The sequence below is a fragment of the Salvelinus alpinus genome, chromosome 9 (genome assembly GCF_045679555.1).
Source record: "Salvelinus alpinus chromosome 9, SLU_Salpinus.1, whole genome shotgun sequence".
NCBI lineage: Eukaryota > Metazoa > Chordata > Actinopteri > Salmoniformes > Salmonidae > Salvelinus > Salvelinus alpinus.
In genome coordinates this window covers 40,961,154-41,242,805 of record NC_092094.1, presented here as the reverse complement: position 1 = coordinate 41,242,805, position 281,652 = coordinate 40,961,154, and the positions used below count along the sequence as shown (strand labels likewise).

General features: G+C 43.3%; 14 protein-coding genes across 44 annotated transcripts; 11 read left to right on the top strand and 3 right to left on the bottom strand.

Moving 5' to 3' along the window:
• The first annotated feature begins 16,736 nt into the window (after positions 1-16,736).
• On the top strand, positions 16,737-50,235 carry ndrg4 (NDRG family member 4). 11 transcript variants are annotated; one of them, XM_071326166.1, is made up of 20 exons: positions 16,795-16,934; positions 20,115-20,188; positions 27,637-27,727; positions 28,555-28,611; positions 28,712-28,864; positions 29,896-29,934; positions 37,355-37,460; positions 39,864-39,984; positions 40,163-40,225; positions 40,344-40,404; positions 40,698-40,784; positions 40,951-41,007; positions 41,753-41,856; positions 42,902-42,958; positions 43,719-43,770; positions 45,850-45,897; positions 46,073-46,108; positions 46,486-46,537; positions 46,873-46,911; positions 49,863-50,153. In XM_071326166.1, exons 2-20 carry the CDS (start codon positions 20,115-20,117, stop codon positions 50,009-50,011), a joined length of 1,446 nt encoding a protein of 481 aa, XP_071182267.1. In that variant the 5' UTR covers positions 16,795-16,934; the 3' UTR covers positions 50,012-50,153. The 11 variants fall into 11 exon arrangements, with proteins under 11 accessions (XP_071182272.1, XP_071182274.1, XP_071182275.1 ...); XM_071326168.1 differs by lacking the exon at positions 28,555-28,611; XM_071326167.1 differs by lacking the exon at positions 46,873-46,911.
• Positions 50,236-67,470: 17,235 nt separating this feature from the next.
• Positions 67,471-70,129, top strand: LOC139530084 (olfactomedin-4-like). The gene is made up of 5 exons (XM_071326162.1): positions 67,471-67,627; positions 67,863-68,021; positions 68,169-68,381; positions 68,617-68,749; positions 68,911-70,129. Exons 1-5 carry the CDS (start codon positions 67,574-67,576, stop codon positions 69,747-69,749), a joined length of 1,398 nt encoding a protein of 465 aa, XP_071182263.1. The 5' UTR covers positions 67,471-67,573; the 3' UTR covers positions 69,750-70,129.
• Positions 69,948-80,953, bottom strand: LOC139530085 (uncharacterized). 2 transcript variants are annotated; one of them, XM_071326164.1, is made up of 13 exons: positions 80,683-80,953; positions 79,336-79,471; positions 77,220-77,412; positions 73,797-73,961; positions 72,354-72,441; positions 71,641-71,765; positions 71,498-71,559; positions 71,346-71,412; positions 71,038-71,122; positions 70,713-70,788; positions 70,509-70,580; positions 70,199-70,330; positions 69,948-70,104 (listed from the first exon to the last, which is right to left on the bottom strand). In XM_071326164.1, the coding sequence occupies exons 1-12, from the start codon at positions 80,824-80,826 to the stop codon at positions 70,239-70,241; spliced, it is 1,305 nt and encodes a 434-aa protein (XP_071182265.1). In that variant the 5' UTR covers positions 80,827-80,953; the 3' UTR covers positions 69,948-70,104; positions 70,199-70,238. The 2 variants fall into 2 exon arrangements, with proteins under 2 accessions (XP_071182265.1, XP_071182264.1); XM_071326163.1 differs by having other exon boundaries at positions 69,948-70,330.
• Positions 80,954-81,238: 285 nt separating this feature from the next.
• LOC139530083 (sphingomyelin phosphodiesterase 3-like) lies at positions 81,239-125,965 on the top strand. 2 transcript variants are annotated; one of them, XM_071326160.1, is made up of 8 exons: positions 81,239-81,506; positions 104,671-106,382; positions 114,803-114,878; positions 119,296-119,454; positions 119,617-119,706; positions 120,677-120,740; positions 123,205-123,364; positions 123,879-125,965. In XM_071326160.1, exons 2-8 carry the CDS (start codon positions 105,012-105,014, stop codon positions 123,978-123,980), a joined length of 2,022 nt encoding a protein of 673 aa, XP_071182261.1. In that variant the 5' UTR covers positions 81,239-81,506; positions 104,671-105,011; the 3' UTR covers positions 123,981-125,965. The 2 variants fall into 2 exon arrangements, with proteins under 2 accessions (XP_071182261.1, XP_071182262.1); XM_071326161.1 differs by lacking the exon at positions 81,239-81,506 and adding an exon at positions 99,435-99,674.
• A 3,358-nt stretch (positions 125,966-129,323) lies between these two features.
• LOC139530082 (C-C motif chemokine 4-like) lies at positions 129,324-131,087 on the top strand. Its single transcript, XM_071326159.1, has 3 exons — positions 129,324-129,496; positions 129,732-129,852; positions 130,560-131,087. The coding sequence occupies exons 1-3, from the start codon at positions 129,427-129,429 to the stop codon at positions 130,672-130,674; spliced, it is 306 nt and encodes a 101-aa protein (XP_071182260.1). The 5' UTR covers positions 129,324-129,426; the 3' UTR covers positions 130,675-131,087.
• Positions 131,088-132,705: 1,618 nt separating this feature from the next.
• On the top strand, positions 132,706-159,224 carry LOC139530080 (septin-7-like). 4 transcript variants are annotated; one of them, XM_071326155.1, is made up of 13 exons: positions 132,706-133,030; positions 141,407-141,506; positions 148,104-148,210; positions 150,086-150,186; positions 150,367-150,501; positions 153,088-153,205; positions 153,289-153,381; positions 153,554-153,650; positions 156,240-156,291; positions 156,411-156,539; positions 156,786-156,921; positions 157,046-157,191; positions 157,322-159,224. In XM_071326155.1, the coding sequence occupies exons 1-13, from the start codon at positions 132,992-132,994 to the stop codon at positions 157,359-157,361; spliced, it is 1,293 nt and encodes a 430-aa protein (XP_071182256.1). In that variant the 5' UTR covers positions 132,706-132,991; the 3' UTR covers positions 157,362-159,224. The 4 variants fall into 4 exon arrangements, with proteins under 4 accessions (XP_071182256.1, XP_071182257.1, XP_071182255.1 ...); XM_071326156.1 differs by having other exon boundaries at positions 132,723-133,030; positions 141,410-141,506; XM_071326154.1 differs by lacking the exon at positions 132,706-133,030 and adding an exon at positions 140,959-141,137 and having other exon boundaries at positions 141,410-141,506.
• A 1-nt stretch (position 159,225) lies between these two features.
• Positions 159,226-160,522, bottom strand: LOC139530081 (C-C motif chemokine 4-like). Its single transcript, XM_071326158.1, has 3 exons — positions 160,246-160,522; positions 159,901-160,021; positions 159,226-159,711 (listed from the first exon to the last, which is right to left on the bottom strand). The coding sequence occupies exons 1-3, from the start codon at positions 160,415-160,417 to the stop codon at positions 159,579-159,581; spliced, it is 426 nt and encodes a 141-aa protein (XP_071182259.1). The 5' UTR covers positions 160,418-160,522; the 3' UTR covers positions 159,226-159,578.
• An 8,927-nt stretch (positions 160,523-169,449) lies between these two features.
• On the top strand, positions 169,450-188,226 carry anln2 (anillin, actin binding protein 2). Of its 9 annotated transcripts, none has more exons than XM_071326179.1 (25): positions 169,450-169,581; positions 169,806-169,903; positions 170,224-170,394; positions 170,548-170,643; positions 170,756-170,931; positions 171,162-171,254; positions 172,259-172,348; positions 173,995-174,109; positions 174,263-175,120; positions 176,698-177,020; positions 180,303-180,397; positions 180,547-180,676; positions 183,121-183,256; positions 183,488-183,685; positions 183,925-184,051; positions 184,368-184,416; positions 184,547-184,603; positions 184,709-184,741; positions 184,860-184,881; positions 184,973-185,082; positions 185,854-185,907; positions 186,196-186,282; positions 186,399-186,506; positions 186,801-186,946; positions 187,144-188,226. In XM_071326179.1, the coding sequence occupies exons 2-25, from the start codon at positions 169,813-169,815 to the stop codon at positions 187,253-187,255; spliced, it is 3,477 nt and encodes a 1,158-aa protein (XP_071182280.1). In that variant the 5' UTR covers positions 169,450-169,581; positions 169,806-169,812; the 3' UTR covers positions 187,256-188,226. The 9 variants fall into 9 exon arrangements, with proteins under 9 accessions (XP_071182280.1, XP_071182279.1, XP_071182278.1 ...); XM_071326178.1 differs by having other exon boundaries at positions 170,224-170,400; positions 173,998-174,109; XM_071326177.1 differs by having other exon boundaries at positions 170,224-170,400.
• A 151-nt stretch (positions 188,227-188,377) lies between these two features.
• On the top strand, positions 188,378-197,931 carry LOC139530092 (protein arginine N-methyltransferase 7-like). Of its 3 annotated transcripts, XR_011665949.1 has the most exons (9): positions 188,378-189,896; positions 190,587-190,749; positions 191,380-191,505; positions 191,664-191,759; positions 191,955-192,279; positions 196,039-196,075; positions 196,208-196,357; positions 196,495-196,594; positions 196,848-197,931. XR_011665949.1 is itself a non-coding variant. In XM_071326192.1 (8 exons), the coding sequence occupies exons 6-8, from the start codon at positions 196,313-196,315 to the stop codon at positions 196,931-196,933; spliced, it is 231 nt and encodes a 76-aa protein (XP_071182293.1). In that variant the 5' UTR covers positions 188,378-189,896; positions 190,587-190,749; positions 191,380-191,759; positions 191,955-192,279; positions 196,039-196,075; positions 196,208-196,312; the 3' UTR covers positions 196,934-197,931. The 3 variants fall into 2 exon arrangements, 1 of the variants encoding a protein (XP_071182293.1); XR_011665948.1 differs by having other exon boundaries at positions 191,380-191,759.
• Positions 197,932-198,771: 840 nt separating this feature from the next.
• On the bottom strand, positions 198,772-209,242 carry LOC139530090 (anamorsin-B). 2 transcript variants are annotated; one of them, XM_071326188.1, is made up of 9 exons: positions 209,105-209,242; positions 201,494-201,656; positions 201,165-201,308; positions 200,993-201,072; positions 200,737-200,905; positions 200,571-200,647; positions 200,361-200,482; positions 200,072-200,153; positions 198,772-199,946 (listed from the first exon to the last, which is right to left on the bottom strand). In XM_071326188.1, exons 2-9 carry the CDS (start codon positions 201,648-201,650, stop codon positions 199,836-199,838), a joined length of 942 nt encoding a protein of 313 aa, XP_071182289.1. In that variant the 5' UTR covers positions 201,651-201,656; positions 209,105-209,242; the 3' UTR covers positions 198,772-199,835. The 2 variants fall into 2 exon arrangements, with proteins under 2 accessions (XP_071182289.1, XP_071182290.1); XM_071326189.1 differs by having other exon boundaries at positions 209,093-209,122.
• LOC139530089 (ubiquinone biosynthesis protein COQ9-B, mitochondrial-like) lies at positions 209,119-212,641 on the top strand. Its single transcript, XM_071326187.1, has 9 exons — positions 209,119-209,258; positions 209,774-210,035; positions 210,208-210,343; positions 210,453-210,595; positions 210,725-210,809; positions 211,120-211,224; positions 211,589-211,744; positions 211,902-211,955; positions 212,232-212,641. The coding sequence occupies exons 1-9, from the start codon at positions 209,201-209,203 to the stop codon at positions 212,265-212,267; spliced, it is 1,035 nt and encodes a 344-aa protein (XP_071182288.1). The 5' UTR covers positions 209,119-209,200; the 3' UTR covers positions 212,268-212,641.
• A 397-nt stretch (positions 212,642-213,038) lies between these two features.
• LOC139530091 (DNA-directed RNA polymerase II subunit RPB3-like) lies at positions 213,039-219,148 on the top strand. The gene is made up of 9 exons (XM_071326191.1): positions 213,039-213,268; positions 214,964-215,013; positions 215,136-215,204; positions 215,296-215,348; positions 215,457-215,585; positions 215,684-215,735; positions 215,850-216,018; positions 216,129-216,203; positions 218,715-219,148. Exons 1-9 carry the CDS (start codon positions 213,183-213,185, stop codon positions 218,857-218,859), a joined length of 828 nt encoding a protein of 275 aa, XP_071182292.1. The 5' UTR covers positions 213,039-213,182; the 3' UTR covers positions 218,860-219,148.
• A 4,934-nt stretch (positions 219,149-224,082) lies between these two features.
• LOC139530079 (diacylglycerol O-acyltransferase 1-like) lies at positions 224,083-228,312 on the top strand. Of its 2 annotated transcripts, none has more exons than XM_071326152.1 (18): positions 224,083-224,368; positions 224,555-224,756; positions 224,861-224,948; positions 225,063-225,103; positions 225,179-225,264; positions 225,381-225,433; positions 225,525-225,630; positions 225,799-225,903; positions 226,057-226,116; positions 226,225-226,328; positions 226,423-226,461; positions 226,599-226,640; positions 226,728-226,772; positions 226,873-226,985; positions 227,070-227,135; positions 227,265-227,352; positions 227,537-227,599; positions 227,698-228,312. In XM_071326152.1, the coding sequence occupies exons 2-18, from the start codon at positions 224,626-224,628 to the stop codon at positions 227,872-227,874; spliced, it is 1,407 nt and encodes a 468-aa protein (XP_071182253.1). In that variant the 5' UTR covers positions 224,083-224,368; positions 224,555-224,625; the 3' UTR covers positions 227,875-228,312. The 2 variants fall into 2 exon arrangements, with proteins under 2 accessions (XP_071182253.1, XP_071182252.1); XM_071326151.1 differs by having other exon boundaries at positions 224,551-224,756.
• A 415-nt stretch (positions 228,313-228,727) lies between these two features.
• On the top strand, positions 228,728-272,124 carry LOC139530078 (NEDD4-like E3 ubiquitin-protein ligase WWP2). 4 transcript variants are annotated; one of them, XM_071326148.1, is made up of 24 exons: positions 228,728-228,835; positions 229,872-229,953; positions 230,702-230,855; positions 230,994-231,115; positions 231,487-231,624; positions 240,572-240,653; positions 241,861-242,006; positions 242,196-242,415; positions 242,530-242,619; positions 244,198-244,372; positions 259,841-259,898; positions 262,510-262,591; positions 263,405-263,533; positions 264,618-264,696; positions 264,845-264,916; positions 265,122-265,210; positions 266,459-266,618; positions 268,972-269,105; positions 269,265-269,405; positions 269,585-269,705; positions 269,865-269,969; positions 270,065-270,161; positions 271,193-271,265; positions 271,418-272,124. In XM_071326148.1, exons 2-24 carry the CDS (start codon positions 229,884-229,886, stop codon positions 271,515-271,517), a joined length of 2,637 nt encoding a protein of 878 aa, XP_071182249.1. In that variant the 5' UTR covers positions 228,728-228,835; positions 229,872-229,883; the 3' UTR covers positions 271,518-272,124. The 4 variants fall into 4 exon arrangements, with proteins under 4 accessions (XP_071182249.1, XP_071182247.1, XP_071182251.1 ...); XM_071326146.1 differs by having other exon boundaries at positions 240,563-240,653; XM_071326150.1 differs by lacking the exon at positions 263,405-263,533.
• The last annotated feature ends 9,528 nt before the right edge of the window (positions 272,125-281,652 follow it).

Sequence of the window (281,652 nt, the reverse complement as noted above, 5' to 3'; positions counted from 1 at the left end):
GTCATTACTACAACAACACCAACTTAATGAATATATGGCAGAACTGATTTACAGCACATCTATTTAGTCTGTTTGAAAACCATCTACAGTACATCATCATATGCTGTGTTCATAACCAAGTGGGAAGGTGGTATTTATCACACGACTGGGAAAAATCCACTGGAACGCTCCTCCAACGGGTAATTATTTAACTAGGCAAGTCTGTTAAGAACAAATACTTATTTACAATGACGGCCTACCAAAAGGCCTCCTATGCGGGCTGGGTTTAAAAATATAGGACAAGACACCCATCACGACAGGAAAATAATTACTAGTGGGAAACTATCATCCCTGAGCTCAGGCTTCTTCCACACGCCAACCTCTGTCACCTAAGTAAATTACCTCTAACAGCATTTTTGGTAGTTAAATGCAAAAGCATTTTTTAATAAAAAGCAAACTATTAATTTGGTTTTTGAACACTTGAATTTGTTTCCAAGCATGATGGCTGTACTTTTAATTTATGGTTAACGCAGCTTGTTGGCCAGTAGCTAATCAGCGTTTCTCAACGAGTTCAAATCACATGAATGCATCCAATTGGTATTTACGATTTCACAACTAGTAACAACGTTAGTCTACAGAGGAGCAGCTTGGATCTCTGCCCATAGAGAATGATAAAGGATTCTTATCTGTCCCATTGTCATCAGCACACGGGCAGCGCCATTGAGGCCATCTCCATTTTGAAGTAGTCCATTTTCCTCTACTACTTCTATGAGTTGGTAAACAGGCTGAAAAGGCGCATACTTCCATCTGGAGTGTGTTCATTGGCTGATCCCTCTTGACCTGGATGGAATTATGTGATCATGCTAAAACAGACTTTTGGTCACTAGACTCTATCGATCTACCATAGAGCCCGTAGTCATAACAGCACAGAGAGTTGTTGATGCTGCTGCATTAGCTACGCATTGGTTGTTAGGGGACTTCATCTTTACAATGAAACTGCCTTAAGGCATTACCCAATTAAAAGTACATCTAATTTGTACTCTGTCAGCATCAAAGTTTCAGCCTGTGAACATTTTAATCACAGGGAATGATTCTTGACTCAAATGTGAATTGGCTAAAAAATGTCATCTCAATTTGTTTAACCTGAAATGTGGTTTGCATAATGGCCCTTGTAATGTAATCCTCTGTTTACAGTACATATTCATGTGGTGCAGTGTCTGCATAATAATGACTGAAGTGACAGGGAGCTATCAGGAGATGTGTTATGGGCAGCTGAACGTCAAACAACGTCAAGTTTTGAATGGTTTATTTTTGCAAAAGTGTTTGTGTTAATGTGTGATACATAAATGTGAGTGTGTTGACCTTGTGCTGCTGCTGTCACTCATTAGACTTGTCTTTGTCGCAGCACTGCCTGTTCCCCAGAGGTGACATTCACACATCACATTCATTTATTGTGTGTGAGAGATGATCAAAAGCTCTATCTGCGTCATAATGCACAAGGGCAAGTCTCGGTGTGCAAACCTCCGCACTTCACACACAAATGAAAGACCTGTAGGAAGCTTTCTAAAGAGAACAAGTACTGTTTACAAACGATTAAACTGTCTATCCCTGTTGAGAGGAAATGTACATACATTATGTATGGTAGTAAATCAGTATGTTTCTACAGTACAGTGGCAGTCCTATATGTTCTCTCGTGTGTTAAATGCGGGTCAGCTGATGCCTGTCCTGTTAGGGAGTTGGTGATGCGATAGAAGCTATTGACGTTCCCCTCTGGGGTGTAGCTATTGATCCTGGACTGACCTCTGTGGGGAGGGTTTGAAGAATATTATCAACTTTTCCCTCGTCATAGGCCTACGTCACAGTGTACTGTAACTTTTTATGCTGGACCATCAGGAATCTTACCAGTCCAGACCATTTGGAGGGACTCTGCAGTTCTGGTAATAGTAGAAGTCTGTTGTCAGTGTTTCCTGACCACATGACCTGACCAGGGAAACTCCTGGCTCTAGTCATTTGTACTGCAGAACTGAGGTAATGTTCTTAGCTCTTTAGCACAGGGCCCATTTCTCCATGGTCTTGAGGCGAGAGAGAGAATATGGCTTGGCTAGAGTAGCTTCCAATCAATGCCTCAGCGGAATAAGCCAGGGTTGTCTAGATATCTGAAGATTGTGACGCAATGCCTGAGCACCACGTGATTCTAGTGTGTGTGCTATGTAGTATGGCTGATTTGCAGGCTTCTAGAATGTTCTGGTCTGATCTTGTCTGGTGCTGTGACAACTGTCGGAGCTCTCCCTGGAGCCAACTAGAGAGACTATGCTCAGCCAAAAGATTATCAACATCAAAGGGTAGAGTTAGGGACAGAGTCCAGGAACTGACACACACAGCAGCCTCTGCTTTCTGTTTAGTTTAAGGGTCTCTGACAGATTTAAAACGAACATATTTGTGTACGCTTGCGCCTCATTTTCTGGGTATTATGCAGGCAGATTTGGGCTTTTATTATGAATGTGGCTGCCAATATACTGTTTCCATGCAATTAACTATTTAATTATCTTTTCTTTGAAGTGTACTACTGCACAGTTCCATAATAGGGCTTGTGTTTTGGGTAATTCCAGCCCACATTATTTAGACTACTTTGATCTACTACAGCACTTCTCTTTAAAGTCCTTGTTCTTATTTGAATAATGGTGGTGGGATGCTGCTGGCTTTTTGTTCTGTAACACTACATCTCATTGAAAGTTGCTTCTTCTCACCTTTCTATTTTCTGATTGTCTTCTGTAGGGTGTCTGCCCTTTTTACCCGCATGGCTTCACAGATCAAAGAACAAAACTGAATATCAGAGGAGGCTGGTGGGAGGACCTATAGGAGGACGGGCTCATTGTAATATCTGGAATGGAATAAATGGAACGATATCGAACACATCAAACATGTGCAAACCACATGTTTGACTCTGTTCTATTTAATCCATTCCACACGTTACAATGAGCTCATCCTCCTATAGCTCCTCCCACCAGCCTCCACTGCTGAATATGTGCTAATATATGGAAGCTGTTTCATTGCAAAGATAGTTGAAAAGGTACTGGAAAAGAAGGTATTATAAGGAGGTGTATATGTTTTGTGTCAAATTGCACTAATGTACAGTATGTGTTTGTGCTGCTAACTTATTTATTAGGCTGCGTTCTTGGCCAAGGCGCATTTGTAAAATAGATGCTCACCACAAAGTGACCTTCCTGCTTAAATTCATTATAAATGAAATAATAAGATGTCCAACATCTGACATATTTCTTTATTTATGTTTTGAACTACACCACCCAGCGACATAAAGCGTCTTGACTAATCAGGACCTCGACCTCAGTGAGGTGAAACTTTAACACGAGCGACTAAAAGTAAACTTTTGACGAGCTTTACTTTTCTGAGAGATGACGACGCCTTCCTCTCATCCTCACTACAGGGAGCATGTAGCCTAGCTACATCAATAAAACTCCCTGCATCTGTCTGCTTTCTCCTCTCTGTCTGCGTGAGAGCTGTGCACTTTCCAGGGGTTTCTGTAAGAGAACAGAGGTGCTGAGGCGCACATTGCATCCACATCGTAGTGATGAGGTGTGTCAGGATTAGCCGTATCTGAGTGAACGCCCCCACACCACTCTTCAAATGGGTATAATCTCCCCCCACTGCGCACTCTGGCACAGACACAACAGCCCAACAATGCCATGGGCTGGGGGTGGGAGGATAGAGAGAGAGGAATATATTCTTCCCAATATTATCTAATGCGGCAAACATTGGTTTTGTATAGGCTGAGTGTAGACTGATAAGTAGTGATAATGGAAAAACTGCGACACAGAACCATTGGTTACCCATGTGATGACGCACAGCATGGCTAAACTACCTATGAACGCTCTATAAAGTATACCATAATGTACATGTAAAGTGTTACCACTCATCCATCTCTCTTTCAGTCTTGATTGATTCTCTGCATTCTCCCTGGTTCCCTCCGTCTTCTCTACCTCTCTGTCGGTGGATTGTATTTAGCGCTGGGTGTTCTGTCGATGGACAAGGGAGCTTTTCAAGAGAAGTGGTCTCCATAAATACATCAGAGCAGAGCCACTCTCGCTGCCTGAGAGCTGCCCATTCTCAGCATAACACACAGATGAGTCAGAGTTGTACTGCAGGAGGAATACTGTACTCCAGGGTTCCCCAACTGGAGGTCCAATGGACAAATTTGACCCGTGGTTGATTTTATTTGGCCCCCCAAGTATTCTGAGAAAAAAATATGATATTATTATTATTTATTATTATTGTTGGACATAAGACTAAAAACGCCAGTAAATCAGCTCCAAGTTATTTTAATTTAGGAAATTAATTGAAGTATTCCCACGCATAATAGAGATATACAATCACCAGCCAGTTTTTTAAGTACACACATCTAGTACTGTATCGTACCCCCCTTTGCCTCCAAAACCGTCTGAATTATTTGGGGTAATCTACAAAGTGTCAGAAACGTTCCACATGGATGTTGGTTCATGCTGACTCGATGGCATCATGCTGCAGATTTGACGGTGGTACGTTCATGATGCGAACAACCTGTTCCATCTCATCCCAAAGATGCTCTAATGTAGTGGTCACCAACCTTTTCTGAGTCAAGATCACTTTTTGAGTCAAAATGCAAGTTACATTGTGTTGTTTAAGTGTTCCCTTTATTTTTTTGAGCAGTGTATATATATGTATATATGTATATACACACACACAGGTGAAGTCAGAAGTTTACATACACCTTAGCCAAATACATTTAAACTAAGTTTTTCACAATTACTGACATTTAATTCTAGTAAAAATTCCCTGTCTTAGGTCAGTTAGGATCACCACTTTATTTTAAGAATGTGAAATGTCAGAATAACAGTAGAGAGAATTATTTATTTCAGCTTTTATTTCTTTCATCGCATTCCCAGTGGGTCAGAAGTTTACATACACTCAATTAGTATTTGGTAGCATTGCCTTTAAATTGTTTAACTTGGGTCAAACATTTCGGGTATCCTTCCACAAGCTTCCCACAATAAGTTGGGTGAATTTTGGCCCATTCCTCCTGACAGAGATGGTGTAACTGAGTCAGGTTTGTAGGCCTCCTTGCTCGCACAGGCTTTTTCAGTTCTGCCCACAAATTTTCTATAGGATTGAGGTCAGGGCTTTGTGATGGCCACTCCAGTACCTTAGTTGTCCTTAAGCCATTTTGCCACAACTTTGGAAGTATGCTTGGGGTCATTGTCCATTTGGAAGACCCATTTGCGATCAAGCTTTAACTTCCTGACTGATGTCTTGAGATGTTGCTTCAATATATCCACATTATTTTCCTGCCTCATGATGCCATCTATTTTGTGAAGTGCACCATTCCCTCTTGCAGCAAAGCACCGACACAACATGATGCTTTTGATTTTCCCATGATGTCAAGCAAAGAGGCACTGAGTTTGAAGGTAGGCCTTGAAATACATCCACAGGTACACCCCTAATTGACTCAAATGATGTCAATTAGCCTATCAGAAGCTTCTAAAGCCATGGCATAATTTTCGGGAATTTTCCAAGCTGTTTAAAGGCACAGTCAACTTAGTGTATGTAAACTTCTGACCCTCTGGAATTGTGATACAGTGAATTATAAGTGAATTCATCTGTCTGTAAACAATTGTTGGAAAAATTACTTGTGTCATGCACAAAGTAGATGTCCTAACCGACTTACCAAAACTATAGTTTGTTGACAACAAATTTGTGAAGTGTATGAAAAACGAGTTTTAATGGCTCCAACCTAAGTGTATGTAAACTTCTGACTTCAACTGTATGTATATTACTTAAAAAACGTAAACCTTTGAAACATTAACCTACACTATATGACCAAAAGTATGTGGACACCTGCTCGTCGAACATCTCATTCCAAAATCATTAATATGATGGGACGGCTTTCCACTAGATGTTGGAACATTGTTGAGAGGACGTGCTTCCACTCAGCCACGAGCATTAGTGAGGTTGGGTACTGATGTTGGGCAATTAGGCCTGGCTCCCAGTCGGCGTTCCAATTCATTCCAAAGGTGTTCAATGGGGTTGAGGTCAGGGCTCTGTTCTTCCAGTCAAGTTCTTCCACACGAATCTCGATAAACCATTTCTGTATGGGCCTTGCTTTGTGCACGGGGGCATTGCCATGCTGAAACAGGAAAGGACCTTCCTCAAACTGTTGCCACAAAGTTGGAAGAACAGATTCACCTAGAATGTCATTGTACGCTGTAGCTTTAAGATTTCCCTTCGCTGGAACTAAGGGGCCTAGCCCGAACCATAGAAAAACAGCTCCAGGCCATAATTCCTACTCCACCAAACTTTACAGTTAGCACTATGCATTGGGTCAGGTAGCGCTCTACTGGCATCCACCAAACCCATATTCGTCCGTCGGACTGCCAGATGATGAAGCGTGATTCATAACTCCAGAGAACGTGTTTCTACTGCTCCAATGGCGGCGAGCTTTACACCACTTCAGCTGACGCTTGGCATTGCGCATGGTGATCTTAGGCTTGTGTGCGGCTGCTCGGCCATGGATACCCATTTCATGAAGCTCCCGGCAAACAGTTATTGTGCTGACGTTGCTTCTAAAGGCAGTTTGGAACTTGTTAGTGAGTGTTGCAACAGACGATTTTACGCCCTACAGCACTTGGCAGTAGCTTGAGCTTGTGTGGCCTACCACTTTGGCTGAGCCGTAGTTGCTCCAAGACGTTTCCACTTCACAATAACATTTAAGTCATTTAGCAGACGCTCTTATCCAGAGCGACTTACAAATTGGAAAGTTCATACATATTCATCCTGGTCCCCCCGTGGGGAATGAACCCACAACCCTGGCGTTGCAAGCGCCATGCTCTACCAACTGAGCCACACGGGACCACAATAACAGCACTTACAGTTGACCGGGGCAGCTGTAGCAGGGCAGAAATTTGATGAACCCGACTTGTTGGAAAGGTATCCTATGACGGTTCCACGTTGAAAGTCACTGAGCTCTTCAGTAAGGCCATTCTACTAATAATTTTTGTCTATGGAGATTGCATGGCTGGGTGCTCGATTTTATACACCTTTCAGCAACGGATGTGACTGAAATTTGACCACAAATTTTGAAGGGGTGTCCACATACATTTGTATACAGTGCATTCGGAAAGTATTCAGACCCCTTTTTCCACATTTTGTTACGTTACAGCCTTATTCTAAAATTGATTAAATTATTTTTCAATCATCAATCTACACACTATACCCCATACTGACAAAGTGAAAACAGGTTTTCCAATTTTTTTGCAAATTAATACAAAATAAAAAGAAATAGAAACAGAAATACCTATTTACATAAGTATTCAGACCATTTGGTCAAGGAGGGGCGGCAGGTAGCCTAGTGGTTAGAGTGTTGGGCAGGTTGCTAGATCGAAAGGTTGCTAGATCGAATCCCCGAGCTGACAAGGTAAAAATCTGTCATTCTGCCCCTGAACAAGGCAGTTAACTCTCTGTTCCTAGGCCGTCATTGTAAATAAGAATTTGTTCTTAACTGACTTGCCTAGTTAAATAGTGTAACTCACGTGTAAGTATGTGCTGTTGTTTTTTTGTCGCACTGCTTTGCTTTATCTTGGCCATGTCGCAGTTGTAAATGAGAACTTGTTCTCAACTGGCCTACCTGGTTAAATAAAGGTTAATTTTTAAATAATAATAAAGGTTAAATTTGCTAAGAGAATCGAAACTGAGCTCAGGTGCATCCTGTTTCCATTAATCATCCTTTTAAGATGTTTCTACAACTTGATTGGAGTTCACCTGTGGTGAATTCAATTGATTGGACATGATTTGGAAAGGCAAGCACCTGTCTATATAAGGACCCACAGTTGACAGTGCATGTCAGAGCAAAAACCAAGCTATGAGGTCGAAGGAATTGTACGTAGAGCTCCGAGACAGGATTGTGTCAAGGCACAGATCTGGGGACACATTGAAGGTCCCCAAGAACACAGTGGCCTCCATCATTCTTAAATGTAAGAAGTTTTGAACCACCAAGACTCATCCTAGGGCTGGCCGCCCGGCCAAACTGAGCAATTGAGGGAGAAGAGTCTTGGTCAGGGAGGTGACCAAGAACCTGATGGTCACTCTGACAGAGCTCCAGAGTTCCTCTGTGAAGATGGGAGAACATTCCAGAAGGACAACCATCTCTGCAGCACTCCAGACGGAAGCCACTCTTCAGTAAAAGTCACCTGACACCCCACTTGGAGTTTGTCAAAAGTTACCTAAAGGACTCTGACCATGAGAAACAATATTCTCTGGTCTGATGAAACCAAGATTGAATTCTTTGGCCTGAATGCCAAGCGGCACGTCTGGAGGTAACCTGGCACCACCCCTATGTTGAAGCATTGTGGTGGAAGTATTATGCTGTGGGCATGTTTCTCAGCGGCAAGGATTGGAAGACTAGTCAGGATCGAGGGAAAGATTAATGGAGCAAAGTACAAAGAGATCATTAATGAAAACCTGCTCCAGAACGATTGTTCTGATTGTCCTTGATTGGCCCGGCCAGAGCCCGCACTTGAACCCGATCTTACATCTCTGGAGAGACCTGAAAATAGCTTTGCAGCGATGCTCCCCATCCAACCTGACAGAGCTAGAGAGGATCTCCAGAGAAGAATGGGAGAACCTCCCCAAATACAGGTGTGCCAAGCTTGTAGCATCATACCAAAGAAGACTCGAGGCTGTAATCGCTGCCAAAGGTTCTTCAACAAAGTACTGAGTAAAGGGTCTGAATACTTATGTAAATAAATAAAAAATGTATACATTTGCAAACATTTCTAAAAACCTGTTTTTGCATTGTCATTATGGGGTATTGTGTGTAGATTGATGAGGGAAAAAACTATTTAATCCATTTTAGAATTAGGCTTTAACAATGTGGAAAAAGTCCAGGGGTCTGAATACTTTCCAAGTGCACTGTGTATATCTTATTTATAAAAGTTCTGTAGCAATGTGGTTTGTGGTAAACTATATGTCCAATACATTATCATTGCATATTTGCTATGCTTGAATTGCCCTGCCATTGTTCTTTTCAGACCATTTTGAAATGATATGATCACACTGGTAATATATCATTTGTTGTACAGCTGAATGAGCTGAATGAGCAGAATCCTGATGGTCTGTCTGAGGAGAGAGAGCAGCGGTAAGGATGCCTCTCACCCAAGTCACCAACCATCTGCTGAGAAAAGGGCACGCAGTCTTCCAGCTGATGGCGAACTCAAGTCGCACTGCATTATTTCTGCCTCATACGCCAATTCGTGTATTTAATCCGATGTCCAGATGAAGTGAAATATCAATATAAAAAAATGGACAAGCTGCTAGTACTAACAATGCAAGCTTATCGAAACACTTTGCTATGAAATACTAATTCGTTGCAGCTGCGGTGCTGGTTGTAGCGTGAGTGGAAGTAGGGAGAATGCACATTTTATTGGTTATAAAAGTTTTGAACAAAGTGTTGACAGTGCTGAATAACAAAAAATATGAACTTACTCCTAAAAACAGCAGCTCTTTGCTCTATTCGTTGAGTCTCTCTCTAGTCATGGTTTCAAATGTTTTGTGCTCGGGGCTTCACTGTGCAGACACGGTGATCCAAACTATCTGATTGGCCAGCGGTAAGCCTATAGGTGCACTTGATATACACTGGGACTCCTGGGTTAGGTGGAGTTCTACCTTCAGACACATGAAATGGTTCAAAATGGGAACACTTGCCTTTCAGGGGCTAGGGCTGCTGAATCAAGTGCCCCTACCGTCAAGAGCACAAAACATTTATTTTTTAAATTACATTTATTGTTGTGTTTTTTACAAAAATGTTTGATCAACTAGGAATGCCTTGGAGATCGACTGTTTGGTGACCACTACTCTATTGGGTTGAGGTCTGTGGACTGTGCAGGCCACTGAAGTAAATTTAACTTGCTGTCATGTTCCAGGCTATGTTTTTCAAACTCTTCAATTGTCCAGTGTCGGTGATCACATGCCCACTGGAGCAGCAGCTTCTTGTTTTTAGCTGATAGGAGTGGAACTCTGTGTGGTTGTCTGCTGCAATAGCCTATCCGTGACAAGGATCAACGAGTTCTGAGATGCTGTTCTGCTTTAACACTGTTGTACTGCTCCGTTATTTGTGTCTGTTGCCCACCTGTTAGCTTGCACGATTCTTGCCATAGATGACCCTGCTGGTCAGTTGGAGATTTGCTGGTTCATAGATGACCCTGCTGGTCATCTATGAACGTTTGAACATCTTGGCCATGTTCTGTTATAAATCTCCAACTGGCACAGCCAGAAGAGGACTGGCCACCCCTCAGAGCCTGGTTCCTCTCTAGGTTTCTTCCTAGGTTCCAGCCTTTCTAGGGAGTTTTTCCTAGCCACCATTCTTCTACATCTGCATTGCTTGCTGTTTGGGCTTTTAGGATAGGTTTCTGTACAGCACTTTGTGACATCGGCTGATGTAAAAAGGACTTTATAAATACATCTGATTGATTGGTTGATCTTCCTTCAACCTCTCTCATCAACGAGCTATTTTTGACCACAGGACTGCCGCTGACTGGAGTTTTTTTTTTTGTCGCACCATTCTTGGTAAACCCTAGACACTGACGTGCGTGAGAAGCCCAGGAGGGCAGCCGTTTCGGAGATACTGGATCCGGCACACCTGACACTGAAGATCATACCACGCTCCAAGTCGCTTAGGTCACTCGTTTTGCCCATCCTAACGTTCAATCGAACAGTAACTGAATGACCTCATACCTGTCAGCCTGCTTTATATAGCTAGCCAACGCCACGTGACTCACTGTCTGTAGGAGCGATCAATTTTCGTGAACGGGTGGTGTACATAATAAACTGTCCGGTTATAAAAAAATATATATGTTTTTAACCTTAACTAGACAAGTCAATTAAGAACAAATTCTTATTTACAATGACGGCCTACCAAAATGCCTCCTGCGAGAACAGGGGCTGGGATTAAAAATAAAATAACACACACACATCACGACAAGAGAGACACCACAACACTACAGTCGTGGCCAAACGTTTTGAGAATGACACAAATATTAATTTCCACAAAGTTTGCTGCTTCAGTGTCTTTTTTGTCAGATGTTACTATGGAATACGGAAGTATAATTACAAGCATTTCATAAGTGTCAAAGGCTTTTATTGACAATTACATGAAGTTGATGCAAAGAGTCAATATTTGCAGTGTTGACCCTTCTTTTTCAAGACCTTTGCAATCCGCCCTGGCATGCTGTCAATTAACTTCTGGGCCACATCCTGACTGATGGCAGCCCATTCTTGCATAATCAATGCTTGGAGTTAGTCAGAATTTGTGGGGTTTTGTTTGTCCACATGCCTCTTGAGGATTGACCACAAGTTCTCAATGGGATTAAGGTCTGGGGATTTTCCTGGCCATGGACCCAAAATATAGATGTTTTGTTCCTCGAGCCACTTAGTTATCACTTTTGCCTTATGGCAAGGTGCTCCATCATGCTGGAAAAGTTATTGTTCGTCACCAAACTGTTCCTGGATGGTTGGGAGAAGTTGCTCTCGGAGGATGTGTTGGTACCATTCTTTATTCATGGCTGTTCTTAGGCAAAATTGTGAGTGAGCCCACTCCCTTGGCTGAGAAGCAACCCCACACATGAATGGTCTCAATATGCTTTACTGTTGGCATGACACAGGACTGATGGTAGCGCTCACCTTGTCTTCTCCGGACAAGCTTTTTTCAGGATGCCCCAAACAATCGGAAAGGGGATTCACCAGAGAAAATGACTTTATCCCAGTCCTCAGCAGTCCAATCCTGTACCTTTTGCAGAATATCAGTCTGTCCCTGATGTTTTTCCTGGAGAGAAGTGGCTTCTTTGCTGCCATTCTTGACACCAGGCCATCCTCCAAAAGTCTTTGCCCCACACCTGCCTGCTGCCATTCCTGAGCAAGCTCTGTACTGGTGGTGCCCCGATCCCGCAGCTGAATCAAATTTAGGAGACGCTCCTGGCGCCTGCTGGACTTTCTTGGGCGCCCTGAAGCCTTCTTCACAACAATTGAACCGTTCACCTTGAAGTTCTTGATGATCCGATAAATGGTTGATTTAGGTGCAATCTTACTGCCAGCAATATCCTTGCCTGTGAAGCCCTTTTTGTGCAAAGCAATGATGACGGCACGTGTTTCCTTGCAGGTAACCATGGTTGACAGAGGAAGAACAATGATTCCAAGCATCAACCTCCTTTTGAAGATTCCAGTCTGTTATTTGAACTCAATCAGCATGACAGAGTGATCTCCAGCCTTGTCCTCATCAACACTCACACCTGTGTTAACGAGAGAATCACTGACATGATGTCAGCTGGTCCTTTTGTGGCAGGACTGAAATGCAGTGGATATGTTTTTTGGGGATTCAGTTCATTTGCATGGCAAAGAGTGACTTTGCAATGAATTGCAATTCATCTGATCACTCTTCATAACATTCTGGAGTATATGCAAACTGAGGCAGCAGACTTTGTGAAAATTAATATTTGTGTCATTCTCAAAAATGTTGCCCACAACTGTACATAAAGAGAGACCTAAGACAACAACATAGCATGGTAGCAACACAACATGGCAGCAGCATAACATGGTAGCAGCACAAAACATGGTACAAACATTATTGGGCACAGACAACTGCACAAAGGCAAAAAGGTAGAGACAACAATACATCACGCGAAGCAGCCACAACTGTCAGTAAGTGTGTCCATGATTGAGTCTTTGAATGAAGAGATAAAACTGTCCAGTTTGAGTGTTTTTTGCAGCTCATTCCAGTCTCTAGCTGCAGCGAACTGAAAAGAGGAGCAACCCAGGGATGTGTGTGCTTTGGGGACCTTTAACAGAATATGACTGGCAGAACGGGTGTTGTATGTGGAGGATGAAGTGCTGCAGTAGATATCTTAGATAGGGGGGAGTGAGGCCTAAGAGGGTTTTAGAAATAAGCATCAACCAGTACGACGTGTATACAGAGATGACCAGTTTACAGAGTTGTATAGAGTGCAGTGATGTGTCCTATAAGGAGGTTGGTGGCAAATCTGATGGCCGAATGGTAGAGAACATCTAGCCGCTCGAGAGAAACCTTACCTGCCGATCTATAATGGGTAGGATGGTCATCTGAATCAGGGTTAGTTTGGCATCTGGGGTGAAAGAGGAGCGATTACGATAAAGGAAGCCAAATCTAGATTTAACCTCAGCCTGCAGCTTTGATATGTGCTGAGAGAAGGACAGTGTGTACCATCTAGCCATACTCCAAAGTACTTGTATGAGGTGACTAACTCAAGCTCTAAACCCTCAGAGGTAGTAATCACACCAGTGGGGAGAGGAGCATTCTTCATACCAAACCACATGACCTTTGTTTTGGAGGTGTTCAGAACAAGGTTAAGGGCAGAGAAAGCTTGTTGGACACAAAGAAAGCTTTGTTGTAGAGCGTTTAACACAAAATTCCAGGAGGGGCCAGCTGAGTATAAGACTGTATCTGCATATAAATTGATGAGAGAACTTCCTACTGCTTGAGCTATGTTGTTGATGTAAATTGAGAAGAGCGTGGGACCTAGGATCGAGCCTTGGGGTACTCCCTTGGTCACAGGCAGTGGCTGAGACACATCATCAACATTAAGGGACATGGGCAGCTGTGAGGAGGAGGGTTTATCCTTCAGGTCTTTAACTGTTTTTCAGAACTTCTTGGGGTTAGACCCAAAGAGAGAGAACTGCTCCTTAAAGTAACTAGCTTTGGCCTTCCGGATAACCTGAGTGCACTTATTTCTCATTTGCCTGAATGAGAGCCAGTCAGCCTGAGTATGCGTGTGCCAAGCGATTTGACAAATGGAATTCTTGAGGTGGAGTAACTCTGCCAAATCACAGTCGAACCAGGGGCTGAACCTGTTTTTCATTTTCTTTATGGGCACGTGTTAACAATACCACTGAAAATATAAAAAAGAAGGTCCAAGCGTCTTCCACCAAGGGGATCAAGCTGATTCAATATCCATTTAAAGAGGCCAGGTCATGAAGGAAGGCTTGCTCATTAAAGGTTTTTAGCAAGCGTCTATGACAAATCAGGACAGGTAATTTCACTGAGCAGCCATTACGAACTCAGGCTGTAAAACAGTGATCACTAAGGTCATTACAGAAAACACCAGACTGATACCTATCAGGATTATTTGTGAGGATAACATCACGGAGAGTAGCCTTTTCTGGGTGTTTGGAGTCATACCTTGTGGGATTGTTAATAATCTGAGAAAGATTTAGGGAGTCCCATTACTTTAGGACTTGGTCAGGTGGTTTAAGCATGTCCCAGTTTAGATCACCTATCAGGACAAATTCAGACTTAGTGTAAGGGGCCAGGATAAAGCTTATGGCATTTAGGGTACAGGCCGGTGCTCGTGTACAAATGTGATCATGTAGAAATGTAAGCAAGGTTTGAAATGATTGTTTAAGTCAAATATTATACCTGTTTGGGCTTCTTGCTGTCAATTTGCAGTCTACAAACTAGATGTAATTATGTTCCGGCCCCCTGACCATCTGCTCAAGAAAAGATCGGCCCGCGGCTGAATCTAGTTGATGATCCCTGCTGTACAGTATGTGGGTTGAGTAGTTAAGCAAGCTGGCGCAAACACCATCCCACATACTGGACCAAGTGCTCTTTAACATTTCTCCTCTGAGGGTAGAGTCCCACACTGTGCCAGGTCTCTGGTGTCCCTTCAGCCTCTCGGCCTGGCCATGCCCTGTTGGTCAACGGCTATTCTCCACTCCAAGATGCTTCTCAAATGGCACCCCTGATCCTATTCCCTATGTAGTGCACTTATTTTGACCAGAGCACTGAGCACTACATAGGGGATAGGGTGCCATTTCAGACACAGTCCCTCTGTGTGCCAGGTTTCCCTTCAGTCTCTCTGCTGGCCACGCCCTATTGGCTAACGGCTGTTCTGTTCTGTTCTCCACTCCAGCATACTATCCTATCTACATCCTAATAAGGTCTCTGACCTGCTTACTGTGCTGGACCATCAGCAGTATCACTGCACAGACAAATTAGGGCCAATAGCTCCCTGTTTGTGAACACTGCGTACACTAATCTGTGTCTGATGAACACTGAGCATTTTGTCCAGACCAAACATGACAGCGTTTAGAACTGTGACTCACCCTGCCTCACTGAACAAAAATATAAATGCAACAAGTAACTATTTGAGTTACAGATCATGTAAGAAAATCAGTCAATTGAAATAAATTAATCAGGCCCTAATCTATAGAGTTCACATGACTGGGAATACAGATATGAATCTGTTGGTCACAGATACCTGAAAAAAAGGTAGGGTGTTGATCAGAAAACCAGTCAGTATCTTGTGTGACCACCATTTGCCTCATGCAGTGCGACACATCTCCGCATAGAGTTGATCAGGTTGTTTATTGTGGCCTGTGGAATGTTGTCCCACTCCTCTTCAATGGCTGTGCGAAGTTGCTGGATATTGGCGGGAACTGGAAGAGGCTGTCGTACGCGTCGATCCAGAGCATCCCAAACGTGCTCAATGGGTGACATGTCTGGTGAGTATGCAGGCCATGGAAGAACTAGGACATTTTCAGCTTCCAGAAATACACATGGTCTGTGGTTATGAGGCCATTTTGACTTACTGACAAATTCTCTAAAATTACATTGGAGGGGGCTTATTGTAGAGACATGAGCATTCAATTATCTGGCAACAGCTCAGGTGGACATTTTTGCAGTCAGCATGCCAATTGCACGCTTGATACATGTGTGGCATTGTGTTTAGAGTGGCCTTTTATTGTCTCCAGCACAAGGTGCACCTGTGTAATGATCATGCTGTTTAATCAGCTTCTTGATATGCCACACCAGTCAGGTGGATGGATTATCTTGGCAAAGGAGACAGGGATATATAAAAAAAAAAATAGCACAAAATGTGAGAAAAATAAGCTTTTTGTTCATATGGAACATTTCTGGGTCTTTTATTTCAGCTCATGAAACATGGGACCAACACTTTACATGTAGCGTTTTTATTTTTGTTCAGCGTAGAAGAGGCTCTCCATTTTGGCAATCGGTCCATCTGGTCTGATATTACTGTGTCTCGTCAGTGAATCAGTGTTGTTCTAAAGTAGGTCACTTGTTGCGGATCCAGCAAACAAACACAGATCCATTATTGCCTGCATGATGAAAAAAAGATGTTCAAAATAAAAGTAAACCAGCAGATCCCTTTAACAAACCCATTGTATTGGTTTATTCCTGTGTGTGTGTGAGGGGGGGGGGCTGAGAGAGGCTGTCTACAGTTAAAATGTGCTAAATTAAATAATAAATCCATAAGTACTGTTTTTTGTGTTTTGGTGGAATGTGCCATTGTGTGGGTGTTGCAGAAAATAGACTTCTGAAGCTCATGATTGTGAACTCATTGGTGCAGTGGAACCTTCACTCTTCTCTTTTCAACAGCAATAGTTATTACCCCAAAACAATCAGTTTCTCTCCTTTACCAAACTCTAAATCTCACTTTTATGACCATATCATAATATCCATACCCTCCGTTTAATTTACCTCCCATCACATTCTGTCTTCCCTCTTTCATTTCATCCCCTCTCCCCTTCTCTCTCCTCCCTCGCCTCTGATCTTCTAGTGTGGCGGCGCTCTCATGCTGCATCATTGGGGATGACACGTGCTCTCTGTTTATTGCCAAGGCGAGAAGGAAGGGAGAAGGGAGCGCGAGATGGAGAGGGAGGGAGGGAGCGGGAGAGAAAGAGGGAGGGAGGATGAGAGGGAGAGAGATCTGGAGAGCAGAGACCCCATAGAATACACTGCCTCTTTCTGTAGCACGCTCATACACACAGACTGGAACAGACTAAGGGAAAGCGAGAGAAAAACAGACGCACTATAAAATACGCAACAATAGCAGCTGTTGAAGCTCAAACCACCACAAGAGGTAAGTCCTTATGTGTCTGTATGTTCAGTTTGGATCTGATGATGATACCTACATGAGATAGAATGACAGAACTCATTTTTGCAAAGCTTGACTTAACCTTCTTATGCACTATCAAAGAGTTAAGGTACATCGATCATGATAGCACATACTGTATAGGGACATTAGCTCCCCCAGATCATCTACTGTCTCCTAGCTGTATAAGTGAGGCTCTGACTGTGCCCCAGTACCAGCCTCTGCATTGGCGTGAGTACGAGGTCGTCAGGTTGAATTTATTAACCCTAGAAACAGGAGTGCGTCATACAGATCAGTACTGCCTTGGGCAACCTGCGTATTAATAAGTAATATAGAGAATATACAGTCTAACTTCCTTACCAGGAGCAGGCCTTCTGCTTTCCAGTTAAAGAGAATAGCGAACTGCTTTGCATTGTTGTGTTTAGTTGTGTATCAGCTGTAGAAAAAGGTTTGCGTACCCTCCCCTCCAACCAGCAGCCACACTAATCACTAACACGCTGCACTTCGTATCTGAGGCCATTGCATGTGTAAGGGGTAGAGTTAGAGATGGATAGAGACAGGAAAGCTTCTATTCTGGTCAAAATAGACTCTGTGTTCCAAGTTTTACAGTCTCAATGAAGAGTTCATCAGTGGACATTTCCAGAGCGTTCAGAAAGTGTCCACACGCCCCTTGACTTTTCCCACATTTTGTTCTGTTACAATCTGAAATTAAAATGGATTACATTTAGATGTTTTTGTCACCGGCCTACATACAATACCTCATAATGTCAAAATGGAATTATGTTAGAAGATTTTTTTACGAATTAAAAATGAATTGCTGAAATGTCTTGAGCCAATAAGTATTTAACCCCTTAGTCATGGCAAACCTAAATAAGTTCAGGAGTAAAAATGTGCTTAACAAGTCACATAAGAAGTTGTATGGACTAAGTCCTATGCTATAACAGTATTTAACATGAATTTGGAATGACTGCCTCATCTCTGTACTCCACACATAAAATTATCTGTAAGGTCCCTCAGTCGAGCAGAGATTGAATATCCCTTTGAGCATGGTGAAGTTATTAATTACACTTTGGATGGTGTATCAATACACCCAGTCCCTACAAAGATACAGGCGTCCTTCCTAACTCAGTTGCTGGAGAGGAAGGAAACCACTTATGGATTTCACCATGAGGCCAATGGTGACTTTAAAACAGTTAGAGTTTAATGGCTGTGACAGGAGAAAACTGAGGATGGATCCACAGTTACTCCACAATAATAGCCTAATTGACAGAGTGATAAGAAGGAAGCCTGTACAGAATAAAAATATTCCAAGACATGCATCATGTTTGCAACAAGTAATACTGCAGAAAATGTGGCAAAGCAATTAACTTTTTTTCTTGAATACAAAGTGTTATGTTTGGGGCAAATCCAATACAACACATTTACTGAGTCCCACTTCATATTGTCAAGCATAGTGGTGGCTGCATCATGTTATGGGTATGCTTGTAATCATTAAGGACTGGTTAGTTTTTCAGGATAAAAAATAAACGGAATGGAGCACAGCCAAAAGCCTAGAGGAAAACCTGGTTCAATCTGCTTTCCAGCATACACTGGGCGATAAATCCACCTTTCAGCCGGACAATAACCTAAAACACAAGGCCAAATCTACACTGGAGTTGCTTACCAAGAAGACAGTGAATGTCTTACAGTTGTTCCAAGTTACAGTTTGGACTTAAATCTATGGAAAGATCTAAAATGGTTGTCTAGCATTGATTAACAACCAATTTGACAGAGCTTGAAGAATAAAAACAATTATAATAGGCAAATGTTGCACAATCCAGATGTGGAAAGTTCTTAGAGACTTACCCAGAAAGACTCACAGCTGTAATCACTGCCAAATGTGCTTCTACAAAATATTGACTCGGGTGTGAATAAATTTGTTATTTCTGTACTAATTTTCAATAAATTTGAAAACATGTCTAAACATGTTTTCACCTTGTCATTATTGGGTATTGTGTGTAGATGGGTGAGAGAAAAAAACTATTTAATCAATTTTGAATTCAGGCTGTAACAACTAAATGTGGAATAAGTCAAGGGGTATGAATACTTTCTGAAGGAACTTTAATTGGATATCTGTTAGGCCTCCATTTCTTTTGAGCTCTTTGTGTATGTGTATGTTCGTTTACATGCTGTGTGCACAGCCTCCTGCCTCATTGAATAGTGGTTGCACACTGAGACCTGTAGGCAAACCCTTTGAGATCTGAGGCTGAATGTCAGGCCTGACATGGTGTGAGTGATCTTCACCACCTGTTAGCAAAATGATGACGCTCCTGGGCTCTGGTGGAAGTAAATGCTGATATGTATCATTTTCACCTTGTGAGAAATATGTCCTGTTCATTTCTACAGTTTCTGTCGACAAGATAATATGAAATAATATGGGTGCAACCCCAATTCATTGTCTTATATAAGCCTGGTGCAGAATTCTAATACATACATTTGTTCTAGGATCAAAAGCTTTGACAAATGAACAGTAGACACAATGTCCCTGTTTTTTAATCCACACTGTCTATTATGATTTATTATCACCTTATACAGTGTAAAAAGGACGTTATCAGGTTAGCTTTTTCTCCTTCGGCATATGCAAGCTCAACAAAGCCCACTGTATCCTATGGGACCAGGTCTGTTTCTCTGCTGCTCTTGGATATTAATAGAACTACAAAGAGCATTATAAACTGGGTGGTTCGAGCGGTGAATGCTGATTGACTGAAAGCCGTGGTATATCAGACCCTATACCATGGGTATGACAAAACATTTATTTTTACTGCTCTAATTATGTTGGTAACCAGTTTATAATGGCAATAAGGCACCTCGGGGGTTTGTGGTATATGACCAATATAATACGGCTAAGGGCTGTAACCAGGCACTCCACTTTGCGTCGTGCCTAAGAACATTCCTTAGCCGTGTTATATTGGTTATATACCCCCCCCCCCCCCCCCCGGGCCTTATTGCTTAAAAATACCCTGTGGATTTGTTCCTCTATCAGCTAGGTTGAGGCAGATAAAATTGCTTTGTTCCTACCACTGTAAAAAATCGACCTATGAGTCATGACGATATGGCTTGAACTTTGCTGTTCACTTTTTTCCCTCACTCTTTCAATCTCCAACGGATGATTTTATTTTGTACTAATAGATGGGGCCCGGATTGTTTTGGAACTTCCCTCCAAAGGCTAACTGCACGGTGCCGCAGAGCCTGCTGCAGACCATGTACGTAGTGCCTTCTGGAATGGACTTCATATACTGTATATAGCTTCCATAACTTATGTTTTGGGCATCTCATTCATATACTGTATATAGCTTCCTTAACTTATGTTTTGGGCATCTCATTCATCGCTCTTTCCATTCACACTGTCCGTCCTTCCTAAAGTCCTGAGCTGATGACTGCAGTGTTTCACACCGAGGCCTAGCTTGTGGACCAGTGGAATGTAACTTAGTGTCCTGGACTAACAAGCTAATGGCCAATCCCTGCAGAGCATTGAACGGCAACTCATGACTCTGTGGCCAATCGTGGCTCAGTATTGGACTATTACTTGTGAGTCATCAAGCACTTTTTTGGCAAAGTTAAAAGAGACTCATGAGCCATGGACCAATTGCAGCAGAGCACTGGACCAGGACTGATGCAATTTGGGTGATCAAATGATGACTCGTATCTCACCTTCACCCCATTAAGGCCTTGGTAATGATGCTCAGAACGAGCTTTAGCCAAGCATCACAGCACACATTCTCTATGTGTGTGTTATATTACCATCCATCAGCTTTGAACCCCAGCCATAGCTGTTGTTGTGTTCAGTCTGGACAGAACTGCATGTTCCACACATATTGCATGCTAATCATGTCCTTGCTTTGGGGTGTGTAGGTATAGTCTCAAACTCAGTATTAGCATACGCTTGACAGTCTTTTGAAGTAAGGTATAGCTAGTTTTCAAGTGTTTGAAACCTGTTGCATATTTTTTTGGTTTAGACTTTTGGGTTTGTTTCCTGACTACCCACTGGGCACAGACGTCATTTCAACGTCTAGTTTTGATTTACATTTGGTTGAGTTGTCAACTAACGTGAAATCAACCAAACATGTAAGAAATAAGAAATGGCCATACGTTGATGACTTTGATGACCAATCAGTTTTCCACATTGATTCAAAGTTGTTGTTTTTTATGACAAACAACATTAATTCAACCAGTTTTTGCCCAGTGAGTAACCAGCATACAGTACTTACTTCTTTTAGTTTTCAGTATCTCAAGTACACATTTCCAGCCCAATCAAACAAGCTGTTTTTTTGGGGGGGGGGCAATAAAGAGACTGGATGCTATAGGCCTAGATGTTGTGGATGTTTGGGTTAGAGTAGATAGACAGTGGGGGATTCAGTGAAGCGGATCATGTAGCCCGTTGACATATTGGATATTGAGTGTGGCTTCACTGAACAAGGATGTTGGCTGACGTCAGAAATGGCCGATGAGGGTCATGTCAGGCAGCATATCATGTCAAAGACTCCAGCCACCCTAGTCATAGACTGTTCTCTGCTATCGCACGGAAAGCGGTACCGGAGTGCCAAGTCTAGGTCCAAAATGCTCCTAAACAGCTTCTACCCCCAAGCCATAAGACTGCTGAACAGCTAATCAAATGGCTATGCAGACTATTTGCATTGCCCCCCCCCCCCCTTTACGCTGCTGCTACTCTCTGTTATTATCTATGCATAGTCACTTTAATAACTCTACCTACATGTACATATTACCTCGACACCTGTGCCCCCGCACATTGACTCTGTACCGGTACACCCTGTAAATAGCCCCGCTATTGTTATTTTACTGCTTCTCTTAATTATTTGTTATTCTTATCTCTTACTTTTTTTAGGGGTATTTTCTTAAAACTGCATTGTTGGTTAAGGGCTTGTAAGTAAGCATTTCACTGTAATGTCTACACTTGTTGTATTCGGCGCATGTGACAAATAACATTTGATTTGATTTGAAGACAGCATTTTCTGACCAGCTTAAGTACCCACCAATCTGTAAGCTTTAACAAAACTGAGTCAGGTGGAAGGAGAGGGTTTGGATGTCTAAGAAAAGGGCTTCCAACTCCCTGTTGGGCAGATCCTTTACAGTGTTACATTTCATAATAAAATAATTAAGAGATCCATCTTTTGATCTTCAAGAATGAACGCTGCAATCGAAAATGTAGTCTTATGAGACAGTGGTGTTTGTTCAGGAAGGTTTTAAGACCCCCCCCCCCCTCCCCTGCCTCTCCCTTCTCTGTTGTGTACAGGTCCCATTGAGAGCCACATGCCATGTCCTTCTGGCCGACTGGCTCTGTCCCAAAGCCCTGGGTACCTATAGTGACAGGAGGCAGGGTTAGGCAGGCTGGAAACACAGCCCTGTGGATTCCTCAGGGGACACGGCCCTATCAGGCCATCTCTGACGCCAGAGCTGAGAGGAGCATAGACACAAAGATAGGGATAGTCTGCGTCCCAAATGGCACCCTGTTCCCTATGAAGTGCACTACATAGGGAATAGTGCACTACATAGGGAACAGTGCACTACATGGCTGGCCTGCAAGGCCGTTCTGTAAATACAGGTATACAAGGCTAAATGCCAGGGGCACCAGCCATAGCAGCCGCAAGTTGATATCTGGCTATCAATTTTTAATCCATGTTTGATATCTTGCTCCCCCCAGCGCATGTTCATCTAAGGCCTTCAGACATACACCACTATATTAAAAATGGAATGTGTCACTTCAAATAGTGGAAAAAAAGCTGAATCTCTAACATTGTTTTGATTGCTGTGTGTGTGTGTGTGTGTGTGTGTGTGTGTGTGTGTGTGTGTGTGTGTGTGTGTGTGTGTGTGTGTGTGTGTGTGTGTGTGTGTGTGTGTGTGTGTGTGTGTGTGTGTGTGTGTGTGTGTGCGTGTGTGTCTCTCTCGTTCTCTCTGTCTCTCTCTATGCGTCTATGTGCCAGTGAGATGATGCCACTTCAAGATTGACCTGTTGAAGTGAATCTCTGGTCACGTTGTCAGTCTCTGTTAGCATCATTCTCTGGGCTTGTGTGGGAGGCGAGTCCTGTAGGGATATGTCCACTTAGCTCATAAACAACACTTGGAGTAGCACAGAGAAACCAAGCAGGAGCAGAGAGAATGACGGATACAGAGGATGGATTGGTAGTAACAGATGCGGGTTTGGTCTGAGTAGACTAGAAGATCCCCAAGAAGGGTTTTGAGTTGTTTTGTTTGAAAGCAGATCATTGAGAGAAGAGAGATGAAGTCTGTGACGACAGCAGGATTACTGTGAGAGAGGTGACACTGGTTGCATCTAAAATGGTACCCTGTTTTCTATATAGTACGTTACTTTTGACCAGTGTTCTTGTTTGCACTTAATCATCGTTAGTGTGTATAATATATTTCATTTCTTGAGTTGTTAGTTTCCAGTCTGCTGAGGAGAGCAAAAGGCCATATTCTGTTTTGGAAGAGTTGGCCTTTAATCCTCTCTAATGTTATCGTCCATATGGCTAATTAATATGCCGTACTGGAGTTAATTATGTTACTGACAGAGAGGAGGCTTAAAAAACCATGAATCAAGTAACAGTGTCTTTCTGGATGTTGTTTTTCCAGGGGTCACTGGTGGGTCAGCTTTATTGAATTTATGGGTCAAACAAACTGTTCAAAAACTCGTCAGTAAGAGTTAAAATCCTGACACTACCCAAACACATACATTACACAACGAAACGCACACACACTGTGCACACACATGACAGAGAGCTGAACCTGGCCCAGTTTCCGGGAATTGATTCTGAATCGTGCATCTGGTCAGATGCTTCCCCCTACATGCACATCCCATCGATTTCTTGTCCAGCAGAATGCTTTTCCTCAGGCCCACTCTCTATCACCGATATGAGTCACACATAAGGCCCCTGCAACTGTAATTGGGGACTGTGAGAGAGAACTAGTCTCTCCACAGTACAAAGTCAACCCTTCCAGCTCACAACCCTATGAGCTACATGAGAGGAAAGGAGAGTGATATGTTGGATATGGAGGATGGAGGACGGCCAGCCAGACAGAGGTAGTTAGTGTGGGTAAAGAGATGTGAGTGGGGAGCAGCTGGTGGTAATGAGAAGATGTTAAAAGGAACAGAGAAGGTAAGCCAGATCCTGTTAGAACCCAGGCGAGTCGACAGCACTGCTGGAGGTTGTCATGGCTACAAAATCTGTGTAGAACTGTAAAAGAACAGAACAGAGGAGAGGGAGAGAGAGATGAAAAGGAGGAACGATTTATTTGACCATCCTTGACCAAATAAAATTACGGTCTTCTCTTGACTCTCACGGAGAAAAACAAACCTGAACTTGGTAAGAGAAACCTCACATCTTCTTTTCACTAACAGAGAGCAGATGATGAAAAGACACTGGATGAAAGGAGACTTTGAAGTAGCACTTGACTACTTGACTCCATTGACCATGGATGCACAATGGGCACACATAAAAACACACACACACCACCAGCACCACCCAAAAGTGAAGTTGATGTTCCCGATCAGTCTCATTTTAGGGTAAATGATCAAGTCCCCCTCATTTCATTTAATTAGTATGAGGAATAATTCCTCAGAGAAAATATAAAACCGTATTTGTGGATTTAGGGAATATTGAATAAAGCAGCTAGCAAACAAAAGTATTGAGTCATTTAAACCTGAATCAGTGGGTTTGAAACGGCTTCAACAGGGACGAGTATAGACTGTAATGGTAATTGATTTCACAGCAAGCCATTTTATATAAGGAGAGAGAGAGATTAAGCAGGCAGAGTAATGAGGCTGGTTGTCCTGGTTAGTTCCTAATTAAAGTTGGTCATGGGCCCATTATAATGTCATGCAAAGGTCACTTTCAGACAGAACAACAACAGTGTTGTCGCAAATAGGAGGAGAGGGTTTTGTTATCCAGTGTCGCAAATTACTTAGAGGGACTTTTGTTTTGGAGTGTCTGCATCTGGGTTTTGTCTAAGGGTCTGGAAACTTCCCGCTGACAAGAGAGAGAGCGTGTGTTGACTAGCTGTTGCTGTTACTGCATCCCAGCCATTAAACAACCTGTCACTGTGTGAAGTTGGGGTTTCTAAATCATTATGAGGCCACTTTATCACCGTGCATGACTCAATTTGGTAGGAAGGCTCAAACAGCAAACAATGTTTTGATGCTAACTAAGTCTGTCAGTAAAGTACTTGATCCAGCAGGGAATAGTTGTAAATCTCATAGGATTCCATATTTCACCATACATGCTTGTTGGGCTGACAGCCTCCCATTGCAGCTTCTTTACCATTACGTTTTGATCATTTTAAAGTTTTTTTATTCAATAGGCCTTCTTTTATTTTGTTGCATTTGTTTTTCTTGACAATGAGTGAGTTAATGTGCCTGTGTGTGCATGCCTATCGAACGTCTACACCACCTTGAACTTTTGTCACATTATTATTGCTTTACAAAGTGGGATTGAAATATATTTAACACAAAATACTCCATAATGTCAAAGTAAAAAATATTGTTCTTTGTTTTCTTCTTTTTACAAATGAATACAAATGAAATAACTAAAATATAGTCTCTGCATAAGTATTCATCCCCTTTGTTAAGGCAAGCCAAACTTAGTTCAGAAGTAAAATGTGGCTTAACAAATCACATAAGAAGTTACATGGACTCACTCTGTGTGAAATAATAAGGGTTGACATGATTTGTTTATGACTATCCCTCAGTCAAGCATCGACTTTCAAGCACACAGGCATGGTGGTGGCTGAATCATGGTATGGGTATGCTGGACATCAGTAAAGATGGGAGGTTTTAGTATGAAAAGAAACGGGATGGAGCCAATCACAGGCAAAATACTAGAGGAAAATCTGCTTCAGTCTGCTGTACACCAGACACTGGGAGAGGAATTCACCTTTCAGTAGAACAATAACCTAAAACACAAGGCCAATACTACACTGGAGTTGCTTACCAAGAAGACAGTGAATGTTCCCGTGTGGCCTAGTTACAATTTTGACTTAAATCTGCTTGAAAATCTATGACAAGACTTGAAAATGGCTGTCTAGCCATGATCCCCAACACCTTGACAGAGTTTGGAGAATTTTGAAGAGAATAATGGTCAAATATTGCACAATGCAGGTGTGCAAAGATATTATGAGACTTAACCAAGAAGACTCACAGCTGTGATTTCTGCCTAAGGTGTTTCTAACATGTATTAACTAAGGGGGGTGAATAGGGAAAACCTAGTCAGTTGCACAACTGAATGCATTCAATGTATCTTCTGCATTAAAGAGGTGAGGGGGGCTGCCTTATTCGACGTCATTGGCACCAGGGGAACAGTTGTTGGGGATTTAACTGCCTTGCTCAAGGGCAGAACGGCAGATTTTTCCAACTTGGCGGCTTGTGGAGTCAAACCAGCGACCAACGCTCCCAACCACTAGGCTACCTGCCGCACAAAACTTATCTAATACTTATACTTGTAAGACTTATCTAATCATGGTATATTAGTGTTTTGTTTTTCATTAATCTTCCTGTTGACCAAAAAATGACAATGAAATCTATTTTAATCCCACTTTGTGATAATATAATGTGATGAAATCCAAGGGGGGTGTAGACATTCTATAGGCACTGTAAATAGGCTGTGTGTGTGTGTGTGTGTGTGTGTGTGTGTGTGTGTGTGTGTGTGTGTGTGTGTGTGTGTGTGTGTGTGTGTGTGTGTGTGTGTGTGTGTGTGTGTGTGTGTGTGTGTGCGCACGTACGTGTGAGCGTTTGATATCCTCAGTGATCCAATGTGTTAGTCGAGTGGCGCCAGCCTGGCTCTGCTCTGTGGGCTTAGCAGTGCCCTTGTATAGACATATCAATCTAAATTTATAGAGCCCCTCTGTGTCCACTGATCTGGCTACACTGCAGGAGTTTCATTATATCCTAACGGGGAAGCTCTCTGTCTGTCTGTCCGTCCGTCCGTCCTCAGACCTTCTTTATTCAGTCTGTGACCCAATTCATGAGCTGGAGACCCAAAGAGAACAGGCTACTACTGTTTAATATGTTTTCCAATAGGCCAATACCACAACTTTCCACAAACTTTCCACGACCATTGAAATCTTTGGGCGTCTGCCTTAGCATTTTTTCTGGTCTCCTAAGTCCAAGCAATGTATAAATCAGTACACATTATATTATCACGTTTGAGCAAAATAACACAGCATTAGCCATGGCAAAATGCATAGAATCGCAGGAAATTTGCTTTAAAACGGCATCAATGTATCTCAGCTCCATGGACAAATTTGTAGAATTGCAGGAAAATGTCTCTATAGCGCCAAGATTGGGGCCTCTAAAATTCAGACACGCCGACAGTGCCCCCTTTTTGCCCCTTTTTGATCCAGAAAAAACTCTGGACATGTATTCTCTATTCAGATACTGTGCATCCCTGGACTTCTTTACATGCCGAACAAAAAGGGACTATGGGGGTTGGTGTAGCAATTATATAGGGAAGATGGACTTGCCCAGCCACAGCAACCAAACCTCCTGAAGACCTTGCCACCCAGCCAAAAGCTTGATATACTGTAGAGATTTACTGGGGGGTGAAAAACATGATAATGCGGTTTTGCTACTGCAGTGGTTTGAATTGGTGGATGAATTTCAGATTTTAAAGTAACAAAGTGTGCGTTGCTATGGTGATTGCAGGTTGCTCTCCAGGATGGCTGGCATGAAGGAGCAGCAATTTACTGAGGAGAAACCCCTACTACCGGAGCAGAGAGGACAAGATACTGAGATGGTGAGCATTTACTTTATATATCTGTGTGTGTGTGTATTCAAATATGTATTTGTTTTTGTGCAGAGTGTGTGATATAATAGTGTATTTTTGTGTGTCTTTCTTTGGAAACAGAATGTGTTTACATGTGTAGGAGGGATGAATCATACACTGCATTTCAATTTAGGAGTGTGAAAGAAGGGGTGGGGGGGACAAGACTTTATAATTGAGAGGCTGCAAGGTCTAACCAAATCCAATGATTGCAGCAGTATGCTTGTCTTAGCAGAAGCTGTAAGTAACTCTTGATTGCTGGGACTGTGTGTGAGGAGGACAAGAGAGGTGGCATCGGTAGAGGAAAGAAAATGCCATTGATTGAAATGCCAAATGTCTAAGAGAATATGTCACTGTAATTTATACACTTCCCTGACTCTCTTGACAATGATTGATAGAGTGGAGAAACTGATTACTAAGACGATGCCAAGGCATTGGCGGATAAAACTTGGAGGCCAAATAATAAATTCAAAGTTATTGATGATTATTACCTGCTAGCTAGTAATTAGTCCCAAGGGAAATACATAATAAAGTAAAACGTTATCGGGAGTGGATGTGTGACCCAGATTACATTGTATCCTTTAGAAGTCTATGTTGTTGAGGATTTAACAGGAGGACATCATTACAGCAGCTTATCCAGACAGCTGTTACCTTAGCCTATCCTCTGTTGTCCTCCTCTACGTGGGTCATGTCCTCCCAGGTCTGTTAGTCTTCCTCCCCTCCATGCCTCTCCCTGCCTGGACTCCTGAGGTGGACTGACCAGCCACTGTAACACACCTGTGTTTGTGTTTATGATGCAGAGAGACCAAGGGCGGTGTGTGAACGCACTCCCCTGCGCAAGGGTCATGTCCTCCCAGGTCTGTTAGTCTTCCTCCCCTCCATGCCTCTCCCTGCCTGGACTCCTGAGGTGGACTGACCAGCCACTGTAACACACCTGTGTTTGTGTTTATGATGCAGAGAGACCAAGGGCGGTGTGTGAACGCACTCCCCTGCGCAAGCCCTGCGCCACTCACCGCCCCCTCTTCCTCAAGCCGCCCCCCACAACGGTGGCATGTGATCGCGCGGCACTGGCTCCACCAGACCCGCAATCGGACCAGTGGGTGCATCCCGGTAATTACAGACCCAGAACTCACCTGCAGGGGGACTATTCCCCATGCCCTGCAGGGGTACCAAATCTCCATTACCTTTGACTGTGTTATCGGATGCACCTTTAAATCCTCACCTGCAACACATCCTGAGTGAGAGAAATATGGAGGGCCACAAACAACAGAGAATATCTATATTTTTTAAAGTTCCTTTACACACAGGCTGTAGTAGTAGCACTAGCAGTGTTTCATACTGACAGAAATTCACAGACAGGCTAAGGATAATTGGATAGTAGAGAGGTTTTGAACATTCCTGGAGACCAACATGCAGCCAGCCAACACCTCCAGCACAATGTCGCAGCTCTCCCCCCCCCCACCATGCTGTGCTACTGCAGTCACACGTGGGCTCCAAAGGACAAGAGTGACACCTGCTGGTCCGACCGCACCACTGAAACCACTAACCTACTATGTCTCTCCACTAAAAACAACTGCATGAAATAACCATTCTCTCTAGGTGTGTCTGATCACTGTAACACTGTCTTGAATGGCATCACCCTCTATCAATGGACTGCTGATGACGATGCAACCATTTGTTATCTTTCCTCTTTCACCTCGTCCATGTGTTTATCTATAATCCTTTTGTCTTTCCTGAAACCACTGTATATGAATACACTATCCAGGATTGCACCTTTAGCATCACAAGGAGTTTGGGGACAATTTTTCTTAACCCACTAATAATGCTTGGTCTGATTCAACTTTAACCTCTATAGAGCATGTCCTTCATGTTGCACTGAAGTTTAGGGGAATGCTTGGGTTCTGGTTTGGCTCTTTTAGGGCAGGGAAAACGTATTCTGTCTCTCCTGAGCCTTCTCTTCCCTGTCCACTAACTGCTGTCTGTCTGTTTGGACCCACACAGCCTCTATCTCTGTTGCTCTCTGTGGATCCATCCCCTCAGCTTTAACGGCCTGCTCAGCCCTGTGGCATCTCAGAAGTGGAAGCAAAGGGACTATCATAATGGGTGTCAGTTGACATTGTGTTTTTGTTATCTGTCTGCAGGAGAACTGTGAGACCCTGATGCCAATTGGAGACTGGAAGGTACTTAAAGTCTATTCTCTACTATTCTCAATATACTGTATCCCCGATAATCGTTATGACTGTCCACTCACCCAAGTAACCATGGTCTCGCACTGGGAGGAGAAGGAGGAGGGATTGTTTGGCCAAATGGTTGATGGAATCATTCACTATCACACAGCATCCCTCACACAGTGTGGTACAGATTTGTGTCTGAATGATAAAGTGTAAAGGACGTATGTGTTTGTGTGTGAGAGACACTGGAACACTCTTGTTCAATGATTATCACTCACATAATAGGGCATCAATCTCAATACTACAACTATCACTATAACCATAGTAACCTACTATCCGTTATGGATTAGTAATACCACAGTTGTTTTAAAGTCCTCAGAAGTTGATTTCTGTACCCGTGATGTTGTCAGTTTGAACATGAATCCACGTGATGATGAGATCAGAATAATCCAGACACCGTGTTTCTCACCTCTGTCTGACGCCTCCAGTGTCACCCCCCTCTTCTCTCACCCTCTCCAGTCTCACCTCCTCTCTCTCTCTCACTCCCCTCTCCCACCACCTCCTGACAGTCCTTTATAATGGAAAGGCTAACAAACACAGGTGCTGATTAAGTTGAGTTAAACGGGAGAGGACTGTCTACCCTTACGATTGGTGCTATGAAAATAACAACTGTGATTTGCTTTGCACAAATCAAATGAACGGGCCTCTTGAAGTTTGAGTGTTGAGAGCGTGTATGTGTGCGCCTGTATGCGTGTCCATGCATGTGTGTGTGTTGAATTTTAATTAGCAAAAGCAATCTCACTGCATACTAAGCATTTGTTTATGCATCACCTTCCATGACTTTTGAGGAGCGATAAGAACGGTGGGAGAGGAAAGGGGACAGGTAGGACAGGGACAATAGGAGGAAGGGAGGGAATTGTTTTGCTATATTCTCAATGACTGAATACAGACCTTCCTCAGACAACATAATGCTCTCAGCAAAAAACGCATTGTCTTTCTACCCAAACACAGAACAGACCATATACACACATTACACACACTAATAAACCAGCATGTTCATTAGAACAGACCATATACTCACATTACACACACTAATTAACCAGCATGTTCATCAGAACAGACCATATACACACATTACACACACTAATAAACCAGCATGTTCATCAGAACAGACCATATACACACATTACACACACTAATAAACCAGCATGTTCATCACAACAGACCATATACACACATTACACACACTAATAAACCAGCATGTTCATCACAACAGACCATATACACACATTACACACACTAATAAACCAGCATGTTCATCCGAACAGACCATATACACACATTACACACACTAATAAACCAGCATGTTCATCACAACAGCAGAGTAAAAGTATGTCTATGTTTTGTTGATTTTTATAATGCTTTTGATTCCATATGGCATGATGGACTATATAACAAAATGTATGTATTTTTACTTAAGTACTTTACACCACTGACTGTAATAGTGAAGGTGTAACCCTGGCAGTAGAAAACCTAAACAGTATATTTGACCTCTCAGCTTCTCTATCAAGTATTTGTTTTCAAGCAGACAACCTAAGAAAATTAACAACAATGACAAATGGTTTGATGACGAATGCAAAAACCTAAGAAAGAAATTGAGAAACGTATTCAACCAAAAACATAGAGACCCAGAAAACCTGAGCCTACGCCTTCACTATGGTGAATCACTAAAACAATACAGAAATACACTCCGGGAAAAGAAGGAACAGCAGATCAGAAATCAGCTCAATGTGTCATGTTCACTTGTTCCTGTGATTGTCTCCACCCCCTCCAGGTGTTGCTTATTTTCCACAGTGTATTTATCCCTGTGTTTCCTGTCTCTGTGCCAGTTCGTCTTGATGTTTAGTAAAGTCAACCAGCGTGTTTTTCCTGTACTCCTTTTGCTATTCTCCTTTTTCTAGTCCTCCTGGTTTAGACCCTTGCCTGTTTCTGGACTTTGTACCCGCCTGCCTGACAGTTCTGCCTGCCTTGACCACGAGCCTGTCTGCCACTCTGTACCTTCTGAACTCTGATCTGGTTTTGACCTTTTGCCTGTCCACGACCATTCTCTTGCCTACCCCTTTGGATTATTAAACATTGCAAGACTCCAACCATCTGCCTCCTGTGTCTGCATCTGGGGCTCGCCTTGTGCCTTGATACAATGTAATTGAAGAATCAAATTTTCCCGTTTCTGCGAAAATTTTGAAACACTAAACAAACAGCAACACGAAGAGTTATCTATCCAAAACTGAGATGTATGGATAAACCACTTCTCCAATCTTGTTTGCTCTATAACAAAGAACAGCAAAAACACATACAGTACCAGTCAATTGTTTGGATACACTTACTCATTCAAGGGTTTTTCTTTACTTTTACTATTTACTACATTGTAACTCTGGGTCTTCCTTTCCTGTGGCGGTCCTCATGAGAGCCAGTTTCATAATAGCGCTTGGTTGGTTTTTGCGACTGCACTTGAAGAATCTTTCAAAGTTCTTGACATTTTCCAGATTGACTGACCTTCATGTCTTAAAGTAATGATGGACTGTTGTTTCTCTTTGCTTATTTGAGCTGTTCTTGCCATAATATGGACTTGGTCTTTTACCAAATAGGGCTATCTTCTGTATACCAACCCTACCTTGTGACAACACAACTGATTGGCTCAAACTTTTAACAAGGCACACCTGTTAATTGAAATGCATTCCAGGTGACTACCTCATGAAGCTGGTTGAGAGAATGCCAAGAGTGTGCAAACCTGTCATCAAGGCAAAGGGTGACTATTTGAAGAATCTCAAATATAAAATATATTTTGATTTGTTTAATGCTTTTTGGGTTACTACATGATTCCATATGTGTTATTTCATAGTTTTGATGTCTTCACTATTATTCTACAATGTAGAAAATAGTAAAAATAAAGAATAACCCTTGAATGAGTAGGTGTGTCCAAACCTTTGACTGGTACTGTAAGTATTCAGACCCTATGCTATGAGACTTGAGCTCAGAATTGAGCTCAGATGCATCCTGTTTCCATTGATCATCCTTGAGATGTTTCTACAGCTTGATTGGAGTCCACCTGTGATCATTTCAATTGATTGGACATGATTTGGAAAGGCACACACCTGTCTATATAAGGTCCCACAGTTGACAGTGCATGTCAGAGCAAAAACCAAGCTATGAAGTCGAAGGAATTGTCCGTAGAGCTCTGAGACACGATTGTGTCAAGGTCTGGGGAAGGGTACCAAAAAATGTCTGCAGCATTGAAGGTCCCCAAGAACACAGTGGGCTCCATCATTCTTAAATAGAAGAAGTTTGTAACCACCAATACTCTTCTTAGCGCTGGCCGCCCGGCCAAACTGGGCAAGCGGGGGAGAAGGGCCTTGGTCAGGGAGGTGACCAAGAGCCCGATGGTCACTCTGACAGAGCTCCAGAGTTCCTCTGTGGAGATGGGAGAACCTTCCAGAAACACAACCATCTCTGCAGCACTTCACCAATCAGGCCTCTATGGTAGATTGGCTAGACAGAAGCCACTTCTCAGTAAAAGGCACATGATAGCCCTCTTGGAGTTTGCCAAAAGGCACCTAAACGATTCTCAGACGATGAGAAACAAGATTCTCTGGTCTGATGAAACCAAGATTTTGGCCAGGCACTGCTTATCACCTGGCCAATACCATCCCTACGGTGAAGCATGGTGGTGGCAGCATCATGCTGTGGGGATGTTTTTCAGCGGCACGGACTGGGAGTTTAGTCAGGATCGAGGGAAAATCCTTGATGAAAATCTGCTCCAGAGTGCTCAGGACCTCAGACTGGGGCGAAGGTTCACCTTCCAACAGGACAACGACCCTAAGCACACAGCCAAGACAACGCAGCAGTGGCTTCGGGACAAGTTTCTGAATGTCTTTGAGTGGCCCAGCCAGAGCCCGGACTTGAACCCGATCGAACATTTCTGGAGAGACCTGAAAATAGCGGTGCAGCGACGATCCCCATCCAACATGACAGAGCTTGAGAGGATCTGCAGAGAAGAATGGGAGAAACTCCCCAAATACAGGGGTGCCAAGCTTGTAGGGTTATACCCAAGAAGACTCCATGCTGTAATTTCTGCCAAAGGTGCTTCAACAAAGTACTGAGTAAAGGGTCTGAATACTTATGTAAATGTGATATTTGATTTATTTATACATTTTCCCAAAAAATCTAAACCTGTTTTTGCTTTGTCATTATGAGGTATTGTGTGTAGATTGATGAGGGGAAAAAACTATTTAATCCATTCTTGGATAAGGCTGTAACGTAACAACATTTGTAAAAAGTGAAGGTGTGAATTTTTTCCAAATGCACTATATATATCAACAAATTGGCGAGGGCACTAGAACAGTCTGCACCACCTGGTCTCACCCTACTGGAATCTGAAGTCAAATGTCTACTGTTTGCTGATGATCTGGTGCTTCTGTCACCAACCAAGGAGGGCCTACAGCAGCACCTAGATCTTCTGCACAGATTCTGTTAGACCTGAGCCCTGACAGTAAATCTCAGTAAGACAAAAATAATGGTGTTCCAAAAAAGGTCCAGTTACCAGGACCACAAATACAAATTCCACCTAGCCACCGTTGCCCTAGAGCACACAAAAAGTATACATACCTCGGCCTAAACATCAGCACCACAGATAACTTCCACAAAGCTGTGAACGATCTGAGAAACAAGGCAAGAAGGGCCTTCTACGCCATCAAAAGGAACATAAAATTCAACATACCAATTAGGATCTGGATAAAGATACTTGAATCAGTTATAGAACCCATTGCTCTTTATGGTTGTGAGGTTTGGGGTCCGCTCACCAACCAAGAATTCACAAAATGGGACAAACACCCAATTGAGACTCTGCATGCAGAATTCTGCAAAACTATTCTCTGTGTACAACGTAAAACACCAAATAATGCATGCAGAGCAGAATTAGCTCGATACCTGCTAATTATCAAAATCCAGAAAATAGCGATTAATAATAATAGTAATAGTAATGGCAATTGGTGTAATACCACAGTGTGACATCAGAGCAGCAAGATTTGTGACCTGTTGCCACAAGAAAAGAGAAACCAGTGAAGAACAAATACCACTGTAAATACAACCCATAATTATTTATTTTCTCTTTTGTGCTTTAACTATTTGCACATCGTTACAACACTGTATATTTACATAATATGGCATGGCTTTTGTGAGTGTAATGTTTACTGTACATTTTATATTGTTTATTCCACTTGTATCTATTTCACTTGCTTTGGCAATGTAAAAATATGTTTCCCATGCCAATAGAGCCCTTTGAATTGAAGGGAGAGAGGGAGAGAGAATCACCCCTGATATAGAGCAGTGGTGGTGATGATGAGAGAGCAAAACAAGAGCACAGCAGAGAAGATGCTGTGACTGATTGGGCAGCCAACCAATCAGATGCAGAGAGCCAGCCAAAGGGCTTGAGCTCAGCCCGCCCTCGCGGTGGGTTTATAAGGTGTCTGGGGAAGAGAGAGGGCAGCAGCACTGCAGAGCTCAGCCCTAGAACAGGACGAGGCTAGACGAGACAGAGACCACCAGCAGCAGCAGTCCCACTACCAGAGAGGACGGGCTCTGAATGTCTCGTCTCCCCTCGCAGCTCCTACTCCTCCTGCCGCTCTTCCTCCTCTTCCTCTTCCTCCACCGAGCACGCTTACTCAGGCACCATGCCTGAATGCTGGGATGGGGTGAGTGGCAGTGTAAAGTGTGTCTGCAGGTGACTGAGTGACTGATAGCGTGAGGATATTTTGATAAAGTAAATTCACTACTGTGTCTTAATAAACTTCTTTGTTCATGGATGTGCATGACGAGCACATTGTGCACACGTTTATTTCTCGTGCACATACACAACCATGTCTTACCTTCTGCGTGCATGTTCTTATACCATGTTTATATCTTAGCAAAACGACTAGCTGTCTATCATGTACCCATCTGTTTTAATGCTCTGAGATCATGAGTGAAATCTGCATGTTGAAATATTAGTAGTCTAGATTTGGTTTTATTATATAACTGAACATATGAGTTAATGTTGCATAGTGGCATGGTTGTTGTACTGTTGTTGTGTTGCTCTAATGATCAGTCGTGTAATGTCTGAGACACACTGACACACTAATGCTGTGACACACTAATGCTGTGACACACTAATGCTGTGACACACTAATGCATTCTGCAACACATGCAAGCCTACACAGAGATGTCCGTAAGTCTGGGGGAGATGCAAATTATTCCGCACTTGGATGTCTGTGTGACCTTGGGAGTTAGGGAGGAAGTGAATTAGAGAGGAAGATGAGTGAGAGACAAAGAAATCACAGAAGAGACTAAGAGAGGGAGGGAGTATTTGCAGTGATACAGGTGCTGTTTTTACCTGCAGTATATTGTTCTGCCATCCAGAAAATACCAAAATAGTTTTACCCATTCCATCAACCCCTATCATACTACACGTTTAGACAACCCAAATTACCTTTACCTTTACATTGTATCTGTCAATCGTTCACACAAGCATTTCATGTCACACAAAGACAAAAAAGACAACAGATTTTACAGGTGAGTGTACTGCAGTAGCTGCCAATGTATTGCTTCACAGAGGACATGCAGCATACTGTCAAACATACATGTATTGGGTGCCAGACCGATGCGTCGTTAGGGAGCACTTAGCGTCACAGACTATGGCTACAGTACATCCTCAATGGCATCCTATTCCCTAGTTAGTGCACTACTTCTGACCAGGGCTCATACGGTGCCATTTGGGATGCAGCCTATCAGTGGCATTTCTCTGTCTGGCTGTGATAGGACAAAATCCTGGAGCCCTGAACCAACGTTTATGGGAATAATATCTGCTGCATCCATTTTGAGTGTGTCTACCTGTCTGGCTGTGTTGATGAGGATGTGGGTCATGTGAGATTGAAATACAAATGAGACCCTGTAACTATGTCAACACCACACAATAACATTTTGTAATTAATATGCTATTGCATAGAATGTTTGCAGGTTTTTGTTTTTTCCTTTCATTTAAGACCTAGAAAACCAGATGTGGGGGTGAGGTTACTTACTAATTAGTGACCTTAATTAATCAAGTACAAGGGAGGAGGGAAAACCCGCAGCCACTCGGTCCTCCGTGGAATGAGTTTGATACCTGTGCCTCTCAGAATTCTCCTTTGAATCAATAAAGCTTTTATGTTGATCAGAGGTGGAAGGTTGCGGTTGGTGTCTATTACATCTCAGTGATAGTGGGTCAACTGTTTGTGCTCATCAGTGAACTCCATTGAACCCCACCAAGATGGCATTGACTGTATGTGCAGAGGTACAGAATGCGTCCCTGTGGAAGTATATGTATATGCATTTAAATATGTGTATTTGTCTGTTTCAGGAACATGACATTGAGACTCCGTATGGGATGCTTCATGTGGTTATTCGTGGGGCCCCCAAAGGAAACAAGCCTGCCATCCTCACCTACCATGATGTGGGGCTTAACCGTGAGTACAAGCACTGTCCTTCTATGCTTGTGTGTGTGTTGTGTGTGTGTGTGTGTGTGTGTGTGTGTGTGTGTGTGTGTGTGTGTGTGTGTGTGTGTGTGTGTGTGTGTGTGTGTGTGTGTGTGTGTGTGTGTGCGTGTGTGTGTGTGTGCGTGCGTGCGTGCGTGCGTGCACACGTGTTTTCTGTGTGTGCTCCATGTGTGAGTTCATGTCTTTGTTGCACCACCATCTGTCATGTAACAATGACCTGCAGCTGGTTCCAGGGTTCATCTTGCCACACTTCCTTAGGGTGTTGTTCATGGTGGGATCTGGCAGCTGTATCCGTCGAGCTGTCAGCCCCGGGAGGTGTTGTGCCTATCTGAGGTGATAACTGGGAGCCAAATCAGAGTACCAGTAGCATTCCCTGACAGCCGTCCAGCCAGCCCACTGCAGAGCGCAGACAGACAGTGTGACTCTCTCACCTTTACCCAGCATGTCCGTTACTACCTCCCCACTGAGCCTGCTCGTTAGCTCCTCTAATTGGTGGACGGGGACTGCTTTTCAATGTTGCTGCAGTTTGCAGGGAGTATTGTTACACTTGTAGCAGGAAATGACTCCAGGATACAAAACACAATATTTAATCATCTACATTACAACTACATTGCCAGTAGCTGTCTGAAATAGGATCCAGCCCATTGAAGTTCCAGATACAAGCTGCATTCCACGAGATAGCACTGTCTGTCAGTGCTCAGTCAATAAAGGACTGGGTAATGAAAGAATGATGGCTGGAGAGAGAAAAAGAGGGAGAGGGAGAAATGTAGGTCAGAAAAACATCCCTATCATACAAGCGGGGTGGTGTTGGGGGAAGGGTCAGCACTTCTGCGCTGTAGATCAGCTGCTCCTCTGCATGCCTGCCTCCCTCTGCATGCCTGCCTCCCTCTGCATGCCTGCCTCCCTCTGCGCGCCTGCCTCCCTCTGCGCGCCTGCCTCCCTCTGCGCGCCTGCCTCCCTCTGCATGCCTGCCTCCCACTGCATGTCTGCCTCCCACTGCATGCCTGCCTCCCTGCCTCCCTCTGCATGCCTGCCTCCCACTGCATGCCTGCCTCCCTCTGCATGCCTGTCTCCCTCTGCGCGCCTGCCTCCCTCTGCATGCCTGCCTCCCACTGCATGTCTGCCTCCCACTGCATGTCTGCCTCCTTCTGCATGTCTGCCTGCCACTGCATGTCTGCCTCCCACTGCATGTCTGCCTCCCTCTGCGCGCCTGCCTCCCACTGCATGACTGCCTCCCTCTGCATGACTGCCTCCCTCTGCATGCCTGCCTCACACTGCATGTCTGCCTCCCTCTGCATGCCTGCCTCCCACTGCATGCCTGCCTCCCACTGCATGCCTGCCTCCCACTGCATGCCTGCCTCCCACTGCATGCCTGCCTCCCACTGCATGCCTGCCTCCCACTGCATGTCTGCCTCCCACTGCATGTCTGCCTCCCACTGCATGCCTGCCTCCCACTGCATGTCTGCCTCCCTCTGCAGCCACAGCTGGGGGTATTAGTATGCACTGCCAGTAACCACAGCCTGACTCAGTCAACACAGATACAGGATGGAGAGAGAAAGCGAGCGAGAGATGGAGGGAGAGGAATGAGACTAAATAGAGGAGACACTGGCCTATATGTGGTTGTGCTGCTCCTGTGTTGTGACCTTGTGCTGGGCAGGAGATGTGAGGCGAAGGAAGGGTCACGTTGCCACAGGGAGACAATGAATAATAATGGTCTTCTGTTGCTCTATGGCTGACTGATGTGGGCGAATCAGAATCACCTCTCTGCCCCTGTGTGATGCCAGGTACTGTAAATCACAGCGCAGAACACATCAGTTTCATTGTTGTTTAAAAGGACACCTGTAGCATTTCAGCTTTTTCATTCCCGTCCGGTTCTAGGTTAATTAACCTGGTTAATGATGTTTGTGGGTGTTTGATGAGATGGAACAAACACCTCAGTGTTTTCTATCACCTTATCAACTCCATGTTGTTGTCTGAGTCACCACAAACTGAAGAGAAGTATGACAACAGCGGCGGTAGGAGGGGGGAAACAGAGTTGTTTATCAGAGTTGTTGATATTGTTGTAGGTTTTAAGAGGTGAGGTATATAGGGTGTCATTGCTGGTCTGTAAAACAGAGAGAGGTGGCACTTCAGTTAACCTATAACCTCAGTTAAAATGCAGTATATCAAACTAGATTGTTTTTTCTTTACTCTGACTTAATGTTTAATGTACGATCACTCAAGCACCCAGATGATAATGGAATGACTCCCAGTAAAACCTCAGGTCATTTCCCATTCTCATTTCCCCTGCTGACAAGGTGCTCTCTGCTTAATGCATGTTTAACGTTTTCTTCTCTCTGTCTCTCTCTGTCTCTCTCTGTCTGCCCTGCACAGACAAGTTGTGCTTCAACAGCTTCTTCCACAACGAGGACATGCAGGAGATCACCAAGCACTTTGTGGTGTGTCATGTGGATGCTCCTGGACAGCAGATCGGAGCCTCTCAGATGCCACAGGGGTATATAATACCTAAACACACGTACATGTCTATACACACTTATACCTATCCATGCACCTCTGGTGTTGTCTTGTATGGACTGGAGTGTGCAGACAGACAGATAGACAGGGATTCCTACAGTGCCGTCTCTTTGCCACGTGACTGTTTAACTAAAGATCTCCACCTCACCTCTCAACAGGTACCAGTACCCCACCATGGACCAGCTGGCAGGCATGCTGCCCAGTGTAGTGCAGCACTTTGGGTGAGTGGGCCCCCCCCTCCTCTCTCTCCTAGTAAACAGTACATATATTATCCATATTGTTCAACTTTGAATGCATTAATGAACCTGTAAAATAATTCAAACCATTCTCATTTGACAGATTCAAGAGCATTGTGGGCATTGGAGTTGGGGCTGGCGCCTACATCCTGGCCAAATTTGCTGTAAGTTATACCCGATTATTGTTCTTTTTCACATATTTCTTATTTTGGGGCCTAATAATGATCCCAGGTATATCTACCACAGGAGGCTGGTGGCACCTTAATTGGGGAGGACGAGCTCATGGTAATGGCTCAAGTGGAATTAATGGAATGGTATCAAGACATGGTTTCTATGTGTTTGATGCCATTCCATTCGCTCCGTTCCGGACATTATTATGATCCATCCTTCTCTCAGCAGCCTCCTGTGGTATCTATCTAACATAAGACAGCCTTGCTCTGCTCTGCTCTGTCCTCAGCTGATCTTCCCTGATCTGGTGGAGGGCCTGGTGCTGCTCAACATCGACCCCAACGGGAAGGGCTGGATCGACTGGGCCACCGGCAAGGTAGCAGACACTGCACCTCTGTGGCAAACACATAAACAGAGTTACCTTTTAAAGCATATTCCAACTATCAAAATGGCTGCTGTACTTGCAATTGGTGCAAGGTAATAATATCTATCTCTCTTTCCTCATCTCTCTCTTTCTCTCTCTCCTCCCCCTTCCTCTCCAGCTCTCTGGGCTCACCAGTGCTCTTCCAGACACAGTCCTGCCCCACCTCTTTAGCCAGGTGAGTTCTCACTCCAGATATGTGTGGTAATCAAACCATTATCCACATACCTACAATAGTTTGTGGCAATACATAGGACTACACACCAAAATAACAACAACACTAGATTGGAGGCTTTGGACTACACACCATAATAACAACAACACTAGACTGGAGGTGTTGGACTACACACCATAATAACAACAACACTAGACTGGAGGCTTTGGACTACACACCATAATAACAACAACACTAGACTGGAGGCTTTGGACTACACACCATAATAATAACAACACTAGACTGGCGGCTTTGGACTACACACCATAATAACAACAACACTAGACTGGAGGCTTCGGACTACACACCATAATAACAACAACACTAGACTGGAGGTGTTGGACTACACACCATAATAACAACAACACTAGACTGGAGGCTTTGGACTAGACACCATAATAATAACAACAGTAGACTGGCGGCTTTGGACTACACACCATAATAACAACAACACTAGACTGGAGGCTTTGGACTACACACCATAATAACAACAAACCTAGACTGGAGGCGTTGGACTACACACCATAATAACAACAACACTAGACTGGAGGCTTTGTACTACACACCATAATAACAACAACACTAGACTGGAGGCTTTGTACTACACACCATAATAACAACAACACTAGACTGCAAGCTGTGTTATGTTAATAACCTTCAGAGACACCAGTCTCTCAGTCTACCTGTGTTATTGTGGATGGTTGTACAGGAGGAGCTGATGAACAACACAGAGCTGGTCCAGAGTTACCGTCAACAGATCAACAACACCATCAACCAGGTCAACCTGCAGCTCTTCTGGAACATGTACAACAGGTAACACACACACCTAGTGTGTACAGACACACACACACACCTAGTGTGTACAGACACACACACACACCTAGTGTGTACAGACACACACACACACCTAGTGTGTACAGACACACACACACACCTAGTGTGTACAGACACACACACACACCTAGTGTGTACAGACACACACACACACCTAGTGTGTACAGACACACACACACACACCTAGTGTGTACAGACACACACACACACCTAGTGTGTACAGAACACACACACACACCTAGTGTGTACAGACACACACACACACACCTAGTGTGTACAGACACACACACACACCTAGTGTGTACAGACACACACACACACACCTAGTGTGTACAGACACACACACACACCTAGTGTGTACAGACACACACACACACACCTAGTGTGTACAGACACACACACACACCTAGTGTGTACAGACACACACACACACCTAGTGTGTACAGACACACACACACACACCTAGTGTGTACAGACACACACACACACCTATCAATCAATCAATCAAATATATTTATAAAGCCCTTCTTACATCAGCTGATGTCACAAAGTGCTGTACAGAAACCCAGCCTAAAACCCCAAACAGCAAGCAATGCAGGTGTAGAAGCATGGTGGCTAGGAAAAACTCCCTAGAAAGGCCATGAGGCTATAAGGCTATGAGGGGTGGCCAGTCTTCTTCTGGCTGTGCCGGGTGTGTAGTGTAGTGTGTACAGACACACACACACACACCTAGTGTGTACACACACACACACACACCTAGTGTGTACACACAAACTGCAAACTGTGTGTGTGTGTGTGTGTGTGTGTGTGTGTGTGTGTGTGTGTGTGTGTGTGTGTGTGTGTGTGTGTGTGTGTGTGTGTGTGTGTGTGTGTGTGTGTGTGTGTGTGTGTGTGAGTGAGTGAGACTGCGCACGCACGCGGTCTGTCTCTCTGTCTCTGTCTCTGTGTGGGGCAGATGGTGAGAGCACTATATTATTTGAGAGAATGTAAGCAGTGTGTCTCACAGTTCTCCTCTCCCTCTCAGCCGTAGGGATCTGGAGATGAACCGCTCTGGGACCATCATCAATGCCAAGACCCTGAAGTGAGTCTCTCTCTACACTACTAGACTATTTTCTTTTGGTCCTTCATGGCATTGTCTAATTAAGCAATAAGGCATGAGGGGGTTTGGTATATGGCCAATATACCATGGCTCAGGGCTGTTCTTAGGCACAACGCAAGACGGAGTGCCTGGATACAGCCCTTAACCATGCTATATCAAATATTAGGACGAGCAATGTCGGAGTGGCATTGACTAAAATACAGTACAATAGAATACAGTGTATACATATGAGATGAGTAAAGCAGTATGTAAAAATGTTTAAAGTGACGAGTGTTCCATTATTAAAGTGGCCAGTGATTCCATGTCTATGTATATAGGGCAGCAGCCTCTAAGGTGCAGGGTTGAGTAACTGGGTGGAAGCTGGCTAGGGATGGCTATTTAACAGTCTGATGGCCTTGAGAGAGCAGCTGTTTTTCAGTCTCTCGGTCCTAGCCAGGCCGTGGCTCGGGTGGTTGATGTCCTTGATGATATTTTGGCCTTCCTGTGACATCGGGTGGAGTAGGTGTCCTGCCCATATACCACAAACCCCCGAGGTGCCTTATTGCTATTATAAACTGGTTACCAACATAATTAGAAGGAAAGAATTTTGTGTCATACCCGTAATATATCAGCATTCAGGGCTCGGTCCACCTGGTTTATAGTAGTGTTTAGGCACCTTTAACATTCATAACAGGTTACTGAAATTAGCCATATTTGTCTATGTGTGTTTGTGTTGTTGCTGATCTGTGCTCTGTGTTTCTAGGTGCCCTGTCATGCTTGTTGTTGGTGACAACGCTCCAGCTGAGGAGGGAGTGGTGAGTCCTTTTCCTTCTGTTATTCCACTCCTTTTCTCTCATCTACACCCTCTCTCCAATTTCAATCTCTTCCTCCTCTTCCTCTCTCCCTGCCTCACCTCCCTGCCTCACCTCCCCTCCTCCCTGCCTCAACTCCCTACTTCCCTGCCTCACCTTCGTTCCTCCCTGCCTCACCTCCCCTCCTCCCTGCTTCACCTCCCCTCCTCCCTGCTTCACCTCCCTTCCTCCCTGCCTCACCTCTCTTCCCCCCTGCCTCACCTCCCTGCCTCACCTCCCTTCCTCCTTGCCTCACCTCCCTTCCTCCCTTCCTCACTCCCTTCCTCCCTGCCTCACCTCCCTACTTCCCTGCCTCACCTCCCTTCCTCCATGCCTCATCTCCATTCCTCCCTGCCTCATCTCCGTTCCTCCCTGCCTCACTCCCTTCCTTCCTCCCTGCCTCACCTCCATTCCTCCCGGCCTCACTCCCTTCCTCCCTGCCTTACCTCCCTTCCTCCCTGCCTCACCTCCCTACTTCCCTCCATCCTTCTGTTGTGACTCTGTACAGTACTTGGCATGCTGAAAGGTATGTTTGCCCTCATTGAGAGAAACAGAACAGGTTAGTCAGCAGAAGCTCAGTTCTCTGTCTCTCTCTAGGCACCCCTTTCCGGGGACGGCTGAGTCAACTGTGTGTGTCTCACTGCCTCTCCAAGGCCCATATGTATCTCTCTCTCTCTCTTTCTGCTCCAGTCTCTGGGTTTCCACATGCTCTTATGGGACAGATTTTTCTATCTGTGTCTTTCTGTACTGTTAATCTGCTAGACTTTCAGGAGGTCAAGGCTTAATCACATCCTCTGTAAATGTAGGGATGATAGGAGGAGGGGATGGACAGGGGAGGGGCTAAAATGTTATAAAAAGGTTATACAACCTTTTTAGAGCGAGAGAGAGATGAAAACATAGATGAAAAATAGAGATATGACAGATGGAGGTCACTTTAATATTTATTGCTATGTAATGTCTGCCAGCACACATCTGTACACACCCCGTGTGCTGGAATGACTCATCACTGCAGCAGACTTCAGTAGCTGAGTCCACCCTCTCCCCCACCTCCCTCCAAGCCTATCTTCTGTCTTTCAATCACAACATCTATGGCTCTATAATGCTATTGATTTAAAAAATGTATATGTATATATAAAGAGACGACTCCGGGATGCTGGCCTTCTAGGCAGAGTTGCAAAGAAAAAGCCATATCTCAGACTGGCCAATAAAAAGAAAATATTAAGATGGACAAAAGAACACAGACACTGGACAGAGGAACTCTGCCTAGAAGGCCAGTATCCCGGAGTCGCCTCTCCACTGTTGACGTTGAGACTGGTGTTTTGCGGGTACTATTTAATGAAGCTGCCAGTTGAGGATTTGTGAGGCGTCTGTTTCTCAAACTAGACACTCTAATGTACTTGTCCTCTTGCTCAGTTGTGCACCGGGGCCTCCCATTCCTTGGTCTGTTCTGTGAAGGGAGTAGCACACAGCGTTGTACGAGATCTTCAGTTTCTTGGCAATTGCTCGCATGGAATAGCCTTCATTTCTCAGAACAAGAATAGACTGACGAGTTTCAGAAGAAAGTTCTTTGTTTCTGGCCATTTTTGAGCCTGTAATTGAACCCACAAATGCTGATGCTCCAGATACTCAATTAGTCTAAAGGCCAGATCTATTGCTTCTTTAACCAGAACAACAGTTTTCAGCTGTGCTAAGGTTTTCTAATGATCAATTAGCCTTTTAAAATTAGAAACTTGGATTAGCTAACACAACGTGCCATTGGAACACAGGAGTGATGGTTGCTGATAATGGGCCTCTGTACGCCTATGTAGATATTCCATAAAAAATCTGCCGTTTCCTGCTACAATAGTCATTTACAACATTAACAATGTCTACGCTGTATTTCTGATCAATTTTGATCATACATTTTAATGGACAAAAAAATAGCTTTTCTTTCAAAAACAAGGACATTTTTAAGGGACCCCAAACTTTTGAACGGTAGTGTACATCTGAGAATGAAATATCCAGCACCTTGGTCCTCTATGTAATATTTTGTTGTTCCTCAAGGTTGAATGTAATTCCAAACTTGACCCGACCAACACCACCTTCTTAAAGGTATGAATGCAAAGTATTAGTTGTGGAATGTTGGCCTTTATTCGATTTTTCATCTAATTAATTAACCAAATGGAAAATAATTGTACCTTACATGTTGTACTTGTTGAAACATTTGATGTAAAAATAGAGTATTCTGTAATGACTAATGTCCCTGTTCTCCCCTGTTGTGCTTCAGATGGCTGACTCTGGTGGACTTCCTCAGCTCACACAGGTCAGAACACTGCCTTCAGATGGCCCTCTGCATCCTCTCATTCCATATTCAAATACTCCTACTATTATTTAGCCTTCCTCTGCACCACCTCCATATCCCCCTTACTTCCTCCAGTTTCTCTTCTGACGCAACTCTCAGTTGACCCCTAACTTCCTCTTTAAAATACTTCTCTAACCTCTCTATATAATGCCTCCATACAACCCTCTTCTGAATCTCCACTTCCTCTTTTTATAAGCCATTCTGCCACCATGAGAGGGTTGGCTCTATAGCACTCTCCACAGAACTCCACAGAGGTCATTGACATCATCTGGGGTCAGAGTTACACAGGAGTCTCAGGAGGTCAAGTGTCTAACCGTACTCTTCTTGTTGTTTTATAGCCTGGAAAACTGTCCGAAGCATTCAAGTACTTCCTTCAGGGGATGGGCTACAGTAAGTATCTAGAACCCGATTACAGTAATTTGTCATATGTGAGTGAGTGTGTGAGACTGTGCATGTGTTTGCGGTCTCTCAGAAACTAGGCATCACTACCTTGACTGAGTTTATCTCTCCATACCTTAGAAATACAATGTTGTACAGTCTTCTCCCTTGTTTGTCTTAATCCTCTGCTTAAACACTGTCTGTACGTTGGGTTGTTCTGAATGTGTGATGGAGTCCAGTTCGGACTGTGTTGTGAAAATGTTGTTTGGTATGGTGCGATGTGATGTCTATTGCAGGGACCTGTGTTGTGTTAATCTTGCCCTCTATGTTTTCCTGCCTTCGCTCAGTTGCGTATGTGAAGGATCGGAGGTTGAGTGGAGGGCCAGGTACTTCCTGTTTGCTGTTCACCTCTGACCTCCTCCTCTCTTCTTCCCCTACATGAGATGTGGAGTGATAATACTCTGATCATATATCTGCCTTGTGACTTATTATTGCATTTTATTTGTTTTGGCGCTTGATTCCTGGTCATTTGCAATCTTGACGATTTTATTCAAAATGTTTTTTTTTATGCATTTTTCCTCAGCCTAAGGGAAAATATGCCATTGTTACTTTTTTCCCCATCCCTGCCATTGCATTTTCTATCTTGCTCTTTGCATGGGATACAGTTAATTATGATCCAGAATTGAACTCTCATTGGCACATTGGAGTGTCCAAGTGAAGCAACTTTTTGAGGAATGTTTGCATGAAAACAAATAGGAATAGGTCTTGCCAGATTGTAAATTGAATATTATAGCTAATAGGCCTGTTATGCAAATACAGTGCCCAGAATAATGATTGGGACAGTGAAGCATTTTTTATTATTTTGGCTCTTTACTCTAAAAGTTTGCATTTGAAAACAAACAATGAGGTTAAAGTGCAGCTTTGATTTGAAGGTATTTTCATCCATATTGGGTGAACCGTTTAGAAATTACAGCACTTTCTGTACATAGTCCCCCCGTTTGATATTTGTGCATCTGTAACTTTCTCACTCGTCATTATTTACAATTCATTCAGGATTTTCCGTAATCCTGGTAGGATCCACATTCATGTAGAAGTGTTTAGAAACATATTCTATTCAAATTTACAATAAAAGTGACTCCAAAATGACACAATACATTATTTACCATTCATTTCTATTGGGAACAAAAATCTGAAACACAACCAAAACAAACAGCAAATTCATCCAACAAATTTGTAGAGTCACAAACTAGTAGTAATTGCGTGCTATACAGTGCCTTCGGGAAGTATTCAGACCCCTTGACTTGTTCCACATTTTGTTACAGCCTTATTCTAAAATTGATTACATTGTTTTTTCCCTCATCAATCTACACACATTACCACATAATGACAGAGCAAAAACAGGTTTTTAGAAATGTTTGCTAATTCATGAAAAATAAAAAATTTATCACATATACTTATATAAGCATCTTTGGCAGCGATTACAGCATGGAGTCTTCTTTGGTATGACGCTACAAGCTTGGCACACCTGTATTTGGGGAGATTCTCCCATTCTTCTCTGCAGATCCTCTCAAGCTCTGTCATGTTGGATGGGGAGCATTGCTGCACAGCTATTTTCAGGTCTCTCCAGAGATGTTAGATCGGGTTCATGTCCGGGCTCTGGCTGGGCCACTTAGGGACTTTCAGAGACTTGTCCCGTGCCACTCCTGTGTTGTCTTGGCTGTGTGCTTAGGGTCGTTGTCCTGTTGGAAGGTGAACCTTTACCCCAGTCTGAGGTCCTGAGTGGTCTGGAGCAGGTGTTCATCAAGGATCTCTCTGTACTTTGCTCCGTTCATCTTTGCCTCAATCCTGACAAGTCTCCCAGTCCGTGCCGCTGAAAAACATCCCTACAGCATGATGCTGCCACAACCATGATTCACCTTAGGGATGGTGTCTGGTTTCCTCCAGACGTGATGCTTGTCATTCAGGCCAAAGAGTTCAATCTTGGTTTCATCAGACCAGAGAATCTTGTTTCTCATGGTCTGAGAGTCCTTTAGGTGCCTTTTGGCAAACTCCAAGTGGGCTGTCATGTGCCTTTTACTGAGGAGTGGCTTCCGTCTGGCCACTCTGCCATAAAGGCTTGATTGGTGGAGTGCTACAGAGAGTTGTCCTTCTGGAAGGTTCTTCCATCTCTACAGAGGAACTCTGGTGACCAAGAACCATCGGGTTCTTGGTCACCTCCCTGACCAAGGCCCTTCCCCCCGATTGCTCAGTTTGGCCAGGCGGCCAGCTCTAGGAAGAATTTTGCTGGTTCCAAACTTCTTCAATTTAAGAATGATGGAGGCCACTGTGTTCTTGGGGACCTTCAATGCTGCAGAAATGTTTTGGTACCTTCCCCAGATCTGTGCCTCGACACAATCCTGTCTCTGAGCTATAAGGACAATTCCTTCGACCTCACGGCTTGGTTTTTGCTCTTACATGCACTGTCAACTGTGGGAAAGGGGGATACCTAGTCAGTTGTCCAACTGAATGTATTCAACTGAAATGTGTCTTCTGCATTTAACCCAACCCCTCTGAATCAGAGAGGTACGGGGTGCTGCCTTAATCAACATCCACATCTTCGGGGCCCGGGATACAGTGGGTTAACTGCCTTGCTCAGGGGCAGCTCAGGGGCAGAACAACAGATTTTTACCTTGTCAGCTCGGGGATTCAATCCAGAAACCTTCTGGTTACTGGCCCAACGCTCTAACCACTAGGCTAGCTGCTGCCCCTGGACATGCACTGTCAACTGTGGGACCTTATATAGACAGGTGTTTGCCTTTCCAAATCATGTCCAATCATTTGAATTTACCACAGGTGGACAATCAAGTTGTAGAAACAGCTCAAGGATGATCAATGGAAACAGGATGCACCCAAGCTCAATTTTGAGTCTTATAGCAAAGGGTCTGAATACTTATGTAAATAAGGTATTTCTCCATTTTATTTGTAATAAATTTGCAAACATTTCTAAAACTTGTTTTCACTCTGTCATTATGGGGTGTTGTGTGTAGATTGCTGAGGATGTTTTTATTTAGAATAAGGCTATAATGTAACAAAATGTGGAAAAAGTCACACTTTCCAAAGGCCCTGTATATATGGGACCAAATACTTAACTTTTTGCTACATTCATACACATGTAAGTGAATTGGTCCCAATACATTTGCTCCTCTAAAATGGGGGGAGGGGACTGTCTGCCTTTACCTTTACCTTCAGACTGACCTCCCAAAATTGTACCTTCCACTATTTCATTCTGTCTTATTTATTTCGCTCTCTTTCTCTCTCTGTCTCCCTCTCTCTTTTTATCTGTCTGTCTCTCTCTTAGTGCCCTCTGCCAGTATGACCCGTCTGGCACGCTCCCGGACGGCCTCGCTGACCAGTGGCAGCTCCATTGAGAGCTCTCGTATCCGGGGTTTTACACACACTGACAGCAACGAGGGCCAGGTCAGCCATACCATGGAGGTGTCCTGCTGAACCCTCAAACACACATACACGTAGATAAACAGACAGACAGAATGATGTTGGTTGAAGAGAGATGAGTTTCTACTTTGAAATTGTTAGTGCAGGATGTTATCTCTATTTGTCTTTGTATTATCTTTCCCAAAGTCCCTCAGTATTTGACATATTTTGCCACCCCCTCCCCTCACTGTAAAATGACACCAATTTATTACTCTCCCCCCTTAAACTTAAGAAACAGTTTTGGTTTTCTTGAATTGTCGTTTGTTTTGCTCAGTGTCTCATCCCCCTTCATTTTCCCTGCTCCCCCAGCCCCCCACCTGCGCCCGCCCTCCTACACTCAGACACATAGCCTCATCTGCCCCCTCCCACACTCATCCGCTTGCCTGCCGACAGTTTCTGTGAGGTGGTCAATGATGGTAGTTAAGTGGGTTGTGGTCAGTGAGGATGGTTGGTCACTGGGGAAAAGACATACAGGACATTATGTATTAGGTTGCTCTATTCTTGCTCTTTGTCTGGGAAGTTCAAGATTTGACAGAAAGCAGCACACAGCCTTATATTTCAGAGGGGTTTTATATCACACTGTGGAGGATGTATCTGTGTGACAGCTACTAGATCAGTATTCCCACTCCACATCCCACGCATGGCGTTTTCCCATTGATTGTCATAAAGAAGCATAAATACATGTAGTGTGATTCTATACCCATGTAGCCCACGTGATTCCACTCACCTGCATTGGTAGGAGCATCCACCCTATAGGCAGTGTGACCACGGTCATTTCCAGCTCCCTAAAATGGAAGTAGTTCTGCCGAGGATCGGTTCTTAGTGGTCTCCCAAATGACAATCACACGTTGACCCAAACCAAACCAAACCAGACCTAGGAGCCGAGGAAGAACCTGTTAGATCTGAGATGTTCTTCTCTCAGGTCAGATATACCAAATCTACACACACACACTAACCTACGACGGCTGGGCTCTGTAAGGGGACCGATTGAAATGACATCGGCACAGAAGCACAAAACGTACACAAACGCATGCGTGCACAAACCTACGCACACACGCAAACACTGTCAATGTGTCACAGTAAATGTGTTTTCACAAAACAAAAGTTAATGTGTTTACATACCCATACCCATATGCATAGCTCACATAGAGAACCAACATCCTAACATCCCACAGACCTCTTTTTCCCCCCATGATGTTGAGCTGAAATACTGGTCGTTGTTAATGGAGAGGAGTGTGCTGCTAGCTGCTGTGATGGACTACCCATCGAGTTAAGCTAGTCCTATGAGGAGGAACTGTTGTCCCTGACAATTTGCACAGTAATGTCTTTCTACATTCTATTTGCATTCCTTATTCTCAGTAAAAACATCTCCCTATTCTCTATTTGAATGTCAATCTCTGCATCCCCGACAAGGGTGAGGTAGGATAACTACTACTGCAGGGTGCTTCCTGGGACCGTCTGTAAGGGACGGGACTTTTTTGGAGCCCATTGCTCAAAGCTAGGAATGTAGGGAAATCCCACCCCCAACCACAAGATACCCTGCCCTTTACAGATACGTCCAGTCGCCCCAAAAGGGCTATCAGCTGAGGTCACTTTTCAGTTCATAGTGTTGCCTAGCAACAGTGCACCAACGTGCAACGGTCCCCAAGGGGTACACAGCAACGATTTTAGAACAGAGAGATTAATTCATAAATGACTTCTGACAAAGAGCGAGGGAAAGGGAGAGATTATGTCTGGATGAATAAAACACATTTTCATTTGTAAAGATGGAAAGAGTGTGAGAGAGCTGGATCTACAAAATGTCTTGATAGGGGACAATAAGGGGGGATAATATGGGGGAATAATACATGTTAAGAGGGTATGAGTGGGGCTTCTGGGAGAGGATATTGGGTCAGGTCAACAAACACTCCCTTATACTCCTCCAATCTGTTTGCATGCACCTTAATGTGTGATATTCAAGGCTGTGGTCATGCATTTTCTCTCCGTAAGACTACTGTTGCTGTCAACTCTGAGCAGGCCTGATTTTGACCCCTCCCTCAGTCTCATGCATACTGCCTGGTGGCCCCTGAATGTAATTGGTCATATTGAAGTGCTGTACAGTATTGTCCAAGTGCCCCCTTCCACCCACCCACCACCATTACCCACTAGTGCTTGTAGCTGCTTTCCCCCCTACCCTAACTCCTACCCTACATTGTACCCTAACTCCTACCCTACCTCCTACCCTACATTGTACCCTAACTCCTACCCTAACAACTACCCTCCATTGTACCCTAACTCCTACCCTACAGTGTACCCTAACTCCTACCCTACCTCCTACCCTACATTGTACCCTAACTCCTACCCTAACTCCTACCCTAACTCCTACCCTACATTGTACCCTAACTCCTACCCTACCTCCTACCCTACATTGTACCCTAACTCCTACCCTAACAACTACCCTCCATTGTACCCTAACTCCTACCCTACAGTGTACCCTAACTCCTACCCTACATTGTACCCTAACTCCTACCCTACCTTAACTCCTACCCTAACTCCTACCCTACATTGTACCCTAACTCCTACCCTACATTGTACCCTAACTCCTACCCTACCCTAACTCCTACCCTACCCTAACTCCTACCCTACCCTCTACCCTACATTGTACCCTAACTCCTACCCTAACTTCTACCCTCCCCTCTACCCTACATTGTACCCTTACTCCTACCCTACCCTAACTCATCCAAGAGAACCCAAGTCCTTCCGGGTCCTCCTAGCTCTGTAGATAGAGCAGGTTAACTGAAAGAGCACTCCAACACTATTGTATTGTGACAAACAGCATTAGGTTCCTCTTTCCTAGAGTTCCTCTTTTTACATAACAATAGAATGAAGTTTTCAGTGGTATATTGGTTCTCGTGTATTATTATTATTATTATCATTATTACAGTATTATTGATTGATTTATATTGAGCAATAAGTTGTTTTTTGACTGTATGGTTTCATGGGAGTCTCCCCAACATTGTTTCTGTTCACAGAGATAGTAGGATTGACTCTTACCTGCTTAGTCATAAAATGTGTAATGTAAAGTTTAAATATATATACAGTATATATAGTGTAATCTGTCTCTGTCCATGCATTGAACATGTAAAGACAAAGAAATAAAGACTTTATGTCATCATGGAGTCATATGTTTAATAAGTGCATTTCTTTGCAACACTGGTTTTATTGAAAAAGTCATGATTCACACATTTTTTCACTTGCTTCCACCGATGCTGGATATGTACACAACAAAATACACTCTGTCAAGTGAGCAATAAACACTTATTTAGATGCAACTCAAACATTATTGTTGTATATATACAGTAGTTCACCCAAAATTAACCTTGCTCTTGGGGTGACCATTTTGGCGGTGATGTTGAAGTGGCAGACAGCGTCTTTGTTGTAGCAGTTATAGTAAAGGGTGACCCCGTATGTGACGACGTTCGGCCCCTGGATGGTGTTGGAGATGTGAATCACCACACTGCCTGGAATACTGACCCCCACAACTAGAGAGCTCAGGCTGCTATACAGTCGCACAAAGTTGAGCAGGTTTGGGGTCATGACCCCAAGAGCAATAGCTGAATATACAGTTGAAGTCAGAAGTTTACATACACCTTAGCCAAATACATTTAAACTCAGTTTTTCACAATTCCTGACATTTATTCCTAGTAAAAATTCCCTGTCTTAGGTCAGTTAGGATCACCACTTTATTTTAAGAATGTGAAATGTCAGAATATTAGTAGAGAGAATTATTTATTTTAGCTTTTATTTCTTTCATCACATTCCCAGTGGGTCAGAAGTTTACATACACTCAATTAGTATTTGGTAGCATTGCCTTTAAATTGTTGAACTTGGGTCAACAGTTTCGGGTAGCCTACCACAAGCTTCCCACAATAAGTTGGGTGAGTTTTGGCCCATTCCTCCTGACATAGCTGGTGTAACAGTCAGGTTTGTAGGCCTCCTTGCTTGCACAGGCTTTTTTAGTTCTGCCCACAAATTTTCTATAGGACTGAGGTCAGGGCTTTGTGATGGCCACTCCAATACCTTGACTTTTTCCTTAAGCCATTTTGCCACAACTTTGGAAGTATGCTTGGGGTCATTGTCTTGGGGTCAAGCTTTAACTTCCTGACTGATGTCTTGAGATGTTGCTTCAATATATCCACATAATTTCCCCCCCTCATGATGCCATCTATTTTGTGAAGTGCACCAATCCCTCCTGCAGCAAAGCACCCCCACAACATGATGCTGCCACCCCCGTGCTTCACGGTTGGGATGGTGTTCTTCGGCTTGCAAGCCTCCCCCTTTTTCCTCCAAACATAACGATGGTAAGTTCTATTTTTGTTTCATCAGACCAGAGGACATTTCTCCAAAAAGTACGATCTTTGTCCTCATGTGCAGTTGCAAACCGTAGTCTGGCTTTTTTATGGTGGTTTTGGAGCAGTGGCTTCTTCCTTGCTGAACAGCCTTTCAGGTTATGTCGATATAGGACTCGTTTTACTGTGGATGTAGATACTTTTGTACCCGTTTCCTCCAGCCTCTTCACAAGGTCTTTTGCTGTTGTTCTGGGATTGATTTGCACTTTTCGCACCAAAGTACATTCATCTCTAGGAGACAGAACGCGTCTCCTTCCTGAGCGGTATGACAGCTGCGTGGTCCCATGGTGTTTATACTTGGGTACTATTGTTTGTACAGATGAACGTGGTACATTCAGGCGTTTGGAAATTGCTCCCAAGGATGAACCAGACTTGTGGTCTACAGTTTGTTTTCTGAGGTCTTGGCTGATTTCTTTTGATTTTCCCATGATGTCAAGCAAAGAGGCACTGAATTTAAAGGTAGGCCTTGAAATACATCCACAGGTACACCTCCAATTGACTCAAATTATGTCAATTAGCCTATCAGAAGCTTCTAAAGCCATGACAATTTTCTGGAATTTTCCAAGCTGTTTAAAGGCACAGTCAACTTAGTGTATGTAAACTTCTGACTCACTGGAATTGTGATACATTGAATTATAAGTGAAATAATCTGTCTGTAAACAATTGTTGGAAAAATGACTTGTGTCATGCACAAAGTAGATGTTCTAACCGACTTTCCAAAACTATAGTTTGTTAACAATAAATTTGTTGAGTGGTTGAAAAACTAGTTTTAATGACTCCAACCTAAGTGTATGTAAACGTCCAACTTCAACTGTAGTATATAGTAGCTGAATATGTGTCGGGACCAGTCACGCTCTGAAGGCGGCCTACAGGATCGTTTCCTACATGAGACACAGAATGAACAAGAGGACAGTGACACCACAGCAGCAATCAACTCTTTAAATGCTGATGAGAAGGTTATAGATGTCAATACAGGTGCTGTGGAATAAACGCATGGGGAGATGTACAAGGTTCAAGGGGCGGGGCAGTAAGATGGTGGCCATTCTAGCACTGGTCCAGGTCCCTCAGACATTTGTTGGCATCCTGTCCACCTGACCACCTGCATGTTGGCAAACTTCTCCAGGTCCCCCATCTCCGCTATGAGCTCCTGCAGCTGGTGAGAGTGCCTAATCATTCCTCAATACACATAGTAAAACTGAGGATCCACATGCTTCTCTACAACACCTTTAAAACATATATATGGTAGTCATACATGTTCATATTTAATGTACTGTGGCTGCTCGTTGTTAGGGTTAGTATGTTTTACTATAGTTTGTGACCCAGCATGCAGAAATACGTTTTTTTTTTTTTTACATGTTTGACAACATCCATTCAATTTTTATTGCCAGTAGTCAACCCTTTGATCTTCAGTGGGGTTCCTTACCTGTTTAGCAGGATATGTGTTGAGACATCGGTAGCTGTGAGTGGTATTGTTAAGTTTGGCCCCAATTTTTTTGAACCTTTATTTATGGTTTACAGGTAAACAGTAGACAGGTAACAGGCTACAGGTAAACAGTAGACAGGTAACAGGCTACAGGTGAACAGTAGACAGGTAACAGGCTACAGGTAAACAGTAGACAGGTTACAGGTAAACAGTAGACAGGTAACAGGCCTCAGGTGAACAGTAGACAGGTGAACAGTAGACAGGTAACAGGTGAACAGTAGACAGGTAACAGGCCTCAGGTGAACAGTAGACAGGTAACAGGCTACAGGTAAACAGTAGACAGGTAACAGGCTACAGGTAAACAGTAGACAGGTAACAGGTTACAGGTGAACAGTAGACAGGTAACAGGTGAACAGTAGACAGGTTACAGGTGAACAGTAGACGCACATGAGGCTTGGTGCGTGGTGCCGGAACTGGTTGTACCGGACTGGAGACACGCACCTCAAAGCTAGTGCGGGGAGCGGGAACAGGACACACTGAGTTCTCAAAGCGCACTATAGGACTGGTGCGTGGTACCGGGACTGGTGGTACCGGGCTGAGGGCACGCACCTCAGAACGAGTGCGGGGAGAAAGATCAGTGCGTACAGGGCTCTGGATACGCACATGAGGCTTGGTGCGTGGTGCCGGAACTGGAGGCACTGGGCTGGATACACACACCACAGGGAGAGTGCGTGGAGGAGGAACAGGGCTCTGGAAACGCACTGGAAGCCTGGTGCGTGGTGTAGGCACTGGTGGTACTGGCCTGGAGCGGGGAGGTGGCGCCGGAAATACCGGACCGTGCAGGCGTACTGGCTCCCTTGAGCACTGAGCCTGCCCAACCTTACCTGGTTGTATGCTCCCCGTCGCCCGACCAGTGCGAGGAGGTGGAATAACCCGCACCGGGCTATGTAGGCGAACCGGGGACACCATGCGTAAGGCTGGTGCCATGTAAGCCGGCCCGAGGAGACACACTGGTGACCAGATGTGTAGAGCCGGCTTCATGGCACTTGGCTCAATGCTCAATCTGGCCCGGCCGATACGAGGAGCTGGTATGTACCGCACCGGGCTGTGCACGCACACGTACAGGAGACACCATGCGCTCTACTGCGTAACACGGTGTCTGCCCGTACTCTCGCTCTCCACGGTAAGTACAAGGAGTGGGCGCAGGTCTCCTACCTGACTTCGCCACTCTCCCTTTAAGCCCCCCCCCAAGACATTTTTGGGGTTTACTCACAGGCTTTTCGGGTTTCCAGCCACGTCTCCTTGCTGCCTCCTCATACCACCGCTCCTGGGCTTTAGCTGCCTCCCTCTCTTCCCGAGAGCGGCGATTCTCTCCTGTCTGAGCCCAGGGTCCTTTTCCAGCCAATATTTCCTCCCATGTCCATGAGTCCTGGTTTCGCTGTTGCGCTCTCCCCCGCCGCTTGGTCCATGGTTGGTGGGTGATTCTGTAACGGGTGTCTAGATCTTCCTCCTCCTCGGACGAGGAGAGGAGAGAAGGATCGGAGGACCAAAATGCAGCGGGTTGTGAATACATAATTAAGTTTATTAAAGTACAGACGAAAACCGAAAACACTTCAACGGAGGACCAAAATGCAGCGGGTTGTGAATACATAATTAAGTTTATTAAAGTACAGACGAAAACCGAAAACACTTCAACAAACTACAAAATAAGAAAACGACGTAGACGAAACCTGAACATGGAACTTACATAAAGACACGAAGAACTCACGAACAGGAACAGACTACATCAAACGAACGAACAAAACCGAAACAGTCCCGTGTGGTGCAACATACACAGACACGGAAGACAATCACCCACAAACAAACATTGTGAACAGCCAACCTTTATATGGTTCTCAATCAGAGGAAATGTCAAACACCTGTCCCTGATTGAGAACCATATAAGGCTAATTACAAGTGACCTAAACATAGAAACACAAAACATAGAATGCCCACCCCAACTCACGCCCTGACCAACTAAACACATATAAAAATAACAGAAAACAGGTCAGGAACGTGACAACAGGTTACAGGTGAACAGTAGACAGGTAACTGGTACTGGTGAACAGTAGACAAGTAACTTCCGTTAATACTGTATTACACAATGAAATTATGTAAAATATCAGAGATCTGTTTCTCACTATAGGTAATTGCTTTAGAGAGTGGATATTTAGAAATAGAATTTCAGAAGCCTGTCTCTTACCTGCTGTGGAGTGATGTTTTTAGTGCACTTTGAGGCACTGTTCTCTACAGTCTCAAATCAAATTCGAATTGTGTTCGCACATGCTTTGTAAACAACAGGTCTAAACTAACAGTGAAATGCTTACTTAGGGGCCCTTCCCAACAATGCAGACAGAAAGAAAATACAGAAAAAATAGAATAATAAAAGTATTAATAAATACATAATGAGTAACGATAATGAGTAACAATAACTTGGCTATATACACTACATGACAAAAGTATGTGGACATCTGCTCATCGAACATCTCATTCCAAAATCATGGGCATCCCCCCTTTGCTGCAATAACAGCCTCCACTCTTCTGGAAAGGCTTTCCCCTAGATGTTGGAACATTGCTGTGGGGATTTGCTTCCATTCAGCCACAAGAGCATTAGTGAGGTCGGGAACTGATGTTGGGCGATTAGGCCTGGCTCGCAGTTGGCGTTCCAATTCATCCCAACGGTGTTCGATGGGGCTGAGGTCAGGGCTTTGTGCAGGCAAGTTAAGTTCTTCCACACCGATCTATTTAACTAACTATATGGCTTGGTGTATCAGTACCGCTTGCCGTACGGTAGCAGAGAGAACAGTCTATGACTTGGGTGGCTGAAATCTTCCTCTGACACCGCCTGGCATAGAGTTCCTGGATGGCAGGGAGCTCGGCCCCAGTGATGTACTGGGCTGTACGGACTACCCTTTGTAATGCCTTGCGGTGAGATGCCAAGCAGTTGCCATACCAAGCAGTGATGCAACCAGTCAAGATGTGCTCAATGGGGAAGCTGTCAAACCTTTTGAGGATCTGAGGGCCCAGGCCAAATCTTTTCAATCTTTTCAGGGAGTACAGGACTAAGCACACACTACACAGGGACTACGGTGGTCTGCTTGTAACGTGTAGGTATTACAGATTGGGTCAGGGAGAGGTTGAAAATGTCAGTGAAGACACTTGCCATCTGGTCAGCGCATGCTCTGAGTACGCGTCCTGGTAATCCATCTGGCCCTGCGTTCTTGTGAATGTTAACCTGCTTAAAGGTCTTACTCACATCGGCTACAGAGAACTTGATCACACAGTCGTCCGGAACATGCTCTCATTAGGGAAGGGGCGCTCAGGTCACACACACAATCATTCAGTGACGACCAGGCCTGCGAAGAACAGTGGGAGAAATGTGCAGAGAAAACATACACTATTATAATACACACCTGCAGGACATTTTTAACATTGAATTGTCAAAGATTCACATAGACAAAATGTGTTATCGGCTGAGCAGGACAGTGGTGATGATTGAGACCTGCCCAGTGATCATCAATGTAAACATCAGATAGGACTTCATGTTTGGCCAGAGTACAGAATGGATGTTAGACCAGTTGCTCTAAGACCCGTGTAAGTATGAGAGGGATATGTGACTCCCTTTTGTGAAAAAAGACATAAGGCATTAATGCTGATAAGATTAACGGTAAGAGAAGAAAAATGGGAAGTTCATTTTTATAGTTTGTGGGTTTGCAAATGAAATATGACCAAATATGTGCTGTAGGGAAAAATATTAGGAACAGAAACGAAAACATGTTCTACTTCTGTTCACAAGGCAACACGATAGATGAGAAAAGATAGCGGATTGTGCAAGAGCTTATTCTAACTCACTTTCAGTTCCATTCACGCTTGGTTTGTGCAATTAAATTATATTGAAAAGTTTACCCCATAAAAGAAAGAATGCCTGTTCTTCATCAAGCCTGTCTGATCTATGGCAATGCCATACTTTAGCTATACACTTTAATGAGCAGCTTCAAGTCTACTGTACGTTCAGTAGAGATGTAGGGCCATACAAGCCACACCGAGAAGGATCTTCATTTTCTAACATTTTAGAGCTAGTGTGGTGTTTAAAGGAGTTCAAATTTAAAAATATCAAGTAGTAGTGGGGTTAGCTTATCTTTGAACTTTTTAAAGAGGTCCTCTAGAAACCCATCTGGGCTATAGGCATTTCACATGGCAATGCTTGGGTGATTGCCTTACTTAAGAATGGTGACTCAAACTATACCTCCAGCTCAGAATGATTGTACAAAACATTAAGAACACCTGCTCTTTCCATGACACAGACTGATCAGGTGAATCGAGGTGAAGGCTATGATCCTCTATTGATGTCACTTATTAAATCCACATCAATCAGTGTAGCTGAAGGGGAGGAGACGGGTTAAAGAAGGATTTTGAAGCAACAAAAAATGTTAGTGCCTTTGAACGGGGTACAGTAGTAGGTGGCAGGGGCACCTGTGTCAAGAATTGCAACGCTGCTGGGGTTTTCACGCCGAACACCTCGTCCAATTCTCCCTTGTGCCCATATGGTGAACTGGTGATTAGCTGCCAGCCTGTATGCTCTTCAAATAAAATAATAATAAAAGTTAGTCTGATACCAAAACTAAATCACAATGTATTTATTATGAGCACTCCCCACTATTGGTTAGAATGAGATTTCATAAATCACGATGCTGTCTGCGATTCGACAGACGGTGAATGCGTTACCATCGCGCCAAACAGCGCTTGGGATAAACAGCGTTACAGGTTACTTATTATATACACTGCTCAAAAAAATAAAGGGAACACTTAAACAACACAATGTAACTCCAAGTCAATCACACTTCTGTGAAATCAAACTGTCCACTTAAGAAGCAACACTGATTGACAATAAATTTCACATGCTGTTGTGCAAATGGAATAGACAACAGGTGGAAATTATAGGCAATTAGCAAGACACCCCCAATAAAGGAGTGGTTCTGCAGGTGGTGACCACAGACCACTTCTCAGTTCCTATGCTTCCTGGCTGATGTTTTGGTCACTTTTGAATGCTGGCAGTGCTTTCACTCTAGTGGTAGCATGAGACGGAGTCTACAACCCACACAAGTGGCTCAGGTAGTGCAGCTCATCCAGGATGGCACATCAATGCGAGCTGTGGCAAGAAGGTTTGCTGTGTCTGTCAGCGTAGTGTCCAGAGCATGGAGGCGCTACCAGGAGACAGGCCAGTACATCAGGAGACGTGGAGGAGGCCGTAGGAGGGCAACAACCCAGCAGCAGGACCGCTACCTCCGCCTTTGTGCAAGAAGGAGCAGGAGGAGCACTGCCAGAGCCCTGCAAAATGACCTCCAGCAGGCCACAAATGTGCATGTGTCTGCTCAAACGGTCAGAAACAGACTCCATGAGGGTGGTATGAGGGCCCGACTTCCACAGGTGGGGGTTGTGCTTACAGCCCAACACCGTGCAGGACGTTTGGCATTTGCCAGAGAACACCGAGATTGGCAAATTCGCCACTGGCGCCCTGTGCTCTTCACAGATGAAAGCAGGTTCACACTGAGCACATGTGACAGACGTGACAGTCTGGAGACGCCGTGGAGAACGTTCTGCTGCCTGCAACATCCTCCAGCATGACCGGTTTGGCGGTGGGTCAGTCATGGTGTGGGGTGGCATTTCTTTTTTGGGGCCGCACAGCCCTCCATGGGCTCGCCAGAGGTAGCCTGACTGCCATTAGGTACCGAGATGAGATCCTCAGACCCCTTGTGAGACCATATGCTGGTGCGGTTGGCCCTGGGTTCCTCCTAATGCAAGACAATGCTAGACCTCATGTGGCTGGAGTGTGTCAGCAGTTCCTGCAAGAGGAAGGCATTGATGCTATGGACTGGCCCGCCCGTTCCCCAGACCTGAATCCAATTGAGCACATCTGGGACATCATGTCTCGCTCCATCCACCAACGCCACGTTGCACCACAGACTGTCCAGGAGTTGGCGGGTGCTTTAGTCCAGGTCTGGGAGGAGATCCCTCAGGAGACCATCCGCCACCTCATCAGGAGCATGCCCAGGCGTTGTACAGGCACGTGGAGGCCACACACACTACTGAGCCTAATTTTGACTTGTTTTAAGGACATTACATCAAAGTTGGATCAGCCTGTAGTGTGGTTTTCCACTTTAATTTTGAGTGTGACTCCAAATCCAGACCTCCATGGGTTGATAAATTTGATTTCCATTGATAATTTTTGTGTGATTTTGTTGTCAGCACATTCAACTATGTAGAGAAAAAAGTATTTAATAAGAATAGTTCATTCATTCAGATCTAGGATGTGTTATTTTAGTGTTCCCTTTATTTTTTTGAGCAGTGTATATATTGAGCACCTACCCACTACTGGTGTTAGCTTTAAACAATTTATAATAAAGCAAAATTTAAGCAATTATTTAATTGGCTGCTGACTGGTTGAGTATCTCTTCTGCCCGGAAGTCCTTCATAAGGTTTAGTGACATGTCCAAAACATCGCCATCCAGACAGACTGAGAGGAACCTCTGACTGGATGTAATATAGTCACCATCCGCTGGGATTTTGTGCTGTATTGCCACCATCTCGCTACAACACACACACACACTCGTACTCTCTAGCCATTATCTGGCAGCATCCGCACTCACACCCGATTGTGACACAGCTACACCGACACTCTAGCTGAGGTGTTTCCGGCTGCGTATCTGTGTCACTGCTACGAGAACAAACTCTTTGATCTGGGGCATCGATCCGCTCAAACATGAACGGCTTCAATAGGTTTATTAGCTCCCCAACTGACGTTATTTCATCCTCTGTTATAAACTCATTCTCATACTCGGAGCTACTTTTGGTAAATTCAGACATTTTGGGGATTTTTTTTAAATATATTTTTTTATTTTATTTATTAACAACAAAACAATACAGAAAGTACATAAGGGAACACAAGTATATATAGATTATATATAATGGACAATCGAGCTAGGGGGTACAATATCACATTACAATTACACAAGGACCTTAAGGGACATACATACACTTACAATTCTAACAGCTTTTTTGTTAGTAGAGTATTTAACTGTCTTAAAATACAGTTCAATTTCTTTTTGTAGGGTAAGAAAATGTGTTTTTTTGTTTGTAAATGTACATTTGTGTATATGAAATTTGGCCAAAAGAATAATGAAATTAATTACATAAAAATGTTTCAGCTTATTTCTATCGTATGTAAAGAATCCAAGCAGTACATCTCTCCACAATAGTGTAAAATCTTCATAAATGTGTTCAATTATAAATCTACTGATGTCTTGCCACAGTTTTCTTACATGAATACAATGCCAAAAAATATGCAATACTGAGTTGATGTTTTCCTTAAACTTCTTCATATAGTGGTTGGCAGGATAGTATTTATGAATAATTTTAAAGGAAACTTCCTTAATTTTGTTCCAACAGATATTATCAATAAATCCATTCCAATAAGGCATAACATAAGGTATAGATACAACATCCTGCTGAAACAAGGTTCGTATCGCTCTGTTGTTGAATGGACCAAAAGAGAAACAAATCTTTCCTACTGATGAGTCAACAGGGTCAATAGAAGGTAGGCTCTGAGGGTCAGGTCTTGACACGTTCCTGAATAACAGAGCAACACCTGAGGGAATGGCACCTAAAACAATTGCAAAATCTTTAGGTGTTACAGGGACCTTGTAAAGTGATAAGAATTCCTTATAACTGAGTAAAAGACCCTCTGCATTTACCAGTTGGCTCACCAATAGGATATTATTTCGGAACCAATATTCTAAAAACAAAGAAGTATTTTTATACAATATATCCTGATTATTCCATATATAATATCTGTGTGGAGAAAAATAGTGTTTATAAATTAAGGACCATGACAAGAAAACCTGCCGATGAAAAGCAGAAAGTTTCACTGGAATTTTGTCAATATTATAATTGCAAAACAACATGACGTTAAGGCCACCAAAAGTAGAGAAGACATGCCTTGGAGCAACGAAACGCCCTTGCTGTCTCTGCCTGGCCGGTTCCCCTCTCTCCACTGGGATTCTCTGCCTCTAACCCTATTACAGGGGCTGAGTCACTGGCTTACTGGTGCTCTTTCATGCCGTCCCTGGGAGGGGTGCGTCACTTGAGTGGGTTGAGTTACTGACGTGATCTTCCTGTCTGGGTTGGCGCCCCCCCTTGGTTTGTGCTGTGGTGGAGATCTTTGTGGGCTATACTCGGCCTTGTCTCAGGATTGTAAGTTGGTGGTTGAAGATATCCCTCTAGTGGTGTGGGGGCTGTGCTTTGGCAAAGTGGGTGGGGTTATATCCTTCCTGTTTGGCCCTGTCCGGGGGTTTCTTCTGATGGGGCCACAGTGTCTCCTGACCCCTCCTGTCTCAGCCTCCAGTATTTATGCTGCAGTAGTTTATGTGTCGGGGGGCTAGGGTCAGTTGGTTATACCTGGAGTACTTCTCCTATCTTATCCAGTGTCCTGTGTGAATTTAAGTATGCTCTCTCTAATTCTCTCGTTCTCTCTTTCTTTCTCTCTCTCGGAGAACCTGAGCCCTAGGACCATACGTCACGGCAAACCGGGCATGATGACTCCTTGCTGTCCCCAGTCCGCCTGGCCTTGCTGCTATTCCAGTTTCAGCTGTTCTGCCTGCGGTTATGGAACCCCTACCTGTCCCAGACCTGCTGTTTTCAACTCTTAATGATCGGCTATGAAAAGCCAACTGATATTTATTCCTGATTATTATTTGACCATGCTTGTCATTTATGAACATTTTGAAAATCTTGGCTCTCTCTAATTCTCTCCTTCTCTCTTTCTTTCTCTCTCTCGGAGGACCTGAGCCCTAGGACCATACGTCACGGCAAACCGGGCATGATGACTCCTTGCTGTCCCCAGTCCGCCTGGCCTTGCTGCTATTCCAGTTTCAGCTGTTCTGCCTGCGGTTATGGAACCCCTACCTGTCCCAGACCTGCTATTTTCAACTCTTAATGATCGGCTATGAAAAGCCAACTGAAAATTATTCATGATTATTATTTGACCATGCTTGTCACTTATGAATATTTTGAACATCTTGGTATAGTTCTGTTATAATCTCCACCCGGCACAGCCAGAAGAGGACTGGCCACCCCTCATAGCCTGGTTCCTCTCTAGGTTTCTTCCTAGGTTTTGGCCTTTCTAGGGAGTTTTTCCTAGCCACCGTGCTTCTACACCTGCATTGCTTGCTGTTCGGGGTTTTAGGCTGGGTTTCTGTACAGCACTTCGAGATATTAGCTGATGTACGAAGGGCTATATAAAATAAACTTGATTTGATTTGATTTGAATAAAATTCCAGATAGAAGTGTGTCTTCTTAGGAATTGTTTTATCCAATTGATCTTAAAAGTATTATTTAAAGTAGTAAAGTCCAGAAAATTCAGTCCACCATTCTCATAAGTGTTCATTACAACAGTTTTCCTAATGTAATGGGTACGGTTTCTCCACAGGAAGTTGAAAAGCATCTGGTCTATCTCCTTGCTTATTTTACTGTCAAGATATAAAGATAGAGCGCCATGTGTTAGTCTAGAGATACCTTCAGCCTTGGTTATTAGGACTCTATCTTTTAAAGATAAGTCCCTCTGTAGCCATTGATTTAGCTTCTTCTGGGTATTTTTAATAAGAGGGTTAAAATTTAGTAAGCCTCTAGACTTCTGATCCTTTGTAATGGTTATGCCTAAATATGTAAGTTCTTCTTTTACTGGAATACCATAATATGAAGGTGTCACACAATCTTTGACAGCTATGAGTTCACATTTATCAATGTTAAGGTATAGACCAGACGCTTTTGAAAAGGATTGTATCACATTGATCGATATGGGAATTTGGTTAGCGTCTTTCAGAAAAAGTGTAGTATCATCAGCGAGCTGGCTTATAATAATTTCTTTACCAGCTATGGAAATACCTTGTACAGGACAATTATTTGAAGAATTTGCAAGAAGTTGGGTGATGAATAAAAACAGGTACGGGGAGATAGGACAACCTTGCCTAATTCCTCTCTTTAACTCAAACCTCGGTGAGGTGCCATATTTCAATTAGATAGAGCTGTTACCATTTGCATAGAGAGTCCTAACGTTGGCTACTGTACCTTGCTAGCTACTTCCAGACACAAATGAGAGAACAGCTCACTGACCATTTAACTCGCCCTAACAGAGCTGGTTAGGCTGTTATGTTATCCAGTGCGTTGGTGACTGCAACTGTGCTGCAGGCAACAATTGACGCTTTTTGCCAATGTTTACTGACACCGGCCAAAATCAACAGGTGTTGAACGTTCATAAATTCGTTAGTTATTCTGCGTTCTGGCACTCAGACGAGAGTGCTCTGATATCGGAGTAGATAGCCAGAGCGAATTTACCAGCTACGTCTATCAACAGTTGTCGCAGTGACATTCTATTGAAATGGTTACTTGCATAGTGGAGTCTTTTCTTAAGACATGTAGCTAGCTAGGTAAACAATGAACCATAATCCCAACTCACGACATCACTACCCTGCATGAATATGCAGGTAGCTAACCAACCAGGTTAAATGTTAGCAAGCTAACATTAGACCAACTAGCAAAGCAAATGGCTCTGAGATAGGAATAATAAGATCATACACGTATCGTTAGCTAGCGAGCCAGCCAGTTAGTTAGCTAGCTAACAGTACACTTTCATTTGAAATGAAAATGACTTTGTCAAAATTAGAAATGTGTAATATCTGAAAATGTAGCTAGCTAGACTATCTTATCCGTATACATCATGGATGGACGCTTCTCCTTGTCACGGATGCCATGGTTGCCCTTAGTTTGAAGATGTAATCCGGAGACAGGTGTTTTCTCCATCTCCTTAGCTATCATACTCTAATTCAATTCCACTGATTTCAAAACTTGGTCCTCCAGAAAGTGGAGAGCAACACGTATGCAGTTCTACTACACAATGCATTTAAAAAAAAGCCACGATAGTCAGGGTCACCTACACATTCTGACCAGCTCAAATTGACAGAAGCGTGCTATATGGCAGACCAATCCGAACTCATCTCTCGGTGTGTCCAGCCCACTCATTATCTCAGCCAATTATGCCTTAATGGAAGGTTGCTTTCTTTTTATGTGGCTAAACCAGCTAGACTTGTAATTTAACAAATGTATTTGTATTTACAGATTACATATCTGTTAATAACAAATCTGTTATTAAGGCACATGAAAGTTCAAATGTTCCAGAAGGCATTTCTCCCCAAAAATGCATTTTGATTTAAAAAAGTTTACGTTCAAATGGCTCTTCTGTGAAGTAGTGACCCGCGACATATGCCTAGTTTCCTGAAACAAGTCACTATTAGGAAGGTGTTCTTATTGTTTTGTACACTCAGCGCAGATATGCAGGTATGTAAATGTGTCCACAGTGCACACATGTTTCATAACATATTTTTTGTGAAATGTGAAGACCTCAGCAAAGTGGGTTGCGCTGTAAGGGAATCATTGCACAAAGAGGTAGGAATATGGAACACACTTCCTGTCACTGATTCCGCCACAACCCCAGTACATGTCCATATTTTGGTTTAATGGTTTCACATCCTCGTGATGAGCTAGATCTTTGTCAACCTCTGCATTTACATAGAAAAAACTGCCTTCTACAGCAAAAGTAGTAACATCCGTGGCTGTGTACATCTGTGTGTCTGTGTGCTTAAAAGCCAAAGTTGTTCCTTTTAGTTTCAGTGTGCCATGGGTACTCTAACACTGACTATGCTGTTGCTCCTGTTGCTCCTGACATCCACTGTGAGTTCTACTCTTTGTCCACACTGCCTGTGTACTATTTTACATTACCTATCTCATACACCTAATATCTTTTTTAAACCTCCACAGGTTTATGTTCATTGTAATTACAGCACACCTGAATTGTTCATATCTTTTTTTTAAGGATTGATAGTATATTTTTGTTCAAGTAGATGTTTTTATTTTGGTGTATGTGAACAGTTTAACATGCTTTTCTCTGCGTACTGTGTATACACAGAGTAATGGTGATGCCCAGCGTATTCCTGGCTTGAAGAAGGATGACTCATGTTCATGTCAGGTCAACAGTAGTGTCTGGGTGTTCCCTGCCATGAAGTTTGAGGGGGTGCTGCAGCTGGTGCAAGACTGTGGCGACTCCCTGCAAAACCTCCAGGCACAGGTAAGCCGTGTTACAGTGGGCTATGATTAGGTTCTGAAATGTTACACAAACAATATGACCATGGATATGGGATAAAAATGATCTCTTAGGGTAATAAGAGTGCATTTTAAGTTGATTGATAGCTGAAATTCTCAACTGATTGTTTAGGTGAAGCTGTCCAACGAGAGGCTTCCTGAGATCCAGGCCACCATTGAGAACGTGACAGCTCGCCTGGAGCCGTACCAGTACCTGAACGACCAGGGTCTGTACACCGCCCTGCACCTGCGTCAGCTAGTTAAGGGACTGAGGGAGCTGGAGGAAGACATCAGCTCCATACACCAAGACAAGCCAAGTGATCAGACTCAGAAACTGACCCAAGAGGTACATACAGTGTAGCTCGCTTTAGTACATGTCATTTTGGACAATCTTACATGCTATCACAACAACAATCCTCTCAACACACAGATATATAGATGAATTACAACATGTTATACAATCTGGCCACGGTGGTTATACATGCATCTCAAATGGGGAAGAAATGAAAGCTTGCCAAGGTCTTTCTCTGGGTAGTATAATGTGTAATATGCTAATTTTGTCACTTCACTGTGTCTCCCAGATAGGTAAGGTACGTAAGGAGGTAGATAAGATGCATTTGTCAAACACCTTTAACATGAAGACGGTGAAGGAAAAACTTCGCTCGCTGAAGAATGGCGTGGAGTCCTGTAGGACAATCCCAGAGGAGTTCATAAGTGAGTGTTGTGTTTATGTATGTTTCTGTGAGATAGCTAAAATATGTTATGGATTTTTTGTTGTTGATTAATTGCCATCATTTGGACTTTTATTGATGTAGAAAATCAATCCTGCCCTGACTGTATGACCATCTGATTGACTCCATTGTCTCTTATCCCAGGCAAGCAAGGTGTTTGCTCTCAACGCATCATGTCCAACATCAGCACCCCTGTGATCACAAAGATCAGCCCGTATGGCAAAAGCTATACGTCTGGTTCCTGGGGTCGCCAGGCCAAGCAGGTCATGGAAGACCAGGAGGGCAGTGGGGTGTTCTACTGGGTTCAGCCCCTCGTGAGCAGCCACAGACTGGGGAACATCGTTCGACGCTACCGCTCCTACGACGACTTCATGGCCTCCAAGAACCACGAGGATGTGTCCGTGGCACCGTCCTACAGCCATGCTAATGCCATCCAGGGCTCCGGCACGGTGGTGTATGGTGAGGCAGTGTTTTATAACTGCTACTTCTCCCCTGAGCTGTGCCGCTATGACCTACAAACCAAGGTCACAACTCGTCTGAATATCCCAGACATCGGTACCAACAACAAGTTTCCCTACTGCTACTACAACTGTAAAGACTGGACGGACACCGACTTTGCTGCTGATGAGACTGGCCTGTGGGTGATCTACAGCACACTGGGTAACCATGGGAACCTGGTGCTGAGCCGGCTAGACAGCGAGGCGTTCAACGTGACACACACTTGGACCACGCGCCTCTTCAAGAAGTCAGTGACTAATGCCTTCATGGTGTGCGGAATACTGTATGCCACCCGTTACATTGACCAGTTCCATGAGGAGGTGTTCTATGCGTTTGACACAGCAACAGGTAAGGACGACAACACCCTGGCTCTTCCCCTGGAGAAGATTGAGAACGGTGTGGCCAGTCTGAGCTACAACCCCATCGACAGGCAGCTCTACATGTACAACGATGGTTACCTTCTGTCTTACCAAGCTATCTTTTAAAGTAAACCTTGTACATGATGTAGAAACAGTGTATAATGTGAGACAAATCCCACATTTTGCTGTTTTCCTGCTTATCTTTATAAACTTGACTTCTTCCTAAAAATAAAACCACAGCAATGAACCTCAATTATTTTGATGTTAATAAGAGTGGGTTTTAATTGTGTTGAGGTGCTATAAAACACAATTAACAGACTGAACTGAGCTCTAAATTACTTTATTCAGTCAATCTTTTTTCTCAATGGGGGCATTCACTTTCCTTTCCCCAAAGCTACTAAGGTAGACATGTAACACACACACACAGATGATATGTTCTCTCAGTGTAGTCTTGTTGTATCCATAATAGTGCTCTTGTTCCCTGAAAATAAATACATAGAAAATTCCACTAGTTATGAGCCCTTTTTTTCCAAAATAGAAAGTATTGTTTCAATAACTTGTTCTGCAAATTGTACCGGAATCTTTTTCAGCTTGATTTCATTTTCAGCCTCTCTCCTACATCTCTGCATCTAGCGACAGGTCCAAAGGACTGGCAGGGGAGATGATGGGTTCACTGGGAGATTCCGGGTCATTCTGGTTGGGATCATCTAAAAAACAGAACATCCTTAAAGCAAATTAATACTGTTTAATGTTCACATTCAAACATAGATATAAATATAAAAACAAAGCTTCATGGAGATATCAGTAACTTGGTATGGCCAGTGCAGGGTGCTAGAAGGACTAGCAATGCGATCAGAACATGTTGGCAAAGCTAGCCACACTGACCTGAGTCGTAAATCACCTGCCTCTCTAGGAGCTGTCGTGTCTTCCTTAGTTTGTACTCCAAGAACTGCTGCTCTGTGCACACAAACGCACAACAATGCTTCAAAATCTAAATTCTGTACAGCATTGTGGATATGTCTGATCAAAACGGAGTAGGGCCTATGTCTGAGTATATTATATGAGTATATAAGCCCATGTGAAACGGACCTACTCTGTGCCGTCGCTCTCTCTCCTTGTCCAGTTCATTGTTCAGGTTGTCCACATCTCTCCTCTGTAACTCCAGCTGAATGTGTTAACACAAATACACATGATGTATATTTTATTGTGTACCTATTTTTATTTTGTTAATTTTCTGACTTTTTAACTCTGGCTTGTTGGGAAAGGACCCGTAAGAAAATATTTCACAGTAAAGTCTACACCTGTTGTATTCGGGCGCATGTGACAAATACAATTTGATTTGATGTACAGTTATCTATCCAGGTTATATATTCCATAGGATATCCTCAAAGGAGGAGTGGTTGGTTAGTCTCACCTGTTCTCTGAGTGTCTTGACCTCTCTGACTAGCCTTGTCACACACACGGCCTGCTGCTGATAGGCTGCCAGGGCCTTTGTCCTCCTGACAGAGATAGAGGAGACAACAATTACCTTCTAACAGGGCACAACAATCATAGTGTGTGATCTCACTTTCTATGTATTATGTTACACCATGTAATAACACTGAGACATTGCTGTGTGACCTATGTGCTACTTTATATAGTCTCTGCTCTAATAAACAATGTTAGGGGTGGTCTCTATGGACACAGTTGGGGAGTGTCATGTTGTGTGCTTAATTAACTCACGCCATCTCCACCTCCAGCTTGAGCTCCGGCAGCATCAAGGAAAACCCAGGGTTACGGCTCTCTGACTCTAGAGGAAGAGAGGATGGTAAAGGCTGGATTTATTGATATGACCAGCATTGAGCTCCCTGTGTGGTAAATGTCAGGGGGCTCACCTGTGGTGAAGGGAGGTAGATAACTCATTAGGGTGGTGTTGGTCCACTCATCCCTCACTTCTCTGATGAAAGATAGACAGAGGTAAGATGTAAACAACATGTTGAACATGCAGACTGCTGCTGGTGAGGATGTGTTTTAGTACCTGAACTTGTCGTTGAGCAGGGCGTCATCAGTGAGGCCACAGCGTGAGAAGAAGTTCACCGCGTCTGTGTCAGCGTGAGCGAGGAATGCATCATAGGCCCCACACACTGATTGGGTCTTCAGCAGCTGACCACCACAGAGGAATAATGAAAACAATGGTAAGCTTTTATAATACTATATCATCATCAAAAACAGATGCTGGTAGATTTGGAACTGACAGGTACTGTAGAACCATACAGTAGTAGTTCACTGTAAAGATCTGCAAATCCTCTCATGGCCAGCAGGGGGACCTCTAACCACACAGAGACAGAGAGAGGATCAGAGATGCTGTATGACTGTGGCAGTGGCAGCAGACAGAGAAGGGCGCTGCCTTGATTTGACTGACACACCCAAACTCCTGACATAATAACAGACTGCTGGTTCATAGTTAAAGAAAATGTACACTCTGTATAGTTCACGCTCTGTGGTTACAGTATTTTGACCTTTCATCATGTACAACTTTTAGTTAGTAATATTATTTTTAACTGGATTTGCCTGGCAGTTATTTTTCATCTAGTTACTCCTTACTATTTTTCAAACCAGTATAGTCCAACATTACAGAGCGAATTTCTTCTGATTTCAGGTTCTCACTAAAGCACGGTTCACACAGCTACTGGGAACCTCTACTGTATATTCCCACTGAGCTGACAAACACATGCCCCAGCCCCACCCTACCTCTATGATGTAGCGACCCACTCCACAGTTCCGATAGCGCTTCCTGGTAGCCATCAGAGATAACTGTAGCACCTTCTCTCCTGTTGACCTGGTAAGGTGAAAGAGAGGTCAGACCTTCGCGTTTCCCAGTAGTGTTGTTGTTTGCTTTCGCTCAATGTCATGTCCATATTTCCGCCAATAGCCATTACTATAGCGGTAATGCACATGATGGCCACACTACTATCATCCCCATTACCAGTGATGCTCTTATACTCCTGCATTGTATGCATTAGTGATGATCCCACCAGTTATGGCGATTAGCTAGCAAGCATCTATGCCTGAGTTGATCCCTCTCCTTATGGCCATTACCATCTCTGTTAATACTGCTTGTTATGTCCATAAGTAACCACTAGGGGTAATACTTCCAAATGTGATTAATATTACAGTTCCTATTTTAAGGACCAGGTTCAATGGACTGTTGTGCTGCTAAAGCAGAAGATCTGAAACACTGTTGAGCTGCAGAAGCTAAGCACTGTTTCTCACTCTGCCACCACCATTCACTTCACTGGACAAACTGTGAAAGTGTGGAGGCTCGGGTTGGCAGACGGGAGAGGTGGAAGCCATTGGCAGGGAGAGGAGAGGGGAGGGTGGGGGCAGCAGTGGGAAGGGAAGCAGTACGCTGCTGCTGCTCTCTCATTGGGAGATAATTACACACTACCTCCCTCACAGCTCAGCGCAGTGTTCAGTTCAGCCATCCTCTGGAAATAGACGCAGGCAAGCCGAGAGGGTGTGGGAGGGATGCAGGCCACAAAGGGTGGGACCCAGACCTGACTTCCAGAAGGGGACTTATAATGACAAGGCCTCTTTCAGTTTGAAGATATACATTTTTTAAAAACTCTTTAAAAAACCTGGAAGGAATCCACCCAGTCCAAGAGGAGAGGATGGATGGAAATGGTAATGCTTGCTAGACACTGTACCCAGTCTGTTCCCTATACTGACTGAGTCATTGTGTTTAAGGGCATTTCCCGGACGGCCTTGGGGCTAAAACATTCCATTTTAATATGTCCTACCTGATACATAAAAATGTGGGTTCAAATAGAATGTTGAAAACATGGTTCACACCCTGATGTAAATGCATTTTCTTCTGTGCAAAAACAGAGACAGGTGCTCAGGAATTCCTATGCTGTTGACAGAGGACTGAAAAAGGATAAATAACAGGAAACAGATTTTGGGAGAGAAATGTAGACGAAGACAGACAAGGAAATGATGTTCCTGTGGTAAAACCTGGGCTAGATCTCAGCAAAGGGGTGTAACCTGTCCCAAATTTTCACCGAATGCCCCATCACCTCACCTAGGATCATTTTCCTGTGTTACATTTTGACTGTAATCTTTGTTCATTTTACCACAGTACCGCATATCCCTGTGTACCTGATGTCTTACGCCTGCCCTCATACTGCTACTCACAATGTCTTTAACTCGTACGCTGCAGCCCCTACGATGAGTGACTCCGCTCCCACAGCTGTGGGCAGGAGTGGCTGGTCTTCTACTAGAGTCTCTCTCTGTGCCCTCCGCTCCCGTGCCCTGGCCAGGAACTCCTCCAGCCCCATACAGAAGGTCTCCCACGCAGACCTGCAGGGATGGAACACTGCACAGTTAGACACACATAGATGACTGACTATTTGACTGGGCCAAATAGTCCTCCTACTATAAGACGACTAGAGGTATGGCTACGTAATAAGACGCTCTTAGAAGCCAGGCCTAAAGAACGGACACAATGAAGACAACTGTCACTATGAATTACAGACTGTTACACAAGCTAATGAGGCACACTGAGGCACACAAGCTAGTAAACAAACACTACAAGGTTTTTCACTACAAAACACAAGAAGATATTTAGCCATGTCTCCGCTGTCTGATAATCAATCTGCGCCTCCCGGGTGGCGCAGTGGTCTAGGGCACTGCAGCGCTAGCTGCGCCACCAGAGACTCTGGGTTCGCGCCCAGGCTCTGTCGCGACCGGCGACTCCTGTGGTGGGCCGGGCGCAGTGCGCGCTAACCAAGGGGGCCAGGTGCACGGTGTTTCCTCCGACACATTGGTGCGGCTGGCTTCCGGGTTGGAGGCGCGCTGTGTTAAGAAGCAGTGCGGCTTGGTTGGGTTGTGTTTTGGAGGACGCATGGCTTTCGACCTTCGTCTCTCCCGAGCCCGTACGGGAGTTGTAGCGATGAGACAAGATAGTAATTACTAGCAATTGGATACCACGAAAATTGGGGAGAAAAGGGGGTAAAAAAAATTAAAAATTAAAAAAGATAATCAATCTGCAAAACGGTGTCGACACACAGTTATATATCATAATGTTTCCATGCTCTGAGCGGTAGTGTTTCAGCTCTCTACCACATCACCTTGTGCTTCAGTGCTCTGAGCGGTAGTGTTTCAGCTCTCTACCACATCACCTTGTGCTTCAGTGCTCTAAGCGGTAGTGTTTCAGCTCTCTACCACGTCACTTTGTGCTTCAGTGCTCTGAGCGGTAGTGTTTCAGCTCTCTACCACGTCACCTTGTGCTTCAGTGCTCTGAGCGGTAGTGTTTCAGCTCTCTACCACCTCACCTTGTGCTTCAGTGCTCTGAGCGGTAGTGTTTCAGCTCTCTACCACGTCACCTTGTGCTTCAGTGCTCTGAGCGGTAGTGTTTCAGCTCTCTACCACGTCACCTTGTACTTTGGGGTGCTTCAGTGCTCTGTAATAGAGTAACTTCATACTGTTCGGTATAGGTTTGTTTCTTCCCCTGTGATAAAGCTGTACTGCAGGCAGGAACTGAGTAGTGGGTGTTTTTATATGGACTCTCCCTTCCAGGAAATGTAATCTCCAGAGCATCAGTGCTAATGTTAGTTGGGCCTGCTCTGCTCTGCTGCAGGGAAGCTCTAGCTGGACAAGTGAGAGCACTTGGCTGACAGCAGTGTCAGCCTTGGGAGTGGATATCCTCATAGTCCCTTAATCTCATTATCTTTAATAGAGTCGCTCTTGTTAGCCGGGTCTCGCCTTGGGTTTACTTTGCCCTCATTTGTCATTCATGTCCATTAGCATCACATCAAAATGCAGAGACACAACCTTAAAGCTATCAACACACTTACACTCACACATGCACTCTCACACGCACGCACATGAACACACACACTGGAGGATATTGACACAACAAGCTGACAACTCACAGTCCTGAGACCACGCCACAACGTATGTAATACACTCAAACACAGTCAGATACTACTCACTGGGCACAGAAGTCAGTCCAACGTTTAGTTTTGATTTACATTGGATTGATTTCAAATCAAATCAAACTTTTTTTGCGCCGAGTGTAGACTGCCGTGAAATGCTGACTTACAAGCCCTTAACCAACAGTGCCGTTCAAGAAGAAGAAAATGTTTACCAAGTAGGCTAAAATAAAAATAAATAGTAAAAAGTAACACAATAAGAATAACAATAATGAGGTTATATACAGGGGGCACCGGTACCGAGTCAGTGTGCAGGGGTACAGGCTAGTTGAGGCAATCTGTACATGCAGGTGGGGGCGAAGTGACTATGCATAGGTAACAAACAAACAGCAAGTAGCAGTAGTGTACAAAAGGGAAGGGGAGGGGGGGTCACTGTAAATTGTCCGGTGGCGATTTTTATGAATTGTTCAGCAGTTTCATGGCTTGGGGGTAGAAGCTGTTGAGGAGCCTTTTGGACCTAGACTTGGCACTCCGGTACCGCTTGCCGTGCGTAGCAGAGAAAACAGTCTATGACTTGGGTGACTGGAGTCTCTGACAATTTTCTGGGCTTTCCTCAGACACCGCCTATTATATAGGTCTTAGATGGCAGGATGCTTGTCAACTAACGTGAATTCAAAGTAAAATCAACAACAACAAAAATACAATCTAATTGGATTTAGGGTCAAAGTTGGATCTGCCATGTCCTGTTATTCCAGAGCAGGGATTCTGGTAGCCTCTTCTGTTTGTAAGTGTCTTTCAGCCCATCCTATTTAGGAACCAAACAATCCTATCAGCTTTATGGTTCCCCTGAGGATCCACCTTTATATTCATCTTTCTGTTGGACTGATGAACTAATAGAGTTGTTTGGAAATGGCCTGCCACAGATAATTATTTATTCATAGGCTTGGCGGTCAATTCAACCCAGTATTCAGACCAATAAATATAATTTCCATGGCACTCACTACAGCAATGCATTTGGAAATGACTTCAATGTGCGTAAATCCCTTATTTCATTCATTCATTCGTTTGTCTTAAATGCTTGAATTGTTTAGGGATTAGTGAGACTGATGTTGGCATTCTAAGTCAGTGCTATATAGATCCATCATGTATTAGCGTGAGCTTATGGATCAACACACCTGCCAATACTAAGAAGAGCTTTTTGAAATCAGGAGTGTTACAGTTGTCACGTTCCTGACCTGTTTTCCCTTGTTTTGTATTTATTTAGTATGGTCAGGGCGTGAGTTGGGTGGGTTGTCTATGTGTTGTTTTCTATGTTGGGGTTTTGTGTGTTCGGCCTGGTATGATTCTCAATCAGAGGCAGCTGTCAATCGTTGTCCCTGATTGAGAATCATACTTAGGCAGCCGGGGTTTCACGTGTGTTTTGTGGGTGTTTGTTCCTTGTTAGTGTTTCGCCACACGGGACTGTCACGGTAGTTTCATTTTGTTATTTTGTATCGCATATTTGTTTTCGTGTTATTAAATTACCATGGAAACCAACCACTCTGCATATTGGTCCGATCCTTCTCGCCTCTCCTCGTCCGATGAGGAGGACGATATAGACTATCGTTACAACAGTACTATGAGCTAATGTAACAGTGGGTCAGAGGCAGTGCAATGTGATGCATGAGTTACTGTAGCACTGTACCTGGGCTCTGTGCCCTCCTCGCCATCTTCATGCTCATCAGAGCTGTCATCTGAACTGTCTTCTGATTCGCTGAACACTTGGAGGTATCGTCCCTCTGATTCTCTATCCCCATTTACCACTGCAGGGACAGGGGACCTCACCGGTTCCCGTCGAGGACTGGGCAGTGGTCTGCTACTGTACTCTTCTAAAACATCTGGAGAGAGAGAGGAGCAGAGGAGCAGGGAGTAGATAGAAAGGAGCAGGGGGAGAAAGAGAGAGAAGAGCAGGGGGGAAGAGAGCGAGGAGCAGGGGGGAGAGAGGAGTAGGGGGAAGAGAGAGGAGCAGGGGGAAAGAGAGAGAGGAGTAGGGGGAAAGAGAGAGAGGAGTAGGGGGAAAGAGAGAGAGGAGCAGGGGTGAGAGTGAGAGGAGCAGGGAGGAGAGAGAGAGGAGTAGGGAGAAAGAGAGAGAAGAGCAGGGTGAAAGAGAGCGAGGAGCAGGGGGCGAGAGAGGAGTAGGGGGAAGAGAGAGGAGCAGGGGGAAGAGAGAGAGGAGCAGTGGGGAGAGAGAGAGGAGCAGGGGGAAAGAGAGAGAGGTGTGGGGGTGAGAGAAGGGCAGGGAGAAAGAAAGAGAGAGGGGGGAAAGAGAGAGAGGAGGGGGAAGGTGAGAGAGGAGCAGGGGGAAAGAGAGAGGAGCAGGGGGAAAGAGAGAGAGGAGCAGGGAGGATAGAGTAGCAGGGAGAAAGAGAGAGAGGAGCAGGGGGAGAGAAAGAGAGAGAGAGAGGAGCAGGGGTAAAGAGAGAGGAGCAGGGGTAAAGAGAGAGGAGCAGGGGTAAAGAGAGAGAGGAGCAGGGGGAGAGAGAGGAGTAGTGGGAAAAGAGAGGAGCAGGGGGAAGAGAGAGAGTAGCAGTGGGGAGAGAGAGGAGCAGGGGGAAAGAGAGAGGAGCAGGGGTAAAGAGAGAGAGGGGCAGGGGAAGAGAGAGGAGTAGTGGGAAAAGAGAGGAGCAGGGGGAAGAGAGAGAGGAGCAGTGGGGAGAGAGAGAGGAGCAGGGAGGATAGAGTAGCAGGGGGAAAGAGAGCGAGGAGCAGGGTGGAGAAAAAGAGAGAGAGGAGCCAGGGGGGAGAAAGAGAGAGAAGAGCGGGGGGAGAAAGAGAGAAAGGAGCAGGGGGAAAGAGAGAGAGGAGCAGCGGGAAAGAGAGAGAGGAGCAGGGGGAAAGAGAAAGAGGAGCGGGGGGAGAGAGGAGCAGGGGGAAAAAGAGAGAGGAGCGGGGGAGAGAGGAGCAGGGGGAACGAGAGAGAGGAGCAGGGGGAAAGAGAAAGAGGAGCGGGGGGAGAGAGGAGCAGGGGGAAAAAGAGAGAAGAGCGAGGGAGAGAGGAGCAGGAGGAAAGAGAGAGAGGGGCATGGAGATATAAAGAGAGAGAGGAGCAGGGGGAAAGAGAGAGAGGAGCGGGGGAGAGAGGAGCAGGAGGAAAGAGAGAGAGGGGCATGGAGATATAAAGAGAGAGGAGCAGGGGGAAAGAGAGAGAGGAGTAGGGGGGAGAAAGAGAGAGAGGAGCAGGGGGAGAGAAAGAGAGGAGCAGGGGGGAAAGAGAGGAGAAGTGGGGAGAGAGAGAGGAGGAGGAGGGGTAAAGAGAGAGAGGAGCAGGGGGGAAGAGAGAGGAGCAGTGGGGAGAAAGAGAGAGATGAGCATGGGCTAGACAGAGACGAGCAGGGGGTTAAGAGAAAGAGGAGCAGGGGGAAGAGAGAGAGGAGCAGCGGTAAAGAGAGAGAGGAGCAGGGGGAGAAAGAGAGAGAGGAGCAGGGGGAAAGAGAGAGAGAGAGGAGCAGGGGGAAAGAGAGAGAGGAGCAGAGGGAGAGAGAGAGAGAGAGGAGCAGGGGGAAAGAGAGAGGAGCAGAGGGAGAGAGAGAGAGAGAGAGAGGAGCAGGGGGAAAGAGAGAGGAACAGGGGGGAAGAGAGAGGAGAAATGGGGAGAAAGAGAGAGATGAGCAGGGGGAAAGAGAGAGAAAGAGAGAGAGAGAGTTGCTGAGACAAAGACGGAGCAGGACATTACAGAACATGTTTGATGTCTGATGTCTATCTCCAAAAAGGCCCACTCTAACTGTGTGAATAATAACCATACTTTAGAAAGTGAAGTATACCTGAGGGTTGCCTGAGCAGGATAATAGTGTGCGTTCCATGGCTGTGTACCGTGTCATGGACATCTCGAGGGCCAACATCAGGGAGAGACACATCAAACAGAGCAACCACTGAACTCAGGATATCCTTATTTTCTACCTATGGAAAACACACACACTCATGAACACACACACACAACCCTTCCATATCCTACTCTTCCAAGACACTGGGATTTAGCAGGATTTGAAAGTGTAATCAATTAAGAATTAGAGTTCTGGGACAATTAATAAAGGCCTGTGGCAGGAGGAATACTATTGATGATAATATGTATATAATACCTATATGCATAAAATCCGCATCTGTACAGCCATGCTCGTAAAACGCTGAAAAAGCCAGGAAATGGGAGGCAGAGAAGTCGAAGGGGTGCAAAGAATATCATAATGAAAGTATGAACGAGAGGAAATGAGATGTGTGACGAGAGAGAGATAATGGGAGAAGGTGTGTGTTTTGTGTGTGTGTACAGTTGTAAGATCTTAATTTGAACACTCTTGTTGTTTAGAATTAAATGCAGACGAGCTTCATGATTCACATAAATTCACTGATAACCTGAACTAACACTCGGTTATATTACCAGTATTGCACTTTTCATATATCCTAATTTTGTCCAGCTAATAACCTAACCACCAGTCAAGCAACATTATGGACTAAACGTTAAAATCCTGTTGCTGCAGGATTATTTTGCTGCGACAATACTGGTCAAATTTAGATCTAACACCTGTATGTGTGCACTTGCTATTTTTCTCTCCCTTTCTCCCTCTCTCTCTCTCCTATTCTACTGTAGCTATTGCAATAATTAGTTTAGTCATCTACAGTGGTTTCGCAACAAATGATCTTCACAACCAAAGCTAGATTCAGTGTGTGTCTATGAATAGGATGAGGGTAAACCCCAAGCAGTAACACATGCACACAACCCACACAAATGTGCATGAGAATACAGACTTGGCTGCACGACTATACAGTATCTTCTAATGACCAAACATAAGGGCAATTTTTCTATATGTTGCATCTTGGCTACACAGCAACACTCCCTAACCCCTTTGGCAGAGCCAGGCATTACTGCCATGTATTTTTAGTGGTCCCAGAAGAGTGGATGCATTTGGACTGCACTCTATAATTAATCTGATTGCCTGTGAGAGGAATTCATCATAGAGTCTGTGGGTATGATGACACTTGTGCTGTTTCCAGCAGAAAAGGGGTGCTATGGTAGGGAGGGGATGGACAGATGCACACAAGTTATTCAATGTGAGTAAGGTAGTATGTCTAGATAAGAAGGCAAACGGATGCAGGGGAGTGGCAGGAGTTAAGAGTACCTGTGGAACGAGCTCATTGGCATCACTGATTCCCAGCAGCTCGTAGAAGTGAACTTTGATGGGCTGTGCAGTAAAGTCACCTCTGCTGCCATCTATTTTGGGCTTGAATTTCACTGTGTGGAGACGGACCACACAACCATCCATATTCACAGGCTCTTTGTTTACCCTGCAGTAATGACAACAACAACAAAAATACTTGTCATGTTATCATTCAAGTCGAAGCTAACAGCTAATTAGCTAGCTAGTGTCTGATACGAGCTATGCCACTTACTTGCCTGCTGCTGGTAGCCTACAAAAACTCCAATGTTATGTTTTGGTAACTATGGAAACACTGTGACCGACTGTGCCTTCTGGGAATTGAAGTCTAAGAAATTTTACACCACAGAAGAAGCGAACTAGAATCTCACTGAGAAGTGACCAGTGGTTTCAGGAAGCGTGTTTGAGTGAGCCATGCAATCTCACGTTTGTATTTCTACTTAATTCAAATAGTACATTTAATCAAGTAAAAACCAACCCAACTGCACGAACAAGCACCAGAGTGGTCGTCATGAGAGGTTACAAGGTTTTGTCTCTGCCTTTCGATTGGCGGTGGTCGTTATGAAAAGGGAGTGGCATCGTAGCCGGTGAGCTATGACGTCAATGGAGCTGTTCAAAGTGTGATGGTGCTGTAAGGAATCTCACGCAGTTCATCAGCACAGGCTCCGCGGCCATAAAGTGGACTGGATTTGAGAGCATCAAAGGCTATTATCACGGTTCAGAGGGGGAGAATACCGAAGAGAAATAGTGTTCCACCTGTTTGAATAAATCGGCGAGATCTGAAAGAAGTGAGTAGCTATTCTGAATAGCATGATTTGCGAGAGAACAAGGGTTGGGTTCATGAAGAAAATTGGATTTTAGAACATCTTGAGCACGTTGCGATAGTAGAAATTGTTCTTTGCCCTTGTGAATTTTCAACCATACACAAACGGTCCTGATTGGTTACTTCGGGTTACCTCTTGCCTATAATAGCTTTATTGGTGCGTTTTTGTCTTTGTAATCCGCTCCTTTCACCTCAATGACTATTGCATACACAATGGGATGATTTGACTGGTATTTGCATAAGTCCCAAGGATCGAATGTTCAAGGCACATCGAGTGTGTGTTTGTGTGTAAAAGACGAGGGAGAGCGAGAAAGGGAGACGCTGTTCTTTTCACATAGACTAGTCTAGTAAATCAAACCCGTGGAATTAAAAAAACATTATGCGCCCACGTTTCATATAGCCTACTCCTCGTAATTAATTGTCTCTCTACATATTATATTCTCTTCAACATGATTGTGAGGGGAGGGCTGTGTCGGGCGGCTAGGCGAAGTCACTTGGACATAGTGGCTAGGAGAAGTCACTTGGACATAGTTAGAAAAATATACCCTTTTATGAGAAGTCGTAATAACAGTTTGCATGAAATCAGTAGGCCTAGATATCAACACTCTCGGGACAGAATTATAGCCTACACTCTTTCCAAAAGGGTTCTTTGCGGGGATAGGGTTCTACCAAAAAGCGGTTTTATCTGAAGAGCCCTTTTTGGAAGCCGTGGGTTCTTTGAACGGCAAAGGGTTCTATCTAGAACCTTTTTCATCCCAATAGCCGTTTTTAGAAGAAAGGGTTCTTTTATGATTATTTGGAAAGTAAGAAAGGTTCCACATACATTGAACACTTTGAATATTAATACTTTTTTATTTTATTTTACCTCAGTGTTTAAACTTGAACATCAGGAGTTTGAATAATCTTAAAAAGATAGGTGTGAGCATATTTTAAACTGTACCAATAAAGGAATATTTGTAGGCTGAATTTATCTGGTATTCTCTTATTCATTTTATATATACAGTACTGACATAGTTGATATCTTTGCCATGGTTTTTAAAATCTTTAAAATGAGTATTATCTGTGATTTTATTGAGCAGAGTAGGATAATAGAAGGGAGTATGTATGGTACACAGTAAATTGGCAAGTTTGACTGACATCATGTTGATTATTCAGTGTAACATTTCTAGTGTTGATTCAGGAGTTAAATTAACTTAACACTCAGGGGCGTGAAATAACCTACAACCAGAGTTGAGTGTAGAGTAAAATACTCAAAACCACACCCATCATTATGATATTTCCCAGCATGGTCTATTGCAGGTTGATTTTCAGAATTGTTTGTTTCAATATCTGTGTTTTTGCATGTAGATTGATTAGTTCATTAATCGTATGCTATACACAGATAAATAATATACATTTTTCTAAATTAATCCAAACTGTTAGTAGTTGGACTTATTACACCCATTACTGAGATTGATGTTCCAGTTTAGATAATTGACGTACTCTCATTAATTAATCTTCCCTTCCCTGACATGTGTTCTGTATGCATGTTGTGGGTGATTAAAAGTACCAAGTGTTGGATATCCTCACTCTGGCTGGATTCCAATAGGAATTACACATCACTTTGCAAGCCAACATAATGTGACTTGCAGGCCTGATGTGGTCTGTAAACCAGGAGTTTCAGAGCACTGTTTTAATGTATAACTAAGCCCTCAACAAAAGGCCTAATGATATATGTAATGTATTGTAATAAATCGTTTTTTTAAAGGGTATTACGACTGGTGGAACCGTTCATAGAGGGTTCTAGGTAGAACCATTTACAGAAGGTTCTATGAATTACCCTTCATAGAGGGTTCTAGGTAGAACCCTCTGGAAAGGGTCCTCCCTAGAACCAAAAATGATTCCCCTATGGAGACTAGCTGAAGAACCGTATATGGTTATACTAAGTACCTTTTTTTCTAAGAGTGTATTGAAATAGGCTAGTGTTATTGGCTGAACATGACTACTGATTTAGCCCCCATGTTGCTGTAGATTCAGTGGAAACTAAATCTTTGATTTTGGATGGTGATGTTATTCCAATTATAGGTGTGGCACAGCCGGTGTACACAGGCTGCTCTCTCAGTCGGTGTCCATCTCTGATCCGCTTTTTGGCTGACGTGGTGAAAAAGAGTCAGGTGCTATAAAACTCCTCCCTTCTCGTGGATAGACGCTGAAGGCTGCGGTGACAAGGGAGGGAGCATAAGGATGCTGGTAGCTGATAGGCCTAAGTGTGTCCCATTAATTAAAACACAACCTGCAACTCGTAATTTAAAAAAACTATTATTGGGGCACTGATGGCCAAGTGTGACTTGCAGGAAAAAATTACCAAAATGTATTTTTTGGGGTGGATTTTTCCTTTAAGGGCCTACTCCATCTGGAGCTGCATGGACAAAAACACACACAAGGCTATCTTCAAAATGTGGGTAAAGAAAATATAGGGATTCAATCTTCAAAGTAGCCTATAATTGGATAGAATTGAGTGGGTCTACTTTCACTTTATTACAGACCTGCCCAGTGTATGTCTGGCTTGCCTATCAAACGCCCATCTAACCACTGTTCAATAATGAACCAGGTGGTCGGGCCGGATGAGGGTTGATGGGCCTTGCACAGGTGATACAGGATACTTCAGGATTCGGTTTATTTTATGTGTAACCTACATTACAGTCTCATGAGTAAGTGACAGCCAAATGTAAATAAGAGGCCAGTGACAGTGGTGACAGAAAAACATTAATGTTCAGTGTGTTATGCTGATGAATGAGGACCCAAAAGCGACTTAAATGAAACAGAGTCTTTATTCCAGTCTTAAACAAAAACCGATACTCCTGGATATTATCTTAGGTAACTCCAAAACAGGAAAACTGAAATCCTCTCGTCAGTAGAGAGGAACGACTGGAGACGCGGCCACAGACTGCAGGTCGCTTCGGGAAGGCACAGGCCGTAGCTGACATAGACACCTGCTCACACGCAGCATCTGAAGAAGGCAAAAACACGACAGGGCGGAACAAGGACACAGAACAGCAAACATCAAACAAGGATCCGACAAGGACAGAAGCGGAAAACAGAGGGAGAAATAGGGACTCTAATCAGAGGGCAAAATAGGGGACAGGTGTGAAAGAGTAAATGAGGTAGTTAGGAGAATGAGGAACAGCTGGGAGCAGGAACGGAACGATAGAGAGAGAGAGCGAGAGAGGGAGAGAGGGAGGGGGAGAGAGAGGGATAGAAAGAGGGAAAGAACCTAATAAGACCAGCAGAGGGAAACGAATAGAAGGGAAGCACAGGGACAAGACATGATAATCAATGACAAAACATGACAGTACCCCCCCACTCACCGAGCGCCTCCTGGCGCACTCGAGGAGGAACCCTGGCGGCAACGGAGGAAATCATCAATCAACGAACGGTCCAGCACGTCCCGAGATGGAACCCAACTCCTCTCCTCAGGACCGTAACCCTCCCAATCCACTAAGTACTGGTGACCACGTCCCCGAGAACGCATGTCCATGATCTTCCGTACCTTGTAAATAGGTGCGCCCTCGACAAGGACGGGGGGGGGGGGAGGGAAGACGAACGGGGGCGCGAAGAAAAGGTTTGACACAGGAGACATGGAAGACAGGGTGGACGCGACGAAGATGTCGCGGAAGAAGCAGTCGCACAGCGACAGGATTGACGACCTGAGAGACACGGAACGGACCAATGAACCGCGGAGTCAACTTGCGAGAAGCTGTCGTAAGGGGAAGGTTACGAGTGGAAAGCCACACTCTCTGACCGCGACAATACCTAGGACTCTTAATCCTACGTTTATTGGCGGCTCTCACAGTCTGCGCCCTGTAACGGCAAAGTGCAGACCTGACCCTCCTCCAGGTGCGCTCACAACGTTGGACAAAAGCCTGAGCGGAGGGAACGCTGGACTCGGCGAGCTGGGACGAGAACAGAGGAGGCTGGTACCCAAGACTACTCTGAAACGGAGATAGCCCGGTAGCAGACGAAGGAAGCGAGTTGTGAGCGTATTCTGCCCAGGGGAGCTGTTCTGCCCAAGACGCAGGGTTTCGAAAAGAAAGGCTGCGTAATATGCGACCAATCGACTGATTGGCCCTTTCTGCTTGACCGTTAGACTGGGGATGAAACCCGGAAGAGAGACTGACGGAAGCACCAATCAAACGACAGAACTCCCTCCAAAACTGTGACGTGAATTGCGGACCTCTGTCTGAAACGGCGTCTAACGGGAGGCCATGAATTCTGAACACATTCTCAATGATGATTTGTGCCGTCTCCTTAGCGGAAGGAAGCTTAGCGAGGGGAATGAAATGTGCCGCCTTAGAGAACCTATCGACAACCGTAAGAATCACAGTCTTCCCCGCAGACGAAGGCAGACCGGTAATAAAGTCTAAGGCGATGTGAGACCATGGTCGAGAAGGAATGGGAAGCGGTCTGAGACGACCGGCAGGAGGAGAGTTACCTGACTTAGTCTGCGCGCAGTCCGAACAAGCAGCCACGAAACGGCGCGTGTCACGCTCCTGAGTAGGCCACCAAAACCGCTGGCGAATAGAAGCAAGCGTACCCCGAACGCCGGGGTGGCCAGCTAACTTGGCAGAGTGAGCCCACTGAAGAACAGCCAGACGAGTAGAGACAGGAACGAACAGAAGGTTACTAGGACAAGCGCGCGGCGACGCAGTGTGAGTGAGTGCTTGCTTTACCTGTCTCTCAATTCCCCAGACAGTCAACCCGACAACACGCCCTTCAGGGAGAATCCCCTCGGGGTCGGTAGAAACCACAGAAGAACTAAAGAGACGGGATAAGGCATCAGGCTTGGTGTTCTTATTTCCCGGGCGATAAGAAATCACGAACTCGAAACGAGCGAAAAACAACGCCCAACGAGCTTGACGTGCATTAAGTCGTTTGGCAGAACGGATGTACTCAAGGTTCTTATGGTCAGTCCAAACGACAAAAGGAACGGTCGCCCCCTCCAACCACTGTCGCCATTCGCCTATGGCTAAGCGGATGGCGAGCAGTTCGCGGTTACCCACATCATAGTTGCGTTCCGATGGCGACAGGCGATGAGAAAAATAAGCGCAAGGATGGACCTTATCGTCAGAATGGAAGCGCTGGGACAGAATGGCTCCCACGCCCACCTCTGAAGCGTCAACCTCGACAATGAATTGTTTAGTGACGTCAGGAGTAACAAGGATAGGAGCGGATGTAAAACGCTTCTTGAGGAGATCAAAAGCTCCCTGGGCGGAACCGGACCACTTAAAGCACGTCTTGACAGAAGTCAGAGCTGTGAGAGGGGCAGCCACTTGACCGAAATTACGAATGAAACGCCGATAGAAATTAGCGAAACCGAGAAAGCGCTGCAACTCGACACGTGACTTAGGAACGGGCCAATCGCTGACAGCCTGGACCTTAGCGGGATCCATCTGAATGCCCTCAGCGGAAATAACAGAACCGAGAAATGTGACAGAGGAGACATGAAAGGCGCACTTCTCAGCCTTCACGTAGAGACAATTCTCTAAAAGGCGCTGGAGTACACGTCGAACGTGCTGAACATGAATCTCGAGTGACGGTGAAAAAATCAGGATATCGTCAAGGTAAACGAAAACAAAGATGTTCAGCATGTCTCTCAGTACATCATTAACTAATGCCTGAAAGACAGCTGGAGCATTAGCGAGACCGAACGGCAGAACCCGGTATTCAAAATGCCCTAACGGAGTGTTAAACGCCGTTTTCCACTCGTCCCCCTCTCTGATGCGCACGAGATGGTAAGCGTTACGAAGGTCCAACTTAGTAAAGAACCTGGCTCCCTGCAGAATCTCGAAGGCTGACGACATAAGGGGAAGCGGATAACGATTCTTAACCGTTATGTCATTCAGCCCTCGATAATCCACGCAGGGGCGCAGAGTACCGTCCTTCTTCTTAACAAAAAAAAACCCCGCTCCGGCGGGAGAGGAAGAAGGCACCACGGTACCGGCGTCGAGAGAAACAGACAGATAATCCTCGAGAGCCTTACGTTCGGGAGCCGACAGAGAGTATAGTCTACCCCGAGGGGGAGTGGTCCCCGGAAGGAGATCAATACAACAATCATACGACCGGTGAGGAGGAAGAGAGTTGGCTCTGGACCGACTGAAGACCGTGCGCAGATCATGATATTCCTCCGGCACTCCTGTCAAATCACCAGGTTCCTCCTGAGAAGAGGGGACAGAAGAAACAGGAGGGATAGCAGACATTAAACACTTCACATGACAAGAAACGTTCCAGGATAGGATAGAATTACTAGACCAATTAATAGAAGGATTATGACATACTAGCCAGGGATGACCCAAAACAACAGGTGTAAAAGGTGAACGAAAAATCAAAAAGGAAATGGTCTCACTGTGGTTACCAGATACTGTGAGGGTTAAAGGTAGTGTCTCACATCTGATACTGGGGAGAAGACTACCATCTAAGGCGAACATGGGCGTGGGCTTCCCTAACTGTCTGAGAGGAATGTCATGTTTCCGAGCCCATGCTTCGTCCATAAAACAACCCTCAGCCCCAGAGTCTATCAAGGCACTGCAGGAAGCAGCCGAACCGGTCCAGCGTAGATGGACCGACAAGGTAGTACAGGATCTTGATGGAGAGACCTGAGTAGTAGCGCTCACCAGTAGCTCTCCGCTTACTGATGAGCTCTGGCTTTTACTGGACATGACATGACAAAATGTCCAGCAGAACCGCAATAGAGGCAAAGGCGGTTGGTGATTCTCCGTTCCCTCTCCTTAGTCGAGATGCGAATACCTCCCAGCTGCATGGGCTCAGTCTCTGAGCCGGTGGGAGGAGATGGTTGAGATGCGGAGAGGGGGAACACCGTTAACGCGAGCTCTCTTCCACGAGCTCGGTGACGAAGATCTACCCGTCGTTCTATGCGGATGGCGAGTGCAATCAAAGAGTCCACGCTGGAAGGAACCTCCCGGGAGAGAATCTCATCCTTAACCTCAGCGTGGAGTCCCTCCAGAAAACGAGCGAGCAACGCCGGCTCGTTCCAGTCACTGGAGGCAGCAAGAGTGCGAAACTCTATAGAGTAATCCGTTATGGATCGATCACCTTGACATAGGGAAGCCAGGGCCCTGGAAGCCTCCTTCCCAAAAACTGAACGATCAAAAACCCGTATCATCTCCTCTTTAAAGTTCTGATAATCGTTAGAACACTCAGCCCTTGCCTCCCAGATAGCTGTGCCCCACTCCCGAGCCCGACCAGTAAGGAGTGATATGACGTAAGCGATCCGAGCTCTCTCTCTTGAGTATGTGTTGGGCTGGAGAGAGAACACAATATCACACTGGGTGAGAAAGGAGCGACACTCAGTGGGCTGCCCAGAGTAACATGGTGGGTTATTAACCCTAGGTTCCGGAGACTCGGAAGACCAGGAAGTAGCTGGTGGCACGAGACGAAGACTCTGAAACTGTCCTGAGAGGTCGGAGACCTGAGCGGCCAGGGTCTCAACGGCATGACGAGCAGCAGACAATTCCTGCTCGTGTCTGCCGAGCATTGCTCCCTGGAACTCGACGGCAGTGTTGCGAGAATCCGTAGTCGCTGGGTCCATTCTAGGTCGGATCCTTCTGTTATGCTGATGAATGAGGACCCAAAAGCGACTTAAATGAAACAGAGTCTTTATTCCAGTCTTAAACAAAAACCGATACTCCTGGATATTATCTTAGGTAACTCCAAAACAGGAAAACTGAAATCCTCTCGTCAGTAGAGAGGAACGACTGGAGACGCGGCCACAGACTGCAGGTCGCTTCGGGAAGGCACAGGCCGTAGCTGACATAGACACCTGCTCACACGCAGCATCTGAAGAAGGCAAAAACACGACAGGGCGGAACAAGGACACAGAACAGCAAACATCAAACAAGGATCCGACAAGGACAGAAGCGGAAAACAGAGGGAGAAATAGGGACTCTAATCAGAGGGCAAAATAGGGGACAGGTGTGAAAGAGTAAATGAGGTAGTTAGGAGAATGAGGAACAGCTGGGAGCAGGAACGGAACGATAGAGAGAGAGAGCGAGAGAGGGAGAGAGGGAGGGGGAGAGAGAGGGATAGAAAGAGGGAAAGAACCTAATAAGACCAGCAGAGGGAAACGAATAGAAGGGAAGCACAGGGACAAGACATGATAATCAATGACAAAACATGACACAGTGTCACTGTCATTATAGTCTTCAATACATTAGCCTTGTGTGTGTTTTTGTCCATGCAGCTCCAGATGGAGTAGGCCCTTAAAGGAAAAATCCACCCCAAAAAAGACATTTTGGTAATTTTTTCATTAGTGTTAGCAATCAAGTTTTCAAGATATAGGACTTTCAAAAAGCAAATTGTCACCTCCTACGTCATCATGTATCATGTATCAGCAATGGACTAATGGGCTCCTTTAAGTGCTATCAAGTGAGGCTGAATACACGACTCGGTACATGGAAATGCTCTGTTGTGTATCCTGCAAGCAGGCAATTTTCTCATCAAGAGGATGCAATCACTAATCAAATGCATTGTTGAATGCTTTTAGCAAAATAGCAGCAATACAACACTGGTCCCACTGTGAACATCTACAGTCTTGGTGCCAAAAAGTCGTTCCTGAGCTTCAAGAGGGGATGGGGCCCTCTGCCATTCTAGGCCTACACTACTTTCACTCTTTGTGACACTGAGCAAGTTGTCAAGGCTCTCTCTCCATTTAGGCCCATACACTTAGAAACAAGGCGCTATCTAGAACCTAAAAGGGTTCTTTGGCTGTCCCCATAGGAGAACACTTTGAAGAACCCTATTTGATTCCAGGTTGAACCCTTTTTGGTTCCATGTAGAACCCTTTCCACAGAGGGTTTCACGTGGAACCCAAGAGAGTTCTACCTGGAAACAAAAAGGGTTTTACCTGGAGCCAAAAAGTGTTCTCCTATGGGGACAGCTGAAGAACCCTTTTGGAGCCCTTTTTTCTTAAGAGTATGCCTTCTTCCTTCTTTCTTAAGAGTGTGCCTTCTTCCTTCTTTCTTAAGAGTGTGCCTTCTTCCTTCTTTCTTAAGAGTATGCCTTCTTCCTTCTTTCTTAAGAGTATGCCTTCTTCCTTCTTTCTTAAGAGTATGCCTTCTTCCTTCTTTCTTAAGAGTATGCCTTCTTCCTTCTTTCTTAAGAGTATGCCTTCTTCCTTCTTTCTTAAGAGTGTGCCTTCTTCCTTCTTTCTTAAGAGTATGCCTTCTTCCTTCTTTCTTAAGAGTATGCCTTCTTCCTTCTTTCTTAAGAGTATGCCTTCTTCCTTCTGTCTTTCATTTACTCCGTTCTGACCGTCTGCCTATTTTCAACATACATTATCTTTCCATCCAAGTCTATTTGTCATTCACTCTCTCCTCTCTCACACAACCCTGTCCCTCTCTGTCTGTCTCTGCCATCTCCCTTTCCTCTCCATCTGTTTGTTTCCATTCACAGTGCCTGGGTTAGGTTGTCAGTGTTGTGTAGCCTGATGTTCCCGTGGATGTGTTATTATACAAAGTGTGATGGTCCAAAACTCAGCGAAGCTGGCTCAATTTAGTCTAACCCACGTCACAGTATTGACACAGCAAACTGAATCACATAAATACATCACGTAAGAATACCTGAAAAGACTTCTCTCAATGCCTCCACTTTTCAGCATAAGACATGTTGGCTCGGACAACAAACATCATGCAAAAATATATTTCAGTAAGATTTATTTGAATACTGATATAATGATTCTTCATATATCTGAATAGTTACACAAACTATGAACCCCACTTTAAACACTCAGGCCTAAGAACAGATGATTTACTGCAGGTTTATTAGATGCACATGACCCCACTGATTCTATGGCGTTTAGAAAAGATTACCGACATCTCAGACGTCATTCAGAGTGAGCACTCAAAGAACACACAGGGAAGGAACAATATAACACAGTTCAATTGATGATCCCAAACAGTACAGCAGATTTGATTTGTGTGCTCTAAAATCTGATTTCTTCAGATGAAAGTAACTGTACAGTGTTTACAGATATATCTGAAAAATGACCTATAATGAATTACAATATGAGTGAAATAGTTGCTAATTAAGTATGTTAAAGTGCAGCTTTTCTGTGTTGGAATGGTGTGGGCGTACCCCAACAACCAAATGGTGTGGGTGTATACCGGTCATTACAAATATTAATGCGAGTACACCGCTGATTGGCCAGCTCATCCTACTCAGGATGACATCATCCTCTATGAGGAAATAGCAAGCTTTTTTTCAAGTCTGTTTGAGATACAAGTTTAAGGTGGGGTTTTTGAAGTGTTTTTTCTCCAATTTATGCTTTGGCCACAAATACAAGTATAGGATGAGTCAACAACATTATTTGGGAATGAGCTAATAGAATATGAACTTTTAAAAGTGAGATTTTCATTGGACGGTTTAGGAAAAAAAACATTTGCTTGTGGATTTTCATGTGCTAAAAATATCACTCAAAGTATAGGACAGAGCAGCCTACAATTATTCTAGTAGAGTGCCATGGTGGGATTTACTCAGCAGGGATATGCTAAGTTTTATTTAATGACCTCTCACTGATCATGTGTTTAAGCCAGTTCATAGTATGTGTGTTCATAGTATGTGTGTTCATAGTATGTGTGTTCATAGTATGTGTGTTCATAGTATGTGTGTTCATAGTATGTGTGTTCATAGTATGTTTGTTCATAGTATGTGTGTTCATAGTATGTGTGTTCATATTATGTGTGTTCATAGTATGTGTGTTCATAGTATGTGTGTTCATAGTATGTGTGTTCATAGTATGTGTGTTCATAGTATGTTTGTTCATAGTATGTGTGTTCATAGTATGTGTGTTCATAGTATGTGTGTTCATAGTATGTGTGTTCATAGTATGTGGTAGGGAAGGAGGGAGGGGGAGACCTGGGTGATATTGGCAGTGTTGTGTGAACAGACTTTGTGAACATGGAGAGATGATGTGTTCTCTACCGGTAGAGGGGAAAATATGACTGACACAAGAGGGGGAGGATTTGGGTTTTGTTCACTACGCCAGGGGTTTGTTTTAGCCTATATATGTGCACATGTGTGACCACCAGCCCTCAAATTGTCCGACTTTGCCGTCCACTCATCAATGCACTCAGCCACCCACACTGCCAGGCTTGACCCATGCCATCCTCTCTCCTACAAAGCCAGAGCAGAGCTATGTCATTAGGTCCAGTATACTGCCAGTTGCTGGTCTGGGTGAGTGTGTAATTATGGTGCTGTATGGGTGCTCAGGGTGGTGCTATGGTCTTGCCCCAGACAGTGGATCGTGTGGAGACAGGCGCTTCCAGCTCTGGGTCTGGAGAGGTTTCCTCTTCAAGGTCTTGGCTACAGGCTGATCACAGGGGGAGAAGTCAGTGTGGGACCTGGGTCTGGGTGGGGTTCACTCCTCCATCCCAACACACCCTGCCTATCCTTCTGGAACCTATCAGATGGTCTTTCATTACCTAGAGGCCATGCTCTGACCTCAAAAAGTGTGTGTGTGTGTGTGTGTGTGTGTGTGTGTGTGTGTGTGTGTGTGTGTGTGTGTGTGTGTGTGTGTGTGTGTGTGTGTGTGTGTGTGTGTGCGTGTGTGTGGTTTTGTGTGTGTGTGTGTGTGTTGTACATTTGGTTTGTGTGTCCTGTACATGCGTGTGGAGCAATGCTTCTGTGTCATTTGCCTACTACACTCTGTTGGCTTGTATACTGTGATTGGAGATGGGGTGGACTGGCGCGGTGGGACATTTAGCAGACTGCTTGCTGCCTCAGCTACACACAGACCTGGAGAGCAGCTATAGGAGGGCTGCTGTACTACATGTAGGATGTGGTGCGTTCTTCAGAACCTGTTCACGCGGTGGTGCTTGTTGTGACGGTTAAAGGTACGGACACTCGTTTTCTCTCTCTCCATCTCTCTCCCTCTTCTCTCCTGTCTCACTCTCTGCTCCTAGATGGTCTTGTACTCAGCTGTGTTTGCCGTTGCCTGAACTTTGAGTGGTTTCCATGGCAACCTTCACCTCACACTTCAGGGAATACCTGTGATCTCTCTCTTTGTCTGTTCTTTCTCAATCTGTCTTGTTTTTCACATTTTGTTACTCCTGTTATGAGTAGCTATGTGTGTTGTTACCATTACATAATTTTATGTGCTGATATTGCGTTATCCCACTGCTAAAGGGATTGCCATGTTTATTATGCCAGGCCTTTGCTTTGAAGCTAAGCAGTTTATTCAAAAAGTGTCAGTTCCTTCAAGTGGCAGTTGGTTTAGTTTCTAAAGACCATAAAAATTGAAATATGGTCTCTCAATGTGCAGCTCTTTGTGGAGCTTCTTTAAAATTACTTACATCTACTATTAACTGGTTGTAAGAACCCTAGAAAATATCACACTCTCAAGTTCCACACCTAAATGACGAGGGGCATTTTAACTGTATGGCCTTCAACCCTGCGGGAATGGTGCAAAGTCACAGTTCATGCCAGAGATTTTCAGTCCAAGGCTGGTTTCCATTCCAAGGCTGGCTGTCATTTCAAGGCATGGCTTGCTTTTAGTCCAATGCTGGCTTGCTTTCCTCACAAATACAAGTTTTCTCTATCTGTATTTTGAATATGAATGTATTTGTTTTCACTGTCTGCAAGTTATCAGACTGAAATGAACAGTTTTGACATTTCAGATCAGTGTTGCCGTAGCCTTTAACATGACAAATGTGGAACAAATCAATGGGACAACCAATCCATATCTGTCTGTCGAAAACCAGGGCAGGGTTCGAGCTAGTGATGGATCACTTACTGTTTGTTTGTGCGTGTATGTACACTATGACCAAATGTATGTGGACACCTGCTCGTCGAACATCTCATTCCAAAATCATGGAGTTGGTCCCCCTTTGCTGCTATAACAGCCTCCACTCTTTTGGGAAGGCTTTCCACTAGATGTTGGAACATTGCTGCGGGGACTTGCTTCCATTCAGCCACAAGAGCATTACTGATGTTGGGCAATTAGGCCTGGCTCACAGTCGGTGTTCCAATTCATCCCAAAGGTGTTCGATGTGCTTGAGGTCAGGGCTGTGTGCAGGCCAGTCAAGTTCTTCCACACTAATCTCGACAAACCATTTCTGTATGTACCTCGCTGTGTGCACTGGGGAATTGGCATGGGGAAACATGAAAGGGCCTTCCCCAAACTATTGCCACAAAGTTGGAAGCATAAAATGCCATTGAATGCTGTAGCGTTAAGATGTCCCTTCACTGGAACTAAGGGGCCTAACCCGAACCATGAAAAACAGCCCCAAACCATTATTCGTCCTCCATGGCACTATGCATCTGGGCAGGTAGCGTTCTCCTGGCGTCCGCCAAACCCAGATTGTCCCGTCAGCTTGCCAGATGGTATAGCGAGATTCATCACTCCAGAGAACGCATTTCCACTGCTCCAGAGTCCAATGGCGGCGAGCTTTACACCACTCCAGCCGACGCTTGGAATTGCGCATGGTGATCTTAGGCTTGTATGCGGCTGCTTGGCCATGGAAACCCATTTCATGAAGCTCCAAACGAACAGTTATTGTGCTGACTTTCCTTCAGTAGTCACTGAGCTCTTCAGTAAGGCCATTCTACTGCCAATGTGTGTCTATTGAGATTGCATGGCTGTGTGCTTAATTTTATACACACAGGTGTGGCTGAAATAGCCAAATCCACTCATTTGAAGGGGTGTCCACATACTTTTGTACATATAGTGTATGTGAGCACACATGCATGCAGGATTTGCTATGTTACTGTAACGAATGTGAGAATGCATGATGTCAGCCCATATGTCTGTCTGTGAATGTTTTTCAAGGGTAGGGGAGTAGGCAACACGTTTACAGAAAGAGGAAGCTGGAGTATTTTTAGTCGTAGAGCTTGGTCATCGGTGTTACAGCACCCATGTGAGAATGGGTAAGGAGGCAGGTGGGGTCCAGATGTGTGACTGAGGGAAGGTTGGGGTCAGAGTTCATAAGTCGGGGACAGAGAAACAGGGGACAGGCATGGTGCAGAGGTTAGTGTAAGTCGAGGCACGGTGGGGGGAGGGGCACAGTACATTGCATGAAGTGTATGATGGCACATCAGCTCATTCTTATTGATCCAGCATGATCTAGATTTGAAAGTATATTTAGTGCAGCTGCCCAATGGCAGTGTGAGCCCATATAGGCCACAGCCCAGAGGCATGCTGGGTAATTCTGAATCATCATCGTAATCCCCCATGTCAGTAGACGCCAAGCCAAGAAGGTCTCTTTATACATAGCCCAGCAGTAATACTCCACAGCACTACTGTGTACTATTCCAGTTCTCTCTTTCTCTTTTTCTCACACATCTGTTTTCTTCTTGGTACCCCTTTAAAGTACAGTAAATGTCTCTTATACAGGGTTGGGTAGGTTACTTTCTAAATGTAATCCGTTACAGCTAGTTACCTGTCTAAAATTGTAATCAGTAATGTAACTTTTGGTTACCCAAACTCAGTAACGTAATCTGATTACTTTCAGTTAGTTTTGGATGACTTTCCCCTTAAGAGGCATTAGTAGAAGACAAAAATAATCCATCAAATGCATGGTGTGTCATAATAGTGGTCTCTGACTCGCTCAGGTGGAGCAAACTTAAACGTACGCCTTTTTTCAATGCTGATTTGACTGTCATTGAGAAAACAGAAAGGTTTTCACAAACATCCTTTCTGAATTTAAAAGTAATCCAAGAAGTAGGCCTAATCATCTAGTTTTTCGAAGGTATCTATAATCTGTACAATATTTTAGCTGGTAATGTATCTGATTACAGTTATAGTTTTTATTAATCAGATGAATGTAATCGGTTACACCCCAACCCTGCTCTTATACCTGTGCACAGTAATAACTCTTTAGTTACTCACCAACAACCTTAATTAACAAGCTGTTACATAATAAATGAGTAAATATGTTTAATCACTAAATAACACAAACATACACAAACAGAGCCCAATTTCCCTGTGCAAGCCCTTAGAGGGAAGCTTGAGGAATGATTGTTCCTTACTAAAAAGCAGGTGGCAGGAGGGGCTGATTGAGTTATAGTGATGATTGCATTGTGGTAATAGTGATGGCATTATCCATTTCCTCTAACAGTATTACATTCCCAATTACACCAAGCCCAGAGCACACTGTGGCTCCCACATGGGCTTCCGAGTGGCGCAGTGGTCTTAGACCAGTGCAAGAGGTGTCACTGCAGTACCTGGTTCGAATCCAGGCTGCATCACATCCAGCCGTGATTGGGAGTCCCATAGGGCGGTGCACAATTGGCCCAGTGTTGTCCGGGTTTGTGCGGGGTAGGCCGTCATTGTAAATAAGAACTTGTTCTTAACTGACTTGCCAAGTTAAATAAAGGTAAAAAATTATAAAAAATAAAACTGTCCTGTCCGGCATAGAAAGGGTGATGAAAGAGAGAGAGAAACTAATACAATGATCCAATGGGCCAGTCTTCTACCAGCATGCCAAAAACAACCAGTGCTGCTGAGAAAAACCATTGAGACTGTTTGTCCGGACACAGCCAATCCAACAGCAACAAAACAATAATAGACTGACCCTGATACCATAGAATATTCAGAGCATTTGGCAAAGATGCTAATCTGGCCAATATGCTTTCTGGGTTTGGAAAGGCGTAATGATGATGGATTGATTGTCTAATGAGGCTTTGGGAGGTATTGTTTTCAGCCTGCCTTTCTCATAGGGACTTAGTCAATAGTAGAAGCCAATCTTATGACATTTAAGAATGACAAATGCTTATTTTTACCGCACGTGGACAGACTAGACAGGGCCAGGGGTCTGTTACAGAGACCTGAGTTAGTGCGTCAGGGTGTCGTTCTGCCTGTTGGAGTGTGGATCTGAATTACACCTGAATGCTCTACCTGTGTCTCAGGCTCACTGTTATTAGATTGCTTGTTCAAATTTTAAAAGGTACCTGTATCCTTGACCAGGCGTGTGTGTTTGCCAGAGGGTGTGTGTGTATTTGATCCAAAGTGCAGTTTTGTAGCGTTAAGGTTAGACACAAACATGTGTGTGGTAGGGGAGTTGGAGGTGGGCAACATTCACCACCACACACCAACAGGCCTCGCTAGTACCTGAGTGCATGTGACTAGGTCACCATGACAACCGAAATCCCTTAAGCATACTCGGAGTAGCGTCACCGCTGGCTCTGGAAGTGGAGGAAGAGCGGGAGGCAACTTTCAAAGCTTACGGGGAGGAGAAAGAGATCCAGAGAAGGGCCATCCTTAGGGGAGAGGGAAACAGCAGTGGGTCTGCATATGCTCCAACTCTGTTCTGATCGTTTTGGATCCTACTGGTCTGTTGTAGTGCTATGCTCTGAACACAGACATCTGCTGGTGTCTCTGGTCGTCATTACTCACAATGTAGCAGCATCGTACACTTATAAACACTCCACAATTCTGCACCATTAATAATGAAACAGAAGGAAACCACCACAGCCGGCTAGATGGGCTACATCGATCTCTGTGGTCACCGGATACTTAGCAGTACATCACTAATTTGCCCACTCTAAAACGTATTGACACAAACAGAGCCTCCACACACAAGCACACACACAACATACACACACACACACACACACACACACACATGCACACGTATTCACCCAGGATTCAGCAGGAGCTTTCTCCCTTTGTCATTATCAGTATTGATCCAATGGAGGAGAACATTTCGTAAAACAAATCCATGGGGAGCTGTTGAGGCACCCGGACCCCATTCATTTGTCATGCTCGTCCGCATTGAAGCTTGCTGATGAGTCTCTCTGGGTTGGTTATGCTTCAGTTGAGTGTGAATTTTTCAGGCAGGAAGAACCCTTGGGTAACTTATGAAAGATGCCAAAACATTGCTTGGAGATATACGACACGATTATTATCCAAGTCGTTTTAATTCCAAAACAAACACATGGTTGGCTAGCTAGATGAAACAGATACGACCCCTCTCAGCGGGGGATCTATTCCTAGATTCCTTCCAGCAAACAGATAACAGTTGTTAGTCATGTAAACACAGTAAATATCAGAGAGCTGACTACTGAGTTAGTTACTCAGGCAGTCAGACAGCAAGGCTCTCTCAATGTCAGTACTAGATGGAGGTCAGGACACTGCTGTGCACTCTGTGGGTGTGTGTGTTTGTATGTGTGTGTGTCTGTGTGTGTGTGGGTGTTTGTATGTGTGTGTGTGTGTGTGGGTGTTTGTATGTGTGTGTGTGTGTGTGTGTGTGTGTGTGTGTGTGTGTGTGTGTGTGTGTGTGTGTGTGTGTGTGTGTGTGTGTGTGGGTGTTTGTATGTGTGTGTGTGTGTGTGTGTGTGTGTGGGTGTTTGTATGTGTGTGTGTCTGTGTGTGTGTGGGTGTTTGTATGTGTGTGTGTCTGTGTGTGTGTGGGTGTTTGTATGTGTGTGTGTGTGTGTGTGTATGTGTGTGTGTGTGTGTGTGTGTGTGTGTGTGTGTGTGTGTGTGTGTGTGTGTGTGTGTGTGTGTGTGTGTGTGTGTGTGTGTGTGTGTGTGTGTGTGTCTGTGTCTGTGTCTGTGTCTGTGTCTGTGTGTGTGTGGGTGTTTGTATGTGTGTGTGTGGGTGGGTGTTTGTATGTGTGTGTGTGTGTGTGTGTGTGTGTGTGTGTGTGTGTGTGTGTGTGTGTGTGGGTGTGTGTGTGGGTGTTTGTATGTGTGTGTACGTGTGTGTGTGTGTGTGTGTGTGTGTGTGTGTGTGTGTGTGTGTGTGTGTGTGTGTGTGTGTGTGTGTGTGTGTGTGTGTGTGTGTGTGGGTGTTTGTATGTGTGTGTGTGTGTGTGTGTGTGCGCGCGGGTGTGTGTGGGCGTGTGGTCTTGTGTGGCTACAGACTGCAGAAGCATTAGAAGCTGTCGAGATTTCTATCTCTTCCTGTGCTCAAACCTTGACTACAGCATTATTTCACTTTTTATGTTCTGCCCGATAACAAGTAGTGTGTTCAGGCAGAGATCGTTACATTCAGGCCTGGTCATACTGTAGGTTCAGCATTCTGCCGTCTAGCACCACCAGGGGTGGGCTACAGTGATGCACTGGCCTGTCTTCAGCAGGAGTGGACCCAGCAGAGCAAACACTGCAACAAAATAGCAGATTGTTTCTGACAGCCTCTCTGTAAGTGTTCTTCTGTGTTTGGTTTTGTCACTGTGCATCTGTGTCTCTGAGAGAACTGGTGTTTGTGTATGAGTGTTTTATGTGTGCGTATGTGCAAATATGTCTATGAAACTGAAAGTAGATAGGATACTATTCATACTGTTTTTGCAATGTGGCACTGTGGTATGCATGTCTGTGTGTCCTTTTTATGTGTGGGTTAGAGACAGAGAGAGACAGAAATGATGTGTCGGCTCATACACAAATGTTCTCTATCCTCACTGTGGAGAAGTATGGTTAGTTGAGTCTGGATAAGACATAGGGTGACTGTTTGATAAAACAACTGGTGTTTTTCTCTCCATTTCCCCCTATTGATCCTGCCATCCGTCACCAGGGTTGGGGAATAACGTATTACATGCAATCAGTTACATGTAATCTGATTACAACAAAACTGTAACTAATCGGTTACGTTACCAGCAAAAATGTTAATCAGATTACAGATACTTTTGAAAAACTAGATGGTTACTTCTTGGATTACTTTGAAATTCAGAAAAGGATGTTTGAGAGAAAAACAACACATTATGACACCTCTATGTGCATTTGATGGATACTTTTTGTCTTCTCCTAATGCCTCTTAAGGGGAAAGTAATTGTGGTGGAATATTCTAATCAAGTGAGAGACTTTGTCATTTCTTCAAACAATCATCTTTATTCAATATCAATTAATTATTGCTAAAATGAGGCTGGTCGACCCCCCACCCCCCCACCCTTGAGTGTTGGACCGAGTAACCTAACCTTCACACAAATGCAGAGTACTATATATAGCTGACACTACAAATGCTTAGTCATGGTTGGCTCCACCCATCCCATGCAGATTGGGGCATCATAAGCCACTCTGGGTTCATCCGGTCGTTTTCTGCACAGGGTTGTTGTCTTAACCCCACCCTGGTTTAGTTTCCTAGATGCAAGGATGATTTTGAGACAATGAGGGATTGTTCTACTCCTAAGCTATCCCTAGTAAAACACATTCTTGTCTATGTAATGCAGTCTTTAACTCATTTGTCAGCTCAAGCCATCTCTAGTGACCATACGCCCAGATTAGCTGCAGGGAACTAGAGTGGAAACCATACAAACACAGACACTAGTAGGACAGAAATGTCTTACTATAAGTGAAATATTTATTGTTAACCATTAATATCAAATAAATCAGGTAAATATGTAATTTTTCTCTCACTTTATCCAAAGTAACCAGATTACGTTACAGATCCAAAGTTACATTACATATAACAGTTTTGGACAGGTAACTAGTAACTGTAACGGATAACATTTCAAATGTAATCTACTCAACCCTGTCTGTCACCCACCCCTACGATGCAGAGGTGCAAAGGGAGATAAATGATGATGAGGACAGGAACCGGCTCTGCACCTGCTCTTTCTTTCCTCTCCATCTCTCCTCACTTCTTCTCTCCTCCGCTCTTCTCTTCACTATATCTCTCTATCTCTATCTCTCCTCTGCTTTCTCTCCATCTCTCCTCTGCTCTTCTCTCCATCTCTATCTCTCCTCTGCTTTTCTCTCATCTCTGTCTCTCCTCTTTTCTCTCTTCTCCTCCTCTTTTCTCTTCTGTCCTCTGCTTTTCTCATCTCTCATGCTCCAAAACATTAGGTGCATGGTGCTTCTGCTCGTGCATGCAGATTTGCTTTGTCTAATTTCATAAAAGGGTCCAGTGTTGTTGTACTCTGTGTTAATCACCATGACACAGCTTTAACCTGTCACCCTGAACAGTGAGATGCATTAAGAATATTGCATATGATCAAAATATATTACGCTAGCTGATTCAAAACAGTAGCCAAAGCACAATAAAAAGAATCAGTGCCAACACGAGAGATTTTTGGAAGCCAAGTCTGAGGCCTCAATATGAATAGTAGTAATTACAGTTGTGCTGGTGCATTATATTCCATACATACGGTGAGGCATTGAGCGCTATCTTGCTGTCATCCGGACATCAAGATACCAAGATGATCTATCTAGCCAACAAAACCTGTACAGTTTTAAAAATACAGTATCTTCCAGATAAAAATTGCTCATATTGTTGTATATACATCATTATCTTGTTAAATGAAGTGGCACATACTCTATATTGAAGATAGAATAGATCCCCGTTATTATCGCTTCATTCCAGCAAACACTGACAGTTTCACATTGGAAAGGAAATAAGCGTGTCAAGACAGCTAAGAAGAGTTCACATTGAAATGGCTTATCATCGGAGCAAAACCTATTCACAGTTGTCCCCACTGCCATTTCAGCCTAGAGGAGAAGGTCACAAACAGCCCCGGGTGCTGCCTGAACTCCACTTCAACATAGTCATGGTCAGAGGTCCAGAGACAGATGCGGTTAGTGTGCAGCCAGCCTCATCCCAGGGCTCCTCATTTAGCAGATAGACAGACAGACACAGGGCCTGCATCCCAAATGGCACCCTTTTCCCTATATAGCGCACTACGTTGTGCTGTATGTCATCAGGGACAGATAAGGCCCTGGTCAAAAGTAGTGCACTATATAGGGAATAGGGTGTGATTTGAGACACAGACATGGCCTGCTCTGGGCACTATCTGTCCCTGATTTCATAGAGCGTGACGTTCCACAACATGATAGAAAGTTTGACATTAATCATAGTGGTGACAAACAGTGACGTTACACATGAGGAGACACTATGTAACCAGAGATGGTCTATAATCTTGTAACAGGCTTTGATGTACGAGATGGATGATCAGGTGATCTTATTAAGAGAGCTAGTAGCATCAATATATTTCTGATCCATTGAAAGTTTTTTTGGCATCAGTCCTAAAAGGACTCACTAACTGCTTTGTTATCCTAAAACGTCCATTGACAGGGACTGCATAGTCCATTGACAGGGCCTGCATAATTCATTGACAGGGACTGCATAGTCCATTGACAGGGACTGCATAGTCCATTGACAGGGCCTGCATAATTCATTGACAGGGACTGCATAGTCCATTGACAGGGACTGCATAGTCCATTGACAGGGACTGCATAGTCCATTGACAGGGACTGCATAGTCCTATGACAGGGACTGCATAGTCCTATGACAGGGACTGCATAGTCCATTGACAGGGACTGCAAAGTCCATTGACAGGGACTGCATAGTCCATTGACAGGGACTGCATAGTCCATTGACAGGGACTGCATAGTCCATTGACAGGGACTGCATAATTCATTGACAGGGACTGCATAGTCCATTGACAGGGACTGCATAGTCCATTGACAGGGACTGCATAGTCCATTGACAGGGGCTGCATAGTCCATTGACAGGGACTGCATAGTCCATTGACAGGGGCTGCATAGTCCATTGACAGGGGCTGCATAGTCCATTGACAGGGACTGCATAGTCCATTGACAGGGACTGCATAGTCCATTGACAGGGACTGCATAGTCCATTGACAGGGGCTGCATAGTCCATTGACAGGGACTGCATAATTCATTGACAGCAGCTGCACTATTCTTTCTGTTTCGTGAAACAATGACATTTTCATATGATCCTGATCGATTCAGAGCAGCATACATAATGGTCGTTTATACAGTGTTTGTGACACGGTCTTGCCCCAGAGTCACGGTGGCACACTGTCCAGAGTCATATTGCTGTTGCTGTGCTGAATATGGTTTGGTGGCTCTGGGGTTAGGCTAAGGCCAGTGGCCCTTCAGTGTTTCAATTCATGAATTAACAATTCATGATTTATTTATATTGTGTGGATTTCTTCACTTTCCACTCAACCCTATATTTATATAAGCATACCCCACTGAGTGCGTCCTGTGTCTGATCATCGTTTACAGCAGTGTTATTTGCTATGAATTCTGCCAATTTATGAACCATGTTTTGGCACTAAAACCATTTGGTGTTTTTGTTGTGTTATGTGAAAAACAAGTCTGATTTTGACTGTTTAAACACACGGAGAAACTATCAGAAACTGTGGATCACATGTGATGCAGTATTTCTAACCATTGGGGGACATTAGGGATATGAACAAGGCCCATTTTGCTGACCACACATTTTCATCACAGTGAGTCATTGCACAGCTGATGCCCCTTCCCTTTTTTCTCCCTCTCTCTCTTCGACTCTCTCTCCCTCTATCTTTCTGTCCTCCCTCTCTCTCTTCGACTCTCTCTCCCTCTATCTTTCTGTCCTCCCTCTCTCTCTTCGACTCTCTCTCCCTCTATCTTTCTGTCCTCCCTCTCTCTCTTCGACTCTCTCTCCCTCTATCTTTCTGTCCTCCCTCTCTCTCTCCCTCTATCTTTCTGTCCTCCCTCTCTCTCTTCGACTCTCTCTCCCTCTATCTTTCTGTCCTCCCTCTCTCTCTTCGTCTCTCTCTCCCTCTATCTTTCTGTCCTCCCTCTCTCTCTTCGACTCTCTCTCCCTCTATCTTTCTGTCCTCCCTCTCTCTCTTCGACTCTCTCTCCCTCTATCTTTCTGTCCTCCCTCTCTCTCTTCGTCTCTCTCTCCCTCTATCTTTCTGTCCTCCCTCTCTCTCTTCGTCTCTCTCTCCCTCTATCTTTCTGTCCTCCCTCTCTCTCTTCGACTCTCTCTCCCTCTATCTTTCTGTCCTCCCTCTCTCTCTTCGACTCTCTCTCCCTCTATCTTTCTGTCCTCCCTCTCTCTCTTTGTCTCTCTCTCCCTCTATCTTTCTGTCCTCCCTCTCTCTCTTCGACTCTCTCTCCCTCTATCTTTCTGTCCTCCCTCTCTCTCTTCGACTCTCTCTCCCTCTATCTTTCTGTCCTCCCTCTCTCTCTTCGACTCTCTCTCCCTCTATCTTTCTGTCCTCCCTCTCTCTCTTCGACTCTCTCTCCCTCTATCTTTCTGTCCTCCCTCTCTCTCTTCGACTCTCTCTCCCTCTATCTTTCTGTCCTCCCTCTCTCTCTTCGTCTCTCTCTCCCTCTATCTTTCTGTCCTCCCTCTCTCTCTTCGACTCTCTCTCCCTCTATCTTTCTGTCCTCCCTCTTCTCTCGGCAGGTTCTGAAGCTGAGATGGTACTGAGATTCACGTCTTCATAGATCCGCCTTCCTGGTGTCCATGGGTTCCTTCTGACTACAGCAGCTAGTTCTACGTCATCAAGATGATCTCCACCCAGAGACTCTAGTTCCTCATTCCTCCATTGGAGGGCCACTGCGGTGAGGGGAGGGGGAGGGTGAAGGAGCCTCCTGTCATCAGGCAAATAGCTGCAGAGCCTGCTGGTGAAAGCGAAGGGAACCATGTAGTGTTCATTTCTCCACCCAGGGGGGAGGGTAGATTTGAGTCAAGTTTGTTTTCCATTGATTTTAGTGTGAGAGTGTTTTATGTGAGCCAGAGAGGAGATGGTCCTCCACACCTCTCCCTACTCCAGTGCCTTCCTGCAGTGCCTCACTAGCCTGTCATGGGGCTTCATCTTCCCTTGCTACTGGCTGCTGGACCGCCTGCTAGCCTCCTGTGTGGCCACCTCTCTGGAAAAGCGCCGGCGCTCCCAGGACCCCTGCTCCTTTGTGACGCTGTATGTGCTGGTGTCCACTCCGCTCTACCTGCTGCTCCTCTTGGCCTCGCTGCCCTTTGCTCTGCTGGGATTCCTGCTGTGGGCTCCCCTGCAGGCGGCCCGCCATCCCTATCTCTACACCCACCGCCGCCCGAACAAGCACCAGGCCGAGCAGGGGGCCGCGGCATCACTGGCCGACTGGAGGCCACAAGGCCGCAGCTTCTGCTTCGGCAGTGCCAACGTGTGCCTACTGCCAGACTCCCTGGCACGCTTCAACAACCTGTCTGAGACCCAGCGCCGTGCCTGCGAGGTGGGAAAGCGCATCCGTAACGGGGCCAGCCGGCCGCAGATCAAGATATACATCGACTCCCCCACCAACACCTCCATCAGCGCCGTCTCCTTCAGCAGCCTGGTCACGGGGTTCCCACGCACCTCCTCACTGGACCAGCGGCCTGACAACACAGCCGAGGCCGAACCCCTCACTGAGTGCCCTGTACACAATGCTAGTGCAGTCTGCCCAATACACACTGCCAGTGCAGACTGCCCCATACCCCCCGCTGGTGACGACTGCCCCATACACCCAACAGGGGACCAGAGCTCCTCAGATTGTCGCGTCCATGTAGCTGGTGGAGAGAAAACACCAGAGTGTCCGCTTCACACTGCTGGTGCCCATAACAGCTCTGACTGCCCTGTTCACACCACAGTGGCCCAGAACTCCCCAGACTGCTCCATGCACGCCTCTGGGGTCCAGATCAGTATCAGTGCACCAGATCCAGACCCCCCAGAGGCCGAGACAGGAAACCACCAAGGCGAGGGTGACGCGGAGAGCCTGACAGGGGGGGTGCCTTCTAACAACACCCTGTCCCACCGCACCTCCATGTTCAAGAAGCACAGCGGCCGCAAGCGGCGCCAAGGCGACGACGGCATCGACCACGAGATCTCGGCCTTCTTCCCTGCCAACCTGGACTTCCTGTGTCTGCAGGAAGTGTTTGACCACCGGGCCACGTCCAGGCTGAGGCGGCAGCTGCACCACTACTTCCCCTACATCCTGAGTGATGTGGGCCGCTACGCCTGGAAGGACTGCTGCTCCCGCTTCAAGTTCCTCAACAGTGGCGTTATGCTGGTCAGCCGCTACCCCATCCTGGACGCCCACTATGAGTGCTACCCTAACGGGCGAGGGGAAGATGCCCTAGCAGCCAAAGGAGTTCTCTTTGTCAAGGTTAGGTGTTTTTTCTCTCTCTCCTAATGATAGCATTGGCAAGTGCTGTAAATGTGTAAAAGGCTGAAGGAATGATCATAATTAGGGTATCACTTTGAGTGTTAACAAGAAGTTACTGCTTCTTATTGGACCAGAACATTGGTAGAGGAGCTACATTTCCTCCAGGCTGCATCCTCACATCTGGCTGCTTTTTGGGGTTGGATGTGTTTCCACTGTTGTTAGACAGATATATTCAATCTTACTGTTGCAGAAACTTTGTGAACACAACAACGTTGAATTATTTAGGCATAGTTCCCTGTACCCTTGGCTTGGGGGTAATTGAAAGTTGAAAATCTCTCTTGCAATTTTTTGCAGAGACCAGCAAAAAATAAATGCCCTTTTTTTATTCAGTCTCAAATTAAATAATACATAACTGTAGACCTTATTTTTCATTTGAGGGTTGCAGATACAGGACCAATCAAAAGTTTGAACTCATTCAAGAGTTTTTCTTTATTTTTACTATTTTCTATATTGTAGAATAATAGTGAAGACATCAAAACTAGGAAATACACATATGGAATCATGTAGTAACCAAAAAAGTGTTAAACAAATCTAAATCTATTTTATATTTGAGATTCTTCAAAGTAGCCACCCTTTGCCTTGATGACAGCTTTGCACACTCTTGGCATTCTCTCAACCAGCTTCATGGGGTAGCCACCTGGAATACATTTCAATTAACAGGTGTGCCTTGTTAAAAGTTCATTTGTGGAATATTTTTCCTTCTTCATGCGTTTGAGCCAATCAGTTGTGTTGTGACAAGGTAGGGGTGGTATACACAAGATAGCCCTATTTAGTAAAATACCAAATCCATATTATGGCAAGAACAGTTCAAATGAGCAAAGAGAAACGACAGTCCATCATTACTTTAAGACATGAAGGCCAGTCAATGCGGGAACATTTCAAGAACTTTGAAAGTTTCTTCAAGTGCAGTCGCAAAAACCATCAAGCCCTATGATGAAACTGGCTCTCACGAGGACCACCACAGGAAAGGAAGACCCAGAGTTACCTATGCTGCAGAGGATAAGTTCATTAGAGTTACCAGCCTCAGAAATTGCAACCCAAATAAATGCTTCACAGAGTTCAAGTAACAGACACATCTCAACATCAACTGTTCAGAGGAGACTGCGTGAATAATTGCCTTCATGGTCGAATTGCTGCAAAGAAACCAGTGCGAAAGGACACCACTAAGAAGAAGAGACTTGCTTGGGCCAAGAAACATGAGCAATGGACATTAGACCGGTGGAAATCTGCCGTTTGGTCTGATGAGTCCAAATTGGAGATTTTTGGTTCCAACCTCCATGTCTTTGTGAGACGCAGAGTAGGTGAACAGATGATCTCTGCATGTGTTGTTCCCACCGTGAGGCATGGAGGAGGAGGGGTGATGATGTGGGGGTGCTTTGCTGGTGACACTTTCGGTGATTTATTTAGAATTCAAGGCGCACTTAACCAGCATGGCTACCACAGCATTCTGCAGCGATACGCCATGCCATCTGGTTTGGGCTTAGTGGGACTACAGTATCATTTGTTTTTCAACAGGACAATGACCCAACACACCTCCAGGCTGTGTAATTGCTATTTGACCAAGAAGGAGAGTGATGGAGTGCTGCATCAGATGACCTGGCCTCCACAATCCCCCGACCTCAACCCAATTGAGATGGTTTGGGATGAGTTGGCCTGCAGAGTGAAGGAAAAGCAGCCAGCAAGTACTCAGCATATGTGGGAACTCCTTCAAGACTGTTGGAAAAACATTCCCGGTGAAGCTGGTTTAGAGAATGCCAAAAGTGTGCAAAGCTGTCATCAAGGCAATGTGTGGCTACTTTGAAGAATCTCAAATATAAAATATGTATTTTTTGGTTACTACATGATTCCATATGTGTTATTTCATAGTTTTGATGTCTTCACTATTATTCCACCTTGCTATTCCCACATCTAGCCTACAGCATGTCTTTGATTATAATTTTGTGGGCTGTCTATTTATACTGTGACAGTATTTATTAAGTCCAAAACAAGGGGTTCAAATGTGAATTAGCACAGGGCAACAGGAACAAATTGTAGAATATTTAATATTTTTAAGGATAATCTTCTGTTATAGCTGTTTTCGGGCATTCGAGTTGCTCCAGAACTACAGACCGCTGCTATTTCAGAACATGAATTAAGTCATATTTAGCTAGTCTAACCCATTTCCACCAGTGAGCTTCTGGCGTGGCAGCGCCATGCCGTGAGCTGCAGGTGACTGACGAGGCTCCATTGGGGAGACTGATGACAGGCAGAGCAAAGCAGAGTTTGGGTTCATTGATCACTAACCTGCGAGGTTGGGGCTATATGGCTAGGGCTGTGTGGCTGGGGCTAGGGCTGTGTGGCTGGGGCTAGGGCTAGGGCTGTGTGGCTGGGGCTAGGGCTGTGTGGTTGTAGTTGTATAGCTGGGGCTGTGTGGCTGTGTGGCTGTAGTTGTATAGCTGGGGCTGCCTGGCTGTAGTTGTATAGCTAGGGCTGTGTGGCTGTAGTTGTATAGCTGGGGCTGTGTCCGGGGTTGTGTCCCAAATGGCAGCCTATTCCCTTGGTGCCATTTGGGATGCATCCCTGGTTCTGGCTGGGCTCCAGGTCCTGCTGGGGCAGCTCAGCAGTTCTCAGCCTGAAGGTGATGATGGGTCTGGGAGATGCTGGCTGACAACAAGCCTGCTAAGTTCTGTATGCACCTTTTAGTTCCACCACTCTGACAACCATGTTTGATACCTCCCCCTGCTGCTTATTGATTCACATAACAAGCTCCTATGGCTTTGCCTCTATGTGCCTCCCTCCTCCGTAGGGTCATTCTGGGTCATCATCTCACTCTCTCCAGAGCTCCTGTAGGACTGACCCTTAGCTTCAGGGTCCTCGTGCAGCTTGACCCCACAGACTAGTAGGCTTTAGAAAGAATGATGTATCCAAGGGGTCTTTCTCTGAAAGATTGGGAATCTTGTGACCAAACAAACATTATCAAACCACATGGTAATTTTCCTCTAACAATGTACGTTCTTAGCAGACCTACATGAAGTGTAAGTGGCAGATTTCATTTGCAATACAAAGTGACAAACTCAGACATTACAAAGACATGAGCTCCGGAGGAAAAGGGAAGAAGGGTGAAAGGGAGGAAGAGATACAGGGAGAGAGGGAGATACAGGGGGTAGATACAGGGAGGGAGAGAGATACAGGGAGGGAGGAGATAGGGAGATACTGGGAGAGAGAGAGAGAGAGAGAGAGAGAGAGAGAGAGAGAGAGAGAGAGAGAGAGAGAGAGAGAGAGAGAGAGAGAGAGAGAGAGAGAGAGAGAGAGAGAGAGAGAGAGAGAGAGAGAGAGAGAGAGAGAGAGAGAGAGAGAGAGAGAGAGAGAGAGAGAGAGAGAGAGAGAGAGAGAGAGAGAGAGAGAGAGAGAGAGAGAGAGAGATACAGGAAGGGAGGGAGGGAGAGTGGTGGGTGTGTAGAGATACACAATTAATTAAAAATGTCTCCCTGAAGAGCAACCCAGTAATTAAAGCCTTTCGGTCTCAACATTTATCCCTCTTATTATTATTTAAAACCACAAAGTGCAAGGTTGAAGGAGGAGTGTGTGAGTGAGTGTGTGTGCATGCGTGCGAGAGAGCGTGCATCTTTGTGCATGCTTGTGCCTGTTTGTGTGGAGTTTGAATACATTACAGAGAAAACCTTAAAACAGGCCCACTCAGAGTACACATTGAATGGAAATCAATGAAAGAAATAAACCTTAGCTTCTCCCTTTGCTTTTAATGACCAAGAACTCCTTTCAGTGCTGAGGTCGACTCCATTTGTTGATATAAATTACCTTCCTTCCTGGGGATAAAGGGACTTGCTTTTACTCTGCCTGTGTCGATGTGAAAGTCTATTTAAGCATTGGACACAGTAATGGGGTACAGTAGAGGTCTTGGCTCCTCTATCTAGCCTCCATGCTGAGAGAGAAAAAGGTCTGGTTGCAGGAGAATTTAAAGTGGGTCACATAAACTACATGACCAAAGGTATCTGGACACCTGCTCGTCGAACATCTCATTCCAAAATCACGGGCATTAATATGGAGTTGGTCCCTCCCTTTGCTGCTATAACAGCCTCCGCTCTTCTGGGAAGGCTTTCCACTAGATGTTGGAACTTTGCTGTGGGGACTTTCTTCGATTCAGCCACAAGAGCATTAGTGAGGTCGGGCACTGATGTTTAGCAATTAAGCCTGACTCGCAGTCGGCGTTCCAATTCATCCCAAAGGTGTTCGATGGGGTTGAGGTCAGGACTTTGAGCAGGCCAGTCAAGTTCTTCCACGCTGTTCTCAACAAACCATTTCTGTATGGAACTCGTTTTGTGCACAGGGGCATTGTCATGCTGAAACAGGAAAGGGCCTTCCCCAAACTGTTGCCACAAAGTTAGAAACACAGAATTGTCTCGAATGTCATTGTATACTGTAGCGTTAAGATTCCCCTTTATTGGAACTAAGGGGCCTGAACCATGAAAAACAGCCCCAGACCATTATTCCTCCTCCACCAAACATTACAGTTAGCACTATGCATTGGGGCAGGTAGAGATCTCCTGGCATCCGCCAAACCCAGATTAGTCCGTCGGATTGCCAGATAGGGAAGCGTGATTCATCACTCCAGAGAACGCATTTCCACTGCTCCAGAGTCCAATGGCGGTGAGCTTTACACCACTCCAGCCGACACTTGGTATTGCGCATGGTGATCTTAGGCTGGTGTGCGTCTGCTCAGCCATTGAAACCCCTTTATGAAGCTCCCGACAAACAGTTCTTGTGCTGACGTTGCTTCCAGAGGCAGTTTGGAACTTGTAGTGAGTGTTGCAACCGAGGACAGACGATTTTTACACGCTACGGGCTTCAGCACACAACGCTCCTGTTCTTGTGAGCTTGTGTGGCCTATCACTTCGCGGCTGAGCCGCTGCTGCTCCTAGACATTCCCACTTCACAATAAGAGCGCTTATAGTTTCCCGGGGCAGCTCTAGCAGGGCAGAAATGTGACAAACTGGCATGTTGGAAAGGTGGCATCCTACGATGGTGCCACGTTGAAAGTCACTGAGCTCTTCAGTAAGCCAATTCTACTGTCATGTTTGTCTATGGAGATTGCATGGCTGTGTGCTCGATTTTATACACCTGTAAGCAACGGGTGTGGCTGACATAGCCGAATCCACTAATTTGAAGGGTTGTCTACATACTTTTGTATATATAGTTGAAGTCAGACATGTACATACACCTTAGCCAAATACATTTCAACTCAGTTTTTCACAATTCCTGACATTTAATCCTAGTAAAAATCCCCTGTCTTAGGTCAGTTAGGATCACCACTTTATTATGTGAAATGTCAGAATAATAGTGGAGAGAATGATTTATTTCAGCTTTTATTTCTTTCATCACATTCCCAGTGGGTCAGAAGTTTACATACACTCAATTAGTATTTGGTAGCATTGCCTTTAAACTGTTTAACTTGGGTCAAACGTAGCCTTCCACAAGCTTCCCACAATAAGTTGGGTGAAATTTGGCCCATTCCTCCTGACAGAGCTGGTGTAACTGAGTCAGGTTTGTAGGCCTCCTTGCTCGCACAGGCTTTTTCAGTTCTGCCCACAAATTTTCTATAGGATTGAGGTCAGGGCTTTGTGATGGCCACTCCAATACCTTGACTTTGTTGTACTTAAGCCATTTTGCCACAACTTTGGAAGTATGCTTTGGAACTTTGGAAGTATTGTCCACTTGGAAGACCCATTTGCGACCAAGCTTTAACTTCCTGACTGATGTCTTGAGATGTTGCTTCAATATATCCACATAATTTCCCCCCCTCATGATGCCATCTATTTTGTGAAGTGCACCAGTCCCTCCTGCAGCTAAGCACCCACACAACACAACATGATGCTGCGTGCTTCACGGCTGCCCCCCCCCCCCGTGCTTCATGGCGTTCTTCGGCTTGCAAGCCTCCCCCTTTTTCCTCCAAACATAACGATGGTCATTATGGCCAAACAGTTCTATTTTTGTTTCATCAGACCAGAGGACATTTCTCCAAAAAGTACGATCTTTGTCCCCATGTGCAGTTGCAAACCGTAGTCTGGCTTTTTTATGCCGGTTTTAGAGGAGTGCCTTTTTTCTTGCTGAGCGGCCTTTGAGGTTATGTCGATATAGGACTCGTTTTACTGTGGATATAGATACTTTTGTACCCGTTTCCTCCAGCATCTTCACAAGGTCCTTTACTGTTGTTCTGGGATTGATTTGCACTTTTTGCACCAAAGTATGTTCATCTCTAGGAGACAGAACGTGTCTCCTTCCTGAACAGTATAACGGTTGCGTGGTCCCATGGTGTTTATACTTGCGTACTATTGTTTGTACAGATGAACGTAGTACCTTCAGGCGTTTGGAAATTGCTCCCAAGGATGAACCAGACTTGTGGAGCTCTACAATTGTTTTTATGAGGTCTTGGATGATTTATTTTGATTTTCCCATGATGTCAAGCAAAGAGGCACTGAGTTTGAAGGTAGGCCTTGAAATACATCCACAGGTACACCTCCAATTGACTCAAATTATGTCAATTAGCCTTTCAGAAGCTTCTAAAGCCATGACATCATTTCCTCAATTTTCCAAGCTGTTTAAAGGCACAGTCAACTTAGTGCATGTAAACTTTTGACCCACTGGAATTGCGATACAGTGATTTATAAGTTAAATAATCTGTCTGTAAACAATTGTTGGGAAAATGACTTGTGTCATGCACAAAGTAGATGTCCTAACCGACTTGCCAAAGCTATAGTTTGTTAACAAGAAATTTGTGGAGTGGTTGAAAAACGAGTTTTACAGCACTAGCTGTGCCAACAGAGACTCTGGGTTCGCGCCCAGGCTCTGTCGCAGCCGGCCGCGACCGGGAGGTCCGTGGGGCGACGCTAAGGGAGGGTTAGGGAGGGTTTGGCCGGTAGGGACATCCTTGTCTTATCGCGCACCAGCGACTCCTGTGGCGGGCCGGGCGCAGTGCACGCTAACCAAGGTCGCCAGGTGCACAGTGTTTCCCCCGACACATTGGTGCGGCTAGCTTCCGGGTTGGATGCGCGCTGTGTTAAGAAGCAGTGCGGCTTGGTTGGGTTGTGTTTCGGAGGACGCATGGCTTCGACCTTCGTCTCTCCCGAGCCCGTACGGGAGTTGTAGCGATGAGACAAGATAGTAACTACTAACAATTGGATACCACGGAATTGGGAAGAAAAAGGGGGTAAAATTAAAAATTAAAAGAAAAGAAAGTAAGAAAAACTAGTTTTAATGACTCCAACCTAAGTGTATGTAAACTTACGACTTCAACTGTATAGTTTATCTTGTCCTTTGGGTTCACATTGAACTTTTACCCTGCTACTAGTTTACTCAAGATGCAAGGAATTCAGATTTTCATAATCATCATTATCATTTATTTATTTTCTAACATGTAGCCTATGTAAAGCACAAACACAAACAGCGCCCACACACCCGCACATGCACCCACACACCCGCACACGCACCCACGCACCCACACACCCGCACATGCACCCGCACATGCACCCACACACCCGCACATGCATCCACACACCCGCACATGCACCCACACACCCGCACATGCATCCACACACCCGCACATGCACCCACACACCCGCACATGCACCCACACACCCGCACATGCACCCACACACCCGCACATGCACCCACACACAAGCGGTCCTAGACACAAGACCATGATTCCCTTCAGGCCTGTTGTCAGTTTTAGAGCACACACCTACCCAAGCATGGATAAGCCTCTGAAATATTTATACACAGGGACACAGGCAGAGAAAGAGAGAGAAGTGAAAGGAGAGAGAAAGAGAATGGGGAACAGGAACAGAGGGTAAGAGAGTTGGAAAGGGACCTGCTATACAGACTGGGTCAGGGAATGTACCGTGCATGTGTCAGGCCAAGTGGACAGAGGATGGCTCCAAATCTCTGTGGAGGAAAAAAAAATGTTTTTGTTTTTGGATTGGGCCAATGACAGAGAAAGTGAGGAGCAGAAAGGGGGAAAGTAAAAAAAAAAAAAAAAAAGCATGTCAGTTAAGAACAAATTCATATTTATGAACAGTGGCTTAAGGAACAGTGGGTTAACTGCCTTGTTCAGGGGCAGAACAACATATTCTTACATTGTCAGCTCAGGGATTTGATCCAACAACCTGTCGGTTACTGGCCCAGCGCGTTAACCACTAGGCTACCTGCCACCCCAGAGTGGGCAGCATCGAGACAGAAGTAGGTCTGTAGATGTACAGGTTACATTAATATATGATATTTGTGGTATTAAATATTTTCTAATTCACTGTCCAATCTGCTTGTTGTCAGAGATATTTAACTTACTATTTTTCTCTCCCTATTCTCTACAGGTGCAGGTGGGAACCTCCCATCAGGAGCAGAGAGTTGTGGGATACCTCACCTGCACTCATCTACACGCCATTGAAGGTATTTTTATGTTTACAGTATACAGTACAGTACATGCTCACACACCAATACATTTTTGAGCTTCTTTGCTAATTGGATCCTAGCTTCTCCTGTCTGAATAGGTCTATGCTGGCGCTGAAGTCTTATATGAATATCAGAGGTAAATGGAACAAATGTTTGGGAATAAAAAAGGGTTTGAGAGTCAAATCAAATCAAAGTTTATTGGTCGGGTACACAAATTTGCAGATACAATAACACAATAATATGCACACAGCAATACAACAACAATACACATATTATCCAAAAAGTTTTAAAACATCTGAAATATCAAAACCAGCAATGTCAGAGTCCTGAATATACATACAGTTGAAATTAAAACTAGTTTTTCAACCACTCCACAAATGTCTTGTTAACAAACTATAGTTTTGGAAAGTCGGTTAGGACATCTACTTTGTGCATGACACAAGTAATTTTTCCAACAATTGTTTACAGACAGATTATTTAACTTATAACTCACTGTATCACAATTCCAGTGGGTCAGAAGTTTACATACACTAAATTGACTGTGCCTTTAAACAGCTTGGAAAATTGCAGAAAATTATGTCATGGCTTTAGAAGCTTCTGATAGGCTAATTGACATCATTTGAGTCAATTGGAGGTGTACCTGTGGATGTATTTCAAGGCCTACCTTCAAACTCAGTGCCTCTTTGCTTGACATCATGGGAAAATCAAAAGAAATCAGCCAAGACCTCATAAAAAAAATTGTAGAGCTCCACAGGTCTGGTTCATCCTTGGGAGCAATTTCCAAACACCTGAAGGTACCTCATTCATCTGTACAAACAATAGTATGCAAGCATAAACACCATGGGACCACACAGCCGTCATACCGGTTCAGGAAGGAGACACGTTCTGTCTCCTAGAGATGAACATACCTTGGTGCAAAAAGTGCAAATCAATCCCAGAACAACAGTAAAGGACCTTGTGAAGATGCTGGAGGAAACAGGTACAAAAGTATCTATATCCACAGTTAAACGAGTCCTATATCGACATAATCTGAAAGACCTCTCAGAAAGGAAGAAGCCACTGCTCCAAAACCGCCATAAAAAAGCCAGACTACGGTTTGCAACTGCACATGGGACAAAGATCGTACTTTTTGGAGAAATGTCCTCTGGTCTGATGAAACAAAAATAGAACTGACCATCGTTATGTTTGGAGGAAAAAGGGGGAGGCTTGCAAGCCGAAGAACACCATCCCAACCGTGAAGCACGGGGAGGCAGCATCATGTTGTGGGGGTGCTTTGCTGCAGGGGGGACTGGTGCACTTCACAAAATAGATGGCATCATGAGGGGGGGAAATTATGTGGATATATTGAAGCAACATCTCAAGACATCAGTCAGGAAGTTAAAGCTTGGTCGCAAATGGGTCTTCCAAATGGACAATGACCCCAAGCATACTTCCAAAGTTGTGGCAAAATGGCTTAAGGACAACAAAGTCAAGGTATTGGAGTGGCCATCACAAAGCCCTGACCTCCATTCTAACAAACATTTGTGGGCAGAACTGAAAAAGCCTGTGTGAGCAAGGAGGCCTACAAACCTGATTCAGTTACACCAGCTCTGTCAGGAGGAATGGGCCAAATTTCACCCAACTTATTGTGGGAAGCTTGTGGAAGGCTACCCGAAACGTTTGACCCAAGTTCAATAATTTAAAGGCAATGCTACCAAATACTAATTGAGTGTATGTAAACTTCTGACCCACTGGGAATGTGATGAAAGAAATAAAAGCTGAAATACATCATTCTCTCTACTATTATTCTGACATTTCACATTATTAAAATAAAGTGGTGATCCTAACTGACCTAAGACAGGGAATTTTTACTAGGATTAAATGTCAGGAATTGTAAAAAACTGAGTTGAAATATATTTGGCTAAGGTGTATGTAAACTTCTGACTTCACCTGTATATTTATAATGGTGTGTATAGACGATATGGACAGTATATGAATATAAAAGGTGTGTATATAATGATGTGTATTGGCGTGACTTGACTTTAACATTAATCTGAAGACTGTTATTTATCTAATCAACTGACTATATTTAATTGTTACCTGATTAAATTAATCATGTAACAATGAACTCATATGGGGCACCACGAGAGCGGTTCTTTAAAGAGTTACCATCTCCCGAATTAAACTCTACTTATCACATCTATAAACAGTCAACTTATTCATCATTAACTTTGTTAAAAGTAAATAATAAAATAAGTATAATTTATTTTTGTTATTTGTATACTCAGGTTCCCTTGATCTAATATTAGGTTTTGGTTGAAGATCTGATAACATTCAGTAATCAGAAAAGGGTCAAATACTTTTTCACGGCACTGTATACATATAAAGTGGGTCAAATAGTATGTAAACGTTGTTCAAATGACCAGTCTTCAATGTCTTTTTATACATGGGGCAGCAGTCTCTAAGGTGCCGGGCAGAGTACCGTGCGGTGGCCTGCTGGTGATGGCTGTTCAAAAGTGTGGCCTGGAGATGGCCTGGAGATAGAAGCTGTTTTTCAGTCTCTCAGTCCCCGTCTTTGATACACCTGTCGCCGTCTGCTAGATGAGCAGGGTGAACAGGCTGTTGCTCGGATGGCTGAGGTCCTTGATGATCTTCTTGGCCTTCCTATGACACCGGGTGGTGTAGATGTCCTGGAAGGCAGGCAGTGTGCCCCAAGTGATGAGTTGGGCTGAACGCACCACCTTCTGGAGAGCCATGCAATTGAGGGTGGTGCAGTTGCCGTACCAGGCGGTAATGCAGCCTGAAAGAAAGCTCTTAATGGTGCATCTGTAGAAGTTTGTGAGGGTTTTAGGGGCCTTGACGAATTTCTTCAGCCTCCTGAGATTGAAGAGGCACTGTTGCGCCTTCTTCACCACCGTGTAGGTGGAACCATTTCAGGTCCTTGGTGATGTGCACGCCAAGGAACTTTAAGCTTTTGACCCTCTCCACTGCGGCCCCGTCGATGTAGATTGGGACGTGCTCTCTCTGCTGTCTCCTGTAATCCACAATCAACTCCTTTGTTTTATTGACAATAAATCAAATGGCCACCGCACTATTTACATTGACACCCCTCCCCTCCATTTGTTTTGTACACTGCTGCTACTCGCTGTTTATTATGTATGCATAGTCACTTCACCCCTACCGCTATGTACAAATTACCTCGACTAACCTGTTCCCCCGCACATTGACTCGGTACCAGTACCCCCTGTATATAGCCTCGTTATTGTTACTTTTTAATTATTTTTTACTTTATTTGGTAAATATTTTCTTAACTCTTTCTTGAACTGCACTGTTAAGAGCTTGTAAGTAAGCATTTCACGGTAAGGTCTACACTTGTTGTATTCGGTGCATGTGACAAATAAAGTTTGATTTGATCTTGAAGCAAGTGGGGACGACAGACTGAGATAGGGAGAGATCTGAGTGATTGTACACGAGTGTGTGAACACAATAGTAGTAGACAGATGGTGTAAGATGGATGGTGTGTGTGTGTAGTAGCCTACTCTGCGTTCTACCTCAGGGCAGATAAATGGACGCATCAAACCGACACACTTGCTCTGCACACATGCTCTGTTCCCATGGCGATGGGCTCAAACTGTTTTAAGAGTCAGGCCTATTCAAAGCCTCGTCTCTGGGTCTCGTTTTTTTTCGAAGACAGATCTCCCTGCTATTTTTGGAGCATCCTACACCTCTGATAGTCTGCTCACTGGGCTAACTATAGAACAAGGGCTATTTCTAAAGACAAATGAAATATAGGGAAGAGAGAACAAGAGAGACCTTATTATGTTCTAGGTGATGCTTTACACAGTACAAATCCAATCTTTACAACGAGGCACATTCCTATTGCTGCTTGTTTTTCATGTCCCATTTTCCCCTCCCTCTTACTGCTTGTTCTGTGTGTGTGTGTGTGTGTGTGTGTGTGTGTGTGTGTGTGTGTGTGTGTGTGTGTGTGTGTGTGTGTGTGTGTGTGTGTGTGTGTGTGTGTGTGTGTGATTTCTGCTTTTACTTCTGTTTATTTTGGCCTTTGCTGCTTATAACCCATGTTTTCATTGCCTTGTTGACTCATAAATGATCAGCATTGAATAGATGTTGTCAAGGGTTCCAGACCACCCCTGCTCTCCCCACACACATATCTGTTTAGTAGCTTGGTCATCCTTGCTGGCCCAGGGAGCCTCCCCATTCCCCAGCCAGCAGCCCATAGTGACCAGTATGCAGTGTGCTGTAAATACTGTTTGAGTACACTCTATGTATTTTTTCTCCCTCTTTCCTTGTGCTGAGGCCAAAGTCCCAGCTAAGCCACTCACATTTTGTATTTCCATCCTCCTAACCACCCTCCTCTCTCTCTCTCTCTCTCTCCCCCCTATTTCTCTCTCTCTGTCTCTCTCTCTACGTCCTTTAGGAGATGCAGCTGTGCGTTGTGAGCAGTTGGATCTACTCTTGGAGTGGGGGACGGATTTCCGCAAGGCAACGTCCCGCCCCTCAGAGGAGAAGGGTCTGGAGGACCAGGTGGCCTTTGATGTTGTCCTCGGCGACCTCAATTTCGACAATTGCTCTTCAGGTAGCTAGCTCTCTGACTGTGTGAAAAGCTTCTATTCTCTGACATCCTGCAGAAATTGTGTGTTTGGGTGTTGTACCTATCATTCCATGTATCTGGACTAATGACTGGGGGATCTGGACAGACAAGCCCCTCTTTGTTTCTCATCGTATCCCTCCATTTCAGAGGATAAACTGGAGCAGCAGCATTCCCTCTTCACGCAGTACAAGGACCCGTGTCGCCTGGGGCCAGGGGAGGACAAGCCATGGGCTCTGGGTGAGTGAACAGGAGTTTGGGCTGGTACTGGTGGTAGTGGGTGTGCTTGTGTCAGGGAACTAGGCTTTGTCTCTTTGGCAGCAAATCTGGGAACACCTTGTGCAGATCAAAATAAGTACAATAGATTATGAGACATCAGCAATGCTGGCATAAACCTGGAGAATGATGGTCTGGAACTGAATCTAAAGGAGAAGGAACATTAGCAAATCAACTCAAATGTTATTGGTCACATACACATATTTAGCAGATGTTTTGCGGGTGTAGCGGAATGCTTCTCTAGGACACACAGTGATGTTTGGAAAGTGATATGTGTTGTGATGGCAGGGAGATGGTAGGATGGATGTTGGCGTATATTCCACCAAGCCAAGTTTATTGTGCACTAGAGCCAATGTGTAGATACTGTATATGGGAGTTATGTTAATCACTGTGAGTCACCAAGTTCTCCTTCTCATCTACTGCTCATTTAAATGTCGTCTCGCCCTCCTCCTTGTGGGAGACATCATTAGCCTAAGACTAGGTCCTCAGAGGTCCTCATTACTGTTACTGCACATTTGTTTGCTGACCACAATTCTCTAAATTAACATTTTAGAGGTCCGGGGAGAGATCTGTTATGTCACAGAGGAGGAAGATACTGGAGTGTTCTTTTTTTTGCCCAACTACAGTTCATCCATTTGTGTTATTGTTGAGTTTTCGAGAAATTATAGAGAGAACAGGCTTCAGAACTACAGGTTTCTATGAGCTGCCATCCATTGTCAGATTACGAAATTGGTCAGGTGAACTCAAATCCCTCCCTGTCAGCTGTTCTCTAACCCAGGTGTGTGTGTGTGTGTGTGTGTGTGTGTGTGTGTGTGTGTGTGTGTGTGTGTGTGTGTGTGTGTGTGTGTGTGTGTGTGTGTGTGTGTGTGTGTGTGTGTGTGTGTGTGTGTGTGTGTGTGTGTGTGTGTGTGTATATATATATATATGTTAACAGGAACACTACTGGACACCAGTGGGCTTTATGACGAGGAGGTCAGTTCACCAGAGAGTTTACAAAAGTAAGTAAAACAACCAGTATCAACTCACACACAGACATAATAATAATAACACGTAGTACATATAATACATAGCACCCAGCTCACACCTTTGGTTCCTTGGAAATTGTGGGAACATGTGTTTTTGGTTTCACATTGGTTGTCAGAATGAAGCCATATGTTTCCTGACTGGTAAAAAATGATGTTTTTTAAACATTCTGAGAACAGATGTGAAAATTTCACCTGTTCTACGAATGTGCATCTTTAGGTTACAGGAAGGTTCTGAGAACTTTTTACTCTGTTTCCCTGAAAGTTTTCCTGTGTGGTTTTATTAACGCTCTGAGGACGGAAATGATAGGTTATATGAAGATAATTAAATAACATTCTGAGAACATTCTCTAAATGTTGTCAAAGTTTCGTTATGGTTATATACTACCCATCAACGTTTTAGAACACCTACTCATTTCAGGGTTTTTCTTTATTTTTACTTTTTTCTACATTGTAGAATAATAGTGAAGACATCAAAACTATGAAATAACACATATGGAATCATGTGGTAACCAAACAAGTGTTAAACAAATCAAAAATATATTTTATATTTGAGATTCTTCAAATAGCCACCCTTTGCCTTGATGACAGCTTTGCACACTCTTGGCATTCTCTAAACCGGCTTCACCTAGAATGCTTTTCCAACAGTCTTGAAGGAGTTCCCACACATGCTGAGTATTTGTTGGCTCCTTTTCCTTCATTCTGCGGTCCAACTCGTCCCAAACCATCTCAATTTGGTTGAGGTCGAGGGATTGTGGAGGCTAGGTTATCTGATGCAGCTCTACATCACTCTCCTTCTTGGTCATATAGCCCTTACACAGCCTGGAGGTGTGTTGGGTCATTGTCCTGTTGAAAAACAAATGATACTGTAGTCCCACTAAGCCCAAACCAGATGGCATGGCGTATCACTGCAGAATGCTGTGGTAGCCATGCTGGTTAAGTGTGCCTTGAATTCTACATAAATCACTGACAGTGTCACAAGCAAAGCATCCCCACTCCATAACACCTCCTCCTCCATGCTTTATGGTGGGAAATACACATGCGGAGATCATCTGTTCACCCACACCGCGTCTCACAAAGACACGGCGGTTGGAACCAAAAATCTCCAATTTGGAATCCAGACCAAACAACCAATTTCCACCAATCTAATGTCCATTGTCCATGTTTCTTGGCCCAAGCTAGTTTCTTCTTCTTATTGGTGTCCTTTAGGAGTGGTTTCTTTGCAACAATTCGACCACGAAGGCCTGATTCACACAGTCTCCCCTGAACAGTTGATGTTGAGATGTGTGTGTTACTTGAACTCTGTGAAGCATTTATTTGGGCTGCAATTTCTGAGGCTGGTAACTCTAATGAACTTATTCTCTGCAGCAGAGGTAACTCTGGGTCTTCCTTTCCCGTGATGGTCCTCATGAGAGCCAGTTTCATCATAATTCTTGATGGTTTTTGCGACTGCACTTGAAGAAACTTTCAAAGTTCTTGAAATGTTCCATATTGACTGGCCTTCATGTTTTAAAGGAATAATAGACTGTCGTTTCTCTTTGCTTATTTGAGCTGTTCTTGCCATAATATGGACTTGGTATTTTACCAAATAGGGCTATCTTCTGTATACCACCCCTACCTTGTCACAACACAACTGATTGGCTCAAACGCATTAAGAAGGAAAGAAATTCCACAAATTAACTTTTAACAAGGCACACCTGTTAATTGAAATGCATTCCAGATGGCTACCCCATGAAGCTGGTTGAGAGAATGCCAAGAGTGTGCAAAGCTGTCATCAAGGCAAAGGGTGGCTATTTGAAGATTCTCAAATATAAAATATATATGTTTTGATTTGTTTAACACTTTTTTGGTTACTACATGATTCGATATGTGTTATTTCCTAGTTTTTATCTATTATTCTACAATGTAGGAAATAGTAAAAAATAAAGATAAACCCTTGAATGAGCAAGTGTTTTAAAACTTTTGACCGGTAGTGTATATATGAACATTTTCTTTACACTCTAAGAACTAAGTGTAAAGGTTATTTAAAGGTTTTTGAATAACCTGTGGGAAACATTATGCTGAAGAGCTTAAATTCCCACAGAAGAATGTTGTTTCTTAACATTCTCTGAACCGGATGGAAAGCATTCCTAAAACATGACCAAAATTGAAATGAAATGTAACCATGTTTGAGCTTTTAGGAAACATTCTGTTAAAGTAATGAAATACCAAGAAAATATACATGTTTTCCCCTTAAATGTGTTGAGAATGTTCCAAAGCCAAGCAACTATCCTGCACCATTCCCAGAAAGTGGTGGGAAGGTTGTATGCAAAATAACCATAGGACAACCCCGCTCTCACCAAGTTCTAAAACACATATTGTTCTCAGAACCTTATGTGCAGCTGGCTGTTGAAATCGTTAAGGTGTTTTTAAGTAAATGGTTGATTGTTTTCATTGATAGAGTGATGGAGAATGAGGAGGGGAGGAAGGAATACTTGGTGTTCCCTACCAATAAAAACCAATGTCCTAATCAGAAGGGCAGAAAGATCCCCCTGAAAGGCAACGGGAGGAGGATCGACTACATCCTTTACAGTGAGGCGGTGCAGCAGGACTGGAAAGTGGTACGTTCATTGCCAAATATGGAAACCCTGGCTAAATATCCTCAAGATTCCAAGGAGGTTGAGATGTAGAAACACACAAAATAAGGAGACTGAGCATAACAGAACAACAGCTGATCAAGACCAGATCAAATAAATTGGGAAAGAAGGGTTAGGACAATGTTTTCATCACATTTTGTTTATGGATCAAAGAGGATTAGAAAACCAAATCACTTTATTTGCATAGATTGCAAATCTGTGCTCAACAACATCTCACTTTTCTCATTATGAATCATGGCACTGAACTGCCACCTTGTGATTAAATGTAGCTATGGCAATAATTCTGAGTGACATACATTTTCAGATAAACCATATTTTCAAGGACATTATGCACAATGGCTCAGAAGATTATGATTTAAAATACGCTGTGTTGTAATCTAGTATTATGATAACGTGATATAATTAATCTGTAATCCCATAATGTTGTATTATGAAATTATAATGATGTCATGTACCTACTCTCTGTTGCCACCTGCAGGACATTGAAGAGTTTAGCTTCATCACCCAGCTGGCCGGCCTCACTGACCACCTGTCTGTGGCCATGCGTCTGGCTGTGTCCACAGGAGAGGAGGAGCCTTAGGGCCACACCCTTTATACTGCCACGGAGGAAGAACGGGGACCGAAGAGGCAGAGAGAAGGCAAGAAACTCAGGCCTGAGAAAGACAGAGCTTGAAAAAGGAGAAGAAACGGATGGACATAACGAAGAAGAAATAAAGGAGCAGATGCAGAGGAGTCATGTGATCCAGAGAGAACCTGGTGGAGAGAGATAAGAGAGTGGTTGTTGTGTGTGCCAGAGGTCTGGACTGGGCTCAATGCGGACCTGAGGGACTGAGCCAAAGACTCACACAAACACACACAGTCTGAGGTTGACTCACACACCTACAGGTCTCCACCGTACCATGTATCACCTCAGGTCCTCTGGGTTTATCAGCTTCCTGATGATGGAGTCCCAATGATTGACTTACTATGAATAATTTCCTGTATTTAGATACTTTTATGTTTTTAGGCCTCATTTATGTCTGACCTTTTTATGTTTTTACTTTTTGGGCTCGGAAGCGTCTAAACTTTGTTCTTTATTTGATTTAAAACGGTGACATGAGACTTCTCTTGACTCATGGAATATAGAGTGTAGCCTGGCTTACTGTGTCTCTGTGTTGGTGTGTTTGTTCCTCTCTTACCAATTCATGGAACCTCAGCATAAAGTATTTTTTTTCTAACTCTTTCTAATGGTTTCTATGGTCAACGTACCATCTTTGTAGGGAGTTGAAACACCCACATTTAATATTTTACATTTATAATGGAGGTATTGTATGAAAAATAACATCTGAAAGGGATATTTTCGGGGCCAATCTGACCGGCATCTCGTGTTTCAGTGGTTGTTTGGTTGTTATGCAGAGCTGAGCAGTGAGGAACACCTGATATGATTAGATAAGAGGAACTTAGTTAGGAGGGCCTGGGTGGGGGAGTGGGGGGGGGGGGGGGTTCTGCATGGGGAGGGTAGTGAGGATATCAGATGCAATCCCTCAATAAGAATTTTAATCACAGACTGTTTGGGTTGAAAGCCTGGTCTCCAGGGCGATAAGCATGTTCCCCTGACGATGCAATGAGTCTGCATGAAATGCCACCCTGCCAAAACCCACAAACACACACACCTGCACACTCATTACATACACAGACACCATTGGCACTGATGCCTGCCTCATTTGTGACAACACCTTTTTACTCTCTCACCTGTTCTTATTGACACTGTTGCTATTGCTGGCTGTATCACAGGATGATAAGGGATGTGCGTATGTGTGCAGAGCTGGCTTTGGGATATGTGACGACCCCATGTCCCCCTTTAGCATGGTGCATTATTAATAGATCTTATTCCTGGTTGTGGCCACAGCAGAGGCGAACGTTTACACACCTGCTTACTTGTTTCAGGTCATGGAGGGATCCTGGTCGGTCAGAATATATCTGTACTTTACTATGTATGTACTCTATGTATGCCCACCTGGCGTTTCTACTCATCTACTATCACCTGGCTGCTTTTATACGCTCTAAAGCCTCTTTATTATTATTAGTATTAGTATTGGTAGGGTTTATATTTGTGCTTTTTTAATACAGTACATGGCCCATCTTGCATTGATCTGTTACATATTTAGGATGCTGCAGTTCCCTGGTTTAGTTCACAAACTCATAGAGATAACATCTCCCTTGTGCTGGTCTGCCTCTCCAGTCCCTCAGCCTCTCTGCGGTTGGGTCTGTTTTTGAGTCAGGGACTGGGGGGGGGGTCAAGGGGCAGGCAGGGGGACTGCTGTAGCTGCTTGCAAAGTGTTATGATGATGCTCCATGGCTTCTAGTCTCTCCACAGATAATGCATCACATTGCTATTCTTTTGATTTTGTTCTCTATAATAACTGATGGTCACTGATGGTTTTGTAAAATCATTTTGTGGGGAATGCTGCTTTGGGGTAGCCTCGTTATCTGAGTGATGTGGCAGGGAATTGGCTCTCTTTTTTAAGCTTATTCAACAGCTTATTTTCTTCTGCTTTAAAAAAATATATATTTTCCCTCTTTGAATCACTGGCTCTTTGTGTCTTCATTTGAGTGTGGAGTATATGTCTGAAGGAGTCTCATTCACCAACAGTCATTCTTTGCCAAGCCTCCAGTGGAAAACACCACACAAGCCTTCTGTCTCACTGGGACTTAGGGACTGTGTGTGTGTGTGTGCGTGTGCGCGTGTGTGTGACCCAAACTGACCCATAAGTGTGTGTTGTGTAGGTCTTTGTATAGCAAGCGGGCCGAATAAATGTTGCTTTAACTTTGCTGAGCGTCAGATACCCAGAGGAAGAGTGGTGGGTTACACAAAGACCAGCCAGCAGTGCTTGCGTACCTGTGTCTGAATTTGTTTTCACTACCTCAAGTTGTGTAACTCATGCCCATGAACATACCACAGCTCACAGCTATTTAATGAGCTTCACTGTCTATGGAAGCTTAGTGTTACACAGGTTAATTGTGTTTAGTGCCACATATAGGACATAGAAGGGAAATAAACAACTTGTGCATAGAAAGAGAGAAAAGTGACAAGGAAGTAAAACCTTGTGTGTACTTTCCTCGTATGACGTGGACTTCTGCTTTTTAATATCAGGGGAGAGGGGAGTTCTATGTTACACTTGATAAACAACAAAGCACTCTTCGCTGTGACAGCATTCCCTTGAATTAGCTTTTTTGAAAACCCCAAGGAGGGGAGTCCCTGTGAACATAAACCAAAAACAAATAAACAGAGACACAAGGCCAAATGTGAGATAAACATTTGGCCATTTTGGCATCTTTTGCCAACCAGAAGGGTCCATAATAATGACATTCCTCCAAACCAATATCACATGCCTTATAATTTGTATCTAATTTTGAGGTTATTATTGTTTATTCGAGCTTGATGATATCTCCTATATGCTAAAGAGTTCTGCAGATTGCGTGTCCAGTCAACCGAACACATATTACTGATAAAAAGCAACTCTCATTTATAATGACAACATTCAAGCATAACTACAGTGAATTTGTGCCAACGGCAATTCTATACTAAAGCCTTCTACATGCATGCCTAGAAACACATGTAACAACACTGTAATAGGAGGACTTTTAATAAAGAGGGGAAATCACCTGCTTGTGTAAAACTTTACATACCACAATATACTGTACGTTAGGTGTGCGTGGGTCATCTGTTTGTTCACCCGCACCCGTCTGCAATTGCTAATAACCCATCCACAACCGCCTGACTATACGTGATGAAGTGAAAATCTGAGGCCCGCAACCAACCCTAACCACAAACACAGAAAATCCGCTATAGGCTACCGTCAACGACTGCAGAACGATTTTTTTGAAAGGGGGTGCAGGATTTGTTTTTGCCTGATGTTTCTGCCTATAATTTTCGACATTTTGGTAGGCTGTTTGTTAGTCTATTTATCTATAATTAAATTAATGTAGCTTCTCTTCTGTCATTAAATGTTGCTCTAGAAGACTAAATAAATCCTGGCTCAACAGAATCATGTCATAGATCAATATAATTAATGCTTCAATCTAGTTGACATCAGTAAAGTTTTCTCTGTCATCTTTCGAGGAGAAAAAAACGTTTAGGGACTTGGGAGAAAATACAACAATGCAATAAAAAAAAAACAGGAAAGATTTTCTGTGCAAAATGTCTAAATGACATCAGTTTGAAAGGTTGTAAGGAAAAAGAAAGCTGTAAAAACGACCCAAGGTGTTTCTGATAAGATTTCAGTTCGGCTTCGAGGTATATTTTATGTAGTTGAAATACAATCAGCTTTTATTGTGCTTTTATTAGGAAGACAGCACCTCTACAGATGGTATCTAACTGTGCATTGCATTCTCTCAAGATGCAGAAAGAAATAAATAATATTTCTCCACTCCTGTTCGCATAAAAATGTTGCCTACATTTGGTGTATCATTTTCCTGCAAGAAATGCTTAATTCTGCAGGAGTTATTATTAAGGCTGTGTGAGAGGTTATAGACCTACAGTCAGTGTCCAAATGTCAATTTAACCCATCTAAACACTAGAATAGGCTACACTATCTGTAACAGTCAAATTTGTATAACGCCTCACAATCATCACACATAACAGCCACCAGCACCGCTATCATCCTCTTTTACAATTTGACCAAATATTTTCCAAACATTGCTTTTCTGGCCCTCCCTTCTCTTTATTTTCTACTCTCCTCTCGCAGCTTTTGTCTTATTGAATTCAACTTCGACAACGTATTTTTTGCCTCCGTGGATTGACATTACATTTTCTGCCCGTACCCCAAATAATTATTTGACGATTGGCTGTGTAGGCTATTTGACACGCGTACAGTTAAGCCCTAAAGTTTAGGTTTATGCACTAATACCAGATAGCCTAAATATAACCTGGCACAGAATATGTATTCATTTATTTCAGCATTACAGTACATGAGATCTGAAAAAAAGGAACGTTCTTAACGGTTCTTCCTCAGCACTTAAGATTCATTGGACAACTCTTGCCTGATAAAGAACCTTTGAGTTAAGTGTGGATTTCTTGACATAGCATCTACGGTTCTTCCGAATTCTAAAAGGTTCTTGAAATGTATGGTAACCTGCAGATGTATCCCTTTCATACCACACAGCAAATTGGCCAGATTTAACCTCTAAAAGTCTAAGCCTTTGGGGTGGGGGGTGGGGGGTTCAGATGTCATACCAAGGATCATTTAGCTATTTGACTTCTAGTTTTAGGACCTCTATAGGTATAAAAAAAAAAAACATTTACCATTGTGTTCGTGAAGTCTCATCTTTCCATAGAGTGGTCATATGACTTCATAGAGCTCGGGCAGGTTCCACTGCAAATGCGGAAGGCCAACATAGGTGGATGTGGTAGATTGAGACGCAGCCCATGCAAAAAAACAGATATCTCTAGTTTAAACTGACGAATTTTGATGGGGATTTTTTAATTATGTTACTTAGATTGGCGCACGGGTGCGTCAATAGTAAATAGTGTTGTTTTTCAGGGTAGCATTTCTAGTGTTGATTCAATAGTGAATAAAGAGAAACAATACCTTAAAAAATCCATAAATGTATACTTCTTGTGCAATTTATATAGGCTACTTTGAGGTTTTTCTTTCATTACCTAACTCTAAGAATAGTTTTGCTGATCAACAGATCAACAGGCTATAGAAATAAAAGTCCCACAAATGATGAACTTCTGGTGTAAAAACCAATGGCGAAAAAGGGAAGTGAAATACAGACACGTCATAACGGGAGAAGACAACACACTGATGCATGGGATGAAACCCACCCACATGTACACATACTAAATGTCAATCAGATGTAAAAAAGAAAAAAGAAAAAAAAAAGTGACCGAGACTATCACTTTCTGGATATCCCCCTAACACTCTCACCAGACTATAAAGATTGGTCCTCTGTTCCCTCCACCACACAGCAGACAAGAAAGCTAGAGACCAGTATTCACAGCAGACTTCTCCTCATCTAATCTCCACCCCACCTGAGCCAGCATGTTCACCCCTCGTCTTGCTATGCTGTCTGTGCTTGTTCTTGTACTGAGTGCCATCACATTTAGCGAAGGTAAGAGACAATTGGAATGTTTGTATGTTTGAGTGCGGAAGTGTTTAACTATATGTGTGGGGACCAGACGTCCCCACAAGAATAGTAAAGGAACACAAAATAGGATTTTGAATGGGTCACTGAATTGTGTGTCAGTTATAAAAGGTCAGTTATACAAGACTGTGTGTGTGTGCGTGTGCGTGTGCGTGTGTGTGTGTGTGTGACCCAAACTGACCCATAAGTGTGTGTTGTGTAGGTCTTCGAATGTCAAGCGGGCCGGAGAAGTGCTGCTTTACCTTTGCTGAGCGTCAGATACCCAGAACAAGAGTGGTGGGTTACACCAAGACCAGCCAGCAGTGCTCTAACCCAGCAGTTATGTGAGTAAACCCTATTGTACTTATGCTATTGATGTGTGTGTAAGTGGATATGTGTGTGGCGATGAGAGTTAGGCTTATTACAATTTGATTCAAACACTCAAGATGCCGTACCGTATGTAGGAATTGAAATGAATGAAATGTCAAAGAAACAGTGATATGTTGTAAAAGTAGTGTGAAATAGAGGTGTCAGACAGACATAGAGTCATTGATTCAATCATGCTGTGACTGGGATAGTTACAGGGGGTTAGGGTTACCCATTAGTGGCCGAATCCTCAAAGCAATCTGTGTTAGAGATCAATCCACAAGGAGAGACACAACAACCTCTTATCATCCAGGCGTCAAATGCAATGTTTAGACTTTTTTGTGAATTTACCTCTGTTGTAAAATGCAGAATGTGCTATATTCCTCCTTCATTTGATTGATTTTCATATTGGGCATTTTCCTCTCATATAAGCTAATTTTATTTTATTTATTTAACTACGCAAGTCAAACAAATTCTTATTTTCAATGGCAGCCAAACCTAGATGATGCTGGGCCAATTGTGCTGTAGTGACACCTCAAGCACTGAGCTGTAGTGCCTTAGACCGCTGCGTCACGTCATAATCTAAAAAAGGATGGCATGAGTATCAACGGTATCTTGTATGTGCATTTCCCTATGAGGTTCATACTGTTATGCTGTGCTGATAACAGTGTATTTCTATGTTCAGGTTTAAGACCCAGAAGGGGAGACAGGTGTGTGCCAGGCCCTCAGACAGATGGGTGAAGGCCTACATCAACAGCCTGGACGGCAAGAACTTTGGGAAGCAGACGCCACTCCTGTAACCATGGTGATGTGACCCTCATCTATGTCAACGTCAAAGCAAATCCTTCAAAACCTATTTTATTCCTCAGTTACACAAGAAGGACATGGCCAGAACTCTGCCTCAGAGAGAGCAGTCAAGGTCCTGAGCCAAAACACCACCTGGGTCTATCTGGGCAAATAGATAAGCTAAATGATCTCCATATAACTGTAATGCTATGTATACCTCTCTCTTTACCATTTGATGCCTGTGATCGATAGTCAATATTTATTTTTTGAATCCGTAAAACACATATTTGTGCCGAATGAGTTGTGCATAGTGATGATTAGATTAAATTAGAATGTAGTTCCATAGAATGTCCTATGGAACTACATTCTATAGGCCCATTCTGTTTGATTGCCTTCAATGAATTAAAATGCATGTGGATAAACCATTGTTTGGTTTTAATGTATCTCTCAATTTTTTCATGCTTACCTGATGAAACAGGACTGTACAAATCTATCTAAACCACATTCAGTTGTAGGCTACTTAATTGTGTCTGTGTCTAACCCTCTCAGCATGAAGAACATGTTATATGCCATTTAGCAGACACTTTTATCCAAAGCAACTTAGTCATACATGCATACAGTTTGCATATGGGTGGTCCCAGGAATCAAAACCACTACCCTGGAGTTACAATTGCCATGCTCTACCAACTGAGCTATAAAGAACCACAAAGTGGCCAGCTAATTCTGGTGCTCATCTGCTATCTGCAACTGACCTCTAGTGGTGGATTTCTAACTCGTGTGTGTGTCAAATCAAATCAAATTTTATTTGTCAAATACACATGGTTAGCAGATGTTAATGCGAGTGTACCGTAATGCTTGTGCTTCTAGTTCCGACAATGCAGTAATAACCAACAAGTAATCTAACCTAACAATTCCACAACTACTACCTTATACACACAAGTGTAAAGGGATAAAGAATATGTACATAAAGATATATGAATGAGTGATGGTACAGAACGGCATAGGCAAGATGCAGTAGATGGTATAGTGTACAGTCTATTCATATGAGATGAGTAATGTAGGGTATGTAAACATTATATTAAGTGGCATTGTTTAAAGTGGCTAGTGATACATTTTTACATAATTTCCATCAATTCCCATTATTAAAGTGGCTGGAGTTGAGTCAGTATGTTGGCAGCGGCCACTAAATGGTGGTGGCTGTTAGTGGTGGCTGTTTAACAGTCTGATGGCCTTGAGATAGAAGCGGTTTTTCAGTCTCTCGGTCCCTGCTTTGATGCACCTGTACTGACCTCGCCTTCTGGATGATAGCGGGGTGAACAGGCAGTGGCTCTGGTGGTTGTTGTCCTTGATGATCTTTATGGCCTTCCTGTGACATCGGGTGGTGTAGGTGTCCTGGAGGGCAGGTAGTTTGCCCCCGGTGATGCGTTGTGCAGACCTCACTACCCTCTGGAGAGCCTTACGGTTGTGGGCGGAGCAGTTGCCGTACCAGGCGGTGATACAGCCCGACAGGATGCTCTCGATTGTGCATCTGTAGAAGTTTGTGAGTGCTTTTGGTGACAAGTCGAATTTCTTCGTGTGTGTGTGTGTGTTTGTGTGTGTGACGTTCCAAAAATGCAAAAATGTGCGTGGGCCAAAATAACAATTTTACAATCACCAAATGTGCATTCTAACAGAACATAGCTAATAGGCCTAATTCAGCTACTTCAATTGCACAGCCACAAGAGAGCGCAACTAGACCGTGTACGGCGGATGTCAAAAGACAATGTGGGATGAATTAATGTATGTTTCTATTTCTTGATCATCCTGTTGAGAATCCTAAGAAGAAGCACACATGTATGCGATACTTGACCTGTGAAATATACAAATCCAACTGCGCATTTTTGGTTTGTACGTCCAAGGCATTCGTAAAAGATTCAAGGTAAAAGGCTCCGCTGGCCACAATGCCGACAGTTCACCTTTAGAACCAATAGAATTCGGTAGGCTGTCGGATCTTGTCTGACATCACAATTTTAGATGTCTTTAGCCAATAGGCATGCAGTTCCAAAGGAGGACACAATCGCCTTTTGAGATTTGTAGCTTGGGGAAAAAATCCCTTCTGCTGTTCATGATGCTTTGACTAGTGGTATGTCGATACCACTTACCCAATTTCATTATTTTGGGCCCATTTAGAGGCATTAGGGGTCTGTTGCTATATAAAAACGTTAAATTGCCTGAATAGGACGTGTCTTTTTGAAAGAAGCGTCTCTAACGCTTTTGTTTCGTAGTTTTCTTATTTTTTTGTATGCCTGATTTCTTCGGCTACTGGGTGGGTGGTGTCACATTAGTACTACAATGATCGAACGACCAGAATCTACAGTTGCCAGCATTGCAGTAAGTGTTAATCTGATCACATTAAATCAATGTTGATACTCTGTCTCGTGTGAACTGGATTTAAAAATTTCCATGAATGAATTGAAACCAATGACTTTATGCAACCGACGTTGTCTCCACGTTAGAACTCCATTATGGTCCATGGCAATACTATAAGAGAAAGAGGAATGTGACCGAAAATGCTGATTTCATATAGACTATTCCTATTCCATATAGCTCTCGGCCAGAGTACGGGTTTATTCGAATCCATTTTCGCTTATAATTGACAAGAAGAGAAAGGTTCCGCGCCCGGTCGTGGGGAGGAATGGACATGCATACTTATGCGCGTTTGAGAATCCACAAGGGAATTTATAAGATGATGTTTCCATTCATTTTGTTGTTTCCATGCCTAGGCTATTTTTTTTATTTGCGCCCGTGATGAAGGCTATTATGTAGTCTTTGATAATGTCATTATAGGCCTAGGCTATAAAAGGTGGTCTTAGTCAAATATTGATTGAACATATTCAGTTCATTATTGTATTAGAATGCAGAAAAACGTGATCACTTGACACATTTGCATTGGCTAACAGAGAATCCGAACGCAGTTGCTGTCATCCAGCTAACCCTGGTGTGCTTTTCATTCTGCACCACACACATCTTTATTCACAGTCCTCGGATCTCTCTCTTCTCATTCTCTCTCTCTCTTTCTGTCTCATACACATGTATTTATACCTACGTCAGTCCCTCTTCAAAAGGTCCCCAATAATTCTAGCTTCTACCGTCTGTTACGTGTTAACCCCAGGTGATGAGAGAGCTGAGATTACATCACAGCAAAGTTATATAACCCAGCATGGGTAGGGAGGGAGTATGGAAATTGCTTTGGGGCCATTTAAAATCACTATGTGCCTGTACACATAGTGAACTGTAAACAACAGCAAGATATCAATATTGGATTGACGGTCATGAACCCTTTATGTATGTGACCTTTTGCTTGGACCTGTTATTTTCCACCAATAATGTACGTGTGTAAATTGAAAAACTCTTGATTGCCACTAGGGTTGCAACGGGTCAGAAACTTTCCCGGAAAATTTATACGAGAAGTTAAGCCCGGGAATGTTGCTTAAATTCATCAAAAAAGTAAGCTTATAACAGTGAACCTTTTTTTTGTGGGATACACATAAGGCAATTTTAGGTATTGTGGCATATTTTGGTTAAACTATCCCCAATTCAATGGAATTGCAACCCTCTGCATGCACAGTGCATTCTTCCATCATATGTGCAGCTGATTCTCAAGATCTTGCTCACTAATGAGATGCTATTGAGCCCACACCACTACACTGTCTGAGCCGAGGACTAAATGCTTTCTGGTAAGTTTTTATTACAATACTGGGTGGGGTGAATATATTTTGTATGACATGTGTGATTTTTGTTAACTAGTAAATGGTAGCCTACAGCAAAGTGTGTTTAAATAATTTCTAACTTGTTAAGAATTTCTGCTAGTTAGTTTTTGCTACCAAGTGGGTTTTAGCTTGCTTGAGCCTGCTAACGGAGGAGTGTTAATTCACCTGTTTCCATACATGTTTCATTTTAAAACGTGTATCTAACAAAGGAGTTGATTAATCTAACTGCTTAACTATTTATCTGTACATGGAATTGTTTTTGTTTTTTTACTATTTTCTTTACAGGAAAATGCCACGGGCACTATCTGATGTGTGAAGACATTTCACTGCAGCTAATGTAGAAGGAAAAGCTGTGTACATTTGCAAATACTGTGCCAAATCATATGTGAAGAATGCAACAAAGATGCAGAATCATCTGGCCAAGTGCATAACGTTCCCTCAGCACTCACAACAAGCAACCTCTGACAAAAGTCCCTCTACTTCTATTCGAGGTGAAAATGATGAATCAGACACCTTATCAATAGCAACAGCTCATGGTCCTCGAATAAAAATGTTTTTTGACTCAATGGAGGAACTTAGTCAGAGAAATGCTGATGAATGTCTTGCTCGAGCTGTGTATGCAACTGGTTCACCTCTGATGCTCACAGGCAATGTGTATAAGAAGAGATTTCTGAATGTTCTTCGCCTAGCCACCCCTCCAACCAGACATGCTTTATCTACTAATTTGCTGGATGTTGAGTTCAACAGAGTTCAAGTGAAGGTCAAGCAAATCATAGAGAAAGCAGACTGTATTGCAATCATCTCTGATGGGTGGTTGAATGTTCATGGGCAAGGAATAATTAACTACCTCATCTCCACCCCTCAACCAGTATTCTACAAGAGAGTGACAGACAATGCTGCAAACATGAAGGCTGCTTGGTCTAAAGTGAAGGTGTCCTACCCTCACATCACACCCATTGGCTGTGCTGCTCATGCATTGAATCTGCTCCTCACAGACATCATGACACTGAAAACAATGGATACACTCTACAAGAGAGCCAAGGAAATGGTTAGGTATGTGAAGGGCCATCAAGTTATAGCAGCAATCTACCTCACCAAGCAAAGTGAGAAGAATAAGAGCACCACATTGAAGCTGCCCAGCAACACCCATTGGGGTGGTGTTGTCATCATTTTTGACAGTCTCCTGGAGGGGAAGGAGTCTCTCCAAGAAATGGCCATATCAGTCTGCCGACATGGACAGCCCCATCAAGAGGATCCTCATGGATGATGTATTTGGGAGAGGGTGGTAAGCAGCCTGAAACCTATATCAGTAGCCATTGCACGGATTGAGGGGGAAAATGCCATCCTGTCTGATGTTCAGACTGCTTGCAGATGTAAGAGAATAAATCCGTACTGCCCTGCCCACTTCACTGTTGCTCCAAGCAGAGGAAACTGCAGTTCTGAAATACATCAAAAAGCGTGAAGACTTCTGCCTGAAGCCCATAAAAATGCTGCAGCGTACATGTGGACCCCAAGTATGCTGGCAAGAGCATCCTGTCTGTTGCAGAGATCAACAAGGCCTATGGTGTCATCACTACCGTGTCTCGCCACTTTGGCCTGGAGGAGGGCAAGGTTATTGGCAGTCTGGCAAAGTACACTTCCAAGCAAGGGCTTTGGGATGGAAATGTAATATGGCAGTCGTGCCAACATATCTCATCAGCCACATGATAGAAGGGAATTTGTGGATCTGAGGCTCTTTCCCCTGTTGCCTCCATCCTCCAAATCCCACCAACATCAGCCTCCTCAAAGCGCAACTGGTCCTTGTTTGGGAACACACACACCAAAGCACGCAACAAGCTGACCAACACAAGGGTCGAAAAATGTATGGCCATCCGGGCAAATTTGAGGCTTTTTGAGCCTGACGACGAGCCATCCTCAATAAGGTTGGAAAGTGACAGTGAAGATGAGGCCTCAGTCTGATGTTCAAGACATGAAAGCCCGAGAGGAAGACAACCAATGCTTTAGTTTCTAGACTATCATTTTACAGATGAATGTTGAAAATATTTTTGGGATATGCGATGGGTCATTCAATATTCCCTTTCTTTTGTTGTTCAATGAAATTTCCCATGTGAAGAGTCAACTCATTTAATTAAAGTTAAATTCGTAACAATTACAGTTGAAGTCGGAAGTTTACATAAACCTTAGCCAAATACATTTAAACTCAGTTTTTCACAATTCCTGACATTTAATCCTAGTAAAAATTCCCTGTCTTAGGTCAGTTAGAATCACCACTTTATTTTAAGAATGTGAAATGTCAGAATAATAGTAGAGAGAATGATTTATTTCAGCGTTTATTTCTTTCATCACATTTTGCTACAACTTTGGATGTATGCTTGTGGTCATTGTCCATTTGGAAGACCCATTTGTGACTAAACTTTAACTTCCTTCCTTGAGATGTTGCTTCAATATATCCACATAATTTTCTTTCCTCATGATGCCATCTATTTTGTGAAGTACACCAGTCCCTCCTGCAGCAAAGCACCCCCCACAACATGATGCTGCCACCCCCGTGCTTCACGGTTGGGATGGTGTTCTTCGGCTTGCAAGCGTCCCCCTTTTTCCTCCAAACACAATGATGGTCATTATGGCCAAACAGTACTATTATTGTTTCATCAGACCAGAGGACATTTCTCCAAAAAGTACAATCTTTGTCCCCATGTGCAGTTGCAAACCGTAGTCTGGCTTTTTTATAGCGGATTTGGAGCAGTGGCTTCTTCCTTGCTGAGCGGCCTTTCAGGTTATGTCGATATAGGACTCGTTTTACTGTGGATATAGATACTTTTGTACCTGTTTCCTCCAGCATCTTCACAAGGTCCTTTGCTCTTGTTCTGGGATTGATTTGCACTTTTCGCACCATAGTACGTTCATCTCTAGGAGACAGAACGCGTCTCCTTCCTGAGCGGTATGACGGCTGCATGGTCCCATGGTGTTTATACTTGCGTACTATTGTTTGTACAGATGAACGTGGTACCTTCAGGCATTTGGAAATTGCTCCCAAGGATGAAGGAAATTGCTCCCAAGGATTTTTTTCTGAGGTCTTGTCTGATTTCTTTTGATTTTCCCATGATGTCAAGCAAAGAGGCACTGAGTTTGAAGGTAGGCCTTGAAATACATCCACAGGTACACCTCCAATTGACTCAAATGGTCCCATGGTGTTTATACTTACTACTACTACTATTGTTTGTACAGATGAACGTGTTACCTTCAGGCGTTTGGAAATTGGTCCCAAGGATGAACCAGACTTGTGGAGGTCTACATTTGTTAAAATGAGGAATTGGCTGATTTCTTTTGATTTTCCCATGATGTCAAGCAAAGAGGCACTGAGTTTGAAGGTAGGCCTTGAAATACATCCACAGGTACACCTCCAATTGACTCAAATGATGTCAATTCGCCTATCAGAATCTTCTAAAGCCATGACATAATTTTCTGGAATTTTCCAAGCTGCTTAAAGGCACAGTCAACTTGGTGTATGTAAACTTCTGACCCACTGGAATTGTGATACAGTGAAATAATCTGTCTGTAAACAATTGTTGTGAAAATGACTTGTGTCATGCACAAAGTAAATGTCCTAACCGACTTGTCACAACTATAGTTTGTTAACAAGACATTTGTGGAGTGGTTGAAAAACAAGTTTTAATGATTCCAACCTAAGTGTATGTAAACGTCTGACTTCAACTGTATATATGTTTTTTCTATTGGAGCGATTTAATCGTTTGCAATTATGTCTACTTATGATAAGGTAAAAGGTTTATGTTTCTGTCTCCATATGATATGGTAAATATAACCAATGCAAAAAACATCTATATTTAAATGGTATTAGTATTCATTTGCATATTGTCACGTCCTGACCATAGTTCTTATGTGTTTTGCTTGTTTTAGTGTTGGTCAGGACGTGAGCTGGGTGGGCATTCTATGTTGTGTGTCTAGTTTGTCTGTTTCTGTGTTCGGCCTAATATGGTTCTCAATCAGAGGCAGCTGTCAATCGTTGTCCCTGATTGAGAATCATATATAGGTGGCTTGTTTTGTGTTGGGGATTTTGTGGGTGGTTGTCTCCTGTGTCAGTGTTTGTGCCACATGGGACTGTGGCGGTTAGTACGTTTGTTGTTTTGTATTTTGTCTAGTTTTCATGTTATTAAATCATGGAAACTTACCACGCTGTACATTGGTCCTCCGATCCTTCTCGCCTCTCCTCGTCTGAGGAGGAGGACGACTTAGACTGCCGTTACACATATATTCCTGTTAATTCCCATATATTCCCATTGATTCCCACGAAAAGTTTCCACCTCTGAATATTCCCCAAAATGTGCAACCCTAATTGCCACAATCGATACAGATCGCATCATTTAGGTGTAGGGTGCTGTGGGTGATTACACCACTGTCACATGCTGATGCACAGACCTGATTACATGAATGTTCCATTTTCCCTGAAGGAACATGCTATACAGTGGTAAGAAAAAGTATGTGAATCCTTTGGAAATACCTGGATTTCTGCATAAATTGGTCATAAAATTTGATCTGATCTTCATCTAGTTCACAACAATAAACAAACAGTCTGCTTAAACTAATAACACACAAACAATTACACGTTTTCATGTCATGTCTTTATTGAACACACCGTGTAAACATTCACACTGCAGGGTGGGAAAAGTATGTGAACCCTTGGATTTAATAACTGGTTGACCCTCCTTTGGCAGCGATAACCTCACGCAACTACAGAAAACATTTGGTTATCAGATCTGCACAACGGTCAGGAGGAATTTTGGACCATTCCTCTTTACAAAACTGTTGGGATGAGGTTTTACAGTTGGGATGAGGATTTGATGTTGGTGTGTTGTGCATTTTTTCTCCACACATATTGTTGTGTGTTCCTTCCAAACAACTCAACTGTAGTTTCATCTGTCCACAATTTTTTTTCCAGTAGTGCTGTGGAACATATAGGTGCTCCTTTGCCAACTTCAGACGTGCAGCAATGTTTTTTTGGACAGCAGTGGCTTCTTCCGTGGTGTCCTCCCATGAACAACATTCTTGTTCAGTGTTTTACGTATCGTAGACTCGCCAACAGACGTTGGCATGTTCCTGAGATTTCTGTCAGTCTTCAGCTGATTCTAGGATTCTTCTTAACCTCATTGAGCATTCTGCACTGCTCTTGCAGTCATCTTTGCAGGATGGCCACTCCTAGGGAGAGTAGCAACAGTGCTGAACTTTCTCCATTTATAGACCATTTGTTTTACCGTGGACTGATGAACATCAAGGCTTTTAGAGAGACTTTTGTAACCCTTTCCAGCTTTATGCAAGTCAACAATTCTTAATCTCTTCTGAGATCTCTTTTGTTTGAGGAATGGTTCACGTCAGGCAATGTTTCTTGTGAATAGCAAACTCAAATTTTGTGAGTATTTTATAGGGCAAGGCAGCTCTAACCAACATATCTCATCTCATTGATTGGACTCCAGGTTAGCTGACTTCTGACTCCAATTAGCTTTTGGAGAAGTCATTAACCTTGGGGTTCACATACTTTTCCCAACCTACACTGTGAATGTTTAAATGATCTATTCAATATAGACAAGAAAACTACAATTTGTGTGTTATTAGTTTAAGCACACTGTTTGTCTGTTGTGACTTAGATGAAGATCAGATCAAATTTGATAACCATTTTATGCAGAAATCCAGGTAATTCCAAAGGGTTCACATACTTTTTCTTGCCACTGTAGGTAGGCAGAGATGGATATGGGCTTTGCTATAGAGCCTATTTGATGGTCAATATAGCCTAGGTGTTTTTGTCCCTGCTACTACGGATTATCTGGTTTTATAAGCCAATTCTCTTTGACAGGATGTGCCCTGATTTTCTCCATTGACCTGTTATAATTATTTTTTCTAGCACAGTGATTGCGCTGTAACACTGAATCTGTTAAAATACAGAAGGGGATGGTGAGGAAGGATTCCCATCTGCCCCTTGGTGTTGTTGTCAAAAAACGGTTTGGGGGCAAGGAGTCTTAGGATTTGATTCATCATTGTATGTGTAATAACACATTTGTTATCACATAGCCTATAACAATAACACAATTGTTATTACATATTCAATCAGGGTTAAGGCTTAAACCCCCTCAAATCTACCAGCTTCTGATCGATGTGGGGTTAATAAAGCTTGAGATGTGGAAAGGATACACACAAAGATTGTCGTAGAGGTTTTTGGGTTAATACTCCACTAACTCCTTTCCTCAAATGGAAGCATTGAGGGCAATTGCCTGTACACCTCCGACATACCACAACAATGTGTTTGCTCCCAAAGCAGCCCTGTTGTGTGTCTCCTGACTCTCCTTGTTACTATAAGAGTTAGAGGACACGTTTTCAGGATGGTAGACAGTGTCTGACTGGGCTGTTGTGTGGGAGTGACTAGTGTGGCCCCTCTCCCTTTTCTACCCCTGTGTTGTCCATTGGGACACGCATGAGAGGTCCTGTGAACAGGGGCGAGCAGTGATCAATTGTGTTTGCCTTATGTAGCGTGAGTGACAACGCGCTGGGAGAGAGAGAGGATGAGATTAGAGTAGGCAGAGGGCGGCATGGAGAAATGCGGTACTCAAGAGAAGGAGAACACACAACTTGGGAACGCGTTGGCTGTCATCTGGTGTGAGATCCACTGTCTCCATGACGACGTCTCTCAGATGATGGATATGATGGATATGATACGACTCGTAAATAAACACAGGAGGATCAGTTAGACTACCTTACCCCCTTCTCCTTTTGTACCTATTTTTTGTTGTTGTAATTTTACTCACCTCAAACCCGTAACCCTGTTCCCGTTTTACCCCACTCTTTCAAAGGTGCTTTGTCACTCCAGGCCAGAGAAATACTAATAATGGCCTCTAAAACCAGCTCTTTGTCTCTCTGTGTGTCTGTGTACACAAAGTGCTTTTCTCACCCAAGGAGATTCCAGAGTAACTCTGTGTGTGTTTTCTTCCAGCAGAGGAATCTGGAGGGGTATGTGGGGTTCGCCAACCTCCCCAACCAGGTGTACAGGAAGTCAGTGAAGAGGGGCTTTGAGTTCACACTAATGGTTGTTGGTGAGTCACTTTGTCCGCTTCTCTTTTTATGTGTGGGTCTCCCTGGTCGGGTTAATTTTTGTTTGTCTATATGTGTCTGCTTGTGAGTCTGTCTGTCTGTGAAAAAGGAACATGAAGCATGTCATTTGAGGTTCCATATTTGGTTTGAATGCATTGTATGGATCAATGTGTGTTTCCTATTTCTCTGCATGGAATTTAAGTAAAAATGTCACACAAAATTTCAGTGAATTTGTTCATAACTTTTTTAACTCTAGCTCTGTGAATTGGTAAACTGAGTGCATTTAAGAATTATTGAACCACAGAATTCCAATGAACTTGGAATGGAATCTGGAGATGAGAGTGGAGGAGTAATTGGTTATACCAGCCAAGTCGCTCAAGATCCACTGCGAAAGTAGACATCCGTCCAGAAAAACAGGACGTCAGGAGATTACTTCAAAACCGGCCACTAGAGGCAACGGTGAATGCTATTAGAATCATGTAGGCTTGTGTTTTGCTTTGTGGACTGTTCTTCGGGTCGTGTGTTCTATCCCAGTGCTAGGCACTTGTTTTTGATGTATATAACTTAACCTGCCTAGACGTAACCTTCGAAATTTGACGTTAATGGACAAACTTCTGATTCTTCAGTGAGACTGTGAGAGCTGGTTGGTTATACATGCACAAGCACACATTCACAGACCACAATCACATGTTTATTGAATTGTTAATCTGCATGAGGCGATTGATGTGAGGAAATACAGTATTGATCATACTTCACTGATGTAAGGGCTGCCTTCCATGGGAATCAAGAGTGGATATTTTGGTTTTTGTCTTATGTATGCCAACTGTGCACTCTTGCACTTCCTTTTGACACACACACACACACACTCTCTCTCTTTCTTTCTCTCACAGCCAACCAGCATGACATGTCCCACATACAGAATATCTCCCTCTGGTTTGGGTTTCCTGTTTGGTAAAGTAACACTGTGATAGGGCTGCATGTGCCAGAGGGAGAGTGGCAGAATTCAATGTCAACAGGATTGGATTTCAGCCTTGTTACATATGGGCCTTTCTTTCCTTGTATCTCCAACCACTGCATACCCCAGCTGAGCTAAACAACAAGTGTGGAAGAGAGAACAAACACAACAGTGCCTCGAACACAAAGATGAGACACTCACACAGACACACACTCACACAGTATAACTTTCGCATTATAACTTTTACACTTTAAGACACTACTATTGTGAAACTCTACCAGACACTCATAAAAAGGTTAAGACTTCTGGAGCAATCTCATTCATTCCAGCTCTGACAGACAGACAGACAGACAGACAGGCAGGCACCCTCTCTCTGTGAGAGTTGTAGAAAGTGTTAGAGAATGCACTCCCAGGCTCAGGGCCAGTAGAGCGAGCTGTAGCTGTAGTCGTGAGAAGATTGGCCTGTAATGGAAGCCAGCTGGGTTCACTGTTTTGACAGACTGGGGCTCTTTTTGGGAATCCGCTCGCCTGTTAGAGCCCGGTCACTTGGAAGTGTCTCCACTGTTCCAATGTCACTCTGTGAGACTGACGCCACAGGACTTTGGCTTGGGACAATTTTTTCCCTCCAAAATTCTGGAATGGAAAAAACCTGTTTCCTGGCCTTTTGGCCAGCTGGCAGAATTTCTGTACTGAACTTGGGAAAGATTGGAGCGAGCCGGGCTGCTCTACAAAGCAGGTCGTCCAAATCCATGATATACTATAGGAACAAAGTAGAGGCTAAATAGACTACTGTTACAATTCACCTCACAAGACTTAAGAATTTACAACACTTGGAGCTTGAGCTTCTCTTTTATCACAGTCAGTGCCAATAGTAGATCCCAGTCTCTGTTCTCTTCTGTCAGCCATGCTGTTAATACAATTAATAGAATTCACATCGAAATCTCAATATTGACACGTGCAATATCCATATCGCAAGAGGTCCATATTGCATGGAATATTTTGAAATGCCACTCAGCCACATGTGACGTCTGTTTTTAGAGTTGACTCCGTTTGTCGTCTCTCTCCTTCTCTCCTCTTGCAACTCCTTCCCCACACACACCAAGCCCCGCCCGGTCACTCAAATTGAACCTTTATTTAACTAGGCAAGTCAGTTACGAACAAATTATTATTTACAATGACGGCCTAAACCGGCCGAACCTGGATGACGCTGGGCCAATTGTGCACCACCCTATTGGACTCCCAATCACAGCCAGATGTGATATGGCCTGGATTTGAACCAGGGACTGTAGTGACACCTCTTGCACTGAGATGCAGTGCCTTCGACCGCTGCGCCACTCGGGAGCCCTCAAGCAGTGCAGTTCCTCATCTGTTAGATTCACTATAAGCTTGTTCTGTTCGGTCAAATGCTTTGCTTCTTCTCATTCTATGATTCAGTTCACCCAAGTGTTTTAATCTACACAGAGTGTAGAAAACATTAAGAACAACTTCCTAATATTGACTTGCACCCCCTTTTGCCCTCAGAACAGCCTCAATTTGTCAAGGCATGGACTCTACAAGGTGTCAAGTGTTCAACAGGGATGCTGGCCTTTGTTGACTCCAATGCTTTCCACAGTTGTTTCAAGTTGGCTGGATGTTCTTTGGGTGGTGACCCATTCTTTATACACACAGGAAACTGTTTAGCCTTCTACCATACCCCGTTCAAAGGCACTTCAGTCTTTTGTCTTGCCCATTCACCCTCTGAATGGCACACATACACAATCCATGTCTTAATTGTCTCAAGGCTTAAAAATCATTATTTAAAGGGGGGGATACCTCGTCAGTTGTACAACTGAATGCCTTCAACTGAAATGTGTCTTCTGCATTTAACCCAACCCCTCTGAATCAGGGGATAATAGCTTTCACCTGGTCAGTTTGTCATGTTCCTAATGTTTTGTACGCTCAGTTTATATCGCAAGTCCAATCGCAATATTTGGTCAAAAAAATTGCAATTACATTTGTTGCCCATATCTTGCAGCCCTACCTACCATTCATACTCCCCTACCACTGTCCCATCCCTGCTCCAGGATTTCCCAACTGGCGAACCACGGGTGTCTTTATTTGGCCCCTCAAGTTTTTGGAGTACATTTTGGTTTTATTGTTAGACATAAAAGACTGTAAAAACACCAGGAAATCAGCTCCAAGTAATTTTAGTTTTGGGAATCTGTTCTTGAGTATTCCAGTGCAAAAGAGAGACGTGATTGCATATAAGCAAGGTTTGAATTTATTCTGTTTTAGTCAAATATTATATCTGTTTGTGCTTCTTGCGGTCAATTTGCAGGCTACAAATGATTAGTAATTATGTTCTGGCCCCCCGACCTTCCGCTCAAGGAGAAATCATCCGGTGGCTGAATCTAGTTGATGATCCCTGCTCTATTCTATGGCAGTTTATTTTCACCTATTGGTTTCCTCTGGTTCGTCTTCTTCCTGTCATCTACTGACTCTTGTTCACTGACTAAAAAGATAGCGTTACCTCAACAGCGTAGAACCACGAAAAGAAAGGATGTTTTCAGACACATATTTTCCAGGTGAAGGAAATGTCATCACATTGCATCAAGATGAGCCACTAAGAAAAGGAAATTTATTTCACAATGACTTATTAGACACAGCAGGAGCGCCTTTGTGTGTGTTTGTGTGAGATCAGTTGGACTGCTTCAGGGTGTGTGAGTGACTCTGTGTGGGGGGAGCTGCTGCTGCTGTATAATGCAGTGTGCACATGTCCTGTATGACCTCACTCGTGCTGATTCTGTCAGTTTCTGTTTAGACTCAGGGGTTCAAAGGGAATCTTCTATAGATTACCCGCTCTCTCTCACAAACATCTTGGGAAACTGACTCACATTGACTATACAGACCAGATCTTATAATAGACAGTGGAGTAGCTAGTCCATCTGTAAGCCTACCACAGTATCTCATATTTCTGGTATATCATCCTCTTTATCTTCCGCCGTATAGTAGTTGAGGTATGTTTGTGTGTGAGTTGCAGATCTTTATCAGATGACCTTTGACCCTACTGCAGCCATCCCATCTCCTGATTGATAGAGCTTATCTGACCCACTTACACATCCCTTCTCACATTTCCTCTCTCCTCACACACACACACTCTCTCTCCTCCCTTCCCCTCTCTCTCTCTCCTCTTCCTTCCCCCTCTCTCTCTCCTCATATAGACATTAGTGCATGTAGACCAGATGTCTCATTTCACACTCTGTGATTCAGGCCCACATGTCTGTTAGTTAGGGGAGGAGAGCTCTGTGTTTGTCAGTGGAAAAGAGTTACAGGCGTACAGACCAGAAGCACCAGGAGCCCCTTTATGTGGGGTGATGAGGAGAGGAGCAAGGGGTCTGGTGTGGCTGGGCTAAGCAGGGGAGTGTAAAAGGGGCCTGTCAGGATGTCTGGGGCCAGCTGCTACCCCAGGGCTCATTTTTGGTTGGGCATTAGTATGTTGACAGGAAGAGGGAGGAGAGATAAAAGCCCGGAATGTTAGGAATCTCCTGGGAAACATGTCCTGTGTGTCTGTCCCCATACCCCTGTCAATCTGTCTCGCTCTCAACTGCAGTTACTGTACTTCCATTCCCTCCCTGTCAGTTGTTTTCTCTTCACCTGCCTCTTGGTCTCTCCCTCTCTGTCCCCCTCACAATGTTCCCATTATGAAAGAGGGGAAGTATGGGGCGGGTCACTCAGCCAGCCATCCATCCATGCAGCTTTGGGTCGTCAGGGACAGGGTCTATTTATGGAGAGTGCGTTTCCAGAGATCATGCGGACCAATATTTAATTAAAACTGAGAGGAAGGCTAATTGGGTTGGACTTGCCCTCCGGGGGTGGGGTAACTACTGCAGAGAGACTATCATTGGCGAAACTGTCGGCTAGTTTGCACCACAGAACGGCCACCATCATAACTAACTGTATGTTGTATGTCGACTGTTGCTGTCCTGTGATTTTGACCACGATGAGTTACCATGAACTCCAAGGTCAGTGGTTGTTATAAGTGGAGTACACTGCGCAGGACATTAGCCGTAATTTGGCTTTCATCCTCTTTGGAGCAGCTCTATGGTATTTGGTTAGTGCCCTGTGTTCTGGCTGGTCTGTTGTGCAGCTGAGGTGGAGTGTTTGGTGAGAAAGAGGGGGCAGGGGGTGTAATTGATCCAGGACCGCAGCAGGAGGAGGATGGAGAGAAGATGCGCTGGGGGTTGGATTTTAGATGGTAGGTAAGGTGACCTTGAGTCACCTAAAATGGGTCTGGTTCTTTGTGGTAATAATGGGCCTACTGTATAAAGGATAATAGATATATGGACTGTTATCACGTTGTGATTGATGTCCTTTCTCGTCCACGTGTTTAGTTATACATTTCCCTTCATTTGTTTTTCTAGCCAACATCAGCAGTCACCCTCAAACTAACAAAGGACGAGGAGGCTCTAGTCTAGGGACCAGAGATAAAAGTTTTTCGGCTATATTTTATACCAGGATTACAATAGAGTTCATATTGCATTTCTGCAAGATAGTTATTTAAAGTGTCCTGTTTTTTCCCCCTAATCCAGTGAACTCTGATCCTAATTCTGTCCTTCCCATTGTCTATTTCAAACCGAAACGCAGATTAGTGTCGCAGGAGCCAGACTCAGAACAGGGCCTCTCTCTATCTGGGACTTGTAGATCCATTTTGCATGCATGAGAGGCAGAGAGAAACAGGAGATCCTAGTGCCAGGTTTCAGGGCCACAGAGAGGGGCGGGAAGATGATGTGTATGACTGGCTTCCATTAAAATGCCTTCATAACTGCTATCAAGCTCCAGTAATGTAATCTGCAGGCACTCTGTCTGCTCTGCTTTAGATACATGCCCCTGACCCTCTGTTGCCCTCCACCTATTCCCCCAGAGTAGCGTAGGAGGTGCCTGCCCCTCTATCCTCTCCCCCTCCTGGTTTGGGTGACCTCCTCCAGCACAGGCCCGGTGCTGACAGGTGTACCCAGCAGACAGTGTGTGGGTTTGGTGTGTCTTATCTCCTGCTTAAACAGTGTGTTTTGAAGGGGGCAGGGGGGAACCTGTGACCTAGTGCTGTTTGTCAGCCAGAGGTGAGCTGCCCAGCGTCTACACCTCAAAGAGAGGGTCTGTGTGAGAGGTCAAGGTTAAGAGACACACTGTCTGGAATCTGAGGATTTGACAACTGGCCAGGACAGTTGGAAGCAGTGGGAGATGGAAGCTGTGTGTGTGTTTTATCCTCTGTAGACTAATAAGATCATATAGTCAAACTAACAACATACTGAGTGATTCTAATGTCAGGGTGGGAAGAGAGGGTAAGAACGATTAGTGAGGGAGAGAAGGGGAGAGAAGAAATGTTTTATTCACTCGGACTTAAAGCTTACTTTCTGGCAGTTAGGCTTTTGGCCTTTCCCAATGAGACAATGAATCAGCTTTTATTTCCTCTGCTGCAATTATCCGGGACAGAAATGATCTTCAAACCCTTGACTGTGACTATGCCACTGCAGGGTATGTGTATGCATGAGTTATTTTGGTGTATGCATACTGCATAGCCAGATAAAAGCCAGATAATATGCTGAAGCTATATGCTGAATTCCACATTGTGACAATGATGTTACTGACGTCAGATCTCCTCCCATAGGTGAGTCTGGATTGGGGAAATCCACGCTCATCAACTCCCTCTTCCTGACTGACCTGTACTCCAAGGATTACCCTGGCCCATCCCTACGGATCAAGAAGACTGTGCAGGTAGCCTACACCCCCTCCCCCTTCCTCCAAATGTGGAAGTGCAACACAAGCAAAGGCCAAAGAGCACACAGCTCTCAGGCCAATACAAACAAACCCAATAACCACTGGATGGTCACAGCGGCCAGGCCACAGGCAGCGCGCCCAGAGCACCAGCAGCCAGAGATAGAGCCCACAGTGTTTTGTCCTTATATGTCCTTGATAAACAGAAGAGGGACAGATGAAGAGGCTGGGTGGGGGGGGGGGTTGTTCACTCAATTGATGGGTGCACATTTTAGTTTTTTTTAGTTAAGGGTGTTTGGGGAGATTTATGTGGCCTCTCTTTAGGATGGGGACAAGAAGAGGGGGAGTTGGACTCGGGGGCTCTGGTTCCTCTTGGGGCCTGAAGGGGTCAGTAGGAGGTTAGGAATGTTCCCATGAAACAACACCCAGTGGTGACTTTCCCACCAAACACAAGACTCCCATCATGTCACTCCCTGGCCTTAGTATTCTTTGTTTTCTTTATGTTTTTTAGTTAGGTCAGGGTGTGACATGGGGAATGTATGTGTTTTTGTAGTGTCTAGTGTAGTTGTCTAGTTATGTCTATGGCTGCCTAGATTGGTTCTCAATTAGAGGCAGCTGTGGTTCATTGTCTCTGATTGAGAGCCATATTTAAGGCAGTCATAGGCATTGGGGTTTTATGGGTAATTGTCTGTGTCTATGTTGCATGTTTGCACTTAGTCTTTGATAGCTTCACGTTCATCTGTTTGTTGTTTTGTTTCGTTGTCCTTCTTCTAATAAAGAGAAGATGTATTTTCCACACGCTGCGCCTTGGTCCTCTCTCTCTCCCATTGACGATCGTGACACATCCCGGAGGCATCCTGGGCCTCGGCTTTCTGTCTTTGTGATGTATATGCAAAGGCACACACACCAGGGCGGTTTTTGGCTGCTATATTTGGGTTTTGTCGCCATCACACTGAGGTGGGAGTTAGTAACCATTGTGAGTCATCATTTCCTGAATTAGAACCACACTTTTGCAGAGCTGTTTTCAAGAAATTAGCTTGTTCGTAAGAAAGCGTGTGACTTCATTTTGAATGTAGACCGACGTAAGTTGTTTTTCAGATTTGTGAAGGCCTAAGATTCCTGGTTGTGACTCTGGGGTCCCCGTGGTTCCTGCTGATGTGTTTGATCCTCCATTGAAGAGTGCGTCCAATGTTTAGAAATGGAGCTGTTGGGGTTGGCCAAAGCCACAGTGTAAATGTAGAGGGGTAGACTTGGGCCCAGTGTGCTGTGTGCAGCTGTCTGCTGAGGAGGAGAGACAGGGGGAAGAGTATTTATATTCCAGAACAATCTCTTATGTCTGTCAAATGGTCACATTCTGTCTACTCAGATTTCACTCAATTGATGGGTGCACATTTTTTGTTTTTTTTGTTTCTCTTTCACTGAAATGGATTTAAAAGCAGATATGCAGGCACACACACACACACACACACACACACACACACACACACACACACACTCTCTTCCGAAAGTATTTTGAGTGCTTGATATATGCCCTGCTAGAAAATAATGTGCATCTAAACTAAAGTGTTTTGCAAAGAATGTGTTTCTGCGTGTTTAGAGAGACTGAAAGAGGTCAACCCAAAATAACTACCCTTGTGAAAGTATGCAGCAGCCGAACAGAGAGCAACTGAAACAAACCGCAGCGGGAAGCTAATTATGCATTTGTCTCCTAAACCGTGAAAAATCTACCAGCACCATATCACTGTCACAGCTGCCATTTGTTTCCCAGGACTAACATGATTAAGCTATAGATGAGCCGTAGTGTATGGGGGAGCTGAGAGATGAAATGGGAGCTATGGAGTTATGTCTTAGAGCCACTGTGTTGCTGTTTTGCAGGTGGAGCAGTCCAAGGTTCTGGTGAAGGAAGGGGGTGTCCAGCTCACTCTCACCATCGTCGATACGCCAGGGTTTGGAGATGCAGTGGACAATAGTAACTGGTGAGTATTGGGGAGTGAATGTGAGCATGTATGAAAGATATGGTGGAGTTTGTTTGTTGTGTGGGAGTGTGACTATATGCAATATTCTCTCTGCGTCAATGATAGCCTAAATGTAGAGGTAAATCCTATTTTTCCTCTCTCTCTCTTTCTCACCTCTCTCTCATCCCCCCCCCCTCTCAGCTGGCAGCCTGTCATTAACTTCATTGACAGTAAGTGTGAGGACTTCCTGAATGCAGAGTCCAGGGTGAACCGACGACTGATGCCAGACAACAGAGTTCACTGCTGCCTGTACTTCATCGCCCCCTCTGGCCACGGGTGAGTACTGACAGACCTTGGGGGAACAGTCCTTTTGTGATCATGTACCAGTACTACATTGATGTCATAGGATGTATAGTATATACTCATTGATGGCTAAATATTTGAAGCCTATGCTACCCACCTTTCCTTGTCTGATAAAGGGACTCGTATGAGCTGAAACACATTTTAGATTATAAGAAATGTTGTTATACCATATGTGTACTGTAATTATAAAGTGTTCTCTATGCTGCTTCTGAGTTAAGAGTGGCCATGTATTTCCATGTGCATTAACTCTGTGTTATAGAAGTCATGACGTTATGCTTGTGTGTGTGTGTGTGTGTGTGTGTGTGTGCCTTTATCGATTATCTCTGCTTGCCTATGTATGTGAGCCCGAACGTGAACATGAATGTATGAGTGGAGTGTAGGCGCATGCGTGAGTTCACATATGTGAGTGGGAAGCAAGACCGAGAGAGATGTAGGCTGCCAATGTTGTGACCTACAAGGTTGCATAACACCCACTAGACAGAGAATGAGATGGAAGCGCTCTCACCATCACTGAGCCAGCCAATCAGGAGGAGGCAGCTCACTGAGGAGCCCCTGAGCTCAGAATCCCTGGGAATGGGATGCTTTATTTTCAGCTTAGAAAAATGCCTCCGTAGATAGCCTCCGTAGCAAATCAGCTAGGCCCACTTTTTGTGTTAGGATCTATCCAATCCTACATATTTTAACCAGTCAAATGGTTGCTGTAATTATATGCAGCCATATAAGGAGGACTATGGACACTGACGTGGTTGTGACATTATATAAGATCATGAAAATGTCCGTTGTTAGACCGACACAAGGTAATGCATTAAGAGATCAGAAATCCTGTCAGTCCTTGCCTCTGCTAATGTGGAAACAAATTCAGAACATCCTCTGCCAGGTCTGTCCCTGTTGCTCTCCCCACACTTCATATGCCCCCTTTACTCCTGTGACCTGTAACAGCGGGTCTGTTGCTCTGTATCTGTATATTCCTGGAATCCACAGCCCTCCCCACCACCCCCCATCACCCTTACTGCTTTTCCCCCTCCAGCTCTCCCCTCCAGTCCCTGGACAGAACTCACTCTCTCAGGCCACAGAGAAGAAGAGCCCCTTTGTCCACCTACTCCCTCATCAGCCAGAGTGAGAACATCACAGAGAGAATAACAAATAGAATCCCTCATGATCCCACCATGACATAATTAGTAGTGGTCACTGACTGGAAAAAAGAAAAGAAAGAAAAATACACTATATATACAAAAGTATGTGGACAACCCTTCAAATTAGGGGATTCGGCTATTTCAGCCACACCCGTTGCTGACAGGTGTGTAAAAATCGAGCACACAGCCATGCGATCTCCATAGACAAACATTGGTCTTACTGAAGAGCTCAGTAACTTTCAATGTGGCACCGTCATAAGATGCCACCTTTCCAACAAGTCAGTTCGTCAAATTTCTGCCCTGCTGAGCTGCCCCGGTCGACTTTAAGTGATGTTATTGTGAAGTGGAAAGTTTTAAGAGCAACAACCGCTCAGCCGCAAAGTGTTAGGCCACACAAGCTCACAGAACGGGACCGATGAAGTGCGTAGCGTGTAAAAATAATCTCCCCTCGTTTGCAACACTCACTACAAGTTTCAAACTGCCTCTGGAAGCAACGTCAGCAAAATAACTGTTCGTCTGGAGCTTCATGAAATGGGTTTCCATGGCCGAGTGGCCACACACAAGCCTAAGATCCCCATGCACAATGCCAAGCGTCAGCTGGAGTGGTGTAAAGCTCGCCTCCATTGGACTCTGGAGCAGTGGAAACACGTTCTCTGGAGTGATGAATCACGCTTCACCATCTGGCAGTCCGATGGGCGAATCTGTGTTTGGCGGATGCCTGGAGAACTCTACCTGCCATGATGCATAGTGCCAACTGTAAAGTTTGGTGGAGGAGGAATAATTGTCTGAGGCTGTTTTTCATGGTTCGGACTAGGCCCCTTAGGGACATGTTAATGCTACAGCATACAATGACATTCTAGACGAATCTGTGCTTCCAACTTTGTGGCAACAATTTGGGGAAGAACTTGACGGGCCTGCACAGAGCCCTGACCTCAAGCCCATTGAACACCTTTGGGATGAATTGGAACGCCGACTGTGAGCCAGGCATAATCGCCCGACCTCACTAATGCTCTTGTGGCTGAATGGAAGCAAGCCCCCGCAGCAATGTTCCAATATCTAGTGGAAAGCCTTCCCAGAAGAGTGGATGCTGTTATAACAGCAAAGGGGGGACCAACTCCATATTAATGCCCATGATTTTGGAATGAGATGTTCGACGATGTGTCCACATACTTTGGGTTATGAAGTGTAAATAAGACAGTGTTTCTTTGGTTCCTCCAGTGTTTTCTTGCCACTGGTGGCATAATGCACTGCGGCAGTTTGAGCAGAACAAGTACTAACTACAGAGAATTATTCAGGACTGTGTCACATCAAAGCATAAGTCAGCCTTTCCTGCCTGCCTGTGTTTGTCTGACTGACTGTATCTGTTTTGACTGTGCAACAACAGAGCCTCAGAACATGTTTTTTAACTGTGTAAAATGCGTTGAAGGCTGAAGCCCCTGGACATTGAGTTCATGAAGCGTCTCCATGACAAGGTCAACGTGATCCCTCTCATCGCCAAGGCAGACACTCTGACACCTGAAGAATGCCAGCTGTTCAAGAAACAGGTGTGTGTGTGTTCATTATTTGTGTTCGCACAAACACAACATGTGTATGGCAATTACTCATGTCATTTTTACCTTCAACTCAGATCATGAAGGAAATCCAAGAACACAAGATCAGGATCTATGAGTTTCCTGACGCCGAGGACGATGAGGACAGCAAGCTCATCCGGAAGATCAAGGTAGTGTCCAATGAGAGTGAGAGAGACTGATGCGGTCATTGGTATCAGTCCACACTAGTCCCTATCTGCCATTTTGTTTTGTCCCTGTCAGTTTGGTTATCTAATAGGTTGTTGATACTGTACAGGCTCACTGATTAACTGTCACTTCTCCCTCTGTCTCCCTGTGTGGCAGGAGCGGATGCCTCTGGCAGTGGTTGGCAGCAACGTGGTGATTGAAGTGAACGGCAAGAAGGTCAGAGGTCGTCAGTACCCCTGGGGCGTGGCAGAAGGTAGGTTCAGTATGGGCCTGGCTGGGTTCTCTGTTCTCTGTCTGAGATGAAACAGTGGCATGGTATTGTCTGTGGGTTGTTGTTGTTCTGGAGAATGTTATTTATTAATGTCACTCACTGTGCCATGCAAGTGGATGAAGCACGGACGTGTGGAGACCTAGTGTAGGCAAACTGCATGGCCTCCCAGGAAATCCCCCCCCCCCCTCCCCCAGAGAGTGTTTCTGACAGGGATTCTGGAAAAGGGGGACAGGGTTCTTCTACTAGGGTATCATGGTCTCTCTGGCAGTGAACACTGTACTGTACCACCCCAGGGACCTCAGAGAGAGAGACCTTGTCACCCCTTTTTTCACCATTGGCCACAATGAATCGTTGTTGTTGTTCTCCACTTGATTTTCTTTTACTTTAAGTTCCCTGAAATACATTTTTTTCATTTTCAAGTGTTGCTCTGTGTTTGACCGTTGACCGTATCAGTGGTTGACCGTATCAGTCTTTCACTTTTTCATTCTTTCTTTTCTCTTTTTTCTTTCTGTCTATTCTTTTCCATGACTGACAGAGGGCATTTTTGGTAAACAAAACCATCTCTCACATTTGATACCCCTCTCCCTCAGGCCTTCCTCCCCTCTTCACTTTTTGTTGCTGCGACATTAGGTTGATGGTCAAAGTGGAGCTCGTACTAATTTAAAAACCTATAGGCTGTTCAGTGCTAACGCTTCTCCTAGAATAGAGCAACATCACCATCTAACTCATGTTAATAAGTACCTGATTATCTTAAAGGGATACTTTGGGATTTGGGTAATGAGGCCCTTTATCTACTTCCCCAGAGTCAGATGAGCTTGTGGATACCATTTTTATGCGTCTGTGTCCAGTATGAAGGAATTTAGAGGTAGTTTCGTGAGCCAATGCTAACTAGCGTTAGCACAATGGCTGGAAGTCTATGGGTATCGACTAACACGCTAGATAAGGGGCCTCATTGCCAAAATCCTGAAGTATACCTTTTTATATTAAGTCATACCTTTTCCAGAACTGCATGATCTACCTTTATTCGTTTTAGTCATCATTTGGCCACTCGTCAACACTCAACTGTAGAACTGTTAAGAGTTACATTTGCACAAACTTATTGTATACATAGTATGTGAATGTATACATATTTTGCATGCATTATCTACGAACAGTCACTTATGTATATACACTCTGTTGCTCTAAATCCTTGCACCGTGATGCTGTTTGCTGACACTCCCTCCCTGTAGTTCCCACAGGGGGTCCATCACACATACTCCGTTGCATATTGATTCATAGACCATTTTACAATAAGGTCTTTGTCATGGGATAAGACATTTTTCCCTGTTCTTGGCTCATTCAATGGAAACCTCCATGCAGGTATCATAATCTAACGACCATTAGTAGCTAAAGCACTCGGGCTTAAAACTCCTGATGGGCAGCTGACCCCATGCGATAGCAGTGATCTTGCTCTCAGTATTGCTCTGTTTTAACGGCAGAGCACTGAAAACAACAGTGAGCAAGCAACAACCAGTCAGTCCAGCGTACATCAGGAGTTTTCAGCCAATTGGCCGAGGGTGTGTCTTTCCATTAGAGCTACAACCATGCTTTGTTGTGTCCCTATGACCCTGTGACCCCACCTCAACCAAACCCTCTTCCACTCCCGTCCCATCACTGAGGCTGGCCTGCCCTGCCAACCCTCATCTCCCCTCATGTAACCCCTCGTTCAGTAGACAGTCAGGGTGGACAGACACGGGTTACAGGGGTCACCTGGGCAGGACCTGGGTTCCTGTGTACCCTCTCCTCCCTCCCGTCAGAAGTCACTCAGGTAGGTGACAGCAAGGGGCTCTATGCATGCACCTCACGGGTAAGGTGTCCTCCTCCTCGTCCTCTTCCTGAGATCCATAGCTGACAGCGTGATGCACGTTAGGCTTAGCCCCAGATAAGGTGGGGCCTGGGGAGAGGAGCTATGTAGTAAAGGAGCCATGTTTTGATCAGGAAAGAGGAGGAATCCACATCCTCAGCAGCAGCAGCAGTGTCTCTGCGGTCCTTTTCCAGAATCCCATGTGATCTTTTAACCGTGTGTGTTTAATCAGCTGAAATATATGTCTTAGAGCAGTGGTCTGTCTGGTCCGTGACATGTCTGTCTGTCTGTTGACTACTCTATGTACTGTATACTACTGAATGTGTGTGTTTGAGCAGTGGTCCAGTGAAATGTGTCTCTGTCTTAGTGATAGTTTTAACCATGTCTGTGTGTTCACTGAGCAGACACATTCTTGTTTACAGTCTGACTGTCTGAGCACGGGTCCTTTTGGCCAATGACTTTGTGTGTTGACTGTGTCTGTGTGTTTGACGACCTACCAGTCTCATCAGGTAATTACCTGTAATAGGAATGTACACTAGACTAGCTGAGCGACCCAGTGATTTCTGGCTCCGTGAGTAGAAATTGTCCCTTTGATCCGAGAGCCTTTGTAATGTTACCGGGAATTCTGGGAACTGGTGTGTATTCTACCAGTACCCAATGATTGATGGCTATGTGATGAGATCAATCTCTGTGGGTCTCTGACATCTCTCTCTCTCTTCCTGTTTTAGTGGAGAACGGGGAGCACTGTGACTTCACTGTCTTACGGAACATGCTGATCAGGTGAGAGACAGAGGATGCATGTCAATCCTTTTATTCATCCATTATTGTCAGTGATTATACCACGGTATTTATAGTGATATAATTATTTGAGACCCAACTTCCCCAATTCTCTCCTGTAGGACCCATATGCAAGATCTGAAGGATGTGACCAACAACGTTCACTATGAGAACTACCGCAGCAAAAAGCTTGCTGCCGTAACCTGCAATGGAGGAGTGGACACCAGCAAGACCAAGAACCAAATGACCAGGTAGGAGAGAGACCTTAATCATCAGAGGAAATACCATAGATCTGATATGTTCAATAGTAATCAGACAGACAGGCTGAGAAAGAATCTAAAATTTGCTGTAAAGCTTATTTCATAGATTAACCTGATGCTTGAGTCATAATGTCATTAAGTGACAGTGACCAGACTGTATTGGTTGGGATGTGCTTCGTTAATCACTGGTCACTGTTAGTGATTCTTGATGTTTGGTCCCTCACCTTTGACCTGTAGGAGCCCCCTGGCCCAGATGGAGGAGGAGCGGAGGGAACATGTCATGAAGATGAAGAAGATGGAAACAGAGATGGAGCAGGTGTTTGAGATGAAGGTCAAGGAGAAGAAACAGAAACTGAAGGACTCTGAGGCTGAGGTGTGTGTATGTGTGTACACCAATTGGGAGACATAAGGACAGGAGAGGTAGAGAGCCTCAGTCAATTTGGATGTGTGTATCTGTCTGTTTTATTCACAAGTAACACATTTGCCTCCCTTCTCAGCTGGAGCGACGCCACGAGCAGATGAAAAAGAACTTGGAGGTTCAGTATAAGGAACTGGAGGAGAAGAGGCGCCACCATGAGGAGGAAAGGTGCAACTGGGAGGCACAGCAACGTATACTGGAGCAGCAGAAACTTGATGCTTCTAAGTGAGTGTCTGACATATTTAATCGTCCTTGCTCTTATTCTCTCAGACAAGCATATAGTATGTTTTGTCTATTTCTCTCAATGAAATGCAATTTTGAAATATTAAATAATTCCCTTTTTCTCTTTTTACAGGACCATGGAAAAGAACAAAAAGAAAGGAAAAATATTTTAAGTTGAACCTATTCCTCCAATTAAATAGTGCAAACTCGTTTTTACATCCCTTTTGATGCTCACACAATCTATGACCCTCAAACCATACACACACACACACACACGCAAATAAACCGCGTTCACACTGCACTTAGCTCAGGGCTAAGAGGGTGTTCACGCTTGCACATTCTAAAGTGGGCTAGCTGACCATATTGTACTATTTAGACATTCCATCCCAACCTCTCTTACATGCAGTACATGTCATACATGGACCTCACACATGCATCTCATTCTAATTCAGTACATACAACAACACAACCCAATGTCACACTCATACACCACTATACACACACACAGCCACGTCCCTCTTTTGGGGGTCTGCCAAAACCTTTTATTTCTATTCTTGACAAGGAGGAAATTATGTCCCTCTGATCTTTTGGAGTTTTACACATGGCAGGCACCATGCATAGCCATCCTTTATACTAGTGTACTACAATCTGTTCTCTAGTCTAGCTAGCTCACCTGTTTCTTCCAGCAGAGGCAGCTCAAGACCATTCACAAGCACACTCCATTGTGACATGTGTAAACACAATTACATACACTCGGACATTCCCTGAACTCCTGGGACATGTGCATGTTAAACACACACTTGTAGGTGATTATTAAGGGTTCGAGTCAGGTGGGAGTGTACAAGAAACAGGAAAATAATTGTTTGGAATTATGACACTGAAAAGCCAAGTCGAGATGAAAAAGCCAGGTTCAGGAAAGGTGGTGACCTATCTTAAATGTGTGTGTACTTGTGTGTGTGTGTGTGTGCACGTGCCTGTGTGTGTACAACTGTAAACCATGTGTTTGTGTCTTCTATTTTACTAATAGAAGACATATTTAACAGTATAAACAGTAACATTGTCAGTGTCATAACATTCTCTGGATACTGAAGCAGATAATTATGTCCCTAATTATATAGATAATGTTACACAAATCATATGGGTGTCTAAAACAATGATAACCGTGATTATGGCAATGTCTTATATTGTGAAGTGATGGATTTTGTCAAAGCCCTAAACCTAAAGCCCTATCTATCCCTTGTCCCCTCTCTCTGTCTCGTCCCCTGTTCTGAAGACTGTACCGAGAGCTCTAAATGCATGGGTTTGTCCCAAACGCACGGTGAGACTCTGACACTGAGACACATTGTGTGACACCTCTAAACCCTTACCTCTCTGAGGTCCGTCAAGTTTTATTTTAATATATTATGTATGTATGGTTGGACAACTATCCCTTGAATCCAGTAGGATCATTAAGCGGTTCAACAATTATTATTTTAGTGTAGTCTTGATTTTACAAACCTCTAGAATCTTAAAAGATGCACTTGAAGACATGCAAAAGGGACACAGAAAATGCACAGATAAATACAACACACATAAAACCCCTGTCATTTTCTTCTGGTTCACATACATAATGGAATTGACTGTAAATTGTTATATACTTCACAACTGAACACAAATCCCAGAAGACAACCTCTGACCTACACTGCCTTCACAAGCCACACTCACACACACAATATAACTATATGCCAACTGTATACTTTCTCAGGACCAGTCTCTTGTTGCAGGTCTCTGAGTTGTAATAGTCAGAAGTTAGTCCATGGTCTGAGAAGTCTTAAAGGCTCATTTTAGCTAAGGTCTGAGACAAACTTCTCCTAAATCATTCTTTAACCACTCCCCTATCTAATAGTGTTGAAGGTAGCCATAACTTTAGCAGTTGTTTTTGTTATTGTTTTTTTATATATCTACACTCTTCAGCTTTATTCTGTTCTTCATTTTATTATCATCTGTTCTCTCTAACTGTACATTATTAATATTAAAGATGAGAAGGTTATGCTTAAGTGAAATGTTTCCTCTCCTTTTATTAAAGCAGTGGATTCTTACATACAGTACATTAAAACACAATAACGTTCATGTGCATCTTAACACTCATATCAATTCCATATATTGCAAAATAGTTATTGCTGCATTCAAAGTGATAAACATGTCAGTTTCTTACTGTTAAGTGTTATAGGAAATAGTTCTGAAAGTTTTTATAGTAAAGTGAACATATACAGTAAAACATGGGGTAAGATGATAACCAAAAGTTTTGGTGCCATCCAGTGAGCTACATTAAAACTCTGTCTCTGCTTGTATGTCGAGGATAGAGTAGTCTTCATGGAGCTGGTGAGGCTTGAGTCACGATGAGGAGGTTGTCAAGGATGAGTGGAACTCTCAATGCCTCTACCTGTGGCCACAGCTGCTGGCTGCTTGAGCCGGTTGAAGGCTTTCTGTACCCACCGCTCACTCGACCGGAAGCAAATCAATTTCCCCTTGACAGTTTTGACCCTGTAGTAGAGAAATAATGATACAAAGAAAAGGGTACTATTCAGATGGGTACTATTCCTTTTATGACTGTTGCAAGTCAGTGAAGTCACTAGTTCTTTACTCTTCCATAATTGAGACAATGCAAGGGCCTCAAACTAAGCGTTTGTGCTGTTGGACTCTGGCATCAGTGGAAGACGAACAAACACTTACACAAATGCTGGTAGGGGGCAGCCTCTGTGAGTCTTCTGGATGGAGTCAATCTTATTGCGGGGCACTATCACTCTGAAGAAGCTGAAACAGCAGCTTTCTGGTGATGTCTGCAGTCCAAGAGCTGTGGGGGATAAGATGGGTCAATTAGAACATCCTTGTGACTATTTCCTAGCATAAGCCGTGAGGCAATCAACCCAAGATAAGCATGACTATCTTACAGGTATATAATCAAGATCATAAAAGGATAACTTATCCAAGTGCCCCTATCAAGAGGGCATATAAGCACCCACTTGGGATACATCCTTCTGTTAATGCACAATCCTTATGAAAATGTAATGAACTTACGGGTAGCATAGGAGTGGAACACTGTCAGCAGCAATAACCCAAGAGCCAAGCAGGTAGTCTTCATGATGGTTTGAGATGTCGAAGGTCTGGCTTTTGCCCTGTTGTCTTGGTTCCTCTGTAGTCTGAGTCCGTAAGAGTTACATCTCCCCATATAAATACTGTCCAGATGCATAATGGAACTTCCAGAGTTATATTAATATTTCGTTGAAGAGTAGGTGCCATTACACACTACCGTTATAATCTCAAAATGTCACTACGCCCCCATAGCTTGCCAAGTTAACCACTACTGATCAATGGCTGTAGTCTTTATATTCAGTTCCTTTTTGAGAGGTAGGGGACTCTGTAAACATGATGGTGTGAAGATAAGATTCAATGCAGTGCAACCACAGTGCTTACAACTTCTCTCCAGAAACCCTCTGTCAGTGGAAAGCTGATGACGAATCTTCACAAGAAGTGGATCAAGCAGGAAGGGGTCATACTGTATGACAAAGTTTTGCTAAAAATATTTTTTCATCCTACTGTATTTCATCAGCTATTTGAAAACATGCCATCATCAAACAACATCCATTCAGCAGTCCTGGAAGAAGCTGAATCTTCAGATGTGTGACTCTGTATGTTGTCCTCCTGCATTATTTAGTTGTAATAGATCAAATATGGGTATACAATCACAATTACCACAAGCCTTAAAGCGGCAATCAGCAGAAAAAGCAATAACATGTATAGGGTTGGAGAAATGTAACCGCTCTCAAATTCATAGACAGAGCTATGTAAAACATTGGAGTAAAACACACTTATATTTTGGGTTCTGATGGTGAGACAGTTGAACTAAGCTACATACATAAGTCCAAAAATGGATGTAGTAACTGCAGATTGCCCCTTTAACTGAATTAATATAAACAAAGTATTCACACCCCTTGACTTTTTCCACATTTTGTTGTGTTACAGCATGAATTTAAAATGAATTAAATGTCGTTTGTTTTGTCACTGGCCTACACACAATACCCCATAATGTCAAAGTGGAATTTTGTTTTTTGACATTTTTACAAATTAATACAAAATTAAAAGCTGAAATGTCTTGAGACAATAAGTAAGTCAACACATACAATTAGCTGTAAGGTCCCTCAGTTGACCACTGAATTTCAAACACAGATTCAACCACAAAGACCAGGGAGGTTTTCCAATTCCTCGCAAAAAAAGGCACCTATTGGTAGATGGGTAAAAAAAAACGCTATTGAATATCCCTTTGAGCATGGTGAAGTTATTAATTACACTTTGGATGGTGTATCAATACAGCCAGTCACTACAAAGATACTGGTGTCCTTCCTAACTCAGTTGCCAGAGAGGAAGGAAACCGCTTAGGGATTTCACCATGAGGCCAATGGTGATTTTAAAACAGTTACGGCTGTGATAGGAGAAAACTGAGGATCAGGGGTGTAGGTAATGCGGAGCACTCCCTCCCCTTTTTCAATTTGCGAATACATGGAGCTGGTAAAACTATTTCTGGAAAATGTATTCTGATTAATTCTATTAAATTACCATGAAAACCATTTAATGACAGACCAAATAAATATGTAGTCTATAGCAGCCTAGAGGTAGGTAAATGGTGGTTTCATCTATGAAAATACACTTTATGAATTGATAGTTCACCTCTCTATTTTCTTTTATTCTTTAATAGGGTATATTGTAGCCATGTGTTAAAGCTAATCAAATCAAAGTGTATTTACGATACAGTGTAGTGCAGTGTGCAGTAGTGGTGCGTGGGTAAAATCACTGGGGCAGCCAACCCCCCCCCCCCCCCCCCCCATAATTCATATGCCTTGCTACCATGATATACTGTATTTGCCTAAAGGCTGAGACAATAAAAAGACACAGTGGCAGAATAAATTCAACCAAGCCTTTGTTTTATCACAAAACCAGATAGCAACCTCTGTCCAGTAAAGTATATTGCATGTACAGTAACATGACCTACAGCATAGTCAAGCAAGTTCATATTTCCAACAGTTTCAGACCACAAGACAACTGTTGATTTAGAACCACAGAGTGTTACATTTACATTTGAGTCATTTAGCAGACAGTCTTATCCACAGCAATAATTGGGGTTAAGTGCCTTGCTCAAGGGCACATCGACAAATTTCACCTAGTCAGCTCAGAGATTAGAACCAGCAAATTTAGTCCAATCAATGTAAGATACATACATAGTTTACAATTGGCTCATTCATCCCCCTCCTCTCCCCTGTAACTATTCCCCAGGTCGTTGCTGCAAATGAGAACGTGTTCTCAGTCAACTTACCTGGTAAAATAAAGGAAAATGAAATATGATGTGGCTGTCCATGGTTCAGATTTCATAGAGTATAAGCATTTATTTTTTGTTGTCTTAGTCTAAAATGCTTGCTCGCCAAACTTCCATTCATGGGCAACGTTAGCTTCTTAACATTAGCCTTCTACATCTAGCTACATATTGAACTTCCATCCTCTCAGGCCAGGAGCACGACAATGTTTAAATTATTGGTTGGATCAGAATCACCGTTATAATCACTGGCCAGTATGGATAATTAAGTAAAACCACAAGTCCAAATCCCTATCTCCATCCATGGCTAATTTAGGAAAGGGACCATTTTAGCTAGCTGGCTAGCTAGCTACCGGAGGACGACAACAAGATGCAACAATTCTGTCAATGGCGTATGCTCTCAATGGGATTTGATAGGAGTGATGCCAAATCCAAGCTGGCTTCCCTTTACACTTTCAGGACCATTCACAGTTGAACTCGCTCAGTTTAGCTCAACGCTGATTGGCATTTTTTTTAATACTTTTTTTTGTCAAGGGAAGCAAAGATTGTACTTCTTGGAGAAATGTCCTCTTGTCTGATGAAACAAAAATAGAACTGTTTGGCCATAATGACCATCGTTATGTTTGGAGGAAAAAGGGGGATGCTTGCAAGCCGAAGAACACCACCCCAACCGTGAAGCACGGGGGTGGCAGCATCATGTTGTGGGGGTGCTTTGCTGCAGGAGGGAATGGTGCACTTCACAAAATAGATGGCATCATGAGGAATGAATATTATGTGGATATATGGAAGCAACATCTCAAGACATCAGTCAGGAAGTTAAAGCTTGGTTGCAAATGGGTCTTCCAAATGGACAATGACCCCAAGCATACTTCCAAAGTTGTGGCAAAATGGCTTAAGGGCAATAAAGTCAATGTATTGGAGTGGCCATTACAAAGCCCTGACCTCAATCCTATAGAAAATTTGTGGGCAGAACTAAAAAAGTGTGTGCGAGCAAGGAGGCCTACAAACCTAACTCAGTTATACCAGCTCTGTCAGGGGGAATGGGCCAAAATTCACTCAAACTTATTGTGGGAAGCTTGTGGAAGGCTACCTGAAACGTTTGACCCAAGTTAAACAATTTAAAGGCAATGCTACCAAATACTAATTGAGTGTATGTAAACTTCTGACCCACTGGGAATGTGATGAAAGAAATAAAAGCTGAAATAAATCACTCTCTCTACTATTATTCTGACATTTCACATTCTTAAAATAAAGTGGTGATCCTAACTGACCTAAAACAGGGAATTTCTACTAGGATTAAATGTCAGGAATTGTGAAAAACTGAGTTGAAATGTATTTGGCTAAGGTGTATGTAAACTTCCGACTTCAACAGTATATTAATGACTTCCCTTGGCATCCATGGATACATGCCACTGGTGTAGTGTAAGTTACACAATGCAACTTATTTAACATCATTGAGTGATCCTGGCGGGTACTCCAATCTTTTAAAATAGCACTCATCTGTTGCCTACCCCTAATAGTCCAACTCATCAAATTATTATTATTATTGCAAATAGAAGGTTATCACTTTTCACAATGGGTCTTTTCACAAAGAACTTTCTTCTGAAACTCTTCAGTCTATTCTTGTTCTGAGAAATGATGGCTATTCCATGCAAGAAATTGCCAAGAAACTGAAGATCTCAACATCAACAGTGAAGAGGTGACTCCGGGATGCTGGCCTTCTAGGCAGAGTTCCTCTGTCCAGTGTCTGTGTTCCTTTGCCCATCTTAATCTTTTCTTTTTATTGGCCAGTCTGAGATATGGCTTTTTCTTTGCAACTCCGCCTAGAAGGCCAGCATCCCGGAGTCGCCTCTTCACTGTTGACGTTGAGACTGGTGTTTTGCGGGTACTATTTAATGAAGCTGCCAGTTGAGGACTTGTGAGGCATCTATTCCTCAAACCAGACACTCTAATGTATTTGTCCTCTTGCTCAGTTGTGGGCCTCCCACTCGTCTTTCTATTCTGGTTAGAGCCAGTTTGCGCTGTTCTGTGAAGGGAGTAGTACACAGCGTTGTACGATATTTTCAGTTTCGTGGCAATTTCTCGCATGGAATAGCCTTCATTTCTCAGAACAAGAATAGACTGACGATGTTGAAAAGAAAGTTATTTGTTTCTGGCTATTTTGAGCCTGTAATCGAACCCACGAATGCTGACGCTCCAGATACTCAATTAGTCTAAAGAAGGCCAGTTTTATTGCTTCTTTAATCACAACAACAGTTTTCAGCTGTGCTAACATAATTGCAAAAGGGTTTTCTAATGATCAGTTAGCCTTTTAAAATGACAAACTTGGATTAGCTAATGCAACGTGCCATTGGAACACAGGAGTGATGGTTGCTGATAATGGGCCTCTGTATGCCTATGTAGATATTCCATAAAAAATCTGCCGTTTCCAGCTACAATAGTAATTTACAACATTAACAATGTCTACACTGTATTTCTGATCAATTTGATGTTATTTTAATGGACAAAAAAATAGCTTTTCTTTCAAAAACAAGGACATTTCTAAGTGACCCCAAACGTTTGAACGGTAGTGTATATCAATTAGATATTTCTGCATTTCATTTTCAATAAATTTACAAAAATGTTAACATTTTTGAATTCTAGCTGTAACACAACAAAGCGTGGAATAAGTGAAGGGGTATGAATACTTTCTGAAGGCACCGTCTTTGCATAGTCACACTAGGTCTACTGTATGACAATTATTTTAGGAAACCCCCAAGCATTTTCTCTATCATATGTTCTTCTTTTTTTGTTTGTGTGAAAAGCGTAGGGTGCTGTTTTCCTCTTTTGCAGAAATCTGTGGTGTGGAGCTATCTGTGTCAAGTGGAGATGCTACAGACAGCAGATGTTATCAGATATTTTCACATGCATACAGTAAGAATTTTTAGAAAGTTCTTATCAGGCTGACTCACACAATCACACACATTTTCAACCCTCACCAATTTCCACAGACAATTCATCATTGATATTCTGCAATAACGCAAATGAGATCATTCTAGACCTCACATGTATGTTCAATAAATGTTAAATGAATGTAGAGAATGTGTTTTGTTTTGGACTATTAGGTTTTGGTTGTAAATTGCAATTAGACAAATTTTACAACCCAGTGTAGACTGCAAAACGTTGATGACACTGACTCAGGTTATCAACTAATTAAGTTAGTTAGATAGATTAGATATGAATTTATGAAGTTCCTTGCGTCACCCTTTATGGGGGTTCATCATCTAAGATACTCACAGTAATTTTCCACCTCTCAATGTCCTAGTCTGTAATCCCCTGAAGACTTCAATCATTCTAGTTCACAATAACTCTACGGCTTCATACCACAATGGCTACCACTCTGTAGCACTCACATCTGTAATTATAAAGTAATTTGAAAGGCTGGTTATGGCACACATCAACTCCATCACCCCATTCACCCCCAGACCCACTCCAATTCTGCTACTCGCCCAAGCCTTCCCCATTTCTCTTTCTCCCAAATACAGTCAGCTGATGTTCTGAAAGAGCTGCAAAATCTGGACCCTTACAAATCAGCCGGGCTAGATAATCTGGACCCTTTCTTTCTAAAACTATCTGCTGAAATTGTTGCCACCCCTATTACTAGCCTTTTCAACCTCTCTTTCGTGTCGTCTGAGATTCCCAAATATTGGAAAGCAGCTGCGGTTATCCCCCTCTTCAAAGGGGGGGACACTCTTGACCCTAACAGCTACAGACCTATATCTATCCTACCCTGCCTTTCTAAGGTCTTCGAAAGCCAAGTCAACAAACAGATTACCGACCATTTCGAATCCCACCATATCTTTTCCGCTATGCAATCTGGTTTCAGAGCTGGTCATGGGTGCACCTCAGCCACGCTCAAGGTCATAAACGATATCTTAACCGCCATCGATAGGAAACAATACTGTGCAGCCGTATTCATTGACCTGGCCAAAGCTTTTGACTCTGTCAATCACCACATCCTCATCGGCAGACTCGACAGCCTTGGTTTCTCTAATGATTGCCTCGCCTGGTTCACCAACTACTTCTCTGATCGAGTTCAGTGTGTCAAATCGGAGGGTCTGTTGTCCGGGCCTCTGGCAGTCTCTATGGGGGTGCCACAGGGTTCAATTCTTGGACCGACTCTCTTCTCTGTATACATCAATGATGTCGCTCTTGCTGCTGGTGATTCTCTGATCCATCTCTACGCAGACGACACTATTCTGTATACTTCTGGCCCTTCTTTTGACACTGTGTTAACAACCCTCCAGGCGAGCTTCAATGCCATACAACTCTCCTTCCGTGGCCTCCATTTGCTCTTAAATAAAAGTAAAACTAAATGCATGCTCTTCAACCGATCGCTGCCTGCACCTGCCCGCCTGTCCAACATCACTACTCTGGACGGCTCTGACTTAGAATATGTGGACAACTACAAATACCTAGGTGTCTGGTTAGACTGTAAACTCTCCTTCCAGACTCACATCAAACATCTCCAATCCAAAGTTAAATCTAGAATTGGCTTCCTATTCCGCAACAAAGCATCCTTCACTCATGCTGCCAAACATACCCTTGTAAAACTGACCATCCTACCAATCCTCGACTTCGGTGATGTCATTTACAAAATAGCCTCCAAAACCCTACTCAATAAATTGGATGCAGTCTATCACAGTGCCATCTGTTTTGTCACCAAAGCCCCATATACTACCCACCACTGCGACCTGTACACTCTCGTTGGCTGGCCCTCGCTTCATACTCGTCGCCAAACCCACTGGCTCCAGGTCATCTACAAGACCCTGCTAGGTAAAGTCCCCCCTTATCTCAGCTCGCTGGTCACCATAGCAGCACCTACCTGTAGCACGCGCTCCAGCAGGTATATCTCTCTGGTCACCCCCAAAACCAATTCTTCCTTTGGCCGCCTCTCCTTCCAGTTCTCTGCTGCCAATGACTGGAACGAACTACAAAAATCTCTGAATCTGGAAACACTTATCTCCCTCACTAGCCTTAAGCACCAGCTGTCAGAGCAGCTCATAGATTACTGCACCTGTACATAGCCCATCTATAATTTAGCCCAAACAACTACCTCTTTACCTACTGTATTTATTTATTTATTTTGCTCCTTTGCACCCCATTATTTCTATCTCTACTTGTTCTATCTCTACTATCTCTACTCTACTTTTTTTTAACTTGCTATATTGTATTTACTTCGCCACCATGGCCTTTTTATATTTTTATTTATTTATATATATATTTTGTTTGCCTTCACCTCCCTTATCTCACCTCACTTGCTCATATTGTATATAGACTTATTTTTCACTGTATTATTGACTGTATGTTTGTTTTACTCCATGTGTAACTATGTGTTGTTGTATGTGTCGAACTGCTTTGCTTTATCTTGGCCAGGTCGCAATTGTAAATGAGAACATGTTCTCAATTTGCCTACCTGGTTAAATAAAGGTGAAAAAAAAAAATATATATATATTGCATATTGCCCCAACAAATCCATAGACAATGGAATCTCAATTGCACTCCACACTGCCCTCACCCACCTAGATAAGAGGAATACCTATGTGAGAATGCTGTTCATTGACTACAGCTCAGCGTTCAACACCATTGTTCCCTCCAAGCTCGTCACCAAGCTTAGCACCCTAGGACTGAACACCTTCCACTGCAACTGAATCCTGGACTTCCTGACGGGCCGACCCCAGGTGGTAGGGTAGGCAACATCACCTCCGCCACGCTGACACTCAACACGGGGGCCTCACAGAGGTGTGTGTTTAGTCCCGTCCTGTACTCACTGTTCACCCACAACTCTGTGGCCACACACGACTCCAACACCATCATCAAGTTTGGGATACAGGAAATGTGGGGGCGAGCACGCCCCCATCCACATTGACTGGGCAGCAGTGGAGTGGGTTGAGAGCTTCAAGTTCCTCGGTGTCCAAATCACTAAGGATTTAAAATGGTCCACTCACATGCACACTGTCAGGATGAAGGCGCGACAGTGCCTTTACCCCCTCTGGAAGATGAAAAGGTTTGGCATGGGCCCTCAAATCCTCAAAAAGTTATACAACTGTACCATTGAGAGCATCTTGACAGCACCGCCCTTGTTCGCATGATGTTAGAGAGGGTGGTGCGGACAGCCCAGAACATCTCTGGGGCTGAGCTCCTCGCCATCCAGGACCTCTATATCAGGCGGTGTGAAAGGAAGGCCTAGGAAAATCATTAAAGACTCCAGCCACCCAAGCCATAGACTGTTCTCTCTGCTTCCACACAGCAAGTGGTACCGGTGCATCAAGTCTGACACAAACAGGCTCCAGAACAGCTTCTATTCCCAAGCTATAAGACTGCTAAATAGCTAACATAATGTCTACACAGACTATTTGAGTTGACCCTTGTATTTGATTTTTGCACTGGCTCTATGTACAATCACAGGACTCTACATACATACGGACACTGACACTCCAACACACACATAACATGAATACACATTTATACTGACTCTACACACATACACGCACACACATTCACATACAATAATAATTTATTCTGCTGCAACTCTGTTCATCATATATCCTGATAACCTTACCGCTATACATATCTACCTCTATCATTCCAGTATCCCTGCACATTTTAAATATGGTATTGGAACTGACTCTGTATATAGCTTCTTACTTTCTCATCTTCTTATTTTTATTTCTTGTGTTTTTTCTCTGCCTTGCGTTATTTTTAGTGCTACATTGATATTTATTACTGCATTTCGGGGTTTGGCGCTTGCAAGAAAGACATTTCACTGTACCTTTGCACGTGACATTAAAACTTGAAACTTAATCTACCGTAAACACAAGAACAAAATCTTGCGCGCTCGGTCTTGTCGTTATGGTAATTTATTCACCCACCACTGACGCACTTCCAAAAACCCGCTGAAATTCAAAGTGTATTTGAAAAGGCGTCAAATGAACAGCCGTTCGAATCTTTCCGCAGTTTATGCTCAGCCGTGACTTGTTTGCTTGACCTACACGGACACTTCTGTTGAGGTAAGGGGATGTTATATCTGACACATTATAGGTAAATAGCTGAAAGTATGTTCAGCCAGCTAGCAGCAGTAACATTCAGCTATCTATGCATTCTCCAGAGTCCAGTTAGCTTGTAGCTAGCCAGCTGAGTTATTGTAACCAACCTGCCGAATAAATCAATTAGCTAACGTTAGCTAAGTTGCATAAACGATAACTAGGCACTTAATTTGGTGTTTATTTCACAGGAAGATCATGGATGGGGAATTTCGAAGTGGGTTGGCGACAGCTTTGAAGAGACATAGAGATCCTTTGTCTGACACAGAAGACAATGTCCACTCGTCTGGTGAGTGTGTCAACATCACTGCGTGCGCATGAGTGCTTGTTAAACCCCCTAAGGTAGACGTCCACGCCCCGCGAAAATCTAATTAATAAATTAATTCAAAATCAAATGTCAAAATGATCTTTGATATGACCTTAAAACAATTCCATGTAGTTAAGCAGACCCCCCCCCCCCCCCCCCCCCCACTTCCCTGGCTTAGACAGGTCTTAGACTCTTATTAAAGGCTTGAACAAGTATTAATTAGTAAACTCATGTCATCCATCATCAGTGCAGTGTTGGGGCATACCCATTATTATTGTGAGCTTCCCTTTCCTGTCTTACAGATGTCAATGATGTTCAGAAAAGGCGTCGCCTGGAGGTGTTGGGCGAGAAGAACGTCAGCCCTACAAAGAAGTCTTCAACTAGAGACCGCCTCCGCTGTGCAGAGCTGGTGAAGCCTGACACCCCTGCTCTCTGCTCTGTCCGCTCCAGAGTACAGCAACTAACCCAGAGACGTGAGGGTAAAAGGATAACGCCCCCTCCTAAAATTACCAACTCGCAGCCTGTATACAGTATCGATAGAACTTGAATATGGCAGTATCCGTGCAACACTCAGATCTGTAGTCATTGAGAAACAGTGACTCCAACTGGGGATGTTTTGTTTACAGGAGGGCATGTGCTGGCTCAGAGATGCCTCTCTGATCCAGGGTCTGGGGTACCATCCATTAAATTCCAGGATGGATTCAAAGAGCACCATCTTATTGGTGAGGATTCTTATACATTTACCTTCCAGCTTCTTTACATTCATTGAATACAAGTGATAACACATCTGCACTAAAGTGGTTAAATGATAGGAGCATCTGGTCTGTTTTTCAGGTGAGGCAGAATTCAGCTCGCGGGTGGAGCGGTTTAGATCCCCCACCACTCCTCAGGCCAGCCCCCTGCCAGCCAACCGGTGGCCCCGTACCCTCTCCAACGCCGTTACCAACTTACAACTGAAACTCGAGGCCAGTGACACGCCCAGCTCCAAACAAGCCTCCCGCATACGCCAGGTCTGTGCCACACACAGGTGAAAAATCTGTCTGTGCCCTTGAGCAAGGCACTTAACCCTAATTGCTCCTGTAAGGTGCTCTGGATAAGAGCGTCCGCTAAATGACTTAAATGTATATGTGAAATGTACCAGGAGTCTTGAGGTATGCAATGCATTCTGAAATGTTGCTGTTGCACAATTCTTAAAATTCCTGTGAAGTTTCTAACGGCTTCTATTTGTCTGACCAATCAGGAGAGGGAGGAGGAGCTGCGTCTCGTAAGGGCCCAGCCAATCACAGAGAATGTCTTCCTAAAGCGAAGCTTCTCTGATTCCTCACTGACTGAGGTAAGTTGTTACCCTCCCTCTTGTGTCTGGTCACAGAATATTGTTGTTAAGGGTTATGTTTGTGGCTTCCGCTCAGCCCAGTCAAAGCTCTTCTCTGTCTTGGCACCTCAATGGCGGAATGAGCTTCCCGCTGACACTAGGACAGCAGAGTCCCTGCCCGTCTTTCGAAAATGCCTGTAACTCTACCTCTTCAAACAGTATCTTAAATTATGTGCACAAATTATGATCTGTTTCTCTTAATTGTCTAAAACTCTAAAATCATATTTTATAACTTGTTGGCAATGGAACAAGCTTTCAAGTCATGCCCGCCTGACCCATATTACGATTTATAATGGATCCTTTTTGAATTGCGTAAAGAACAGTAATTGTGTGATGGCGGTTATGCAGGGCTGTGTTTCAAATTAAATGACTACAAGTATACTTGCTCTAGTTCCTCAACAGCACAGCTAGGAGAACTCAAAAAAATTACCTTTTTATAGTTGAGCTCTTTGACATAAAATTGCTTAGGAACTGTGCACACGTTGGAAAGGTGTGTGTGTGGCCACTTGGAGACAGACACCAGTTAGTCCTCTCACTCAAACCCTTATTTAAGTTTTATTTTGCAGATACCCCACATTTTCCAGGAATAGGCTTATGTTACTAAATGTATCCAGAGTATTTTCAGATTTTGTTGTAAACAAATGCGACAAAGTACAGTAAATGTAAAATGCACATAAAATCTGTTATTTTGTGTAATGTTTGGATTCAGTCCTGTCAGGTGAAATGTTGTGTACTCACCATTTGGTCTAATAATTTTCCCATTATCTCCAAACTGTTCCCTTTCAATTACTACCGTGGTTATGCATTTTCATATTTCTTAAGAAACATTTCAATATACTGTAGCAAATTCCCATGTGTGTAAAGGGTTAATCGCTCTGGATAAGACCATCTGCTAAATTACTAAAATGTTGAGCTCAAGTACTTGTTTCCTGATAGAACAATGATATTTGTTGTGATATCATTAGAGGGCGACCCCACCCGTCTCCTCATTCTCCCCTTGGATGATGTTTAGACGTAGCAGGAGACTGCAGTGGCCACCGTTCCAACCATGGAATGTGAGTTTACTTATATGGACTTAGTGTAACTGGTTCTGAGGAGAACAGGGTGTCTTGAAATGTCACAGGTGTCGCTGATGAGGTGTCATTTTCATCCTCCAAGTCACTTGACTGGTAATCGGGTATAGGGTTCACTTGGTCCTTCATATAGTGGTACATAATCTTTAATGTATAGTGCCTTCGGAAAGTATTCAACCGCCTTGACTTTTTCCATATTTTGTTGCGTTAAAGTATGATTTAATTGTGGAAGAAAAATTCTAGCATTTATGAAAATTTAATGAAAAATAAAACACTAATAGATTTTGATTAGATAAGTATTCAATACATGTTAGAAACACCAATAGCAGCAATCACAGCTGTGCGTGTTTCTGGGTAAGTTCTTAAGAGCTTTGCACACCTAGATTGTTCAATATTTGCACATTCTTTTTCAAATTCTTCAAGCTCTGGCAAGTTGGTTGTTGATCATTGCTAGACAGCCATTTTCCAGTTTTGCTAATTTAAGGCAACTGTAAATAGGCCACTCAGGAACATTCAATGTCTTCTTGGTAGGCAATTCCAGTGTAGATTTGGCCTTGTGTTTTAGGTTATTGTCCTGCTGAAAGGTGAATTCCTCATCCAGTGTCTGTTGGAAAGCAGACTGAACCAGGTTTTCCTCTAGGATTTGGCCTGTGCTTTGCTCTATTCTGTTTTTTATCCTAAGGAAACTCCCTAGTTCTTTGCTGATGACAAGCATGCACTACCCATAACATGATGCAGCCACCACAATGCTTGAAAATATGAAGTGGTACTCGGTGATGTGTTGGATTTGCCCCAAACAATAATGTTTTGTATTCAAGACAAAAGTTAATTTCTTTGTTGCAAACAGGATGCATGTTATTGGACATTTTAAAAATGTTTATTATGCACATGCTTCCTCCTTTTCACTCTTTAGGTTAGTATTGTGGAGTAACTATAATGTTGTTGATCCAGCCTCCGTTTTCTCCTATCACAGCCAATAAACTCTTAACAGTTTTAAAATGACTATTGCCCTCATGGTGAAATCCCTGAGTGGTTTCCTTCCTCTCCGGCAAGGTGTATTGATACACCATCCAAAGCTTAATTAATGACTTCACCATGCTCAAATGGATATTCAGTGTTCATATTTCTACTAATCGGTGCCCTTCGTGAGATTTTGGAAAATCTCCCTGATCTTTTGTTTGAATATGTGCTTGAAATTCACTACTTGACTGTGGGACCTTACATATTGTATGTGCGGGTTGCAGAGTTGAGGTAGTCATTCAAAAATCATGTTAAACAATATTGCACACAGTGAGTCCTTAAAACTTATGTGACATGTTAAGCACATTTTTACTCCTGAACTTATTTAGGTTTGGCATATCAATGGGTTTGAGTACTTATTGACTCGAGACATTTCATATTTTCATTTGAAAAGGTTTAAAATAAAAATAAAAATAAATATCCACTATGACATGGGATATTGTGTGTAGATTAGTGGCACAATCTCAATTTAATCCATTTTAAATGCAGGCTGTAACACAACAAAAAGTGGGAAGTCAAGGGGGTTGAATACCTTCTGCTGTAAATGCATAGACATGTGCATAAGAGGAACAATGTATTTTAGGGGGCTAATTTGTCTGAGTGTCCAGCAGGCAGACCTCAATGTGACTGGTGATGAACCTTTTGGGGTGAAGGACGGCAGCTTTACCGAGACATCTGTCTTCACAAAGGTCGATGGAGTGGAGCCTCCAATTCAAGACACCGGTAAGACACTGCAAGAAGTCAATGCATTATTACAGTTTAAGAGCTTGAAGGTAGATACGTTAATGGTATATGTTGAGAAAAATCGGACTAAAATTAAGAATCTGAATTTTGTGCAAATGTCAGTGTAGAGGTCAGATTGTGATTATTCAACAGGTGAGGTGACTGAGTCCTCAGTTCACATGGATGTCCCACCAAAAGAGGTGAAGGGGAGACACATGGCTGAGCAGCAGGCAGAGTGCACTATGGACATTTGTCAGGGAACTTCTCGACCAGATGAACATCATGAGACAGCAGAGGGTCCTGTAGTGAAAGAGCAGCAAAAGGCAGTCTCTCCTGCTCATGACAAGCAGGAGGAAAGGGATTTAGTTCACAGGGGGGTGAAGTTCTATGTTAATGATGAGTCCCATTTATTTTTAGTTAATCCTGTGGCAATGGAGTCCAAAGGAGATGGTGAGGAGTTGGGTTCTTCTCTAGTTGAGGAGCAGATGGTGTCCATACAAGAGAAGGAGATGAGGTCTTCTGTAGATGAGGAAGTGGGGTCCCTGAAAGAGGAGAACCGGGAGGTGGGGTCCTTTGTAGATGAGGAAGATGTGGCTTCCTCTTTAGGTGAGAAACAGGTGGCGTCTGCTGTAGGTGAGGAAGAGGAGGTAGTTCAGTCCCAACTAGAGAAGGTTGGGGACCTATTAGGTGAGGAGATGGAGTCTTCTGGAGTTGTAGAACAAGGGAAAGCAGAAAGTATTTTAGATGACATCCAGGGTGAGAAGTCTGTTCTAGGTGAACACCAGGGGGAGTTGGGTCCAGAGCAGGGAAAGGCCGCAAACGCATCAGCTGTGTCAGACAGAGAACAGGGAGACTCTGAGCTGCTTACAGACGAGGAACAGACTGATGAACCACAGTCAGAGGCCAGAGGGTTAAAGAAAGTCACATTTATCCTGGAGCCAGAAATGATCAATGACTCAGCCCTGTCTGAGCTGGACTCTTCATCAGGCTGGAAAAGAGAAAGTATGTCAGGTGAGACATGTCTAGGTTGTTGGCACAAGTTGGGCAGGAGGTGAAACACAACCACATTGGGTTACACACACAGTTCCGCACACCTGGGCATAAAGTCATAAAGATACTGGTCAAATATTTCTGTCACTACCATTCTAAACAAGGGATTCAATGGGTCACTGCCAACACTTTGCACCTAATCTTTTTTCTACACTATGAACAGCTAAATTATGACATTTTAAAATATTTGTTACATATTTGAATAACATGTTGTAGACCAGGGATCATCAACTATATTCAGCTGCGGGCCAATTTATTTTTGAGTGGTTGGTCGTGGGGCCGGAATATAGTAAAACAAATCAAAGTTTATTTGTCACATCCACCGAATACAACGGGTGTCGACCTTACAGGGAAATGCTTACTGACAAGCCCTAACCAACAGTGCAATTTAAGTAAAAAATAAGTATTAGGTAAAGAAATAAAAACAGTAAAATGACAGTGAAAATAACAGTAGCGAGGCTATATACAGGTGGTACCAGTACAGAGTCAATGTGCGGGGACACCGGTTAGTCGGGCTAATTGAGGTAATATGTACATGTGAGGTAATATATTTGTAGACTTCAAATTGAGCGCAAGAAGCCTAAACAGATATACAGTGCTTTCAGAAACTTGTCCAACCCCTTGACTTATTCCACATTTTGTTACGTTACAGCCTTATTCTAAAATGGGTTTGATTGTTTTTTTCTCAGTCCCTGCCACTGGAAAAACATCCCCAAAGCATGATGCTGCCACCACCATACTTCGCTGTTGGGATGGTGCCAAGTTTCCCACAGCTGTGACGCTTGGCATTGAGGCCAGAGTTCAATCTTGGTTTCATCAGACCAGAGAATCTTGTTTCTCATGGTCGTTAACAAAATGTGGAAAATGTAAGGGTTCTGAATACTTTCTGAATGCACTGTAATATTTGACTAAACATAATCATTTCAAACCTTGATTACATTTGTGAACATTGTCCTGCGTAGTGTACCGTCTTTGGGACAGTAAAACGGGTGTCCTGACTCTCTATGGTCTCAATCCCGTGGCGTTTATTGTAGGGGTGTTCACCCCGGTGTCATGGCTAAATTCCCAACCTGGCCACCTAATCATCCACCTCATTCCTAATTGGCATATATCATTCCTCACCTCTCCAACTGATAGTTGATGTGTGGTGAGAGTTCTGGCACAAAATGGTCGCCGTGCATCACTGAGGTGAGTGCTTCACATTGATGGTGGATGAGGTGCGTTTCCCCCTACTATGTAAAGCGCTTTGAGTACCTCAGTTGGTAGAAAAGTGATATATAAATCCAATCATTATTATCTCTATTGTGTGTGGGAATACTTGAACAGATTTCCAAAATGAAAATAACTTGTTGCTGATTTCCTGGTATTTTTAGTCTTATGTCCAACAATGAAATTTAAACAATTTTATATGTTTTTGGGGCTCAAAACTTTGGGCCAAATAAAACCATCGTCAATTGGGGAACCCCGTTGTAGACGCACTAGGGCAACGTTTTTTTATGTCTGGATGTAACTTGCTGCATATGGGGATTTATCCACAGAGGCTGAGCTGAGCTCTCGTGATGAAACCAACACCGCTGAGATGATTGACCTAATGTTTGATGAGGTGCTGGAGGCTGCTGCCCAGGGAAGGATGGAAGAGGAGGGTGAAGAGGACACTGAGGATCACAACAGTGGCATAGCCACAGCGATGCACGGAATGGAGAAAACAGACACAGAGTTGGACAAGGACAAAGCTGAGGAGGGTGAAGACCTGGAAGAAACCAAGGAACTGGACTCCAGTGCAGATGAGCTGCTGTCCTTCCCACCCAGCTTTATCCTCTCCCCTCTCAGCAAGTCTGTGGAAGCTGTGGTCACTCCTATGGTAAGGCTCTGCAGACAGACGGTGGTGCCATAGTCACCTAGTTCAATGTGATTGGTATTTTATTAGGATCCCATTAGCTCTTGCGAAATCAGCAGCAGCAGCTACTCTTGCTAGGGTCCACACATGAAACATGACATCATACAGAACATTAATAGACAAGAACAGCACTGCATACTTACAAACGGCACACACAGCCTACATATCATTACATGCACACAATATCTAAGTCAATACGGGAGAGGCGTTGTCGTGAGATGTTGCTTTATCAGTTTTTTATAAACCAGGTTTGCGTTTCATTTGAGCCATATGAGATGGGAGTTCGACGCAATAATGGCCCTGTACTCTAATAATACTGTACGCTTTCTTTGTTCTGGATTTGGGGACTATGAAAAGACCCCTGGTGGTACAGTGGGGCAAAAAAGTATTTAGTCAGACACCAATTGTCCAAGTTCTCCCACTTAAAAAGATGAGAGAGGCCTGTAATTTTCATCATAGGTACACTTCAACTATGACAGACAAAATGAGAGAGAAAAAATCCAGAAAATCACATTGTAGGATTTTTTATGAATTTATTTGCAAATTATGGTGGAAAAATAAGTATTTGGTCAATAACAAAAGTTTTCCACCATAATTTGCAAATAAATTCATTAAAAATCCTACAATGTGATTTTTTTTTTCTTTTTTTCTCATTTTGTTTGTCATAGTTGAAGTGTACCTATGATGAAAATTACAGGCCTCTCTCATCTTTTTAAGTGGGAGAACTTGCACAATTGGTGGCTGACTAAATACTTTTTTGCCCCACTGTATGTCTGGTGGGTTGTGTTTGTGTGTGTCAGAGCTGTGTAAGTTGACTACGCAAACAATTTGGAGTTTTCAAAGGAATTGTCCGTGGAGCTCCAAGACAGGATTGTGTCGAGGTACAGATCTGGGGGAGGGTACCAAAAAATGTCTGCAGCCTTCATGGTCACTAAGAACACAGTGGCCTCCATCATTCTTAAATGGAAGAAGTTTAGAACCACCAAGGCTCTTCCTAGAACCGACCTCCCTGGTCAAACTGCGCAGTCGGGGGAGAAGGGCCTTGGTCAGGGAGGTGGCCAAGAACCAGATGGTCACTCTGACAGAGCTCCAGAGTTCCTCTGTTGATGGGAGAATCTTCCAGAAGGATAACAATCTCTGCAGCACTCCACCAATCAGGCCTTTATGGTAGTGTGGCCAGATGGAAATCACTCCTCAGTAAAAGGCACATGACAGCCTGCTTGGAGTTTGCCAAAAGGCACATAAAGGACTCTCCGTCCATGAGAAACAAGATTCTCTGGTCTGATGAAACCAAGATTGAACTCTGGCCTCAATGCCAAGCGTCACGGCTGGGGGAAACTTGGCACCATCCCTACGGTGAAGGAAGCATGGTGGTGGCAGCATCATGCTGTGGGGATGTTTTTCAGCAGTTGGGACTGGGAGACCAGTAAGGATCGAGAGAAAGATGAACAGAGCAAAGTACAGAGATCCTTGATGAAAACCTGCTCCAGAGCGCTCAGGACCTCAGACTGTTCACCTTCCAACAGGACAATGACCCTAATCACACAGCCAAAACAATTCAGAAGTGGCTTCGGGACAAGTCTTTGAATGTCCTTGAGTGGCCCAGCCATAGCCAGGGCTTGAACCTGATCGAACATCTCTTCGATCAGGAGACCTGAAAATATCTGTGCAGCAGCACTCCCCATCCAACCTGACAGAGCTTGAGATGATCTGTAGAGAAGAATAGGAGAACTCTTCAAATAAAGGTGTGCCAAGCTTGTAGCGTCATACCCAAGAAGACTTGAGGCTGTAATCGCTGCCAAAGGTTCTTCAACAATGTACTGAGTAAAGGGTCAGAATATTTAGGTACGTTTTTATTTCTTACATTTTAAAACATTTCTTAGCCTGTTTTTGCTTTGTCATTATGGTGTAGATTGAAGGAAAAAATACTATTAAATCCGTTTTAGAATAAGGCTGTTAAAAAAAAAAAAAAATGTTGTTAAAGTTGAGGGTTTACCATACAAGATAACACCATCTAATTTATTAGCCGCACCAGTCATTTAAAAAAAAAAAATTTAATTATTTTTTTCACCTTTATTTACCAGATTCAGCTGAGGTCTAGAGCTTAGGAAATTATTTGTACCAAATACAATGCTCTTAGTTTTAGAGATGCTCAGGACCAGTTTATTACTAGCCACCCATTCCAAAACTGACTGCAACTCCTTAAGCGTTTCAGTGACTTAATTTGCTGTGGTTGCCGACATGTATATGGTTGAATCATCAGCATACATGGACACAGGCTTTGTTTAATGCCAGAGGCAGGTCGTTGGTAAACTTAGAAAGGAATAAAGTGCCTAGAGAGCTGCCCTGCGGTACACCACATTTTACAAGTTTGACATTCGAGAAGCTTCCATTAAAGAAAACCCTCTGAGTTATATTAGGTAGCTCTGAATCCACAATATGGCAGAGGTTGGAAATCCATAAAACATAAGTTATGGTCAATAATATCAAAGGCTGCACTGAAATCTAACAGTACAGCTCAAACAAATTTTATAAATTTCTTTCAGCCAATCATCAGTAATTTGTCATTGCAGCACATGTTGAGTGCCCTTCCCTAAAAGCAAAATGAAAGTCTTGTCAATTTGTTTACTGAGAATTAGCATTGTATTTGGTCAAACACAATTTTCCCCAACAGTTTGCTAAGAGCTGGCAGCAAGCTGATAGGGCGGCTGTTAGAACCAGTCAAGGCCGCTTTACCAGTCTTGGGTTGTGGAATGACTTTGGCTTTCCTCCAGGCCTGAGGATAAACACCTTCCTCTAGACTGGAGTGGCCAGTCAGCTACCATCCTCAGTAGCTTTCCATCTGTTGTCAATGCCAGGAGGTTTGTCATTATTGATCGATAACAATGATTGTTCCACCTCTCCCACACTAATTTTACACAATTCAAACTTACAATGCTTTTCTTTCATTATTTGTTTTTTAATGCATGTATACAATGGCTCACTGTTCATTGTTGGCATTTCCCACCTGAATTTCCCTACATTGCCAATGAAGTAATCACTAAAATAATCTGCATCATCAATGGTTTTGTGATGAATAAGCCATCTGATTCGATGAAAGATAGAGTTAAATTCATCTTTCTGCCCATCATTTCATTTAAATGACTCAAGTTTTTTTTCATCGTTTTTTTATGTCGTTGTTCTTGGCTTTCAAAGTTTGAATGTTTTACACTTAAATGTTCCTCCATGTGTTTGATATCCCCACAGAGACTTGCAGCCAATCAGCTAGCCAACCCTCCATCCCTACTTCTGACTCCTGAAGAGCTGACCACTCCCCCTGCTGATAGTGCCCCTCTCTACAGGTGAGTCATCTTGTCCTCTACACTTCAGGACAAGCAGAACTGACAGTGGTCAGCTAACATGAGTGAAATGAAACTCATTGACTATGACAATATATGATTGGCTTGTTATTTATATCTGTGACAACTCCAATGTGTTTTGTGATTGACAGCATCGATGCCTACCGCACCCAGAGACAGAGCACCAAGCCAGCCATTCAGAGTGTAACCCCAAGGGTGCAGAGGCATGCCGCTGAGAAGTCTCACCCCCAGCCCTGTGTCAACACCAAGGAAAGGATCATGGTCTGTAGTAGGACTGTTGGAACGGTTGAGTCTATTGTGTCTCCCGTGTCATGGAGAGTGACTACCTGTGTAGCATATCATCCAAACTTTGCATGTCCTTTATGTGGGCATTGACAAATGTACCACATGGATAACATTGGCTTTGGCACTGACCACGTTTACATGCACGCGCAGTATTCCGGATAGTATCTCATACCCTGCTTAAGGTCTTTTTCAGGAGAAGCTGTTTCCATGCACCTTTTGATATCCCATTCATGAATATCCCTGTATCCATGAATACAAAATAATATTCCTTATTTAAGTTCATGTGTGTTAACTGAAAAATGGACACTGACTGTAAGCCTATAACCGCTCACGTAGCGTAATATTAACTCCTTACAGTGAAATTAGACACAATTAACATTTGTTGTCTTGGGAACAGGATTGGAGAAATTATTTCTTATCGCATCTCTTGCGGAAATGCGAGTACACGTGTAATGTGTTATCTTTGACACTGTTATGCAAACAGACAGTATTTCAACCAAGATATGCACTCAAGATGAACTGAAGTTTTATCAGAAATGTATTTTGTCATTTTCTCAGGTTTTCATTTCCTTAAAACCGGTCAAACTGATGACATTTTGCACAGGACCGATCTTTTCACTTTTAGAGTTATTCCGTTTTCTCCCCAGTCCCTAAATGAAACGGTAAAACTGACAACTTTACAGATGTTAACTACTGTAGATTACTCATGCATTCATTCTATTGATGTATGACATTAATCTGGTGAGCTTTACTTTATTTAGTCTTTTGGGGCAACAATTTATAACAGAAGAGAAGCTGCATGTTTCAAACTATAGTTGACAACCAAATGTTGGAAATGTATAATATGGCCTGCCAAATATAGGAAATTATAAATCGAAATGTAATTTTAATTTATAGTAGGCGAAATTATTACGGCATTATTATGGTGGATCGAACTGCACAGGTAGTCTACTTTTTGAAGTGGTTTGTTTGACAATCCGATGACATCACACAACACCCATGATATGTGAAACTGAGCCTGCACAGACCACAATAAACAACAATAAAGGACATGAGATGTTTACATGTCACAGTATCCCGTCTTACATCAGCATGTCCCAGGCATCTAATCCGGGTTTCTCATAACTGGGATACAAGCGTTTTCGGGTTATTGTGAACTGGATATGATGTTTATATGCATGAACTCAAAAACCGAATACTTGTGTCCCGAATAATAATAACAGGATATTGGTGTGCATGGGTTTGGTATTTTAGTTATTTTATTAGGATCCCCATTTAGCTGTTGCAAAAGCTGCAGCTACTCTTCCTGGGGTCCACACAAAACATAATACAGAACATCATTAGACAAGGACAGAACTACATACATTTTTTTTAAAGGCACACGTAGCCTACATATCAATGCATAACGCAAACTATCTAGGTCAAATAGGGGAGAGGTGTTGTGCCGTGAGGTATTGCTCTGTTTTTTGAAACCAGGTTTGCTGTTTATTTGAGCACTGAGATGGAAGGAAGTTCCATGCGGTAAGAACTCTATATAATACGGTACGTTTTCTTGAATTTGTTCTGGATTTGGGGACTATGAAAAGACCCCTTGTGGCATGTCTGGTGGGATAAGTGTGTCAGAGCTGTGTGTAAGTTGACTATGCAAACAATTTGGGATTTTCAACACCTTAATGTTTCTTATAAAAAGAAGTGATGCTGTCAGTCTCAACTCATAGCCAAGAGAGACTGGCATGCATAGTATTAATATTAGCCCTCTGATTACAATTATGAGCAAAGCGTGCTGCTCTTTTCTGGGCCAGCTGCAGCTTAACTAGGTCTTTCCTTGGAGCACTGAACCACACGACTGGATAATAATCAAGATTAGACAAAACTAAAGCCTGCAGAACTTCCTTTTTGGAGTGTGGTGTCAAAGCAGAGCATCTCTTTATTACGGCTAGACCTCTCCCCATATTTGCAACCATTGAATCGATGTTTTGACCATGACAGTTTACAATCCAAGGTAACGCCAAGTAATTTAGTCTCAACTTGTTCAACGGCCACACCATTCATTACCAGATTCAGCTAAGGTCTAGCACTTAAGGAATGATTTGTAACAAATACAATGCTCTTAGTTTTAGATGTTCATGACCAGTTTATTACTGACCACCCATTCCAAAACAGACAGCAACTCTTAAGGGTTTCAATGACTTCATTAGCTGTGGTTGCTGACTCGTAATGGTTGAATCATCAGCATACATGGACACATGCTTTGTTTAATGCCAGTGGCAGGTCATTGGTAAAAATAGACAAGAGTAGAGGGCCTAGAGAGCTGCCCTGTGGTACACCACACACATGTAAATGTGACCAATGTAAAGAAAGAGTATTTGAATGAGTATGGCTGGTTGGAGTGAATGTCCTATCCTCCTGTGATTGGTCAGGTTCTGAATGAGGATGCTGCCAAGCTGCAGACGGTCATCAAACAGACGTTGCAGGCCCTGAGCTGCTGCACTGACGAGGACCACGGCAGGGGCTCCCTGGAGGAGGCAGAGGCTGATAAATTGCTGCTCGTCTCCTGTGAGTCTCTATCCACTCCTATCCCACCCCTAGCTCCGTGACGTTTTCTCTCCCCTCCCCAAATTTGTCTGCTGAATTAGTGTATAATCGTTAACCTCATCTCTCTCACTGCTATTGCTTTTTTTTCTCCTGTATACGTTTATGCTGGAAGGTATGATGGACCTCTTGATTTGTTCCATTGCTTGATCATCTGACTGTGTCCCCCCTCTGTCTCTCTCTTCTGTGTGTCAGGTGAGAAGCGGGCAGCCCTGCTGGCTGAGGTGGCCAGGCTGAAGGAGAGGGGGGGCTCAGTCTCTGAGGATCTAGAGGGGGGTGATGGTGAGGGGGACTCCAGCATGTCCCAGCAGCCCTGCAGGGGCACAGTCAGCATCAGCAGTGTCCAGCTCCCTCTCAAGGTGGAGTTTGTCTGCTCTGCCCGCACACGAACAGGTACCTACAGTCAGTTAGGCTACGCGTGTTATCACCTTTGTAGTATGACGTTGCATCCATTTATTTTGAACCATTTACTCTGCTGCTGCTTGCTGCCAAGGTGAGTTGTTTGCCTGCTCATTTGGGTTAAATGTTCAAGTAGTAAAGTACAATTAATTCATTTTCAGCTCAAGACACATTTGAAACCATACCAGGTGATGAATGAACAACCCTCCTGACTATTTCTCTCCTCCCTAAAGGTCGGCCCACTCATTATTTCTTTGTCCTGATTCGTTATGGACCCTGCAACATCGTTGCGACCCCATTGGCCACGGCAGTGGACGCCCAGAATGGAGACACCATCTCCTTCCCCACCTCCATCACCCTGTGAGTCCCGCCACTGGTTCCAAATGGAGGAAGTGAGGAGTAAAGGAGAACTCGCCAGACCGATTGTCGGTCTGTACAGTAGGGGGCTGTTCACTTGTCGACGCATGTGTTGTAGGGTCCATGTTGAATCAGTTTTGTCAATTACGGCCAGCACTCTGTTCAGAGTCGCTAAGTTCTCTCGGCAGGCAATCCTACTGGTCTGTCTTTGCCTTTTAAAGGAGATGCTTGTGTAATATCTGCTGTACTACTGCTAAAATGGCTCTCACCCCTAGTCTGTCCAACTCTTTCTGTGACTGACTGTATTATGTCCCTTCAGGCAGGACATTCGCTCCAACTTTGAGATTGATGTGGAGGTCTACAGCCTGGTGAGATGGAACATATTACTTTATTTCTCACCTAAAACGTGTGTATTAGTAAATATAGTAGATGGTCCGTGATAAGAATGTGTGTTAACAGGTTGTATGTATCATTTACAAACGGTCTTCTATTACTCAGTCCCATACCTCAGGGAACACCTGCAATGTGGATCTCCGCAGCTCCACCAAGTCAAGGGTGAGTGCGACATCTTCTGATTTACGAATGCTATCCAATGTTCTATGGCTGACAATGAGAGATATACATGTAAAAAGCTCAGTTCTGATCATATTTATTTTTTAGGTCACTCCAAGGAAGCTTCTAAGCACCATCAAGGTAAATTATCTGCTTTCTTATCTGTGTAGTACTTGAAATGGTGAGGGGTGTATATTTATACCCCCTTTCCTGTTACATGTTTCTAATCTGAAAACGTTATCTTGTTGCTTTTCAACAGAGATCCAACCAAAATGTAACATGTAAGTATTATTGTCCTAGTTGCATATGATCTGAAGATGACATTTGTCCTGAGTGGTGACAGTTTGATTGGATTGAATCAACACCCCACAGCTTCTACCATGCCGCACCTGAACACCCGGCGCACCAGCAACTTCTCTCTGGTTGGTTCTCACAAGATCTCCCTGGCCTCCCTGGGCCAGAGCAAGTTCCCCCTGGACAAGGTAGGCTCATCTCACCTGGCTGCCCGTCTCTCACACCTGTTGCAGTGCACCAGCCTGGATGAGATATGTTTAGTGTACCTGCACTCCTACATTATGGGAAGATGTAGGGAGGCATGTTTTGTCAGTCCGTTCCATGGTTTTACCGTGCCTCTTATTTTATTTTGAACCACCTGATTGCTAGATTGTATCTCACTGTCACTTGAGGATGTGTGCCACTATCTTTTAATCTATTTAGCTGAATCTACTGTATATCCTGTTACATTTTCAGTTTTTCTAGATTTTCAGTTGCGATATCAGATGGTTGTCATTTCCTCACATGACTTGTTTTTCTTCGTGGTGTTAAGTTTTCCAGTCTGGGCTGGGTCACTTGTAGGGCTGTGATAATTATGGAATTTGGGGTAACAATTAATTGTCATGCAAATTGGTATTTATTGTAATTTTTTTGTTGACAAATATTTTTAGCTTGTACTGCATCTTTGAGAATTATCTATAACACACCTAATATATGAAACAGCTTTGGTACCACCCTTGTCTCAAACTTTACCCACTTCATAAAAAATGAAAACGATTATTGGGTAAACTATATCTACTTGAATATGAAATTGAATTGCCCCCCCAATCTTCTAAAATGACTATATTAAGATGTTTATGACCCCCCAAAAATTCTCTCTTACTATCGGTTACATAATTATACAATAATTGTGCCAGCCCTAGTCACTTGGGATGTTACCTCTATTCCTCCCTGTTCTGTTTCTCTCCACTTGTGCACAGATGAAGTTTGAAGGCAAAATCAGGAGACTCCTGGGAGATGAGTTTCAGGAAAAGGTTTCACTCTCACTTTTCCGCGTTGCACACTCACTTTTACCCCTTTTCTCTTTGCGTCTCAATTTGACTCCTTTCATGCGGCCAGCAAAACTGGTATCAATAATTAGTCTTTGCTACACTGGCTATAATATCAGTGATGGAGTACTCCATAGGTAGATTTCTAAACACATTTTAATCTATGTTCATATGACTTCAATTTTTCTTTATTGCATGTTTTGTTTACCTCCCTAGCTAGATGAACTACAAGAAGCTTAACCCTGGTATCCATGTAATTCCACCTCTGTGCAGGTTCCCTTCCTGTCTCCACTAGAGGGAAACATATACCTGCAACTGGACAGCGAGAGCCACTCTAATGTCCAGCACCAGGGCTTCCTTGTGAGTTTGTTGACCCAATTCGCTTCGATCTCAAGTGCATATTATCCTGTCCTCTATACTTTCTTTACTGTGATTCATCCTCCACCCACCCCTTCGTTCTCCCTTCTTCCATCCAGACGATGTTTGAGGTGGTGAATGGATTTGGAGCTTGGCATCGACGCTTCTTTGTCCTGGAGGGAAACCACATGTCCTATTGGAACCACCCCAATGACAGAGGCAGCAAGGTGGGTATTTAGATATGACAGAGATGACTGGAGCTCTTGGTTCCAAGCTCTCAGGTTATCAGAATGATTTTGAAAAAAGAAACTAATGATAACAATTCCATTATGTTTATTGCATACATGATAATACACTTGATAATATTTTTGATATCTTTTCTAATATTTCTAAGTTGTCTATGTACCTTTCCTGCTGCAAAATGCATTGCCTCTTGGGGACATTAACGTTTTCTCTTATCTGAATATACAAAGTCACACTAACTTGATTTAAACATTCCCTTATCTCTGTTGTACTTGCAGGCAGCAGAAGGCAGCATCTCCCTGTCTAGTTCCTCTAGTCAGAGTGTGAAGCCAGTGATGAGAGGCTCCTGTGCTCGCCCCTATACTTTTGAACTGGTCAGCAGCGTCCAGACTGCACAACAGGATGACCAGGGCGCTCTGGCCAAGTAAATAATATTACATATTTTCTTACTCCGTTATGACACAAGCAAATTAGCTTGACAACAAGTGGTCATGAATGTTTTCAATATTAATGTTTTGTGGAGGACTGACACTGCTAAAGTGAGCCTGTCTGTATCTGATAGACAGTGGTTGATTTTCATTTATCTTGTGATATTTCTCATGTGTTCTCTCTGTTCTTCAGGTGCTGGTTCTCAGCAGATACTGGGGAGGATCGAGGGGACTGGATGGAGAACCTGAACCAGGTTCTCCTGGACCTGCATACCTGGACTCGCTGCCCCCCTGAACCATGCTAAAGCACAGCCCAACAACCAGGCCAGCTGTGGGAACATGAGGGACAGCAATCTGTAACACACTATTATATCATATCTTTATGAATTCTTATGATTACCATTGGGAGATTATTTTAGACATGGTGATATTTTGCCTTTCCTTGGATTTGTCACTTTCAATAGCTATTTAAAATAGAGCTCCATCTTGTCCTGTGTTGCATGATATATATATACTATTTACCTGAGCTTGAAGTAGATGATTTAAATGAATCCATATAATCTACAAACACTATTAAATAGGTTTGATACGTAGTACAGAAGAGCCCTAACACTAAACGGATGATTAGTGCAATTATAATTTTCATAAGACAAACAGAAAAAAGCCAGACATGGCTACTGGACAATATAATTTCACTACTACAGCATTGCTGTAATGCCCTCGAGTGTAGAAATCTGTCTCTCGGAAATAAGAAATCTGTACCTGACACACAACCTACCTAATCTAGAAACTTGTGAATTTAGTGATTCAACTAGAATTGCAGTCAAGTTGAGTTATAGCAGTCAAGTTGAGTTATAGTTATAGCAAGTTGAGTTATTTCAAGTACAGTACTATCTGCTACGAGGTAAATATTGACTATTTCACAAGTTAAATTCTTGCTTTCCTTAACTCAATCTATTGCTGTGTTGTGCATAACACAACAGGGGCCTGTCAACAAGATGGTACCCAAGCACTTCAAATGGACTATAGAATGATAAGGTGTATAATGTTAGTGCCTCATCTCATGATAAATCCTAGTAGGAGCCTAAAAGGTGATGAATGTATATGCTGACTGTAGTCAACCTAGTTTTTTTTATTTTCCTTCATGTGTTTACTGTCAATCGGTCATTCTCTTTCTGTATGGATGTTATCCCTATAAAATACCTGTCAACATTCTTTATATGCACTTGATTGATGAAGGTACTACCAGTAAATAATACAAATGGGTCTAATGGCATACACTGTCTGAATTTGTTTTGAGTCCATGCAGTGTGTGTGTCATGCTCTTCTGTAAATTTGATTTGGAAAATATTTGCAATGTTTTTGGTACACATACAATTTGAGTTTCTAAAACCATAAGCTCAAATATAGCCTTCATTGTCCCCCGTCTTAAAGCTGACATCTTCCTCCATAATATAGTGATGGCAATATTAGCATATGAATGAGTGAGCCATACAGTGTTTACAACATTGTAAAATATTGAGGGAATGGGGTTGGCTATGGAGCAGGAACTCGGGTCAGGAATGTCATACAGGAAGTCATGCCTGTGTTTGGTGTGTACTGCTACAGAAAGAGAATTCCTGGAGCCCCTCTGGGTGGAGGTGGGGTGGTTGGTTCTCAGCTCAAGGTGATGTTTGGAAGAGTGGCCCAGCTGTACATCCCAGGGCCCATGCCTCAGTGTCGTGTTCAGCCAGAACACTGGGCAGAGTCTTGTAAATGACACCATATTCCCTATTTAGTGTATTATGGGCCCTGGTCTAAAGTAGTGCACTTTTCAAGGGAATAGAATGCCCTTTTGAATGCATACTGGGCCTATAGCTAGCAGAACATTGACATGAGTGGTGAGATGCCCAGGGACGAGGCCAATGTTATAGGGGAAGTAATGATAGACCAGTGTCTTAAGTGATCCGGGTGGTCAGTGAGATACAGTAAGAACAATGGGGCACTAGTCTCACCCTAAGAGGAATAATAAATAATATCACATCCTCTCCACAATCTGTAACTGTCATTCCTGGTAAACTTGTCTTAGTCTGTTTTGTTAGATACTGTACCCTCAACCCATTATGGTATTTGGCATATGAACCCCTAAAGACATGTTACCGGAGACTTTACATCAAATAACCAATTGACCGTTTCACTGATTTGTGGAAGCTGCATCTGACTGGATTACTTTACAAACTGGAAAGAGAGTTTTAAGAAATCCCATCACACATACAAAGGCTGTAATAATACCCCCACTTGGGGCATAGTTCTGTGTTTTGAAGAGGTGCAGGAAATGGGGAGACATAAACACAGATGTGGGGAGAGGTCAGAGGATTTGCTGATACACAAATAAACAAGCTCCCTTTAGAGGTAGCAGTTGTGAAACATCCCTAGTTTGTCCCAGATCTCAATAGCTGTGGAAAATAAGAGGACTTCGCTCCTCAAAGCTACCGATGTTAAGGGGGGTACAGAATTCCCTTATTGAAATGTCTTACAAAGAAGGAATAGAGTTTTCCCCCTTCATTTCTAATGACAAGTACTGTAGGTATGCATTCTATCAGCAAGTATGTATGAAATTAATTTGCCCATTTAAAGAAAATAAGTTTCATACGCAGAGCGACACTTGGATAAAAGACCACGCACCCCCCCAGCCATCTGGATCGGTTTTTTTCGACTGACGAAGGTTCCCTCTACCTCTGCCCCCCTCCCTTCCTGCCGGCCTCTCCATAGAAGATGTGTCTGGGAGAGTGAGAGGGGAAGGCCGTCAGTAGAATGGATATGTGCCTTCTCTCCTTTCTCTATCTGACTCTTCATCCCCCTCTCGGTGGTGTTCTGGTCCTATGTGTAGGGCTCTCTTGGTGGTGGATGGGTGGACTGCTGAACTTATGGCAGACAAAGACAAGAATGGTGGTGACAAACCTGAAGGTACAGACGTCTACATGCTCACGTTCAAATCACTAACAACCACCACCACAGACTGTACGAGCTGACTCACACCAACACCCACTTCTCACAACAGAAATTAATACAGGGCTTTAATGTGTTTATGAGTTGGCTGGAAATGTGCATGCATCTAATTCTCTTACCCTCACCGAATGGAATTGTTTGTGTTAGACAAGGGAAGCTTATTCTGTTTACAGTAAGTGTTTCTCTGACAGCATCTCCAGCTTGCCTATATTAAGACTAGTCATATTTTCCATAGGTTTATTGTGCAGCAGAATTGATGTCATGCTTGGTCATATTTAATGCTCATGGCCACCACTGAGACAGACAGTGCTGTTTGTCTAAATGGCACACATACATACATACACACACACACAAACACATCGTGCTGCTCCCCATTGACTCATAACTGCTCATGACCACACGCTCATACACACATACATACACACACACACACACATACATACATACATCACACACACACATAAACACATCGTGCTGCAACCCATTGACTCATAACTGCTCATGACCACACGCTCATACAAGCAAAACAACAAAACTGATTCTTTCCAGAAGTACAGACAGACCTGTATACTTTTAATGTGGATCCTGTCACATATATTGTTTGATTGAATATCTGGTGAATTGAGCTTGTTTACATCTGATTGACAGGTGCTGCAGCAGCGCTCTGAGGTGTGGAGGACAGAGCTTGGCCTGGGACACTGCCCTGAAGTGGGTATTGGGTGTGTTCTGTTGCCCTGAGCATTTGGAGAGGTTAGGACAGTACCGCAAAAGGGAATGTCTGAGGACCTCATCCATCCACTCCAGACTCAAGGTATCATGTAATTACAAACACACCTGGTCTCACTAGAAGCAATTGTCATTTCCCATGTGAAATTATATAGACTTAAAGGAGAAATTGATACCATTCCCCAGATCTGTGCCTTGACACAATCTCGGAGCTCTACGGACAATTTTTTCGACCTCATGGCTTGGTTTTTGCTCTGACATGCACCGTCAACTCTGGGACCTTATATAGACGGGTGTGTGCCTTTCCACATCATGTCCAATAAATTGAATTTACCACAAGTGCACTCCAATCAAGTTGTAGAAACATCTCAAGGATGATCAGTGGAAACAGGATGCACCTGAGCTCAAATCATAGCAAAGGGTCTGAATAAATAAGGTATTTCAGTTGTTTATATTTAATACATTTGCAAAAATGTATGAAAATAGGTTTTCACTTTGTCATTATAAGGTATTGTGTGTAGATTGATGAGGGAAAAAATTTATTTAATCCATTTTAGAATAAGGCTGTAATGTAAAACAAATTAGGGACAAGTCAAGGGGTCTGAATACTTACCGAATGCAGTGTATGTACACTTGTTTAATACAGTGAGAGTCAGAGAGAGGGTTGAGCATCATTCAAGAGCCCACATTGCTAACTGGAGTTTGTATTGTGTAGGAGAAAAGTGTCTGGATGGATGCACAAGCCCTGGAGGTTGAGCTGACAGACTGGCAGAGAGACCAGGAATCAGACACTGACCATGAGGGCTTTTACCGCACCAGCCTGCCAACCATCATCACACAAGTTAACAAACATACAATCTACATTAAGGCTGCTTTAAAATGGTCAGTATATAAAATGTTTGCAATGTGGTTGTGGTAAATATTATTTTAATGCACATACTTGAGTTGTGTTGGTGATATGTTGTGGAGGATTTTGTGGCCTGTGAGTTGTTGTGTTAGATGCTGGAGGGGAATGCACGGGTGGCTGATGATCAGTGAATGACTTTGGGATCAGACCACACAGGTGGGGCTCTATGAGATGGAGAACCTCAATAGGTGAGTCTGTTTTTTGTGTGTGTGTGTATGTGCCTGCTGTGTATGTATGAGAATGGGGTAGAGAATTTGTGATACTTTTCCTATAACCTATATATCACCTATAATATTTGCTTGTGCGTGTAATCACTGGATCCGCTTTCTCTCTACATCAGTCTCCATGTCCAAGTCTCTCATTTCGTCTCCCTCTGTTTCCAGTTTCCGGGAGGCGCTTGTTGAATTTGGGAAGGAGCATCGCTGGGATCAAAGCACAAATAACAAGTTCCACCTCTATCTACTGGCCTCTATAAGTGACTGCATCATCCTCATCCTCTATCAACCCCTGGCTGCTCTGGACCGGATTGTGAGGATGGCCTGCCGTCTGGCGATAGGCCAACTACTGCTGGAGCTCCAGCCCTTCCTGCAGGGACTCCTGTCTCGCTCCTGACTGGCCCAGGGATACATCACGCTCACTTCGAAGTTATGTGGCGTCCTGGAGCGCCATATTGAGATGTATAGTTGTGTTCGCCCACCCTGCCGGCAGGTCAGTATCTTTGACAATCATATTAGTCTGTAGCTGACTTATACCAGTGTCCCGAGTAGCGTTTGCAGCCAGTGGCTGATGGTGGTGGAGTATGTGAGGGTGTTGATGGAGAAGAGGCTGGTGTGTCGTAATGCAGAGGAGCGACGCCAGCTGGTCCAGAGAATGGCACTGGATGCCCAGTATCTGAGGGATCTCTTCCAGGGCCTGGTTGTGAGGATGCACTTGAGTTTAGCCACAGCCAGTGACACCCAATCCAGTGGGAAACTCTGCCCAGCTCTGCTCTCTTCTCTATCCCACAGACTACACACCCAACTCACAGCCGGTCCACACCATACCCAACATACACCTCAAACCACACCCTCCTTCGTTTTAATTCACTGTACCATTTTATGTACAGTTTCCATTTTCACATAAATACAAACATACTGTACACTACCAGTCAAAAGTTTGGACACACCAACTAATTCAAGGGTTTTTCTTTATTTTTACTATTTTATACATTGTAGAATAATAGTGAAGACATAAACTATGAGATAACACATATGGAATCATGTAGTAACCAAAAAAGTGTTAATCAAATCAAAATATATTTTATATTTGAGATTCTTCAAATAGCCACCCTTTGCCTTGATGACAGTTTTGCACACTCTTGGCATCCATCTTCTCTGACACCCTGGTGCCTATTCCTAGCATGCCATTCTGTCTGCCTACTACCATCTGTGCCTGACTAGCAATTTGCACCCTTTAAATTCACTAATCACACACACACAAGCTTGTGGTTTATAAGTTATATAAACTTGAAATTAACAATAATACAATTAAAATGTGTGAAATTCATGACTGCTTTATTGGAATAATATGTTGATGAATCTGATAACTTTAAGTGTTTGATCACTGCCAGAAAGAAATACAGGTAACCAAAATAAATACTTAATTAAATGGGGGATACAAAGTATATTGAAAGCATGTTCATCCACACAGTTGTTGTTTCTGAGTTAATTAAGCAATTAACATCCCATCATGCTTAAGGTAATTTATAAAAATGCCAAGTTGTGCATTATTTTGCCTACCATGGCTAGAAGAGATCTCAATGAATTGACTTTGAAAAAGGGGTCCCAAAAGTACATAGGAGACAGCGTTTCCCACCACCTTCAACAAAACACCCAATTATGGAATCTTTCATGGAATAATGGTGTCGCATCCCTCCAATAGTTCCAGACACTTGTAGAATCTATGCCAAGATGCATTGAAGCTGTTCTGGTAGCCCAACGCCCTATTAAAGAGAAAGGAAAGGGGGATACCTAGACAGTTGTACAACTGAATGCATTCAACTGAAATTAAGACACTACGTTGGTGTTTTTTTATTTTGGCATTTCCTTGGAGCAGTTATCTCGATCGTTAACTACAGCTAACTAAGCATTAATGTCATTGTTGCCTTTCCACCGGCACTGTACTGTAGATAGCCTAAATACTGTACATCTGCAGCGTTGGAAAGATGGGATTCCCCGATATTAAACAGTAGCCATGTAATTGCGACAACGTTAAAACATATTCTAAGAATAGCATAATTGATAAATAACTTGCTGTGCATAGATCTCCCCTGAAACGTGAATATTTGAGGCTTATATATAAACATGTCTAGTGAGATACCTTGCTCTTAAGTAGCCTACCTTATCCAGCTGATTCCTGATTCATTGAGTTAGGGAATAATTTTATAAAGACAAAAGTATTTGGTTGTAATGTTGCACTATTTTATATCAAGTGTGGCAACCATCCTCCAGGATAGCTGCTGGGTGGCAACCATCCTCCAGGATAGCTACTGGGTGGCAACCATCCTCCAGGATAGCTGCTGGGTGGCAACCATCCTCCAGGATAGCTGCTGGGTGGCAACCATCCTCCAGGATAGCTGCTGGGTGGCAACCATCCTCCAGGATAGCTGCTGGGTGGCAACCATCCTCCAGGATAGCTGCTGGGTGGCAACCATCCTCCAGGATAGCTGCTGGGTGGCAACCATCCTCCAGGATAGCTGCTGGGTGGCAACCATCCTCCAGGATAGCTGCTGGGTGGCAACCATCCTCCAGGATAGCTACTGGGTGGCAACCATCCTCCAGGATAGCTGCTGGGTGGCAACCATCCTCCAGGATAGCTGCTGGGTGGCAACCATCCTCCAGGATAGCTGCTGGGTGGCAATCATCCTCCAGGATAGCTGCTGGGTGGCAATCATCCTCCAGGATAGCTACTGGGTGGCAATCATCCTCCAGGATAGCTACTGGGTGGCAATCATCCTCCAGGATAGCTACTGGGTGGCAATCATCCTCCAGGATAGCTGCTGGGTGGCAATCATCCTCCAGGATAGCTACTGGGTGGCAATCATCCTCCAGGATAGCTACTGGGTGGCAATCATCCTCCAGGATAGCTACTGGGTGGCAATCATCCTCCAGGATAGCTACTGGGTGGCAATCATCCTCCAGGATAGCTACTGGGTGCGCATGCATTTGTTCAAGCCCTGATCTAACCACATTGTAGCCTAAACATCAGCTGCTCAACAGGACCTTGATAAGCAGACTTGGGTGTTTCAGGGCTGGATCCAGAAAGAGGGTTGACAACATCTGACTAACAGTGCAGTGCTACTTTGTGTGTGTGTGTGTGTGTGGGGGGGGGGGGGGGGGTTTAAGTGCCTTGATCAAGGGCACAACGGCAGGAGATGGTAGGCCTACATGGGATCAGACACTGCAGCCTTCCAGTGTCAAAAATGCTTACTATTTCATGTAGGGTATAATAATGGTTAAAAGTCAAGGAGAAGTCATTGAAAATGTTTATGAACCCCTTAACAGTGAATAACTAGAGATCTCTATAGCATAATGTCATTTTAGAATTTCTGTAAATATAGTCTTTAATGGACTGACTTGGAAAAAGACAGCTCCTCCACTTCTTTCATCCAAAATCAAGCACTGACTACAACCAGTTAGCAAGTTCAAAATGTCAGTATGTGTTCACACTCAGATTACAAGGGGTTAATGCCGCATTCAAAACAACTGGGAACTCAGGAAATCTTCGACTTCAGTGCGTTCAAAACAACTGGGAACTCAGGGAAAAGAGAGCTCCGATTGCGGAAAAATCTTTTTGAACAGTCATCCGACTCGGTATTCCAAGTCGGAAACTCGGGTATCTTTCTTGAGCTCCGACCTGAAGATCACTGATGTCATGATTTGATCTCGTTTTTGTCCGAGTTCCCAGTTGTCTTGAAAGCACCATATTTTGACACCAGTGGATGACTCGGGGGATGACGTCAGGTAACATGTCTGCCCCGGTTGAGGCAATGCTGTCATAAGCCAATTTTGTGGGGATTGGTGTAAAAACATTATTATTCTGTAATACAATAGATACAGCATGTAAATATGCTATTTCTGTTTGTTATTTGTAATAAAATAGCAAAAATGTATTAAAAAAACTGTTTTTGCTGTTTCATTATGTGTTTAGATTGATTTTTATAAATTTCAGAATAAGGCTGTAACGTAACAAAATGTGGAAAAAGAGAAGGGGTCTGAATACTTAATGAATGCACTGTAGATATGCAAGCTAGCTGACCCCGTTTTGTTGGTACATAATTTCATGTTAATGTATTGCACTATGCAACGCACTAGCTACCTAATGTTTTCTGTCTTTGTCAATCACTTCAAATCACGTTGCTAACTATAGTTCATTTAGGGGGAGTTAATCTAAATGTGTGATATCCATGATCACCTGTTTGTTTCTCAGGACCTGTGGAACTGATATGCTGCACAATCACGATAAGGTGAGTATGTGGCCTGGCAGGAAACACTTCATCCAATACAGCTTGTACAATACATGGCACACTATTCTGTGAGTTGTGGAAGCTGTCTTGTTTCTTACCCTGTACGTAAACCACAATCTGTCTATCTCATAGAATGAGAAGTACTACTAGGGTATTAGTGCTGCTGTGAGCAGAGTGAAGGCATGGGGGGAGAAAGTCATAATTCTGGACATTGGCACTGGAACAGGACTGCTTTCCATGATGGCTGTCACAGCTGGTGCTGGCTACTGCCATGCTGTGGAGGTGAGAATGACAATTCTTGACTCGCTGAACCCCAGGCATCGTTGCTTAATCTATCGAAGTGCATTGACAGTTCACCGTCAATTAGAGGAAAAGGGGAAAGGTGTTCTCTGACTGTGTTTGTCTGTCTGATCCAATAGGTTTTCAAGCCCATGACAGATGCTGCTCTCCGAACGGTGAAGATAAATGGCTTCTCCGACAATTTCAAGATCATCAATACACAAGTGACAGTTCGACCAAGTGAGTAACACACATTGTACACACAGTCCTGTAATTTGTAGTCCAAAGTTGTTTTGGTTAAAACGTTATTTTTCAAATTGCTTATGCTGCAGCAACGGTAAATCATTAATGTGACAAATTCTCTCACAGTGACCTGAAATAGTATTTCTGAAAAATGCAGTTACATTTTTTTTTTTCGTCTGCAGTGAAACCTTTCAACCAGATCAACTGTATTTTACCATCAGAATGTTAGATGAATGTGTTGTCACTGCAGATGGAGACATGCAGACTCGAGCCAAAGTCCTCGTCACAGAGCTGTTTGACACAGAACTGATTGGAGAGGGAGCCTTACCCCTATGAACACGCTCATCCCGAGTGGCGCAGCGGTCTAAGGCATTGCATCTCAGTGCTAGAGGCGTCACTACAGACCCTGGTTCGATTCCAGGCTGTATCACAACCGACCGTAATTGGGGGAGTCCCATAGGGCGGCGATCAATTGGCCTAGCGTTGTTAGGGTATGCCCGGGGTAGGCCGTCATTGTAAATAAGAGTTGTTTTCTTAAGTAAAAATACTTTAAAGTACAACTTAAGTAGTTTTTGGGGGTATCTGTACTTTACTATTTATATTTTTGACAACTTTTACTTTACTACATTCCTAAAGACAATTATGTACTTTTTTACTCCATACATTTTCCCTGACACCCAAAAGTACTAGTTACATTTTGAATGCTTGACAGGAAGATGGTCAAATTCATGCACTTATCAAGAGAACATCCCTGGCATCTCTACTGCCTCCCTAAACACTAATGCTTCGTTTGTAAATTATGTCTGAGTGTTGGAATATGCCCCTGGCAATCCACAAATAAAAAGAATATGGTGCCGCCTGGTTTACTTAATATAAGGAATTTGAAATGATTTATACTTTTACTTTTGATCCTTTAGTAATTACATTTACTTTTCATACTTTAGTATATTTAAAATAAATACTTTTACTCAAGTAGTATTTTACTGGACGACTTTCACTTGAGTCATTTTCTATTAACATATCCTTACATTTACTCAAGTATGACAATGAGGTACTTTTTCAATACTGACTAGAAGTCCACTCAGAATACCTATTTTCCGGCGGCAGCGTCTTGGAGCAGCCTCTGGGTAAGTTCAATTGCCCTGGGGGTTACAAACAAAGGATCCAATTTGGGAAAGTCGTAATTCTGGTCGTTATGCTGGTGTGTTACCACCGCTCTGATATCCAAAAGTGTTTTTTCCCCCTGGTTTACATTTGCTCTTCTGCTCATTCTTTCTCTATAAACAATGGTTTGACTTGATATTACCCTAATAAAGTTTATAAATGTTTGTGAAGGTTTGGTATGGTGTGACTATTATTATTAAGCTTTAGCTACTGCAGGCCTATGATATGAAGGCAGTGCACCCTGGTACTCCAACTGATCCCCCTGATACATTTAGTGTTCAATGACAGCTGAACCGTGAGGTGCACAATTATTGTTTTAGGTAAGTTATCTACGCCCCCCCCCAATTTTTTTTAATAAATTGGCTAGAAATGTATGCATACGCTATACATCAAAACACAAGTAATAGTGTTTTTGTAATTTGTTATAGGCTGTTTTTAAGGACACCTCATTTATTGATGGTGCAGGCTATGCCAGGTTGGATCAATGCGTATGGATGCCACATTTTCTTAAAGGAAACTCTGAAATGGCATATTGTCTTTATAAAGATTTTAGAATATTCAAATCTGTCACCAAATTGGATGGAAACCAAGCTAAAGAATCTAAGCTACCAGCCAAACAAGCTTGGAACAATTGTACTTGAATTATGCTCATCTAGATGTTGAGCATTTTTTAATCTCTATCTATGAAAGTGTATATGTATTTACAGTACCAGTCAAAAGTTTGACCACACCTACTCATTCCAGGGTTTTTCTTTAGTCTACAATGTAGAAAATAACAGTGAAGACATCAAAACTATGGAATCATATTTTTTATTTTGTTATTGACTGTACATTTAACTGTTTTCAGTCATTTTATACTGTATTGCTGTTGCCCTCAATTTGTATTATTGTGCTTCTGAGTGTGAAAGTGATTGAGCGTGAGGAAATGGTTTGTGATTGGATCTAAAACAATCTGATCTGTAAACGAGTAATAATTAAATGGGATATCCTGAAAAAAATGAACTTGTGGCTATGATTAACAGATTTCTATTGACTGTTAAGATAGTAATATACACACGATTCATTGAACTGACAAATCGACACCTGTATGTTCCAGTTGTACTTGAAATATGGTGACTGCTCTGTGAAATCTTCACTGTATCCAGTAGCATACTGTAGTTTTCACATGGTCAAAGCCTGTAGCCTGGATTGATGCAATGATTATGATGTATTCAGTCATGTTTGGATACTTTAAATTATACTCCTAATACATGTATTACAACTGTATACAACCAGCAATAACACATTTCTGACTGCAATTCAGTGCATTAGGTCTTCATTTTCTTAAACTAAATCTGTTTTTTTGCTCTCACATAAATGAGATGTAGAACCATTCTCATCTCATTGAGAACCTGGCATTGAACAAGCACCCCCGCAGGGCATTGTTCCCTCTAAGCTGCAAGCGGGTGCGCAATAGCCCCGAGACTGCAGAGCAAAATAAATATCAGCCCAATGAGAGAAAGAAGCATGGGATTGAACTTCACTCAATTTTCTAGAGTTTTCCCTGTTAACACTATCAGTGTTTCCCTTTACTCTGACAATTGTGATCGAATCAACACAATATTAGCCACTTTCAATGCAACATACCGAAACAAAACAAACTATGCAAGAGATTTTGTTGTAGGCAGAACGCATCAGAGTAAGATTCTATTGCATTGACACTGCACGACTCAGCCCATACTCTGCAGTCTACACAGACCAGTGTGGCATAATCAGAGCTGCAGTAGGCCTATTTGCAAATAAAACATTGCCATTTACTTTGAACTGGACTGTGTTTACAGCATGAGTGGTCGTTAGTAGTTGCGCTTGTGTTGAGATCAAAGCAAGAGCCGCATGTAGCCATGTGTGCACATTTTGTTAATATACTTTGCTAGTGAGTTAAGTTAAGTAGTATATTAGTTTTCACAATATTCAAGTATGTGCAGACCTGAAATTTGCCCAGTGCTGAAAAAAAGAGGGAACATTGCTCCAGGGGGTGGTAGGTTAGCAGTGTGTAAGGAATGTAAATAATGTGACACTACATAAATATGTGTTCCTAGGCATCATTTAGCCCCATGTTGGCCAGGACAACCTTCTCCCCAGGTTTAAAGGCAGGCATCCCAAGATACGGACAGCTGGCACATCGGAAGGCATCACCCAGGTAACACTGAAATACAGATCAAAAGGTCAGGTCAACAACTACAAACTGGCTTCACAAAGATACATGTGCCGACACAGATAGATAGAAAGCTACAGTATGATGGTTGCATATGGGAAAAGAGTGACACTCACACTTCCACACGCTGACTTGGGCTGGCTGATCGTCTGGACAACCTTGCTTTCCTGTTCCAACTCCTCAGCAAGACCACAAGAGCTACATAGGAGGAGTAATGACAAATTACAAGATAAATTATGATACAAGGCAACTATGTGTGATTATCTCCATATTTGCATAAGGGATATTCAATAATCAGTTGAACTTCATCACTCAAGTCTCTTGGTTATGACTCCAGCGATTTTGTTGGTGTATGGATGAGCCCTCTTTTCTGTAACCAAAGAAAGGGTGAGGGGTGTTTCTCACCAGTTCTTGCAAGCTTTCTTTTTCTTGGTTGTTCCGTCACCACAGGAGGGCGCCTTGAGGGAGGCTGCATCTGGCTTCTTTAGATCATCTGCATCCAGGAGAGCATCGGAGTCTACCAGGTCCTGAAGAGACAGCGGAAAGGCATATTGAGACCATCATCGAATGCATTAAATCATATAGATCTACACACAAATACAAACAAACACACACCACATCATCATCATCCATGTCATTGGCTGACAGGGTCCATGCCTTTTCAACATTGGGGTCAAGAGCTGGTTTGTCTTCTGCAACAAGAAAAGGAATACATTTGAAAAGGCCAGAAGCAAGAGGAAACGTTTGAAATGGTAACAGAAGGAAGGAGAACTCCACATACCTGGTTTTGGTGCCTTTTTCCCAAAGGAAAGCTTCAGCTGGCTAGAGGAGCCCACCTCAAAGTTGGGTTTAGAAGCAGACATGCGCACCCTGGAGAGAGTGTTCCCCTGGAAGCCTGTAGATGTCCTCAGGGCAGACAAAGCTTTTGGGGTCAGGGGTCCTTTACTGATCTGCCAATATTGGTAAACAAAAAATGTGTCAGCATATACAGAGCCTGGAGGAGTGGATATTTACCATTCCAGTGCTGGTTAACTCACCTCAGTGACAGACACCAGTCCAGACAACTTCAAGGCTGACATAAGTTTTTCAGCAGTCCTCACTTGTTGGTCATTAGTTCCTGAGAAAAAGGACAGGTGTCAAGAGTCAGAGTCATTTACTATGTGTCCTCAATAATGACCATGGAGACTTTGCTCTCTTCACCCCTCTTACCTGTAACAGGTTCCTCTAGCACTAGTTTCCCACCAGGTTTTATCACCCTGGCCATCTCTGCTAGCGTCTCTGAGGTGTGAATGGAAGAGCTATCAGGGAGTAGACTTGAGAGGACCCAGTCATAAGTCGATGCTGCATGTGAAGCTGAGGAAAGGAGAGGATTGGCAGGTATTTTGGTGGCTCACCTTATCGTTAGACAGAGTAGCAAGTACAATTTTACAATACAATGCCTTTTAACAAGTGCATAGAATATCAGACCTATAAATGCAAGAGTTTTGATATAGCATTGGCCAACTGTTGAAACAGAACTTTAGGAAAGGGTCACTCACACATTAGTAGTCTCTCCATATTCTCCAGTGACACTCGGCCCTCAGAGCCAACCATGGACCCTAGACTCTCTGCCAGCTCCTTCAGGGTTGTTGGGGATGAGGGTTGGCTCCACACCAACAGCACCTTCTCCCCTGCTTTTACACCAAGGTCTGCCATGGTCTCCTGCAAACAGAACAACAGTCAATACATTAACACGCTTACTAGCATTTTAAGTTAAATCAATCCAAAGAAACCACCACAGACTGTGGACACTGCCCTCTGACTCCTCCCAAAATTGAGATACCAGAGCGGACAGAACATACAGTGCCTTCAGAAAGTATTCAGACCCCTTGACTTTTTCCACATTTTGTTACGTTACAGCCTTATTCTAAAATTTATTAAATGTAATGTTTTCCTCATCAATCTACACACAAAACCCCATAATGACAAAACAAAAACAGGTTTTTAGAAATGTTTGCAAATTTATAAAACATTTGATACTGAAATATCACATTTCCGTAAATATTGAGACCCTTTAATCGGTGCTTTGTTCAAGCACCTTTGGCAGCGATTAGTCTCGAGTTTTCTTGGGTATGACGCTACAAGCTTGGCACACCTGTATTTGGGGAGTTTCTCCCATTCTTCTCTGCAGATCCTCTCAAGCTCTGTCAGGTTGGATGGGGAGTGTTGCTGCATAGATATTTTCAGGTCTCTCCAGAGATATTCTATCGGGTTCAAGTCCGGGCTCCGGCTGGGCCACTCAAGGACATTCAGACACTTGTACCGAAGCCACTCCTGCGTTGTCTTGGCTGTGTGCTTAGGGTCTTGTTGGAAGGTGAACCGTCGCCCCAGTCTGAGGACCTGAGCACTCTGGAGCAGTTCATCATGGATCTTTCTGTACTTTGCACAGTTCATATTTCCCTCGATCCTGACTAGTCTCCCAGTCCCTGCCGCTGAAAAACATCCCCCCAGCATGATGCTGCCACCACCATTCTTCATTGTAAGGATGGTGTCAGGTTTCCTCCAGATGTGACGCTTGGCATTCAGGCCAAAGAGTTAATTATTGGTTTCTACAGACCAGAGAATCTTGTTTCTCATGGTCAGAGTCCTTTAGGTGCATTTTGGCAAACTCCAAGCGGGCTGTCATTTTACTGAGAAGTGGCTTCTGTCTGGCCACTACCATAAAGGCCTAATTGGTGGAGTGCTGCAGAGATGGTTCACCTTCTGGAAGGTTCTCCCATCTCCACAGAGGAACTCTGGAGCTCTGTCAGAGTGAACATCGGGTTCTTGGTCACCTCCCTGACCAAAGCCCTTTCCCCCCCGATTGCTCAGTTTGGCCGGGTGGCCAGCTCTAGGAAGAGTCTTGGTGGTTCCAAACTTCTTCCATTTAAGAACGATGGAGGCCACTGTGTTCTTGGGGACATTAAAACCTTTTGTCAATAGGGGGCGCTATTTTCACTTTGTAAAAAATCGTTCCCAAATTAAACTGCCTCGTACTCAATTCTTGCTCGTACAATATGCATATTATTATTACTATTGGATAGAAAACACTCTCTAGTCGCCTTCCACTAGATGTCAACAGGCAGTGAGAGGTGGAATGGGGTGTCTAGCTTGATCTGAGGCCGAACAAGAGCTTTTGGAATGACGTGACCAGAATTTTCATTGTCTTGGAAGGCGCGAGAAGGGACCCCAGATTGCGTTCTGAAAAGCTTTCGGTATAGACGTTAGATATCTCCGGCTCTGATTTTATTTGATATGTGTTAAAAACATCATAAAGTAGTTATTTTAAACCGAGTTATATCAGTTTATTGAACGTTTATTGCGATTTTCGGCATTTTCTTTTCTTTGCGTTATGTGAAGTTGGGCACGTTTGCGCCACATGGCTAGCTTTGGTTGCTAATTCGACAGGAGAAGAGGACATTCTACAACCAAACAACGATTATTCTGGACAAAGGACAACTTGTACAACATTCTGATGGAAGCTCATCAAAATTAGGAACCATTTATGATGTTATTTCGTATTTCTGTTGAAAATGTTTAGTCATATTTTCCGCCCTGATTTTGGGCGCTGTCTCGCTATAACGTAAGCTGTATGTCGTACTAAAGTTATTTTTAAAAATCTAACACAGCGGTTGCATTAAGAACTAGTGTATCTTTCATTTGCTGTACAACATGTATTTTTTAGTAAAGTTTATGATGAGTTATTTGATTAGATGACTCTCCAAGATTTCTCCGGACAATTTTGTGCATTTTGACTACGTATTCACATTGTAAAACCACAATTTGTACCGCTAAATATGCACATTTTCGAACAAAACATATATGTATTGTGTAATATGATGTTATAGGACTGTCATCTGATGAAGTTTGTCAAGGTTAGTGAATAAATTTATATATTTTGCTGTTTTTTTCCGCTATCGCTACCTTTGCGGTGAATGAATGCGGTTGTGTGGTTGGCTATTGTAGTAAGCTAATATAATGCTATATTGTGTTTTCGCTGTAAAACACTTAAAAAATCTGAAATATTGGCTGGATTCACAAGATGTTTGTCTTTCATTTGCTGTACACCATGTATTTTTCATAAATGTTTTATGATGAGTATTTAGGTATTTCACGTTGCTCTCTGTAGTTATTCTAGCTGCTTTGGTGATATTTGTGATTGTAGCTGCAATGTAAAACTATGATTTATACCTGAAATATGCACATTTTTCGAACAAAACATAGATTTATTGTATAACATGTTATAAGACTGTCATCTGATGAAGTTGTTTCATGGTTAGTGACTAATTATATCTTTATTTGGTCGAATTTGTGATAGCCACCTATGCGGTAAAAAAATTGTGAAAATATGCGGTTGAGTCTTTTGCTATCGTGGGTAGCTAATAGAAATACATAGTGTTTTCGCTGTAAAACATTTTAAAAATCGGAAATGATGGCTGGATTCACAAGATGTGTATCTTTCATTTGGTGTCTTGGACTTGTGATTTCATGATATTTATATCCTAGTATTTACTTGTGGCGCTATGCTAGGCTATGCTAGTCAGCTTTTTTACTGATGAGGATGCTCCCGGATCCGGGATTGTGACCAAGTAGAAGTTAAGGCTGCAGAATTTTTTTGCTACCCTTCCCCAGATCTGTACATCTACACAATCCTGTCTCGGAGCTCTATGGACATTTACTTTGACCTCATGGCTTGGTGTTTGCTCTGACATGCACTGTCAACTGTGGGACCTTGTATAGACAGGTGTGTGCCTTTCCAAACCATGTCCAATCAGTGGAATTTATCACAGGTGTAGAAACCTCTCAAGGATGATCAATAGAAACCGTATGCACCGGAGCTCAATTTCGAGTCTCATAGCAAAGGGTCTGAATACTTATGTAGATAAGGTATTCTAAAAACCTGTTTTCGCTTTGTCATTATGGGGTATTGTGTGTAGATTGATGAGGAAAACATAAAATGTAATCCATTTTAGAATAAAGCTAACGTAACAAAATGTGGAAAAGTCAAGGGGTCAGAATACTTTCCGAATGCACTGTATCTGTTATGCTGATAAGACACCAAGTGTTGGGGACAGAGGAGTAAACTCAACCACCCAATAGATTATCGGTACCTGATAGCAGCGGACTCATCAGTCGTAGATTCAAGATTGAGAAACAGAAGTCAAAGTGACCTTGTTCCATACATAATGCTTTACTGACTTCTATTGGGATATCAAAATTGTTCTGAATTGGTTACTGCCAGCACCAGTTACACAGACATAAGGATTAGGGTTAGTGTAAGGTGACCAGCCCTCAGTAAGAAAAAGTTTCAATTGCGGTTGATAATCAAACGCTGTATCCATTCAGATTTGCATGTACAAATTATATCTATCTGTACCCAACCGCATAGGCTACCAAACTTGGGTGATTCAAAAATATACGAGATAGGCCAAGATTAACAAAACTGTGGAGGGGTAATCAATTGCTGTGTTATAATTAATAAAAGGACGAAAGTGAAAATACATTTGTAGATATAGTTCCATGTCATTGTTTTTTTCCCACCAAGCTAGAAAATCAGATCACCTTACATTAGTGTCAGCATTTCAGAGTCCAACCTCAAGAACACACGTACAGTTGAGGTTGGAAGTTTACATACACCTGAGCCAAATACATTTAAACTCAGTTTTTCACAATTCCTGACATTTAATCCTCGTAAAAATTCCCTGTCTTAGGTCAGTTAGGATCACCACTTTATTTTAAGAATGTGAAATGTCAGAATAATGGTAGAGAGAATTATTTATTTCAGCTTTTATTTCTTTCATCACATTCCCAGTGGGTCAGAAGTTTACATACAATCAATTAGTATTTGGTAGCATTGCCTTTAAACTGTTTAACTTGGGTCAAACGTTTTGGGTAGGCTTCCACAAGCTTCCCACAATAAGTTGGGTGAATTTTGGCCCATTCCTCCTGACAGAGCTGGTGTAACTGAGTCAGGTTTGTAGGCCTCCTTGCTCGCACATGCTTTTTCAGTTCTGCCCACAAATTTTCATTAGGATTGAGATCAGGGCTTTGTGATGGCCACTCCAATACCTTGACTTTGCTGTCCTTAAGCCATTTTACCACAACTTTGGAACTTTTTTATGCCGGTTTTGGAGCAGTGGCCTCTTCCTTGCTGAGCGACCTTTCAGGTTATGTTGATATAGGACTCGTTTTACTGTGGATTTTGATACTTTTGTACCTTTTTCCTCCAGCATCTTCACAAGGTCATTTGCTGTTGTTCTGGGATTGATTTGCACTTTTCGTACCAAAGTACGTCCATCTCTAGGAAACAGAATGCGTTTCCTTCCTGATCGGTATGACGGCTGCGTGGTCCCATGGTGTTTATACTTGCGTACTATTGTTTGTACAGATGAACGTGGTACCTTCAGGCATTTGGAAATTGCTCCCAAGGATAAACCAGACTTGTGGAGGTCTACAATTTTTTTTCTGAGGTCTTGACTGATTTCTTTTGAGTTTCCCATGATGTCAAGCAAAGAGGCACTGAGTTTGAAGGTAGGCCTTGAAATACATCCACAGGTACACCTCCAATTGACTCAAATGATGTCAATTAGCCTATCAGAAGCTTCAAAAGCCATGACATAATTTTCTGGAATTTTCCAAGCTGTTTAAAGGCACAGTCAACTTAGTGTATGTAAACTTCTGACCCACTGGAATTGTGATACAGTGAATTATAAGTGAAATAATCTGTCTGTAAAATTTTTGGGGAAAAATGACTTGTGTCATGCACAAAGTAGATGTCTTAATCGACTTGCCAAAACTATAGTTTGTTAACAAGAAATTTGTGGAGTGGTTGAAAAACGAGTTTTAATGACTCCAACCTAAGTGTATGTAAATGTCCGACTTCAACTGTAGCTACAGAATTGTTATAACAGGATATGTGATGCTCCATACCCATTACATGGAAAACTACGCAAGGATCCAATCACTGGGGACTTTGTTTTGTACAGTGCCCCTCCTCACCACTGTGAAGGATGGTTTTGTTCTCTTTTTAACAAAAATATATGCCTTATAGAAATAGGACATGTTAATCACAAAACATAGCGTGACTGCAGAAAAGCTGTTGTTAATCTAGGGTGTCGACTGTGCTAAACAGAAGGTTGAGACAAGACGGAAAAATGCTGAATAACAAGAAAACAGGAACTGAGCAGTGTAGCCACCGACAACTCAGCTCAAACTTCACAACAAACACTTCCGGATATCTGGATCCTGTGTGCTGTGAGGCTGGGACCAGCCTGGGCACCACCGATAGGCTAGCAAGTTTAAACCACGCTAAGCCTCTACTGTCACAGGCCAACTCTAAAGTTGGAACTACATCTGTCACAGTATAAAAGAAGATGTCTGTACTATTTCAGTCAGTTCTCTACTTTACCCTGCGTGGTGATACAGTGAACCCGTATGTACGAAATTTGCATTTACCATTTATCGCTTATGTTAAATAAAAATAATTAAAGTATGTTCGGTGACTCTGAATCACATTTTATCCTGATACCAGATTCGATTGACGCAACCCTTTACACCACAAATGACTTAAATGATGGCAGTCTCAGACTCTTTGCGTTTAAGACAACTGGGAACTCGGGGGGGGGGGGGGGGGGGGGCGAAGCCAAATCATGAAGCCAGTGATCTTCAAGTCGGAAAGTGCATTCAAGACAACTGGGAACCCGGGTAAAAATGAGCTCAGATTCCAAAAAAAAAAGAAGAAAAAATGGTTTTAACGGTCATCCAACTCGGAATAAACTTTTTCTAGAGCTCCAATTTGGTTTCCACAGCCACAAAGTCAAAATTATCTATATCGTAAAAATGAATGAAAACAAAAAAAAAATGCTTTTTTTGCGTTTTATTTTAAGGTTAGGGATGTGGTTAAGGTTAACCACATCCCTATGGTCCCGTGTGGCTCAGTTGGTAGAGCATGGCGCTTGCAACGCCAGGGTTGTGGGTTCATTCCCCACGGGGGGACCAGGATGAATATGTATGAACTTTCCAATTTGTAAGTCGCTCTGGATAAGAGCGTCTGCTAAATGACTTAAATGTAATGTAAATGTTAAGTTTAAAATACGATTTACGGTGAAAAACTGTAGAAATAGGTGGGGTTTTATGACTTTGTGAATGTGGTAGCTAGTGACACCTTCTGACCTGAAGATCACTGACATCTTGAATTTACCTCATTTTTTCCGTGTTCCCAGTTGTCTTGAAAGCACCATGTAGGTAGTCTGATGGTGCTTTCAAGACAACTGTGAACTCGGGAAAAAACTAGGTCAAATCATGACGTCAGTGATTTTCAGATCAGAAAGTGGGGTTCTAAAAAGATGCCAGTTTCCGACTTATAATTTCGAGTTGGATGACCATTCAAAACAAATTTTCCAGTTGTTTTGAACACGACATGAGTAGCAGTTTCTATAGCTAACATTCCACTCCTTCTCATTGCCAAAAAGACTGGCCTTTCAGCAATTTCAACTTTCAATATGCGCTGGATTTACGGCAGAGTTGCTTAAAGGGTTGTTGGAAATAACATTAATATTTTCCATGACAACATGTGGAGCCTTAAATATAATTTTTTTCCTTCTCTAATCTTAAACGGCACAGTCTGCAACTGGCAGAAAGGCCAGTCACTTTGGCACATGACATGGAGTACAGGGAGTAGATTAGCTAAAGAGACTGATATCCAGGCTATCAAGTGTAACTAGAACACACGTAATATGGAATATTCTCGAACTGACTAGAAACCTAACGTTTATGGCAAATTTACTACCAGTCATACAGACATCATCAAGCCCATTTTAGCACATCACGTTTAATACATTATCTTGGTCTTAACTCTTTTAGTTAAAGACGTTCAAATGTGCTTTTCTCTTTGTGACAAGTTACCAACCAGCTAAATTAGTAACTAACGTTATGTTAGTTAGCTAGTAAGCTAACGTTGTTTAACGAACAGCTAACAAAACGTTCACATCAAAATGTATGTTTTCGCTATGCAAATTCACTGCAGATTCACAAAACGTGTGTGTGGTAGTTCCGCTTTGACTTTGAGACTTTCTGAACGTGAAATAAGGCAAAAAGGTTTTCGGTCAATGTTAGCTGACCTGCTAACTTACCTCTCCGGTCAAAGCAATGACGTTTATTACGTGCTGCTTAAGTGAGTCGCGTAAAAATGATGCGTCTGATATCTAAATATCTGTTAGCAGCTGGATATGGCGGCGCTGCTACGAGGACTACGAGTTGGAAGGGCCCTGCGTGGTTTTGGCAGCGGTGAGCCAAGACTTGCTAGTTGGTCTTTGTCTGTAGGCATTAGCCAGTAGCTCAGGGACTTGACTTTGGTAATCGTGTACATTGATTTAGGTCTAAATCGCGAGAGAACTTGGGAACTAGCTAGTCAACCAATGTCACTTTAAGCAGAAGGTGATCATGAAGGACAGAATCTGGTAATATAATGTTGGCTACTCATTGCAATCTAAATCTCAACGCAAGAAAACACATGTAGTTATCAAAACTGCAAGTATTGAGCTCTTCGATCCAATAAACATAGTTAGCTAATTAGGCTAACCCCGTAAATTGTGACGGGGGTTACATTATCCAAGTATTTTCACAAACTGCTCACATAGGGACTCCTACCCTGAAATTACCCACCGGTCACAATTTAAGGAGCTTTAATTATTTGCCAATATTAGGCAACTTAGTTCATACGTGTGCTTAGTCAGAATACAGGATGCATCGTGTCAGTATGAACATCATTAGAGCATACTTTTCTGATTTATTTCTTGTAGTGGTAGTTCCAAAAACATCCAGTCCCCAATGCAATGGCCTGAGACGAGGCTTCCACTGTGCTGCACTTCGTCTTCAGGAGGACAAGGACAAGTCCATCCCTGTCCCCCCATCCTCTGCTGCATCCTCAACTACAACCTACCACGAGCATTACCGAGCCCCCCCATCTAAAAACAACACTGACACATATATGCATGAAGCGCCTGCACCCGAGGCTGCTGCATCTGAAGCTGCTGCAAAGGAGGCTCCCCAGCCCAACACTAGGTTAGGTTCCACCAAACTGAACTGACACCCATTTAACCAATGCATAATAACATTACAATACCATGTTGTGGTATATGCCTCTGAAACAACATTTGTGACATTTTGTACATAAGTTACTTATGACGTGTGCATGCCAATGGTCTATGCTGTGTGCTCTCTATTGTCACTGCAGTTATGCAGACCAGAGTGGAGAACAAGGAGAAGAGTATGAAACAGAGGAGCAACTGCAAGCACACATTCTTAACGCTGCACTGGACTTTGTCCAACTACATGGTTGGACTCTTGAGGCCATTTCAGCAGGGGCTGAGGTAAGTGAGTGGAGGGAAGTTGGATTTACTGTAGTTGTGTGGATGGAGAGATTTATCTACGTGACTAAATGTAATTGTTTCTTTCCTGTTACTGTTTTCCTCGGAGCAGACACTGGGCCTCTCAGCAGCCTCCAGTGGAATGTTCCAGAATGGAGCAGGGGACCTGGTTTTGCACTTCATTGCTCAGTGCAATGCCCAGCTAACAGAGCAAATGGCAGAGCAGCACAACCAGGTCCAACTTGGTCAGGCTGAGTAAGCTCCCTCACACTCTCAATTTAGCAGGTGCAAGAATAGTGCACTTCTACTGCGCAGTTAGGATTTAAACATGAATGTGATTGTTAATGGTGTGTGTGCATGTGTTAACCACGTAATTTCTTGCAGACCAAAGAAAACTGCTGAGTTTCTTAGAGATGCTGTGGAGACTAGATTGAGGATGTTGATGCCATACATCGATAATTGGCCACAGGTATCTTGCACACAACACAATATAACAATTAGACTTGAGACATCAACTAGACATGTGACAGTTAATCTCTTCACCTTAAACCAGTTCAAGCTACTGATTGGTATAAGGTAGCTTAATCTTGTAACATCGTCTTGATACACTAGTAGAGGCTACCATTTATTACATCTGTGCATAGATGTTACATATAGCTTACTTGATCAAATGTATCACTTTGCCATCAACATTAGTCTCCCCCAAATTATTACACTCAGTAACAGGCATCTGTTTTTTTCTGCTGATTAAAGTATATCTTCCTTTCTCCTCTCTCCAGGCTATGAGTATCCTGCTCCTCCCACACAACATCCCAGACAGTCTGAAGCACCTCTCCACCCTGGTGGATGATATCTGGTACTATGCTGGAGACCGTTCCACAGATGTGAGTCGACCTTCTCAGCCTAAGTACCCCTCTCCCCATGTCTTCCTCACCCCCTTTCATCAGGCACCTCATACTATCCGACCAGCCTCTGCGAAGGTTACTACTCACCACCTCTCCTCACACTGCACTCTCATTGTCCTTCTCACTTTTAACTCTGTCTACCCTATTAATCTCCATTTTTTATGCCCTCTCCTCTCATTAATTGTACATGTGGGTACAACTGACATTATTTGTCAATTGTTTATAAATCAGCCCAATCCAAATGTTTCCTTTTATTACGTTTTTGTCTTTCAACAACCACTTTAATAGTATGTCTATGTATCAAAATCTTTGTTATTCAGTTTTCACATTTTTCCTATATCAGTTGAACTGGTATACGAAACGGGCCGCACTGACAGGGATCTATAACACCACTGAGCTGGTGATGATACAGGACTCCTCAGAAGACTTCCAGGACACCTGGAACTTCCTTGAAAACCGAATCCAGGATATTGTCAACATGGCTGGCGCGGCCAAACAGGTACCATTTCCTTAGTCTGTGCATAGTCCCTTTAATTAGGTAACAGGTCACTAGTGATAAAATATAAATCCATTAGAAAGAACTCACTAGTATGCAATCTATATTAAGGGAACTCAATATGTGTAATTGACACCTATTTTGCTATTGTGTCCTGTAGGTGGCATCTACAGGAGAAGCAGTGGCGCAGGGGCTTATGGGAGCTGCTGTTACGGTGAGGGTGCTAGAGAGATAGAATGCACAAAACAAAGGATTATTATTACGAATTGACATTTTAAACACTTCTCCGGGCATTGTGAAGATCTGTTGTATCCGTGCAGAATATGTGTCTTAAACATATACAGCAGCATTGCTTGGAACCTTGGATTACTTTTTTTCAGAATCCTAGATTGTTTAAATGTTTTAATGTCATGCACTGTATTTGTTTAATTTAATACCAATTGTATTCTGTGTGTTTAGTAGTGACTGGAGATTTTTTTTTTTTTTTCAGCTGAAGAATCTAACAGGGATTAACCAAAGACGATGAAAAAATATTGTTATTTCTGTTCCACCATCCCCTTCCCTTCCCCTCTGATCTCTGCCAGTCAGTGGTTTGTGTGTGAGGCATTGAAGATCAGCTTCTGTGCTCACAGCTCAGACATTTCTTCTCTTATCTGTAATACCCTATCGTGTTGGTTTGTTTTATTGCTTAGTCGCCTTTATCCACTATACAAATATAATTGTGCCTTAGGTCTGGTATGAGGTTTCACTTTCATCCAGTTTGAAACGGTTTTCCCTCACATCTACTTCCTATCCATTTTCCTTTTGTATAAAGGATGCAAAAATATGATTGTATTTGAAATGTTTTTGTTAGGCTCCATTGAGAGTTCCTAAATAAATTACAGATCAGTTACAACAAAACAATCTTGTTTATTTTTTTCAGTTATTGATTTAGGATAAGGGGGTCCTTGGGATGAACAACACTGCATGGATTTTACCATGTAGTCATACTATGCTGTTGGTACTTTCAAGACAACTGGGAACTCAGGAAAACAATGGGGTCATGACATCAGCGATCTTCACGTCAGAAAGTCGGGAGTTCTGGAAAGGTGCCAGTTTCCAACTTGGAATTCCGAGTTGGATGAACGTTCAAGTAGATTTTTCCAAGTCAGAGTTCGTTTTTTTTCATGAGTTCCCAGTTGTCTGGAACGCGTCATAAGTATTTCACATAGGCGCACTAAACTTTTATTTTGAAACATCTTTCTCGACGTCACGGGTGAAAGGTGTGACCCGGATGTTAAACACCCCCACCACGACTTGGTAACCAATCACAGACTTTATTTTATTTTGGCCAATGAGTAGTAGTCGTCGATTGAGGCCTTCGCGGCGTGCGCGGGGTTGGTGTTGATTTTGAGACGGATCGATACAGAACTTCTATTTGTGCATTTCTCATACGTTAACAATGCCGTATGCTAACCAGCCAATCGTGAAAATCACAGAATTGACGGATGAGAATGTTAAATTTGTCATAGAGAACACCGATCTGTCGTGAGTAACCATTTAAATGAATTATCCAAACGTTAGCTTACTAGTGAACGAGCTCGTTACGTAGCTTGTGAGAGCGTAGCCAGTGCAATGAATAGCTGGGGCCCGCTGATACATAATTGAAATAACTACAGCATGACATATGTCCATGTTTTAATATTTCTGTATGCAGGTCAATGATGACGCAGCAATGGAATGTTAGACCAAATCATGTGTAAAGTTACATAGCTAACGCGTTAGGTCACTAGTTGGCTTGCTGGGAGGGAACAGCCGAGAGACGGGTTGCCTCCCACGATGTAACCGATGTATGTTCCAACATACACTGAATTACCAAAAGTATGTGGACACCTGCTCGTCGAACATCTCATTCCAAAATCATGGATATTAATATGGAGTTTGTCCTCCTTTTGCTGCTTTAACAGCCTCCACTCTATTGGGAAGGCTTTCTACTAGATGTTGGAACATCGTTGCGGGGACTTGCTTCCATTCAGCCACAATAGCATTAGTGAGGTCAGGCACTGATGTTTGGCGATTAGGCCTGGCTCACAGCTGGTGTTCCAATTCATCCCAAAAGTGTTCAATGGGCTTGAGGTCAGGGCCCTGCGCAGGCCAGTCAAGTTCTATCACACCAATCTCGACAAGCTATTTCTGTATGGACATCGCTTTGTGCACAGGGGCATTGTCATGCTGAAACAGGAAAAGGCTTTCCCCCAAGCTGTTGCCACAAAATTGAAGCACAGAAATGTCTAGAATGTCATTGTATATTGTAGCGTTAACATTTCCATTCACTGGAACTAACAGGCTTAGTCCAAACCATGTTAAACAGCCCCAGATCATTATACCGCCTCCACCAAACTTTACAGCTGGCACTATGCATCTGGGCAGGTAGCATTCTCCTGGCATCCGCCAAACCCAGATTCGTCCGTCTGACTGCCAGATGGTGAAGTGTGATTCATCACTCCAGAGAACGCGTTTCCACTGGTCCAGAGTCCAATGGCGGCGAGCTTTACACCACTCCAGCTGACGCTTGGCATTGCGCATGGTGATCTTAGGCTTGTGTGTAGTTGCTCAGCTATGGAAACCCATTTCATGAAGCTCCCGACGAACAGTTCTTGTGCTGACGTTGCTTCCAGAGGCAGTTTGGAACTCGTATTGCAACCGAGGACAGACAATCTTTACGCACTTCAGCTCTCGGCTGTCCCGTTGTCAGATCAAATATTTTGTGAGCTTCTGTGGCCTACCACTTTGCGGCTGAGCCGTTGTTGCTCCTAGACGTTTCCACTTCACAATAACAGCACTTCCAGTTGACTGGGGCAGCTCTAGCAGGGCAGAAATTTGACGAACTGACTTGTTGGGTTCTTTGATGGTGCCACGTTGAAAGTCACTGAGCTCTTCAGTAAGGCTGTTCTACTGGCAATGTTTGTCTATGGAGATTGCATGGCTGTGTGCTCGATTTTTATACACTTGTCAGTAACGGGTGTGGCTGAAATAGCAGAATCTACACATTTTAAGGGGTGTCCACGTACTTTTGTATATACAGTGCAGGTCTGGGATTTTCAAGACAAGTGCAGGGTCATAGTGCCTGCTCATCACCCTGGAGGGCGAGCTAGATCATAAGCTTAAATATTACATGAGACTGCTATTGGCTGAAGTTACAATGTTAATGTGTTCTTTCACATGTGTTGTCTGATTATACAGGGTTGCAAATTCCATCCGACGTGTCTTTATGTCAGAGGTTGCAACAATAGGTAAGATACTCTATCGCCTGTGCTTGTTCTTATTAATAATATTATGAATATGTAGTGGTTTGTAAAATCCATGTCCTCGCCACAATGGTTAGTGTATGTGTTAATCTCCTGTCTCATTTCAGCTATTGATTGGATTCAAATTGATGCAAATTCTTCTGTGATCCACGATGAATTCATTGCTCACAGAGTGGGTATGTAGTGAATTGTACAACTTTTGTTTTTGTCCCTTCTAGTGCTTCCTGTGTTCCAATATTGCACTGATAACTAAGATCACATTTTCAGGTCTTATCCCCCTCACAAGTGATGATGTTGTGGACAAGATGCAGTACTCCAGAGTAAGCATTTGAACACCTGATGAAGATGGCGGAAAGTAACATTGCCAGCCATGCTTACATGAAGATGAAACCCCTAATGCTTTGCACCTCTCTTCCCCTCTACCGCAGGACTGTACATGTGACGATTTCTGCCCAGAATGCTCTGTTGAACTGACGCTGGATGTTCGCTGCACAGAGGACCAGACCCGGCATGTGACCTCACGAGACCTGCTGTCCAACCACCCTCGAGTCATCCCTGTGAGTGAGCTTCCATTCAACCATAATTCAATGTAAACTTTCCTCCCCTTACTATTTTCTTCAGAACTGAGTTGACTTCTATATTATCTGATCTTCAGGTGACCTCCAAGAGTCGAGACAATGATCCCAATGACTATGTTGAACAGGATGGTGAGCTGCTCTTCCCCATGGTCTTCTATTACAGCATTTTATTATAAATATTTGGTGTCTTACACACATTACCTCTGTTTCTCTCTCTCGACTCTGCCTCCTTTGTCTTGTCAGACATTTTGCTGGTGAAGCTTCGAAAGGGTCAGGAGCTGCGTCTCAGAGCTTATGCCAAGAAGGGCTTTGGCAAGGAACATGCTAAGTGGAACCCTACAGCCGGCGTATCCTTTGAGTATGACCCAGACAATGCACTGAGGCACACTGTGTACCCACGGCCAGAGGAATGGTGTGTTATATTGTAATGTTCTTTATTAAGGGAGAGACAAAGTATTCTGTGAGGGAGAGTGTCACTTATTGTTTATCCATTAGAATTGACCCTGCTATTCTCTGTCTCAGGCCAAAGAGTGAATACTCAGAGATTGAGGAGGATGAGGTGCAAGCCCCATTTGACCCCAATGGCAAACCTGAGAGGTAAATCACATGTCTGTTATGGAGCATTTAGTGTGCATCATCAGCAGAAATGGGCACGGTTATTCAAATATTCAAACAGACGTTGGTATTCGATTACTTGGGAGAGTATTCATTTTTGAGGAGAACAAATATAGGCCTATTTTAACAGGAAAAAGGCCTTTTCTAAAATGTAATCAAATTATATACAGTGCCTTTATATAGTATTCAGACCTCTTGACTTTTTCCACATTTTGTTATGTTACAGCCTTATTCTAAAATGGATTTAAAACAAATATTCCTTAGCAATCTACACACACTACCCCATAATGTCAAAGCAAAAACAGGTTTTTAGATAATTTTGCAAATTTATGTGATAAATTCAACTGATTGGACATGATTTGGGAAGGCACACACCTGTCTACACCTGTAAGGTCCCAAAGTTGACAGTGCATGTCAGAGCAAAACCAAGCCATGAGGTTGAAAGAATTGTCTCTAGAGCTCTGAGACCACATTGTGTCGATGCACAGATCTGGGGAAGGGTACCAAAACATTTCTGCGGCATTGAAGGTCCCCATGAACACAGTGGTCTCTGTCATTTTTAAATGGAAGAATTTTGGAACAACCAAGACCCTTCCTAGAGCTGGTCGCCTGGCCTAACTGAGCAATCGGGAGAAGGGCCTTGGTCAGTGAGGTGTCCAAGAACCCGATGGTCACTCTGACACCGCTCCAGAGTTCCTCTGTGGAGATGGGGATAACCTTCCAGAAGCACAACAATCTCTGCAGCACTCCACCATTCAGGCATTTATGGTAGTGGCCAGACAGAAGCCACTCCTCAGTAAAAGACACATGACAGCCCATTTGGAGTTTGCCAAAAGTCACCTAAAGACTCTGACCATGAGAAACCAGATTCTCTGTTCTGATGAAACCAAGATTGAACTCTTTGGCCTGAATGCCAAGGGTCACGTCTCGATGAAACCTGGCACCATCCCTACGGTGAAGCGTGGTGGCAGCATCATGCTAGGGGGATGTTTTTCAGTGGCAGGGACTGGGAGACTAGTCAGGATCGAGGGAAATATGAACTGTGTAAAGTACAGAGATATCCACGATGAACTGCTCCAGAGTGCTCAGGTCCTCAGACTGGGGCAACAGTTCACCTTCCAACGGGACAACAACCCTAAGCACACAGCTAAGACAATGCAGGAGTGGCTTCGGGATAAGTGTCTGAATGTCCTTGAGTGGCCCAGCCAGAGCCCGGACTTGAACCTGATCGAACATCGCTGGAGAGACCTGAAAATATCTATGCAGCAACACTCCCCATCCAACCTGACAGAGTTTGAGGGTCTGTAGAGAATAATGGGAGAAACTCCCCAAATACAGGTGTGCCAAGCTTGTAGTGTCATACCCAAGAAGAATCATTGCGGTAGTCGCTGCCAATCGGTGCTTCAACAATGTACTGAGTAAAGGGTCTGAATACTTATGTAAATGTATATTTCAGTTTGACATTTTTTATAAATTAGCGAACATTTCTAAAAACCTGTTTTTGTTTTGTCATTATGGGGTATTGTGTGTAGATTGAGGGGGAAACAGTTGTAATCAATTTTAGAATAAGGCTGTAACGTAACAAAACGTGGAAAAAGTCAGGGGGTCTGAATACTTTCCGAAGGCACTGTATGTGACATTGCTACATAGCCTACAAGGATAGACCATAACATTCAACACATGTTGCGCCCCATAGAAAAAGTCACCTCTAGCCTACACACATTTTGGTCAATCAAAGCAGCGCTACAGTCGGTCTCCATGTGTAACAAGCGAAGTGGGAGATTAATAATCAATGCAAAATAGAATTGGCTAAATGAGAAGTAGGCGGCTACAATGCTCAACCAACAGGTAGGCCGTTTCATATGAACGGAGTTGTTGTAGACCAGTACGGGGAGCACAGCAAAATTTCCTCACTTAGCCATGCTACTTTAACTAGCTAGCTGGCTAACTTAGATGGCTACTGTAGCTGGCTAGCTTCTTTAGGTACAAAGATTTGATGAAGTCAAAACATGCACTACCAGATGGTATGATATATATCCTATGGCAGCAATAAGTTTGTCTAACTAGCGGGAGTCGGTTTGGCTACTTTCTCTCCCTCCGTGCCCAACACAGACTGTCACACACACCGGCCCCTGCTCCTCTCTCGCCCCACCCTTCTGCTGAAACAGAGCAGATATCTGAAAAAATATACGATTTGAATGGTGGTGAAATCAATTCAAATACCCATCCCTAATCATCAGTGTCCACTGTCCATTCCTATGAGGACAATACCTGTATGTGATAGAGGTTTTGATTGTTACAGCAGTATGTGATGACAAAGTCAAATTTATTTATATAGCCCTTCTTACATCAGCTGACATCTCAAAGTGCTGTACAGAAACCCAGCCTAAAACCCCAAACAGCAAGCAATGCAGGTGTAGAAGCACCCAAAGAGGGTGAATAATGATCGAGAAAGACGTCACGGTTAATTTCTGTTGTCTCAAACTTTTGCAGGTTCTATTACAATGTGGAGACGTGTGGCTCACTGCGACCTGAGACCATCGTCATGTCTGCTCTGGCAGTGCTGAAAAAGAAACTGAGTGACTTACAGACCCAACTGAGCCACGAAATCCAGAGTGACGTCCTCACTATCAACTGAGACCTGCAGTTTTAGCCAGTCCTACAACATTGAGACTTGGAGAGCAGACCCAGTTGCAAATCATAAACTTTTTGGATGACAACAAACCTTGATGTAGGCAGGAAAAAGTTTATTCAAGAGCTCGCCAACTGAAATCAGCAGTTTTTATATCGTCCACCACATTTTGTCCTTTCTCTTCGTTCTCTGCTATGTTAATATTTGTCCTTTTGTTGAAGTTGTTTGCGGGAATATGTTTTGAATTGTCGTTTATTTTGTCTACCGAAAGAATAAACTTCCATTTTCATCCAGATTGAATGTGCTTGCCTTTGAATATAAATAAGGTGATGAATGGGAGCATAGGTGAGCAGTCACTGATGTGATTTGGGACAATTCTACAAAGGATATACTAGCCCTATATACCTTCTCTTGCAAAGTGGTCTCAGAACATTTCGTATTCTGTATGTAAATCAGAGAGACTCCATTTAGTATGTTACAATTCATATGGTATGTATTAATAATGTTCATCCATTTCGTATGATGTTACAAATTCCAATTTCTTGTGGCTTACGTTAGCTAGGCTAGGGTTTAAGGTTAGGAGTTGGGTTATGTTAAGGAAAGGGTTAGCTAACATAGTAAGTATTGCAAACTAGCAAAAAAAGTTGTAAGTACTTGCTAAAAAGCTAAATTTATCCATGATGAGATTAACACGCAACCTTAGCGTTACACTCCTACCAACCACCCTCCTTTTGTTTTTGCTTTAAACTCTGGTGGATTTTTCTAAACGAAGAATAATATTGTATACTACCAAAATAAAGTAAATTTCGATTTCAACTGTAAGTCCTACAAACATGATAGTACTGTTAGAAAGGTTTCAGATAAAGGTGTCAGTGACTACTACAGAGCCTGAGATACAGCGGATCCCAAAAACACAAAGGTCATCAGTAAGCTAAGGATCCTGGGACTAAATACCTCCCTCTGCAACTGGATCCTGGACTTTGTGACGGGCCACCCCCAGGTGGTAAGGATAGGCAACAACACATCTGCCATGCTGGTACTCAACACGGGTGCCCCTCAGGGGTGCGTGCTTAATCACATCCTGTACTCCCTGTTCACCCATGACTGCGTGGCCAAGCACTACACAAACACCATCATTAAGTTTGCTTACGACGAAACAATGGTAGGCCTGATCACCGGAAGTTATGAGACTATAGGGAGAATGTCAGAGACCTGGCAGTGTGGTGCCAGTGTAACAGTATAACTTTAGTCCGTTCCCTCGCCCCGACCCGGGCGTGAACCAGGGACCCTCTGCACACATCAACAACTGACACCCACGAAGCGTCGTTACCCATCGCTCCACAAAAGCCACGGCCCTTGCAGAGCAAGGGGAACCACTATTTCAAGGTCTCAAAGCGAGTGACGTAACCGATTGAAACGCTATTAGCGCGCACCACCGCTAACTAGCTAGCCATTTCACATCCGTTACACTAGGACAACAACATCTCCCTCAATGTGAGCAAGACAAAGGAGCTGATCGTGGACTACAGGAAAAGGAGAGCCAAACACGACCCCATTCACATCGACAAGGCTGTAGTGGAGCGGGTCGAGAGCTTCAAGTTCCTTGGTGTCCACATCAAGACAGTCGTGAAGAGAGCACGACAACGCCTATTCCCCCTCAGGAGACTGAAAAGATTTGGCATGGGTCCCCAGATCCTCAAAAGGTTTTACAGCTGCACTATCGAGAGCATCCTGACCAGTTGCATCCCCGCCTGGTATGGCAACTGCTCTGCATCTGACTGTAAGGTTCTACAGAGGGTAGTGCGTACGACCCAGTTCATCACTGGGACCAAGCTTCCTGCCATCCATGACCTCTATACTAGGCGTGTCAGAGGAAGGCCCAAACAATTGTCAAAGACTCCATTCACCCAAGTCATAGACTGTTCTCTCTGCTACCGCATGCCAGCGGTACCGGAGCACCAAGTCTAGGTCCAAAAAGCTCCTTAACAGATTCTACCCCCAAGCCATAAGACTGCTGAACAGTTAATCAAATGGCTACCTGGACTATTTGCATTGACCCCCTCCCTTTTTTCACACTGCTGCTCCTTGCTGTTTATTAGCTATGCATAGTCACTTTACCCATACCTACATGTACTGTTACGGATACAGGTATCCTGTATGTGTATTTCTTTGCTCTCCTTTTCCCTTACCCAATCACATTCCCTTTCCCTTGGTTTAAAACCCTGTCAGTTGTTTTCTCTGGAGCTCAATCTCTCTGTCTGTAGATCTCTTAGTTGGTTTTTGCAACTACATGTCACTTTGTCCCCACCTGTGAGTATTGGTTTTGTTATGGTGTTTGTTTGATGGTGGGAAAAGGGGGTAACCAGACAGGTCGCCCATGGGCATACACTACCCGTAGGAATACTTTGTATAAACACACTAATTAGAACTGGGTGGACCACCCTCTGTATTTTTGGTTAGTTAGTTAGCTGTTGTTGAAGTAGGCTAGTCTAGCTTAGGGGTGTTTTGGGATATTTGTTTCTTTCATTGGGTCCAGCTCAGCCCCTTTTCCTGACCCTTTTCTTGGCCTTCCTTTTGTAGGTGTCCTGGCTTAGCTACAATACTACTACAATACTAGTTGACAACAACTATTGTCCCTGACATGACCACTAGATTGCGCTGTAGGGCTACTACATCTAGCCACAAAGGTATAAACGTAAACAGATCATCAGTCCCGACCTGTTGCCTCACCCCTATGTATTTGGCCATTGAGAGGCTTTGAAGCCACCTTTCGGCCATATTGGCACTCCCCAGTAGGAGCAGTCCTTCATAGGAATCAATGGAAAATTCTACAGTATTTCAATCAGTGGAGGCCGCTGAGAGGAAGACAGCTCGTAATAATGGCTGGAATGGAGTGAATTGAATGGTATCAAACACATGAGGAAAAAAACAAACATTTGTTTGATACCAATCCATTCTGGACATTATTATGTGCTGTCCTCCCCTCAGCAGCCTTCACTGATTTGATTAAAGGCAGACTCAGCGATATGATGTAGATGCAGAGAGTAAACATCATAGTGGGTCAATTTTTGCAACAACTAAGAGTGTTGAAACGCAAGGCTCAACTTCTACGCTATTTTGGTCCCGTGGCTACCACGCTCTAACAGCCTGAAGCAAACCTGTGCGCATGCGCAGTGACTGTCTTGCATCTTGCTTATTTCAACATCTGCGGTGCTGCTGGTGGTAATGTCATTTCGCTGAGTCTACCTTTAAATGTTTCAAGAACAAAATTACACCTTCTCCGCAATGCAATCTGGTTTCAGAGCTGGTCATGGGTGCACCTCAGCCACGCTCAAGGTCATAAACGATATCGTAACCGCCATCGATAGGAAACAATACTGTGCAGCCGTATTCATTGACCTGGCCAAGGCCTTTGACTCTGTCAATCACCACATCCTCATTGGCAGACTCGACAGCCTTGGTTTCTCTAATGATTGCCTCGCCTGGTTCACCAACTACTTCTCTGATCGAGTTCAGTGTGTCAAATCGGAGGGTCTGTTGTCCGGGCCTCTGGCAGTCTCTATGGGGGTGCCACAGGGTTCAATTCTTGGACCGACTCTCTTCTCTGTTTACATCAATGATGTCGCTCTTGCTGCTGGTGATTCTCTGATCCACCTCTACGCAGACGACACTATTCTGTATACTTCTGGCCCTTCTTTTGACACTGTGTTAACAACCCTCCAGGCGAGCTTCAATGCCATACAACTCTCCTTCCGTGGCCTCCAACTGCTCTTAAATACAAGTAAAACCAAATGCATGCTCTTCAACCGATCGCTGCCTGCTCCTGCCCGCCTGTCCAACATCACTACTTTGGACGGCTCTGACTTAGAATATGTGGACACCTACAAATACCTAGGTGTCTGGTTAGACTGCAAACTCTCCTTCCAGACTCACATCAAACATCTCCAATCCAAAGTCAAATCTAGAATTGGCTTCCTATTCCGCAACAAAGCATCCTTTACTCATGCTGCCAAACATACCCTTGTAAAACTGACCATCCTACCAATCCTCGACTTCGGTGATGTCATTTACAAAATAGCCTCCAAAACCCTACTCAATAAATTGGATGCAGTCTATCACAGTGCCATCCGTTTTGTCACCAAAGCCCCATATACTACCCACCACTGCGACCTGTACACTCTCGTTGGCTGGCCCTCGCTTCATACTCGTCGCCAAACCCACTGGTTCCAGGTCATCTACAAGACCCTGCTAGGTAAAGTCCCCCCTTATCTCAGCTCGCTGGTCACCATAGCAGCACCTACCTGTAGCACGCGCTCCAGCAGGTATATCTCTCTAGTCACCCCCAAAACCAATTCTTCCTTTGGACGCCTCTCCTTCCAGTTCTCTGCTGCCAATGACTGGAACGAACTACAAAAATCTCTGAAACTGGAAACACCTATCTCCCTCACTAGCTTTAAGCACCAGCTGTCAGAGCAGCTCATAGATTACTGCACCTGTATATAACCCATCTACAATTTAGCCCAAACAACTACCTCTTTACCTACTGTATTTATTTATTAATTTATTTTGCTCCTTTGCACCCCTTTATTTCTGTCTCTACTTTGCACTTTCTTCCACCGCAAACCAACCATTCCATTGTTTTTTTAGTTTTTATTTTACGTGCTGTGTTGTACTCACTTCGCCTCCATGGCCTTTTATATTTTATTTATTTATACATATATTTGTTTGCCTTCACCTCCCTTATCTCACCTCACTTGCTCACATTGTATATAGACTTATTTTTTATTTTTTTCACTGTATTATTGACTATATGTTGTTTTACTCCATGTGTAACTATGTGTTGTTGTATGTGTCGAACTGCTTTGCTTTATCTTGGCCAGGTCGCAATTGTAAATGAGAACGTGTTCTCAATTTGCCTACCTGGTTAAATAAAGGTTAAATAAAAAAAATAAAAATAAAAAAACATGTCTTTTTTTATTGTTGTATGGGAGACCGAAACATTAGTGATCTAAAATATACTTTAAGGTTTGTGTTATTTGACATTTTTTATGTTTAGCTCACATAATATAATAAAAAAATATGCATTAAGGTGTCTAATAGTATAAATGCATTTCTATAGCTTCCAAAATATTTTTAACGGTGGAGGGAGGACTTCAGATGGAGGCACGCTGGCTTTAACACAGCGCCCCCTATATGTCATCTAGTGTAAATATAAATCATTGGTCCAGACAAACTGTACCATCTGCATCATGATGACTTGCACGCTAACGGAATGGTGCGTGGATGGTGAACATGCAGAAAAATGGAGACGTGAGATGAGAAGATATTCATGTTCAAATGATTGCCAATATGTTTTCCACATTTCTTTGCAGAAAGATCATCAATTCGAGGCAATTGATGTCAGGTCAGAACCGACTATTATTGTATGATATCAGTCATAAAAACAGCAACAATGTTGCGACAGACGAGGAGCAACAATATTGCGTTCGTTGAACGCTGCCTCGTAATCTACAAGGTGGGTGTGGCTCATGTGCAATTTATCTTAAGCCTAATAATTCACTATGGAAATTGCTTCCCTGCCTTGACAGTAAAATGAATGTACATTTGTTTTTTTTACTACTTGTCATTTTTACATTTATGAAGATTATAGCTATGCTTGCAAGTTGCAACAAGACAATCTCTGCTTCTTTGTTTCAGATAGATGTGGATATCTTGATGTGCCTTCAACTTTGTCTGATGTACTGATGACACACCATCAACACAGAGGCTGAGATGTCTGCAGCAGAACCTGAGGCCTGTGCCTGCTCCTCTTCTTCCCTTGATGTGGAAGAGAAATGTCAGTACTATGGCAATTCCAGCTCTGATCCTCCCACTGAACCACATCCAGACATGGACATGTTCTGGTACACATTAATATTAAACCTATATCTCTATCTCCAGCTATTGCCATGATTTAATTGTTATTGACTGAATATGTTGATGTAATTTTTTAATTTTGTCACTGCAGCTGTCACAGTGTCCAGGATTCCTTACTGAGCTCTGACAGCCGCTTCACAAACTATAGAGGGATTCTCAACTGGATCATTATCCTTCTGGTGAGTCATTCTCTCTGGATACTAAATATGATCATACTAAATGTGATCAAGTTCTATAAGCTATGCAGGGAAAGAGAAGAGACCAATATTGTTGTATTTTGTGTGTTTTTTCAGATCTTGACCCATGCTCACCTGTTCCTGGATAACTTTATACAGTGAGTACATACACACACACTCGATTAGCAATTCATGTGTTTTCTTTTTTCTCTAACATACCCTCTTCTGAACAGACATGGCTTCTTGATTGACTTGAGGAAAGTCTTGGAGCACCTAATGGAGGACAATTATAACTGGCCGTCTGTCAACCTGATACTGGGTGAGGCTTTGTCACCACTGCACTATTGTCAGCTTAACTAACTGCACAAGGAATATACTGTTAATGAATTTGAGTAATAAACTCACTCATCCTTCATGCTTCTCTCACCTTTGCAGCTGCCAATATGTTTGCTATTGCTGCTCTTCTACTTGAGAGGTGTCTGGATAAGGTGAGACAGTTCTACCCTTGGCTTTTCAAATAAGAGAGGCTAGGCTATGTGAACTGTCTCACAAAGGTTGATATGTGTGTGTCGATTCTAGGGAACACTATCCCCCAGTGCAGGGCACTGTTTACACCTGGGGAACCTGGGATTACTAACACTTTTTCCTGCTGTTATCATTCTATATGATACTTCAATATCAACAGGTAAATACCGCAAGTATGATCTGCACAGATATTGACCTGTACCTGAAATTCCAGGTTGTTATAGCTCCATTGCAATAGAGTATATTTAGCTTTGTGTGGATGTGCAACCTCAACTTAAGATGATGACTCACCCTGTCTGGTGAAACTGTTTCACTATCTGCCTATCAGGGGGAGCATATTTCTCACTCTGGACCTACACTGTTCTTGGCCTCAAGCTTTATTCTTACCAAGAAACCAACAATTGGTATCGTCAGGGGTCTGTTCCATCTCCAGGTATGTCAGTGGCAACCTTTTTTTTTCTTTGTGGCTGCAGTTACTGCTGGTTGATTTCCTGCAGTTATCACTAATTGTAATTGCTGCTTAGGCTGAAGATAATTACTCTGCTGTTTGGATTTCTGGTGTGGTGAACATCTATCTGTTTTCCAGGAACAGACGAGTGTGTATTACATGAGACAAAAAAACATATAGAACACTTAACTATTAAAGGTGAGTGTCATTCTTTCTCACGCGTAATGGCTTGTGCACAATTTCTGCCTGTCTAGTTGTAGACTAAGAACACAGACAGTTAATGACATTGACTGTTCTCTCTGTCAGACCTTTACTACTTTCTCCTGGCGCCCACTTTATGCTACCAGCGAGACTTCCCCTTCACACCAAGGGTCCGTATCAACGTTCTTTGTAAGACGCTGATAGAAATGGTGAGAACCTCACCCACACAATACCTATCCCGTGTAATTATTGTGTTAATATGCATTGATTATCCACCATCTTATTTGGGGTCTTTACTTTCAGGTGGTCCTTACTCAAATTATTGTGGGAATTGTGCAGCAGGTGATATGTTTTATCTTTTAGGTTTGGTATTAAATTATCCTTCTGTTTGCAAGTCTATCTAAGATTTATTTGAAATAGCTTTATCTTTGTTACCCATTGTAATTCTATTCCGTGCGTACCTTTTGTTTTCCTATCAGTGGATTGAACCCATCTTCCAGAGATCAGAAAACTCCTTCTCTGTGAGTGAAAGCAATATCCCCTTTTCATCAAAAATGTAATGATATAATAATTTCACATTATTTCCTCTGACTGTTCCTTTCCTCTAGAATATGGACATCACTACCAGGGTGGAGCACTTGATGGAGCTTGTGGTAAGCGTGTTTGTGTTTTAGGGTAGGGGAGCATTATTAGTATGTTCTGGTGGTGTCAAACAATAGCCGTGTCAATAAAGCGGTCCATTTTCCTTTACAGGCTCCCAACCACTTCCTGTGGCTGATGTTCTCCTTCCTGTTTTCTCACTCCTACCTGAACTTCTGTGCTGAACTGTTGTGCTTTGGAGACCGCCATTTCTATGGGGATTGGTGGTCCGTTATATCATAATCTTTCATTTTGGATGACCCACTTGTATGTGTAACAGATGTGTAATAGATTCATATTTTCATCTGCAGGAATGCTAAAACACTGAAATGTTTTTGGGGGAATTGGAATATTCCTCTTCATAAGTGGCGCTACAGGTAGTAGTGACTCTTGACACCTAATAGACTTTTCCATTTTCTCTCAGAAGAGGTATGGACTGTGTGTGTAAAACTAACTTCAATCACTCTTTATCCCTCGCTATCTGTCTCTTTTTCTCTTACATAAAGACACTTGTATACACCACTACTGAAAAAGAGGGTGTCACAAAAGCAAGCAGATTTTCTGGTCTTCCTGATGTCAGCTGCCCTTTGCGAGGTAGGACTGGTCATAGTAGGACTGGTTGTTGTTATTATTATTATGGTGTAGATGGGTGAGTACAATCAGTTCAGTTATCCTGTGTGAAATAATGATTAGTTGCTAACTGCTTAAAGCTGTCCCATGTGCTACTATGAGACAATCCATGGTAATGGGTTATGTATTCACTTTTTGTTCCTTGCAGTATGTCATTGCTCTGCCCTTACACAGCTGTCGTCTATGGATCTTCTTCATGATGATCTTTGAGGTGAGGGAAACTGAAATACCATGAAGTATATACTGTATGTGTTTATGCAGTGTGTGTGAACATGCATGTTAGCTCCTCCCTCTCTTTCCTTGTCCCAGCTCCTGGTAGATGTTTACCTTGGAGACTATTTCAAGGGTAACTATGGCAATGGGCTGGTGTGGCTGTGCTTTCTACTGGGTCCTCCCCTGGCTGTGATGACCTATTTCCATGACCACTACATGAGTCACCATGGCCAACATCCTCCTGGACTGTCCGTTGCTGAGTGTTTGTCATGATCACTGTCCTGTACACAATTGGATATAGCACTTTCGGATACCTTTGAAAGACTTATGTCCAGCAATGGACAATTTGTAAGGACAGTTGGCATATCAGACAAATTGTTCCCATTTTTGTTGAAAAACTCTTGAATTTGAATTTGAACTTGAATTTGAACAATCTGTGGATACGTCTTGTAATGATATGAGTCAACCACACATGAAAGATATGGCTGCTTATTCACTGTATATCAACATATGGTTTTGGTTCACCCAATTTTACTGTAAGCTTATGGATTATAGCCAACTTATTTCAGACAACATTAACTACTGGGTGAAAACTATTAGTAAATCACAATATGTTGAATTTAAGTACTGTTTGAAATATGTAGCTTCCAATTGAATTGTTGTTACTCAATATGGGGAAATGTGCTCTTAAATAAACAGCATTTGAAGCTTTGTTGTCTTTGGTTTATTAAAGGGGCAATCAGCAGTTGCTACATACATTTTTGAACTTATAAATTAATGATATGTACCCATTGATTCTTGAAGAATATAACTTCTAAATGCCTCATGAGCTTAGTTCAACTGTAGTACCCCATCAGAACCGAAAATATAAGCCTGTTTTCCGCCAATATTTGTAAACAAAGTAAATGTAAAAAAAACACTATTTAGCATCAAAATATGGTTAAATCTATAATGTTGATATCATGGCGGGTCAGTCATTGCCTCCATAGCTCTGTCTATTAATTTATTTGAAAGTGGTTACATTTCTCCATCCACATCCCTCAGTTTTGTACCAAAACGAGGGGGGGTACCTCGTTAACTGCTGTAAAGCTGTCAGATACTGTACATGTGTTTGCATGTTGTGAACCACAATTCAATGCGCTGGCCATTAATGTGAATCACGTGACCCCGTCATTGAGGCAGGCGGAAATGAAAGTTAACTAGCTAGTTGTACCAGCGGACCACAGCTAAAAAGGTAATTACGCTAAAATTAACAAAATACGTTACCAACAATGTCAAGTAATGTAGTATTGTTTAATACATTTCTTAAATAGTACACATATCCATCTACGTTTACGAGAAAATGTGACAATTATCTTGTCCTTATGCCGACAACAAAGCTGTTCGCTAGCTTGCTAGGAGCTATCAAAATAGCTCACCATCTTCCGTGTTTTGTTTTTGTGTGCAGGGTATTTAAATACGGAGACAATGAGCCAATTTGAGTTACTGATATGTAGCTACAGTTAATCGATACGTTTAGCGAGCTAGTAGTTTGCAGCAAATGCGATGTCTCACCTTGGAACTAGCTAAGTTAGCTACATCTCTTACAGGCAGTAAATGTTGATGTTCTCGTCTTGTCGATTTCGTTGGGTTACGCTGTTTACTAGTAACGTTAGCTAGCTACGGCTAATTGATCCGCTAGCTAAATGCTTTCATAGTCGACATCAGTGATGAAATTACAAGGTGATTCACAAGGACTCGGCCACGACCCAAGTTATTGGCTAAGAGATAACGTAGCAAACCTTATCAGACTAGCTAACCATCTCTTCACTGATGTATGTGATAGCTAACGTTAGCAAGGAGTTTGCTATGCTGGACGGAGGACGTGTATTTTAAGACGTGATAACACCCAGATATGAGTCGAAACTATTCGAGCTACTACTGTCTACAATGACTAGCTAGATATGTAGAGGAAATACAATCCACTGCCAGTTGTCATTGTGCCAGACAGTTCTTTCCAAGGTGGTGAGATGCCTAGATAGCTAATGTATGATCATTTGGCTGTAGTAATGTAGATGGCATTGGCATGATATTGTTGGCTAGTTCATGTCTGTTGTAAGGATTCACTGAGACATGCTATTTTACTATGTATGTTGTTTACGTTGTGGAGGGTACACAGGGGAAATGCATAACTAATTGTTTTGAATTGCAGTGTGTGATTTAGGCCTACTTTACAGTTTGCCTTCATGTCGGTTATGTGTGTTTTCTGATTGTGCCTGTGTGTGTCTCAGGGCTGTGATGTCATGGCAGCTGCCAGTGTGACAAGACCTGGCAATGTCCAGACCACAGAAAAATCACAGTTGACCTTGAAAGGTAATAATCAATATGAAACTTAATTCCTCTCATCTATCACTTTCTATTGTAACCTACTCTAATACTCATCCTCCTCTTCCCTATGTATGTCTGACAATTTCTCTCATGCCAACCACGCCCAGCTCTTTTCATCATCCATTGTTATTCCAATTTCCCATTTGCTCTCCCTGCCATTTATTCCCTCCCTTTTGCTCTCTTTTCCCTCAGTGAATTTTTCATTAACTACTAATATGTCACCCATCACTCACTCCCCCTCTCATATAATATCAGATAAAACAGGTTTAATTCACCGTGACAGTTTAAAAGAATTGGAAGATTTCTGGTCTATTGAAAAGATACAGCAGTAGCCTAACAGTTATTCGGCCCATGTTTTCCTTAGCGGATATTTAATTAAGTTCAAAGTTCATTCTGACAGGGATAGGCAGACAGTTGTCACATTTCACAGGCCAAGTGAGCATCACAGTAATATGGAACAATCAACAACTAATTTATTAACAGAACATGCAATCCAAGGGGCAATATCCACCTTGTTGTGCATGTGTCAGCTAGAGGGCGATATTTGCATTTTTGTGTTTTCTTGACATACATTTACTTGCCATACAGTTACAAATGCAGAGTAGCTGTAATAAGAATGTTTTATTACTGTAGGTTAATGGTTGATCAGAGTTCGGTGTACCACAGTCATTCAAATTGTCTCTTTTTGTCATTTGCATATATGTTCATCAAATTCTTTTTTTTCTTGCCGCAGTGGTCTCAGCAAAGCCTCAGTCACCTAAGCTGCCCACCCGTTCCAGACTCAGCTCTTTTGTGGAGGTGACTGCCGATGGCCTGACTAGTGAAACCAAGAAAACAGGAAAACGCACTGGACACCTTGAGCTACAGTGGAACGAGGACCTCACCCTGTGAGCCACAGCCCCCCCCACCTTCTCTCAATTCTGACACAACATGCCAATGCTATGCCGCTGTCCAGTAATACCACATGAATGTGTAATGTAGGTTTATCTGTCTGTGTAGCTGATTTTAACTTGTGTGTTGTGTAGGAATGTGACGCCTCAGAGCCACTTAGATCTGAAGTTGTGGAGCTGCCACACCTTGAGGAAGGAGTTGCTGGGAAGTGCCACCATTGACCTGCTTGACACCCTGCGTACACATGATGGCAAGAGTAAGACAATAAAAGTGTATTTTTAAAGTTGTTTTAATTTTTATGTAGGCCTGTGTCCATGGATTGTTAATAGGATTCCTAGTCATGCTACTAAAGTAGTCTTTCCAGTTGAAAATATTTGGGGTTATCCTCTTCAGAAATGAAAGATCAAATTTACACTTGTGAAACAGACTCCCTCAGGATGTTTTTTTATACAAACATGTAAGAAGAAGAGAGAAAGAACTTTGGTTGCCTTTACGCAATTGATAGAGCACATCTTATCATCTCTTACTCGCCCTAATCCTTCATTTTTTTTCTCTCCTTCATTTTCTCTTTCTTCACACTCTCCATATATCCCTCCCTCCATTCCACACTCCCCACTTTCCCTCCAGTGGAGAATCTGCAGCTCAGTCTGGTCTTGCAGACAGAGAACAAAGGCTCAGTTGTAGCAGGAGGCGAGCTGAACGTCTGTCTGGACGGCCTGGTTGTTGATCTGGGATCTTTGCCCAATGGCAGCACAGCAACAGACAGTGAGTCCCGCCTTACAACCCACATTCACACACACACGTTAACACTTACAAAAAAAGTACACACTATTCTTAATGCAAACAAAATGCTCCCACACACACACTTTCACTCTTTCTTGCATTTTCTCTCTCTTGGTCTCTGGTATATATTCACACTCATTACATTTAGGGACATGTTTGTGGTGACTTCTATTTGTTCTTTTTCAGACTCCACCCAAACAAAGTTGGGCTCATTTGGAAAAAGCCAAAGAGTTTTTACTTTGAAAGTGTGGTGGTCTCAAATGTGATGGAATATGAGTATTTTGAGCCATCGTTGCCTGTGTGCAAGTTTGTACACAGTCTTTCACGGGTTTTGCCAGAGTCTTTCACATGTTTTGAAACATGTGGACAGAAATACTCTGTTTGACCACTTTCCACACTTTCTTGTAGGCCTAGTTGATACTCTTGCTTAACATCCACTAGGCCTATAACTTGGGGACACACTAACAGAATTAGATTTAAACAACAGTAACGGACCTGTCAATAGTTGACTACACGTATACAAACAAGGGGCGGAAAAAGAGCCCAAACAGCAGACAAACTTTGGTAAGACAAAGATTGGGCTTTTGACAAAGATTGGGTTTTCCTCTAGAGTTGTTTTTAATGAATAACAACCCATTAACTTATTTATAGGGGTTGCTTGAGTTTCCCAGTTCATGCATCTCTCATCTTTGTATAAAACAACACACAAGCCTTTTCATACTGAATCACAGAGCCAGAGTGTTTCCTAGTGAATGAACACAAGTCAGGGTTGGGTCTCTGAGCATATGGTTCATAAATGTGTCTCTGTATGTGTTTTATATATATCTAAATATGTGTGCATGAACATTAATATTGTTCTTAAAGCGATGAATAAGCTTCACATCCTCTGTTCCTTTTGGATCTGTTACTTTGGTGTTCTCCAAGCACTGTTTCACACACGCACGACATCATCACGCACAGCCATGCACACTTGCGCACATGCTTGGGAGTACTTATGTGTAATTTGCTTCTCAGAATTGCGTAATTGAGTCTTATTTCTGTGAGCTGTGCAGGACAATCAACTCCTGTGATCCAGGACCGGGGGGGGGGGGGGGGGGGGATAGGTGTATTAAGGCAATGAAATGTGCTTTCTGATGTCATAATGGTCTTGTTTGTTGGGGATGGTTGTTAGTGAATAGAGGTCTTGAGTGTGCCCTCTGAGGTCAGATTTTTTTGGGGGGGATGTTTTTTCGGGGATGTATGAAGGTCTGGAGTATGTGCTCTCTGGCAGGTTGGTGTATAAAGGTTCAAGTGTGTGCCCTGTTGCTGGGGGAAGGTGTGTTAAGACCCTCTGTGTTCTCTCTGAAGGCAGCTCTGTTACTTTAGTGTTTTAAATCATTTCCCCTGGCAGATTTTTTTTTTTTGACACGCTGACACACACTGCTACCATAAACAGGCCTTTGTGCTGCAGCCAGTAAAAAAACACACTTAGACCAGACAGTACTCACCTTTATGTACAGTGGGGCCTGAAATTGACACCCTTGATAAAGATGAGCAAAAATGACTGAATAAAATGCATATTTAAAATACTGAGCTACATGTAACTGCCAAAATAAAGGATACACCAACATAGTGTCTTAATAGGGTGTTAGGCCAGAACAGCTTTAATGCATCTTGGCATAGATTCTACAAGGGTCTGGAACTCTATTGGAGGGATGCAACACCATTCTTCCATGAGGTGTTTTGTTGATGGGGTTGGAAAACACTTGTCTCAGGAGCGGCTCCAGAATCTCCCATAAGTGTTAAATCCGGCTGTGATCTGGTGACTGAGATGGCATATGGTTTACATAGTTTTTATGCTCATCAAACCATTCAGTGACCGCTCGTGCCCTGTAAATTGGGGCATAGTCATGGTTGCTAGAATAATGGTAGGACAACATTTAGATTTCTGCCTAAATAGACATACCCAAGCATACATTATTTTCACGAGATGGCTATAAACAATTACTGGTAATGTTGCATCGTTTTAGAAAGGTCTGGAACTCACCTTTTCAAGTAGTATTAAAAAATAATAATAATAATAATTGCTGCCGTGTACTCACTTTTGAGGACACAAGCTCATTATGAACAATTATGACCCCCCCCCAATTCAACCAAAGTTTGCCAATAGGGCTTGGAATGACTGAGATGCGTTCTAAATATAGTAGCAATCAAATAATTAACAACTTACGATAAGATTTCACATTTCTTATAACTGTAAAATAAATATGATCATACTTAGTGACAGTACAATATTGGCACTTTCATACAACTGACGACAGAGAATTTTCTCCTTAACATCCACTGAGGGGTGCAGAGACACCATTCACATGTGTGCAGACTCGTTACAACTTCAGCTTTAAACACAAAGTGATTATGTCCGTCTGTGACAAAGATAAAGGGGTCTTGTTTCAGTGCTATGAAATTATTTAGTATTTCTTCATGTTGAGAGCTCTAAACCTTCCTGTAGGTTTTCACTCCAACCCCAGTTATAACTAACCTGAATCAGCATATCAACCAGCTAATTATTAGAATCAGGTGCGCTAGATTATGGTTGGAGCGAAACCCTACAGGACAGTAGTTCTCCAAGAACAGGGTTGGAGAGCTCTGCGCAAGACTGTCAGATGGGGCTTACTGCCACTATAAGGCACGGGACCCACAGAGTGCTTTATACAATGCATTCGGAAAGAATTCAGACCCCTTCCCTTTTTCCACATTTTGTTACGTTACAAACATATTCTAAAATGTATTACCCCATAATGATAAAGCAAAAACAGGTTTTTAGAAATCTTTGCAAATTTATTAAAAACAGAAATGCCTTATTTACTCACACCCTTTAATATGAGACACAAAATTGGGCTCAGGTGCATCCTGTTTCCATTGCTGATCCTTGAGATGTTTCTAGTTTCTAGAGTCCACCTGTGGTAAATTCAATTGATTGGACATGATTTGGAAAGGCACACATCTGTCTATATAAGGTCCTACAGTTGACAGTGCCTGTCAGAGCAAAAACCAAGCCATGAGGTCGAAGGAATTGTCCATATAGCGCTGAGACAGGACTGTGTCGAGGCACAGATCTGAGGAAGGGTACCAAAACATTTGTGCAGCATTGAAGGTCCCCAAGAACACATTGGACTCTCATTCTTAAATGGAAGAAGTTTGGAACCACCAATACTCTTCCTAGAGCTGGCTGCCTGGCCAACCTGAGCATTCGGGGGAGAAGGGCCTTGGTCAGGGAGGTGACCAAGAACACGGTGGTCACTCTGACAGAGCCCCAGAGTTCCTCTGTGGAGATAGGAGAAGCTTCCAGAAGGACAACCATCTGTGCAGCGCTCCACCAATCAGGCCTTCATGGTAGTGTGGCCAGACGGAAACCACTCCTCAGTAAAAGCACATGACAGCCCGCTTGGAGTTTGCCAAAAGGCACCTAAAGGACTCTCAGACCATGAGAAACAAGATTCTCTGGTCTGATAAAACCAAGAATTAACTCTTTGGCCTGAATACCAAGCATTACATCTGGAGGAAACCTGGCACCATCCCTATGGTGAAGCATGGTGGTGGCAGCATCATGCTGTGGGGATGTTTTTCAGCGGCAGGGACTGCGAGACTAGTCAGGATCGAGGGAAAGATGAACGGAGCAAAGTACAGAGTGATCCTTGATGAAAACCTGGAAGGTTCACCTTCCAACAGGACAACGAACTTAAGCACACACCCAAGACAACGCAGGAGTGGAATCGGGACAAGTGTCAATGTCCTTGAGTGGCCCAGCCAGAACCCGGACTTGAACCCGATCAAACATATCTGGAGAGACCTGGAAATAGATGTGCAGTTACACTCCCCATCCAACCTGACAGAGCTTGAGAGGATCTGCAGAGAAGAATGGGAGAAACTCCCCAAATACATTTGTGCCAAGCTTGTAGCGCCATACTCAAGAAGACTCGAGACTAATCGCTGCCAAAGGTGCTTCAACAAAGTACTGAGTAAAGGGTCTGAATACTTATGTAAATGTGATTTCAGTTTTTCAACAAAAATGTGTAAAAACCTGTTTTTGTTTCATCCCTATGGGGTATTGTGTGTAGATTGATGAGGGGGAATTGTAATACATTTTAGAATAAGGCTGTAATGTAACAAAATGTGGAAAAAGTCGAGTTGTCTGAATACACTGAACACCAAAATGTCAGTTGGAACTGGTCCAGAACCACTCATAGTCCCCCATATGAGGGACTTAACATTTTGAGACTCAGTAACCACACACTTTCAATACACTTTGTAACCCTCATTTACTTAAGTGTTTCCATTATTTTGGCAGTTGCCTGAATATTGAGACATTATATTATTTTATACTAATACAATTGCTCAGAGAAAGAGATTTGTTTAACAAGAAATTTTTTTCTCTCAAAGGTTGGGGTCAAAATCATTGACACCACTGTTTTCAATACCTTTCAATTCCTCACCTTATGAGGATAATGGCACTGAACCTTTTTCTAAACTGTTTAATGAGTTGGAGAATATGTTGGGAGGGATCTTAGACCATTCCTCCATACAGATTCCTTCCAGATCCTTGATATCCATCGTCTGCGCTTATGGACTGCCCTCTTCAATTCAAACCACACGTTTTCAGTGGGGTTCAAGTCCGGAGACTGAGATGGCCATTGCAAAATGTTGATTTTTGTGGCCAATTAACAATTTCTTTCTGGATTTTGAGGTGTCCTTGGGGCTGTTGCCTTGCATGAAGATTCACTTGCGACCAAGTTTCAGCCTCCTGGCAGAGGTAACAAGGTTTTAGGGCTAAAATGTCCTGGTACTGGTTAAAGTTCATGATGACATTGACCTTAAGGCCCACAGGATCAGTGGAAGCAAAATAGCCCCATAACATCACAGATCCACCACCACATTTTAAAGTAGATATGGGGTTATTTTCTGCTCATGCGTTCTGATTTTGACACCAAACCCACCGCTGGTGTGCGTGGCCACAGAGCTCTATTTTCATGTATGGGGGAATAGTCTAAGATCCCTCCAAATGTGTTCTCCAACTCTTAATATATATACATATTTTTTTAAAGGGTCCGTGTCGTTATCCTCGCAAGGTGAGGTATTGAAAACGGGTGTCAATAATTTTGACCCCTACCTTTTTAGAAAAAGTTATTGTTAAAATCTTTCTCTGAGCTATTGTATTAGTATAAAATAATTTCCCCCAGAAAATGTTTTTTTTTATACAATATAGCTCAGTATTTTAATTATTTTATACAGTCATTTTCATCTTTATCAAGGGTGTCAATCATCATCGGATCCCACTGTATATAATGGAAACACTTTAGTAAATCCAGGCTGAATCACATCCGGCTGTGATTGGGAGTCCCATATGGCGGCGCACAATTGGCCCAGTGTTGTCCAGGTTTGGCCGGGGTAGGCCGTCCATTGTAAATAAGAATTTGTTCTTAACTGACTTGCCTAGTTAAATAAAGGTTAAAATACACTGGTCAAAAAAATAAAGGGAACACTTAAACAACACAATGTAACTCCAAGTCAATCACACTTCTGTGAAATCAAACTGTCCACTTAGGAAGCAACACTGATTGACAATAAATTTCACATGCTGTTGTGCAAATGGAATAGACAACAGGTGGAAATTATAGGCAATTAGCAAGACACCCCCAATAAAGGAGTGGTTCTGCAGGTGGTGACCACAGACCACTTCTCAGTTCCTATGCTTCCTGGCTGATGTTTTGGTGACTTTTGAATGCTGGCGGTGCTTTCACTCTAGTGGTAGCATGAGACGGAGTCTACAACCCACACAAGTGGCTCAGGTAGTGCAGCTCATCCAGGATGGCACATCAATGCGAGCTGTGGCAAGAAGGTTTGCTGTGTCTGTCAGCGTAGTGTCCAGAGCATGGAGGCGCTACCAGGAGACAGGCCAGTACATCAGGAGACGTGGAGGAGGCCGTAGGAGGGCAACAACCCAGCAGCAGGACCGCTACCTCCGCCTTTGTGCAAGGAGTAGGTGGAGCACTGCCAGAGCCCTGCAAAATGACCTCCAGCAGGCCACAAATGTGCATGTGTCTACTCAAACGGTCAGAAACAGACTCCATGAGGGCCCGACATCCACAGGTGTGGATTGTGCTTACAGCCCAACACCGTGCAGGACGTTTGGCATTTGCCAGAGAACACCAAGATTGGCAAATTCGCCACTGGCGCCCTGTGCTCTTCACAGATGAAAGCAGGTTCACACTGAGCACACGTGACAGTCTGGAGACGCCGTGGAGAACTTTCTGCTGCCTGCAACATCCTCCAACATGACCGGTTTGGCTGTGGGTCAGTCATGGTGTGGGGTGGCATTTCTTTGGGGGGCCGCACAGCCCTCCATGTGCTCGCCAGAGGTAGCCTGACTGCCATTAGGTACCGAGATGAGATCCTCAGACCCCTTGTGAGACCATATGCTGGTGCGGTTGGCCCTGGGTTCCTCCCAATGCAAGACAATGCTAGACCTCATGTGGCTGGAGTGTGTCAGCAGTTCCTGCAAGAGGAAGGCATTGATGCTATGGACTGGCCTGCCCGTTCCCCAGACCTGAATCCAATTGAGCACATCTGGGACATCATGTCTCGCTCCATCTACCAACGCCACGTTGCACCACAGACTGTCCAGGAGTTGGCGGATGCTTTAGTCCAGGTCTGGGAGGAGATCCCTCAGGAGACCATCCGCCACCTCATCAGGATCATGCCCAGGCGTTGTAGGGAGGTCATACAGGCACGTGGAGGCCACACACACTACTGAGCCTCATTTAGACTTGTTTAAGGACATTACATCAAAGTTGGATCAGCCTGTAGTGTGGTTTTCCACTTTAATTTTGAGTGTGACTCCAAATCCAGACCTCCATGGGTTGATAAATTTGATTTCCATTGATAATTTTTGTGTGATTTTGTTGTCAGCACATTCAACTATGTAAAGAAAAAAGTATTTAATAAGAATATTTAATTCATTCAGATCTAGGATGTGTTATTTTAGTGTTCCCTTTATTCTTTTGAGCAGTGTATATATATATATATACACACACACACACACACACACACACAGAGAGGCTTACAAACACATGCACTCTTATATGTCCAGTGCGCACACAACATCAATGGAATATATATGTTCAGAATAATTGTGAGCGGTTAAACCATATGGAAATATTGCCAATGCCAAACAGCAAACAAAATAAACTGTATTGGAGTTGGTGGGGAGGCTGGCTGCTGAGGATTGTTTTTTAGGGGAGCACATGAAATCCAAGACGCTTTGGCTCAATTCGTTGAAACATTGACTTTTGCGAGAATTTCAATAAGCAGTATTCACCAGCAGACGGTCGACCCTTTAACCACATTCCAACTTACTTTTCCTCCATCTCCGGAAAGTTAGCTAAAGCAACACAAACAAACATACACTATATATACAAAAGTATGTATGTGGACACCCCTTCAAATGAGCAGATTCGGCTATTTCAGCCACACCCTTTGCTGACAGGTATATAAAATCGTGCACACAGCCATGCAATCTCCATAGACAAACATTAGCAGTAGAATGGCCTTACTGAAGAGCTTAGTGACTTTCAACGTGGCACTGTCATAGGATGCCACCTTTCCAACAAGTTGATTTGCCAAATTTCTGCCCTGCTAGAGCTGCCCCAGGCAACTATAAGTGCTGTTATTGTGAAGTGGAAACGTCTAGGAGCTTCAATGGCTCAGCCGTGACGTGGTAGGCCACACGAGCTCACAGAACGGGACTGACGACCGCTGATGCGCATAAAAATCATCTGTCCTTCGTTGCAACCCTCACTACCAAGTTCCAAACTGCCTCTGGAAGCAACGTCAGCACAATAACTGTTCATCGGGAGCTTCATGAAATGGGTTTCCATGGACGAGCAGCCGCACACAAGCCTAAGATCATCATGCGCAATGCCAAGCGTCGGCTGGAGTGGTGTAAAGCTCGCCGCCATTGGAATCTGGAGCAGTGGAAACGAGTTCTCTGGAGTGATGAATCAAGCTTCACCATCTGGCAGTCAGACGGACAAATCTGGGTTTGGCGGATGCCAGGAGAACGCTACCTGCCCAAATGCATAATGCCAACTGTAAAGTTTGGTGGAGGACGAATAATGGTCTGAGGCTATTTTTCATGGTTCGGGCTAGGCCCCTTAGTTCCAGTGAAGGGAAATCTTAGCGCTACAGCATACATTACATTCTAGACTATTCTGTGCTTCCAACTTTGTTTCCACAGTTTGGTGAAGGCCTTTTCCTGTTTCAGCATGACAATGCCTCCGTGCACAAAGCGAGGTCCATACAGAAATGGTTTGTCGATTTCAGTGTGGAAGAACTTGACTGGCCTTTACAGCTCCCTGACCTCAACCCAATCGAACACCTTTAGGATGAATTGGAATGCTGACTGCAAGCCAGGCCTAATCGCAAAACATCAGTGTCCGACCTCACTAATGATGTTGTGGCTGAATGGAAGCAAGTCCCTGCAGCAATGTTCCAACATCTAGTGGAAAGTCTTCCCAGAAGGGTGGAGGCTGTTATAGCAGCAAAGGGGGGTCCAACTCATGCCCATGATTTTGGAATGAGATGTTTGGCGAGCAGGTGTCCAAATACACTACATGGACAAAAGTATGTCTCATGTCTCTCAGGAGGTATATGCGGACAACAGCTAGACTATGACGAGCTCTGTTATTATTGGATGATGCATTCAGAGCAATATGACACAATGGTTTCTCCCCAACTAGACCGATATGGCCTCTCACAAGGCCTTTTCAGATGGGTGAAACAGTAGCATTCCCTGGAATTTTGATCTGGTGTGATTTCCTCTTCAGATATCGGTTGGTATATTATGAAGTTTGATATATCAATGTTGTGTCCTTTGTCTGTCCTGTTTGTACAGAGATGCTGCAGTCGGACAGACAAAACCTACGCAGGACCCAGAGTGAGGAAACCCCCAGTACAGCCAGTGGCCCCCACGGCAGGTGAGCAGCAAACATGCACATTCTAATTGACCTGTATACTATTTATACTTTGTTGTATTCATACCCCTACAGAGTACATACTGTATGAACAAACACTTTCACACAAATGGTCATATAGATTCATTTCACAACTTAATGTACAGAGACTCACTTTCTCTACCCTCTCACACATACACACATGCACTCACTCACACACACAAACTCTCAGAAGTCTAACTTAAAACACAAATACACTTCTTTGAGGGTAATGTTCAGTGCAGTGATCCAACACAGAGATGCCCTAATCAAATCAATGATAAGGTTCAGATGGGGAGCACGCCCACGTGTTAGACACTAGTCTGCTCTACTACAAAGCACAGATGGTATTTTATGGTATTTCCCTGAAAACATTATAGGGCACTGCTCTGGACCTTTTTTTATTTATTTTATTTATTCGAAACCGCATTCAACGGCTCCATCCATCTGCCCCTAAATAGGAGAGGAGTAGGAAGGGTGGTGTAGATGGAGGAAGGAAGAGACAGGAGTGCAGAGTTTTCTATGTCGTGTTCTTTTGTTACTTCTGCATTCTCCCATGACGAGAACCATGCCCTCCCCCCAAGGGGGAAAAGGCTTCAATGTCGGGTGCTCAAAGTTAATATTTTCTCTTGTCCTTTTCCAAACGGCTGTTCCTCTGTCCCTCTTTTAGTATAGGTAGTTGGTTAATTTCTTTTACGGCGAAGACGGTTTCAGAAGCTTTCTAATAAAGTTTCCATTGATAATTATCTAATTTTGTATTCAGAATTCCAATGTCTGGGGGGTAAAAACCGACATGTTTTCATTGTATAAAAGCACTTGTATGAAAGAAAAGCTGTATTTAGCTTCAGGAAAATTAGTATATTTTGAGAGGAAAAGGAGCTCACACTGACACCTCTTTGTGCGTGTGTGCATGCATGTCTCGGCGCCTGTATGTGTGTGAGCTGTGCTTGGCTGCTTTTTAAAGATTTTCTTAATCGTTTGGGTCATTCCTAAGCAGCACTCCAAAGAATCAACTGCAAACCAATTCTATATCTTTTGCAGTAGAAATGCACATTTACATAAATAGCTTAGGTTTACATCACATTCATATTCTGTTCATTGTCACACAGTGTGAGTTGAGAGTTCAAGGGTCATTTTGTGTGTTGTGAGTGATCCTGACCCCTCCCCTGTTTTCTGTCTGCGTTCTGGTCAGGACTCACAGACACTCTGCAGGGGGTTCGCGAGGGTGTTCCCCGGGGGGCTCTCTGACTAACGGAGAGCTGAGTGAGGAGCAGAGTCCTGGGGCTTCTGGTCACCCCCGCTCGGCCAAGAACTCCCACAGCAGCCCTGGGAGTGCAGGTACGATAACCTTGGAGACATGAAACCATTTTTCTGTCTCTCTCCATTCACTTGACACTAGAATTGGAACAGTTTTATAAATCAGCTGTGAACTTCCATACTAAATACCAAGTTTTTAAAATCATTATGACATGTAGCTTTTTGTTCCGGTGTGGATCAATCAACTCCTTTTAACTACCCACCCCACAGGTAAGGTTGAGCTGACTGCCAACGGGCTGGAGAATGGCCGGAGCGGTCTGGCTCCTCATACACCCCCACCCTCCTCCCCGTCGGTCCGGTCCCCAGCCCGCAGCAGCAGCCCCTCTCCTGGGCCAGACAGCACAGTCCTTCCCCCTCCTACAGAGGCACCCCCTGCCGGCAGCAACCCATCCACTGCTGCAGAGCCTGTTCCAGAATCACTACCGAATGGGTAAGATTTTGCATGTGTGTTTGTGTGACAGATGATTGGGGTTACGTTCAATCTCTCTTTCCTCACCTGTAACTAGACATGACCAAATATGCCTTATCTGTCTCTCTCTGTCAGCTGGGAGCAGCGAATCCTGCCCCATGGCAGGGTGTACTACGTGGACCACAACACAAAGACCACCACCTGGGAGAGACCTCTTCCACCTGGGTCAGTCGGTGGAAAATGTTGAAATCCCAATGTGGCCCTTGAGTCAAGATTACTGCCCACCCCTGGCCTACACACGTTGACCCCTCCTCCTCCTACCATCAGAGAAGAGTGACCACAGTTAGCCAGCCCAGTGCATGATGGGAATGTCTCTCTGTGGAGGGGAGATGTTGCCGACTTGTGAACATTCCCTGTGAAGTGGGCCCAGCAGGGAGTGGCAGAATCCCCAACTTAGACTATACTATCCAAGTAGAGGAGTCCTTTACTTACAGTATATGCGTGTCAGGTCTTTAAGTGTGTGTTTTATGTGTTTGGGCATCCATACATTAGTGATCTCTCATCTCTTTAACAGGCTCTGAATCACGGGCACTGATTATTTGAGTCCAGTGGTGTTTCTCACTGTGTGCTGCGGAAACCCAGCTCTCTTTTGGGGTTACCAGAGCCAAGCCTTTTATTGCCTTTTTATTTCTGTGAATATTTATTGATTTTCGCTTCCACTGTGTTTGAGGGAAAGGTCACTCCCGCCCCATCTCACTTTTTCCACTGGAGGGAACGGGACGGAAAACAAAAGTCCTTTCTTAGAAAGAGCAGATGTATGCAGCGCTGCGCTGAGCCCATCCTGAGGCTTCATTAGCTGAGGCCGGGCTGGCTCTGTCTACAGCTGCAGGGTTTGGTGCTTAGATCTTTGGCTGCGTATCTAGTCTGTGTTAGCATGGTGCTGCAGCCCATCGTAGTGCAGCTCAGATGAAAGGCGTGTGGCACGGGGCTGCATTAATGGGCCTTGGGCTGAGCTCTTCTCTAGCAGTGTTGCGTTTAACTGCTCTCAGGTTCCCCCTCTAAGGACAGACTGTATGGGAGCTGTAATACTGCTCTGTTTGATATAGGACGAGCCATAGTACTCCTCTGTAGGCTAGAGGCTGGCACAATTATCATATAACCCTGTAACCGATGGTTATGAAAATATAATGACCGTCATATCCGTAAAAAGGATAGGGGAGCCATAGTACTGCTCTGTAGGGGACCTGTTCTCTCAGGGGAACAGCAGCACGGGGAACAGCAGCACGGGGAACAGGGAGGGATTTTATGTTGTAGCTATCAAAGCTCTTTTTTGAGGAATTTCTCCTTTTTGAGTTCTGAGCTCTGTGTGTGTGTGTGTGTGTGTGTGTGTGTGTGTGTGTGTGTGTGTGTGTGTGTGTGTGTGTGTGTGTGTGTGTGTGTGTGTGTGTGTGTGTGTGTGTGTGTGTGTGTGTGTGTGTGTGTGTGTGTGTGTGTGTGTGTGTTAGCAAATGGAACTCTTTGCTGTTTTCTCTTCCAAATTCTGTTCTGGTTGAGTCAGAGATATGAGAATAGCAACAGCAGCCTCCACACTTGAAAAAACACTGCTGCACTTCGCTGGAAATGTGCTCATGTGTTGTTTTTACGTGTGTGTCTGTGGGATAATGCATATCTTAATCTTCTGTTTGCATATCCAGCCTTGTCTGTGTCCGTGATGATATATGTCTCTCTGTCTGTCTCTCTGTCTGTCCATTTGTACATTCGTATGAGTCTCACTCCTCTCTCTCCGTGTCTGTCCCTCTCCAGTTGGGAGAAGCGTGTGGACCAGCGAGGCAGGTTCTACTATGTGGACCACAACACCAGAACCACCACGTGGCAGCGGCCCACAGAAGAATCAGTCCGGAACTATGAGCAGTGGCAGTCCCAACGCAGCCAGCTCCAGGGGGCCATGCACCAGTTCAGCCAGAGGTTCCTCTACCAGGTAACTCAAACTCAACATGAAATACTGTACTGTCTGAACTTCCTCTTTAGTCCCTTTAGGTGTGGCCCTCTGAATGCTTCCCCTCAGCAGAGCGTTCTTGGTAAAATGCAAGGGTACAGAAAGGCGTTTGTTGAGATAAAAATAATGAATCTGAAATGGGCGTTCCATGGTTCAAACAATTACTGAAATGAGCCTCACTGTCATTGGGTTCTATTAAACCTGCCTGCTCCCACCCAGGCTGCTTGACAAGCACAGTTCTGAGTCTCTTTCAAAATAACATCCACCTCCTCATGTATTCTGAGTAACAATGGGTCTCTGAGAACTGGATAGCATGTCTGCTTCTGATCAGTGTTTCCACTGCGCAATGATGCAAAAAAAAGTTATATATATATATATATTTTTTTAATAGTTATTTTTTTACATCATAGTTTTTCTACCAGACAATGCACATTCACTTTTACTCAGTAAATAGAACATCTAAAGATGATTTATCTCTTTGTGCCACTGTGGCAGCCAAACCTGCCTGCGTGCAAAACACAGTGCACCGTCCTCGAGAGAGACCCAGAGAGCCAGCATGACACTCACTGGTTCAGAATAAATATTAGGAACTTCATCATTCCTGTTCCTCAGATCTCACCCCTCACCTAGTCAAGTCTCACCCTTCCTCCTCAGCCCTCACTCCTCCCCTAGTCAAGTATCAACCAGTGGCTTAGAGCAGTTTCGCGAGGCCCCTCTCAAGGTTCCGAGCAAAGTATTATATACTTAAAAGATATTTAGTGGGTAGATCAGTTTTAACATTGCAGATTGATTGTGGCTTCAATGTAATTGTCAGCATCATTTCCAATCCCCCATTTTTTTGGTAAATATATACAGTATACATTTATTTTTATAATGTTCCTTTATTATATTCGCCTAACCCTACCACCCCTCTCTTAATTGAAGTAAACTAATGGACAACAACACTTAAGCTTCTACTTCCATCTTATATATACTGTATACATTTTACAGGCAAAGTATATTTTACAATAGTTATCTTTTGTTTGTTGTTAGTCCCATCCTTCAGCTACCCTCAACTCCTCCCATCTATCTCTGAAGACCATCCAGTTTTGATTTATATTTGCCATATATTTTTCAACTGTGCTGTGATGTTTCACAAAAGTTCTGAACCTTTCTATTCTCATAGTTTCTACAGATTGTAAAAAAAAAAAAAAAAAATTGTTAAAAGTAATATTATATTATTGATCGTTTGACAATTACTTTTCAAATCACCCAGCAGTGCTATTTGCTGAATTAGCTCCAGGTAAATGTTTAAATTCTTTAACCATTCCTGAACCTGCAACCAAAACAAAAGCTACATATGGACAGTACCAAAACAAATGATATAATGATTCTGTCTCTTTGCAGCAGAATCTGCAGAGCTGGTATGGTTGTATTCCCCATATATATAACATTCTATTGGGTGAAAGAATTTGGTAAAATAATTTAAATTGAAAAACTCTAAGTTTTGTATCCAGCATCGTTTTGTGTATCAGTTCATAAACCATGTGCCATGGAATCGGTACATCGAAAATCTCTTCCTATCTATATGGCACAGCTGTACATTGTTTGGTCCATAAATTAAACTGGTATACTTTTATTATTTATGACAATTTTCTTGAACCAATTTAGGTCTTTAATGCTGGGCCGACAGAAAGTTTCTTACTTTCTCCCCCTTCCACTTGCCTCTTCCATTTTTGCGGTATTGCTGCAATTAGTTGGTTGTAATTTTGGGTAGAGCAGACATTTCCATATACTTTTGTTAGCTGCATGTGTTACATAACTCCACCAGCCCTATTTATGATATAATTTACAAAGATTATACCGTTTTTCCCCATATTTTTCCATAAATATTTATATATTTTTAAATAAATGACTATATTTCAGTTTAACCATAATATTTGTTTGTTCTGTCTTTTCTGGTGGATTAAACTGAAATTGCAACCAACTTTCTATGACTTGTTTTAAAAATAGCCATATTTTGGAGATTATTTCATTTTCAAATAACTGAAAGTGAGAGGGATAACAAGAAAAAGGCCATTCTTGAACCCGGGGTGAGACGTTCTTACTAATCTGCTGGAGAACAATTTTGGATTTAACTTTTGTCTGAAGCCTTTAGTGAGAGGTTTAATGCTTTAATATGTAATAATTTATTCCCTACGATTTCATATTCATTATATAAATAGGCCCATTTCGTCTTGCTTGCCGTTCCAAATAAAGTGGAATGTATTTTGCTCATATAATTTAAAAAACAAGTCGCTAGGTGTAGGCAAAGCCATAAGCAAATAGGTCAACTCGGATATACCTAAAAAGTTCATCAGGTGATTTTCCCACAAATATTATATACTTCTTGCAATTCTACACATTTTGTCTGCAAGGCTGAGCCCCTCGGGTGCGTGCTTAATCCCCTGTACTCTCTGTTCACCAACGACGCTAACACCATCATTAAGTTTACTGATGACACGACGGTGGTAGGCTTGATCATCGACGACAATGAGACAGCCTATAGGGAGGAGGTCAGTGACCTAGCAACAACCTTTCCCTCAACGTCAATAAGACAAAGGAGCTGATCGTGGACTACAGGAAAAGGAGGGCCAAGCACGCCCCCATCCATATCCACATGGCTGTAGTGGAGTGGGTCGAGAGCTTCAAGTTCCTTGGCGTCAACATCACTTAGGAATTAACATGGTCCAACACAGTCACAGGGATTTTTTTTTATCATAATGGGGATTAGGTGGTGGGTGTGGCGTGGGCGTGGCCAATAGCCCAACATTTAGAGGCCCTCCTGTTGGCCGCAGTGACAAAATGTAGCTGTTTTAAAGCTGATATGCTGCAATTCTACACATTTTGCCATGGCTTATGCTATCTGAGTGACAAAACAAAACATTACTCCTGAATCCATAATTTTTAGATTATTAGATCTTCCCTGACTGTCTACCTTTTTGATTTTGATAATTGTTAGTCTTCAAAGATGATCTTACAAAAAAATACATAGGTCCGTTATCTTTTCTACTTACTTAATATCTGGTTTTAGACGTTTAAGATTACACTGAAAAGTTTTTCCATCCCAAATTGAAAATGTAAAAAAAAAAGAGGTATTATTAGGTACACCCATCTAGTACCAGGTCAGAACCCGCTTTGCTTTCAGAACAGCCTGAATTCTTCAGGGCATGGAAACCTTGCTCAATTGATATCAAGGGACCTAACGTGTGCCAGGAAAACATTCTCCACACCATTACACCACCAGCAGCCTGAACCATAGACACCAGGCAGGATGGGGCCATGGACTCATGCTGCTTATGCCAAATCCGGACTCTGCCATCAGCATGACGCAACAGGAACTGGGATTCGTCGGACCAGGCAATGTTTTTCCATTCCTCAATTGTCCAGTGTTGGTGACCGCATGCCCACTGGAGCTGCTTCTTCTTGTTTTAGCTGCTGGAAGATAGGACCCGGTGTGGTCCTCTGCTACAATAGCCCATCCGTGACAAGGACTGACGAGTTGTGCCTTCCGAGATGCCGTTCTTCATACTACTGTTGTATTGTGCCGTTATTTGCCTGTTTGTTGTTCGCCTGTTAGCTTGCACAATTCTCTTTCGACCTCTCATCAATGAGCTGTTTTTGCCCACAGGACTGCCGCTGACTGGTTGTTTTCTGTTTGTCGCATCATTTTTGGTAAACCGTAGACACTGTCGCATGTGAAAAGCCCAGGAGGCCAACCGTTTCTGAGATACTAGAACCGGCGCGCCTGGCACTGACAAACATACCACGCTCAAAGTCGCGTAGGTCGCTTGTTTTGCCGATTCTAACATTCAATCGAGCAGTAACTGAATGCCTCTGTCTTTTATATAGCAAGCCACAGCCACGTGACTCACTTTCTGTAGGAGCGAACCATTTTCGTGAACACGGTGGTGTACCTAATGAACTGTGAATGTAAATACACAGTCTACAAAATATTAAAAACACCTTCCTAATATCGAGTTGCGTTACCCCCTTCTACCCTCAGAGCAGTCTCATTTCATCGGGACATGAACTCTACAAGGTGTCAAGTGTTCCACAGGGATGCTAGCCGATTCTGACTCCAATGCTTCCCACAGTTGTGTCAAGTTGGCTGGATGTCCTATGGGTGGTGGACCATTATTTATACACACGGGAAACTGTTCAACATGAAAAACCCAGCAGTGTTGCAGTTCTTGACACAAACCGATGCGCCTGGCACCTGCTACAATAAACCGTTCAAAGGCACTTAAATCTTTTGTCTTGCCCATTCACCCTCTGAATGGCACGCACACACAAATCCCAATTGTTTCAAAGCTTAAAAATCCTTCTTTAACCTGTCTCCTCCCCTTCATCTACACTGATTGAAGTGGATTTAACAAGTGACTCACTCACTCCACTCCATGTCAAAAGTTTTAGAACACCTACTCATTCAAGGGTTTTTATTTATTTATTTACTAATTTCTACATTGTAGAATAATAGTGAAGACATCAAAACTATGAAATAACACATGGAATCAATTAGTAACCAAAAAAGTGTTAAACAAATCAAAATATATTTGAGATTCTTCAAATAGCCATCCTTTGCCTGCTTTGCACACTGTTGGCATTCTCTTAACCAGCTTCACCTGGAATGCTTTTCCAACAGTCTTGAAGGAGTTCCCACTTATGCTGAGCACTTGCTGGCTGCTTTTCCTTCACTCTGCGGTCCGACTCATCCCAAACCATCTCAATTTGGTTGAGGTCGGGGGATTGTGGAGGCCAGGTCATCTGATGCAACACTCCATCACTCTCCTTCTTGGTAAAATAGCTCTTACAAAGCCTGGAGGTGAGTTGGGTCATTGTCCTGTTGATAAAAACAAATGATAGTCCCACTAAGTGCAAACCAGATGGGATGGCGTATCTCTGCAGAATGCTGTGGTAGCCATGCTGGTTAAGTGTGCCTTGAATTCTAAATAAATCCCTGACAGTGTCACCAGCAAAACACCATAACACCACCACCTCCATGCTTCACGGTGGGAAATACACATGTGGACATCATCCGTTCACCTACACTGCGTCTCACAAAGACACGGCGGTTGGAACCAAAAATGTCCAATTTGGACTCCAGACTAAAGGACAAATTTCCACCGGTCTAATGTCCATTGCTTGTGTTTCTTGGCCCAAGCAAGTCTCTTCTTCTTATTGGTGTCCTTTTAGTAGTGGTTTCTTTGCAGCAATTCTACCATGAAGGCCTGATTCACACAGTCTCCTCTGAACAGTTGATGTTGAGATTTGTCTGTTACGAGAACTCTGTAAAGAATTTATTTAGGCTGCAGTGTCTGAGGCTGGTAACTCTAATGAACTTATCCTCTGCAGCAGAGGTAACTCTGGGTCTTCCTTTCCTGTGGCGGTCCTCATGAGAGCCATTTTCATCATAACGCTTGAGGATTTTTGCGACTGAACTTACTTTTCAAAGTTCTTGAAATGTTCCAGATTGACTGACCTTAAAGTAATGATGAACTGTCATGAAAAACCCTTGAATGAGTAGGTGTTCTAAAACTTTAGAACGTGTGTGTATATATACATATACATATACATGCACAACCATTCAAAAGTTTGGGGCCACTTAGAAATGTCCTTGTTTTTGAAAGAAAAGCAAAAAAAATGGTCAATTTTATAGTAAAATTGATCAGAAATGCAGTATAGACATTGTTAATGTTGTAAATTACTATTGTAGCAGGAAACTGCTGATTAAAAAAATGTTTGAATATCTAAGTAGGCGTGCAGAGGCCCATTATCAGCAACCATCACTCCCGTGTTCCAATGGCACGTTGTTAGCTAATCCAAGTTTGTCATTTTAAAAGGCTAATTGGTCATTAGAAAACCCTTTTGCAACTATGTTAGCACAGCTGAAAACTGTTGTTCTGATTAAAGAAGCAATAAAACTGTCCTCCTTTAGACTAGTTGAGTATCTGGAGCATCAGCATTTGTGGGTTCGATTACAGGCTCAAAATGGCCAGAATAGTGGGCCTCTGTACGCCTACGTAGATATTCCCATTAAATAGTACCCACAAAACATCAGTCTCAACGTCAACAGTGAATAGGTGACTCCGGGATGCTGGCCTTCTAGGCAGAGTTCCTCTGTCCAGTGACTGTGTTCTTTTGCCCATCTTAATCTTTTCTTTTTATTGGCCAGTCTGAGATATGGCTTTTTCTTTGCAACTCTGCCTAGAAGGCCAGCATCCCGGAGTCGCCTCTTCACTGTTGACGTTGAGACTGGTGTTTTGCGGGTACTATTTAATGAATCTGCTAGTTGAGGACTTGTGAGGTGTCTGTTTCTCAAACTAGACACTCTAATGAACTTGTCCTCTTGCTCAGTTGTGCACCGGGGCCTCCCACTCCTCTTTCTATTCTGTTAGAGCCAGTTTGTGCTGTTCTGTGAAGAGAGTAGTACACACCTTTGTACAAGATCTTCAGTTTCTTTGCAATTCCTTGCATGGAATAGCCTTAATTTCTCAGAACAAGAATAGACTGACGAGTTTCAAAAGAAAGGTCTTTGTTTCTGGCCATTTTGAACCTGTAATCGAACCCACAAATGCTGATACTCCAGATACTCAACTACTCTAAAGAAGGCCAGTTTTATTGCTTCTTTAATCAGAACAATAGTTTTGAGCTGTGATAACATAATTGCAAAAGGGTTTTCTAATGATCAATTAGCCTTTTTAAAATGACAAACTTGGATTAGCTAACACAACGTGCCATTGGAACACAGGAGTGATGGTTGCTGATAATGGGCCTCTGTACGCCTACGTAGATATTCCATTAAAAATCAACCGTTTACAGCTACAGTAGTCATTTACAACATTAACAATGTCTAGACTGTATTAGTGATCAATTTTATGTTATTTTAATGGACAATTTTTTTTGCTTTTCTTTCAAAAACAAGGACATTTCTAATTGACCCCAAACTTTTGTGTGTGCGTATGTGTGTATTTTATATTTATGTTTTGACTGTTTGGACAGTCACAAGACTTTTCTGTGCAGAAAAAAACACTGCATTTGTGAAGAAGGCACGACAACGACTCTTCCCCCTCAGGAGGCAGAAAAGATTTGGTCCCTCAAAAAAATACAGCTGCACCATTGAGAGCATCTTGGCTGGCTGCATCACCGCTTGGTATGGCATGGCGCTACAGAGGGTAGTGCGTACGGCCCAGTACATGACTGGGCCTGTAGCTCCCTGCCGTACTGGACCTCTATACTAGGTGGTGTCAGAGGAAGGCCCTAAAAATGTTCAAAGACTCCAGCCACCCAAGTCAAAGACTGTTCTCTCTGCTACCTCACGGCAAGTGATACTGATGCGCCAGCTCTGGAACCAACAGGACCCGGAACAGTTTGTACCCCCAAGCCATAAGACTGCTAAATAGTTAACCAAATAGCTACCCGGACTGTCAGCATTTGCACCAACTCCTTTGGCTCATCACATGCACTGCTTCTACTGCTTATTATCTATCCTGTCACTGTACCCTCTACCTATATGTACATACTGTATCTACCTCTATTACTTTGTAACCCTGCACATCGACTCGGTACTGGTACCCGTGTATATAGCCAAGTTATTATTACTCATTGTGTGTTTATTCCTCCTGGTATTATCTTTCTATTTTTCTCTGCATTGTTGGGAAGGGCCCTTAAGTAAATGTTTCACTGACGCAAGTCACCAGAGCCAGCCTTTTCAGTTTATCTACAACCCCCCCTACTACAATTACCAGAGAAAACACTGGTGCTGATAGTCGTGTTCTGTTTTGGAATGCCTCCTCTGTTGATGGTTTGGTTATTTTTAGGCCAGTCTGTGTGAAAGTGAGTGGAGCTTGGGGAGGTAACATACACCACCTCTCTGGCCTGGGGGTTGACTCCAACCTTACAGCTGTGTGAGCACACACAGTTGCGCGCACACACACACACAGTTTTGTTTTACACAAGGATAGTTAAACAAAAACACACACAATTGTGACACAGCACACAATACACCCCAGGGCATATAGAAAGTATTCACACCCTGTGACTTTTTCAAAATGTTGTGTTACAGCCTGAATTTAAAATGGATTAATTAGATATTGTGTTACTGGCCTACACACAATACCCCATCATTTCAAAGTGGAATAATGTTTTTAGAAGTGTTTTCAAATGAATTCAAAATGAAAAGCTGCAATGTCTTTAGTCAATATACATGTACGTAACAAGTCACATAATAAGTTGCATGGACTCACTCTGTGTTCAATAATAGTGTTTAACATCATTTTTTATGACTACCTCATCTCTGTACCCCGTACATACAATTAGGTCCCTCAGTCAAGCAGTGAATTTTGAGCACAGATTCAACCACTAAGACCAGGGAGGTTTTCCAATGCCTCGCAAAGAAGGGCACCTATTGGTAGATGGGTAAAAAAAAAGCTGACATATTCCTTTGAGCATGGTGACATATTCCTTTGAGCATGGTGAAGTTATTATTTAGACTTTGGATGGTGTATCAGTACACCCAGTCACTACAAAAATACAGATGTCCTTCCAAACTCAGTTGCTGGAGAGAAAGGAAACCACTCAATAATTTCACCATGAGGCCAATGGTGACTTTAAAACAGTTACAGAGTTTAATGGCTGTGATAAGAGAACTGAGGATGGATCAACAACATTTGATTTACACCACAATACTAACCTAAATGACAGAATACAACTATTTCAAAACATGCATCCTGTTTGTAGTAAGGCACTAAAGTAAAACTGCAAAAAATGTGGCAAAGAAATGTACTTTATGCCCTGAATACAAAGCGTTATGTTTGGGGCAAATCCTACACAACACATCACTGAGTACCACTTTTCACCATGGTGGTGGCTGCATTAAGTTATGGGTATGCTTGTCATCGGCAAGGACTAGGTAGATTTTTTGGATAAGAAGAAACTGAATAGAGTTAAGCACTGGCAAAATCCTAGAGGGAAAAACACTGGTTCTGTCTGCTTTATAAACATACACTAGGAGATAAATTCACCTTTATTGTCCAACCTAGAACACAAGGCCAAATACACTGGAGTTGCTTACCAAGACAACATTGAATGTTCCTGAGTGGCCTAATTACAGTTTTTTGACTTCAATCGACTTGAAAAGAATCTATGGCAAGACTTGAAAATGGCTGTCTAGCAATGATCAACAACCAACTTGACAGAGCTTGAAGAATTTGAAATGGAATAATGTGCAAATATTGTACAATCCTGGTGTGCAAAGCTCATAGAGACACAGAAAGACAGTTGTAATCCCTGCCAAAGGTGATTCTAACATGTATTGACTCAGGAGTGTGAATACTTATTTACATAAGATATTTTTCTATTTCATTTTCAATAAATTAGCTATAATTTCTAAAAACATGTTTTCACTTTGTCATTATGGGGTATTGTGTGTATGGGTGAGGGAAATAATCTATTTAATCCATTTTGAATTCAGGCTGTAACACAACAAAATTTGGAAAAAGTCAAGGGGTATGAATACTTTCTGAAGGCACTGTAGATTAAGTAACACATACACACTGGGGTTTTGTGTGAGTGTGCCTGTACGCATTTGGCCAGTAATTGCAGCTTATTAGGAACTCCCGAGAGAGCAGTCTCGGAGTCATTAACTGCAGTTTCCGGCTCCTCCCAAATCCCCCCTTTTCTACCTCCTGCTTCTTATTCGCTCTGTCCATTCTCACTAACAGAAGGACACATGCAGTAACACCACTGGAACTGGACCATTGTCTCAATACTTGACTACCTACTTAAGACATTATTGTACACCTTTCTAAGATACCTCATTGTTATACAACCTGGTTAAAGCAAGTTTGGGTATTTTGGTCACTATCTTATTAGGGGTCCTCCTATCACTCCCATTGTTTCGCACCATTTGGGTGAACTATCTTTAATTGCGCTAACATTAGTTACTAAATCAGAGAGACACTACAATGTATGCCAGAGTGTGCAATGTAGGTCTATGTGACTTTTCCCACTGAGTCATTCATAACTGGCCTTTTTTATGCAATTCTCTGAACCTGAAGTAGGATAGGAGTCTGTTGCTGTTTACGTGCGTTTATCACAAATAATATCTCAACTCAAATCACCTACTTACCACTCCATCGCCATGTTTTGTGTTTTAGCGCTTTCACTTTATTATACCACTTTCTTACGACCGCGCTCTTGTTTTCCCTGTCTTTTCTTTTTTCTTTCCCTCTCTCTCTAGCTCTTTCTATCCCTCTTGGAACTGGTTAGGAACTGAATTATCAGGGCATAGGAGATAATGTTTTCATTCTTGTCTTTTTTGTTGTTGTTGTAACAAACACAGAAGGGTGGGTCTCATACATATATTGGCTGTTGATTGAGTGACATAAACACATTCCACTTTAACCCCATATGCCTCCTCTTCTTCCTTCGCACTCTTTACCATCTTATTCCTTACGTTCTTCTCAAAGTTTCCATGATGAATTCTAGGGCTGTGATGTTACCAGTAAAAAAATGAAAACATGAAGCAGACCAATCTCTTTGGTACTTTAAAAACCTACTGTATGTTAAATAGTGTGTGCTATAGCTTGACAAATAAATAAATGTGACTCTAGATGGGATGACAACATAACAGAGTATGTGAGTTGAGCGGTCAGAAATCCAACTCATCGCTCACGGAGTTGTGCAGGGGGAAAAACTGCCGCTCCAAATTCACTCCATTCATTAAAATCACCATTTAACCAACACCCATCTATTTTTGTGACTACCTGGACCTACCATTTGGTATTGAAACCATTTGGTATTTTCATAAACAACATGACAAGGTGACTGTAAGAAGCGGTCATCATTTCAAATAGGCTACATGTCGTATTAAACAGCATATAAAAACTAAATAGATCAGGAGAAGGCTATATTAAGACAGTCTAAATAATACAGTTTTGTAACATGTTATTAGCCTATTATTTCAAGGCTATAGCCTGCAAATAAATTGTGAGGCATTTGCAAGAGTGACACACTAGGCTGATAGGAACATTAAGCACACAGCATTTAAACCTTTTATTTGTATTAAATCATTATAGTCTATAAATTGTGCATACTTAGAATTAAATAAAAATCACCCCTAAATGAAATGAAAAGTGCCTTTATTAGGCTACAGTGCCTTTTGAATTCACTTTTAGAAACAAAGTTTGGCCAGAGTCTGTGGCTTCAGGCTCATGTGACGGTGCCTGAAGAGCAGTCCAGTAGCGGAGAATACCCTCCATGCGCTTGCAAAGCCACTGGGGATGCTAAACACCCTTCGGGCCACTCTTTCCAGGATGGGCAAGGATGCGGAGTTGTTTTTTAAATATTTTTTATATAGGTAGGCCTAAAGTTTTTTAGGCTAATAACCCAATAAAAACAGAAAGCTCCTTGAAATGAGGTAAAATGTCAGGCCTATTGGGCCAAAATCAATGATAGCCTATTGTATAGATAATACAATGAAAATTAACTAAACTTTTAAGAGATCTGATTTTTTGTTAATAAAAACTTTGCTACAATGACACACTTAGCTAGCTACCCACCTCGTTCCTTTCTGTTAGCATGTGCACGTAGCACACCATCATGCTTTTGGGATACATGTCTTTTCAGATTCCACAATGATTCTTTTAGTTGTGGACACTACATCCCAGCACTCCCTCTCTTACTCTCGGTCCTCCTCATCTTTGTAAGTCACCTTGATTTTTGCACCTGTGTTTTATCAGTTTCTTTCTGAAAATATTTAGCAAACTCCATGACAGTAGCTAAAGTAAGAGGCTATAGCAGCACTAGTGCTGAGCGATTAACCAAAATGTTTTTTTTAAACAACAAATTGATCAACGTTGAAATCAATTTTACATTGTGAGCTCAGTGTGCACATTGCACAGTTTCTCTAGCGATAGATAAATCAGATCTAGCCTGAACTGTGCAATGTAGTAGGTACAGTGCATTCGGGAAGTATTCAGACCCCTTGACTTTTTCCACATTTTGTTACGTTACAGCCTTATTCTAAAATGTATTAAATTGTCCCCCCCCCATTAATCTACACACAATACCCCATAATGGCAAAGCAAAAACAGGTTTTTAGACTTTTAGTAAATGTATTACAAATAAAAAAACAGATCACATTTACATAAGTATTCAGACCCTTTTACTCAGTACTTTGTTGAAGCACCTTTGGCAGAAATTACAGCCTTGAGTCTTCTTGGGTATGGCGCTACAAACTCGGCAGACCTGTATTTGAGGAGTTTCTCCCATTCTTCTCTGCAGATCCTCTCAAGCTCTGTCAGGTTGGATGGGGAGCGTCGCTGCACAGCTTATTTCAGGTCTCTCCGGAGATGTTCGATCGGGTTCAAAGTCGCTCCTGCATTGTCTTGGCTGTCTGCTTAGGGTCGTTGTCCTGTTGGAAGGTGAACTTTCTCCCCAGTCTGAGTTCCTGATTACTCTGGAGCAGGTTTTCATCAAGGATATCTCTGTACTTTGCTCCGTTCATCTTTCCCTCAATCCTGACTAGTCTCCCAGTCCCTGCCACTAAAAAATATCCCCACAGCATGATGCTGCCACCATGCTTCACCGTAGGGATGGTGCCAGGTTTCCTCCAGACGTGACACTTGGTATTCAGGTCAAAGAGTTCAATCTTGGTTTCATCAGACCAGAGAATCTTGTTTCTCATGTTCTGACAGTCCTTTTAAGTGCATTTTGGCAAACTCCAAGCGTGCTGTCATGTGCCTTTTACTGAGGAGTGGCTTCCGTCTGGCCATTCTACCATAAAGGCCTGATTGGTGGTGTGCTGCAGAGGATGTTCTCCTTCTGGAAGGTTCTCCCATCTCCACAGAGGAACTCTGGAGCTCTGTCAGAGTGACCATCAGGTTCTTGGTCACCTCCCTGACCAAGGCCCTTCTCCCCCGATTGCTCAGTTTAGCCGGGCGGCCCTCTCTAGGAAGAGTCTTGGTGGTTCCAAACTTCTTCCATTTAAGAATGATGGAGACCACCTATGTTCTTGGGGACCTTCAATGCTGCAGACATTTTTTTGGTACCCTTCTCCAGATCTGTGCCTCGACACAATCCTGTCTCGGAGCTCTATGGACAATTCCTTTGACCTCATGGCTTGGCTTTTGCTCTGACATGCACTGTCAACTGTAGGCCCTTATATAGGCAGGTGTGTGCCTTTCCAAATCATGTCCAATCAATTGAATTTACCTCAGGTGGACTCCAATCAAGTTGTAGAAACATCTCAAGGATGATCAGTGGAAACAGGACGCACCTGACCTCAAATTCGAGTCTCATAGCAGAGGGTCTGAATACTTATGTAATTAAGGTATTTCTGTTACATTTTTTTGTTAATTTGCAAAAATAAAATAAAAAATGGTATTGAGTGTAGGTTGATGATTATTTTATTTAATCCATTTTAGAATAAGGCTGTAATGTAACAAAATGTGGAAAAAGTCAAGGTCTGAATAGATTCCAAATGCACTGTAGTTGTAGTTTACAAGAGGCCAATATTCTACATAGTTTAGTGTATTAAACGTGGTAATTAACTGCAATGACCATAATCCATTGCGCATCTACTATTCCTGTGTTTCTTTTACACCTGCTACAGAAGAGGCAGAAGAATGCCTGATCGTGAGGGGATATAGAGAGCACCTGTTGCTTCGCTAGGTATCTACTTGAAAATACATGATCTAAGTGATTGATAGTTGGTATTCAGCAGGCATAAAAGTATGCCTTATTTACTTTGAAGAACTACAATATAGTGATTTTGTCAGACAGCGTAGGCAGCAGTTCTATAGAGATGAGATGATGACTTGGAATTAAATAATAAAGTAATCAAATAAAACAAATGTAATATACACAAGAGCTGAAATATTTTGTTAAAGGAATGTGAATACATGGTTAATAATTGATAAGCATTAATGGGCAGTCACTACCATCATGGGACTTGTATTAATTGTTTTATTCTGTGTTGCAGTATTCAACCCAAATCATTTAAAGCGAAATCGGATAAATATTTTAATTAATAAAATAATCAAACCGAACCAACCTCAAAAATAACTAATCGCTCAGCACTATGCAGCACAGAAGTAGACTACAAATGCATGCTGGTCCGTGCATGCCCTGAGCTCGTGAAGTGAACAGTACTGGAGTGAAATTGGAGCGGGCGAGAAGGCCGACGCTCCAGCCATTGGGGAAACTCGCTCCGCTCTCCAATCAAATTTGGCAAGCTCCACTCCTTGTGCCGCTCCTCCTTCCGCGCCATCTCCGCTCACATATTTTGCAACATAATGATGTTTGTTTCCAACATTAGTGCTGTTTTCCTAAAGAAGTTAAATCCGCTTCATGTTTTGTTTCCTTGCCGACCCGGCCCTAATTAATTCTCATGAATGGGCACAGTATGAATATTCTGTGGAAATGCTGGGTGAAGTTGTGTGTTCAGTGACACATGGGCTGCTGTAAGGTACGTTTTGTTTCATTATAGGAAGAAATAGAAGACCTTCTGAGGTGAGGAGAATGAACGTATTAGATTTGCTCTGGGATCTTTCATCCACAACTCTCATAGTCGTGAAACAAACAGTATGGGCACTAACTCCTCTCAAACATCTTACAAATTACATACTACTTGGAGGCAAATGTACACACACGCACACACATGTATTCAAACACAAGGTCATACACATTCAATTAGTATTTGCTATACACATTTTCCGTACAGTGCCACATGCACACACACACTCTCTCTCTTTCTCTGTATGCACAGGCTGAATAAACCACACTGGTTCCAGGGCTGGGTGAATAAAGGTGCTTTTGTCATGAGGGGGTGGGCAGTCTGGAAAATGGATGAATGTTCCCTAAGTTGGCTCAGACATCGCGCCTCCCTGCTTACTTTCACAGCACATCTAGAAGAGGAGGACCTCTGCAGATGGGTGGGGTAGGGAGGGGTGCCAGGGGGGCAGGAGACAGGGTGGGGCTTGAAGCCAGCCAGTGAGCTCATTGGAACAGCATGTTTTTTCTTTCCTGAGCGTGTAGTTTTTGGAAGGCATACGAGCTGCGTCTGAGCCTCTCTGTCAGTCTCCTGTTCCAGCTGCATGAGACACATGCCACCTCAGCCTTCTGGGGTACCCACCTCAGCCTTCTGGGGTACCCCTCTGCTCGCTCCTGCTCCACCAGACTCAGGCTGTTAAACTGTGTGCTTTCTGTGGCATTTTGAGGCATTTGCTGCATTCTTTCTTTTCCCCCCTGTATGTTTAGTTTTTTTCCTACCTCACACCAGTGTGAGAACTGAGTTGGGAGCTGTGTGGATGGACAGAAGAATTTCACACAGAGCCGCTGCCATGAAGCGAGTGTGAGAAGAAGACAAAGGTGGAAGAAGGTGGAAAGTGTCCTAACTGGAAACGTATTTTCTCTCTCTCTCTCCCTCAGTCGTCTGGTGTTCCTGCTGTGGAAAATGACCCTCTCGGCGCGCTCCCTCCAGGATGGGGTAAGTGTTCCCTCCACGTACACCTATATCTTCTCACCACACTAAGACTACTAGTAATCAGTGGCCCCCAGTGGTCCCAGGACCTGAGACCGGACTGATGAGTAAATGGAGATGCTGTTGGGTCCAGTGATGCTGAAGAGGAGCATTGGCTACATCGACACCTGCACTGGTTGTTATGAGAGTGGGTTCTGATGCTTTCAAGGGCACAGGACTTTGTTTTTGTGTTGAAGGGGGAGAGCTGGTTTGTGTGTTTTTCTCACGCGTACACTCTCACACAGACACACAGCACTGTCGACCCACATCTATTGTTTGGTATCTTGTAAACATTGTGATAACAGCCTTGTCCTTAATCAAATAAGCTCATACAGAAGATCCTTTTATTCTTACATTCAGCCAAACTCATCTTTCAATTAGTTATTGGTCAACAAAATATGATTTGGTTGAATTGTTGTTGTGGATTTCAGTCTTTTCCCTTATATTATTGATTAGTTGTTGGTTCAAGTGTAATCTCAAGGAATTGGTTGTTATACTTGTATGGCCGTTTTGTGCTCTACTCGTATATTCCTATGGCGCTCTGTTCTCATGCGTTCGTATATTCATTCATATTCTCAAAAGCGCATATTCTACCAACATTCCCACCAACACAATTATACAGGGTGTACACACAAACTCCATCACTCAGAAGTAATGGTCGTTGGCATTTTTTCTCTCCACCTCACATTTTGACATACTTACATTCGCGCTCACCCATGTGCACACTCATATTTTCTAACCATGATGCGTTTTCAACATGTTGCGGCATCCCAAGCAAAAGCCTCAATTATACATTGGACTTTAATTTGGATGAATTTCCTTTCATGCATTTCTGTGTCATCTGTAAATGCCCTCTTTCTTTGGGGCGTTGAAGAGGGGGTGGATTGAAAGAAACTCTTTACAGGAAAAAGAAAGGAGAGAAAGACTTGACCAAGCGCGGGAACAGTCAAATAAAGGAGGGCTAGTGGAATAGAGGGGGTTAAGTGAAGGAGAGGGGGAAAATTAGCAGGCTAGTAAGAGTTGCAGCGTGAGCACTACTGTTCCTGCGCCCTCCACACACATCTGCTAATGAGAACAAGATGTCAGAGAGAGAGTGGTGGGGGTGGAGGGGGCACCAACTATGGTCACGAAATCAGCGGGTCGGGACAGAAGCAGCACAGGGATGCACAAACTTGAACATATGAACGCACCCAACACACATTCTTGGTGGAGGAAGTTGACATGGTTGCCATGTTATTATCTTCCATGTAGCCATGTTATTATCTTCCATGTGGTCATGTTATTATCTTCCATGTGGCCATGTTATTATCTTCCATGTGGCCATGTTATTATCTTCCATGTAGCCATGTTATTATCTTCCATGTGGTCATGTTATTATCTTCCATGTAGCCATGTTATTATCTTCCATGTAGCCATGTTATTATCTTCCATGTAGCCATGTTATTATCTTCCATGTAGCCATGTTATTATCTTCCATGTGGCCATGTTATTATCTTCCATGTAGCCATGTTATTATCTTCCATGTGGTCATGTTATTATCTTCCATGTAGCCATGTTATTATTTTCCATGTGGTCATGTTATTATTTTCCATGTAGCCATGTTATTATCTTCCATGTGGTCATGTTATTATCTTCCATGTGGTCATGTTATTATCTTCCATGTAGCCATGTTATTATCTTCCATGTGGTCATGTTATTATTTTCCATGTGGCCATGTTATTATCTTCCATGTGGTCATGTTATTATTTTCCATGTGGCCATGTTATTATCTTCCATGTGGTCATGTTATTATTTTCCATGTGGCCATGTTATTATTTTCCATGTGGCCATGTTATTATCTTCCATGTGGCCATGTTATTATCTTCCATGTGGCCATGTTATTATTTTCCATGTGGTCATGTTATTATCTTCCATGTAGCCATGTTATTATCTTCCATGTAGTCATGTTATTATCTTCCATGTAGTCATGTTATTATCTTCCATGTAGCCATGTTATTATCTTCCATGTAGTCATGTTATTATCTTCCATGTAGCCATGTTATTATCTTCCATGTAGCCATGTTATTGTCTTCCATGTAGTCATGTTATTATCTTCCATGTAGTCATGTTATTATCTTCCATGTAGCCATGTTATTATCTTCCATGTAGTCATTGTAACCATGTAGCCATTGTAGGACTCTGACTGCTAGAAATAGAAAATAGTCAGCAAATTGTCTTTTTCCTGCTCTCCCTCAGTTTAGTTTTTTGCCCTTTACACCTCTGTAACATTCTGTCTGAGCCCTCCACCCCCATCTTTCTCCAACACCGTCTCCTCCAGAGCCAGGTCAGAAAGGCTGAGGTGGATTGTAGGAAGGGATTTTGGAACAAGCTCGAGTGAAATGCCACACCGACGCGTCAGTTTTCAGTCAGCTTTGCCAGATTCAGCCATCCTTTTTTCTCTTTCCTCCCCACTCCCAACGATTCAATGTCTACTGCGGTTGACGTTCACATCTCCCCACACAGTCACTCTGTACTGAAACCAAATAGTAAACTGTTGATCTATCCTGTTGTTAACTGTCACTTCTCTTGGTCCCTGTAGAGAAACGACAGGACAATGGGAGGGTGTATTTTGTCAACCACAACACACGGACCACACAGTGGGAGGACCCAAGAACCCAAGGGTAAGCCAATCTGTCTTTGCTCCACTGTGTGTGTGTGTGTGTGTGTGTGTGTGTGTGTGTGTGTGTGTGTGTGTCTGTTTGTTCATGTTTGTACACACAGGTGTCTCAGAGAAATGCCACCATACATTGCTATTTTGACTGATATTACATTAACTAGTGTAGGATAGGGACTGGTAGCTCGAGGGCCCAACGCTATGCAGCACACTCATCAGACATCCTAATAACGATAGGAATGAATCATGTAGAGTCATAGACATAATGTACCAGTAATTGAGATCCATATTTTGAAATCATTCTGCACAGGCCAATAGGGAAGTGTCCTATGTCGCCTCAATTGAAGGCTGCGTCAACATGTCTCTGAGCCGTGTGGGTGGGGTTTAGATTAGTATTGTAAGTAATTGGTCAATGAGGGACCTTGGGCATCTTCCATGGAACTAGTGTGGGTGGTACTGCTGTCCCCTAACATCAAATCGAACAACAAAACTACATCAAATGCGGATGGCCGAATTATCCAAATTGTATCATTGTGGGTTTTAGGACATTTTACAGTGTCATAGCATTTTATTCATTCATCAATTAGTTAATTCACTCCCTCAGCAAAGCTGAGTCATATTTTCCCTCATATTTATATTTTCATGTTTAACTACATCCATGTGGTCTCAGACGCATCACCACTGAGGTCAGAGGTTCTGAGTCCCGGTCAGGGAGAGCTGGTAGTGGGACCGGGCCAGGGCTGGGGCCAGGGGGGACAGGTGTGCATCGTTTGGGGAGCCTCCCGTTTAGGCTCTGCTCACTGCCCTTTCCCTCTTACAGGATGATCCAGGAGCCCCCCCTGCCCCCTGGCTGGGAAATGAAGTACACCACGGAGGGAGTCCGATATTTTGTGGATCACAACTCTCGCACCACCAGCTTTAAAGACCCTCGTCCCGGGTTTGAGTCAGGGTAAATATTATTCTGCAGACCCATTTTTGAGAAGGGCAGTTACAGTTTCTGATCAAATCTACTGATGAAAGCACCGCTCTTTCCTTCAGGGATGGTGTGTGCAGGGATTCTCTCATCACAGCCTGCTTTTGTTTGGATTTCTTTCCTTTTTCCTTTTTTCCCCCCGTTTCTTTGAACCAGATAGCTAGCCTAGATATGAGAAAGGGTATTATAAGTACGTACACACACACATGCAAGTAAGCACACACTCTTATGAACATATGTGTCTTGCCTTAAAGCATGGCCCTATTTTGAAATCTTCCAAAAAAGAAAGTCATGAAAATTAACAGGGCCAACAATTCAAGTCCAAAGCAGACTGCTCTGCTGTCTGACTCTGTCTGTGTGTACGTATGGATGTGTGTGAATGAGAGAGCGCAAGTGTTCATGCTGATGTTGAAACATAAGGAGGTCTTGGTGTTATATTTTTAGATGAGTGTTCATCTAGAGTTTTTAAACCCTTTAAACCCTATACTGCTGCAGTCCATATCTGTAGCCAAAGGGTTGCCTCTGTGGTCTGAAACTTCCTAACCAAAACCAAGATGTGCCTGGCAGCATTCGACAAAGCGAATAAGCGAGTATTAGAGGCCCCTCTCTCTCTTCCTCGGGCTCCATATTTCCCCTTCCTTGCTCTCTCTCGCCCTCTCGGTTTATCCTCTGCTGACGAGGCACATATCCAGTATGTCTGTAGTGAAGTGGTGTAGCTTCTACTAACACAGCTGCACACCAAGGCATACCTCCATCTCTGGGCTTAACCCAGTTATATCAATCCTGCTGCACGTCACATCTGACCACTTCAATAGAATACTGCCTCACTTCAATAGAATAAGTCCTCACTGCGCAGCTCGGCAACAGGGCTCAGCTCTATAGCTGGGCCCATTTTCCAGTCTCTTAAGCATATGTGCATGGGACAGCCATATTGGCCTGTCGTTTCCCAGTACAGCTACAGTATCCTTCGCTGACATGTACAAATTTAAAACCTGGCTTTGAGATTTCCTTTGTTTCTTGCTGGAACAGCAAAAAATAAGCTCATTTTATTTCTCTGTAGGTCGAGGACAGGTGGTTCCCCCGGGGCCTATGATCGCAGCTTCAGGTGGAAATACCACCAGTTCCGCTTCCTGTGCCATGTAAGTGCTGACTCTCGTCTCTTAGACCTCTGTTATGAAAACAGGCTCTTACCTCGAGCCCAGTTCGCTTCTACTGTTCAGACTCGAGATCTCTTTGTCTGTCTAGTATTGATGAAATAGATTTTTACACTTCTCTCTGCCTCTCCAGTCCAATGCCTTACCCAGTCACGTGAAAATATCCGTGTCCAGACAGACTCTATTTGAAGACTCATTTCAGCAGGTAAGCATGACATGGAGTCATTTTCCCTACTGAGGATAATCTATTCTAAATGTTACGTGATTAAACTTGCATGAGGGTTGCTATAGTTGGTTATGTATTCATTAGTACCACCTATTTGTATTTGAACAACTAATATATGATCGTAGGGTGGTAGTTTATTTCTGATGTACTATATGTGCCTGTGTTTTTTGTTCTATTTCCTCAGATCATGAATGTGAAACCCTATGACTTGCGTAGAAGACTCTACATCATCATGAGGGGAGAGGAAGGTCTTGATTATGGAGGCATTGCTAGGTAAGATGACCGTTTCCTGCCTGCATGTCTGGCCTGCTGCCTCTTATAACAGTTGTCTTTCTTTCTACTACCTCAGCTCTTAGTCTTCCTGGTCTACCCTGTGTTCCTTACTTAAATGTCCGTCATCCATCGTTCATCATCTCCCTCACAGCCCCTGTCTCTTGCACTGTCATTTGTTGTCTGTGTGTGTTTTGGTGTTTGGGGACTGGTGACAGTGTGTCCCCACTTCTGGTTGTCAGCGGTGGGATCCCGGGGTTTGTTCCTCCCCCTCCTCCTCCTCCACGTGGTCTGTGTTTGCGTGTGTCTCTGTCTCTGGTGTCGCGCCAGTGGTTTTACCCTATGGTAGGTTACGTCATGCTGTTCTACCACAGGGTAGAACCACGGACGGGATGTTTGGAGGTGTCTGCACAGCCCCGGTACGACCCCGGGACTGGCTGGCCGGCCGTGGGGGCAAAGGTCAGGGGCTTGTTGGTGGCCGGGGCTTCATTCTCTACATGCATTTCATGTTCCACATTATACTGCTTGTCTTCATGGTGTTTTGTGTATATGTATATCTGTATGCCCATGTGCTTAGTGTGTACATGTAATGATTTTAAACAACAATTCAGTTATTGGACCATTCCCCAGTGTGGCAGCTTCTCTTTTATTTTTTTGCTGACAGAAAATTGACATTTGAAAGCCATTTCTGAGTTTGGTTATGGAGTTGCTATATGAACATTGTTTGGGGTTCATTAGCATACACTGCACTACATTTACACCACTTAGTATGATGTTAAATGGAAATGTCATGACCAGAAGAAAATCAAGACGTGTTCTTCAGGAGCACACGTTTTTGTTGACTGCCGAACTGTGAATAACCCCCATATGTAGAATAATTTATGAATTTGACATTTTTGTTTTGCTTGTTTTAGTTGCAGGTGTGTGCATAAACCAGACCCCATTTTGACCAAGTATTTTGAAATTTTACCATCTATTTTAACAACCATGCAACTTTTTTTGTGCTGTCAAAGTCACTGATTGTGTCATGTTTGCTGCTTGTGTCAAATGTTGTGTGGTTTTGTAGGAGATGTTTTGTAAAATTCTGCACGACTCAATACAAGGAACAGGTTTGGCAAAAACTTCCCTCACGCATAGGCAGAAGGGTTAAAGGGTTGTAGTTAGCCTGTACACACCCTGCTTTTCCATGAGGGAAAACAATGTGCTGTCTCTAGATATAGATGTGTAATCCCCTTTCTCTCCCCAATACAGAGAGTGGTTCTTCCTGCTGTCCCATGAGGTGTTGAACCCCATGTACTGTCTGTTTGAGTACGCTGGGAAGAACAACTACTGTCTGCAGATCAACCCCGCCTCCTCTATCAACCCTGACCACCTCACATACTTCCGCTTCATAGGGCGATTCATCGCCATGGTGAGCAATGCTTCATTGGCAAATTTTGCCCAGATCTGCAACAACAACAGAAGTCAACTATAACAATAGTTATGGTTAGAATTGAGGAACATATGGTGAGGATGTGTAGCACAAAATGTTTTTTTTAGGAACAGGAGCAGTGATGACAGTGTATGAGTGTCTGTGGGGGTGTGTTCTTCATCTGTCAGTCGTTTCTAAAGCTGTGTGTCCCTAAACCAAGTGAATAAGTCTGTTATACTAAGAACCCTCCCCTCCCCCACCGCACATCTTGCCAAACCCAACTCTCTCTGGGACACTATCCAGAAGCTACAGGCCCCAAAACCAACAGCTCCCCCCTCTCAATCCCCTCCTCTCCTCCAGAGCATGACCTCACTGCCACACACAGCCCACACCCGCCAATAATGACCTATATTTAGTCTGCTAGCACACTTCACACAACACCCCTTATAAAGATGCTTGTCTCATCTAGCCCATGTCTTCTCTCCCTCTTTTCTGGGCTCCTTTTCTCCTCTTTTTCACTGCCCTCCATCTCCTCCTGCTCCCCACTTCCCCTCTCTCCCACTTTTCCGTCTCTCCCTCCCTGCCTCATGTCCTGTTGCTCAGAGCAGATGATGACGCTAGTACTGACGGTGCAGACTGAACAGACTGAGTCACACAGTGGAGGGTGTCTATGTTGTTTTTGGACAGATATACACTGGGGCTCTGTGCTATTACATTATACAGTCTGGGTCTTAGCCACCGCTTCAGTACTAACTGAATCAATCAGTCTTTTCCACACAGACAGACTTGTGACTGACTCTTTTAAGTGTTGTGTGTGTGTTAACACTTAACTGTGGTTAGGCTATATCAAATCAAATTTTATTTGTCACGTGCCAAATACAACCGGTGTAGAACGTGTCATGAGATGCTTACTTACAAGCCCTTAACCAGCAATGCAGTTTTAAGAAAAATAAGAGTTAAAAAAATATTTAATAAATAAACTAAAGTAAAAATAAGTAACGCACTAAAATTCCAATAACAAGGTTATATAGAGAGGGTACCGGTACTGAGTCAAATGTGCTGGGGTACAGGTTATTCAAAGTAATTGAGGTAATATGTACATGTAGGTAGGGGTAAAGTGACAATGCATAAATAATAAACAGAGTAGCAGCAGCAGCAACAACAACAAAAAATATTCCAGGTAGCCATTTTATTAACTGTTCAGCAGTCTTATGGCTTGGGGGTAGAAGCTGTTCAGGAGCCTTTTGGACCTAGACTTGGCACTCCGGTACCGCTTGCCGTGCGGTAGCAGAGAAAACGGTCTATGACTAGGGTGGCTGGAGTCTTTGGCCATTTTTAGGGCCTTCCTTTGATACCGCCTGGTACAGAGGTTTTGGATGGTAGGAAGCATATACGTATACGGCTATACTGGGCCGTATACACTACCCTCTGTAGCACTTTGCGGTCTGATGCCGAGCAGTTACCATACCAGGTGGTGGTGATGCAACCAGTCAGGATGCTCTCGATGATACAGCTGTAGAACCTTTTGAGGATCTGAGGACCCATGCCAAATATTTTCAGTCTCCTGAAGGGGAATAGGCGTCCTGGTGTGTTTGGACCATGATAGTTTGTTGGTGATGTGGACACCAAGGAACTTGAAGCTCTCGAGCTGCTCCACTACAGCCCCGTCGATGTGAATGGTGGAGTGCTCGCCCCTCCTTTTACTGTAGTCCACGATCATCTTCTTTGTCTTGATCACGTTGAGGGAGACGTTGTTGTCCTGGCACCACACTGCCAGGTCTTTGACCTCCTCCCTATAGGCTGTCTCATCGTCAGCGATCAGGCCTACCACCATTGTGTTGTCGGCAAACTTAATGATGGTGTCCTGCTTGGTCGTGCGTGAACAGGGAGTACAGGAGGGGACTAAGCACGCGCCCTTGAGGGGCCCCTGTGTTGAGGGTCAGCGTGGCAGATCTGTTGCTGCCTACCCTTACCACCTGGTGGCTGCCTGTCAGTAAGTCCAGGATCCAGTCGCAGCGGGAGGTGTTCAGTCTCAGCTTCCTTAGCTTAGTGATGAGCTTTGAGGGCATTATGGTGTTTAACTCTGAGCTGTAGTCAATGAACAGCATTCTCACGTAGGTGTTCCTTTTGTCCAGGTGGGTAAGGGCAGTGTGGAGTGCAATAGAGGTTGCGTCATCTGTGGATCTGTTGGGGCAGTATGCGTTATTGGAGTGGGTCTATGGGATGATGGTGTTGACGTGAGCCATATGTGTCTGTATCTATGTGTATTGGCCCATAGGAGGGATGATGCTTATGGTACATTTTAGTTTTGGTATGGTACTTATTGCAACCTCTCCTCCCCTCTCCCTTTTAGGCCCTGTACCATGGCAAGTTCATCGATACTGGCTTCACTCTGCCATTCTACAAGCGTATGCTCAACAAGAAACCCACTCTGAAAGACTTGGAGTCTATTGACCCTGAGTTCTACAACTCTATCATGTGGGTCAAGTAAGTACACCGCTCCTTCATTATGTGTGTGTGGGGCTGTTTGAATATGGTCGCCCCTTGTGGCAAACAGTGTATGTGAAGAGCCAGATGGAAGTGTTTGACATTATGTAGCTTAAAGCTTTAATATGTGTATGATGCGTCTGTGTGTTATGTCTACAGAGATAACTGTCTGGAGGAGTGTGGAGTGGAGCTGTACTTTGCTCAGGATATGGAGATTCTAGGGAAGGTGTCCACCCACCAGCTGAAGGATGATGGAGAGAATGAGCTGGTCACCTCGGAGAACAAGGAGGAGTACATCAGGTCAGCCATCTCCGTCACTACTTTGACTCCCGTCTGTATGCCTGTCAATCACTGTGATATCAGACATTGATACTCCACAGACTAGCATTAATGTTGTTTCATGTTGACACTCAACTTGTTTCAATAAATATCCTCTCTTGTTGCTTAGAAAATGCTATATCTCATCCCTGTTTCCTCAGTCTGCTGACGGACTGGCGGTTCATGCGTGGTGTGGAGGAGCAGACCAAGGCCTTCTTGGATGGCTTCAATGAGGTCGTGCCTCTGGAGTGGCTACGCTACTTTGATGAGAAAGAGCTGGAGGTGTGTAAAGAGTCTGCAAGAACATGCTGGGTTAGCTAGGGCGGTGTTATAGGTTATGAAGCTTTTGCAAAGACTTATAAGTTGGTAGAGGGGACTATTTGTTGCGGATTCCCTCCCTTTGACTGTGGATTAATGGTATGGTCTCATTCCTTCCTCCAGCTGATGCTATGTGGAATGCAGGAGATAGACCTCAGTGACTGGCAGAAGAACACCATCTATCGGCACTATACCAAGAACAGCAAGCAGATACACTGGTTCTGGCAGGTATGGTGGCCTCTCTTCACAGCATCTTGTGTGTATATGAGACTCTATATCTCACTATGTGCATCCTTGACATGTCTTACCTGTGTGTTATACAGGTGGTAAAGGATATGGACAATGAGAAGCGGATCCGCCTGCTCCAGTTTGTCACAGGAACATGCCGTCTGCCAGTCGGAGGGTTTGCTGAACTCATAGGTGGGTTGTTCCACCAATTCGGTGCCTTTTCAGATGTATAACTTGGTGGGGAAAAAACTGTTTGATTTCACCTAATTTAAACATTCTGTCATACAGAGCACATGTTCAACTTAATAAAAAAACATTCTCAAGAGGTTAAAGAAAGTAATTACTCTAAGTGTATATTAAGTGCCAAATAAAGTAAAAGTGTTGACAATTTTGTCTTAAATCAGCCATGAATCCCCTTGTGACAGGGGGAATGGTAGGTTGTGTGCAACAGGAAGTGGCAATTGGATGCAAAAACAAGTATATAGTTAAAACATTTCGAGTCTGTCTATCTATGGGTAACAGGGTTGATGTGTTATGCTCAACCTGCTCAGTCTTCCACCACAAAACACCAGAAAATGGTCAAAAAGAGAATCAGTTGTTCAATGTTTCTTTTGAAAAAATTATTGAAATATTTTTCATCATATTAAAACGAGAGTTCAGATGAAGTAACAGGGTTGACCTTAAAATGAGGGACATGTTATTTTTGTCATTGAATTAATCACTAATCACATTAAATTAATAACAATCTTCAGAAATGACTTTGTCATAAGCAACAAAATAACTAAAGCTTTACAATGATGGTGAAAACTTGGAGACATTTTGGGGTTAAGTGGGTTAAAATCTTCCTGGAACCATGGGTTGCACGGAGGGACATGTCAAAATGCTGAATTTTGGCACTTCTTTATTAATCTTTATTCAAATAAAAAATGTATTTATTGAATTCTCCATTGCCTGCCGTTGTGCCCTTGAGCAAGGCACATAACCGCCCACAACAACTGCTCCACGGGCACTCAGTGTGGCAGCTCCAACCCCCCTAACCTGTATAAATATGTGTGTCTTTCAGAGGGGTTGAAATAAAGCTGAAGTCAAATTTTGGTTTGGATGTTGTGTACAATTGGCAAATAAATGTATCTTAATACAATAACCACCTTTACTGTCAAATGTGTTTTGACAGAAATGTAATTCCCTGCCGAAGAATCTAACATGGTCTCTCTTCCCCTTAGGGAGTAATGGACCACAAAAATTCTGTATAGATAAGGTGGGGAAGGAGACTTGGCTTCCAAGAAGTCACACCTGGTGAGACTGACATTTTCCTAAATTCCTCTGCCAAAGTTGATTTATCGTTCCCATGACCATGTCCATTACTTTTGTCTCTATGAATGTACCCCTGCTAACCACAAATGTATCCCTCACTGTCAATTTTCTTTTCATCTCGAACACTCACACAGCTTCAATCGTCTGGACCTGCCACCCTACAGGAGCCTGGAGCAACTGAAAGAGAAACTTATGTTTGCCATCGAGGAGACAGAAGGATTCGGGCAGGAATAAGGGAAAAATATAAAATAATCACATTATGAGTCAGGGAAGGTGGATAGAGAAAGAAGAGTCATTCATTCAAATAGTTTTTTTTGTCAATCATAGGGATATGAACTCTCCAATCATCTAGACCCCACTTCCAGATCATGTGTGGTTGGGAGACCATAGAGAACCATAGGACTGTGGGTGCCCACCTGTATCTAACATACTAGGCTGTGGAGGATGCTGGGGGGTACAAGGGAAACAGTAGGGAAAAGGTGTGTGTGCCGAGGGGATGGTCCAGACAGGTTAGTGTTATATTGTATAACCATAAACCCCCTCTCCTGCCCGAAGACTCCACCCACTAGATCTAGAGACACACCAAAAACATAAAGGATAATGTCTTCAAATAATTATATCAACTGCAAATCGCAACGACAGCACAGCTACAGCAACTATATATCTTTCGGAGATAAATGAACATTTTAAAAAGAAGTGTATGTGAATGGAAGAGAGAAAGAGGTTATAATTAGTGACCTCTTAAGAGGATTGATTGGTGAAATGTGATTTTATTTATTTTTTGTTCATTGTGAAATTCAGCATTACCTGTACATAGCTCAAATAAATGACTCAAATCTTAGTGGGTTGATTGTGATGGTAAGAAATCACATTTTTTCAGAGCCTTGGTTAATTGTTTTTGACCTGAATCTGATTTTGGTTAGAATGTCATTCTACTGCTAGAACACTAATTGGGTTATCCAGCCAGCCATGTCAGTCTGCTAACAGTATTACTGTGGAACAGCTGTGCCCATGCCTTCCCATTTCAAACAGAAACTTCAACTGCTGATACTGACAGGAAACAATGACAATGTAAGCAAGTGATATACATGATGACGCAATCGCCATTGCAGTGCACACTGCCCTATCCCATCTTGACAAGAGGAATACCTATGTAAGAATGCTGTTCATCGACTAAAGCTCAGCCGTCAACACCATAGTGCCCTCCAAACCTCATCACTAAGTTTGGGGCCCTGGGCAGTGGTGTGTATTCATGGATGCCAAAGGAAGCCAGGCTTCACCCAAAAAATGATCAAGAAAAAAAACGTATATTTTGTCACTCTGTGTTTCATACATTTCCTTCAATTCGCAAGAGGCGCATGGTATCTCACCGGAGAAAGCATCCAAGCAAACTAAACAGTGCCCCTCAGTGTCTGTGTAGCCCATCTGTGCTGTCTGGTCAAAAAGAGTATGACATTGTTGCCACCCGTAGCATTGAATGCAAGGAAAGCCAGTGAGCATTTGGCGTCTCTTGATAATTTTTTAAATAAAATAATAGCCCATCAGCGTTGAGCTAAACCGAGTGAGCTCAGTTGTGAAATGTTCTGGCACATCCCAAAAAATCTTCAAGGGAAGCCAGTTTGCATTTGGCTTCACACCAATCACATCACGTTAGAAGCCAAACGTCATTGACATAACTTGAATTGTTGTGTCGTTGTCCTCCGGTGGCTACCTAGTTAGCTAAAATCGTCCCTTTCCTAAATTTGCCATGGATGGAGATAGGGATTTGGACTTGTGGTTTTAGTCCATTCTCCATGCTGGCCAATGTTTATGACGACGATTCTGATCCAGCCATAAATTCATACATTGTGCCCCTGGCCTGAGAAGATGGAAGTTCAACATAGCTCGATGTAGTAACGGCTAATGTTAACTAGCTTTCCTAGCCTTTGTTCTGGACCTGGGGACTGTGAAGTGACCTCTGGTTGCATGTCTTGTGTTGTACCGATGATGTCCGAACTGTGTGCCAACTGCTTGAACAGACAGTTTGGTACCTTCAACACATCAATACCTTGCACCAAGACCAATAGGGATGCAGTCAATCTTTTCTCAACTTTGAGCCAGGAGAAACTGACATGCCTGTTACTGACACTTTCCCTCCGTCTACATCTAAGTGCGATATGTGCTGCTTTGTTCTGGACCAACTGCAGTTTACTTATGGCCTTCTTTGTTGCACATGACCACACAGCTGTGCAGTAGTCCAGGTGCGACCTCTAACCATTTTAGCAACCAGTCTATATGTTTTGACCATGACGGCAGTTTAGTCTCCTCAACTTGCTCATTAGCCTCATTATTCAATAATGAATCTAAATGAGGTTTTTCTCAATGGGATTAAGATCTGGGGAGTTTCCTGGCCATGGACCCAAAATATCTATGTTTTGTTCCCCGAGCCACTTAGTTATCACTTTTGCCTTATGGAAAGGTGTGCCATCATGCTGGAAAAGGCATTGTTCGTCACCAAACTGTTCCTGGATGGTTGGGAGAAGTTGATCTCGGAGGATGTGTTGGTACCATTCTTTATTCATGGCTGTGTTCTTAGGCAAAATTGTGAGTGAGCCCACTCCCTTGGCTGAGAAGCAACCCTACACATGAATGGTCTCAATATGCTTTACTGTTGGCATGACACAGGACTGATGGTAGCGCTCACCTTGTCTTCTCCGGACAAGCTTTTTTCAGGATGCCCCAAACAATCGGAAAGGGGATTCATCCGAGAAAATAACTTTACCCCAGTCCTCAGCAATCCAATCCCTGTACCCTTTGCAGAATATCAGTCTGTCCCTGATGTTTTTCCTGGAGAGAAGTGGCTTCTTTGCTGCCCTTCTTGACACCAGGCCATCCTCCAAAAGTCTTCGCCTCACTGTGTGTGCAGATGCACTCACACCTGCCTGCTGCCATTCCTGAGCAAGCTCTGTACTTTTGGTGCCTCGATCCCGCAGCTGAATCAACTTTAGGAGACGGTCCTGGCGCTTGCTGGACTTTCTTGGGCGCCCTGAAGCCTTCTTCACAACAATTGAACCGCTCTCCTTGAAGTTCTTGATGATCTGATAAATGGTTGATTTAGGTGCAATCTTACTGGCAGCAATATCCTTGCCTGTGAAGCCCTTTTTGTGCAAAGCAATGATGACGGCACGTGTTTCCTTCCAGGTAACCGTGGTTGACAGAGGAAGAACAATGATTCCAAGCACCACCCTCCTTTTGAAGCTTCCAGTCTGTTATACGAACTCAATCAGCATGACAGAGTGATCTCCAGCCTTGTCCTCGTCAACACTCACACCTGTGTTAACGAGAGAATCACTGACATGATGTCAGCTGGTCCTTTTGTGGCAGGGCTGAAATGCAGTGGAAATGTTTTTGGGGGATTCAGTTCATTTGCATGGCAGAGGGACTTTGCAATGAATTGCAATTCATCTGATCACTCTTCATAACATTCTGGAGTATATGCAAATTGCCATCATATAAACTGAGGCAGCAGACTTTGTGAAAATTAATATTTGTGTCATTCTCAAAACTTTTGGCCACAACTGTATATTGCTGAGTCGTCAGCATACATAGACACATAGGCTTTATTCAAGGTCAGTGGAAGGTCATTTGTAAAAACAGAAAACAATCATGGTCTTAGCCAGTTGCCCTGCGGTAAACCACACTCAACTGAATTTGCATGAGAGAGGCTTTCATAAAAGAAAACCCTCTGTGTTCTATTCAATAGGTAACTCTCAATCCATAATAAGGCAAAGGATGCAAATCCATAACACCTGAGTTTTTTCAGCAATAGGTTATGATCAATGACATCAAAAGCTGCACTGAAGTCTAACAAAACAGCTCCCACAATCAGCTATCAATTTCTTTCAGCCAATCATCAGTCATTTGTGACAGTGCCGAGCATGTTGAGTGCCCTTCCCTATAAGCACGCTGAAAGCCTGTTGTTAATTTTGTTTTCTGTATATGATCAAACACAATTTTTTCCAAAAGTTTGTTAAGCACTTGTAACAGGCTGATTGCTCCGCTGTTTGAACCATTAAAGGGTGCTCTGCTATTGTTGGGTAGCTGAATGACCTTTGCTTCCCTCCACGTCTAAGGGCACACACTGTCTTCTAGGCTTAAATTGAAGATGTGGCAAGCTGGACTCACAATGTATTCCGCTACCAACCTCTGCAATTTACCATCCAGGTTGTTGGTACCAGGTGGTTTATCCTTATAGATAGATGGCAACAATTTTTTCACCTCTTCCACACCCACCTTGTGGAACTCAAAACTACAATGCTTGTCTTTCATTATTTGGTCCATTATGCATGAATATGAAGGCTCAGCATTTGTTGTTTGCATGTCATAACTACGTTTGCTAATCTTGTCAACAAAGAATTATTAAAGTGGTTGGCAATATCAAAGGGTTTTCTTATGAACAAGCCATCTGCCTCAATGTAGAATAGTTAGCCTTTTTGCCTAGAATTTTATCCCAAGTACTCCAGAGCTTTTTACTATCATTCTTTATATAATTTATCTTTGTTCCATAGTATATTATCTTATTTTTGTTTAGTTACGTGATTTCTCAATTTACTGTATGTTTGCCAGTCTGCTGTGTTGTCAGACTTCCAGTATTTGCTATTCTCTTTGCTTCCTCTCTCAGCCATACAGTTTTTCAATTCATCATCTATCCATGGGGATTTGGCAGTTCTAACAGTCAGTTTCTTGATGGGCAGATGCTTATCAGTAACTGGAAGAAGCAGTTTCATAAGTGCACCGTCCGGATGTTCCTCATAACACACATCAGACCACCAAATATTTTTCATAGGAATCATTGCAAAACCTCCTGTATGATCGTTTATACACAATTTTAGGTCCAGTCTTTGGAACATCGGTATTTCTAGATATGGCTATTATATTATGATCACTACATCTGCCAGATATCTACTGTAGGTCCGTCCGCCCAGCTAGATAACTAGGTCCGACCGGCCAGATAGCTACAGTTGAAGTCGGAAGTTTACATACACTTATGTTGGAGTCATTAAAACTCGTTTTTCAACCACTCCACAATTGTCTTGTTAGCAACTATAGTTTTGGCAAGTCGGTTAGGACATCTCATTTGTTCATGACACACGTAATTTTCCCAACAATTGTTTACAGACAGATTATTTCACTTATTATTCACTGTATCACAATTCCAGTGGGTCAGAAGTTGACTGTGCCTTTAAACAGCTTGGAAAATTCCAGAAAATTATTAAATGGCTTTAGAAGCTTCTGATAAGCTAATTATCTTCATTTGAGTCAATTGGAGGTGTACCTGTGGATGTATTTCAAGGCCTACCTTCAAACTCAGTGCCTCTTTGCTTGGCATCATGGGAAAATCAAAATAAATCAGCCAAGTCCTCAGAAAAAAAATTGTAGACCTCCACAAGTCTGATTCATCCTTGGGAGCAATTTACAAATGCCTGAAGGTACCACGTTCATCTGTACAAACAATAGTACACAAGTATAAACACCATGGGACCACGCAGCCGTCATACCGATCAGGAAGGAAACGCGTTCTGTTTCCTAGAGATGAACGTACTTTGGTGCGAAAAGTGCAAATCAATCCCAGAACAACAGCAAAGGACCTTGTGAAGATGCTGGAGGAAACAGGTACAAGGGTATCTATATCCACAGTAAAACGAGTCCTATATCGACATAAGGCCGCTCAGCAAGGAAGAAGCCACTGCTCCAAAACCGCCATAGTAAAAGCCAGACTACGGTTTGCAACTGCACATGGGGACAAAGATTGTACTTTTTGGAGAAATGTCCTCTGGTCTGATGAAACAAAAATAGAACTGACCATCGTTATGTTTGGAGGAAAAAGGGGGAGGCTTGCAAGCCGAAGAACACCATCCCAACCGTGAAGCACGGGGAGGCAGCATCATGTTGTGGGGGTGCATCATGAGGTAGGAATATTATGTGGATATATTGAAGCAACATCTCAAGATGTCAGTCAGGAAGTTAAAGCTTGGTCGCAAATGGGTCTTCCAAATGGACAATGACCCCAAGCATACTTCCAAAGTTGTGGCAAAATGGCTGAAGGACAACAAAGTCAAGGTATTGGAGTGGCCATCACAAAGCCCTGACCTCAATCCCATAGAAAATTTGTGGACAGAACTGAAAAAGTGTGAGTGAGCAAGGAGGCCTACAAACCTGACTCAGTTACACCAGCTCTGTCAGGAGGAATGGGCCAAAATTCACCCAACTTATTGTGGGAACTTGTGGAAGGCTACCCAAAACGTTTGACCCAAGTTAAACAATTTAAAGGCAATGCTACCAAATACTAATTGAGTGTATGTAAACTTCTGGCCCACTGGGAATGTGATGAAAGAAATAAAAGCTGAAATAAATCACTCTCTCTACTATTATTCTGACATTTCACATTCTTAAAATGGAGTGGGGATCCTAACTGGGAATTTTTACTCTGATTAAATACCAGGAATTGTGAAAAACTGAGTTGAAATGTATTTGGCAAAGGTTTATGCAAACTTCCGACTTCAACTGTATGTCCGTTTGGCCAGCGGACCAAATAGGTAGCTCTGGCCGGCCAGATTAAACAGCATGATCATTACATAGGTGAATCTTGTGCTTGGGACAATAAAATGGCACTCTAAAATGTGCAATTCTGTCACACAACACAATGCCACAGATGTCTTAAGTTTTGAGGGAGCATGCAATTGGCATGCTTGACTGCAGGAATGTCCACCAGAGCTGTTTCCAGATCCTTTAATTTTAATTTCTCTATCACATGCAGCCTCCAACGTTGTTTTGGAAAATTTCGCAGTATGTCCAACGGGCCTCACAACCGCAGACCACGTGTAACCACGCCAGGCCAGGACCTCCACATCCGGCTTCTTCACCTGCGGGATCATCTGAGACCAGCCACCCGGACAGCTGATGACACTGAGGAGTATTTATGTCTGTAATAAAGCCCTTTTGTGAGGAAAAACTAATTCTGATGGGCTGGGCCTGGCTTCCCAGTTGGTGGGCCTATGCCCTCCCAGGCCCACCCATGGATGCGCCCCTGCCCAGTCATGTGAAATCCATAGACTAGGGCCTAATAATTTTATTTAATTTGACTGATTTCTTTATATGAACTGTAACTCTTTGAAAATCTTTGAAATTGTTGACTGTTGCGTTTATATTTTTGTTCAGTATACTATCCCCTATAGTACAAAAGTATACCTATTCTATTGTTCAACTTGTTCTTCTGTGTGAAAAATAAATATTACAAACATACTCTGGGAAAGTTGTGGGATGCAATAGATCTCAAATTAATACAACCACCTTTTAAACGCAATGAGTCTGATGCAACAGATCAGAACGTTTAGCTTAACATGTTGATAAACTATTAGGCTATTTCTTCACAATATAAGTGCAGCACTAATGTTCCAAAATACAATCAATTAGCGAGAAAACACAGTTCTCAAAAGTGAACTGGACATGATTTGGAAAAACACACACCTGTCTATATAAGGTCCCACAGTTGACAGTGCATTTCAGAGTAAAAACCAAGCCATGAGGTCGAAGGAATTGTCCGTAGAGCTCCGAGACACGATAGTGTCGAGGCACAGATCTGGGGAAGCACACCAAAAAAATTCTGCAGCATTGAAGGTCCCCATGAACACAGTGGCCTTAAATGAAAGAAGTTTGGAACCACCAAGACCACCAAGGTCAGGGAGGTGACCAAGAACCCGATGGTCACTCTGACAGAGCTCCAGAGTTCCTCTGTGGAGATGGGAGAACCTTCCAGAAAGACTTGCATCACCATTCTTGCATCACTCCACCAATCAGGCATTTATGGTAGAGTGGCCAGACGGAAGCCACTCCTCAGTAAAAGGCACATGACATTCCGCTTGGAGTTTGCCAAAATGCACCTAAAGGACTCTCAGACCATGAAAAACAATATTCTCTGTTCTGATGAAACCAAGACTGAACTCTTTGGCCTGAATGCCAAGCATCACATCTGGAGGAAACCTGGCACCATCCCTATGGCGAAGAATGGTGGTGGTAGCATCATGCTGTGGGATGTTTTCAGCTGCAGGGACTGGGAGACTAGTCAAGATCGAGGGAAAAATGAACAGAGCAAAGTACAGAGATCCTTGATGAAAACCTGCTCCAGAGCGCTCAGGGCCTCAGACTGGGGCGAAGGTTCACCTTCCAACAGGACAACGACCCTAAGCACACAGCCAAGACAATGCAGGAGTGGCTTCAGGACAAGTCTCTGAATGTCCTTGAGTGGCCCAGCCAGAGCCTAGACTTGAACCTGATCTAACATCTCTGGAGAGACCTGAAAATAGCTGTGCAGCGATGTTCCCCATCCAACCTGACAGAGCTTGAGAGGATCTGCAGAAAAGAATGGGAGAAACTCCCCAAATACAGGTCTGCCGAGCTTGAAGCATCATACCCAAGAAGACTCAAGGCTGTAATCGCTGCCAAAGGTGCTTCAACAAAGTACTGAGTAAAGGGTCTGAATACTTACGTAAATGTGATATTATATTAAAAAAAAAAAAAAATCGTAAACATTTCTAAAAACCTGTTTTTGCTTTGTCGTTATGGGGTATTGTGTGTGATGAGGAAAAAAAACTATTTTATTCATTTTAAAATTAGGCTGTAACGTAACAAAATGTGGAAAAAGTCAAGGGGTATGAATACTTTCCGAATTAACTGTATATCATGTAATATGCAGTCCACAAGAAACCGCAACAGATAACTGTTGGAATGGAAGATAATTGGAAGATAATTTAAGATACTAATTGCATAAACAAGGTAACGGGAGTATAGTACAGTAATAAACTAACCTCATTAAAACAACACTTCTATATGTTATGATTATGCTACCATAATCGTTCCATTAACTCAGGTGATCTGAAATTCACCAATGTGAAAAATGACACTTTTGGAGCCTATAGTGGTTGTTGAGAAATGTTATTTCTGGCCAAGTCAGGATAGAAACTGAGGACCTTCAGGTCCACTCTTCCCCTTCCTCGAACATAGTAAAAACATAATTTTCATTGTTTTTCAGCTTATCATAATGAATAATAAACACATATTATGAAGAAGCCTCAATAGCATTTTTTAAAATGTTTTCCTAATTTCTTCCTCCTTTTTCTTCTACCCCCTTTCTTCCCCTTCTTTCTCCCACTTAACATACTATTGTTCCCCAGCTTCACCAGAAGCAACGCCAGGATAGCCAGGATTTGCTGTACATTGTGTCACAGTAAAATGGTGGTCCATTCTACTCAGGAGCAAATCCAAAAGATGCAATGCATCCACAGAATTTACACACCCAGCAGCGTCGCTGATACATTTTCAGCCGTTAAAGAGTGACCAATCAGATTAAATGCAGTACGTTTTTCATGTTGGACATACATATTGCACCATACATAATTGCCTGTATGCTGTGTCACAGTAAAAGGGCGGATCCATTCTACTCGAGCACTTTTAGTTTCCAAATCCACCGTTTACACCCCAAGGAGTGTCACTGCTCATTTTGGGGCCCTTAAAAAGAGTGGCCAATCAGCTTAAATGCAGTACGTTTTTCATATTGAAAATGAGTAGTGACACTCCTCGGGGTGTAAACTCTGTGGATTTGAAAACAAGAAGTGCTCCTGAGTAGAATAGCCCCATTTTACGGCGCCACAAAGTACAGGCAATTATGTACAACACAATATGTAGAGTGACTTATTCCACATTTTGTTGTGTTACAGCCTGAATTTAAAATGGATTAAACATTTATTTTTTTCACCCATCTACACACAATACTCCATAATGACAAAGTGAAAATATGTTTTTTGAAATGTTTGATCATTTATTGAAAATGAAATACAGAAATATCTCATTTACATAAGTATTCACACCTGAGTCAATACTTTGTAGAAGCACCTTTGGCGGAAATTACAGCTTTGAGTCGTCTGTATCAGCTTTGCACATCTGGATTTAGGGATTTTCTCCCTTTCTTCCTTGCAGATTTTATCAAGCTCTGTTAAATTAGATGGGAGCGCAGTGAACAGCAATCTTCAAGTCTTTCCACAGATTTTTTAATGGGATTTGATTGGGCCACTCAAGGAATTTCACATTCTTGTTCTGAAGCCATTCTAGCGTTGCTTTGGCTGTATGCTTTGGGTTATTGTCCTGTTAGAATGTAAATCTTTGCCCCAGTCAGGTCGTTTGCACTGAAACTCTAGGCGTGCTATCATGTGCCTTTTTCTCAGGAGTGGCTTCAGTCTGACCACACTCCCATAAAGCCCAGATTAGTGAAGTGCTATCACGACTTCCACCGAAGTCGGCTCCTCTCCTTGTTCGGGCGGCGTTCGGCGATTGACGT

What these genes read in the sequence shown, in the direction of transcription:
- LOC139530078 (XM_071326146.1), top strand. Translation starts at nt 229,884, where the DNA reads ATGGCAGCTGCCAGTGTGACAAGACCTGGCAATGTCCAGACCACAGAA. An exon ending in ATCACAGTTGACCTTGAAAG is followed by an intron (nt 229,954 to 230,701) that starts GTAATAATCAAT and finishes TTCTTGCCGCAG; the next exon opens with TGGTCTCAGCAAAGCCTCAG. An exon ending in TGGCAGCACAGCAACAGACA is followed by an intron (nt 231,625 to 240,562) that starts GTGAGTCCCGCC and finishes TTGTCTGTCCTG; the next exon opens with TTTGTACAGAGATGCTGCAG.
- LOC139530082 (XM_071326159.1), top strand. Translation starts at nt 129,427, where the DNA reads ATGTTCACCCCTCGTCTTGCTATGCTGTCTGTGCTTGTTCTTGTACTG. An exon ending in TGCCATCACATTTAGCGAAG is followed by an intron (nt 129,497 to 129,731) that starts GTAAGAGACAAT and finishes TGTGTTGTGTAG; the next exon opens with GTCTTCGAATGTCAAGCGGG. An exon ending in TGCTCTAACCCAGCAGTTAT is followed by an intron (nt 129,853 to 130,559) that starts GTGAGTAAACCC and finishes TTCTATGTTCAG; the next exon opens with GTTTAAGACCCAGAAGGGGA.
- LOC139530089 (XM_071326187.1), top strand. Translation starts at nt 209,201, where the DNA reads ATGGCGGCGCTGCTACGAGGACTACGAGTTGGAAGGGCCCTGCGTGGT. An exon ending in CCTGCGTGGTTTTGGCAGCG is followed by an intron (nt 209,259 to 209,773) that starts GTGAGCCAAGAC and finishes TATTTCTTGTAG; the next exon opens with TGGTAGTTCCAAAAACATCC. An exon ending in TGGCTGGCGCGGCCAAACAG is followed by an intron (nt 211,745 to 211,901) that starts GTACCATTTCCT and finishes TGTGTCCTGTAG; the next exon opens with GTGGCATCTACAGGAGAAGC.
- LOC139530092 (XM_071326192.1), top strand. Translation starts at nt 196,313, where the DNA reads ATGATGGCTGTCACAGCTGGTGCTGGCTACTGCCATGCTGTGGAG. An exon ending in GCTACTGCCATGCTGTGGAG is followed by an intron (nt 196,358 to 196,494) that starts GTGAGAATGACA and finishes CTGATCCAATAG; the next exon opens with GTTTTCAAGCCCATGACAGA. An exon ending in ACAAGTGACAGTTCGACCAA is followed by an intron (nt 196,595 to 196,847) that starts GTGAGTAACACA and finishes TTGTCACTGCAG; the next exon opens with ATGGAGACATGCAGACTCGA.
- LOC139530084 (XM_071326162.1), top strand. Translation starts at nt 67,574, where the DNA reads ATGGGTACTCTAACACTGACTATGCTGTTGCTCCTGTTGCTCCTGACA. An exon ending in TGTTGCTCCTGACATCCACT is followed by an intron (nt 67,628 to 67,862) that starts GTGAGTTCTACT and finishes GTGTATACACAG; the next exon opens with AGTAATGGTGATGCCCAGCG. An exon ending in AATCCCAGAGGAGTTCATAA is followed by an intron (nt 68,750 to 68,910) that starts GTGAGTGTTGTG and finishes CTCTTATCCCAG; the next exon opens with GCAAGCAAGGTGTTTGCTCT.
- LOC139530081 (XM_071326158.1), bottom strand. Translation starts at nt 160,417, where the DNA reads ATGCATCTGGACAGTATTTATATGGGGAGATGTAACTCTTACGGACTC. An exon ending in GTTCCACTCCTATGCTACCC is followed by an intron (nt 160,022 to 160,245) that starts GTAAGTTCATTA and finishes TATCCCCCACAG; the next exon opens with CTCTTGGACTGCAGACATCA. An exon ending in TGCCCCCTACCAGCATTTGT is followed by an intron (nt 159,712 to 159,900) that starts GTAAGTGTTTGT and finishes TCTCTACTACAG; the next exon opens with GGTCAAAACTGTCAAGGGGA.
- ndrg4 (XM_071326166.1), top strand. Translation starts at nt 20,115, where the DNA reads ATGGGGCCCGGATTGTTTTGGAACTTCCCTCCAAAGGCTAACTGCACG. An exon ending in AGTGTAGTGCAGCACTTTGG is followed by an intron (nt 40,226 to 40,343) that starts GTGAGTGGGCCC and finishes CTCATTTGACAG; the next exon opens with ATTCAAGAGCATTGTGGGCA. An exon ending in GACTTCCTCAGCTCACACAG is followed by an intron (nt 46,109 to 46,485) that starts GTCAGAACACTG and finishes GTTGTTTTATAG; the next exon opens with CCTGGAAAACTGTCCGAAGC.
- LOC139530090 (XM_071326188.1), bottom strand. Translation starts at nt 201,650, where the DNA reads ATGGCAGACCTTGGTGTAAAAGCAGGGGAGAAGGTGCTGTTGGTGTGG. An exon ending in GACTGGTGTCTGTCACTGAG is followed by an intron (nt 200,906 to 200,992) that starts GTGAGTTAACCA and finishes CAATATTGGCAG; the next exon opens with ATCAGTAAAGGACCCCTGAC. An exon ending in GAAAAAGGCACCAAAACCAG is followed by an intron (nt 200,648 to 200,736) that starts GTATGTGGAGTT and finishes TTCTTGTTGCAG; the next exon opens with AAGACAAACCAGCTCTTGAC.
- LOC139530079 (XM_071326152.1), top strand. Translation starts at nt 224,626, where the DNA reads ATGTCTGCAGCAGAACCTGAGGCCTGTGCCTGCTCCTCTTCTTCCCTT. An exon ending in ACTGGATCATTATCCTTCTG is followed by an intron (nt 224,949 to 225,062) that starts GTGAGTCATTCT and finishes GTGTTTTTTCAG; the next exon opens with ATCTTGACCCATGCTCACCT. An exon ending in TTGTGGGAATTGTGCAGCAG is followed by an intron (nt 226,462 to 226,598) that starts GTGATATGTTTT and finishes TTTTCCTATCAG; the next exon opens with TGGATTGAACCCATCTTCCA.
- LOC139530085 (XM_071326163.1), bottom strand. Translation starts at nt 80,826, where the DNA reads ATGGATGGTTGTGTGGTCCGTCTCCACACAGTGAAATTCAAGCCCAAA. An exon ending in TGGGTCGCTACATCATAGAG is followed by an intron (nt 71,766 to 72,353) that starts GTAGGGTGGGGC and finishes TGTGGTGGTCAG; the next exon opens with CTGCTGAAGACCCAATCAGT. An exon ending in TCAAGACACTCAGAGAACAG is followed by an intron (nt 70,789 to 71,037) that starts GTGAGACTAACC and finishes TAACACATTCAG; the next exon opens with CTGGAGTTACAGAGGAGAGA.
- LOC139530083 (XM_071326160.1), top strand. Translation starts at nt 105,012, where the DNA reads ATGGTCCTCCACACCTCTCCCTACTCCAGTGCCTTCCTGCAGTGCCTC. An exon ending in AAGGAGTTCTCTTTGTCAAG is followed by an intron (nt 106,383 to 114,802) that starts GTTAGGTGTTTT and finishes TATTCTCTACAG; the next exon opens with GTGCAGGTGGGAACCTCCCA. An exon ending in GGACAAGCCATGGGCTCTGG is followed by an intron (nt 119,707 to 120,676) that starts GTGAGTGAACAG and finishes ATATGTTAACAG; the next exon opens with GAACACTACTGGACACCAGT.
- anln2 (XM_071326177.1), top strand. Translation starts at nt 169,813, where the DNA reads ATGGATGGGGAATTTCGAAGTGGGTTGGCGACAGCTTTGAAGAGACAT. An exon ending in ATGTGGAGGTCTACAGCCTG is followed by an intron (nt 184,417 to 184,546) that starts GTGAGATGGAAC and finishes TCTATTACTCAG; the next exon opens with TCCCATACCTCAGGGAACAC. An exon ending in TCCAGCACCAGGGCTTCCTT is followed by an intron (nt 186,283 to 186,398) that starts GTGAGTTTGTTG and finishes TCTTCCATCCAG; the next exon opens with ACGATGTTTGAGGTGGTGAA.
- LOC139530080 (XM_071326153.1), top strand. Translation starts at nt 141,006, where the DNA reads ATGGAGAAATGCGGTACTCAAGAGAAGGAGAACACACAACTTGGGAAC. An exon ending in GGATCAAGAAGACTGTGCAG is followed by an intron (nt 148,211 to 150,085) that starts GTAGCCTACACC and finishes GCTGTTTTGCAG; the next exon opens with GTGGAGCAGTCCAAGGTTCT. An exon ending in GCAGTGGACAATAGTAACTG is followed by an intron (nt 150,187 to 150,366) that starts GTGAGTATTGGG and finishes CCCCCCTCTCAG; the next exon opens with CTGGCAGCCTGTCATTAACT.
- LOC139530091 (XM_071326191.1), top strand. Translation starts at nt 213,183, where the DNA reads ATGCCGTATGCTAACCAGCCAATCGTGAAAATCACAGAATTGACGGAT. An exon ending in ACAAGATGCAGTACTCCAGA is followed by an intron (nt 215,349 to 215,456) that starts GTAAGCATTTGA and finishes CCTCTACCGCAG; the next exon opens with GACTGTACATGTGACGATTT. An exon ending in TACCCACGGCCAGAGGAATG is followed by an intron (nt 216,019 to 216,128) that starts GTGTGTTATATT and finishes TCTCTGTCTCAG; the next exon opens with GCCAAAGAGTGAATACTCAG.